The sequence below is a fragment of the Sceloporus occidentalis genome, unplaced genomic scaffold (genome assembly GCF_023333645.1).
Source record: "Sceloporus occidentalis isolate IW3139 unplaced genomic scaffold, rSceOcc1.0.p SCAF_7, whole genome shotgun sequence".
In the NCBI taxonomy this organism is placed as follows: Eukaryota; Metazoa; Chordata; class Lepidosauria; order Squamata; family Phrynosomatidae; genus Sceloporus; species Sceloporus occidentalis.
This window is the reverse complement of record NW_028316987.1, coordinates 10,735,594-11,008,362: the sequence shown is the minus strand read 5'-3', so window position 1 is coordinate 11,008,362 and position 272,769 is coordinate 10,735,594. Positions and strand designations below refer to the sequence as shown.

General features: G+C 42.3%; 2 protein-coding genes across 2 annotated transcripts; one reads left to right on the top strand and one right to left on the bottom strand.

The window, feature by feature from the left end:
- Positions 1 to 59,560: 59,560 nt before the first annotated feature.
- On the top strand, positions 59,561 to 218,005 carry LOC149309168 (thyroid hormone receptor alpha). The gene is made up of 9 exons (XM_089531886.1): positions 59,561 to 59,617; positions 147,122 to 147,380; positions 172,753 to 172,814; positions 186,927 to 187,027; positions 190,718 to 190,865; positions 191,207 to 191,412; positions 199,335 to 199,481; positions 202,124 to 202,382; positions 205,151 to 218,005. Exons 2-9 carry the CDS (start codon positions 147,328 to 147,330, stop codon positions 205,399 to 205,401), a joined length of 1,227 nt encoding a protein of 408 aa, XP_089388012.1. The 5' UTR covers positions 59,561 to 59,617; positions 147,122 to 147,327; the 3' UTR covers positions 205,402 to 218,005.
- Positions 218,006 to 219,137: 1,132 nt separating this feature from the next.
- On the bottom strand, positions 219,138 to 233,576 carry NR1D1 (nuclear receptor subfamily 1 group D member 1). The gene is made up of 8 exons (XM_089531885.1): positions 233,438 to 233,576; positions 225,505 to 225,870; positions 225,002 to 225,090; positions 224,145 to 224,289; positions 222,760 to 223,376; positions 221,068 to 221,253; positions 220,060 to 220,270; positions 219,138 to 219,615 (listed from the first exon to the last, which is right to left on the bottom strand). The coding sequence occupies exons 1-8, from the start codon at positions 233,475 to 233,477 to the stop codon at positions 219,416 to 219,418; spliced, it is 1,854 nt and encodes a 617-aa protein (XP_089388011.1). The 5' UTR covers positions 233,478 to 233,576; the 3' UTR covers positions 219,138 to 219,415.
- Between the last annotated feature and the right edge of the window lie 39,193 nt (positions 233,577 to 272,769).

Sequence of the window (272,769 nt, the reverse complement as noted above, 5' to 3'; positions counted from 1 at the left end):
TCGGCCACCCCGTGCGCTAGCAGACTCCCTTAACGAGCTGACACAGTTGGTCTCGGAGCTGATGCTGGAGTCCCCCAGGCTTTTAGTCCTGGGAGACTTCAACATCTCCCTCGCGGCCAACTATGTTCCATCCGGTGCGGCTCGGGAATTCATGGAGACCATGACAGCCATGGGCCTGTCACAACTGGTCTCAGGGCCTACGCATTCTGCGGGTAATACACTCGATTTGGTCTTTTGTACGGACATGGAAATTCCGTGGGCGGAAATATTGAATATTTCCTTAAAAGGCCCAGGAAAACCGGCCACAGCGGCGGCGGCGGCAGCAAGGGAGCGTTTGGGGCGAGGTGGGCCCCGGAGCCATCCCCCCTCCCACCCAGGAGAGCCAGGGTAGTGGTAAGAAGCAGTAAAAATTGGGGGGATCTCTAGAAGAATTATAGTAACGATCTCGTCCTTTGGAACTTAAATTAGTTAGGCAGCCTTGCTTTTAGGTTATATTACATTTTAACTGTGAATAAAAGTTTTTAACATGAAACTACGGAAACGTCGCCGTTCTAAGGCCTCACATGACCTTGATAATAAACCCTCTAAACAAACTAAAATAGATTATCACTTTTCTAGCAGTCAAGGTGCCCCTGTCATTCAACATGATATTGAATTACATAATAGATATGGAATTCTGGATTCCTTGCAGGATGTGGACCTGTTAACATCGGATAAGGTCAAAAATAATGTGGACCTAGAACACTTATCAACAAAATGCCCATGGAAGGAACTCCTGGCAAAGGAAGCATTTTTAATTTCAAAGACTTTTGAACTTTTATTAAAAAATTGTGCCTCCTTTAGTAATAAGCTTGAGACATTAATAAATAATATATCCAACGAAGAGAGAACAAACTATTCAAATGGACCTAATCTACACTCAATACCTCTTTATGATTATCCTAACCCCACTGAATTTTCTTCAGCTCTTCAAATTCAGTCCTCTCAGGTGATGCTAGCCATAGGATATAACCCAATCAACAAGGGTAGATGGTCCAATTTGTATAATATCAAATACTCCTTAAGCAAACTACTGGGTTGGGAATTTTGGAAGGTCATGTTAAAATCTTTTCATTTCCTACCAAGCGTAGGACATTATTCACGATTAATCTTGACCTTCAATTCCCCAGCTGCTCCCAGTACATTACTGGCTAAAAAGTCCTTATTGATAAAAAATTATGACATACACTGTGTGAGGGTATATACCAATAGAGTGTTAAATCCTCTCATATCCCTCAAGGAAAGAAAATCTGAAGGAATGGTTCCTGATAATTCTGGACATACAGTGGTACCCCGGGTTACGAAATTAATTCGTTCCGCTGCCGCTTTCGTAACCCGGAAACTTTCGCTAGCCAAAAAGCCCATAGGCGCTAATAGCGAAAGCCACGATTCCGTGTGAAATCGCGCCGAAAAGCACCAAATTTTTCTTCGTAACCCGAAATAACCTTCGTAACCCGGAAATGTTTTTTTCAATGGATTTTTTTCGTAACCCGGAAATTTCGTAAGGCGGCGCATTCGTATCCCGGGGTACCACTGTATTTCGAAGGATAAACAAAATCATATTAATGAACTCAATATACTTAAGGATGAATGGTCTAAAATGTGTCAAGCAATTGAATTGGTAACTAATAGTCAACATGTAGCAGAAGCGTCCCTATCTTCTGATACAATCCCTCCAAACATTGATGATTGCCAAATCAACCATGGGAATAAAGTACAATTTATGAACTGTTCTGATACATCCTTATCATCAAATGTCCTCCAACCATCTAAAGAAAAGTTCCTAATTGACCTTGAAGTGGTGGAAAATGTGGAATCTCGTCACCAAAATTGGGCCAAAGACTTATTTGAGCGAGCTTATTTCCTTTAGTCCATACATTGATAAACCCCTCGACAAACCTCATGATAAGCTTCATCAGAATGACGATCCTGAGCTCAAACAAACTGAAGAAAAGGCTACGCAGCGACCCTCTAAACTCCCTGATACAAATCAACTAACGGTTACACCTATCCCCGAAGATTTAACAGCCAAACCTAGAATGACATCTCAGACCACTCCAGAAGAGACTTCTCAAGCAGTATCACTGACAAGAGACCTGTATAGTTCTAACTGGAATGGTTGTATCCAGTTAGATGAACAAATTACATCTTCAATTGTACCAGACCCTATTCAGTGACTGCCGGAGAGTGCTCATAAGAGTTCCCCAAGTTTTACGTTACTTTCATGGAATATTGCGGGTTGGGGAAGGAAAAGTGGTGATGTAGATTTTATTGAATATATCAATAAGTTTGACATTGTTTGTTTACAGGAGACATGGTGTCAGTATGACATTTGCTTACATGGATACATATCTTTTTGCGTCCCGGCAGTAAGATCTGGTAAAAAGGGACGATATAAGGGAGGATTAGCTATTATGATAAAAATAATTAGTGGCCTTCAGCATGTAATTTTAACCCCTTGTAAGGAGATTGCACAAGCAATTCTTCTCCAATTCGAGTCTGTTAAAATAATATTAGTTAATATTTATATACCAGCAAATTATAATAATTTAACAAGTTTAATTTATTGGGACCACCTATCTAATTATATTGATGAGTTTACTAACAAACTTGATCCTGCAGGGTGTTTATTGATGGGGGACTATAATGCTAGAATTGGCCCCTCAAATGACTATCTTTGTGAGCAGTGTATGCTCGATGTAAATACGCCTCCATTTCCACTAAATCTCCCCCGAGTTAGTTTGGATCCAGTTACAAACAAAAATGGGATTCTTCTGGCAAATTTCTGTATTACCCATACAGTCGGCCCTTCTTATACACGGATTTTTTATACACGGATTCAAGCATACACGGTTTGAATATGTTAAAAAAAAGTATAAATTTCAAATATCAAACCTTGATTTTCCATTTTTTATAAGGGACACCATTTTGCTATGCCATTATATTGAATAGGACTTGAGCATACACGGATTTTGTTATACACGGCGGATCTTGGAACCAAACCCCAGCGTATAACAAGGGTCCACTGTAATTTATTTATTCTAAACAGTTCAGAGTACTTCCCAAACACAAATGGATTCACTTTTATAGCTACACGAGGGAGAAGTTCCATTGACTATGTATTATCTAGTCCAGTTTTGTTGAATTTGATTACAGCCTTTGAGGTTTGCCATAGGACAGAAAGTGATCATATGCCACTAGTAGTTTCTATGGTATTACCCAATTTAATTATTGCACCTACCATAAACTCTGAAATGTTTGTTAGTTATGAAAGATTAAAACGAATCTATTGGAACTCTCGAACAATGGAGGCAGTCAGTGAAATCTATAAAGAAGCTAGTGCCTTAGCGGTAATGAACGATCTAGCTAATAGCACCACAATAGAAAATGCCCTGGTAAATTATGGGAAAGCAATATCTATTATGAGCATCAAAACAGCTACTTATATAAATCCATCTAGAGGGAGGAGCTCGTGGTTTGATAAAAGTTGCCTTATAGGGAAAAGGAACCTTAGACAAATATTCCAACTTGCTTTAGACAACCCCGAGGAAAATTTTAGTCCTTACCTAAAGGCCAGGGTAGAATTTTATAAGTACATAGAAGACAAAAAGAAAGCTTTTTATCAACAAAATTGGGCCGATTTTGATAAAGACCTGAAATCAAATGATTCCAAAACATTTTGGTTGGCAGTAAGGAGGCATATAAATAACGACTCAAATTTATCTTGCCCTGGCATTTCGCCCCAAATTTGGGTATCGTATTTTACAAATAAGATGCAAACTCAATCAATTGAAAATACTGTAGTAATTACAAACCCTTCTACTATCTGGAGCCCTGTTTCACCAGATGAAGTATATCAATTAATTCTTAAACTAAAATCTGCTAAATCGCCGGGTTATGATTCTATTACGGCAGAGGTTTTGAAACACAGTTCAGAATTATGGTCCAAAGCTTTGGCAAATCTTTTCACCCTGGTAAACAACTCGGGGCTGATTCCGGCAAGCTGGAAAGATTCAATAATTATTCCTATTTTTAAAAAAGGTGATAAGCAAGACCCAGCTAATTATCGCCCGATAAGCCTGCTTTCTATCGTGGGTAAATTATATGACAGTCATTTAGCATTGAAATTGCAAAGCTGGATGACTACTCAAGCCATTCTGGGACCTGAACAAGCGGGCTTCAGAGGTCACATGTCTACCATAGATCATATTACTGTTATCTCATTTCTCATTAATAAATATATTTCCCGTCCTAAAGGGAAATTATATGCTGCGTTTATTGATCTAAAAGCGGCATTTGATTTAATTCATCGACCTACACTTTGGAGTAAACTGGAGAGTTTATGTATAGATCCAAGACTTTTGTTTTTGTTGAGCCAAATTCATACCAACAATCGCTGTAGGGTAAAATTTACTGATAGTGGTCATTTAACTGACCCTATCTATTCAGGAATAGGTGTAAGACAAGGCTGTGTCCTAGCTCCTCATTTATTTAATTTATTTGTGGCAGATCTTCCAAATTTCATGTCATCGGTTGATACCCACCCTCCTATGTTAGGAAATCGCCCACTTTTAGTGTTACAATATGCTGATGACACTGTATTATTGTCACTGACTCAGGTGGGCTTAAAGAGAGCCCTGAATAGATTTAGTGAATATTGTGTAAGGTTCCATCTACAGATAAATGTTAACAAATCAAAGGTCTTGGTATTTTCAAAAGGTTTTACTCCAAGGAAATGGAAAGTGAATAATCAATCTATAGAACAGGTAAAAATGTATACATATTTGGGCATTCTATTCCATTACAATGGTCTTTGGGTAAAGCAGAGAGAAAAGGCTGTTCATTCTGGGAAAAGAGCATTGGCAACGCTACAATCCTTTTACTATAAGAAGGGAAACCAAGATGTCCTTGCAGCCCTGAAAATTTATAAAGCCAAAATTAGACCTCTAATACTATATAGTATATCTGTATGGGCAACAGCTTTTAACAAGGAGGTTGAAAATCTACAAACTCGGTTCTGCAGGAAATTGTTATCTATTCCGCCATGTGTTCATTATTCAACGTTATATGACGAACTTGGCTTGGATTCACTGGAGACCACAGCCTGGTTGATGGCGTATAAATATTGGCTTAAAATTCACTATAGACCAAATAGATCTAGTTTAATCTGGTTTCTTCTATCTGATAATTATTATACTAATTGGTCAAAAACCTTTGAAGATAATCTAAAACTAAAGGGTTAAATTTGGACTCTCTACTCCTATTGACGGAGCAGGAGTGCTTCAAGACAATTAAGGATTGTTTTTTGAGTTGGGAACATAAGAAAATTTATTCTACCTCTCCCAGAGTATGCTCCCCTTTTGTATTTGGCATTCCCCCCTGTTGTGGTGAGATACCAAAGTATTTCCAATCATTGTCCCTTCAGGCTGCGAGGAAAGCCTTCCTCTTTGCAAGACTGAACATCCATCCATCTTGTGTTACTAAGGGGAGATATATGAAAATTCCATTTGCTAACCGTTTATGTATTTGTGAAGCATCCCCAGATACCCTACAACACATTGTCTTTCTTTGCCCATTGTATCAAAAACCGAGAAAGAAACTGATAATAAAACTGATGGAAATGAATTACTGTGTAATGGATATAACTCTAGTGCATTTATTGGAGGATTGTAATGAGCAGATTACATGATTGATGGCAAATTTTCTAATGGAGGCAACAAAAATTTGGTATAATTTGAACAGTGGTAGTGCATAGAATAACTTGTATAAGGAAGGAATTTTAAAGTATCTATGTAAATAATTTTAGTTATAATTTTAATTGTGTATTATGTTTTTGAGATGCCTAATAAAGGTTATGATGATGATGAATATTTCCCCCTTGTCATGGACGGATCATTTCCTGGTGGAGGCAAAAATCAAGGCTTCTACCCAGATCCTCCCCGGGGGTGGCGAACCTATTAAAATGGTCCACCCTCGAAGGCTGATGGAACCCAAAAGGTTCCAAGAAGCCCTAGAGGGGTATACGTTTGGAACCGACGGCGACTCTGTTGATGCCCTGACTGGTATCTGGGATACCAATCTTTCCAGGGCTATACACAGTATCGCTCCCAAGCGCCCTCTCAGACCTGCTTCCAAAAGGAAGCCCTGGTATACAGATGATCTCCGGGCAAGGAAGCGGGTTCTGCGACGGCTAGAGCACCGCTGGCAGAAACACCAGCGCTTATCCGACCAGACTCTCCTAGACCATCTTTTGAAGGACTATGGAGAGGCGATACGTGCAGCTAAGAACTCGTTCTGTGGTGCACGTGTCGCGTCCGCGGAGTCGCGTCCAGCAGAGTTATTCAGGGTTGTGAGGGAGCTAACTCAGCTCCCTCCTGCCCCGAACCAGATCCTTGAACCTTCCAAGGCCTGCTGTGACCGATTTAACAACTTCTTCGCAGATAAAATCTCTCGGATAAGCGAAGGTCTGGATGCCAGTATTAGAGCAGAAACCAGAGTAGAGGCATCCAGAGCTTCCGTGGACTTGGTTAAACTGGATCACTTTGAGTCTGTAAGTACCGAGGATGTGGACAGGATCCTTAGAAGTGTTAGGAAGACGACCTGCTCTCTCGATCCCTGTCCCTCATGGCTGGCGGCTCAGGGGGGACCGGTGGTAACTTCAATGTTACACCGGATTATTAATACATCTTTCAGGGATGGGCAATTTCCTTCGAATTTAAAATTGGCCACTGTAAGACCTTTATTAAAAAAGCCCTCCCTTGACCCCCTGATGCATAATAATTATCGGCCTGTATCGCTGTTGCCATTTTTGGGTAAGGTGATCGAGAGGGCGGTTGCGATCCAGCTCCAATCGATCCTGGATGAAACGGATTATCTAGACCCATTTCAATCCGGCTTTCGGGTGGGTTACGGGGTTGAGACGGCCATGGTCGCCTTGGTCGATGATCTCCGTCTGGGCATCGACAGGGGAAGCGTGTCCCTGTTGGTGCTCTTGGACATCTCAGCGGCTTTCGATACCATAGACCATGGTATCCTTCTGGAGCGCCTGGTAGAGGTGGGAGTCGGGGGCACTGCGCTCCAGTGGTTCCGGTCCTACCTCTCTGGGAGGTTCCAGATGGTGCAGCTGGGAGACGTGTGCTCCGACAAGAGACCCCTAACATCTGGGGTCCCTCAAGGAGCCATTCTGTCTCCCATGCTTTTCAACATTTACATGAAACCGCTGGGAGAGATCATCCGGAGACATGGGGCGCGGGGTTATCAGTACGCTGATGACACCCAAATAATTTTCTCTATGTCTCCGACTGAAGCAGTGACCGGGGATGGCATCTCTCCTCTCGTGGCCTGTCTGGAGTCGGTAATGGGCTGGATGAGGGAAAACAGACTCAGCTTGTATCCAGAGAAAACGGAAGTACTTGTGATAGGTTCTCCTGGCCCAGGGATGGCGGTGGTTCCACCTGTCCTGAATGGGATCACGCTTCCCGTGAGGGACTCTGTACGCAGTCTGGGGGTGCTCCTCGACTCGTCGCTCCACCTTACATCTCAGGTGGACGCGATGGTCAGGAGCACCTGTTATCAGCTTTGGCGGATACGCCAGCTGCGTCCCTACCTGAGCCAGGGGGACCTAGAAACAGTGGTACATGCTCTGGTAACCTCTCGGTTGGATTTCTGCAATGCGCTCTACATGGGGCAACCCTTGTACCATACCCGGAAGCTGCAATTAGTGCAGAATATGGCAGCAAGACTGGTCACTAATACATCTAGGACCAGTCATATAACACCGGTCTTAAAAGACCTACATTGGCTGCCTATTCGCTTCCGGGCGCAATACAAGGTGTTGGTTATAACCTATAAAGCCCTAAATGGCTTGGGCCCAGGGTACTTAAAGGACCGCCTCTCTCCGTACAATCCGCCCCGCACACTCAGATCCACCGGGCAGCATTTGTTAAGAGTTCCGGAGGCTAGATTGGTTAACACCACTAGAAGGGCCTTTTCCATCTCGGCCCCCACCTTCTGGAACTTGCTGCCCATCGAGCTCCGTTCAGCAACCTCCCTGGCCCAATTTAAGAAGGGGCTAAAAACATTCTTTTTCAAGCAGGCTTACCCCTGATTCTTTGCCCTGAGAGTCCTCTTCCCCCCTCTGTCAGTTGTCTGTGATCTGGCACAAGTTCTTTTATTACTGTTTTAATGGTATTGTTTTTATAAATTGCATTGAATATTGCTGTTAACCGCCCTGATGTTTCGAAGGGCGGTATATAAATAAAGTTATTTAATTATTTATTTTTATCTGTCTCCGGGTATCTCAAAATATCCTTAAGGATCAGGCACATACATGGAAGATAAGGCTATCAATGCCTGCTTGTCAAGATAGAGTATATTTTTTCCAGGGGGTTGGGGGGAGGGGGTGCTCAGCACTGGTAGGCATATTGTTACTAATATTGGGCCTGAACGGACAGGCCAAAATAAAGCTATCTTGGGTCACTTTGGAAGTATGCTGTTTAAAAGCTGCATGTGTCCTAAGAGGCTGGAAGCCACACCAAAGCCACGCTCGTGTCTTCTTAAGATATTTGTGTCATTTAAACAGCATACCTCCAAAGTGACCAAAGCAGCTTTATTTCGGCCTGTCTGTTTGTACCCTTTGTCTACTTGTAGAAGGGCAAATTACTTTCCCCATAAATTATCACAGAAACTTCCTTAAATATGAAGACTCTTATAAGCACAATATGTACTTAGAGGTGCTGTCCATGTGTTCAGTGCAGCTCACTTCCAAGTAAGCATGGATGGAATAGACTGCAAGCAACTTTTATTATTCCTGGGAAAGCTGAATGACAAAAGCTGTCTTAATATTTCTCAACGCTTAATCACGTATTGTTGCTGGGTACCTTCACATAGTTTCCAACTTATGGTGACCCCAAGGCAAACCTATCATGGGGTTTTCTTGGCGAGATTTGTTCAGGAGTTTGCCGTTGCCTTCCGCTGAGACTGAGAGCATGTAACGTGCCCAAGGTCACCCAGTGGGTTTCATTGCTGAGATGGGAATTGAACCTTTATACTTCTGATTAGTAATTCCAAGGAAGCTCAAATACAGTGGAGTCTTGATAGTCCAATTTTACTAGATCATTCCAGGGAAGGACTCACCTCAGCCTCATCTTAGGTGGGGCTCAAGACACTCACCCCCTCTTTTCTAGCATTCATGTAACATGTCTCTGTAAATTGGAAAACTTAAATGGCATGGTGTTATTATGTTCATGTCCTGCTTGTGCACTTCCCATGGGCATCTAGTTGTCAGCTGTGGAAAGAGAAGTTTGGGTTAGAAAGGCCTTTGGTCTGATCCAGCATAGTTCTTCTTATATTCTGAATCAGCCCTAGCAAACAGATCTTTAACTGAACCAGCATTTGGATAGGCATCTAATCCATCCTAACTGCCCAGGTTGGCTTCTAACAATTTCCTTGAAACATATTCCTCCTCTTTATTACTATACCACAGACATTAATTACTGTACATCCCAAACAGCTGGACAGCTCTGCAGAGTCAGAGCAGGAATGACAGGAACAAAACTAATTAGGAGCCCCTCTTTCCCCCCACTTTTCAGTCACAGCTCAACAAAAATGTTTACTCAGTTGTAAAATCATGATGGGAATTAAAAAATAATAAAACAAAGGAAAGGGAGAGGCCTTGATATGTCTCCAGAAAAACTGTAGGAGGTCTTCTGTTCTTAATAGAACAAGGATGGAACAGCCATTGTCATGTGGATAAAAAGATCTTGCAAGGATAAGGGGGTGGGGTGGGATGGATAACTGGATGAGATGGAGAACAAGTAGGAATTTGCATCATGGCATAATAATGCATAATAGATGTTATTTATGCTTTCTAAAATGCTTTTCTGTGGCAAAGCTTAATTGGAGTCAGGGTATGGGCCCTGGAACCTATTCTCTGTGCCATGATTTCAGCTCTGTAATGTATAAAACATTAAGAATGAAGTCAAAGGAGCAGTCAGTTATGATTTGCATGCATTACGACCCCTGGTTCAGTCCCCAGCATCTCCAGTTTAAAAAGCATTTTGGCTAAAAGGACTGGAAAGTATCTCTGCTTGACACTTAGAAGAGTTTGTGTCAGCCAAAAGAGGCAATACTGAGCTAGATAAACTCATGTCTGATTTGATGCAAGGCATTTGTATCAAACAAGTTACTTGCATGAACAAGTTATTTGTACAGACTACTACTCTGAGAATTCTGCTCTGCATGTGTAAGCATTGTCTGAAGATTCTGGGACTTATAGTCCCAAAAGTAAACAAAATAATAAATAAAAATCCAAGCTCTATGTTAAATAGCCTATCTCTGAACATGTGCAGAGTGTTCAGTCTCCCCATCACTGAGTAATAATAATAATAATAATAATAATAATAATAATTATTATTATTATTATTTATAGCCCGCCCAATCACAAGGAATCGGGGCGGGTTACAGCAATAAAAATACAGAGAATACAGTACAATAAAATAAGATAAAAGACAGTGACGTAAATCACAGAATTTATAGCTAGACCTGATGGAACTGGGCCTGTCTTTTTCACTCCTTCCCAGGTCTAATGATGACAGTAGGTACGAAGGGAGGGTTTTTCTTCTTGAGGCAGGAATTTTATTTTAATTAATTTTATTTTAATTCTTCTCATTAAATTTAAGAGAAGAATTGGTGGACAGAGTGACGCAAGTCACAGTAAACGGGGAGAGGAACTTGGTAGGGAAGGCCTGCTGGAAGAGATCCATCTTAAGAGCCTTCTTAAACGCTGTAAGAGTAGAAATGTGACGTATCTCCTCTGGCAGGTCATTCCATAGCTTCGGAGCAGTGGTGGAGAAGGCCCTCTGGGTGACTGAGGCTAAAATTATATAAATGTAATGCAGATAATATTCACATTCCCATTGCATTTTTAAGTGTCCAAAGTACAGTGAGCCCTTGGTGTCCACTGAGGTTTGGTTCCAGGACTCACTGTGAATACCAAAATCCGTGGATGCTCAAGTCCCAGTGATTGGGCGGCATATGAATAAATACTATTATTATTATTATTATTATTATTATTTACCATGACATTTTAAAATGGTGTCCCTTATATAAAAAGGCAAAATCAAGGTTTGCTTTTTGGATTTTATGTATTTTTAAAAATATTTTCAAGCTGTGGATGCTTGAATCTGTGGATAAGGAGGGCCGATTATACTCCACAATGATGCTGTAGGATTTGTACATGAAATCTTTAACTGCAGAGTTTGTACAACGAATCTATAGGGCATGTCGGTATAGTTATTATCCCACATTGCTCAGCGATAAAGTGGAGATGACCACAACTGCCATGATCTGCCATGATACCCCAACTTCAGTCAGCTTAATTTGTATATTATGCAAATAGTTCACTAATCACATAAATCATGTGTGGCTTTGAAAAAAGTTAATCAATAAACCAACCCACCCACCCCACTAATGACTCACTCTGGATGGCTAGGATTGTATAGTTGCACTGCAGAAATAATGCAGCTTGACATCACTTTAACTGACACTGCCCTGCTATGGAATTCTGGATCTATAGTTTGGGGAACTATTTAGCTTTCTCTGTAAGAGAGCTCTGATGCCACAGCAAGCTACAAATCCCAGGATTTCATAGCATTAAGCCATGGCAGCTAAAGTGGTGTCAAACTGCATTATTTCTGCAGTGCAGATGCAGCCTTTCTCCCCTACGAAGGCAGCATCATTACTTCATAATCTGTTCTTCCCTTTGTTCTGCATAGAAATGCAGTACAATATTCTTCTCAATATGCTATTTGGAAATGGTGGGGTTTTCAGCCATACCAACCAGTTTTTACATGGCATTCCATATCTGCCTCTGTTTCTGTAAAAGAGGGAGGGGGTGGTGGATCATGAGCGCTTGTCTTTGTTTTTCAAATGGAAATACTATTTTCCACTCAGAGATCCACCAAAAGTCTTCAGCAGAAGGTGAGTACGTATTTTTTTTTTTGCAACATTTTAAATCTCTAACATACCTTAAATGTCAACCAAATTTGTGATTTCATCCATTGCCTTTAAGGAAGTGGGGTGGGGGGAAGAAGAAGAATAGTTCCTGCACATTTTGCCTCATATCTTTGCTGCTCTTACAAGAGTTACAGGCTTGCTTTAAAAAAATTAATGAAAACTAGGGGTCTGGGGCTGCGTCCGCCCTGCAGAAATAATGTGTTTTGGCACCACTTGAATTGCCATGGTTCAATACTATGGAATTCTGAGAACTGTAGTTTGTTGCAGCACCTCTTGTTGGTGCCGCAACAAACTACAGTTCCCAGATTTCCATAGCACTGAGCCATGGCAGTTCAAGTGGTGTCAGAACAGATTATTTCTGCAGTGCAGATGCAGCCCAGAGCACCTAATGGTGGGCACAGTGCATCACTGGCTAGACACTGAGTAAAACCTGGCCAGCCAAGCAATATGTCAGCTCTACATGCATCTAATTTTAACATTAAAAGGAGTGCACGGATGAGGGCAGCTGAACCCTAGCTAGCTCCTCCACAGCCTGTTGCCCCAGGTGTTTTTCCTCATAGCTTGGCTTGCCTTCAGTGAGAAAAATGGCTTGGGGACCAGACTGTGGGAAGTTGGGAAGGTTCCAATTGCCTTCACCCACACACACTCCTTGATGTTTAAACTAGAAACCCCACCACCCTACTTCCTCTGTGTAGATTATGCATACCTATGATTAAGCAAATATAGCTGCCACTGTTACACCTACGTTGGCCTGCAGGTAGTATGAGAGCATTCTTGTGTGCCCCACCTACTCCAGATTAGGTGGGCCCAGAGAGAGTATTACTTGAAAATCTTGCCGCTCGCTGTGTGTGGCTCCATATACAACAGAACCATGGGTTCCCTTTTCCAATAGACTGCATATATTTCAACTGTGAGGAGGCTGAACTGTCTAGTTTACTCTTTAAGTCTGGAAAATCTATGAACATTTCATAAATCTAATGATCTGAGGGTCCTCCAGGTGGATTCTTTGCCACTCAGCCATTCCTTATTTATTCTTTATGAATTCTTTATTTATTAAAAAATATTTATATCCCACCCTGTATCATGAGAGCTCAGGGTGGTGTAAAAATAAGGTCAGTATTCGCAGATTAAAACTATTTAAAACAATAAAAAAAGTTAAGTAGACTAAAAACATATTAAACACATGGACAAGCTAGAAGCAGGTTAAGAAGGTTAAAATAATTTCAAACCATGCACTTAAATATTTTGGAGTGAAACAGTTAGGTTCTAAAGGCTTTAGTTAATAGCCATGTTTCACTCAGTGCTGGCATGAAGTCAGCATTGGTACTAGTTGGGCTTCCAAGAGGAAAACGTTACACGATTGGGGTGCCACAGCTGAGAAGACCCAGTCCCACATCTTTACACAGTGTGTTGGCCTCTTTGGTGGGACTCAGAGGAAGGCCCTGTTCATTTACATTATTATTGTGCAATAAATGTATTACACAAAGGCCTCGGTATTCCTCCAAATAGGTCACAGATATTTCCCAAGCACCTTACTGGGGCAGGGAGGAAAAACAGATCCAATAATCCCTTTTCTCAGTTTTTCAGCATTTAAAGTGTGCCATTTAGCTTAAGATTGGTGGGGCTGGCTGCTGGAAGAGATGTGCTTCTCCCCTGGAGAAGTCAGTCCAACAGTATGTCCTGTCTTTAAAAAAAAGAAAGGAAAGAAAATCCAACTAGCTGTTTGCTTCAACACTATGAACATCAGCACCAGTCGGGCAGAAATTACATCAGACTGTAAATTAGTAGTGCACTCTTGCAGAAGAAGGGATATAGTCACTTGCATGATCTCAAGTGTGGCACCCACACAAAGGGCATGTCTATGTTTATCAGGTAAGGACTATTCAAGGCCCTGGGATTTGTGAGCCAGAATCTGAGACCTATGGATGATCTCTTATGATGCCACAGGAAGAAGTCAGACCTCACCTGGAATACTGTGTAGAATTCTGAGCACCACAATTCAAGAAAGATGTTGACAAGCTGGAACGTATCCAGAGGAGGCCCTATGAGGAACAGCTTAGGGAGCTGGGTATGCTTAGCCTGGAGAAAAGGTTAAGAGGTGACATGATAGCCATGTTTAAATATTTGCAGGGATGCACCTATTCACACTCTGTCCATATCTCACCTGACTCCTCAGTATAAACTGGCCACGCCACAATCCTAAGGCAGCTGCTGAGCCATTTTCCATCTCATTGTATTCCCCCAATTGGAGCTATAAGTCTGGAATCGGCACAGTATTGCCTTCTGCAAACCCCTTTAAGTCGCTATCTGCTATCACCTTTATATCACTGAATGTGTGCATGAGTAGATGACTTGAGTGAATAGTGATTTCCTTGGACTATAAATAAAATTGTATTGGGAGTCCTGTTTATCGGAACTGTTATACACAGGCTTGATCCCTGCTTTAGTTGCCCAAGTTCTCTTGGCTGCTGTCATCTGAGCTAAAAAAAAATCTTATTTGAATATTACGTGTGGGTGCCCTTTCAGGATCCTAGTATTTGGGTCACAATGACATTTAGAGTTTTATAAAATGTGGTCCTGCCATTCTCTACATAAATACTAGACAGTTCATTTCTTAGGCTTGGTGCTTTTGATGCACACCAACTGACATATACCTCCACCATCCCTGCCAAAATCCCAGTAATTTTCTCCCTTTGGCTTTCAGATCAGCAGCTGCTGTGGCTGCTTCAGTCGCTTGCTGTGTCTGAGAAGGAAGGAAGGACATGAAGTCCTTCACAACCAGCTGTGCATTGCACCCAGGGCAGACAGCCCCAATTTGCAGCCTAAACAACCAGAAAGCCTTGAGGGAACAAACCATGGCTACGTTAGTTAGTTCTACTCAAGAAGAAGAACTCATGGGGGTAGGGCTGAACATAGTCTACTCTACAGTATAGAAAAGATTACCTGTGATTACTGTAACAAAGCCCCACATTCCCATTAAACCACCCACCCACCCACACACACACACACAACCGAATACTTTGGGAGGGGAAAGAAGAAACATAAACAGGGAATAGATCAATTGGTACAATTGCTCCAGGCCCCTAACAGCACCCAATGATGAAAGAAGAAAAGTTACTGCTGTATGGTACTTCTTGTTCTCCATCAGTTCTTGAATGCCCCTATGTTTCCACGGTGTGTGTCTATAGACTTATGGTGACTGCATGAATTTCATAGGGTTTTCTTAGGCAAAGAAGATTCAGAGGTGGTTTTACCACTTTCTCTGAAATGAAACCTACAGTACCTGGTATTCATTGGCAGTCTCCCATCCAAGTACTAACCAGGGGACCCTGCTTACCTCCAAGGCCAGATAGGATCTGATGCCTTAGGGTATTTAGTCTATGTTTACTGGTAACACTAAGTGTTTGGAGACTATTTGAATGAACATGAATATTTTGGGTGCTGCACTCAATTATTTTTGTAGATAACAGAATACTGTCAAGATGGATCTCTTCCGGCAGGCCTTCCCAGAATAAACTACTCAGCCATATAACCTCCCCCCCCCGACACACACACATAGATGTAATGATTCTGCCCACCTTTATTCTTTTAATTGTTTTAATTTTAATTGTCTTTATGTAATTTTAAATCTTAATTGTTTAATTAATTTAATTAATTTAATTTAATTAATTAATTTAAGGGGGGGAATATTTTGTATATATGTTGTATTATTTTTAATATTGGAAGCCGCTTTGATTGTTTTGACTCACCTTGTACCAGAAATGCCATATATATATATATATATATATATATATATATATATATGATTTTGAAAATATGTCCATCCAACCCTGATCCAATCAGGGGGCCTTAATGATTGGGGGATTCTGGGCATTGTAGTCCAAAATGTAGTTTTTCTGAGCTTTTCTCCCTCTAAATACACCCTGCTTCCCATAATTATGGACATTTAACAATAAAAATTCAGCAAGACTTGAAACATAACAGCAGAAAGAGACCCTATCACTTCTCCTGCAAATACAATTGATTATAGCGTATTTAGAAGAGTGCAAAGCTACCCTAGTCTTGGGTTCTGTCTCTGGCACAAAATGGTGAAAAAGGAAAGAAATCTTTTGAATCCTGCCCTAGTTCTTTCCCCCGACAAAAACTTCCCACTGTGTCCAGTCCAAGTTTTCTGGCTTCTTTCCAATAAAATGAAAGACATCAGGCCTCAAGGCATCGGGTGGGGTCTCTTTAACTCACATTCCTGCTGTCGAGGTTCTCTTCCCCACAATACCTGACTAAGGTAAGGCCTCCGGAATTCCTGGCCTGGATTCAAACTGTTCACCTAAAGCAAAACCTGAGGTTTGGGGTCCCCCCTTTTTTCCCAGAGTCATTTTGAATGGGTGTGGAATATCATTTCCAGTTTTGTTCTGGGCATGTTTTCCCTTGCCTTCATTAACTGCACGGCAGCCAGAAATTCAGCAGCAAATTTTCTTCATAGCAAGACAATATAAGGGGGTGAAATTGCCTACTGAATTTCTGCCTGTTTCTGTTTTAAAGGGACACAGAGCTAGCCAGGAAATTATGTACAGCTTTTTCCAGATTGTTTTTACATTTCAGATAGTGGAAAACAGCATTGTAGTTATAGGCAGGGTGCAAAATGACTAGTTTGTCCCCTCAAATACAAATTCTCTCCCCCACCTTTAACATTTTCTTCATTTTCCAAATCCTTGTTCTGCAGTATCTCAAATACTTCAACTGAGCATTATAGATGACTCCTAAGAAAAGGAGCAGGAAAGTTACCAAGGAAAAGCAAACACAGCCAGTATAAGAGTTCTAGGTATGAATGATTTTCAGTGTCTCACTCTCAACTAGGATTGCCAGAGTGAAAACTGGAGAAGATTCCTGTATCATTAACAGTTGTGTCGAAAGAGAATTTCAGCAGGTGTTACCTGGTTGTGTAACAAGCAACACCTGCTGGAATTCCCTCTTCTACACAACCATGACAGGGTACAGGTAGATATAGGAACTCTCTCCAGTTTTCACTCTGACAGCCCTACATAGGGACTGAGGAAAATGTCATTTGAGGGGCCAGAGTTATTATTTGGGGTGACAGTGCCCTCATTTTGTTCCCACTCCATCTATACTATGCACCTAAAACTAGGTGCATTATATATGTGTGTGTGTGTGTCTGTGCATATGCCATTTGCTATTTTGTTTCAGGCAGCAAAATGTCTTGGGCCAGCTCTGCCTCCAGTTACATCTCTTTGGCCCTGCCCCAGGCACTGGTGATGCTGCTGTTAGAATCAATGGCTCTTTGCTGGCGTTGGATGGAACAACTGGCAACAGCCCAGTCTCAACAAGTCTCAGGGGCTGTCTGGAAAGGGAGGAGAATAATTATTTCATTGTGAGCAGAACTTCAGATCTATCATGCTTGGTTGTTTTGTTTTGGGATTTTTTGGCAATAGTAAAACCTCACACATATTAATGGTGTCCTATTGTTTACATCTGACAGGTCAGTTGGGAAGTATTTACCAAGCTTAAGGCACAAGATATTCTCCTGCCAGAGGGAGAATATCATGAGCTCCCACCCCATCACAGTAACTCCAGGCTAGCCTTGCAGTAGAAATGCAACAATCCTAATTCATTACTAACAAATTCTCTGCCCATTTGCAAAACCCCAAATTGCCTGCCTGACTCTTACTACTCATGAGGCCCTGATGGCCATGCCAGACCTGGGAAGGCATTCAAAGAGTACATTCTCCACCATTTCATAGGTGAAAACTGGAACGTGTGGCCAAGCAACATTAGAGTGTGGTCAAGATGGTAAAATGTATTAATGAAGAAAATGCACAACCTAGGACAGTGATGGTGAACCTATGGCACGTGTGCCAGGGGTGGCACTCAGAGCCCTCTCTGTGGGCACATGTGCCATTGCCCCAGCACAGAGTATGCCAGGGTTTGTTACTAGAAAGCCAGAGGGACATGGCACTTTGCAATAAATAAGTGATTTTTGGATTGCAGTTTGGGCACTCGGCTTCTAAAAGGTTCTCCATCACTGACCTAGGAGAATCTGTAGCAGTTTGCTTTTGCCTGAGCCTCCCAAAAAAAGAAATAGAAACGAAAGATTCCACTCATCGCCTCCTCTCCCTACTGCTAAGTTAAGGGCATCTGGGATGGGATCTGAAGCCTTTGAGGTAGTGTTGTGTACTTTCAAATTTCTCTGACTTATGGCAACCCTAAAGTGAGCCTATCATGGGGTTTTCCTGGCAAGACTTGTTGAGAGGACATTTGTCATGGTCTTCCCTAGAGTGTGAGAGCATGTGACTTGCCCAAGGTTAGCCAATGGGTTTCATGGCCAAGCTGGGAACTGCACTCTGGTCTCCAAAGTCATCAACACCCAAAGCACTATACCTCGCTATGATAGAGGCTGAATCAGGACTGTCCCTGCCAAACCGGGACAGTTTGAGGGTCTGATAACAGGTTCAGTAGGAAGGTAGTGGAAGGGGAAACCCAGGCAATGCCACTGGAGAAAATCTAGTAAGAAATCATTAACTGAAAGCCCCCATTTGACTCTGTTCCTCAGATGTAGAACTAGGTTGCGTTTCCATCCATCAGGATGACTGCAACTCAGTTCCATATCAAGAACAATGCTATGCCCCCTGCAATGCGGTCATTCAGCAGCCGCCTCACCAGTTTTGTCTTCCGGGGAGGCTCTGACCCTGCAAAGACCCCTATGCTGCTCCAGTTTTTTCTTTTCATTGCTCCAGTGACTGAGCTGGGGGGATGGGGAAAGCTTGGCAGGCAGCTTTTTCATGGAACTGCAGGGAAACTAGGGAGGAGATGTCATTCCTTGTCAGGCCTAATCCACAGTGTGGGAGGAGAAAGCACTCACATTCCCCAAGTGTGAATGCGGGATATTTAGAGGTCAAGCTTTTATAGAAATGGAGCAAAAACATTATAATTTTTTAGCCAGATGTAGGAAATATTTAGATATAACAAGCTGAATTTTGACAGTGTCTCCTACTTAAACGCACAAGAGTTGCCAGACAGAAAACTAGAGAGGGCTCCTGTACCTTTAATGGCTGTGTAGAAGCGGAAATTTCAACAGGTGTTGCTTTTTACCTGGTTTTGTGACAAACAACACCTGCTAAAATTTCTGCTTCTATACAACCATTAAAGGTACAGGAGGCATTTCTAATGCAGACTCACAAACAATCCACAGCATGCATTTTTGTTTTTGTCTTAGTTTGCCCCTTCCTAGACAGTGTATGTGTGCACGCACACTTTAATATCACCTGTCCACTTATGGCAACCCCATTAATTTTAATAGGGCTTTCTCAGGCAAAGAATACTCAGAGGTGGCTTTGCCAGTTCCTTCCACTTAAATATTTGTTGGTGGCCCCCGTCCGAGTACTAACCAGGGCTGATCCTGCTTAGCTTCCAAGATTAGACAAGACCTAGTGCCTTTAGAGTATTTCGATGGTATACCCTGAAGCTAACAGACTGGGGAGGGGGACTGTATAGGGAGTGGGAACCATTTTTTTCAGGTTTCTCCAGCATGTCCAAAGTACTGTAGCTGGAAGTGATGCAATGTCAATTCAAGGTTCTTCCTTCAGCTAGAAAATGGACATTTTGCGGAGAGAGGGCCATAACATTATTGGTGGCTGTGCAATGGTTTGGTGATATGGGGTGATTTTTCAACTCAGTTGGGCTAGGGCATTTGGGTGGGATTGTCCTTGGTCCATGGATCACACGTTCCCCCACCCTGCTGTAGGAAAGAAAAAAGTTGGCCAAAGTAAAATTCCCCAGCTTGCAGAATGAGCCAACCTCTCTACTCTAAGAAGGTGCTCTGCTTTACGGGCTGTGGCCTAGATGTACAGAAATAATGGGCCCTTTCACGCTACATACTGATAATACTTTGACTCCACTTTAACTGTCATGATTTTGTCCTAAGGAACCCTGCGATTTGCAGTTTAAAAAGGGGCAGAATAATCAGGAGAGCTCTAGTGCCCCACTGTTACTCAAAGAAAGGTGGGAACTGGGGGTTCCCTGTCAACTATCAACATTGTTTTAAATGTTGGGGGAATTTAGCTTAAGTTGAAAGAGATTGGGTAACTTTAGGTTCACTGGCACCTGTGTATAACAGTACTCACTGAGGAGGACTCCAGGTTTGGGTGAATTAAGAAGGCTTTATTGTGATAGTAATTCAAACAGACACAGCATTCAGAGCAAACCAAAATGGAAATATGGACATTGGATAGTGGATTGTGAGGGATGCAGAGGGGTGATAGTTACCTGTTTGAAGAATGGACCATGGAAAGTAAGAGTGACTTGGTTCTGAGGGAGACATAGTACATGGAAGGGACAGGTGCTGGGTGCCAGTTGTGCACACAAAGAGGCTAGGTTTTGGGATTGATATTTATACCTTACATGAAAAGAGTGATACAAGAGTCAAGTATGGAATATCTTTACCACAACTTTTAGGGGGAAATATTTTGCACGTTAAATTAATTTCTGGTCAGTTATTGTGCATCATATCTCAGAAGGCCAGCCTACGTCTATTTGCCTATGTATTTATTAAACTGTACCTCTGACCTGCTTCATTAGGAGGTCAAAAGAGATAACAATACTTCTAGAAAAAATATAAAATAAATTATCCTCAGATTGGAAGCAGTCCCTACTCTTAGGTGGATACACAAATCAGAACAGTTTTCCTCCTGCAACTTAAGCCATGCTTCCTATTTGATAGACATATTGACTAATACACTAAATGAAAATTCTATTATTGGAAAGAAAGACTGCAGATCTGACAAAATGCAACCCTGCCTTTAAAATTATGTATGCCTGGTTTCACTCTTATTATTGTTTTCTTCATGTTGATTGGAGCTACCCAGGACCTTCTATGTTGTGTGGGAGGAACAAGCAATCAAGTGAATTCTACACCAAATGAAGCAAAATTCAAGGCTCAAGGATAAGCAACCATGGTGGCATTTTAACACTGGTTCTAAATGCTATATTTCATGTCTGCCCTGGCTATCGGTTCTATTCTAAGCAAAACTCAAGGTATTTCTAACCATATTTAAAACCCTTAAGCATATATGTCCAATATATCTGTTTAACACAGCTCTATACATGTTTATTCTACTGTGTGCAATAGAACTTATTCTCAGGAAAGTGTGTGCAGTATTTTCACATTTGAAACTGCTCAACATTTGAAACTTCTCTTCTGTTGTATTACAATCTCAGAACCAATGGGTGGGAGGGGACGTCCTTTTAATATTGTCTGTGAATCAGGTTCAATCAGCAATAGCCTACAGGGAAGCGGTACTAATGACTGGCTTACCCCCACCAGCGTACGAAACATAGTATTAATTCCCATTACAGATTCACCAAAGTACAGATCAAAACTACTTCTGGAAGCGCTAGAAGAACTGCCTCTCTAAAATGGTCTTTACAGTTATCAAGCAACTATGAGCACTCTCAATGAATTGTATGCTGATACGTTCTAATTTGATGTATGTTTTATTAAAAACAATTGTTTGCTTTCACTGCCTGTCCCCATGGAACTATTTTCTACAAGTATTATTTTTGCCTAATTTTATTCTTCTTGGAACCACAAATACATAGTAGCACATGATATCTTTTCCCCCAGCAACTGGCAGCCATGTTCACCCCAGCTTTGAAATTCCAAAGTTTTTGATGATGAAGAGCGCACAAACTAGAAGAGGCTACAGCTGTTTGCTTTTGCCTGAGCCCACTGGGAAGAACAAGATTCTGCCCCCTGCTCTCTTGTCCCACCTACTGAGTTGAGTACAAACTACATTTGCACCATTACTTTGCAGCAAATGAAGTAAACTGAGTAGAAAGGAGTAAAATGGGGGGAGGTAAGAGAAACTATGGCCTGTTACAGACTGCCAAAATAAAGCTGCTTCGGGTCTCTTTGGAGGTATGCTATTTAAATGATGCATGCATCCTAAGAATCTGGAAGCTGCACCAAAAGCTGCACTCCAGTGCTTAGGAATGGAGTGTGGCTTTGGTGCGACTTTCGGACTCTTAGGACCCATGCATCATTTAAATAGCATGCCTCCAAAGAGACCCGAAGCAGCTTTATTTTGGCAGTCTGTAACAGGCCTAAGATATTTTAAAAGCAGCTGAAAAAGTGGGATGACTGTGGATCAATCGAGGCTGTTCCTGCCAAAGTGGGACTGTTGGAGTGGATGCAATGTGCACATACATTTTGCTGGTTTGGTGGCAAGTGCAGCCATAAATCCAGTGAGGATCCTGTTGCAAGTTGCTGCAAGGGAGTCCAAGAATAGTGGCTTTCCAGATGTTTTAACCCTAATCTTCCATCTATCCCACCCATTCTGGCCAAAGCTAAACAATTGTGGTAGCTGTAGTACAAAACATCTGGAAGGCCAAAGGTTCCCCATGCTTGTATTAGTCTTGGGCTGATTTTCCCCAATACAAAGAATATGAATTGTTATATCTGTTTATCTTGCAGAGAATTGCAGGTAAAGCAATCTCAGACAAGACACTCCTGAACATGTGTTGTGTGCTTTCTGTCTGTGATAATAATACTTAATCAGCTGGTTCAAGACTTTTTCAGATATGTATGTGGAGAAGCTATACAGCTACACCTATACAGCACCATTTCTCACAAAAACAGTGATTCAACAGATAGTTCATTGCTTGGGTGAGAGGGCAAGGAATCATTCAACCAAAGCTTACTCTACTGTATGCGATAGAACTTATTCCCAGGTAAGTGCGCACATGATTTAATGTTCGCTTTTTGTATGTTTTAATTATATTGGTCTTTTAAATGGTTAAGCCTTTGAGTCTCAATTGGGGAGAAAAACAGCATGCAAATAATAGTAATGATAATGATAATATAGGTTGAATATCCCTTATCTGAAATGCTTGGGACCAGAAGTGTTTGGGATTTGGGGATTTTTTATTTTTTATTTTGGAATACTACTTACATTTACATAATGAGATATCTTGGAGATTTCAACCAAGTCTAAACATGAAACTCATTTATATTTCATATACACTTTACACTGCACATAAAGCCTGAAGGTAATTTTATATACATTATTTTTAATAGTTTTGTGCATGGAACAAGGTTTGTATACAATGCACTATCAGAAAACAAAGGTGTCACTATCTCAGCCACTCATGTGGCCAGTTTTAGATTCTGGAGTTTTTCAGATTTTGAAATTCCAGATATGGGATACTCCACCTATAATAATATGCACAAGTTTGCATTTGCAACTAACTGATTTCACAGCAGTAATTTAATGCAATTACTGTTTCAAGAATTTGCTATGACATCCATGTAAGAAAGCTAGAAATTCTTAAATTGATAACAAACAAGTTGAAACCTAATCCAGACAAGAGAGATGTGATATTGTGGTTTGAAAGACTGTTGATCTCCTTGGTTTGTAACCAATTTGTATGGGATAACACTCTCCTGAAGAGCGACTTTTACAGTTTGTGTTTTCTTCTAGACCCAAAACAATCCACATAGGTAGGCCTTCTACCAGCTTTGTGTCCATTTGCAATTCTATCTGGTAAAAGCAAACCTTAGTACAGTGACATACTCACCAGTTGCTGTCACCTGTAATACCATCTACAGAGGGCTGCCTTTGAAGACATTCCAGTGCTTTCAGCTAGTGCAAAATTCAGCTGCCAGGTGCTTGTGGTGGTCATGCAGTTTTGGATCAGGCACATTTGATACCCACTGACTTTTTGGGAGAAATTCAGAGTGCTACCCTCCCCCCTCGCCTGCCTTTAAATCTCTTAACTTTTTGCAAACAAGTTGTTTGAAGGACCAATAGCGATTAAGCACATTATTATTATTATTATTATTATTATTATTATTATTATTATTATTATTATTCCCAGGCATCATAATAAGATGCAAAGATTCTGCTCTGTGGCTCAAAATTAAAAATAGCCAGGACATCAACCGCCAAAGACTGGGCCTTTTCAATGAGTGCCCCACACCTTTGGAACTTCCTTTTCTCAGAACAGAAGTTGCTTTGTCTCAATAAATTTAGGGTTCTATGCAAACTCTTATATGTTTTCCCTGTAATGCTGTGATGGATTTGTTACTAACTTTTGAATCTTCTTGCTGTTTTTAATCATGTATTATGTGGTTTTATTGGACTTCAGCTCCCATCACCTCTCACCACTGGATAGAGTGTATGTCCACAGTTATCCACTTTTCTTTTATTATATTATTGTAATGTGAGTTTTTTTTGTATGCCATGTTGGGGAAGGGTGCCCTGAAAGGCAGGTTACAAATAATATAAATACATTTTTTTTTAAATAGCATGGCTCCCCAGCCCCAACCTGGCCTACTTTGCAGGTTTTAGTTCTGACAGCTGGCTAGGAGGATAGAAATATGACTGGGTGGCAACCAGAAATATGTTCACCTGCTTACTACCTTAACAGTAGGCAACTGTTACAAAGCACAGAATTACAGCTATCCTCATTCCCCCCTGAAGAAGGAGGGGACTTCCACTAGTTCTTTTTGGAGCCCTCAAACAGTAGCTGCCTGCCTGCCTTAAGAGGCGTTCTTGCTGTTGATGTTTCTATTCAGCCACCAGGTTCCGTTCTTGCAGCAAACACAGTCTTTCACACCTCTGGCTGTTCAAAGGCACCATCGTCCAGCTAAGCCCTCTCTGTTTGGCCATCCAAAATACCTGTGGCTTGGACTGGGACTGTCTACTAGTAGGTCACTGTGCCCTAATACTGGTCTGGAAAGGATCTTTTCCCAGGATTACATGTGTCTCTAGCTGAGCAGAAGACTGCCTAGGCAAATCTTTTTCCTAAATGGTGTGCCAACACCTACTCTCAGTACAGTTTGGCAGGCAGCAGTTGAGACAGCTTGAATATTTATTAATTTCAGGGTTTTTAGCGTAGTATTTCCTAAAGGCTTAAGGCAGGTTAACTGCACAGTAAAAACCCAACCCAGCTACTATAAAATTAGTTAAAAACATGTACTTGTGGATGCAGACAGTAATTATTTTTTTAAAAGGGGGAGGATGCACGATGTAGCTGTCCTGGGAGACACATTCTCTGTGCTTATGCATTTGTTTGTCCACTAATACTTGTGCCAGATGCAGGTACTAAACAGTATCCTGTGTATTTTTTGAGATGCACTCCTACATACTACTATGATTATATTTTTGTTTTCCTGTGACAGAAACACTGGCTCACATTGAATACAAGCACCTTTGGCTCTCCCTGGCCTACATTGTCACATATCTTTGCTGTCTCCTCTGTATGTAAAAGTCTGGTGCCAGATAAATGAATTGCCGGTAATTGCTCTGATTATTTGAATTGCATAAATTTCACAGTGTGGTCAAGATGACAGAAGGTATTAACGAGGGAAAACAACAAGTCAGAAGAGACTACAGCAGTTTACTTTTGCACAAGTCTATAGGAAACTACTTTTGCACATTGATCTCAGTTTGAAGCAACTGAAGTTGAGGATAAAGGGGGAAAGTGAGAGGAGGAGAAAGAAAATCAGGACATTTTAAAAGCAGCTGAAAAGCAGGATAACAGATCATTAATTCTAGATCCATTTCAGTCTGCCTTCAGGCCTGGTTATGAGCCAAAGACAGCTTTGGACAGCTTGGTGGATGATCTATGCCAGGAACTGGACAGTTTACCATCAGTTCTAGTATCCTGCTGGACTGCATTTCTGGGGTGGAAATTGGGGGCAGCCTTGGAGAGGCACACTCAGGATGTGCTGTTCAGGGACCCCTGTTTTATATCCTGGCCAATAGTCTGTGGTGTCCCTCAGGATTCAGTTTTCTCCCACATGTTGTTTTAACATCTATATGAAACTGATAGGAAAGGTTGTCCAGTGTTTTGAAGTTCATTGTTACCAATATACTGATGATACACAGCTCTGTCTCTCTTTTCCACCAGATTCCAAGGAAGCTGTCTTGGTTCTGAACCAGTGTCTGCTGTCAGTAATGGATTGGATGAAGAGAAAAAAAATTGAAGCCTAATCCAGACAAAATGAAGGGATTTATCATGCCAGCCCACTGTTCCAACACAATCATGCTAGTTAACAAATGGAAACATACTGGTTTGGCATCATTTCTTATCATACTTTTCACCACAATAGTACTTTGGCGATCAATGGTTGTGTGATCTGTTTTCCATACTGCCAAATGCCACCTCTGGGTGAAAAGATGGGAAACAAGTGTTCCCAGGTGCCAACCACCTTAGAAAGCCAGCTATTGGGTGAATGTGCACACACTTGCCAGCTTTGGGAGGAAGAGGATGAAAACAAGAGATCCCAATTGTCAACGGCATCCTGAAGCCAGCTGCTGTGTTGGCAGCCACAATCACTGTAAGGGGAAGAAGAGGGTAAGAGGAGCAGAATCCCACTCACTTGCACCGTTTTACTGCCTGGGAAGTGGAACTGCAGTAGAAGGGACCTATCACATGAAGCCAGTAATGGACTAGCAGCAAAACTAGGAGCCTATTGACATGTTTTGTCCATCATTGACATGTTTTGCACTACAGTACGAATAGAATGCAAAGCAACAGCAGGACGGACATAATGTCTTGTGATAAGTATCAGCCAAAGATGCTTTTAACCTGCTAAAATCCCACTGTATAGCCTTATGTGATAAGGTCCGGAGGTACTCCTGGTCAGTAAAAAGACATGTAAGAGAATAGGGTTTCAGTTTGTGCTAGACAGGGTTATACTCTTCCTGAAATCTCAGATTCATAGTTTGGACATACTCTTCGATTCAGCCCTAAGCCTGGAAGCTCAGGTTTCCATGGCAGCCAGGAATGCATTTGCACAATTAAAGCTAGTGCACCTAGATGCTAGGGCCATTCCTTGAGATGTAAGATCTGGTCACGGTAACACATGCCTTGATTACACCACATTTGAATTACTGTAATGCACTCTATGTGGGGCTGTGTTTGGAAACTGTTTGCAAACTTCAACAGGTCGGAAATGCTGCTACTAGATTCATGATCAGGACTGGTTATAGTGAACGTATAAATTCCTTACTGAAACGCTGGCTACCAGTCAGTTTCCAGGGAGATTTCAAAGTGCTGGTTATGACCTATAAAGGTGTATATGGCTTAGGTCCAAGCTATCTGAAAGACTGTATCTCTTACATACGCCTATCTAAGTTTTAAGAACCTCAAGGGAGGGTTTTATCTCAGTGCCATCATAATCATAGGTATGTCTGGTGAGGAATCAGGAAAGAGCATTTCAGTGGCTCCTCCTAGACTTTGGAACTCTCTGCCAAGGGACGCTTGGTTGGCCTCTCCCTGCTCTCCTTTCACCATCAGGCAAAGACCTTCTTATTTAAATAGGCCTTCAGCTTTTAACTCATTGGGGGTAGGGAAATGTGTAGGTTTTAATGTGCTTTTAACAGTTTTAAATTACAGTACAACCCCTGTATCCATGGAACCAGTACCCATTGTTTCGCTTACCAACATCCCCCCCCAAAAGTTCTTCTAGGCATTTTATAGGTTCTTCAGCACAATTCTATGGTATACTTCTGACAAAGGTTGACCACAGAGTGATGCTAGAGGACCTAGAAATGCCTAGAGAGGTGTTCTTCCTTGAAATCTCTCATAGGCTGTGCACACCGGCGTCTTGGGCCCAGACTCTGCCCCCAGGGTGGCATGTCACTGTATGCTGTTCCACACAGTGTGCAGCATCACAGCGCTCCTCCATGACACAGTTCTTAAGGAGCTCCGTAAAGCTGTGGCACCATGGCTATCATGTCCTTTGCAGGGCGCAAAAAGGATCTGCTATTTCTGACCCTTTTTTGCGCCCTGCAAAAGCCAGGTTGGGGCCGCAGCGTGCAGTTGCAGATTGGCTGTAAAAGGGGCGGTCTGCTCTGCCCCTAAGTCATCCAGTGTGACACTATGGTCAACTTCCTCCAGAAGTCATTCATTTCAATAGCGCTCATTATTATCTGCAGTTTCAAGTTTCCATGGTAAGTCCAGGAAAATATCCTGCATGGATACAGGTGCCATACTGTAATCTTTTAAGCAGATTGTGTTTAATACTTTTTAATTTTTTGTATTTCAGGCTATTTATTTATTTTTTTAATGTATGTTGTTAGCTGCTTTGGGTGTGATGTATGAGAAAAGATTATCCCCACCAAATCAGGACAGTGGAGGTTGTGATACCGTGCAATATCCCTCCATCAATTTCTGTGCCAATACCTCCCCTCACTCATCTCTAAATACCATTGATCATTTTAACATATACTTGTAGATTATGTATAGCAAGCTACACTGGCTGAAATTTTCCTCCTCCACACAATTCTGAAAGATGCAAGAGCCTGGTGTGTGTGTGTGTGTGTGTGTGTGTGTGTGTGTGTGTGTGTGTGTGTTTAGCCACCCTACCTCTAATCATCTGGGGTTCTGCCTCAAACTGGATTATGGAAAAAAGCAGGCTTGAGCTACCATGTCTCCTCCCCTGTAACTATTGACTTTATGCAGTTTGAAACAGTCAGGCAGAGGGATGGGCATTGCTATGTATGTTAGTGGCCTTTTAAAGTATGCATTTTCTGCCTCTCTTTTTGCCTTGATTATATGATTGCACCATTTTCATTGTTATAATGCTTTTAACAGTTGCATGACAGGCAGACTGGGCAGTATTTTACCCAGTAGGGAAATGCCATGAGGACTGAGTGCTTTACCTGTTGACTTTATCTCGGTCAGGCAAGCATTAAACACATAGTAGTTCTACTTGTCTTGGGGAAGGGTAGCTGGTGAGTTGAGATGTGATAAGTAAATGGGAAGAATAAATAAATAAATGCTCCCTCAAATTACATACTTGTAGTTACAGATGGCCAAAATGAGGACATTGTCCCCATAATAAAAATTCTGCCAGAACCAGGAAAATTTCCTTCAGTAAAAATCAGCACTTTGAATTGCACCCAAATATTGGACCACTGGAACTCTTGCTACAAGAGAGTTGTGTGTTTCCTGTTAGCAATCTGGCTGACACTCTTTGAGCCAGTTTAAGTTTCTAAACACTCTTCAAAGGCAGCCCCATATAAAGCATGTTAAAGTAATCCAACTGGGATGTAAGTAAGGCATGTGTAACCGAGGCTAGATCTGACATCTAAGTGAACAAGTGCAGCTGGCATGCAAGCTTTAACTGTGAGAATGCACCCCTGCCTTACCACTGAAAACTGAGCTTCCAGGCCCAGAGTTGAATACAAGAGCACACCGAAGCTGCAAACCTGCATCTGCAATGGAACATAACCCCATCCAGCACAAGGGAATCCCTATTCCCTGATCTGCATTTCGATTCACCAGGAGCACCTCTATTTTGTCATGGTTAAATTTCAGTTTATTCACCTTCATCCAGTCTAGCAGGGAGGATGTCAGTCTAACCTCTCTAGCTGAGCATTTGGAAATAGAATTTACACATCCAAAGAAAGGGAGCATGCAATAACTAAGGGAATGCAAACACATCAAATGGAAGAGTTGTAAGTACAAACAGTTTTAAGTACAGTATCTCGTACTGCGCAATACTAGAAATTTTGGGAAAACTTCATTGGGGGGCAGAGTTCTTATTTGAGAGGCAATGCCCTCATTGTGCCCCCCCCCTCCTCCATGGCTACACCTGGAAGTAAAGGAAAGATAGGTGACTATAATCCTTTGCACCCCTGATCATGCATTTCCTTTCTGGATGTGGAGAAAGAATGAGGACACAATTGCCAATCGACCAGGAAAGATGAGTATGGTCTGCCAATTAGCCACTACACTGGAACAGTGCTAACTCCTAAGAACAGGAGTGGAAACTATATGGCCGTCCAGATGTTGTTGGAGTACATGTTCCAGCAGCACTAGCCAGTGACAATGGCAACCATTGACAATGGTGAGGAATGTTGGGAGCTGTAATACAACCAACCTCTGGAAAGTTGCATGGTTCTCACCCCCACCTAAGAGTGGAGTGGGGTTCAGAACGGCCATAGGCCTTGTGAAATGTCTCTGACAGGTTGATGGTAGGGCATCATGCTATGATTAACATGCCTCCTGGCAGCTTGCTGCAAATTTCTCATTGTTCCAGGTGACTGGGTATCCCACCACCCTGCCCCACCCCATTCCTGATTTACAGTAGTTACCGCTGCCATGCGGACCTGAAATTAGGGAGTGATGTATTTGCAGAAGAAAATGTAAATACTATACTAGGTGGGTGTTTGTTTTGAGGGAGCAGAAAGGGATATAATTGTACAAAAGCTGGCTTTTACAAAAGTCAGCTAACTCTCATAATTAGTTATTCGGTAGGTTATGAATCTTCTGAGGAATTGGGAGATGTGGAAAGGAGTTGAGTAAGGTGGCACATACATTGTTAATTTTAATAGAGGAGATTTTTTTTATTAATGACATTTTAAATAAGATACCCAGACTTCTCTACCTTTCACAGATGCAGCAATGGCAAACCTTCTAACATTTCACAGATAAAAAACAGGACACATGTGGCTAAGCAACTTCAGAATACAACCAAGGTAGCAAAACTTATTATTCAGAAAAAACATACAAGCTAGGAAAGACTGCTGCAGTTTGCTTTTGTCTGAGCCAACTGGGAAGGGCAAAATCCCACCCTTTCCTCTCCTTTCTCCCCAGCTGTGATATTACAAGAGAAAGCCCCTAGTGATGTCAGTAAGCAGATTATATTAACCATCAAACGTGATTGCATACAGTATATTATTCAACTAAAACCCACCAAGTCTAATTAATGAGTTTTTATGCCCACACAATACAGAGAGAGAGAGACTTTCAAGACAATGCTCTTGCCCTAGATTTCTTCCCCTAGTGGTGAGAAATGGAGACGAGAGTCCAGGTGCTGAAAGTCAGGGAATCCTAATTTAAACTGAATTACTCAGCTTTTAAAAACAATGTAGCTGTTTTATTTTGTTCACACACTATAACAAAAAGAAACTGAAGCAGAGTCAGATAAACAGGATGCACCTTATCACCCTGTTTGTTCAATTTATACACAGAAAATATCATAGAAAGTAGGCTTAGGTTCAGAGGAAGGACGACTGAAGACTGGAGGAAGATATGCAGATGACACCATAGTACTAGAGCAAATAACAAAGACTTGGAGCAACTACGAAGGAAAGTCAAAGAAGAGAGTGCAGAGGCAGGTTTAATGTGGAACATTAAGAACACTGAAATAATGACCAATTCAGCACCTTGGAAAGCTCCCTTGAAGTTCAGATCCATCCCTACAACAGGTTCATTACCCCTTGCCAAGGGATCTACCAACCATGAATATACAGACACCCATATTGCAAACAGGAGTGCCATTTAGCCACTCTGCCTGCAGACCTCAGTAGGAATTGCCCCCCCCCCCCAGCTTGGCTTTGCCCAAGACAGAGGAAGATATCATATTCCCTATGCAAGATCAAACGGACCTTAAGCCTGCTAGACCTACTATTTTTTGTTCTAGTTTTATATTGAAGGCTGAGGTCCTCCAGATGCAAGATAGTGGCTAGACTGGCAGGGGGCAGGGTAAAGGACATTCCCTTCATGTTAAGGAACAGGGTGCTTCTGGGCACATGCATAGCTCAGGAATTGCTTCAATACGAGGGCCAGTGTGGTGCAGTGGTTTGAGCGTAGAACTATATCTCTGGAGACCAGACTTCATTTCTCTGTTCAGCCATGGAAATCCACTTGGTGACCTTGGGCAAGTCACATACTCTCAGCCCCAGAAAGACCCTGTGATAGGTAATCTTAGGTTCCCCATGAATCAAAAACAACTTGAATGCACATAACAGCAAACCAGAACTGAGCTTGTCATTTGATCACATACAAACACACTCTTTGTTTTAAGCTTTCTGTATTTCAGCAGCTCAGTTGAAGAAGTGACCCTACGTTCATTACTGTTGTTAAGCAACTGTGAGTCAGACCCTTTGCTGATCTACTTCAAATTACAATGAGATCTACCAGAGATTAGATCTATCTTCTGCTAACTCTTGATCTAAGACAGAAGGCAAAGCAGAGACACCTGAGAAAGACACAGCAGGCCCTATTGTAGGAGAGAGAATTGTACATCTGGCTACATGTCATTGAACTGCAACTTCCAGAAGCACCAGCCAGCATAGAATACTGGGAGATGCAGTTCAATAATATCTGGAGAGCTACTCAAGTTACTGCTTCTGCCCTATTGTATCAGAAGCAAACCTAATGTTTGCTACTAATTTTATAAGTACTTTTATACTGCCTGGTGCACAGCGGGGGAGAAAGAAATATAAGGCAAATATATAAAACAAAAAATAAACTTAAAACCCACAAAATTATAACACCAGCATAAATCAGTCAGTAGGAATATGATACATTTAAAGAGTTTGAAAAAATAAATAAGATTTTAGTGCCCAAAGAATGACAAAACAGGAATCTGATGAACCTTCAACAATAAAGGTACCACCTGTGAAAAGGACCTCTCTGATAACCACTACTCTGACCTCAGATGGTAGGGACATCCTCAGTTAGTTAAGGTATGTATGGATACATATAGAGATGGGTGGGCCTTCAAGCATCCTGGCTGTAAGTTGTGAAGGACCTTAATGGTCACAGTAGCTCTTTAAACTGGGTCTGGTAACAATCCAATTGGAGCTGGTGCAGTTAGAAGTGCAAAATAAGCATTGTGCCGGTTGCTGTGTGTACATTCATGCAAGCATTTGTGTGCGACTGTTTTGTGAATGTGCATGCAGCAGCCCTGTGCTTCCGAAGGGGGCAGAGCAGCAATTGTGGTTGCCAACACCTTCCTGAAGCCATACAACAGCCACTGTTCCTCATTCCCACCGTTCCTCCTGGAAGGCAGCATTTCACAATGCAAAAAAACAGATCCCACAACCAGGGATCGCCAAAGTACTATTATGGTGAAAAGTGTGATAATAAATGATACCAAACCAGTATGTTTCCATTCTTTAACTAGCATGATTGTGGTGGAACAGTGGGCTGGCATGATAAATCCCTCTGTTTTGTTTGGATTAGACTTCAATTTCTTTCCCTTCATCCAATCCACTACTGATAACAGACACTGGTTCAGAACCAAGACAGCGTCCTTGGAATCAGATGGAAAGGAGAAACAGAGCTGGATATCATCAGGATATTGGTAACAATGGACTCCAAAACACTCAACAACCTCTCCTATTAGTTTCATTTAGATGTTAAAACAACATGTGGGGCAAAACTGAACCCTGAGGGACAGTAGGCTGGTGTGATAAAGTCCCTAGTGAGCCAACAGGATTGGCACATGGCCTCTAGTTGTAGGGAAATCCCAAAGTACAAGAAATGGTTAACTGAGGGAAATCCTTAAAAGGAAAAATAAAAGTTCAAATCAGGCACGTTTGTGATAATCAGAGATTCTTGAGGAATCTGTGGCTTCCAAGCTAGCATATAGTTTCTTTGCTCAGTTTCTCTTGTTGCGAAGCTGCAGAAGTTCAAATGTAAACAATCCCCCCTGCCCCCCTGCCCCAAACTGTGTTCCCAACTTACATCCCCAGTGGCAGTTTCTTAACAAATTGTGCAACATCCTGGATTCCATAGACCACAGACTCTGAGGGGCTGCAAAGGGGGGGATCTAGTGGGTTGGAGGAACAAAGGAAGTCAGAATTTCAGTCTTAGGAAAGCAGCATGGTCTAATAGAAGAGAATGGGAGCAGCCTAGGGTAGTTTCATCCAGAATGTCTAGGTTATCACCTGTAGGTGCTCACCTTTATCTTTTTGTAAAGCAAGCATTTCACTGCCTTTAACCACTGCCTTTCAGGCAGAAATGCATATGATTAAAAAAAGCTCTCTTAGCATACAGAGATACAGCCAATGGCATAGTTATGGTGGATCATAATGAAAGTATTTTTCATCCAAATAAGAATTCAACTCCCTGATGAAATTTTCCTTCAGTCTGCACATTTCTAGCATTGCTGTAAATTAAAACTTCAGTTGAGCATTTAGAAATACAGTTTAGACATTCAAACAAAAGAAGCAGGCAAAGTCACCAAGGAAATAATAAAATAGCAAATAGAAGAGTTCTAGGTGTGAATGATTTTCAGTCTCCCACTCTCTACAGTGCTAGAAATTTGGGGACTAAAGGAAAAGTTCATGAGGAGGGATTCTTATTTGAGAGCGGTAATATCCTCACCTCCCTCCCTGGAGTTTCAGCACTTGGACATAGCTAAACCATTTCACTGCTTCAGTTTCTGCCTGCCACCAGGCTGTTTTAGCCCAAAGAACCCTGTTAAACATGTGGCAAGGTTAATTTTCTGGAGGAAGTTGTAAGCAGCTGAATATAAGCTAGAATATCTTGCTGGTTTATTTCTTTTTTTTTCTGTTCTTTTTTAAAATATTGCCATATCTAGAGCAAGAATGATAACAAGAAGAGGAAAGTTCAAGATTGGTCATTTGGATTACTTCCAGATACAGCTTCTAGTACTACCCAGGAACAGGCATTGTGCAATTATTCCATCTGTATCCACTCCTTAATAGATTTTTCTATGTGGGTATGCTTCTAGGGGTGCGTTCCCACTATGAAAAATATCAAATTGTTGATCGATTTAAATGACCCTCCTTCCCATTTGAAACCGGTTCCTGTTGCAATGTGATTGATTCCTGTCATGACAAAGCACGGCTAACACAAAAAAACTGATTTTTCCAGAGAGTATTTCTAAGTGGTTCTTTTGAAAAGAATCAATTCCAAACAGTGTTCAACAAGTGGGAACGACAGATCGGAATCGCATCATTCTGGAGGAGAGGGACAAATGGCAGAAGGGTATTTACCATCCCTCCACATTTTTTGGAGATGGGTCGCTTCCTTCCTTCCTTCCTGCTCCTCCCGGATCCTTTCATTCCTTCCTCCCAGGTCCCTTCCTTTTTCCTCCTCCACTCAGACCCCCAAATTTCTCCCTCCCCCTTGATGGGAGGTGAAGGACTATTTGGAAGACCAAAGGTTTAGAACCACTAAGGGTTATGAAAAGGATAGAAGAAGGGCAGGAAAACATGAAAGGTTTATAGGTGGAAGGCAATGGGTGCTTCCAGATGGACAGTTCTTAGTGCTATTCATCAGAAGGCATTATGCAGCTATTATTTACTTCCAAGGCACAGGTTTCTTTCCTGATTAAAAGGAAAAAAGGGGAAGAAGAGGTGGGACAAAAACAGAGCTTGTCTGGATCCTATGCAAAATTCTGAATTTAAGGACAGATCTGCATATGCTATAAGACATATCCATAGCACACACTTACCCAAACTAGATTGCTGACTCAAGTTTGGCAGAGGACATTATTCCACTGCTGGTCCTGGACTCAGATGCAGCTGTCAGTAACATCAATTAGGACATTATCATACAAGGCTTTTAAGCTACAATTAAAATTGGAGAATAGCATCTTTGAAAATACCTATCACGTGACGTCATCTCTGTCTCATTGCTTCTGTAGCTGTGAAACATTGTTAGAGCGTCCCTTTTCATTGACAGGGAAAACCCATCAATAAGCTCCCAATCATGCTGCTTTTCCATTACTCTACAGGTGAGAAATGTCCTTTCTGCATAGGATGAATAGATGTCACCCTGCACAAGAAGATGAGGTACTGCAAGATGTAGAACATTTTTAAAAATGTAGGACATTACAAAATAATAACTAAAAACATTAAGATAAATATAAATTCATGCTTCTTAGTCATGCTCAAAATAGATGACATTTTGGAATTCCTCCTGGACAGAAGGTTGAAATGTAGGATATGTCCTGGAAAAGGAAGATGTCTGGTCACCCCATTTCTGCGGCAATTTCAATTGGTAGTCATGTGATGTCAGTGTCTCCCCCTCTCCCCAGCCCCACCCCTCACTATTCCTAAGAAGGCTGTTTTCCTTCCCACCACCACCACCCTTTTCTCTATTTCTTTTCTTTTTTAATTAAAGCACTCTGGAATGGCATTAAAACAAAAATAAAAACACCAGGAGGCATGCTGGGAAGAGTATAGGGCAGAAAGGCGTTGTTAAGGGGGAGTGTGGAAAAGCGCACTAGGGGCCTTCAGTGGCAAAAAGAGCACCTCCATGCTATTGCAGAAACATGCAATAATTCAGTGCTCCCAAACCATTTTAGAAATGCAATTGGGACAAGACCAAGACTTGTGTGATAATGTCCTTATACATTAAAAGCCTCATAGCAAAGCACTCTTGGACGCCTACTGAGATACTGAGCTTGGTGTGAGGGTGGAGACAGCCCAGGACAAATTGCTCCCTGCAGTGAAGGACAAGATGGCTCCCTCTAGCTCTGTTCATATAACAGAAGATGCAACAGAAGATTGGCAGCTGCATCTTGGTCCGGGACTGGCAGTGGCATAACGTCCTCTGCCAAACTTGAGTCAGCAATCTAGTTTGGGTAAAAGTGTGCTAAGGATAAGTCCTATAGCATATGCAGATCTGACCTCAAATTAAAAAGAGCAGGTGAAGAATCAATGAGACCAAGCAGGAAGCTGTCCCTGCTGACTCTCCTGCATCTGCTGCCTGAGGCAATCACCTTAGTCTGCCTAATGGTAGGGCTGGCTTTGTGTAGAGCAGGCCTGGGAATCAACAGGCCTGGAGTCTCTCAGGAAATTCAGTGGGGTAGAATGAGACACTTTAGAAGCCAAGATGGATGGGATTCCATTTCCAAATTTAGAAGCAGAGGGAGGCCAGTTGGAGTAGAGGTGTTGGCGGAAAGCCAGGACTCCTGGGTTCTCTCGGGAGGATAATGAACTCCTCTGGGTTAGAGCAAGGAAGGTTACCAGCCTAGAGTCTGAAGTTCCATGCCCAGCTGCAGGAGGCAAGTGATGGATTAGAAAAGGTGGTGGGTGGGAGGTAGATTTCTAAGGGACCAGAGCTCCTGTTTTTTTTGTGATTTCTCTTAGAGGAGAATATGATCTACTCTCTGAATCAGTATTGGTAGATCTGAAGTCAGAAACATGGATTCATAGATGTTTAGTAGCACTTTAAGAGTATAGTGTGATAAACATCATAGCTTCTGCTCCTGTTCTCTGCCCTGCTTGCTCCTATGTAACACTTATCCACACATCACCACCACATTTTGCAGTGAAGGGGGGGGGAACCCATCACCCCATTTCTCTCCAAGGGTGGTTGCAGCTGGATGCTCCCTCCCTCATGAATGTCCCTTCTACTTGCAGGTTGCTCTATGCTTACTTGCCCTGAGCTCTCCCTGGGGAGAAGGGCGGTGATGTGGTGTGTCAATTGCGTTGTGTACGTGTGTGTGATGATCTCAGCCTGACTGGGGGCTTATCAGGGCCAGACGGAGCTTGCACTTGGGGAAGGGGCCGCCCAGACACTGCTTATTTGCAGAGGATAAAGTGTACTGTACAAGGACAACGTCACACAGAGGCATGAAGAACCTTTTTCCTTCCCCTCTTTTCTTCCTCTCCCCCTGCCGGCTGCAACTCGCCGCATTCACACCATGCTGGCTTCCAGCCCACAACACCCACCCACCCCCAGCTCCAGACAGAACAGCAACCCTGAGCTTACATGAACTCTGAATCCCCAAGGAAAATCCATCCTTCCACCAATCTCAGCCATTCCATGAGTCAAAAGAACACAGACTGAAGAAGTTCAGTTCAAGTTGGAGGAAACTATATGGGGTGCATATATCCCCCTTATATAGGCCTGAATGTAAAGACAAAGTCTTAATATGTCGCTCTAGCAAGTCTCTCTGAAACAAGAACAATTTACGATTGCCAGCAGGTACCTTAGATTGAGTACCAATGAACTCATCTCCATTCCATCAGGAACTCTTTTGTTTTCTTTCCCTTTTTTCAAAGCAATCTAAGCATAAATTGAGAGCCAGCATGATCGAGTGGTTTAAGTGTTGGGCTACAACTCTGGAGGCTAGGGTTCAAATGCCCACTTGGCAGTGGCAACCTACTTGGGGACCTTGCGCAAATCACACTCTCTCCCCCTCCCCCTGAACAAGACACCCCCATGATAGGTTCACCTTACGGAGGCTAAGAATCAGAAATGAATTGAAGGCACACAGCCAGAACAAAGCATAAATTAGGTATTAGATCTTATCTAATATTGGAAACTAAGTAGGGTCAGCCCTGATTAGCACTTGGACGGGAGACTGCCAATTAATACCAGGTGCTGCATGCTATATTTCAGAGGAACGAAGTGGCAAAACCACCTCTTGAGTCTTCCTTGCTTTAGAAAACCCTATGAAATTCATGGGATCACCATAAGTTGACAAACAACTTGAAGACATACCCAAACACAGATCTAAGTTGACTATGAGCGCATGCAACCGATGACATGTATGTTTGTAATAAGTAGTCTGTAGAAGGATGCAGTGACTCTGACCATGTGCAGTGGGCCATTTGAAAAATAACCTCAGGTTTTACAGAACGTAGAGAAATAATGATGAAATAGCTGTGATATGGAATCTTTCTTCTGTTCCCGGTTTATATCATCATGTCCTTATACTCCAGAAGGATGCTATTTTGGGATGGTTTTCTGTGCTATCGAACATTAATCTTGTTCTTGGTTTAGGAATGTCCAGCCATAAAGAAAAGAGGGGGGGGGGAATAATAGGGAAGGATTTAGACACAGCTTAGCCCCAGAATCTGTTTTCAACCCTGTATATGAAATCACAAGAGATGAATGATAATAAAGAGGGGAATAATAATGAGGCAAAGGTTATGAATGCAGTTTAGCCCTAGAAACTAGTTTCAACCCAATATACAATAATATGCAATATCCAAAGCAATGCCTTTATTGGGCCAACCAAACATGTACAAAATACTTCATTCAAGCTTTGAAGCTCCATGGGCTTCTTCATCAGGCAAAATGTTAAAAATCATACAGGAGAAATCTTGATTTGGTTAAGTCAAATATTGGGAGAAAATATTCAGTTCAGAGGCGCATTATTTCTTATTTCCCTATTTGAAAATGAAAACAAAAATTTGCTGAATGAGGATTTTAGATTAGTTATGTCACGTGCAGCAAGGTTAGAAATAGTGATAACCTGGGGGGAAAAAACAACTAGAGAACCTATCAATACAAAATTGGATAAACAGGATATGGGCCATAGCTTTGTTGGAGAAATTAACTTATAAAGTTAGATTAGCAAGAGTGGATATAAAAGAAGACTTATATCCTATATATCTTATATATAGGAGTCATTTGTAAATTTTATGTGTCAAAGAAATACTGGATTTAAACCTAATGAACAGTGAATTTTTGGATTAATAACTGGTGAACGTCATAAAAAGCATTAATAATGTATATTGGTATAGAAGGGAAATGGTAATGGTAAGAGGATTGACAGGAAAGCAGTTTCTTTCTATATTATAATTTGGAGAAAGGGACAAGAAGGGGGGGAGAAAAAATCATACAGGAGAAAAAAGATGATGAGACCTAAATTTTGTAGATGTTGTTTTTATTGTTGTCAGTTAAGATGGTTTGAAGGGATATCCATGTAGGCAGAGATCACTCCTCTCTTTGACCATGTGGCTCTGGGAGACAGTCATAAAATCCAGGCAGTAAAATTTAGATTCATTTAGCTACAGAAAAAGTAACTTTCCTTGAGATCCAGGCTGTTTCTGTCTTGGATGAGGCTACTCTCATTGTTGAACATTTAAATCCAATGTTCTCTACTTAAGAAAAAGAGCCAGTGTTGGACTATGACTCTGGAGATCAGGGTTCGATTACCTGCTTGGCCATGGAAACTCACCGGGTGACCGTGGGTGAGTCTCACACTGGTTGCATCCACACTGCAGAAATAATCTAGTTTGACAGCACTTTAACTGCCATGACTCAATACTATGGAATTCTCGGAATTGTAATTTTGTGAGACATATAGCCTTCTCTGTCAGAGAGCTCTGGTGCCACAACAAACTACAATTCCCAAAATTCCATCTCACTGAGCCAATGTAAAGTAGTGTCAGACTGGATTATTTCTGCAGTGTGGATACAGCCACTCTCAGCCCCAGAAAACCCCATGATAGGGTCACCTTAGGGTCGCCATAAGTTGGAAAGGACTTGAAGGCACAACAACAAGAACAACAAGAACAACAACAAACCAAAATGGAAATCATAAGGAAAGTACCTATTTTTTCTATGTTATTTCTCCCTCTGGTACCAAAGTTTCTGTTAAACAAGTCATGCCCACATGATCTTAGTTAATTGAGGTATACCTGTACTTTGCTAGTATTTGCTGGAAGCTTTTAAAATCCACCATGGATCATAACAAATTTAGCTTGTGCTCTGGACCCATTCCCTTTTCCCTGAGCTTTCCATTTATGGGCTACTCTGTATAGCTGGTTTAGGAATTGTGTGGCTCTCCAGGTATTGGATGCAACTCCTAGTGGCCCTAATCAGCATAGTCAATGGAGTTTATCACATGGAGGAAATACCGTGCAGAAATGGGGGGGTTAAATCAGCAAAAAAACACAAAAGCAGATTGATTTTCACACAATATTGCTGTTAAAGTGGTGTTAACTTGAACAGAAAGTAGATGGAAAGTAGACAAAAGCCACTCCTTTTTACTTTCAGAAAATCCCAAAAGTAAAAAGAAGTGGCTTTTCTTTACTTTACGTTCGGGTTAACACCAGTTTAATGACGATGCAGGTGAAAATCAAACTGATTTTGCAGTTTTTTTCCAGCTTTTAAATCTGGTTTTTGCATGGAATTTCCTCCATGTGATAAACTCCTATGGTGAGGAATATTGGGAGCTTCACTCCAATAACTGGAGGGTTATACATTTGCCACCCTTGCTGTGTAGAAAGAGCTTTGAAGAATAGGTTGGGTCCTAGAAGATTTCCCGGCAAATTGAAAAATAGCCGGTGTTAACAAGCCTGTAGTGGCTCTGGCTAGTTGTAAACCATTATTTATGAATGGAGCTTATGTGCTGATACCATATGATACTGAACATGTGCAATATAATAAGAGACATTTTGACTGAGGAGTGGAGAATCATGGGTGACCCAATATCCAAGAAAGACTAGCAAATTGTTCCTAAAGTCAAAGAGACTTTATTTTGACCAGCCATATTGTATCAATGCAGACAACTCTCACAAATGCCTCCTGGCAGTAACAATACAGCCATCTCTAATTGTATACCATTAATTAAATAACAAACAATTTGATGCCTTTCCTAACCACCAAAACCAGTTGCCAGGGGCAGCTGCCTCACTTTGCCTAACTGTAGAGCCACCAAGAGAAGAAGAAGGGGAGAAAAGCACAGGAGAGGCAATGGGGACAGGAAGATAAGTAACTGGGAAGAAAGTCCACTCAGATTGTGTGTTGAGGAACAGGGGAGTTCATGTTGTTGTTCAGAGTTTAAGGCCCAATGTCACAGTGGCCTGATGTAAATGACAGTACTTTGAACCAAGCACAAGAAGATATTTGGAATCCATCCAGCTGGAGAAGAACTAAAAGGAGCGACTTTATCTCTGCTCTTATGTGGCCTCTTCTTTGCAGGCCAAGGATTCCACCTTCTAATGTTTTGAGGCACACACATCACTCACCCTTAAAACAGGGCACACTCCTCCATGTAGCAAGTATACTCTTTATAATCAGGTATACATTCAGTGGCTATTTATATATTCATTGTATATACTTATGTGTTTTTTTATCCTGCATTTCCCCAACAGAACTCCCAAAGCGATGTACAATGAAATAGATTAAAACATGCTTTAAAATTGATATTGTTGCTGTTTTCATTGCTATGCCACCTTTATCCCAGAGAGGGGCCCGAAGCAACTCACAGATAAAACTGCTTTAAAATTTTTATTTTACAGTAAAAAAAATTTAAAACAATTAAATCATCTATCTAAAAACTATATAAAATGCTATGAAACATACAAAAGTTCTAAAAAGCAGATTAAAAATCATTTCAAAGGGGAATTCTAAAACCAGCCGGTCTTTGAATATAGATTTAAAGCAATTTTACAACTGGTTTTAAAGACTAGAGAGTTTTTGGACTATAATCATTTTGACTACTCACCAGAGATGCAACAAGAACGAAGCCAAGCTGACCGCCCTTGGGACAGAATTCTGAAGTCAAAGACCAGCTAGCGGCAGGATTGGTCCAAGATTTTTACTACCTGTGGCAAAGAACAAGATGGTGCTGCCTCCCAGTCCCTATATAGAAATTGACTAGCATTACATCTGAGGTAGCAAACTAGTTTAGGAAATCCAGGATGGGCTATATGACACATACATCTCTGCCTTTTAATGGTGTCGGAGAATAGGCAGTTTTAAGGGCTAGCCAGGAGACTGCCACACTCTTCCCTCAGAATATACAGGCTGAGATGGCTGACTCACACTCCTAATGATAGTGCTAGCCATGAGTAGGGGGCAGTGTTTTTAAAAGATAATCCAGAAGGAGCTGAATTGCTGGCATAGTGAATAAGGAGCCACTGTCTGATCCCCAGGGCTCCTGTGGTACCTGACATAAATATATGCAACTATAAGCCTCCTGTTGGCTGATAGCAATCCCATGAATTTTGTAAGATTTTTTTAGGCAAGGAATTCTCAGGTGGTTTTGCCAATTCCTTCCTCTGAAATATAGCCTATAGCACCTGGCATTCATTGGCAGAAATACTTTGTAGGAAATGAGTGTAACTCTCTGATAGAGCACATATTTGGCATGCAGAACACACTGGGTTCTTGGAAAGCTATGGTGAGTATGGGTACAAGTACTGGCCTAGATAGACAAATGGTTTCATAAATGTACATGACAGAATGCAGGTCTGAACAAAATCTTGGAAGGAGGGAGGAGTTTGAGTGAATTTGTGGACTTACACAATTCCTACTTTGGAGGCCTGTAATATTTTCTACTTTTGCATTGTTTATTTTATTAACGTTTTGGAGGAAAAGATTTCTAGCTTGTATTGCTGCAAAGACTGATGGGCTCTTTGACTAACTCAGTGAGCCCCAAACTTTTTTTGGCTACTGCCCCCCTCCCCCCACCTTTAATCTTGGATGACAACCCTAGCACCACCACCACCCATGCATATTTCTCAATATCAGGTCTACTGTTCTACTGCAAATTCAAAGCAATCAATCTCAGTCACTGTCCCCTTTGCACCAGTCAATCTGGGAGCAGTAGCTAAGCAGATAGTTGAACAGCAACTGAGAAGCCTCTCACCCATGCCACCCCTCCAGCAAAGGCCAGTGTGGGCAAGAGGCCTCTTGGTCACTGCTCAGCCAGTTGCTTGGTTGCTGCTCCCAAGGTGCAAAGAGAGAGGTGTCTCCCTGGTGAGGAAGGACTCTCAATCCTTCTTCATTGGGGTGGAAAGGGGCACAGCCGGTGTGTGTGTGTGTGTGTAGGGGGTTTACAGAGGCCACATGCTCTGGACTGGAGACTGGTGAATAGCCCCCAGGTACTCCTCCCTTTCCTTCACTCAAGACATGACTTTCCCACACAACGTCAGGTCCTCCCCACATACACAAACATTGCTTCTTCTACTGCCTCTTCTCTCTGCCTGTCTGGTGAAAGAAAACAGGAGCAGCAGCATAGCTCCAACTTGCCAGCCAAGTCCCAGCAAAGCTCACAAAGAAGTTTAATCAAGGTCCCAAATTTGAAAGCTCCTGTTTGCCACCACTTCTCCTCCACTGGCATGTGCTCTAACTCCTTGCTCCAGTCAGACACTGTCCCAAAACGGTGCCGCTCCAAGCCACAGAAGTGATATCCTGTGCCCAAGCCTCACAAAAAATTCCAGATCACTACATCACCACCAATGAAAAATGCAGCTAAGGGAGTGCCAGTCAGGCAAAGAGCAGGAGACACCACCATATGAAATTATCAGCGAGGACCCCAAAAAGAAGTTTCATACAATCTCCATCCCCACCATAGTCCTAAAAGCTGCTGGTTGCCCTTGTCTTCTTCACACACCAATACTTTGACTGAAGGCCCCCCTGCTGCCCCCTTTTCCCTTGCTGCCCCCTTTTCTCCTCACTGTCCCCCTGGATCTTTCCACCACCCCTTGGGGAGGTGTACCACCCACTTTGGAAAATCACTGGGTTAGGTGAAAAATCTTCAGTCTACCCCCTTTAAGTTACCAGCATGGCATACAAGAGGTTTAAATTATAATAAAACAAATGAAAATAAAATTCCAAAATATACAAAATATATACATGGAAACATTTTCTTGGCATAATTTATGCAAATCACATAAATTCATCTTTTCTTTCAGCAGATTCCAAGTTTCCAACATTCTGGAAAGAAAGGGGAAAAGCGGGGGGGGGGGGGGTAACCTCACTATGCTGGCAATAGGAACTGATTGCTATGAAACTTTGCAAAATAATCCATTTGTGAAGAGGGATTCCCCTTTATATTTTCATGTGAACCCTTGCAGGGCCAAGGAAACTGGAGTTTTACAACATCTGTTTCTCACAAACAAGGAGACTGTGACTGTGACAGCTGCATTTGGAGATCATCATCTTCCCCAGAGCAGCCTCAAAGAGGCTGGTCCCTAATCCTAGCTTTGCTGCTGGAGCATGTTTTTATGTGCCACTGATTTATGCACAGCCGCCCACTTGACTGCATGGGCAGAGATGTCTCTGGGAACTCCGGCATGCTTGTGTGCATGGATCAGCAAAGTTCATAGTCGTAGCAGCTTGTACAATTCAAGGGCATTTGTGTGCTTTTATGTATGTTTATGGTCATACCATATGAGTCTTCCCCTTCCGCACATCTCTGCATTGCTGTGTGCACAAGCAAAAAGCAGTGTTTCTTCTGTGGATCAAATCTAGATACACATTAGCAGACAGGTTCATATGCTCCGTACATTTGCACATGTGCCCAATGTATTTCACAAATATACACACACTTGCACAGCTGAATGTGTGAATAAAAGGTTTGCATCCTAGAGACACAGTAATGGATGGTACAGTTCTTTTGTTGCAAAGGCTGGTTGAAATGCCAATCCATTTTGAATTCTTGATTTGGTGGATAATATCTGTCAAATCTGGACAATTGGGTGGTGTGGTATCTGCAGAAATCATGCTCCCTATATTGCAAATATAGAGAACCAGTGTGGTGTAGTATTTTGAGTGTTGGACCAGGAATCTGAATTTGGGTCCCCACTCAGCCATGGAAAGCCACTAGTTGACCTTTGGCATGTCACACTCTCTCAGTCTCAGAGGATGGCAAAGGCAAACTTCTTTGAACAAATCTTGCCATGAAAACCCGTGATAGGTTCACCTTAGGGCTGCCATACTATCAGAAGCAACTTAAAGGCATAGAACAACAACAGCAACAACAACAATATTCTTCCATCCTTTGAAATATAAGGCCCCATCTCCTTCAGAAGAGGCCCCCATTTATTTCTAAGGAGGGGCATCTCACCAAGAGAAGTCCCTATATTATAGGGCCTATAAGCAGCAGCGTCATTTGAACAATGAATGAGACAAAAAAGTCTTTATTGCCCATGAGTTAATTATTTATTACAAAGCTTGCTGGATATTTTTCACTTGAAGCAGTGGCTCATAATTGTGGCTGATATTTCATCTCGGAATAAATTCATCCTAGAACTAAAAGGAGGAGCAAATGATACCAATATTCCCTCCTCCACATCACCTGTTGCTAGTGAAGACAAGAGGGCTCCCATTTGATTTTGGAGCATAGTCACAGCATTGCTGTCTCAGGATGAAGCGATCATTATCAATCCTGTATACATTTAGAGATACAGAGGGCAAGGTTTCCCAGGTCAAAAGATATCAGTTCTGACTAAGTTTGAAGTCCAGAACTCCTAGTTTTGCAAATTAAGCACTGAGAACCTCTTAACTGTAAAGTCAGCTCGATCCTGAAAGCTGAAAAAGCACTCCATATAGCAAGATAGATCTGCTAGAAGTGAACCCATCTTTTCAGTATTCCATAGAACGAATCATGGCATTTAAAGTGACATCAAGCTGCTATAACACTATAGTGTAGATACACTATGGGGTGTATGATTTTGGAATAAGAAAGAATTTCCTTGCTCCAAAAAGAAAGAAAGAAAGAAAGACAATATTGCACATTTAGGGAAGTCTGTGAAGACTGCTCTTCCTGGAATGCAAATTTTCCATGTGGAAGAAATCATTTTTTTGTATAGAGGACTATTTATGTACAGTATATATGCCCTTACTTGCCGTCTCAAACTGTACTGTCAGACTTGTTTACGACCACAGTGAACACTGGAAATCTAAAAGAGGGTTGCTTTTCCCAGGAAGGCTAACTTGACACTTACTTTCTCATAATTTTGATGTTAGCCCTTTCATTTTCCCCAAGCACACTTTACATCCAAATTGTGTGTGTGTATTTAAAGTTGCTCTGCCATATGCTACTTTATATTTTGTAAGCATTTTAATGGCTTTTTTAAAAAAATCATGACATATTGTGCTATATTTATTGTGTGCATTGTGTAGTGGTGCCCGATGAAAGTTAATTAAGCGTTGGAACAGAACTATTTTGAAATAAATGAACACTGGACTAAACTCTACTCTCTTGTTTACTTTCAAGTCATTTCCAGCTTATGGCAAACTTAAATGAGAGAGATTATTGTGAGGTTTTCTTGGCCAGCTTTCTTCAGAGGAGATTTGCCATGGCTTTCCTCTGGCTTTCTTGCCTAAAGCCACTTAGTGGGTTTCCATAGTTGAATAGGGATTTGAACTCTAGTTTCCCAATGTCTTCCTCCAGTACTAAAACCACTACACAATGTCCCCTGGGAGCCTTCAAACAGGACAGTTAATGTACAATTAATTATCTGTGGATGAGAAGAAGATGGATTTTTGATACAATGAATTGCGAAAATCTCAGGATTGGTAAAGAATTGTCTAACTAATATCCTTGCAGCGCAAAGGAGCTTGGTCCCTCTGAACCATGAGATGGAGAAGAACTCATTTGATTCCCATCAGGTATTCTCTTGCTAGTTGCCACCAACAGGTTGCCTTGTCTGGCATAGTTGCCAGTCTGAGTAAGGGAAATAGACATGATAGTGGGAAATTTCCATTGGCACCACTGATTCCCAGCCTCTTCTCTTTGGGAAGGTTGGCCATTCTCCAAAGAATCTAAATAAATAGTATGTTGCTGCTTGTAGCTACCATTATTATGGCTGGCATAGATGTAACTGTGACAATCAAGGGAGAAAGAATTTGGTTACAGAATGATTATAACCATTTGGAAATTTTTTAGGGACAATGATTTCAGATCTGGGGTATTGCCAGTGTAACAGAACTGTAAGTAATATTTTCATACTGGCAAAGTCATGGCAAATTAAATTCTGATTGAAACACTCACATCCACACTAGATGTGATCCAGGCTGTCTAAATAGAAAAACAAAGCAAGAACAACTATACCCAATTTGGAGAAAATCTGGATTGTGTTTTGCTAGGATGGGTGCTAAACATCATTTTCCTAATTAAATTTAAGAAAGCTTAGGGAGGGACTTTGATTGAAAACTAGTATGGAGGAAATATTAGCTCTGCTCCTCTTAGGTTGGTCCACTTTCCTATAGGTGCTATTTTTAATAAAGGATAACTTGTCTACAGACTTCCTGCATTACATCTAGTTTGGTCCTCTTTGGTCCTAAGAAAGCTGGAAAGCATCAGCTGTATTAGGAAACAAAAAATGCTATTTTCAACCATGGTTAACATCCAGCCCCACAGCAAATGTTTTCTGATTACAAAAGAAAAGGGAAAGGAAAAGGGAAACAAAAGGAAAGATTGGCATTTGTTTAATCCCTCATAGAGCCTTTTTCTTCTGCAGAATACAGTATAAAGGTGGCAGAAAGGCCTGTGATATCCAGCTGACACTCTACAGCAGTTGATAATACCACCAACTGTCCAGGTTTGGCAGACTTAATAATAATAATAATAATAATAATAATAATAATATAAAATTTTTATTTCTATCCCACTTTTTGCCAGGCAATCAAAGCGGCGTACAACAGGTTAAAATACATCCATTTAATCCTTTGCTGTCCCACTTTCTCAACTGTTTTTAAAATGTACCAGCTTCTTTTTCCCCTTCCCGCTTTCCCTCTTTGCCCTCTGCTTACATCAGTTGCTGCAAACTGAGTTCAAAGTGCATAAGTATTGGGTACTCAATTAACTCAGTAGAAGGAAAAGCAGTGGAAGCTGGTAGAGTCTTCTTGCCCTTCCTAAGGTCAGCTCATAAATTCCAGGGCTTTTCTGTTTAAAATTATAGTTTTGTGACTTCTTCGTCAATAATAACTTTTGCCCTCTTGCTGTCTGGCGACACGCATTTCACCACACTCTGAAGTGGCTCATACTAACAACCCTTAGTTCTCATCTGTTAAATACTGGAAGGTATAGCGCTGACTCTGTGCACTTTAGACTACAATATATTTCAGAAACCTAGGAATTCTATGGCAGCTGTATGCAGCTTTCTCAAAAGACTTGGCAATCTTGAGGCAAAGCTGGCCCTATCATTGAACAAAGTAAAGCAACTATTACAGGGGGCAGACTGAGGTCATTCTTTCTGTCTCTCCTGTCTATTCTGCTCCACTGAAAGACCTCGCAGCATATGTCATGTGTGGTCTCCACTAAACAATAGTAATGCTTCAAGTATAGGTTCAGTATCCCTTATTGGAAATCTGAAATACTCCAAAATTTTCCACATGGGTGACTGAGATAGTGACACCTTTGCTTTGTGATGGTTCCATGTACAAAGTTTGTTTCATGCACAAAATTATTAAAAATATTATGTATAAAATTACCTTCAGGCTCTGTGTGTGTGTGTGTGTGTGTGTGTGTGTGTGTGTGTGTGTGTTAACTGCCCTTGACTCAGCCTCGACTAATGGTGAACCTATAGATACAAAGCATGAATGAACCCAAAACATAAATAAATGTGTACAAAACATAAATGAATTTCATGTTGAGACTTGGGTGCCATCTCCAAGATATCACATTATCTTGGAGATAATTTTTCAATATATATTTTTAAAGTTGAAATCCAAAACTCTTCTGGTGCCAAGCATTTCAGATAAGAGACACTTACCAAATGGATATTATCTTCTTTCTAGAATTGAAGTAATATTCAGTTGCCACTCTTTCTGAATGTGGAATGGGGGGGGGGCCTATTATGTCCTTTGCCTCAGGCAGGGAAATGCTCTGGACCAAATCTTACCTATTTGGTAAGACTATTTACATTATCAGTGCTACTCAAAGTGATGGTCCTTGGACCAGTCTTGGTCCATGGCAAATTTCCAGGAAAGAAAGAAAGAATTGTAATCAGTTGGCACAAATGTGATGCCATGCCCTGGCACATTGGAGGGAGGGAATCCAGTGGGCCCCCTACATCATATAGCTTGAGGAACACTGTGTTTTAAGCACAGCAATAGCCATGGCTTTTTGGAGGCATTCTGGAAATGCCTCTGCGTGAGAGGGTTTTTAAAAATATTTTGCGTGTTTGAAGTTCTTAATGTATGTGCTTGGATAACCTTTGGTCTGTCCAGTGTTTTTGTTGTTATGACTAACATACAACATCACCATGGAGGTTAACTGTAACATCAGCCCTCAGAAAGATAAGGAGCTAGTTGGGATTGATCTCAGCCTTTAAACAAGAAGCTGAGAGGAATGGTGTTGCAATATATGAAAATTTGTTTTTCAATATACTTCAGAATGAACAGCCATTAACTTATTGGCCCCTTCTGCCTTAACTAGCACTCCCTCCTCTCACATTCAATTCCATCCCTGCAATGAAAGGTTCCCAAACTACCTTGAATGCGACTGTCACTCTACAGAGTGCTATCCTGCCCTTCTGCAACAAGCAAGGCAGGGCATGACATCATCTTCATTCATTCTACACACGCTAAGAGCAAGTTCATTCCCTAAATGCAGATCCTTATATAGTCAAAATGGCACTATCCATGCATGGAGGGAGGTATCAGCAGACTCAGGAGAGCCCTAAAGTTTTCAGACGTATGGAACATCTTGAGGAGACAGGGTGGGGTGAGGAGAGGACCTCAAACGGCCCAAGGAATACCAAGCATGCTCAGTGGGCAGGACATGTTGACCAATTGTTAAGGGAAGCATTGAAAAACAGGGTGGGAGGGAGAATAGAAACAGAATCGACTACAGTCAGCCCTCCTTATCCACCAATTTTTTATCCACGGATTCAAGCATCCACAGCTTGAAAATATTCCCAAAAAGTATAAATTCCAAACAGCAAACCTTGATTTTCCATTTTACATAAGGGACACCATTTTGCTATGCCACTGTATTTGATGAGATGTGAGCATCCACGGATTTTGTTATCCACGGAGGGGCCTGGAAGCAAACCCCAGTGGATAACATGGATCCACTCTATCTTGGACTAGGGATACAGCTACACTGTAGAAGTAATGCAGTTTGGAACACTTTAGGTGCTGTAGCTCCTTCTAATGGAATCATAGGATGCGTAGTCCTACAGGATCTCGAGCCTTCTTTGTCAAAGTGTCTGGTACCTCACAAAACTACAAATCCCAAGATTCTGCCAGTTAAAGTGATATCAGACTACATTATTACCACAGCGTAGATGCACACTAGGGCAAGGCTGATGGCTTGATATCTTGGGTAAGGAACAACTCCGTTTGTCTCAGACCCCACTGGTAATGCTACATTATGTGTGCAGGGGTGCCTTCAAGTTGCCTGTCAACTTATGGGGACCCCATGAGTTTCATAGGATTTTCTTAGGCACAGAGGACTCAGGCTGCATATATAGTGCAGAATTAATGCAATTTGACATTGCTTTAACAGCCATGACTCAATGGTATGGAATTCTGGGATTTGTAGTTTTTGTTGTGGGATATTTTGCCTTCTCTGACAGAAAGCTCTGGTGCCACAACAAGCTACTAGGATTCTATAGGATGGAGCCATGGCAGGTAACACAGTGTCAAACTTCATTAATTCTGCAATGTGGCAGCAGCCTCTAGGTGGTTTTTGCCAGTTCCTTCCCTTCAGCACCTTGTATACACCAACATATAATTGCATGTATAATTTCTGTATATGACTCTATTATCACTCTTACAGGCTGCTTACAGAATTAATAAGTATTTCCTGGTGAATTTCCTAGTGAAAAAGGTCCAGCTAATTTCCCAGTTAAGGTTGATCTCGCCACCATTCTGATTCTTATTGGGCTTATTAATGTTTCTAACTCTGCCATATTCCATAATTTCCATGACAGATTTTACATTTGCTTGAATGTCAGGTACCTTTAATCTCACTGATATTTCTACCTTTTGCAGTATTAAGCAGTCAGAACACTCTTAGCTACCGAGGCCTACATGCAGCAAGGCAGAAGTATAAAGCAATGTTTTCCAATTTCATACAGCATGAATTGAAATTTGGAGACACACATCATTCTTACACCCAAAAAGAGTTACTCTGTGTAAAAGACGGAGCCCACCCACATAATTCTCTATGACTTACTGTGTGAGTGGGGAAGAGTAAAGATTAACCAGAGTTCTTAGTCAATTAAAGAAATCTTAGTGCAATCCAATGTATATTTACTCAGAAATCCCACTATTTTCCTTGGAGCTTACTCCCAGGAAACTATGCATAGCTCTGCAGCCTTAGATGATTTGTACCTGTTTTCATCAATTAACAGTACAGTCCCATAACACATAAATACACCCCTCCAGATTTTGTTCGAAAAGTCCCACCATATACCTCACTATTGGCTATGCTTGCTAAGGCTGTTGGGAGTTGCAGTCCAAAAACATCTGGAGGGTTGCATTTGCTCACTTCTACTGTAACATGTTTACTCAGAAGTAAGTCCCATTGTATACAACAACTCTTACTGCTTAATAAATTTGCATAGAATTACAGCCTAAACTGGAATACATATACATATGCATAAAATTGTTTTTTGGGGAAAGTAGGCAGTATCATAGAAGAGGTGTTCCTTTTTTGTGTGTGAGAGTAAGTGAGAGAAAGAGATCATTATTCAAATTATTTTAATTGTTCAGTTGTGTAACATGTTTGTATAATATTTAAATTATGGTTGCTTAAAATTTAAATTGTTTAAACTGACCTTTCTCAACCTTTTTACCCTAGAGAAACTCTTGAAATAATGTTCAAGTGTCACCAAACACCTGCATAAAAATTATTATATGTATAGCTAAAAAAATGTTTTTTTTCCAAATCATAATCTGTTATGGAACCCCTAATAATAATAAAATATTTATTTATATCCCGCCTCTTCCATTTGGGGGGCCGAGGCGGGTAACAAAGTTTGTACAATACACAACAATAAAAACAACAAGCCCCACAAGACCCCAGTCCAACCGTCTTGCAGAATTCTAGAGTTCCTAGGCTGAGAAACCCTGGCTTAGACTAATTTTATAGCAAGTCATTCCAGATCATATAATGAAATACTATATATTTTAATAATAAATAAATAAGAACGCATCTTCTAAAAAGCATCTGCCACTTACAGAGTGTTTTGCAAACTAGAGACAGGGAACATTAAAAAACCTTTTATTAAAGTTACAAATTACAAACACAGAAACCATGCTATGTGATTTAAGAGGTAGATATGTATTTGTTAAAGGACCTTTGGGATCTGAACAACACATTGGTCTGAACATGCAGCCCAAACTCAGGTTGAGAAGGGGAATTTTTAAAAACGAGGACAATTATAACAAGTCTTCCAGTGTATGACAAAAGCTCACCTGTCTGTTTAACAAATTATCACAATTAATTCCTCCCACCGCCATCCATTAGATATGCATCAGAGCCATTACAACCATTTGCAGGTTTTGTAAATAATTGTTTACCATAATGTTTTGAAAACAGTTTTTAAAAGTAAAGGTTGCCTCATTACATTTCTAGTTAATTTTAGACATGGCATTTCCCCTTCCACATGTACATGTCTATGCAGAGCCAAAAGGCTTACTGTTTCATCTAGTGTTCAGCCTGATGAGTCTGGGAAATGCACAAGCAAAATATGAAAGTCTTTTTCTTGCTGGTATTCCACAGCAACATATTGCCTCTGAATGTGGAGGTAGCATGTATAGCCATCATTCATAGCTAATAGCCCTTGATAGCCTTATTCAATGTTTTTTAAAACTTTTTTTTTAAGATGGTACCTGCTTCTGGTGTCATTTTAGCTGATTAAAAGGGCTTCAGTCCATTAATCTGGTTCATCAACAAGATACTGCTGATCTAGAATTAGCCTCTCAGAAAAACCCTTATGTTTCTGCATGAGTCTCTCTGTGGAGTGTACCCTCCCGACTGGAATGAGGCCAGCTCATGGCAGTAACTCATGTACAAATGTAACAGACAGCCATCACTCTGTGTGCATGTGTAAACACTTCTGTTTGGTTGCTGTTTGGGGAGGTGTTAAATAAACCATCCCCTGCAAAGATGAGGCAGAACTATCCACAACTAGTGGAAACAGATCAGAAAGACGGAAAGACAGAGCCACAATGCTTGAAGGCACCAACAACTTTCCAGAGACCAGTAACCCATCTTTCTTATGGGTTAATGAAGAAGTGGAGATTCTGCTGCCCTCCAGATGGCATTAATCTGTGATTCCTATCCTTCCATTGGGATAGCCAAGGCTGATGGAAAAATGGATTCCAACAATATCTGAAGGACCACAGGTTACAGAGATTTTGGTTATTTAGCCCATATCCAACAACTCTCTAGACACTCCCTTATGGTATGTTGTTTGTGTCTGTTATTTGTTTCATTTTACTAAAGCAGTGATACTGGCACTCCAAAGGTTTGGGGTTTTAGTTCCTAGAATTCCTGACCATTGGCTACGTTGGCTGATGTTTCTGGGAGGTGAAGTTCAAAATACCTGGAGGATCAAAGCTTGAGAAGCACTGTGCTAAATTAATCCATACTGTTTATTATTGGACACAGCCTTCAACTATTGAAAAAGAAAAACAACCTTCATATTATAATTCCTCATAAATGCCCATTATTGCTGCTTATGGATTTGTTGATTTAGCTTGCTTCGCTTTTGTATCCTGAACGACACTCTTCCCTCCACATTTGCTGGGGTTAGGGGCACAGGACCCCCACGAATGTGGAAAAATGCAAATAACAAAACCACTATGTTTTTACTTGAGAGACCACCTCTCTAGGAATCTTCAGGTCCTCCAGTGGAAGTCTGTGGTCAACATCTGCCAGACATTGACCACAGAATTGCATTGGAGGAACTACAAAGGCCTAGTGGAGTATTCCCTTTAGGAATCTCTAGGTCTTTCAGTGTGACCTTTGGTTAAAGTTGGTCAGAGAGTTGTGCTGGGGGACCTAGATATTCCTAGAGAGAACATATTCATAAAATCTGTGAATAATCAAAGCCGCAAAAGTCAAAGCCACAAATGTAGAGGGATGAGTATATATTGAGGTATGGAACGGTGCACTTCTTCTTACTAACCATGTGTCACAGATCTTATCTTTTATTCAGGGCCTTTTCACAGGATAATTAACAAATCTATACATGGTTACTGAATATATGTTAATCCATTTCAACTTGAGAAGGAAAAGGAGGGTGCAGGAGGGATTTGGAAATACCTTTGAGACCAACTGATATATTTCAACATAAGCTTTTGTGGACTCATGTCCACTTCCTCAGATGCATCACATGCAGAAAACAAATCAGTCTCAAAGTTACTCCTAGATTCATCTTCTCTTGTCTTTCCCCCCTTTTCCTTCTTATGCCCAATGTTTATTAGTTAGTCAGCAACTAAACTGAGCCTGCTGTCATTTGTTGGGAGGAAATGATGAACTTGTTTATTTCAATTCAATCCTGAATTTCTTCCAGTGAAATCAGGAAGCATACGGATTAGACAGGTGATCTCTTAGACCTGCTTAAGTTCAGAAAGTATTATTAGTACATCACCATGTGCTTTCAAACTGCACCTTGGGCCAAGGAGAAGGGAGGGGGGCTCTTACCAAGACTTTAAACAAGAGGTTGGTTTATTTGGTTAGTTAGAAAGGTTAACAGATGCACACCAGGCAAAAATTCAGCATGCAAAACACCTGGAGGATCAGCAATGGGGCACCCTTTTACCTACTCCTATCTGTTGTATGGCTGTTCAAGGTATAGCAAAATTTTCCCAAGGGGAAAAATATTCGACAACACTAATTTTAACTCAATACCTCCCCTTTTAAAAAAAGTAGACATTCTATGAGTACTTGTTAACTGCCCTTAAGTGGCCCTCAACTCATAGTGACTCTATGGATTGAGACCTCTTCAAGCCCCTCTGTCCTCCACTGTTCTGCTTAAGTCCTACAAATTCAGGCCTCTGGCAGGGACGTAGCTAAGGGGGGGGGAGGTCCGTGGGGTCTGGACCCCCCCCTTACGTTAGATATAATGAATGGCGCCTTCTGCTGCACCGCCGCACCCAAGCCCCTTTATAATGGTGGCACTTAGTCTGGACCCCCCCCTTCCCAAAATCCTGGCTACATCCCTGCCTCTGGCCTCCCTAGTTGAATCTATCCAACTGGTATGTGGTCTTCACTTTCTATTACTTTTTACCTTTCCTAGCATTATTGTCTTTTCTAGTGAGTTAGGCCTTATCATGATGTGGCCAAAGTACAACAGCTTCAATTTGATCATTTTGGCTTCCAGGGAGAAATCAGACCTAATCTGTTCAAGGACACCCCCCCTTTTTTTGGGGGGGTCTTTTTGGCTGTCCGTGGTATCCTCAGCACTCTTCAGCTTCTTGCTGTTGTGTGCCTTTAAGTCATTTGCCTTCAAGTCATTTGCAACTATCATGGGGGTTTCCTGGCAAGATTTGTTCAGAGATTTGCCATTGCCATCCTCTGAGGCTGAGAGAAGGTGACTTGCCCAAGGTCACTCAGGGGATTTCATGGCTGGCTTGGGAATCAAACCCTCGTCTCCAGAGTCACAGTCCAGCACCCAAACCACTATGCCAAGTTGATTTTCTTCTTATCCACTTTCTTCACTGTCCAGCTTGTATCAGATTCAGTGGCAATTACTGCCAGATAAAAAACACTATTTGGCTGGGACAAGGTAACCAGATGTCATAACCACAAAAGAGGACAAGGCACTACAACATATAGGGCATTCAAGAAAAATGTAATATAAAAGTAAATTCATGCTCCTTAATCATGCTCAAAATGGAGGATGTTTTGAAATTCCTCCTGGACAGAAGGTTGAAATGTAGCAATAGCAATAGCATTTACACTTCTATACCACTTATCAGTGAACTCAACACTCTCTAAGTGGTTTACAATCTGTAAGCCAATTGCCCCTCCAAAAGCTGGGTACTCATTTTACCAACCCACAAAAGGATGGAAGGCTGAGTCAGCCTTGGAACCCTAGGATTGAACTCACAACCTTGTGGCTGCAGTACTGGCATTTAACCACTGTGCCACCAGGGCTCCTGGAAATGTAGGACATGTCCTGGAAAAGGAGGATGTCTGGTCACCCTGGGCTGGGTCAAATCCTTTTTACAAGGGATGCCCCAAGTAAATATGTTTTACTGAGAGGCCGAAGAATTCCTTGTGCAGGGTTGTTTCTTTGCTCAGGTTGGCAAGTCTGCACACTTTTTGTGCATCGCGCTGCAACCACACGGCAAGAAAGCAGAGAACTCGGAGAGCATTGTATGTGTGTGCGCTTCAGTGTATGTATATGTATGTCACAGGAATCCAGGCTTGGGATCAGAGCTCTCTCTCTCTCTCTCTCTCTCCCCCTTGGTTTTCTTCTCTCTGGGTATGGGGTGATGAGAGGTAGGGTCTGCGTGCCCCAAGGTTTCCTAACTGCAAAGGAGGACAATGCACTGCAACATCACAAAATAAAAGCTAAAAACACTCATAGTCAATTCATCATGTTCCAAAAGAAGAACATTTTGTAATTCCTCCTGGACAGAAAGTAGAAATGTAGGACATGTCCTGGAAAAGGAGGATATCTGGTCACACTGCCTGTAAAAATATCACTGTTTTGTGGATTTGGGATTTTATTGTACTTCACTACATGGTCAATAGAGCTACCCCGGGATATGTTAATCAGTCAGTAAAATTAGTTACATACCAAGGGTAGTGGAGAAGAGAAAGAATAAAATGCCTATTTAAGTGCCCCTCTTCATTTGTATCAGGATGGAGGATGGGACTGGGAAAGGAGGAAGGGAATTTGGCATCCATACCATGGTGTCATAACAGCAAAGGGGGAAAAGGCCTCGTCAAATGTGGGATAGTCAAGAACAACGTAGAGACAGGACCAAAAAAGAAGAAGCTCAAAACACTCATTTTATCACAGGATTTATCCTGTGCAGAAACAAGATTTAAAATGGAAAAATCCCACAAAAACGGGATCATTTTCACACAACATTGGGGGCACTGAGCATTAATCCAGCATTAACCTGTACATAAAGGGGACAAAATTGACTGCTTTTTATTTTTGGGATTCTCCCAAAAGTAAAATCGGTCAGTTTTGTCCATTTTCTGTGCAGGTTATTTTCACGTTAATGCTCAATGTCCCCAATGTGTCTGAAGACAACCAAGGGCCTGCCTTCCATTTCAACTTTCGTCCCAGGAAGAATCGTAACATGTCCTCCCTCTGAAGCCTGAAAAGTCTGACTTGACTTTTCTATTAGTGTTTTGAGCTTTTCTATGGACCCTCCCCCTCCTTTTTTTTCCTGGGCTGCCCTCCATTTTGCAGGGCCTGGTCCTCAGGGTGACCAGGACCTGTCTTCCTTTTCCAAGGCCTGCCCTCCATCTCAACTTTCTCTCCAGGAAGAATTGCAACATGTCTTCCTTTTGAAGCCTTGAAGTGATACTTCTATGAATGTTTTGAGGGGGTGTTTTTTTCCTGTTGGTCCTCTCCTCCATTTTTTCTTCTCGGCTGCCCTCCATTTTGCAGGGCTTGGTCCTTAGGGGGACCAGGACCTGTCCTCCATTTCAACTTTCTTTCCAGTAAGAACTGCAACATGTCTTCCTTAAAGTCTGAAGTGACACTTCCATGAGTGCTTTGAGCATTTTTCCCTGTGTGTCCTCCTCACCTCCATTTTTTTCTTCAGGGCTGCCCTCCATTTTGCAGGCCTTAGTCCTGGTTGGGGGGGAAGAGACTAGGACCTGCCCTCCATATCAACTTTCCCTCCAGGAAGAATTGCAACATGTCTTCCTTTTGAAGCCTTGAAGTGACACTTCTATTAATGTTTTGAGCTTTTTTTCTGTGGGTCCTCTCCTCCATTTTTTCATCTTAGCTGCCCTCCATTTTGCAAGGCCTGGTCCTCAGGCTGACCAAGACCTGTCCTCCATCTCAAAGACCTTCCCTCCAGGAAGAATTGAAACTATATGTCTTCCTTCTGAAGCCTTGAAGTGACACTTTTATCTGCCTTGAGCTTATTTCCTTTTTTCTTCCTGTGGGTCCTCACCTCCCTCCATTTTTCCTTCTGGGCTGCCCTCCATTTTGCATGGCCTGGTCCTCAGGTTGACCAAGACCTGTCCTCCATCTCAAAGACCTTCCCTCCAGGAAGAATTGAAACTATATGTCTTCCTTCTGAAGCCTTGAAGTGACACTTTTATCTGCCTTGAGCTTATTTCCTTTTTTCTTCCTGTGGGTCCTCACCTCCCTCCATTTTTCCTTCTGGGCTGCCCTCCATTTTGCAAGGCCTGGTCCTGGGTGGGGGGGACCAGGACCTGCCCTCCATCTCAACTTTCCCTCCAGGAAGAATCTCAACATGTCTTCCTTTTGAAGCCTTGAAGTGACACTTCTATTAATGTTTTGAGCTTTTCTCTATGGGTCCTCTCCTCCATTTTTTCATCTTGGCTGCCCTCCATTTTGCAAGGCCTGGTCCTCAGGGTGACCAGGGCCTGTCCTCTTTTTCCAAGACCTGCCCTCCATCTCAACTTTCCCTCCAGGAAAGAACTGCAACATGTCTTCCTTTTGAAGCCTTGAAGTGATACACTTCCATGAGTGCTTTGAGCTTTTTTCCCCCTGTGGGTCCCCCTCTCTCCATTTTTTTTCCTTCTGAGCTGCCCTCCATTTTGCAAAAGGGGGGGCAGAAACCCAAGGAGGGGGCCTGTCCTCCTTTCCCAGGACCTGTCCTCCACTCCAAGTGCTCCCATCATGGCCTGCAGGGTGCAGGCGTTAGCCAAGGCAGGAGGAGGAGCAGCAGCAGCAGCAGCAGCAGCAGCAGCAGCTCTGGGGAAAGAAGAAGAGGAGGAGGAAGAGAAGGAAGAGAAGGAGGAGGAGAAGCGAAGGAGAGGAAGGAGGAGCCAGGCCGGCCTCCTTCCCTTCGCCTCCGGAGCCCATTTCCCCAGCTCTATAGTGACACACCAGGCTCTGCTGCTGCTGCTGCCCAAAGCCAGGAGGATCTTTACAACAGCAGCCCCCTTGCCTCTCTTTTCCTTGGCCACCCTCCTCTTCCTCCTCCTCCTCCTCCTCCTCCTTTGGAGCTGCACCCAGAAGAAGAAGCAAAGCAGGGGAGGAAAAACACTCCAGCTTGGAAAGGCAAAATTATTAAAAATTAAAATAAAAAAGGAAGGAGGGGGGCAGCTTCCTGCTTGCAAAAAATAATAGTAAAAATCCAGGGGGTGGGTGGGAGGGTTGTGGGGGGAGAAGAGAGAGAGAAAAGAAGAAGAAGATCCAGGACTAGCAGCAAAAGCAACCCAAAAAAGGTAGATCATTGCAATCTTTTGGCTGGTTGGGTGGGTGGATTGTTTTATTATTATTATCATTATTATTATTTGGAGAGGTGTCTTTCCTTGTGGAGCCCCCAATATGTCTTCCCCATGTCTCCCCCCCTTCCACCCCCCAATTCTCTTTTTTTTCCAGCTGTCTCTCTGTCCCATGGCAGCTGTTCCTGTCACTGCCAACGTTGCAAATCTGAAGGGGAAATGGGGCAAAAAGGGGGGTGGGGGAAAGGACAGAGAGAGATCCCCCCCATTTCCCCCCAAAGGGATTGGGGGGGTTGTGTAGCCTTTGGAATTTGGTGAAGAGCAATGCCTCCTCCTCCTCCTCCTCCTCCTCCTCTCCCCCTTCCCCCCCTGGTTTAATCTCATCACTTCTCTTTCCCATCCCCCTCTTTTGGCATTAACCTATATATCTATATGTTCTGCCTCCCTCCAGTAATGGAGAGAGTGTGTAAGTGTTTCAAGGAGGGGCTATATATATATATATATATAGGGGAGAGGAGGCTCAGGAGGGTTAAAGACAGCTCTGTAGTTGGAGACACTAACCTTTTTTAAAAAAATAATAACAATGTTGTGTTTTGTGTCTGTGTTTGTGGTTGTTTTTTGGGGCTGGTTTGCTTACTGCGTGTTTGGAGATGGGTGCCAACTTGGTTTTTTTTGCAGGGAAAGGGGATGGGATTTGGAGTGGTTTCTTCCCCCCCCCCCCCTTTCCAAAAAAGAAACAAAATACACAAATTTCCCATAGGGATTAAAAATTGTACTCCTTGCAACTGGCAAGAAGTGTTTGTGTGTGTGTCTTAGTTTGGGATTAATATCTTCCCTCCTTTTGTGTTTTTTGAGCTTGCATGGACTTCCTACTATTTGCAGTGTGGAGTCCCTGCTTCCTTGGATTGCGTTGTTACTTATTTGTGTCTGTGTCCTTTTTATACAAAGCAAACACACAACTCTTTTTTTTCCTCTTTTGCAAAAGCCAGGAAACTATTTTGTTGGGGTTTTTTTTGACATTGGCTTTGAGATGGTGGAGGAGTTTGGCAAAAGGGAGGGAGGGTGTGTTTTTTTGGTTGTTGTTGTTTTTTCCCTTTCCTGTTGGGTGTTGAAAAAAAAAGTGTGTGGGGGGGGGGAGAAAGAAAGATGGGTCAATATTTTCTTTAAAAATAAGGAGGTTTTGGCATGTGGCTGGCAGATCACAAGCCTGGAGGGGGGTTTGAGGGGGACTGCGTAGTCTTCCTTCAACGTTGGCAGCAAGGCCCATTTTTCCGGTTGAGCTGGATTTAACTTTGACTGCGCCAGGCTGCATCTGCACTGCTGAAATAATCCAGTTTTGGCACTATTCACTGCCATGGCTCAATGCTATGCCGTTCTGGGAATGGTAGTGTGTTGTGGGCCCCTCTGGGGCCCACAACACACTACCATTCCCAGAACGGCATAGCACTGAGCCATGGCAGTGAAAAGTAGTGCCAAAACTGGATTACTTCGGCAGTGCAGATGCAGCCCCAGTCTTCCCCCGCAGTCCAGAAAACATGTTGGGAGGGTCTGGGTGTGAGCGATGGGTTCCCCTTCTTGGCTTGATCAACCAAAAGGAGGACAGGAAGGAATGCTTTGGCAAGGGACCCATGCATTAGGGATCCTGGCCTTGGAGGAAGGGGTGTCCAGAGGGCCGACGTTGACAACTCTCCTGCTGCTGTCACTGTGACAGCTGTCCACGGTGGGACACACGCCTAGGCTGGGGGTTTAATCCTGGCTGCTAATGCGGGTGTTTTTTAAAAATATGTATCTATATCTCTTATCGCAAGCCTTGAGATGTCTCTCGATTGATGCTGACCCTAACTTCCTTGTCAAATATTTAATTATTGTTATGTTTTTAGGAAGGGAATGGACTTGCCAGGGCCAGGGGAGAAAGAGGCGCTTGTGGGGCCTGAATTGTTGTCCCTGTTGATGTCCACAGCAGCTCAGCCAGCTTGCAAGTTTTTGCACGCATCTGGCCAGAGGGAGGAACTGGAACAGTGCAAAAGCTGCTGGGCCAAGGAGGTGCTTTGTTTCACTCCACCCCCTTTGGCCCGTCTTAGAAATGTTTTGTTTTTTTCAAAGTGCTTTATTTATTGGTTTCGTGGCCCGTAATATCACACACCATACACGATAAATCCTTCTTAAATACTGACATTATTACAACACGTACTTTTCAAAGCCCCCTCCCTCCTCCCCTTCCAATGTAATTTAGTATCCAGTACCTATAATGTAGGTTTTTCGGGCTATGTGGCCATGTTCTAGAAGAGTTTATTCCTGACGTTTCGCCAGCATCTGTGGCTGGCATCTTCAGAGATGCTGGCATCTTTCTCTGAAGATGCCAGCCACAGATGCTGGTGAAACGTCAGGAATAAACTCTTCTAGAACATGGCCACATAGCCTGAAAAACCCACAAAAAAATATGGATTTTGGCCATGAAAGCCTTCGACTTCACATATCTCATTAATACTTCCCCTAACTTCATTGTATCCCTTTTCAACTTTCACCCCACTATATCCTTTTCAGCTTCATTGTACTGTACCACTTTTCAGCCCCCCCCCCAGCAATGTTGTTTGTAATTTTATTTTATTTTTGTTAGCTTTGCAGAGGAAGCTTACCACCTTCCTTTTGTTGTTGTTGTTGCTTTTTGGTGATGGTAGGGGAAACAACCCCTTTTTTGCTTGCTCTAGCTTGTTGAGATGAGGAGGGAGACTCAGAGGAAGGAAGGGAAGGGGAAGGCCTGGTTTGTGACATAAGGATAGCTGCAGAGACTGCCCCTTGTGTGGGTCAGCAAAAGGTGATAGGGTCAAGCCAGGCTCCTTTCAACCCACTTCCTTTGAAAAGAGGTGGCACAGATCTCTGGTTTTTTTTGGGAGATAAGTTTCTTAACTTGAAAGGTGGCAGGCTGGAGCAGATCAGGGTGGAATTGCCTTGGTTAGGTGAGGAAAAGCAACTTGCCCTCTGTGGATCTGCTGCAGACAGCTGGGAAAGGGAAGGGTATCCTGTTGTCTCCCCCCACACACAAGCCTTCTTTCATCAACCTGTGGCTCCTACCTTGCCCACCCTCCCCCCAGATCTCTCTTTGCCAGTCTTTGACTGTTCTGTCCCCATGCAATATTAATTGTCACTTTACCTGACTCTGGAAAAGGAGCTGACTTTTGCTCTGGATGGGATGGAAAGGAGGTGATGGCAAGGTCACCTTTTACCTTTGGTGGGGCTAAAAGAAAAAGGTGTACCAGGTGACTTTTTAATTTATAGCTGGCAGGCTTTGAAGGAAGTTGCAAGTGTTGGGCAAATGATGGTAGCTGCTTAAAAGGGCAAAGGTTGTGACCTGGACCGAGACCTCTGCCTTGCCCACCCCAAAGCAGCTTGCAGGGAGTGCCTGTGAGCAAGCAGAGGGAGGGCTTAGCCAGGCCAGAAATGCAGCTTGTTTAAAGTAGGAGGTCAAAGCCAGAAATCAAACCTAGAAATTCTTTTCTTATGTTGGGAGAGCAAGAGTTTTGTCAACACTGCAAAGAGCTAAGGCAACCTTGGGGCATAATCATCTGTCATGTGCTGAAAGTGCTTCCCTCTGCCCCCCCCCCCTGCCGCTGCATTACATCCACTGTATTCTTCTTTATGTATCTCTTTAACAGCATTCATGCAAGCCTCCAAAAGGTGCAAAAAAGTTTAAAGAATCACTCTATCTTCGATGTGAAAATGTCCTTGTTTGATTTAAATGCTATGTGTGATGTGAGTTCTTAATGCTCCCCGCCACCCTATTACCAATGTTAAGTAGATTTCAACTTCTGGAAGGCCAAATCTCATGTGCTGTTGCCAAATAGCTTAATTCAGAAACAAGTAGAGTCAGCCAGCACTATGGGAACACTGGTCACTTTTTGGACTTACAGGTCCCAGTAGCCAGCACAGCCATGCTAGTTGGGGGATTCAGCGAGTTGTTTCTTCAAAAGGTTTCTTTTGCTATCTAGACATTAGATTGCACCTAAACATTAGAAACAACTTATTGAGTGTAAGAACTGTTCAAGAGTAGAATAGACTGCCTCAGAGACTGGTAGATTCTCCTCTGAAGGTCTTTAAACTAATATTGGATGGGTATTTTTTGTTCGTTCTTTAATTGTGTATGCCTGCATAGTGGGGGTTGGGTTAGATGTCCCTTGCAGTCTCTTCAAACCCTATACTTGTATCTCTGGTTACCCCCATAGCAGATTAAGAAAAAAAGAGAGGCCTTTTCCAGGAAGACTTAAATTACTAAAAAGGAAGTGTTGTGTTGTACATTTAGAGGCCTTTCTACTGTTGGTCCAGGTCTGTGGAAATGAATTGTGGATATTCAGTTGTGTAGGAAAGGCAGTCTGTGTGGATTCCGCGATAGTGTCCCTTGCACTAGGTTCCTGACTCTAGTAGCCTGTTTCTTTCAGTAGAACATTTTGTGTGGATTACAAAGCGTGTGTAAGGGATACTTGCCAGGGTGGAGAGGCTATAGTCTTGTTTTTCTGCAGCATCTGTGTGTGTGAGAGAGATGTGATAGCTTTGAGAGGTGAATGAACACTTTGCTCTCATGTAGCTGAGCCCGGGTGGTATTTTAGCAGATCTGTTTTGAGGCTCCTAGAGGTGCCAGCGTGGAAATTAATCTGCAGTAGGCAGGATCGTGAAACACATGTGCACTACACAGGCAGCTGAGCTTTTTTTTAGTAGCTTCATAACAACAACAAAACAGGTTTTCCGACTTGTACAGTATATGTTACTACCTGTGTACCCTAGACAAATGTCTACATTTGGTTGAGATGAACTGATGAGCTGGGGTATTGTGGCACCCGACAGTAGTACCGTTGACTGATGCAGAGTACTGAATGCCACGGTGCCCTCTGCATCTCACCTGACTTGACCTTTGTTTCGGATGACCTTTTCCTAGGACCTTTGTTCACTCTACTTTCTGTACTGACTGCAGCCTGGGTGTCTAATGAATAGAACAGATTGCAGGATGATATGTTGGATTCTGGATACACACCCCTCTGGCTTTTCTACTTAAGCATACACTAACAGGGTTATTTTTCTCTGGGTTATTTCCCCCTTTCTCTGAGATGTCCCAGGTCAGTCTCTGATAATGGCCAAAGGTTGCTAGAGTATTTTTTATTAGGAAATATTTTTGTTTTAATATGGCAGCATGTGTTTCCTCTTGTGTAACTGTGTGGTAAGCTTTTGTACTGTGTGCATTGGTGTCTATCTGCACATTGTTCAGGGTAATGTGTAAGGTACCAGTTTGGGTACACAGGTAACAACATTTAGTTGACCACAGGTACTGTGGGCCTGTTGTATCAGGGGCTGGCATCTGTGGAATGGAAGCTAAGCAGGGTCAGCCCTGGTTAGTACTTGGCTGGGAAATCACCAACAAATACCAGAAAGTGTAGGCCAGGGGTAGGCAACCTGCAGCCCGCGGGCCGGATGCGGCCCGGCGAGGCCTTGGGACCGGCCCCAGCCCGGTCCTGCCACTGATTGCCGCCGGGGCCTTTGGCCTCTCGCACGCAGGGGCAAGGGGGGCAATTGTCTATAGAAGCCTCAGAAACATGCATTTATCTTAACATTTTTTAAAAAATCAGCAAGTTTTTTCGCGTGTCCTCCATTTTTTATTTAAAAAGTGCCCTCCATTTGAAAATGTTGCCCTACATTTGTCCCGGTTTATTTATTTATTTAATTTTTAAAAAAATATTTAATTATTTATTTTTTGGCTTCGGCCCCCCAGTTGTCTGAGGGACAGCAACCCGGCCCCCGGCTCAAAAGGGTTGCCTACCCCTGGTGTAGGCTATACTGTATTTCAGTGGAAGGAAATGGCAAAAGCATTTCTGAGTATTCTTTGCCTAAGAAAAAGCTATGAAATTCATGAGGCCACCCTAAGTTGACAGACAACTTGTAAATAGGAGATTGTTGTTTACTGAATTGTTACGTTTATATCCCATTTTACCACTAGTGAGCTCAAGGCGGGATACATGGCTCCTCCTCCTCCAATTTTATCCTTTGGAGTAGATCATGGTGAGAAAATTACTAGCTCAAGGTCACCTGGTGAATTTCATAGCACAGTGGGATCTAGAACCTGTATCTCTCCATTCTTAGTCCAGCTGTCTAACTACTATACCACACCATTTTTCATAGTTTGTATAGTACAGTTTTTCCCAGCTTGCTCAAATCTGGATGTACCAGCATGGTCATCTGGATGGCATCAGGCTGGTGAAGGCTGCTACAAACACATTAAATGAGGAGGGATGTAGACTGGGAGATAGAAACTTGCCTGAGACCACATTGAGAACTTCATGGTCATAGAAAGGTTTGGACCTTGCTTGTGCTCATCTAGATATAGCAAACGCTCTCTTGAGACCCACTATCTGTCTGTAGAAACTGGAGAACTGACTGAACTTTTGCACAGTACAACAGTCTGGATTTCAGTCCTGCGGTGAAGGAGGCCTCTGGGAATGCAGCCATCAGCAATGGCATCATCCACCAGTGCCAAAATCAAGGCCATCCGATCTCCAAGGAGGAGTCCCCTACCCTAGGCAAACATCACTCAGAGCGAGTAACTATTTCACCAGTTCTGACCTAGAGTAAATAAAACCATTCCCTGCAGTGTACTGTTATGTTCTGAAAGATCATCCTGGGAAATAGTGAATTTGTGAGTGATGTGTGGTGTGTGTAATATCCCAGTATTCATTGATTTGCTCAGCCCTGAACTAAAAAGTGGATGTCTTCAAGGGTGTTCATAAAATTGCTGAGCAAGGGAACTATGAATTGTGTTTTTGTAACAACTGTTTTATGAAGTCAAAGGCTTTCATGGCCGGCATCCATAGTTTTTTTGTGAGTTTTTGGGTTATGTGGCCATGTTCTAGAAGAGTTTATTCCTGACGTTTCGCCATGTTTCTTGACTGTGTTTTATTAAGGAGGACTGATGCTTAGAATAGGGGAAAGTGATTAACATCTAAAATTAGAAGTACTAAGATGCATCCCCTCTCCCCATATTCTAGAGGTTGTGGGCATTCAACGGTGAGAAAAATGCACCGCATGTGTGCAAAATCATTTTCCTTCTTGTTATTTTAGGTCCCAGGCTGAGTGTTGATATTTAAATCCTTGATATTTTGTGTTACAGTGAGGTATTTGTCCTCTAGATGTTTTTGGACTTTGTCGCTGACCATTGACTATGGTGGCTAAAACCTATGGGAAATTGTACACCAAAAAATAAAATACAGATACAGATACAAAAAATAAAACCAGAAAGAACAGATGTTTGCCTTCAGCACTAATATTAATGGCATGCATCCAGATAACCATAATTTAGATAATGTAGCTTCTATGACCTTCTAAAGGCTATTGGAGTCTAGCTTCCATTGTCCTCGTTAACTTGGCCTCTGGTCAAGGATAAGGGGAGCTGTAGTATAGCAGCACCTCATGGATCCCAGATTCCCAATACCTGATGTAAAGAACCATTTAAATTCTATCTTTACAGATTGAATCTCCCTTATCCAAAATTCTTGGGATCGGAAATGTTTTGGATTTCAGATACGGTTTTTGTTTTTGTTTTTTGATTTTGTAATATTTTCATCAACATAATGAGATATCTTGGAGATTGGACCCAAGTCCAAATATGAAATTAATTTATGTTTTGTATACACCTTATACACATATCCTGAAGGTCATTTTATGCATTATAGTTTTAATAATTTTGTGCATGAAACAAAGTTTGTATACACTGAACAATAAAAAAGCAAAGTTGTCACTATCTAGCCACCCATATGGACAATTTTTGGATTTCAGAATTCAGAATTCCAGATAATGTATATAGAGGCTGAGTATCCCTTATCTCAGTACATCCTTATAATGGCCCTCTGAAACTGGTTGGTGTTACTTAGATCACTGATAGGATTGTTGTTGTTATTATTAGGATTGTTGTTATTATATTTATTATATCCTCCCTTTCTCCCAGTATAGGGACACAAAATTTGAAACATTACAAATTAAAATGAGGATTAAGATTAGGCTTTAGGCTGAGCAGTTGTGGCTTGCATAAAACAATCAAGTGAGTTTGTGGCAAAAAATGAGATCTCAGAGGATCTCGGTTTAGCCTTGGCAAAGGTGGGGAATTGTAAATCCCGAGTTTTGGTTTGGTTAGATTTTGTGGTTTCTAATCTCATCTGAGACCAGCCCATGGCTTGCAAGTTTGCTGCTACAGTTGTCCTAGTCTTTTGGCTTCCTGTCTGCTCCTAGTCTCCGTCAACCAGCTGAACGCTGTGCACTCTTCGTCACTATTTGCTTTGGGGAAAGTCGCACCGATTCCCTGTAAGGCATGAAGGAAGGGCAAACCCTCTTGGAAAGGAGCCACGGAAGACTTAGTCTGCAAAGAACTTGTTGATCACAGGCAAGCAAGCAAGCAAGCTGCCCCTCCCCGTGGCTGTGGCCTTGCACGTATTCAGGCAGTGTGCAGTACAGTACAGCACAGCACAGGCCACCCCAGCAGGGTCTCAGCAGAGGCCTGGAGCTAAACAGGGATGTGTCTTTTGCTTTGAATCTTGTGTGTTTCTAAAGGGAGGCTTCACCCTTTAGCTCTCTGTCTCTGCCGTTCTCTCTCGCTCTAGCTTTGGAAGTGGGGCATAGTTCACCATGGCTGGCATAAGTAGTTGGAATCTGCGCTTGTGTGTGTGTGTGTTGTGTGTGTGAGAGAGAGAGTGGTGCGTGTGGGCGGAGAGATGTCAGCTGAAATGCACGTGGAGATCCTCTTGCAATGGGTTTTTAATATAAATGGCCAATTCAAAGTCAGGCGAGGAAGAAAACAGGCACAGCTCCGCCGGGGAGTGAGACTATTTGGAAGATGGAAGGCAAGGGCGGAGGAAGGGGAAAGCTTGGTCTGGGCCTGTGTCTGGCTCTGGTTTGAGCTTTACAGATCCACCCGAACACCCTTCTAGAAAGAGACACAGGGGGACACTGCCAATAAAAATGCCCATGGGGAAGGGGTGGGGAACGTTGGCTGGATATTGTCAGGAATTACCCGCATGCTGTTGTTCATTGAACTTGGAGGGCTTGCCCGTGCAAGCCACAAGACTGCTCTATATCATGCAAAGGGTGGGAAAGGTGTGGCCTGCCAGATGTTGTTGGACTGCAGGTTCGCTGGTTCTGATGGGAGTTGGAGTCCAACAACATCTGGAAGACCACGCATTGCCCAGTCCTGTTTTTGTATTGTGGTGACGGGCTCAATTTGTCTTGATGTATGAGACCTGTGAACATTTGTATGGAGTGGCTTTGGTACAGTGATTCCCAGCCTTAGGTCATTCTTTGTTTTAGACTTCAACTCCCAGAAGCCCCAGCCAGCTTGGTTGACAGTCAGGAATTCTGGGAGCTTCAGTTCAAAATGTTGGGAGGACCAAAGTTTGGGAATCACTGCTTTAGTAGGTAGGATTGCCACAGTGAGAACTGGAGAGAGCTTCTGTACTTTTAATGCTTGTGTAGAAAAAGGTATTGCAGCAAGGGTGACAAGCAACACCTGCTGACATTCAATCGTCTATACAGAGATTAAGGGTACAGGAGCCATCGTAAGTTTTCAGCCTGCCAACACTGTGTTGATATATCTGCAGTGGCAACCATTCCTAAACCTAGAAGGAAATCCAAATTGGTGGTGATTGTGGGATAGCACTGATAGTTATCACTATTATTATTATTATTATTATTATTAAGCTTTATTTATAGAGTGCTGTAAATTTACACAACGCTTTACATACAATCAGTTAAAAATAGAATAAAATAAAAAAGCTTGCCAATGGCGTACATTCTATATAAAAATAATTTAACATAATACACATTACTACATATTAACATTAAATAATAAAAATATAGTAGGTCACAAATAAAAAACCTACAATAACAATCAAGTGATAGTTGCGTTCATAATTGGTGTGATTAAGGTTGCATCCACACTGCAGAAATAATCCAGATTGACACCACTTTTAACTGTTGTAGCTCAGTGCTATGGAATTTTGGGAATTGTAGTTTTGTGAGATTTTAGCCTTTTCTGTCAGAGAGCCCTAGTGCTCCAACAAACTACAAATCCCAGATGCCATAACACTGAGCCATGTTAGTTAGAACAGTGTCAAACAGCATTATTTCTGCAGTGCAGATGCAGCCTATATAGCTTTAAACCTTCAAGCCAGGCTGCCTGAAATTGGTGTGTGTGTATGTGTTGCTTCATAGAATCATAGAGTTGGAAGAGACCGCAAGGGCCATCCAGTCCAACCCCCTGCCATGCAGGAAATCTAAATCAAAGCATCCCCGACAGATGGTTCCTCTTGGTTGTCTGAGTTGTGGTTCATCTCTATGGATCTGACTAGAGTTTCTCCCTCTACAGGCTCCTCTTCTATACTTTACTCCTTTTTTGTGGTGCATGGATTTTGCATCCCTAAGGCCTACAAATGCACAAGACTGGCCTGAGATATATGGCTGTCTGAGGTAAAAGATAAGATATCCCCTGCTCCAAACCATGTACATATATTGACCAGACCTGCAGTTAAATCTTACTTCAACTGTGGTGACAGGACACAGTAAACCACCACACCTGATGGCACCAGGCTAGCTCAGGGGACAAATTGCAAGGTATGTACAGCTGTGCTTTTCAATACCTCACTTAGGTTCTTCACCCTTCCACCACATCTACCTCTTGAGACAGCAGCCTCACTCTGCCAGATGGTTGGGATGGTGAGTAGGTAGTCTGCAGGGATGATTGCAGCGGTGAATAATAATCACTCTTAAAGTACATTGCAGAATTTCTTCTCTTTTATTTTAAATTTCCCCAGAAATGTAAATCAGAACAGTCAGGTAAGGAGAACTCTCTTTAAGATTTAGTGTTGGCATGGGAGTACTGCTAGAAACCTGGACGTGTTTGGGGGGAAATTCAGAGAGTGTTCTCAGAAGGTTGTTAAGGGATGAAGGGCTGGCGCTTAATTGTTGAAAACAGAGGTGCCCAGGGTCAGAGCTGCATTGCGAGTTCTGCCAACTGTTTGAAAAGGCAGATTGTTTCCTCCATTGCAAATGTGTTGAATTTATTGTAAATGTATTTGGGACAGGCTGAGGTTGGTCAGTAATGGAAGAGCACTCTTGACATGTTCAGAGATTATCTTTGTAAACTAATATGATATTCCTTTTCTGAGTTGTAAAAAGATTCATCATGCATGTGCAAGAGGAAGGTGCCAGCATGCTGAGGGAACACCAGGGGAGTTTATCACATGGGAGGAATTTCTCTTAATTTAGAATGAAAAGAAAGTGGGGTCAGAATTCATTCACATGAATTCGCTAGTTCAGCGAATTTACGTGAATTCGAATTGCATTCGAACTGACTTTCCATTGCCCGAAAATTGCTTGCCATTGACCGAAATTGCGTATGATAGTCTATCATTCAATAACGTTAAACCCCATGATTGTGTTCAGATTGCCATTGGATTATACTTCCAATTTCCCTTGTCTGATAAACTCCAGGGTTTGCATAAATACAAAACAGTACTTGGGACCTGGGAAAATATTTGGGATCTGGGGAAGCCCTGACCAGTGAGAAACCGAGCATTAACCTCATCAATGCTGAACATACTCAGTGGGTGTATTGACTTACTATTGAGATAAAATTAGAAAATGGAAACAGGGAGAATGGAATGGAATATCTTGAAAGAAGACATGTAAGAAGGTGAATGCTATTTTGGCCTGCATTAATACAGGATAGTTTCCAAGATGAGGGAAGTTATAGTCCCACTGTATTCTGTGCTAGTCAAACCTCATCCCCCAGTTCTTGGGATCTCATTTTAGGAAGGATATAGACAAGTTGGTACAGGTTCAAAGAAGGGCAACTATGGTGATAAGAGGTATGGGGAACAAAACATATGAGGAAATGTTGAAGGAACTGGGCTTTTTTCAGCTTGGTGAAGAGAAGACTGAGGAATTATTTCATTGCACTCTTTAAATACCTCAAGGGCTGTCATAGAGAGGAAAAGCAAGTCTATTAACTGCTGTTACAGAGGGTAGGACCAGATCTAATGGTCTAAAGTTACAGGCGGGTAGATTTTGGTTTAACAGTAGAAGGAACTTCTTGACACTCAGTTGGTGTGGCAATGGGACCAATTGCCTAGAAAGGTGATGGGGTCTCATTTTTTGAATGGCTTTTTAAAAATAGACTGGATAGCTACCTGCTGGGGATGCTTTAGCTGGAGATCTTCACAGAACAGAACTTGAATGGTCCATGAGGGCCCTTCCAATTCTATGATTCTATGTCTCTGTCTGAAATCCTGGACTGGAGTACTGTACTCTGTTGCTTTATTTTATTGCAAGTCCTGTCTGTTATAGGATAATGCAGGTTGAGTGTCCCTTATCTGAAATTCTGTAATATTCCAGAAACCAAAACTTTTTTTCATGGGTGGCTGAGATCGTGACACCTTTGCTTTCTCATGGTTCCATATATATATATATATATGTGTGTGTGTGTGTGTGTGTGTGTGTGTGTGTGTGTTTCATGCGCAAAATTATCAAAGATAATGTATAAAATTAATTTCAGGCTGTGTGTATATGTTTTATATGAAACATAAATGAAATATTGTGTTTAGACTTGGTTTCCATCTCCGAGGTAGCTCATTATGTAAATACAGGTGTTCAGAAATCCAAATAAATAAATAAATATCCAAAATCCAAAACACCTCTGCTTCCAAGCATTTCCGATAAGGGTGACTCAACTTATACTTTCTTTCACTTTCTTTAAAAAGGGATGGGGAGATTTTGGGCTAGGGATCACTCAGTCAGGGGTGAGCTCCAGTTCCTATGCACTGTAGGTAGGGATGCCATATCCCGGCGGCCCCTGGGACAAATCCGCTTTTGGGGACCCCCTCCCGGTCCCGGTCCGGTTTGGCGCCAACCCACCTTCCCCCGCCTCCCTGCGCGGCCGCGCCACCCACCTCCTCCCCCTCCTGTTTCAGGCCTCCTAATTACTTCCCTAACAGGCAAAAGAGCCTGTTGAAAATTCCATGTGTACATCTTCAAGTCCCATAATGGGAAAATAAAAGTGATGCATATGTTTTGAATAAATAATTAAGAACAAAAAGACATGGTGATGAAGTGATGCCAGCTGACAAATAAATGTTTACATTTGCTAAAATACTTTTGACATACACACTCTTAGGCCAATATTTTAATGATATTTTAATAATATTTTAATAATTTTAAGCCTATCTGTTTCTGTTTATCTGCTGGGGGGATGCATTGTAGTTTAATTAAAAGACTGATGGAAAAATTAGGCCCCAAAGGCACTGACTGGCAAAACACTAATGAAGATGTGACAACCTGTAAAGGTGTGGAGATAACATTTCTCTGACTTTCTGGGTATATCGTAACCATGCCTCTTCAAACAGACATAAGAGTAGTGCTAAACTAATATGTACATGTGTATAAACCATGCTCATTAGAAAAGACAATAATGCTAGGAAAGGTGGAAGGAAGTTAAAAGAGAGGAAGATCATATGCCAGTTGGAAAGACTCTACAGTGGTACCCCGGGTTACGAAATTAATTCGTTCCGCCGCCGCTTTCGTAACCCGGAAACTTTCGCTAGCCGAAAAGCCCATAGGCGCTAATAGTGAAAGCCGCGATTCCGTGTGAAATCGCGCCGAAAAGCACCAAATTTTTCTTCGTAACCCGAAATAACCTTCGTAACCCGGAACAATGTTTTTAAATGGATTTTTTTCGTAACCCGGAAATTTTGTAAGGCGGCGCATTCGTATCCCGGGGTACCACTGTATTAGGGAGGTCTTGAGTATGACTTTATAGGACCTGAGCAGAGCAGTGGAAGACTAGGGGTCTTGGAGATGTCTCATCCACAGGGTCTCCATGAGTCGGAGTCGACTGAGAGGCAGTTGACAACAGCAGAATAAACCATGCTGCCTAGCAGATTTTATAGTTGTTGTCCACAAACTGCCAGCCACAGGTGCAGGCAAAACATCAGGAATAAATTCTTCCAGAGTGCAGCCACATAGCCTGGAAAACCCACAGAAAACTGTAGTGATTTTTTATTTGTGTTTTTTTTCTACTTTCACAGGGGTCCTGTGCCCCTAACCCCAGCGAATGTGGTGGGGCCCCCTGTAATTTCTGCTTAACGGTGCAATAATGCCTGTCTACATGATGTGAATACTTTCTTTTGCTGATTTATGCAATTCAACCTACTTTTAAAGTAGTTGGATATTTGTCCATTCTCACTTGTCCACCCTTCCAGTTTGGATCCTATTTACAGAAATGTGGGGTACTTCATCTTTGCAAAACCAGAGACCCAAGGAGCAGCTTTTAGAATTTAGTTAGTAGTTAGTATTTTTAATATATTCAAAAATTGTTCTGGTATACCCAAAAGGGCCTAATTAATAAGTGTGTTGCCTGTGGGATCCTTGCCTTCATCCTCTCTCTCTCTCTCTCTCTGATGTAGGATCTAATTCCCTCTCCTCCTCCCCCCCCCCCCCCCATTTGAATTTCCCCTGCCAGTTGTCGGAAAGCATTAAGCGCAGGGCTGCCACCGCCTCTGTGCCAAATGAAAACCGAATCCTGCTTTCGTTGGTGCCTGCCGGGATGGTAGGGAAAGGGGGAGGAGGTGAATGGGTGGGTGGAGAAGAGCTGACCCTTTTTCTTAGATGCCTTTCCTCTCTCTCCCCTTCTCTGTGGAGCTCTGTGTGTGTATATCAGGAAACAGTAGCTGGTTGTGTTGCTGGGGCTTCAGTGTGAGCTGAATGACCTTCTCTCTGTGACACAAGGGGATGATAGTTGTATTCCTTTATTGGCAGAAGGTTTGGGGGTGTTGCTTAATATCTGAAATGAGGAGGGGGTCAAGCCATCTTGCAAATCAAACAGCTAATGCCCTGAAAGTCCCGTTCTCTTACTGTATCTATTATATTTATCTTAAAAAAATATTTGGGTTATTTATCGGATTTCATCAGTCACATTTCTATGTGCTGAAGTGAAGGTGACATACTGTGACATAATTATAAAACAGACATGCTTAAAACCTCACCAAAGTGGCTTGAAAACTCATTGAACAAAACAGAAGCAGCATTGTTTTGCTTTGTTTTAAAATCACTTATTTTAAGATGTAAAAAAAAGCAAACAAATCTGAACTAGGAAGGCTTTTAGAAACGAGGCAGATGAGATTTGCATATAAGTAGGTTATTGTTTGATGACTTCCGTTTTGTCGTTGTAGTCTCCAAATGTGGTTTGTTAGGCAGTTGTAAACCAGTGAAAAGCTTTGGTTTCTCGTTGTCTTATTGGATCTTATAGTTGGTTTCAGCCATAGCTTGTTGTTATGTCTGAATCCAGGACTGTCATGTTTTACTGGCTTATTCCTCCCAGCTGTCCACCCTGACATGGAAGCTGACAAAAGGGGAAGGAGAGAAACAGATTACCGTAGTTTGTTTGGTTAATTATGGGACAATTCATGGATAAATCAACACAGTAAGGATTAGAGTTTCATGCATCACATAATCTGCAAAGGATTAAAGTTTCACACATTACAGTTCCCCTGTAGCTGCTGTTATTTATGGGTTTTTTTTTAAGTGGGGCAAAATATGCTAATAATCTCATATATAGGTGTGTCTTCAGATTCACACTTGTGCACAGTAGAAGAACATGACTGTGATCTTCCAGGCTGAGTACAGCTTAGTGGCAACAAGTCAAATTGAATGTGGCTCACGTTAGGTAAGCCACCTTTGCTCCACAGTAGAGGAGCTCTTCTCAGCACCTCCAGTTTAAGATTGCCAGAGTGAAAACTGGAAATGGTTACTGTCCCTTTAATGGTTGTATAGAAAGGGAAATTTCTGCAGATGTTGCTTCTTACCTGGTTGTATGACAAGGAACATCTGTTGAAATTCCCTCTTCTGTACAAATATCAATGGCCTGTTACAGACAGCCAAAATAAAGTTGCTTCGAGTCACAGTGGAGGTATGGCGTTTCAATGATGCATGCATCCTAAGAGTCCAGAAGTTGCACCAAAGCCATGCTCCAGCCCTAAGGACTGGAGCGTGGCTTTGGTGTGGCTTCTGGACTCTTAGGGCGCAAGCATCATTGAAACACCATACCTCCACTGTGACTCGAAGCAGCTTTATTTTGGCTGTCTGTAACAGGCCAATGGTACAGGAGCCCTTTCCTGTTTTTAGTTTGGCATCACTTCTCCAGCTGAAAGGATCAGGTTGCAGGAGATGGGCTCTCCAAGGTATCCAGATCACTACTTCTTTAGACAAGCAATTTTACGTTCACTGGCAGTGTAAAAGGCTATCTGAAAGGCGTGTCTGGTACATTGGCACATCTTTGCTTTCTCCATACTTGGACACAAGAAAGTCACCACTGTGTAAGTATGCTGGTGGAGCTACATACATTGAACATCCTTGCAAATTAATAATATGAATATGGTGATGTTGCTATGTTGGATGTGGCTTATAAACTACAGGTTAAAAGTCAGTGATGCAGAGCCTAGTACAGGGCTGGTACAGGACCTTTGGCCTTTTGAATGTTTTGAACTATAACTCTCATAATCCACTGCCACTGGCCATCTGGAAGATGAACTCTAAAAACTCTGGCAGACCAAAGGATCTCCAACCCTTGCTTAAAGATTAGGAGTGAAGAGATTCATGTTAACAGCCATGAAGATTCTTGGTAATCCTTTGGCAAATAATTACCTTGTATCAACCTCAGTTTTCCTATCTAAAATAGACCCATTACCAGAAACCAAAATTTGCAATACAGGTGTTCAGGTCTGATTTGTGAGCCAGGATGGGCAGTTCAAATTGCATCTCATCCATAAGATTACTAGGTCAGTGGATTTAGGCCAGCTGCTGTGACTTAGCCTCAGTCCCCCTTTTTTGCAATAGACGTATGATGATAATAGCTTTCCTTACTGAGTTGTAATGCTTGCTGAGATAATGCATGAGAAGTGCTTTGAACATTCAGAGAGCAATGCATGACCTCTGTGTATTACTAATAATATAACTAATTATAATCCAGATTTTTTTTTGGGGGGGGTAGCATGGTTTTAGGTATTTGTATTGAGAGAGTGGCTTATAGAATTGGAAACTGAAATGAAATCCCACAGTTGAGCCTAGTTCTTTAGCAGTCAATGAAACAGTAAACCTTTGTGTTGACTGTACCGCCTCAATGTATAGCAGCAGCAAGGTGAGGGGTGGTTGGGAACCACATGATCAAGAACCTATCACATGTCCTGCTCTTCTGTGTGGGAATAGAGAGGAAGATGTGGACATGAAGGAAGGTCTTCATGGTTGTGTAATGCTAAGAGGCCTCTTCACAGCACGCAAACTGGTCTTACCCATCTGCCATGGTACTTCTCAGAAGGCAAAGAGGCCCCCCAAGCTGTTGAACCCAAGTTCCCTATCTAGTCACATTTGCAACCCAGCTTCCTGTCCTGGACTGCTGGATAGGGCTTTGCAACATCTCTATAAGGTGGAGAAACTGGGGGGGCCCATTTCCCTTCTTCACAATGACAAAGAACCAGCAAAACCACTGCTGCCTTTGTACCTATTAATGCCTTCAACTGAAACTCAGGTTAAAAATAAAAAGAAATAAAACTGGCTGGAATGGGAATGGAACGTGGTTCATTTCAATGATATTCCAGGCTTTTTCTTGGCTTTCACTTTTGCCCTCTTTTAGAAAAGCAGGTTTCTAGCCCTCTTCTAGAAGTGTGAAGGAAGGTGTGAAGGCAGCATTCTTTCCAGTTGTTCAGTACAAAATATTCCTGCTCAAAGATTGCAGTATTTTGGTGACAGCAAAAGCATTCAGATGATTGAAGCCTATTTTTCATAAAAATTAAACTTTATTGTATTAAAATTATTCAAATACCTTTTTAGTTTAAACACATTTATATTGGGGTTTGTGGTGTTTTTTTCTGTTTCATTTTAGCTTATGATGACTGCCCTCTTATCTTAGAGCCGAAACAGATGGTCTTATAGGGGTGGGTTGATGCCCCGTGGCAATTGCACACCACGGCCCCAATCCAGCTTTTCTGCCATGGTGGCAGATCTTCAGTATTCCTGCAGCATGTGGCGTATAAATGTCGCACCACTGGAGCACTGCAATGTTGCCTGCCTTCTGGTCAGGTGGGCGGTGTGACGCTGGCTTGAGGGCAGTGTCGGAGCATGTGTCATCTAAATGCTATGCCCCCACACCACCTCAAACCAGCGTTTCGTCCCATAGTTCCCATCCTAACTGAGCACTGGTTGAATGAAGCTCTAAGTAAGCATTAGCATACTGCTCAGCAGTTATGAATGGAATCAACATTCCATGGGGACTATGGGACGAAACACTGGCTTGTGGATGGGGACTATGGGACGAAACGCTGGCTTGAGGAGACGTGAGGGCACGGCATTTAGACGATGCATGCCCTGACACTGGCCCCAAGCCAGCATCACACCACCCACCTGACCAGAAGGCGGGCAATATTGCAGAGCTCCGGTAGTGCGACACAGAATTTCTTGTTGTGAGCCTAATAGTTTATTAAGACCATGTCCACTCCTGGCCTAAGCCTCTTCCAAACAGCCTATTTCTGTGCCACACATTGGAGAGGTCACTTTTTAAAGCTCTAGAGACAACTCAGTGCAAATGTACTCATGATATAGTTAATACAAGTGTGCTGTCTCATTGCTGTGGTCTCAGACACAGCTTGAAAAGTTACTTTCAAGAAAATGAATAGAAAGGAATGACATTTTAGTTGTAGCCCATTTTTGGTTGCCTGATAATAAAAACAAATGTAATTGAATTGGATAATGTAATGTTGATTCCATTCATAACTGCTGAGCAGTATGCTAATACTTACCTAGAGTTTCCTTCAACAAGTGCTCCATTAGGGGTGGCTTCAGCATGCCATTATATTCCTTCTTCAAAATAAGTTTCCAGGTTCTGAATTCAGGAACTCACACAGCTGCTTCTTCAGAGCTCCTTGTCTGACTGTTCTCCCTATATATAGAGGAGATGGCCTTATAGTCTTTTATTGTCTTATCATTTGTTGCTGTTACGGGCTTTCAAGTTGACTGGGATTTATGATGACCCTATCCTAGGGTTTTCTTGGCAAGATTTATTCAGAGGAAGCTTGCCATTGTCGTCTTCTAAGGCTGAGAGAAAGTGATTCACTCAAGGTCACCCAGTAGATTTCCATGGCTGAGTGACGATTTCAACCTTTGTCTCCTTGAATCTTTGTCCAGCACTCAAACCACTACACTAATAGCAATACCAATAGCAAGTAGATTTCTATACTGTTTAGCAGTGCACATGAGCACTCCCTAAACGGTTAAAAATATGTAAGCTAATTGCCCCCAACAAGCTGGATACTCATTTTAGTGACCTCAGAAGGATGCGAGCTTGAGTTGAAAAGGCCTTCAGGTACATATATTTGGTGTTCATATATTTGTGAGTGAGTGGCTGCAGTACAGGCATTTAACCACTGTGCCACCATACTGGATCTCATCATCATCATCATCATCATCATCATCATCATCATCATCATCCTCTACACTAAGTAACTGTGAACGGATTCTCCAGTGTGAATGTTTATGGAGCCAAAATTGCATGGTGCACTAGAAGGTGGTATCATCACTCTAAGTGGATGACTCAAGATTTTGCAAAAGTACAAAATACCTTGGGCAAGCAGAAGGGGATACTTAATCCTTTCCAAATAGCCCAGTAATCATGCTCATTGGGTGCAGAATGTTAGGTATGTAGGAATCTTTCTTATCCCGACTCAGATTTGTCTGTCTAACTTAGCATTGTCAACTCTGACTAGCAGCAGTACCCCACCAGAGTTTCAAGCAGTGAAGATCCTATTTGGAGATCCCTAGTATTTTTCACTGGACTGTCATCCAAAAATTAGCCAAGTCCAACTCTGCTTAGCTTCCAAAATCAAACGAGACCAGTTATATTTAGGGGGATATGGTTAACTGTTGGACGGAAATAAAACAAAAACCTGATGGGAAAGGAAATGAGTAGAAGTGTGCCAGGAGACAGCATGGTTGGCTGGAACTCTGAACAAGAGCATTCCTGTTTTGACATTTTGGTGTAGGGGGCACATTTATAATGAGTTGTCTATAGTTAGGAAGCAAAATGGAAGCACCTAGGGGGATATATATATATATATATATATATATATATATCCATTTACATATATATATATATATATATATATATATATATATATCCATTTACAAATTGAAAGAGAAAGACCTATATAAAAAATAACAGCCTGACAAGAATCGGTGAACTTCCAGAAGGTCTTGAATGTTGATGGCAGTTGAAGTATATGTGTGTGTGTGTGTGAGAGAGAGAGAGACAGAGAGAGAGAGAGAGAGAGAGAGAGAGAGAATGAGAAGGGAAAGAGTCCAAAGGAGCCAGAAGTAGTACAGATTGTGGGAGTCTTTTAAATGTCTGATTAAGAAATAGTGACACAAAATCTTAGGACGTCTATTGAAAGCACACACACACACATATATATATATACACACACTCCCCCCACAAAGAGAAGAATATAGGTAGGGAATTTACCTGCTTAAGTTCCTGACAGCTTATAGTAAGTATCTAGGTGGATTAGAGTTGGAGAAGATGAATGCAGTCAAGTTAAGCCCTCCCCCTGCTACTTGCTGTGAAATTACCCCACCATGAACATTTTCACTACACATGGATGTTTAAAAGGAAAAGGGGAAACTTCATTTCCCTTTCCCATTCTATAAAAAACTGCATCTTCCCCAATATATCCCCCTCCCTCATAAAACAGCAGTGGTCAATTGTGATATGTCCAGGGGACAGTTTGCTGTTTCTCAGACTCTCTGGGCCATGTAGAAATTCTATTTTTTGTGCAAGGTTCTGGAATGAGTGGTAGCCTACCATCTCCAGGGGTTTCTGGATGAGACAGATTATCTAGATCCAGTTCAATCTGGCTTCAGATCTGGGACAGAGACTGCTTTGCTCCTCTTGGTGGACGACTCAAACAGAGAAGTCAGTGGATAGGGGGAGTGTGCCCCTCTTGTTTATGGTGGATCTCTCCATGGCTTTCAATACCATCAGCCATAGCATCCTGGGCCGCCTCTCTAGGATGAGGCTTGGGGACACTGTTTTACAATGGCTCTGTTCTTTCCTGGAGGGGCAAAATTAGAAGATGGTGCTGAGGGACTCCTCTTTAACACCCATGCTATTTAACATCTACCTGAAACCATGAGAGAGGTCATCTGGAGTTTTGAGTTTGGTGTCCTCAGTATGCTGATGATACAAAACTCTGTCTTTCCTTCCCATCTGATCCCAAGGAAGCTTTCTCAATACTGAATCAGTCTCTTAGTGATGGACTGGATGGGGGTAAAAAAAATATATGAAGCAATCCAGACAAGACAAAGGTGCTCCTGGTTAGTCAAAAGACCAAACAGGATAGGAACTCTGATTGTGCTAGATGGGGTACATTCCCACTGAAATCTCAGGTTAGCAGATAGGATGTAGATCTGATCCTAGATGTCCAGGTTTCGGCTGTGCCCAGGAGTGCACTTGCACAGCTAAAACTAGTGTGCCAGCTATGCCCATTCCTTGAGATGGAAGAGCTGACTATGATGACACATGCATTGATTACATCCTGTTTGGACTATTGTAACATGTTCTATGTGGGGCTGCCTTTGGAAACTGTTTGGAAACTTCAGTGGATTGAAAATGTTGCAGTCAGGCTGTTGACCAGGGCCAGTTATAGGGAGCATGTGACTCCCCTATGAAATCAGTTTCACTGGCTACTGATTTGTTTCTGAGCACGATTCAGAGTGCTGATTTTGACCTTTAAAGCCCTAAATGACTTGGGTCCAGGCTATCTGAAAAACCATATCTTCTTATGTAAACCAGCTCAAGCTTTAAGATCTGCAGGGGAGGGCTTTCACTCAGTCCCACCACCTTTGCAGGTGGTGAGTGGTAAATTGCTGTATGAGTGGTACATTGCTTCTTCTGGAGGAATCCAAGAGAGACAATTCACTCTATTTTCTACAGAAAATAAGAGGCAGTCTGGTGTGTTAAAATCAACTTTGGTGAGGCCACACAGGACCCCAGGCCAGGACCTTTCTTACCCCTGTTATAAAATGTGGAATTACTGAATGCTTTCTGCCCAGGGCTAGCTCCAAGTCTGAGGGACCTTCTTCTGTTGATGAGTCCTGATAAGCTTACTTGGTAGCTACAGCCCCTTAATTTCTCATGATATTTATAGTGATGGAATTGTGAGAAATACAGGTAGTCCTCACTGTCTGTGCTTTTTAGATTGCTGGGTCAGAAGAAGATAAAGCTATGTCTGGAGACAGCCAACAAAAACCAGGTGCTGTAGGCTATATTTCAGAGGATGGAACTGGTAAAACAAACTCTGAGTATTCCTTGCCTAAGAAAACCTATGAAATTCATGGGGTCACCATAAGTCGACAAATGACTTGAAGGCACACACAAATACTGTACAAGGCTTTGAGCCAGGACTATTGTAGTTTATCTTCCCTGGTGTTGTGTTTTCTGCACTGGTCACCCAGTTGCATCTCTGGAAATTTACAAGCAAGGCATGTAGGTGATGGTTTTCTGTTGTTTGTCTCCAAACTTAACCTGATATTCAGAGCTATACTTTTTCTATACCTGATAGATCCATTTGTAATTATTGCTTATTGCTGCAGATAGATTTAATTTGTCCACCATTAATTTGGCTGCTTAATCCTATTTTTCTTTCTTTCATGTGTCATGTTTTGTTCAAATGTTCTCTCCCACCCCCCTTTCTTTCTTTCCTTCTTTCTTTCTCTCATTCACTCTCTTTTATTATCCAAGAATTGTTTAAGTGTTGGCAAATTATGTTAAGGCTGATTTCAAGTGAACCTTTGACTCTTCCCTTAGGATGGTTGCCATAGGTTCTGTTTTGTTTTTTTGTATTGGGTTTTCCCCCCCATTTTTGGCTGTTCCTGTAACTTGCATTGCCTAATGACATTGATTGTTTGCTTCAAAACCCCAGCCTTTCCCATGGTGGTTTTTTAAACAAGAAGATCAACCTTGTGGTTGCTCAAGGGAGCTCCCTTTTGCCTCTCTACTTGACAACAGAAGGCTGTCAGAAAGCCTAGTGGGGGAGAAAAAGAGTACGGTGAATGGCGTGGTGGGAAAACAGCAATCCACAGCTTTTGTAGAAAAAGCTATTTTTCCTGTTTTTCTGGGTGTGTGTTGGTTAGGACTTTACACGCAAAAACAGACAGATAAAAAAAAGTTTGAAAAATGTATTTTCTGCCATTCAACCAAAGAGAATTTCATGTGCTTTGTGGCTGCTGTGGGAAACAAGGTTGCAACACCAGTATTGCCTGCAGCAAATGTGTAACACATAGATACTATAGCAGAGTATGCCAAGGTGGTTTTTGGGTTTTTATGGACAACAATACCCAGAATCCCGCACCCAGCATAGCTACTTTAGGGATTTTGGTTCATCATATTGCATTCAATGGAGACATAGGTCCAAAACACACTGCAGAAATAATCCAGTCTGGGACCACTTTAGCTGCCCTGGCTGAAGGCTAGGGAAGCCTTGGAACTGTAATTTTGTGAGACATTTAGCCTTCACTGTCAGAGACCTCTGGTGCCACAATAAACTACTGTTCGCAGGATTCCCTAGCATTGAGCCTGGGCAGTTAAAACGGTATCAAACTGGATTATTTCTGAAGGGTGTTTTGGACCAGAGAAGGCTAAATATCTCACAAAACAACCGTTCCCAGAATCCTCTAGCATTGAACCGGGGCAGTTAAAGCGGTCTTAAACTGGATTATTTCTGCAGTGTGTTTTGGACCATAAATGGTTCATGTGGTTTGAGGGATTCTGGGAATAATACTTCTTAAATATAACTTTTGCCAACTTTGTATTTATAGAACCTACATACAAATATATCTGGCAACTCTGATTCATTAATATACACTGACATTTAAAGATGTGACACACATTAATGTTGTTTGTTTTTACTTTACATTGGTTGTAGCTGGGCCTTAGCTACCATTAATGTTTTCACAGTATTCTCAATGCAGGAAACATAGTGCTGGTCAAGTTCAGCTTATATCCTCCACAATTTGCCAGAAACCTCCTGTAAAGAAGAGGACCCACTAGGGCACAGGAGCTCCTGTGCAAATCCAGAATTAGTCTTCACAATAACTCAGGCAACATCAGTGTAACGGCATCATTGCCTGTAACGGTTTAAAAGCCATCCAGAATTTGTACAACAAAGTGTGTGAGAGTGTAAAATATTTTTCCAGTGGATAAGACACAGAAATTGGAATTGTTATTTTAAAAGCATGTTTCTTGTTCATCATTTAGTGTTGGTGGTGAGGTTTTGCCAGTACTGTATGTACAGTATGTGTGAATTTGTTATTGGTATGTGCCTTCAAGTCATATCTGACTTATGGTGATTCTAAGGAGACCCTATCATGGCGTTTTCTTGGCAAGATTAGTTCAGAGGAGGTTTGCCATTGCCTTCCAACTGAAGCTGTAATTTGCCCAAGGTTTCATGGCCAAGCTGGGGACTGAATCCTGGTCTCCAGAGTCATAGTCCAAGACTTAAACCACTAAACCCCATTTGTGAATAGCTTGATACAATGTTAACATATTACTGGCAACAGACATTTGTTCCTGCAGAATTATTACTTGACAGTATTGACAGCCAGTTTTACTGGAGGCACAATTCCCCCAAATAAAAGTGTCTGCCACCCTTTCAAGTAATATTTCTGCAGGAGCAAATATCTGTTGCTCGTTATGTAAAAAGATTGTTTGCCCTAATGCTTGCCCTGATTTTGTGAAAGGTAAAAGTTAAAATTACTAAATGTATTGTTTCTTGTTAATTCATTGTTACTACAAATAAATAAATAAAGGTAGCAAGGACAACACTAGTACTTTTAAACTGTTTATGAAAGATTTGGAGTTCCATAAAAAGAAAATGCATCAGCCTGATCTGAAGAGGTGTAAAATCTCAGATATATAGTAAAAGCAAGTGACTGAAGTGACTGAAAAAGTAATTATTTCTCCTCTGATGTTTACAAAAGCCTTCTCTTTTTTCCTCCCTTCCTTTTGGCCACCCACATAACAGGCACCACCGCCTGAATAAATTCTGCATTTAGTGCAATTCAGTGTGGCTTGTGGGCGTCCTGGAAATCTACCTTGTTGTGCTGTTGCTGCTCTCAGAGCTGCTTTCCCCATTAGAAGACTAAACAGCTCAGTCCCTGAATTCAAAGGATCGATTCCTTCCCCCATCTGGGTTTGACTCATGCCAACAGAGAGCCCTATGCCGTCAGTTCATGACCTCCAGATATAGGTCAGCTGTTTTCTGGATCAATCTTTGGGTCTGCCTGTCACAGGCCTGAGAGGAGGGAGTTCCTCTTTGGTCTGATGTTCTTGGAAACGGAGGAATGCAAGCTCAACTCAGCCGCATGACTTGCCTTTCTTTTTATTGTGGTCCCCCTCCCACTCTCTCTTCACCTCTTACATGGAGTCATGTCAGTTTCACAATAGCGTATCCTGTTGCCATGCCGAAGGGTGTGCGTTTTGCAGGGTGAGGTGTCCCTGGACTCACATCTGCCATGACCTCCACTGGCGCCTCAATGTTCCTGGGTTTGAGGCTTGACACAGTATGGTTGGGTAACCCCAGGGCCATGGATTTGTTGTGTGGGGACAAGCGCTATGAGTGACTCAGAGTGTCTCTCTACTCCAGGGACCACTCTGTTTCCTTTGCTGATGTCATCTTTGTGGCATCCTCTGTCCAAACCAGAGTTGCTGGCAGTCTCAGCAGCTGCTGTCCCTAAATACTTTGGATTCCAGCTGGGTTTGGTAACAGAGAGGCTCAAGATAGATCATCTTTGGAGGGGAGCGTATGCCCAAGGAACAAGCATGCATTTATTTGCACGTGCATCTTCACATACTTTTTTGTTTCCTTTTTGCACGCAATCTTGCTTTGTATTCCCTAAACTTGTTTACGTGCAAGATTTCCTCTGGTCAAGACCTCAGAGCTAGTTGAGATCCACATTTCTGTTCCTGCCTGATTGCTAGAATATTGGAATCGGGGGTGAGTGGGATGTTTGGGAGAGGAATAAAGTTTTTGTAACAGTCACAATGCTGTAGTGATTTGAGTGATGGACTAAGATTCAGGAGAACAGGGTTTGAATCCTCGCTCAGCCATACAAACCCACTGGGTGACCTTGGGCAAGCCACACTCCTTCAGCTTCAGAGAACAGCAAAAGCAACCCCCCTCTGAATAAATCTTGTATGAAAACCCTGTGGTAGGGTTACTTTAGGGTCACTGTATGTCAGAAACTACTTGAAGGCCCACAACAACAAAGATTGTTGACTGCATAATTTTGGATGTGATGGTGAAGGAAATCAAAGGACTGAAGACAGGATGATTGGACTTGCTGCCCCTTCCTAATAAGAAGGCAAATTGCATTTAGCAAGATTAATTACCCAAATATTTAATTGCTGATGAAAATTAGTCGTGGTCCATGATGTTTCTGCTTATTACATTTAGAGCTTGGAAACATTACTTTTTTTGGACTATAGCTCTCAAAATGCTAGTCTCAGAGTTGTTTTGGACTACAGCTCCCATGACTGCTGGCCATGCAGTCTTGAATATTCTAGGAGCTGTAGTCTAGAAAAGTAAATTTTATAAGCTCTGTTTTTATTATATCTCAGAAGCCTGTGTCATCAGATGTGTAATGACAGTTTTGTTCATCCAAATTTTGACCCACTTCTATCCCCAAATATATATGTTCACTTGGAATGCATATTCTGATTTGGACAGACACCTGCTGTATCTACAGATCAAATGCATGCAGATGGGCAAAAAGAAATGACACTCTCCCAGAAGGTGAAACTGAGTTTATGTTTTTCTTGTCTTGATTCAGACTTTTATTTTAAGTTCAGATAAACCTGTGCATCTGTACATTTGACTTTGTTTTATACACTGACATCCATGCAAACCTGATAGGTGATAAGTGTGTCAAGGTGTATTCATCATGGGTGACGTGTACATCCTTTTGTATTTCTTCAAGTAGTTTGTGATTTGTGGTGACCCTAAAGTGAACCTACCATAGGGTTTTCTTAGCAAGATTTGCTCAGAGGGGATTTGACATTGCTTTCTTCTGAGGCTGAGAAGGTGTGACTTGCCTAAGGTCACCCAGTGGATGTCCATGGTCAAGCAGGGATTCAAACTCTGGTCTCCAAAGTCATAATCCAAACCACTATACCACATTGACTCTCTGGCATGTAAATCTGCTCCTTTGCACACCAATATATAAGTGCACAGCGACACATAAATGATATGGAGGAAATGAGAGATGTGCTTCCACTGCTGCCTGAAGATGTGCATATTTCAATAAATCAAGGGTGAGCAACTGTGGGTTGAATGATTTTTGTTTCCCATTGTCAGTTCCCATCGCCCCTCATTATAGGTCATGGAGCCCAAGACTGCAAACTCTGCAAGCCAAAAACATCTGGAGGCCCACAGTTGACTCACCCTATTATAAAGAATTCAGACATTTTAGAAACTGGAGTGCTGCTACGTCTCTTTAATACCACACGCTTTAGTGGGCCAAAGCAGTTTGACAGGCTTCATTGTGTTCAGCCTTTGCCAATTTCTGTATAACACCCCTTTCCTGGCAGCTAACTTCCTTTTTGGAGTCAGGCACTTCCTCACATATCTCTCAGATGTAATTCCTCCTCTTGCTCCAGTCTTTTTACCACGACTATGCCACAAAATGTTTCTCGATTTTGTGCTCCTGGTCCTCTTTTTGTGCATGCTTTGGTGTTTGCTTTGCAGTTTGGGGCTGCCTCTGTAAGAAACAAATTTGTCTTGCCCCTTGATTATCTACTTAGGCACAGCATTGTAAGATGGGTACAAAACTGTAGGAGAAGGACACCATCTTGTGTATACCACTGCTGTAGGTTGCATTTATTGAAGTCTTGACTCTTAAACTGCTTTGTACAATGCATGGAATGCAGCTACAGCACTTACAGTGGGAAAATAGTGCTATAATTGTATAGTGTAGTAGAGACCTCAGTCTCTGAGGATCTGCCAGTTGTGTCTCTGCATTAGTTGCTATTTTGTATTTGCCATACCTGAACTCAGAGCATGAGAAGTTGCTTTATACTGTGGATGTTCCAGATGGAGGGCTTCTAATAGAAAGCATTATGTAGTTATACCCAGAGCTGGGGAAAGTTACTTTTAAAAAAACTTTCAAAGACCTTTTTTTCTGTAACAGTTGTTCAACAGTGGAATGGACTGCCTTGAACGATGGTGGACTCTCGATCTTTGAAGGTCGTATAGGCATTTATCAGAAGTGTTTTAAGTGTTCAAAAGGGCATGACAGTGGGTTGTGCTAGATTGTCTTTATGACCACTTCCACCTCTTAAGATTCTCTGAAAACAGTGAACAATTCCAAATAGGATATGACAAACATCTGAATCTGGTCTAACATTCTGTGAATGAGACAGGATGAATGCACAATAAACGTTTCATCTGGAGAGCTCCATTTGTCACATTATTGGTCTCATCTAGCTCCCCGCAGTGTATGGCAGTAACTCTCTGAGATTTAGGCCGACCTTATTTGAGGATGTCCAGGGTTGAACCTGGAACCTTCTCTGTTCAGCTTTCCCATTGAGCTGCATCCTCACAGGAGGTGGACTCTTGTAAGAGTGGGTAATACTTATGGTAATCTTTTCACATGCTGCAAGGAGAGTGTGGGTTTCCAGAATTCTTTGAATCAAAAAAATTCCCAGAAAAACTCAGGCTATTTTAAGGGGATGGAGAGCTGGTTTAGGATGTGGTTTGACTTACAGCATTGTTCTATGTGTGTTTACTCAGAATCCCCACTGTATTTATTGAGGCTTACTCCTTAGTGTTGTTAGAATTGCTTTATACTGAGTAAGCATAACTTTTAAAAATGACATGCTAATTGAATGTGTTAAGTCGGAAAATTTGTTCACCATAGCTAATAGTAATTATTTTGGGAGTGAGGTGGAATAAGTGCACCACATTTCGTGCAGCTGAAATCTTACATTCAGACAAATAGCCAATATAAAGCTTTGAATTTATCATTACTGGTATCCTTGTAAACATTTCAGGACTTAATTCTGTACAGGACACTTCCATTACACTGTTTAGAGTTCAAAAACAAAGATAAAGACTCCGGAAAAATGTTAATTTAGCTTATCTGAATAAGTGTGCATGTAAATATATAAGTGTTTCCCAGCCTAAATTACTTGGAAAAAAGTTAATTACAACAACATTGATCTTAGGTTTGATTAGTATGATGCCCATTCTACTGGTAAAATTTGACTTGTGTTCATTCATTATGTTACTAATTAATTTTTTGAAATGTTACAACATACCAGAATCAAAACAAAGACAAACATCAAACAAGGTTGTCCTTCAGGCTCAGCCCTGACTTTTGTTTGGTCTGGCTGGTATAGAATCACTCCTACTATAACACTCCTGTTTGCCCAGAAAACTCTGCATACAACTACATGCATGAGTAAAAAGTGTTGCCACACACACTCTACTTGCACCAAGTTCTGGCCACTATGTGTGCCATTCCTTGGCAACTGAAATTTCACATGATTGTCACATGCTTTACATGGTTTGCTTTAGGAAGAGTCCTTTGGAATCTTAATCTAGTCCAAACTTATGACAGCAAGATTACTAACTGATTTTCGATGCAGGCAGCACAAATTCATACAATCCAAGAAAGACATGTATTTATTTATTTGATTTATATCCAGCCTTTCTACCAAAATGGGAGCCAAAATTGCTTATTATGCAAGTTAAAACACAATAGCTAAAACAGTATGTAGTACATTTTTTTTAAAAAAAAAAATCCAAATAAAAATTAACTGAAAATTATTTTAAAATACATTAAATACTTATTATGTGTTAAAAACAGCATATCCATTGCAAATCCTTCTACCCCACCCAGATAAATGCTGAAGGCTTGTTTTGAATAAGAAGGATTTTGCCTGTAGGCAAAAAGAGAGCAGAGAAGGGACCAATTGGGTCTCTCTTGGGAGGGAGTTCTATAGCCTAGGACAGGGTTCCCTAGGGGTTACTGAGAAGGTACTAGGACAGTGATGGTGAACCTATGGCACGAGTGCCAGAGGTGGCACTCAGAGCCCTCTCTGTGAGCACATGTGCCATCATCCCAGCACAGAGTTTGCCAGAGTTTGTTACTAGAAAGCCGGAGGGACATGGCACTTTGCAATAAATAAGTGGGTTTTGGGTTGCATTTTGGGCACTCGGCCTCGAAAAGGTTCACCATCACTGTTCTAGGAGTTCTATGTGCAATCGTGATAGAAAAAGGAAAATTTGTTTGAACTTTTGCTATAATAATTTTTATGCAGCGGTTCCTTGAGACCTGAAAATTATTTCAAGGGTTCCACCAGGATGGAAAGGTTGAGAAAGACTGACCTAGGAGCAGCTACCAAGAAGTCTTTCTCCCATATCCTCACCTCACAATATTGTGAAGGTGGTGGGACACAGAGAAAGTCCTCTCCTGAAGACTGTAAGACTCAGGCAGGTTCATATGGAGAAGACACAAATTTTCAGATATAAAACCCATCTAGGATTTTATAAGTAATACTCAGCACTTTGAATTGTGCCCAAAAATGGACAAATAGCCAGTGGAGCTATTTCAACAAGGGAGTTAGATGCTCCCTATAACCAGCCCCAGGCAACAGTCTAACTGCAGCAGTTGGCTTAATGGTTGGTTTTCCAGGCACACATCTGGTGTGTTGGTCCTTCAGGAAAACTTCCTTTGGATGTACAATCAGCCATCCATTTCAATGGATTCTTTATACACAGATTCAAGCATCCATGGTTTGAAAATATTTTTAAAATATATCAATTCCAAAAATTGAAAAATAAATTCCAAACCTTGATTTTGGCATTTTATAAAGGGGACACCATTTTACTACGTCATTATATTTAATGGGACTTGAGCATCCATGGATTTTGGTATCCATGGTGGGTCCTGGCACCAAACCCAGTGGACACTTGAGACATGTACAGTATAGACTCGACTATAAGTCGGCTTCATGTATAAGTCAAGAGCAGGTTTTGGGGCCAAAATTATGGATTTCGATATGAATTATTCATAAGTCAAGGGTAAAATCATCTTAGCGGCATGTAACAAGGGGTCTAAAGCAGTGGTTCCCAACCAGTGGGTCGAGACCCCTTTGGGGATCGAACAACCCTTTCACAGGGGTCACCTAAGACCATCGGAAAACACATATTTGCATGTAGCAATGAAAATAATTGTATGGTTGGGGGTCACCACAACATGAGGAACTGTATTAAAGGGTCGCGGCATTAGGACGGTTGAGAACCACTGGTCTAAAGGGTGAAGCAAAGTAAAACGATGCCAAAGGACTTAGAAAATTCCAGCAGACATAACTGTTTGTGCTCACACTAAAGGGTGGATGGATGAGTAGTCAGTACTTCCAAGACAGATTACACTTTTGCCTTTCAGCAGAATATGGTTCCTTTTTAAATAAGAGTTAAAGTATAGTGCTTATATTGACCCATGGACAAGACGACTCAGGTTTTTGACTAAAATTTCTAGACTTACACACACGAGTACAGTTGTCCCTCCGTTTTTGTGGACTTGGGTGGCAAACGGAGGGGAACAAAATGCAGTGTGCACCCATGGCACGTACCCGTGGGTGCGCACCACCGTTCAAACCAATGGGGATTGAATATTAGCGATTTTCCATTGGGGGGGGATTTGGAACAGGCTACTGTATATACAGTAGTCTAAAATCGTAGTTGTAATTAAAAAAAGACTAGACTCTGGTTTAAATTGTTCTGAGCCTCCTCCCCCCTTCTCTGATCTGGTTCTCTCCAGAGGTGCCAGATACAGTCCATTCTCTGTATTGGTGGACTTGCCATCTGCAGATTTAACCATCCACCAATGGCAAGCCCCCATTTTTCTTAATGGTGGTATGTGCACACAGCCATACCAGTGAGCACACACACACACATGCACCGCACTGCCATTAACTAAAATGGGACTTGAGCATGTACAGATTTTTGTATCTGCAGGGAGTCTGGAATGGATCTGCCATGGATACGGAGGTGCGAATGTATATCTTCCATCTCTCCTAGCCCTTATAGCAGGGGTAGGCAACCTGCGGCCCGCGGGCCGGATGCGGCCCTTCAAGGCCTTGGGATCGGCCCCAGCCCGGTCCTGCCACCGATTGCCGCCGGGGCCTTTGGGGGGCAATTGTCTATAGAAGCCTCAGAAACATGCATTTATATTAACATTTTTTTAAAAATCAGCAAATTTTTTCACGTGTCCTCCATTTTTTGAAAAAAAGTGTCTTCCATTTGAAAATTTTGTCCTACATTTGTCCTGGTTTATTTATATATTTAATTTTTTTTAAAAAAGTATTTAATTATTTATTTTTTGGCTTCGGCCCCCCAGCTGTCTGAGGGACAGCAACCCGGCCCTCGGCTCAAAAAGGTTGCCTACCCCTGCCTTATAGTCTGTAGCCTTGCTTGCTGGAGATGATAGGTTTTGTACTTCGACGCCACTGGTGGACACTGGGTTAGGCAAGATTAGTATAAGCTGCCTTCAGGACCTGGTTAAAGGCCTGTGATATAGGATGTAAACACTGAAATAGATATTCTCATTTGATAAATGCATCTAATCTGACCACACCCATGTTTCCCAGTACCCCAACCCACCAACACAGCTGCAAGACTGTGCAGTTCCCGCCTGATGTTTAGCCTCTCTGCTCTCTCCTTGACTGTCACTCGCCCCACCCTCTTGGCCAGATGTTTCTGATTTTTAATAATTTTTTTTTATTTTGGTAATCAGCTTGTGGTGTCCCTACCACCACAAAGTGTTCTCCGGATTAAATCTAAGCAGAGCTGAATCCTCACGCAGGTCACTTAGCGCCATTCTCTGAAGCGCTGGCCCCCTCCCCTGTCTGCCAGATGGGTGCTGCTGCTACTGCTTTCCAGCCTGGCTGATGCTCTGCAGTCTGCAAGGGATCTCTGATGAGTGGGTGGGGGAGGTAGGATTGGGAAGTGGGCAGTGACTCCCTAGTTAAGTAAGAAGCTTAAGGAACTAGACAGTTGGAAGGATCTCGCAGGTGTCTTGTCCTAAAAATATGCACTCTGGACCATCCCTAACAAATATCAGAGTAGCTTTGGGAAACTAAGAGTTATCAGAGTGTGGGAAAGTTACTTTGAGGGCACTATAGCTCCCAGAAAGTCCCAGCTAGCATGGTTACTGGACAATTCTGGAAGCTGCAGTTGTAAAAAAAAAAGGTAACTCTTACACTTTCTGGAAGGTGATACTACTACCTCCTTAAGACACTTTGTCCCAAAGCTGAACTTTTCTAAAAAATGAAGCAAGAAGGACATCTACTAATATTTACTATTTCTAATAATACATTTTGTTTGTACTATGTACAATAGTTATTGGAACAGATGTAATACTTGTTTCTTTTAGAGATAATTGTGTATAGTTATTTTTGGTGGTGATATGCCTTATGAAGTATAAGAGAAAAAGTTCAATCAGATTTTATTGACTAGAGTTATAATTTTCACAATTACAAAAACATGTGCCACATTATCTGAAGAAACTACACTGATTCCTAGATTCTTGGATATAATCCAAGCATTGCTGGTCTGTGAGTCAGTAGCACCCAATAGAATATGAAACTGAGATATAATAATAATAATAATAATAATAATAATAATAATAATAAGGCTCAATAACAGCAAGACATGAGAGTTAGGGGCTTGTTCCAGAACCTGCAGGGGAGAAATGAGTTTTGAAGAAAGATTTAAAGGCTTTCCTGCATTCCCTATTTTCTGTACTGAATCAACTTGAACTAGCACTGGAATCTTACTGCGACACCAGTAGCAGGAAAGTTGTTTTGGGGGAGAAACAGACTACCCAGAAATGCCAGATTGGGGCTGCCGTGGAGCCATGTGCCACAGCGCTGCAATAACTACATGCTGCAGCCCCAGTCCGCCCAGCTTCCTCCCCAAATAGGAGCAGAAAAAGTTTGCTCCTATTTGGGGCAAAAAAAGTCGCCCCTTTGCTGCTTTTCGCTGGCTCCAGGGCAAATGATGTCTAAATGCCACACCCCTGAAATGGTGTCTAAACACCACGCCCCCAGGCCAACTAGAATCCGGCTTTACCAGGCTGTCTGTTTCGGCCCTTGGTGGCTTAAAAATGAAGTAGAGCTGGGGGAAGTTAAGGGTGTTTTTGGACTGCATGCTGAGGAATTAAAATTCAAAGAAGTAATGTTTCTGAGCATAAAGAAGACTTTATCACACAATGCTAGAAAAGGAGAATTTTAACAGGATAAAAGCATCTCTGCCCCATACTTATTACACAGTGCTGTGTCCATTCTACTGATGCCTTGAATTCCATTAATCTCTGTAGTGCACTTTTTCATTGACAGGCAAAACCGAACAATGGCTCTCAGTGTCGCTGCTGTTCCATTACTGCCTTCATGCAGTAGGTCCCTTCTATTGCAGTTCCACTTCTCAGACATGGAACTTTATCGCACTGCGTTCCTTCCACGCGTTCTGAGAACGGAACGGAAGGAGTAGGGATGAGTGCGGAACGAGTGGGGGACGGATTTTACCGCACGCATCCGTCCCTCATTCGTTCCGTTCCCCCTCTCTTCCGTTCTTAATCCGTTCCAGAGGGGGAAAATTTTGAGAACTGTTCTGAACAGTTCTCAAAAAGCGTCCCCTCTGGAATGGAAGGGGCAGGGAAGAGAGGGGGAACGGAACGAGTGAGGGACGGGTGTGTGCGGTAAAATCCGTCCCCCACTCATTTCCGTTTCCTGCTGGGCCGGGCCGAGAACCCGGTGCGATTAAACTTCATGTTCTCCACTTATCTTGGTGGGAATTGGTGTGATTCTGCTCCTCTGCCCCTCTCCCCCTCACAGCAGTTGAGCTGCCAACACCTTCCTGAAACTGGCTGATGGGTGCACATTCACACAGCAGCCAGCTTCGGAAGGTGACTGGTAGCCACAGTCATTTGTCCCACCCTCTTCCTCCAGGAAAGTAGCTTTTGCAGATCACACAACCATAGATTGCCAAAGCACTATGTTAGAGAAAAGCGTAATAAGAAATTATGCCAAACCAGTATGCTTCCATTCTTAAACTAGCATAATTGTTATGGCAAACGGAAGTGGCAAGGTGACCATTTTTGTAGTGGTGATTTTTAAAATGCATCACTTTTCTGTATTGAATATAGCAGTCAGTCACAACCCTCTTTCCTCCCGCCCCCATAATTTACTTTTTAAGTACTTGAGATGCCATCCGCTGTATTTTCCAGTGTCTTTTTAATATACCCTTTTCCTTCATCCTCCTCATGGGATTGACACTTGAGACCCTTTTCCATTTTAGCATTCAGTGATGTGGGCTCTTCTTTAGGAAAACTCACGCTGCAACCAGTGGGGGAGATTTTGGCACGTGAGGCCTAAATAGGTTTGTGCTTAAATCAATGCTCGACGAGAGCGTGCAATTCAATTCCTTTTCCATCATCTGTCACTTTTTGTGTGTGTTAATGCCATGTGTGCAAAATTCAAGATGCCACTGGACTTGCAGCTGCTCTTCTAGTTTGTCATCTCTTCTGAATCTTTCTTTCTGATTTGTCAGCATTGTTTCTGAACTGTAGACAGAGCTGGATCTCCTCCAGGATTTGAAAATAAAATAAAATTTACACATTCACAATGTACATATTACAGTTCTGAAAATATTATTTTTTCCTGCTTGCACAATTTACATACACTGAACTTTTTTTTAACAGCTTAGCATTTTATGAGTCATGGAAAGGGGTAAAGAAGTCATGGCCTGGAAATTTTAGTCATCTTTTTCTCCCTTCTGCCTTTTCAGTAGGCATTGCCTATGGATCTTTGCAACCATAGAGACTAGAAGCTTCCTTTAAAACACTCATGCACATGAAAGTTGAGATTCTTAAGGATAAGAATTGTGCATCTAATACCACATGTTCTGTTCTTCTAAAAACACTGTGGCATATGCATTTGTACTCAAGGTGGCAGATAGTATTAGTCTGTGATTCTTGGAAGCTATGCTTCTGCAGTTACAGTGTCATAATGACTGCTTGTGTTTTGTTCCCTGTTTGCTAAGAGGTTGCCCTGAAATCTTTCTCAGGCATGCTGCCGGCTGGCCAGTCATCCCCCACCTTGTACTTTGGCTCTTCATTTGATCTGCTTATTGCTTCTCTGCTAATTGGTCAAGTGAGTTACCTTCCTGTAAAGCATCTTACCTGCCTGATCCACTTTAGGCCTCTAAGCTGACAAGTTGCAGAAATGGCTGCTGCAGGGTGCATCCATTGCTGTAAGCTTTCCATTGGAGTGAAGATTTCTGGTGCTTTGTTTTTGTTTTTTTGGCTATAGCAGAGCAGCAGAATGTTAATACTAAGGGTTTATGAAGGTTTCCCATGCATCAGCTGTGTTTCTTCATACTTCTGGGCATTTCACTTTTTTTTCCTTTTGTTATGAAAATATTGCAAGATTCTAGGTCCCATTGTTGCAAATACAACCTTTAAAAGTTCAAGTTGGATTATTTTATGAATTGGATAAATGGCATGCATGATAGAGAGTACTCAGGACTGCAGAACAATCTTATGCACATTGAACTAGAAGAAAGGAAGGCCATTCTAGGCCTTACTCCCAGGTAAATGTGGATAGGATTACAGTGACATTGGTTTAGTGCAGCCTTTCTCAAATAGTGGGGCGGGCCCCCTGGGGGGGCGCGAGGCTCCGTAAAGGGGGGCGTGAGGCTCTGTTATGCAGAGGTGTACTTATAACAATTTTATAGACAAATGATACTATTTACAGTCGCGTGGGGGGTGCGAAATGTTTTCTTCTTCCTAGGGGGGGCATGACAGAAAATAATTGAGAAGCACTGGTTTAGTGTGTGTGTGTGTGTGTGCGTGTGCTGATCAGTAGCAGGGAGCAGGAATTGTGTATGAACTCCATATGTTTAGATCTTCAGCTCTCAGAATTCCTCACTTTTGTGTTAGCTTGGATTGATGGGAGTCACAATTCAATAACATCTGGTAGGGTGCATGATTCCCCACTTTGGTCTACAATATAAGAACCATGATCCATTTTGGAATAAAAAGAATAAGTAAAATTACAGTATTGCATTTTAGAATATGTTATGCATTTTTTGCTCACGCTTTTATATTTTGTAACCCAGCACCAAATCCTGACTGATCTTGGAAGCTAAGTGGGGTCAGCTCTGGCTAGTATTTGAATGGGAGACTGTCAACAAATACCAGGTGCTATAGAGGAAGGTACTTTCAGAGGGAAAAACTGGCAGAACCACTTCTGTGTATTCCTTGCCTAAGAAACCTTCATGAGACCTCATGATCAGGTGGCTGGAAGGCACATACACATGCAAGCCCTCTTGAATTCCAGTAGCAAGAAGAATGTGGGATACAAAATTAGCATCTATTTTTAAAAAGCATAGCATTTGACATACAAAAACAGAATTCCAAACAAACTAGTATTGAGAAGGAATAAATTTCCTGAGGGGGGCACATTTGTGTAGCAGTGCCATTACTAAGGAGGTGTGGACTACGCCAGGTGACAATCTAAGAGAGGGTGACCCCCACTGCTCCTCAAACATCTACCTTTGGGCAAGAAACAGATTGTGGCATTGGAATGGGGGGGAGGCTCAGTGGGAGGGGAACCCCCAGGTTGTTGATTTTTTAAATTCAAATTTCAAAAAAATAAATTTTCAATTTTTAAAATATGTTTTAAAAGTTTTATTTAAAAGCATCACATTTTACTAATTTGCACTTAAAGCACATGAAGCTATCTCAATGTAAATACATTTAGGCTGTACATATGATATTGTAATTTAAAAACATACCTTTAATTGTGCCAGTTGTTTATGTCGCAACCATTACCATTATATTCAGTGATGTATGGGAATTATGATTTATGAGTCATATTAGTACAAACAAACATGACTAAGGCTTCTGTATCATGTGGTGTAATGGGGGTAACACCATGAGTTACCGGACCAGGTGACATCAACCCTAGTGATACCACTGATGTGTAGAAATCCTATTGAGTGTGTGCTTGTAGGAGAAGAGAACTAGACAGACTAGAGGAACATTAGAAAAGCATCAAGGCAGATTCAGAAGAAGCTAAATCATAAATCAGGGGATGTGGTGGATTGCATTAGAAAGGCCATTACTTCTCAACCTTTCTTCACAAATAGCAGTTTAGTGAGTTGTATTTAGGATCCTCATCCAGGGAGCCTCACCATACTACCCAGGATTCCATAGGATGTTGCCATAGCAGTTATAGTGGAATATGGCAACATAATTGTGCAGAGTGAGGGACCCCCGGATTTCTAGGATGAGAGAAAAGGCTTTAAATATGTCCAAGTGACCTTGATCCAAATTACTGGAATGGAGTGGGATGGGGGATTAATGCCATTTCCCTGTCCCCAGAGGGCATGTTCCAGATTGCTTTAATGGAGGAGGGAGGCTTTAATTTCATCCTCTTCCCCATGATCCTACGAACCCTCTTTTCCTGGGAACTCAGTTCTGCTGAGAAAAAGAGTTTAAAGAGAATCACTGGAGTACTCTCTGCTTCCTGACAGAATCATACTTTTTGATTTGATAAGTTGGTAGAAACCAGATTCTGCTAAGAACCAGCATGTGTAGAGAAGACTTCTCATGCCTTGCAGTAGTAACAGATCATAGGGGAAGATTTGGAAAGTGAAGACCCTTCCTCTCCAAGGACCACATGTTAGCCCTGGATTAGACACCCCTTCACTATATAACCTCAGGTTTAGTCTCTCTTATCCAAAATGCTTGGGTCCAGAAATGTCTTGGATTTTGGATCTATTTAAATTTTGGAATGTTTGCATTTACATGATGAGAAATCTTGGAGATGGGACTCAAGTCTAAACATGAAATTAATTTTTGTTTTGCAGACCTTATACAGAGAGCCTGAAGCTAATTTTATACATAATATTTTTAATAATTTTGTGCATGAAACAAACTTTGTGTATACTAACTCATCAGAAAACAAAGCTGTCAGAGGAGATTATCACACAGAGGCTATCCTGTCCTTGTCCCGTTCCTATCCCATACTTCGTGTCTTGGAAGGTTTTTCAGACGATGTCAAGCAGATGCCGTCATTAACCCATCCAAAAAGTGTGATTGACCATGATCGCACAAAAGACTTACAGACGAGGTTGTGCAGATCCCGTCATTTACCCATCATTAAAGTGACATTGGCCGGCATTTTACAATAATAGAAGTTCACGTTATTGTAATGCCACTTTAATGATGGGTTAATGGCGGGATTGGCGCTTTGAAAACCTTTCGCACTATCGCAGTCACGGTCTGTTAATGATGGGATAAGGACAGGGAAGCAATCCCACCCCTATCCTGTCTGTGTGTGATAATCTTCAGTCTCAGCCACACATGTGGATGATTTTGGGAATATTTTGGATTTTGAAATTCCAGATAAGGGATATTCAGCCTGTAGCAATATTTATAGTAATGCCTGAATTACAAACATTGCTGGATTTACTTTAGGTAAACATTAATCAGATTGTACTCTGTTTCAGATAAGCTTTGTTAAAAGACTGGTTGTCTGAATGTTTAGAATTTAGGAATGTGTATCTTATGATCCCAGCTTCAATACTGCTTCCAAACCACAGAGGCGGATGCTTGGTTCTGAAAAACCAAGCAAAAGTGTTAGTGCTTGGAGCAAAACTTGTAAATGAGTGCGCTGTGACTAGCTCTGTGATGTCTTTCATGGTGTCAAGCACAAGGCCCAAATTTAAGAATTTCCATTCTTGTTAGTGCATGAGTGAATTTTCAAGGTTCTTATCTCTTCTGTGAAATCAAAGATGTTTGGATCCTAGATACTATTTTGTGATACCACATTGTTCATTCACCCAGTTTGAAGAGATTTCCTCAAGGTTTTTTTTTGGGGGGGGGGGCATGTGAAGAACTTGGGACCTTGTTCGTTGGACCCTGAGCATCCTAGTCAGTCCTTCCTATGGTTTCAGAAGCTTAGCCAAGCGTTGACCATACACAGGAAAGTTTATTTTCATAACTTGAGGGGACAGGAACTTGCTTTCTTTTCTTCTTTTTTAAAGGATGTTGGTCTTCTTTGCAGCCACAAGAAAAAAAGATATTAATTGAGCTTGCACAGAAATCATTTCACACTTTCCTCCCTATAGTCCTCCAAAGCAGTTTGTTTATGATACTCTTTGTCTCACCCGCTCCCCATCTCTCTCATCCCTGCCAGTAAATCTCAGCTGCAACCCCATAGCCAACCTCAACCTCCTCCCTTGCACTGATGTTTATAATCTCCAAGATTTATTATAGGCATATGGATTCTTTCAGTTGTTGGTCCTTTCTTTCTCCTGCAGCCTGCAAACTTCCATATGACTACCTTTCCAAATCTCTATTTTGCTCCCTGGTGCATGGATTTCTGCTCTTGTGCCACATACCGTGTCAGGGTTTCCTTCCAGTGTACACTCCCTCCTTGGGCCGCCACTTTATGTCCAGGTGCAGCTTGGCTCCCTCTCAGCCCTGGACTTCGGTCGTGGCTTGTTTTGCAGCTGCAAAAGTCCTGAGTCAGCAGGAAAAATCCTTGTTGGGTGCTGGGATGGTGGGAACTGGGAGCCAGCCAGGCGGTTGCATGTTAAGAGAGTTGTTTAAACGGCTGGAAAGGGAGCAAGTGTACCTCCTGCAGTGACTATTTTCTGTTTTGTTAGGGGCTTAATTTGAACTTGGACGTCTACCAGGGCTAAAGCCCTACAACCTAATTTCAGCCCAGAACTTGCAAAGAAAAAGGAAAAGATATCCTTTCCTTCCCTCTTGGAAGAAGAGAGTCTCTGAGCATGGGGAGAGCACATTTGTTTGACTACCAAGGAACCTGAACAATCCCTTGTCAACAAATCTGGTGCAGGGGCTTAGATGATGCCCTGCTCTGGCAAATTTGAAACCTGACATGCTGTGGTTAGAGACATGAGCATATGTTTTGGATCCAAGATGAAATGTATTCTGGTAGAACCAGGAGTAGAAAACATGTGCCTCTCCAGATAATATATTCAGAATACAACTCATATAAACTAGCCAGCAAGGCCAATAGTCAGGGGTAAAAGTAATTTACTGGTATTGTTTGCTTATTTATTTCATTTATGTGCTGCCATGGGATTCAAGGCAGCTCACATCAAATTAAAAACAAAGTACAGTAAAACCTATTTCATACAAAAATTAAAACAACATTAAATAAACAGTTCTGTTTTAAAAAACTAAAAAGATAAAAGTCTCACACATCCCATTAAGAGATCCTTCTGCCATAGTTACTTAAGAACCAAAACCCTGCCTTGAAGAGAAGATCCTTTGCCTGCTGGTAGAATAAGGCCCGCTGGGTTTCCTGTGAGAGGGAAATTGTAGTCCAGCAACATGTGGAGAGCTACAAATTCACCACCCCATTTTAGACCAAAGAGCCCTCTTTTTTGTGCTCCAGCAGCAATGACCAAGACCAAAACCTTTGTCATTTCCTTGGTATATTGAGGATTTGAGTTCAAGGAAATGTTTGGGCTGACAAGAGTGCAAATGACTGAAGATTCAAGACAAATATTATTTGACATAGTCAAGAAAGGCCATCTGAAGGACTACTTTGTAGTGGTGGTGTGTCAGCCAGAGGAGATCTTTTGAGTGGTTAAAGAGTCCTTATCTGTTTCCAGCAGGCACAAAACTTGCAGAGACCAACAGGTGAAAACCTCAGAGGTCCACTGTGTCTGGTGTGTGTAACATTTTGCAGATAGATTAGTTATGCTGGCTTGATCATAGACTCCATAGTTATGTCAGAATCAGAGTTGGATGTATCCAGAATGCTGTCTGGTCTGTTTGCAGTTGTATGACTTAGTTCATGCAGCCTGAGGATGTTGACAGTTGCTTAGATGCCATACCTCTCCATTACTGTTGGCTGTGAAAAAATACAGCCATATCTAGATTATCTATCAGGAACTTGGAGAAGCCCAAGAACTCTCTGAGGAAAGATATTGGGGTTTTTTTTCATGGAGCAGGTATTTTATCCATTTTACAAGAGAACTAAAGTGGATCCAGCAGATTTTAATAATTACTCATTGGTGTTGAAATCTCTTTTCCAGGGCAAGTTATTTCAGTAGATAGTGATGTTTCAACTCTGCAGGTTTTCTACATGATACTGATTATTTGTGTCAATCTGGCTCATAGCCTGGCTGAGGGATTGAAATTTCTCTGGTCAGCCTTGTGGCTGACCTTCAACAGAAAATGGACAAGGGCTTGTTCTTCTGGACTTTTGGCAGCTTTTTGGTATTAGCAGTATTATATCTTTCGCGGCCTTCTTGCTAGAATTGAATTTGGAATCATAAAGCAGAGATTGGATGGAAGGCATTAAAAGTGGCTACATTAGCTGTAACACATTACTTGTGGGGAATGTTTAAAATAGTGGAATAACTGTTAGTGTGTTTATGTATGCACACACACACACACACACACACACACATTATTAGTGTACAGAGTTATCTTTACTCATTATTTCTAAAATGTTTTGGTATAATTTTTGGCCCTTTTATTTTTATTAAGTTATTAAATGTATTTTTCTAAAATATTAAGAACATGGAAAAGTAATGCACTAGTAATGAATTGCCAATGCATTATTTTCAAAGTAACAAGTAACGTTATGAGCCAATACAGTGTAGTAATTTTGAGTGTTGAACTGGGACTCTGGAGACTAAATCCCCACTCAGCCATGGAAACCCACTGGTTTCAAATCACACTCTCAGCCTCAGAGGAGGACAATAGCAAACCCTCTCTGAACAAATCTTGCCAAGAACACTCCATGGTAGATTTGGTTAGAGGTGGTTTGCCATTGCCTTCCTGTGAGGCTGAGAGAGTATGATTTGTCCAATCTGTCAGATCATGAATGATTTGATTCAGAGTCACCATGAGCCAGAAATGACTTGAAGACATACAACAACAGCACAAGTAACATTAGTGTGTTGGAGGAAAATTGTCACAACTCAGTTGACTAGATAATAGGCAATAGCAATACTTTATTTGTTTCATTTTTATGCCACTTTCCTCCAAGAAGGGATCCAAGGTGGTTCACAAATTATTTCGTAATGGGGGGTGGGGAGAATCAAACTGCTATTAAATCAAGAGTAATGGTAAGCAAATATATATATTTCATAGTAAATTACATACATTAATATATTTTTGAGAGATTGTGGATAAATATATAGTTTTGCAAATACTGCTATGGAAGTGTTTTGGCATTAGGCAATATGATTTATTTTCTTCACAGTTTGCTGTCATGTCCCCAAAGTTCATTTTCAAAAACTCCAGTATTAGAGATTTGTTTTGTTGTGATGTTCAGGAGTTCACAGAATTTTCCACACCCAATGTACCATGTCATGTTGTCTTGTGTGTTTTAGTTGAGGTGCTGCTGAAAACAAGAAAAGAGGAGGGAGAAAAGTTACTGATTATAATGGAAGTCAGAGATAAAAAGTGTACCTTTCCTTGCAAATTCCAGAGTGCAACAATGACTGATCCTGGGAATATTGTTTCATTTTTGAAACAATGACTGGAGTTACTAGTGTGTTTGTGTTTATAATTTGGTTGGTACTGTGTATACTCATGTATAAGTCTAGAAATTTGAGTAAAAAAATTGAGCCCAAAATCCCGAGTCGACTTATCCACAGGTCAATGTTAGTACTGTACTCTTATTTTAAAAAAGGAACCATCCCCTGGTGAAAGGCAAGAGCATAATCTGGCCTGCAAGCACTGATACACATCTATTCTTTCATCCATTCAGCGTTTAGTGTGAGCACAATTATGCCAGCTGAAATTTTGTAAATTATTCGTCATGGTTTTCCTTTGCTTCATCCTTTAGATCCTATGTTATGTGGCCCTAAATTTTACCCTCGACTTATCCATGGGTTATATCAAAATCCATAATTTTGGCCCCAAAACCTGCCCTTGACTTACACATGAGGTCGACTTATAGTCGAGTATATACAGTACAGTGCGCCCGCATTATACGCGGGTGCACTTTACGCGGTCTTGAGTGTACGCGCTCAAGCCACGGGGGCACGCAGGGCAGCGCGTCCCATTCAAATGAATGGGCGTGCACACCCGTGGCGCCCTGGATGCTGCCACACCGCCATGCACGAGCCCCATTGTTTCTAATGGGGCTTGAGCATAGGCGGAATTTGCCTTATGCGGGGGGTCCGGAACGGCTCCCCCGCGTAAGGCAAGGGCCGCCTATACTTCTAGGCTTTGTTGTTGTGTGTCATCAAGTTGTTTCCTACTTATGACAACCCTAAGGCAACTCTTTGTCATGAGGTTTTCTTGGCAAGTTTCTTCAGAGGGGGTTTGCCATGGCTTTCCCCTGGGCCTGAGAGCATGTGACTTGCCTAAGGTCACCCAGTCGGTTTCATGGCTGAGCCGGGATACTTCTAGGCTATCCTGTGTGAAAAGACTCAGTGGATTTGTGGTATTTTATGTACAGTCTGTAGATGGAGAAGGTTGGGCTAGTTGAGGATGACGGCAAAATGTGGAACAAAATGTGGCACCAATTTGGGGAAGGCCGAGGTTACACATGTTCAAATTGAAAGCTGAAACAGATCTTGTTGTCTTATCTATATTGGAGTTGCTCAGTGTTCTTGGGCAGCAAAAAAGATTTTGCAGATGCTTATCTCAAGGTGTTGAATATTTCAAGTGCTCTTTGGACGGCAGGATTGGTTCTTCCATTAAGCTGAATGATGCAGCACCCTCAGGCAGCTGATTGTGGGTATAATAAAAGAGCAGCAAATTGTTAGTCTTTTACTTCATCCATATTGTATGTTTGTTGCTAAGGATGGGAAGAGGTGATTTTGAAATTTTTAAATAGTGTTATATACTGAAGTAACTTTGCTGGGCTTTGAATACAATACATCTCTACTTGAGTTGGGGGAGGAATGTCGTGCAGCAAAATGTCTTGGACTGGCCCTGGTGAATTTTATTACATAGGTATGCACCTGTTTTTGTGTAGATGGGTTTACCAATATGTGTACATTTTTTGTAAACCGAATCCCTCTGTTGATTTGGCAATGTAAAACGCCATCTTATATGAAATAGTTCAGTTTTGTTAACTCTTGTGTTTGGAAATGGATGTTCATGGGTTGTTGCTTGTTTGTTTGTTTTTTTAAAGAATGAGTTGCTAGATTTTTTTATTTTATTAATGACATCAATTTTAAAATCTGAGATAGCAGTCCAAGACAGTCTTTATTCAAAAACGAATAGAAAAACAGCCTTTCATGTGGATGATAGGGTCTGTATTATTTGAGGTAGATTTTCACAAATAGTTTAAACAGACCACTTTTTTTTTTAGCAGAGATAGATAATTTAGTAGAAAAGGATCAGCACATTTGTTAATTGTTAGTAACCTCAAAATTCTAATTCAAATTTATTTAAATTAGAAGGGAAATTTAAGCTATTACGTTCTTGTAAAATTGTCATTTAAATTTAATTGAACTGCTACCCCAAATCCACTTATTTATCGCAAGGTGCCATGTCCCTCTGACTTTCTAGTAACAAACTCTAGCGAACTCTGTGCTGAGGTGATGGCATGTGTGCCCACAGAGGGCTCTGAGTGCCACTTCTGGCACGTGTGCCATAGGTTCGCCACCATTGGCTTACAGGGTCCTGCAGGGTTTTGGCCCCCATGTATTTTAACATCTACATGAAACCACTGGGATAGGTCATCCAGAGTTTTGAGGTGCAGGGTCACCAGTATACTGGTGACACCCAACTCTATCTTTCCTTTCCATCCGATTCCATGGAAGCTTATCTTGGAACGGAATGAATGTCTGTTGTCAGTGATGGACAGGATGAGGGCAAACAAATTGAAACTTAATCCAAACAAGACAGAGGTGCTCCTGGTCAGTTGAAAAGCAGATTAGGGAATATGGACTCTACTTGTACTGGACATGGTTACACTCCCCCTGTAACCTCAGGCTGACATCTTGGGTGTTCTCTTTAGGCTCAACTCTGAGCCTGGATGCCCAGGTTTCAGCAGTAGCCAGAAGTGCATTTGCACAGTTAAAACAAGTGCACCAGATGAGCCCATTTCTTGAGATGTCAGATCTGGCTACAGTAACACATTCTTTGATTACATCCAGTTTGGACTACTGTAATGCACTCTACGTGGTGCTGCCTTTGGAAACTGTTCAGAACTTCAGCAGGTACAAAACACAGTGGCCAGAATGCTGACCACAGCAAGCTATAAGGAGCATATAACTCCCTTGTTGAAACAATTTCACTGGCTAAGTGCTGCTCATCACCTATAAAGCCCTATGTGGCTTAGGTCCAGACTGTCTGAAAGACTCTTTCTCCTTACACCAGGGGTAGGCAATCTATGGCCTGCGGGCCGGATGCGGCCCGGCAAGGCCTTGGGACCGGCCCCAGCCCAGTCCTGCCGCCGATTGCCGCCGGGGCCTTTGGGGGGGAATTGTCTATAGAAGCCTCAGAAACATGCATTTATATTAACATTTTTTTAAAAAATCAGCAAATTTTTTTCGCATGTTCTCCATTTTTTTAAAAAAAGTGTCTTCCATTTGAAAATTTTGTCCTACATTTGTCCTGATTTAGCTATATATTTAATTTTTTAAAAAATTATTTAATTATTTAGTTTTTGGCTTCGTCCCCCCAGTTGTCTGAGGGACAGCAACCCGGCCCCCGGCTCAAAAAGATTGCCTACCCCTGCCTTACACAAACCTTCAAGTATGATCAGATCTTCAGAAGAAGGCTTTTTTTCGGTCCCTCCATCATCGCAGACTCACTTGGTGAGGATGCAAGAGCGAGCCTTTTCAGTGGCTGCTCCCACCATCTGGAAGTCCCTTCCACAGGAGGCTTGGTTGGCTCCCTCCCTGCTTTCCTTTTGTTGGCAAGAAAAGACATTTTTGTTCAAACAGGCTTTTAATAGTTAGGAAGGTTTTTATTTATCTGTATATTTTATTTATTTTTAACTTTTATGTGGCTTTTGTTTGATTTTATAGTGTTTAATGTGGAATTTTTAATTGTTCTAAAAATTTTATCGTAAACATTTTTAATTTGCTCTTCTTGGAAGCCGCCTTGGGTTCTGTTTTGGGATAAATGCAACATATAAATGAAGTAAATAAATAAATAAGATCAGGGATGGGGAAAGTGCAACCTGCAAGGTCTTCAAAGCTATTATTGTTGGGGGATCCAGGGCCCCAAAACTGTACAGATGCACCCTAGGTACTCTTTAGGGGCGATTTCACCATACTGAGAGGGCAGAGTCTAGACCATTTTAGGCCTAAAGGAAGCTTTTTTTCCCCTAAGAGACAGTGAACTGAATATTGACTTCTGAGCCACTTCCTGTCGTAAAAAAAGGCCTCTCCTGAGCAAAAGAATAGCAAAATTGTCTCCCGCCCCATGCTCCCTAGAGAATATTTGGGGAACAAAAAAATGAATTACTTTGGGGGGGGGAGTCCTCTGAAGTCTCTGGGGGAGTCAGTGCAACTGTCCACCCCTGCTAAAAATTATTTCCTTTTTGTACAGAACCTCTAAATGAGAGAGGAGGGAAACCTAACATTGCATTGTGCTTCTTCCTTTTCTTTGTGTATAGCAACTATAGGCAATGCTGGCTGCCTGCCCTGCCTCTGACATTTTAAATCCTTACGTTTAAAACAGGGGTACCCCTTTAGATTGCTTTACATCATGGCCAGTGGGTTAAAGTTAAGTCAGCTGCCTCAGATTGGGGGTTTTATGGTGTCAGCATAGGACATCAGTGACCTGTCATGTTGTCATGTGTCATGTGCATGCTCTGCTAAAGGGAGCTCAGGCTCAGGCTCCCCTGATAAGCAAATGGGTAGTTCCCCTCATCCTAATTAGCATGTGTGAAGTGTGACGTTTGGATTTTCCACTTTGGACAAAATTCTGTTGTTGCATCTCTTTAACTCCCCCCCCCTTAAATGAGAAACGAAACCATGGAGATTAAAAATAAACAAATTAGCAGCTTTGGATAGATGTGCTCAAATTCAACAGAAGCTTCGCACTTGCTTGCTCATCCAAATCAACAAATATTTTGAAGAGAATCTGGCGCATTTAGCAAAACTCCTCTCCTATGCGCTGGGAAAATGGAGGGGGTGGAGCGCCAGTGTGCAAAGGAACGTGGAAGGAGGAGGGGAAGCGAGATATGATTTAACTCTTTCCCGCTGCAGTTCAGCTGCTCAGTTCCCTTGCAAGGCATTGTGTGTGTGTGCACACGGGCAACAAGCTGCCAGCTGGCCTTGGCTCAAGTTTACGTGGGAGCTGTGGTGGCCTCCCTCAACAGATGCTCTGTGGCGGATTGTACTGCATTGACTGCCCTTCTTTTCCCCCCTCCCTTGCCAAAGCACTTAGACTTAATTAAACATCTTCCGATTTTCCAAGCCAGGAACAAGAAGCTCCCTGGGCCTGGCTTCATGCCACCCCTTGCCGGCTAGAAGAGCAGCAGTGGGGCACTAGGGAAGGGCTCAGATGTGTCATAGCCTTGTCACAGCACCCACTTCCCCGTTTGGTGGGACTGCGTTTTCCCCGTAGCTTCCTTTTGGACACACAAGCTCTCTAATCCCCAACTGCTCCCACCTGCTGTCTCTCTGTTAATATGCATTCAGTCTTAATCCAGAGAGCCAAGGCTGGCTGGATATGATTCCTAGGTGTCTGAAAACTGGATGTGGAGTGTCCAAGGATTTGGGCATTTTTCTCGCTGTTTCTGCACAGATCTGATGCTTTAACTATGTTCGGGATCTGCTTCACAATCTAGAACTTGAAATACAGTCGGCCCTTCTTATACACGGATTTTTTATACACGGATTTAAGCATACACGGTTTGAAAATGTTCCAAAAAAGTATAAATTTACCTTGATTTCCCATTTTTATAAGGGACACCATTTTGCTATGTCATTATACTTAATGGGACTTGAGCATACACGGATTTTGTTATACACGGGGGATCTTGGAACCAAACCCCAGCGTATAACAAGGGTCCACTGTACAGTCGGTCCTCTGTATTCATGGATTCTTTATCCACTGATCTAAGCATCCATATATTGATACTATTAAAACATATATACATTCATTCATACATACATACATTACAAAAAGCAAACCTTGGTTTTGCCATTTTATGTAAGGGTCACCATTTTATTATCCGCTGTATTTATTGGGACTTGAACATTCATACGTTTTGGTATCCACGATGGGTCTTGGAACCAAACCCCAGTAGATACTAAAGGTCCACTATGCCTTTCTCAGAATGTAGAAAAGTTCCTATTTTATTTTGGCTACAACTTCCTGAATTCCCTAGCCATTTCAGACACTATTTGTACTGGTTTGGGGATTCTGGAAGTAGTAGTGAAAAAGGAGAGAACTTCTTCCAAGCTCTTTTCTACACTATTTGAAGTTTTTCTCCAAACTGTTTTGTCCTGATGTCAGAAGCCTCCTTGCAGACCTGATAAGAGGAAGATGATTGCAGGATTTCTTTTAAATCAGAAAAGTCACGTGGAAAAAGGGCACTCTGCCAGCATCATATTGACACTGTACCATAGTTCGCTGGGATAGTCTTGCCTGTGATGGCTCTGTGTTCGCTGGACAGGAGGAAGAAGGTCTAAAGTGTACATTCAGCTGAATCCGGTAATGCATGTGGTCCTATGCTGTACCAGTTTCAATTGTGAGGGTGAGTTTGTTTGGTTTTCCAAGTTAAAGTGTGCTTCCATTTATAAAAAGAGAAGAACAGCCTCCCTAGAATAGCCTGCTAAAGAGCTCTCAAATCTATTGTCTCTGACACGCTAGTTTTCGCTGTGTGGTTTTAACATTGGGAACCTTGAAATGTTTCCCATGTTTTTAACACAGGGAACCCTGCTGTCTCCCAATCTGAGTGTGTCTGGAAAAGCTGTACCTTGTGATTTTGCTGTCCTAGAAGAGCCAGCGTGGTTTGAGCATTGGACTATGACTCTGGAGTTCAGGGTGCAAATCCCTGCTTGGCTATAGAAACTTACTGGGTGACCTTGGACAAATCCCAACCCCTCTGGCTCAGAAGATGGCAATGGCAAACCCACTCTGAAGAAGCTTGCCAAGTCACCCTATGATAGGTTTGCCTTAGGGTTGCCATAAGTCAGAACCACAGACAAAGAATACAGCTGATACCTGCAAAAGTTCACACACTGATGTAATACTCCTCCCCCAAATTACTGCATTTGCACCTGGCTATGGTTCAGAAAGTCAGGGTTGGTTATCCTTCCCTTAGTTTTGAATTTGTACTAATTAGACAACACAGTGTAGCATTTGGGAGTCTTTTGTTTGTAGGTTCGGTTCCAGTACGTTAACAGGGGATTTCAGTAGGTGAAATGAATATGGTAAACTACACCTGCTTAAATTTCCCCTTCCACACAACTATTAACCCTATCTCCCTTTTCATGTGGTCACCCTAAGACCATGCAGCTGAATTGAGTTGCTCATTTCTAGTCAACATGGACACTCAAAGACGAGTTAAGTAAGGAACTCCAATGTGCATCCCTCCCCACCCCTGAAAGCTTAAGGAACATATATATATGCTAGGAACCAGTCTCACATTTAGATTGCTCAGATAACCTATGCATGTTTCCCCCCAGAATACAACCTTGATTTCATGTTGCTTAGATGTCCCTTTTTTTTTTTGCACAGAAGTGGCTGTAGAAGAGCAAAGCTGTGGGAAAGGTCAGGGGATGGGACTTGACAGGTTGTACGTGAGAGGTGTACCTATTGGAAATGTTTTGGACTGGTGTGCACGCATACTCTGCCCCCATCAGCCACTCTTGTCCATCTCTCATCAGGCTGGCCCGATTGGTTGTTAATTACCCTTTATTGTTAGCAGAGGCTTAGCTAAACCCTGCTAATTCCTTATAATTTGTCCTTGTTGATCAGGTGGTGCAGGTGGTAATGAGATGGGCAGAGAGCTTCCATCTGTCTCTGCCCTAGTGTGAGTAGGTTGGGGCTTTATTGCTGCATGCAGACATATCGAAGAGTACAGTCCCTGTACGCATTTTTGTGCCATCTACCCATTCTGCCTAGTTGTTGAGAAAACTTTCATAAAATGTGTGGGACCTTGCAAGGAGAGAGTTCTGCATATAGAGGATCTCGGAGTAGAATCTAAAAACCTGGGTTACTGGGCCAATGCAATCGGCCAAATGTGTTGAACTACATACTATTTCTATTACCCAAGTAACCATACATGATGGGAGATGCATCCCAGTAAATGTAATCCTGCCATTTAGACTTCTACTCTGCCTATTCTACAAGTTGAGTTGTAGACCAAGTCAGGGTGAGTTTATTTTCCATCATTTTGGATTGAAAACTGGAAAGGGTTCCTGCACCTTTGATAGTTGCATAGAAGAGGAAATTTCAGTAGTACTTGCATAAAAAGAGAAACCTTCTGAATTGTCCTCTGTGACATAAGTACTGAAGATCTAGGAGTATCTCTAGTTTTCCCTCTGGAAACCTTATTTCAGGTTGAGTTTTCCCCTTTTTCATTCCATTAAATGCCACTGCTGTTCTAACCTATCAGCCCTCCTTCAGCTTCCAGATGTTATCTAGCATTGATGTATTCAAGTCTTTCACTCCCAAGTCACAAGTCTCTACTTTCACATCTCAAGTTGAGTCTCAAGTCTTTGCAAGATACTGTACTTTCAAGTCAGGTCTCCAGTTGTGTCTCAAGACTGGGAGCCAGCTTTTAACAGAAAAAAAGGATGTGGTTTGTGTGTTTTTTGGAGGGGAACACCAAATACTTTAAGCAGTGGACTTGAGGTGGGGGTTGAGGTCTGCTTATCAGCCTGTCTCTGCTGCAGGTTGGAGAAGCCTTCTGAAGCTTTTGAAAAGAAGGATCCTTCTTCCTCAAGCCCACTGCCTAATGCATTTGCTGCTTCACTCTGAGAAACACACTCTGAGGTGGGTGTTATCTGCTGCTCAAAGTGAATGATGCCAGCAAATTGATCATTAAAAATATACAAGTCGCAAGTCAAGTCAAGATAGCATATCATTTATTGCTGACTCAATTCCAAGTTGAGTCCCTGAAGTTACTTGAGTCCGACTTGAGTCTTGAGTCCATCGGCACAAGTCTTTGTCACTGTTATCTAGATTGTTGCCATATTCCTACTTAAATATCAGTCTAGAGAAGGGCTAGATTCACTTCCATTGCTTGCCTAGAAGCACAACAAATAGTCTTGTCCAAGTCAGTTGGTCTCTAAAATGGGATTGTATCTTTTTTGATGCACAGCATTCTTATGTGTTTAACCTGCAAGGGTATAAATATTTTTTTTTGTTCTCAAGGTGTTTGTTTTTTAAAAAAAAAGTTTGTAGCTTCAGTTGGTACAGTATGTAACTTAAGATTTAATGCAGCTGTTTAATTAAACATTCTGCTCTTTTTGTTCTTAACGATGCTTGTTATTGACTGTCTGTCACAGTATTTCCTTTCCTGTAGTTTAATGGTTCTTCTTAGCTTGGAATAGAACAGATTGTGTGATTGTACTATTCTGAGTGTGGAATGGTAGTATGCAGGTGACCCCTGTCCTTTCTTTCTTTGAGAAAACAAGCTTCTGACCTTTAGTTGTCCAAAACAAGGACTTAAGGGTGCATAGGTGTCAGGTCAACTGAAAGAGATTGTGGACCATATCTCACTTCCTTGGAGGTATTTTTTGCCTCCCAAATTTGGCAGAGGATAAAGGCAAAGGAGGGATGTGGATGGAATAGCATTTGCAACAAAAGTCCAGCTGGCCACTTAGGGTAATCAAGGGGAGAGGATCACATCCTGACCAATAGTCAATGGGACAAGGTTAACTGTGTTCTGCATAGTTTCTTGCTTTCCCTCCATGACTATCTTGAGCAGAATTATAATGAGCCTTTGGGGTTCAAGTCCCCCGTGGATATGAAAATCTGTAGATGGTCAAGTCGCATTAAATACAATGGCATAGGAAAATGGTGTCCCTTATATCAAGTGGCAAAATCAAGGTTTGCTTTTTGCAATTTTTTTTTAGGGGGGGGGCAATATTCTCAAGCCGTGGATGGTTGAATCTGTGGATGCAGAATCCATGGATACGGAGGGCCGACTGTACAAGGAAATTTGCATGATTGCACAAATATTTATTTGTTTCTTTGTTGGATTTATATCCCACCTTTTCTTGGAGTAGAATCCAAGGCAGCTGGCCAAAATATGACTATCTTGGTGCAAATTTTTGATTTTTAAAAATTATTTTAAGAACAGAAGACCCTTGAGATGCAACTTTAGCAGTCTAGCCAATGGTGGGGGATTATGGGAGTTTTGAGTTTAACAACCTCTGGAGGGCCTCAGGTGCCTATCCCTATGTAATTGAGCTCTATAGAGCTGGTATAGATAGAGCTGGAGTACAGAGCTATCATAAAATAAAAGATGATACAAGAATATAAGTGAGTGAGTTGTGAGCACAGGAGAAGTTCGGAAAGCAATTTAAACATCTCTTGTAGAAACAACCTTCTGTTTGCAAGTCTGGATTAAAGTCTAAAATACCAAGAACTGAAAAGATGTATGCTCAGCTTTACAGAGAGTGGAGGGAATAAGGTCTTGTGGGTTAAAAGAGGTTTTGAGTGAGGATGCTTGGATTCCATTCCTATCTCTGCATAAGGGCGGTCTTGTGTATCCTTTTAGAAAGGGCTGGGAGCCAAAATTTCTGGGGTTCTCTTGCTAGCGCCTAAAGTTGAAAGCAGATGGAGCCTGGTGGTTTGCTGCTGTCTCTATAAAGCATTCTTTTAGAGGAAATGGTAAGTTCATTGGTTGGGCAGAACCAAGATGCAGAATTGGCTGACCAACTTCATCCATGCACATTCCTCCAGCTACAAGGAATTTTATTTGAAATTTCCACCAAGACATAGAAATGTGTGACAAGCAAGTTTGTGAAGCTCTTTAGGATGCAGCGATTCTCTCTCATACACATCCTGTCATCTGAGGGGAATGCCAAATGGGCACACTCAGCCTTGTCTGCTGCCACAGCAGAGGTCTTCTCATAAGGAGGACTGCACTGCAGTGGCAAACCTGGAAGAGGGATGCTCAGTCCTCTCCTTTGCCTTGTGAGAGGGCCCCTGCTACTTCAGCAAAGCTGGGAGAGGCACGCTCAACCTGATCCTCACCGTGTTGGGGAGGTTTCCTCATGAGGAGGCTCCGGCCATCATGACAAAGCTGGAAAAGACATGTTTGGGCCTCTCCGAAGGGGGCACAGCAGGAGGACTTCCTGACCAGGTGTCACCCCTCTTCTGGGGTGCCACCCAGTGTGGGCCACACACCCCTAGTGATGCCACTGCCCAGCATACACAATTGCAAAATGCAAACAATGGGGATGTGAAATAGTTTGATTGGAAGAAAAACTCTGGAACTTCATAGGAGCAACTTTAAGAGTTTGTCACACAGGAAGAATAAGGATCATGTATTAACAGGACCTGAAAGTTATGTGTTGGCCACAAACGGAGTACCGCCACATATAGATGAAATATAGGGCAAGGAGGGCCAAGCACCATAGAGATAACATGGGGGGGGGGCGGTGAGGTAGAGCAACTTCTGTTGTTCTATGATCCCTCTCTGCTTCTGGTTCTGTCCCGAATGGAGGAGAGGAAGGAAGTAAATCAAAGAAGTAAATCTCAGTTCAGAACTGGAAGTCCAGGAGCCCTTTCACACTTCACAACTATAGTGCTATGATTCTATATAAAACGCTGTGGCAACATCCTATGGAATTCTGGGGTCTGGAGTTTAGCGAGGGGCATTTGGAATTCTCAGCCAGAGACCCAATGCCTCACTAGAGGATGTTATGGTAGCACTTAAATCATGAAATCATATCACTGTAAATGTGTGTTGTGAAAGGGTTCTAGGCTGGAGACCTTAGCACCCATGACCAACTTTTCTGTTTCTCTGTGATATTGTTCCACAACTGCATGTGTGTATGAACATGTTGCAAAAGTGTTTGGATGGTGAGTGAGAGCAGGAGAGCTCTCTTCTTCTCCCCACCCTTTTTTTTTTCTTTTGACCCTTTTGTTGGATCACAGCTAAGGAAGATCACAGGAATAGCCTACGGGTTTGTGAGTCTGGCTAGTTGCTGTAACTGGCTCATGTGCTGGCCTGACTTGGGCCACAGTAGCAGGGAGGTCACCACTCTGTCTGCTCCGTGCTTGTCGTGTCTTGGAGAAGAGGGCGGAGGAGGAATAGAGGACCCTGTGTCCAAGCTACATACTGTAAAGAATCTACCCTCCACCCCACCCCCACCGGTGCCCTGTGAAGGACATGGATTCTCTGTACGTCCTTGGCATACTGCCAGTCTCTATACTTGGCAGTGGCTGGCGTGCACCAATCCCATATGGAATAAACCCTTGGCTCGGCTCTCTCACATATTTGCACTTCACAGTATAGGTTCCGTTGCTGGGAGGGGTGGGTGGATTGGGGCACTGAACGAAGAAGGGGATGAAGATTTTGAAAAGGTGAAAAATGGTTTGGCAAGGCAGGAGATTAATGGCTGGGAAGAGTGGCCTTGTCAGGTGCTTGGGAGCCTGTGTGGCTAAAGGGCTGAGGAAGAGATTGCTGGTTCAAACTTCAATTCTGCCACAAATTCACTAGATGCCCCTCTCTCTTAATTTTATTTGCAATGTGTGGGTAATAATAATGGCCTGCATTTACAGACTTGTCAGAATTACAGCCAAATAATGTACTTTTCCCCCCAGCACTCTCAAGTATTTGTAAATGCAGAGTACTAATAATTTCGCTTTTCTTGTTCTCAGGAGCCATGCTGCTTAGGCAAGGATCTAATATTCTGAGTCCCTTTCTTTAAGAAAATGTCCTAATTATATGGCAGGTTGAGTGAATGACAGCATCTTGCATTGTATGTAATAGGAATAATGACACATGTATTCTCTCTGCTTAAGGGTGTTTGGAAGAAACTCTTGTAGCTGATATGAAGAGTGGTACTATTGCCTTGAGTTTGTAGGCACCTTATTTCCAAGTTTAGATGGGTGGTGTAGGATTGCTTCCCTTTTCATTCTGATTTTCTCTCAGTGTTATGCTTGTGAATAGTATTGCTGTGTCTGCCATTATTATTCCTTTAGGGTAGTGGTGCTCATAAAATTATGGTGATCTTTAAAAACAGTCCAACCGTGTTTCAGATTCTTGCAAGGACTGAGTTATAATATCATTTCTGTCTAAGATTTCAAGAGATTGGCAAATCAGCATGTGTGTGTTGCTGCATGCACATACACATCCATGTGCATCCATATGCACACATAAACACAATCATGGCCTGTGCCATTTATTGGCCGGGTTGAAAGTAATGTGGCATTTCTGCCCTGCTACCCCTCTGCTCTCATTTTGATCAACCATTTCCCTTGAAAACCGTCTCCCAGTATTTTTTTCCCCCTTAACACCTGAGTCCTGGTTTCATGCTGGAGACCCTAGGACAGTGATGGCGATCCTATGGCACGCGTGCCAGTGGTGGCACTCAGAGCTCTCTCTGTGGGCACACATGCTGTCACCCTAGCACAGAGTTTGCCAGAGTTTCTTATTAGAAAGCCAGAGGGATGTGGCACTTTGCAATAAATAAGTGGGGTCTGGGTTGCAGTTTGGGCACTTGGTCTCTAAAAGGTTCACCATCACTGCCCTAGGACCTTTGACATACCACCTGAGCCAGTGTAACCCATTGCTTTTTAAGAGCTGGGAAGTTAACTCCAATGTCCTGTTGTCCCAGATTTCACCCTTGGCTTCCTTAAAGCAGTCAAACCCATGTACTTTTGTTCTCTGTGCCCTTCCTCAGTAGTTAATGACTGAACTTCCACATTATCAGAGTCTTGGAGTCATTCCTATAACTTACAGGTCCCTTCTTTTCAAAATGACAGTGGAATTTGGAGGTCCTGTCTCTCAGCATGCCGAAGTCTCCTTCCAGCAAACTCATAATATCCATGCAGTATAGTCACTACAGAACTAGGAGATCCTGGTGCAAATCTGTACTGTGTGCCTGGGTGACCCTGACCAGTCACTTCCTCTGATCCTATGTCTCATGCCTGTTGTAAAGACAAAATGGTGGGAGCAGATACAGGAACTGCCCTCATCCCTTTGGAGGGATGGTAAGATGGTGGTGTAATAAATCCTCTGGCTCTTAGTCTACACATCTCCTGGCACTGTTGTAACTCATACTGTCTACTCCTTTTTAAGAGTGGCAGTTTGGACCTTGAGGAGTCCTATCTCTCTGCTTCAAGTCTTGTTCCATTTTTAGAAACTGGAGTCTTAGCATTTCTTGTTATGCAGGCCACACATATCCTTCCTGTCTTGTTCTCTTCGCTTGCTTCCAGGTGCCACAAACAACAGTATTTGGTGCTTCTGTAGTGTCCAAAGCACTATACTGTAGTTATTGCTTTACATCAAGCCTATAACATAAGGAAGGATATTGCAGGTGGAAGGCTGGAGGTGAAAGAATGTTACATTGTAGGGTAGCCAGATTTAAAATTGCAAAAGGCTCCTATCTTCTAATGTGCCACAGAGGAAATTCAGGCACGTGTTGCTTGTCATGCAACAAGCCACTCCTGCTTAAATTCTCTTTTTTATACACCACCAAAAGGTACAGGAGCAGTCTCCAGTGTACACTCTGGCAACCATCCTGTTTTGCCTAAGGTTACCATATATGTTCATATCCAAGGCAAGATTTAAACCAGCATTTTATCTGCACATATTCTTTGACCACAGGAAGCAAAACACAATAATCGATGCTCTGGAACTATTCCACTGTGGCTGTGTAAATTAGAAATCAGGAACCCAGGCGCTTTCTTTCTGCTGCTAGGGTTGCCAGGCAAAATGAGAGACAAGGCTCTTTCTCCTTTAAGGTTATGTACAGAAGGGAATTTCAGCAGGTGTTGCTTGTCTTCCATGCAACCATTACACAGACAGGAGCCCCATTCCTTATTTCACTTGGGAACCCTAACTGCCTCCCGCCACTTTTTGACTATAGAACCCAGGTGTCCTGGATCACATTATTCCTTCTCTAGCTCCTTGCATCCCATTTATCTTCCAATCTAAGCTAAAAACAGAAATGTGCCCTTGTGGCTTGCGTGCTCCATTCCTTATCCTGTGAAGGGGGCAAGGACACAGCATTGTGAGAGTTAACATAATCTTTCTTTCTCCCCCTTCCCCCCATATCTTTCTAGGGCTGGGTCATGCCAGAAACTGACTAAGCCAGATTGTGCAACAATTCTTCTCTCACTAAACCCCCCATTTGTCCCTCCCCATCTCCAACTGCCTGGGGCGGCTGCTGCTATAGCAAGCAGACTGTTAGGGGCTGGGTAGGTGAGCTGGGGGACTTTCAAGGGGGAGAGGTGTGCCCAGGGTGGGGCAGCCAGGTGTCCAAGGGGGAGAACAAAGAAGGGAGGATGACTTTTCCCTATTTACCCAGCCTTGAGTGTTTGCTCTGGATGGGTGGGAGAAGTGGAGTGGAGGGGTAGGGTGAATGGGACCCGTCTGGTTGGAGCAGGGTGCTCTGTGAAGGTCTTTCAGAGGGGTGGGTAGTGGCTTGAAACAAGGCTGGAGGAGAAGAAATCATGGTTTCTTGTGTATTGCTCCAGGAGAGAGAGAAAATTCTGGGGAGAAGCGAGGTCTCCTTTGAAAACTTACCCAAGATTCAGCTGAATGTGAACATCAACATTTAGAGTGGAAGCAGCAGCATACTGAACTGGAGTGAGATGGTTCCTGCATCCAAGAACTTGCAGTTTGTTGTCTGTGAATGTGTCTTCAACTCGCCTGTCAACTTGTGGCATGAATTTCATAGGGTTTTCTTAGGCAAAGAGTATTCAGAGGTGTTTTTGCCAGTTCCTTCCTTTCGAATACACTGGATCCTCCATATTCACTAGGGTTAGGGGCACAAGTACTCTCATGAATTTTTTTCTCTCTTTAAATCTGAGATAACACCTCTCTAGGAATCTCCAGGTGCTCAAGTGCTACTCTGTGATCAACATCCACCAGAGGTTGCGCATAGAATCACACCGGAGGACCTACAAATGCCTAGAGAAGTGTTTTCTCTAAGAATCTCTATATCCCCTAGTATGACTCTATGGTCAACTTCTGGCAGAGTTGTGTTGGAGGACCTAGAGATTCCTAGAGAGAACATATTAATCAAATCCCTGAATAATCAAATCTGCAAAACTGCAAATGTGGATGGCTGACTGTATAACCCACAGCACCTGGTGTTCATTGGCAGTCTCCCATCCAATTACTAACCAGGGCTGACCCTGCTTAGCTTCCAAGATCAGATGGGATCTCCTGCCTTTACGATATTTAGGCCAGTTACAACCTATTAGAGATATATAAAGCATTCAGCAGGGAGATCCCTGTGAAAAGTTTTTTGTACCGAGGCGATCTAAAATTAGTAGCAAGAAAAAAACAGATGAATCATGTCACTTAAGCAAATGCGCATGGATTCTTCCATTATGCATTTGTATTTTCTATAAAATTAACCATTGAGTGTATGTAACTATTGTTCAAGTCCCAGGGAAAGATATGTCAGAGCCTTCTCAGTAGCCATGAGCTATCTTAGTAAGCAACTTCTTGGCTCTTAAGATTTTACCAAACATTTACCTACATACTTTTGAAAAACCAAACCAAACCACTGCAGTCATAAGAGTTAAAAGCTTGGTTTATTTAATAAAACAACAACCAGCAATCACAACAAAAGTGATTTCTGTGTTCTGTACTAACTTTCTTCAGTTTGCAGAGAGTCCTAATAATGAGATGGGGGAAGTGCAGGTAGCATTAGGGTGACATAAGCAAATGAAAGTCACTATATTCAGCATTCTTTTTTTGCTGAAGATATGAATCTTCTTTACCACTCTTTCTTTTCTTGTAACAAGAGAAAACGATAAAGAACTCTTGAGGAAGGACAGTAAATAAATGCATTGTGGTAATGACAGCTAAGCTAACTGTATGTAATGCAGGCTTGGGGTAAAAGAATATTTCCTACTTTCCTGATTCCAAGGTGTGCTTAAGTTGTTTGACTACATACAGACAAAGAAAGTGGTGTTACATGGGGTGTGTACACTTCGTGTATGTATTGTTTTAATTTTATCCTCCCAACAGCTGTATGAATTGGTTTCAATTATGCATGTCTCTGAGTTTGTGGTTGTTGGTTGGGGTGTGTGTGTTGTTTTTTAAACTGTAATTTTCAGGAACTGGGAGTTATAGTTCAAACCATAACTTTTCCTAGCTCTGATGTTTCCCAGACTGTGTACTTTGAAAGGGGCTGAAGTGTGGTAAATGAAGCCACTGTTCTAGATTCATCCAGAGCCCTATTGAAGCACTGATTTCCTCCCCATGCCCCCACTCTTCCCTTGCTTTCTCTGCCACCACGGGTACAGTGACATCACTTCTAGAAAGTGAGGGGATGATGGGCAAGACTTCCTAAATGAAGCCTCTGTTACAGAGCGTGACAAGCTATCCGGCAGCCTACCCTTTGTTCTGTGCAAGAAAAGTAAAAATATATTATTAAAATGTGAAGTCTGAAGTCTGCTTCCAGGTTTAATGTACAAAAAAGAAAAAACTGTCCCCAGACTATTTATTAGTTACATTTATAAACTGCTTATCCTAACTAACAACAATCTTGTGAAGTAGGTCAAGGTGAGAGAAAGTGAGAGGCCCAGGATCACCCAGGGAGTTTTTGTGGTTTAGTGGAGACTTCAGACTGAATTTCCCAAGTCGCAGTTCATTACACAAACTATTTCACCACAGTGGCACATCTCAAAAATTAAGGAAATGTTTGGCTAGAGATGAATGACTGTCAGGACAATTTGAATTCAAACGTGTATGGTATTGAACTTGGGACCATTGATTACCCAAAGATCTTTCATGTGCAGACCACTAGGTTTAAAGGTGGGGGGGAGCTCTTATTTGCAGGCAAGCAGCCAAAACTGTTTTTTTGAGGAAGAATTGGTGTTTTCCTGTGGAAATAGTTAAGCCACTGAGATCATGGAAACTTAACTGCTGCTCTCAAGGTGTTTGCTTCTTTGCACAATCAGGACCTTGCACAATCCGGGTGTTTTCACAATAGCTGAGATGAAGGGTGTTGACAAGGATACTGAAGAGCCATTGGAACACCTGTAGACTTCCACAGAGTTACTGAATCGAAAAGATAAAGATATCTGTGTTTTCAATGCCACCTAAGCTCAGGACGTTTGGCCTAGGTGAAGACATTATGTTTTAGTTCCTCTGTTTTTTAGTTTGTAAGTTGAGAACAAACCAATAGGGTTCTCCTACTGTAATTGGGGGCAAGGAGCTAGTTTTCTTAGCAAATGCTGTTTTCTATTTGTGTGTTGGCCCACACCTTCCAAATACAGTGGGCAACCAGACTGCAATTTGCTTTTGGACTTGCTTGCAAAATTGAAATAGTGTCTTCATTACTGTACAATCAAACCCATGCTAATGGGTTTGATTTTACAGTAATTGAAAAGTGGCCCCTGGATTATTTTTATGGCCCTTCTAGATGTCCCATGCCCTTTAAAAAATACCCATAGCTGGAAATGGACTTCCAGTTTGTATAGCTCAAATCGCATCCTAGAGGTGGAAAAATTCTCTTTGCAGATCATCTGAGCACACTTTCCTGGTGTGGACAATACTAGATGGATCAGTGACCTGATTTAACATAAGGCATAGGTCCAAAACACACTGCAGAAATAATCCAGTTTGAGACTGCTTTAACTGCCCTGGCTCAGTGCTAGGGAATCCTAGGAGCTGTAGTTTATTGTGGCACCATAGCTCTCTGACAGAGAAGGTTAAATGCCTCACAAAGAAGCATTCCCAGGTATGGCAACACAGTACATTGATAAGGGAAGCTTCACCTGCTGAAAATCTGTCTGGTAAAGAAACAAGCAGTGTGCAGATTTGCGGCAGGGGTTACCTTAATCTAGAGCCAGCATGGTGTAGTGGTTTGATTGTTGAACTATGACTCTAGAGACCAGGGTTCGATTTCCTGCTTAGCTATGGAAACCCACGCGGTGACCTTAGGCAAGTCACATTCTCTCAGCTTCAGAGGAGGGCACTGGGAAAGCCAAGAAAACCCTGTGGTAGGCATTCACCATAGGTCAGAAACAACTTGAAGGCACACAACAGCATATCTTAAACTAAGCCACTTCTTTCATCACTTCAGCCTAATTTTGTTGTGTGAGTTTTTAAGGTTACAGATCAAGGTGCTTTAGTGACTTATCTGATATTCTGTCATATCCCATCAGATTCATCGATGGTAAAATGCCACCCACCCATTTTTGGCAGAGCTAAAGTATCCATGGCCAGCCTCCACTGTTCCTGTTCCAGTAGGCAGATACGCCTGTGCCCCATAAATGTGCCAGTTTGCACAGCGCTCTGCACTTGGTCAGAGGCTTTTGTGGTTTCTTTCTTTGAAAGAAGGCCTTGATGTGGTTGTTTCATTTGTTTGGGCTCATGAACTCACAGCCAACTGTGAGGTATCTTGTTCCTTATCTGTTGTTGCCATAGAGAGTGCAAGATTGCACACACATGTGTGTGCATAGGCAGTTCTTTACACCCATTCTCCTTGCCCCCAAGCCCTCATATTCCACTGACTCCATGCCAAGCCCAGTTCCTGCTAATTCGTTTCCTAGATGAATCCAGGCGGCTCTCTTTGCTTTTGCCCAGTTCTGTACATAGGTAATCCAGACTTCAGTACCACAGAAAATCGCATTCTCTTACAAATTTTGCAAATGAAGCTGTTGCGTGTATTTGCTTTTGTGTCTGTGTACACATAATTTGTTGGAAGGACAAATGAGTTCTATGAACATGGAGAGCCTATCCGAGGATCACTGAGAAACCAGATTTTAGAAACATTACATTTCTGGAGAACACTTCCCAGAATCTTTCAGCCAGCTTGGTCACTTGCAGTCTGCACTTGCAGTCTGAAAAAAGTTTTTTTTTCTGCGTTGGCAATCCTTCTCAGCTTCACTGTGACTGTTGCGTTTTCACCAGGCGTGTGTTATTTGAGCCCATTTTCCTGTTGTTATGGCCTAGTAAATGGTTTAACAAGACCAAAGTTGAGACTCCGCAGCCTGTTGGATTCTGCACTAGACAAAGTATGTGTGTGAGACATGCACACTTTTAATGGCAGAGTAGCTCATAGAATAACTTTGCCCTCTTTGGTGTGGTGTAGTGGTTTGAACTTTGGACTACAACTATGGAGAATAGGATTTGAATCCCACCTCGGCCATGAATTGAATATCACTCGGCCATGAAAACATGGCATTTGTACCCTGCTCTCCCCAGTCATAGTGGCTCAAGCCACTAACACTAGACTAAGGGTTGCCATAAGTCAGGACTTCCAAACTGGGACAAATGTAGGACAAATGTAGAACAAAATTTTCAAATGGAGGACACATTTTGAAAAAATGGAGGGCATTCAAAAAATTGATGGTTTTTTTTAAAAAAATTCATATAAATGTATGTTTCTTAGGCATGATAAAAATGGAGGACATTTGGCATTATTCTTAGACAGATGGCAGAAATGTGCTTCCCTTTCTGGCCAAAAACCAGAAGAGGAGGAAGAGTGGAAGAACCAGAGGAGGAGGAAGCGGAGAAGAAGAAAAGGAGGAACAAGAGGAGGAGGAGGAGGGGTAAAGGAGGAGGAGGAAGAAGAGGAAGTAGAGGAAGAAAAAGGGGAGGAAGAGGGGAAGGATGAGGTGGAGAAGAAGAGGAGGAGGAGGAAGAAGAGGAAAAAGAGGAGGAAGAAGAGGAGGAGGAGAGGAGACAGAAGAAGAGGAGGAGGAGAAAGAAGAAGAAAGGCTCTTTCTCCTGCCTTGAAGCCTCCCTTGCAGGCGGAGGAAGCTTCAAGGCAGGGAGAAAAGGGTCTCCCCTCACGGAGAGACCCTTCCTCCCTGCCTTCAAGCCTCCCTGGCCAGCGGAGGAAGCTTCAAGGCAGGGGGAAAAGGGTCTCCCCTCGGGGAGAGACCCTTCCTCCCTGCCTTCAAGCCTCCCTGGCCGGCGGAGGAAGCTTCAAGGCAGGGGGAAAAGAGTCTCCCCTCACGGAGAGACCCTTCCCCCCTGCCTTGAAGCCTCCTTGGCCGGCGGAGGAAGGTTAAAGGCAGGGAGAAAAGGGTCTCCCCTCACGGAGAGACCCTTCCTCCCCGCCTTCAAGCTTCCCTGGCCAGTGGAGGAAGCTTCAAGGCAGGGAGAAAAGGGTCTCCCCAAGGCGAGACCCTTCGTCCTTGCCTTGAAGCCTCCGTGGCCGGCGGGGAAAGCAGCAAGGGAGGGGAAAATTGCCTTGCCGAGGCGAGACCCTTTCCCTTGGCCCTCCCAGGCTGCCTCCCTGGCTGGCGGAGGAGGCCAAGCAGGGAACGAGCCTTGCTGAGGCGAGGCTCTTTTCCCTGCCTGGCGTCGGGGGGGGGGGGTCCCGGGGGTGGGGCCAAACCGGGGGCGGGACCGTGTGGCCACGCCCCAAACCGGGAAAGTCCCGCCCCCAGGCGGGATATGGCAACCCTAACTACACTGACTCCTTTCACCTTTTACAATCTCACTTTTAGGCCATTTTAATGTAGAAGAAGGCCAGGGAGCAATAGTTGCCAGGTATATCCTCTGTTCCTTATGATTTGCAGGATACTTTCTCAGAAAAAAAGGGAAGAGAATTCCGTCCACTTTCAGTTTTCTAGCAGAAATAGCTCCCATTCAACTTAAATCAAGTATGGGCATTTTTGTTCCCCAACCCTCCCCCCTTTTGGGCCACAGTGACACACCTGATGTGACTGGAAGCAACATCACATCTGGATTTGGCCAATGTAGGGCTGATTTTTGTCTCCTATTTTTTAAGGTATGTGAGGGGCTGGGCATTGTGGGAAAATTTTTGAAAGGGCCGAGGTACAAAAAATTGCCTGAAAAACTTCTTTTTTTAATTTAAGGGAAGACTAGGGACTTTGGAGTGCTTTGGGGGCATAAATTGGGATCCCACAGGTTGCTAGCCTAGTTTACAGGATGCTCTTTCAGAAAAGGCTAAACCAAAAAGAAAGGAAATGGGAAGGAAAACCCTGCCCCCATAGTCTGATGCGGATGTGGGCTGTGCATAGGTGATGGGAAATCTTCTTTGTAGGGCAAATCATCCTTGCTTGGGGCAGCAGCTATTAGTACAGCAAGGAAAATCCAGTCTTTCTCCAACCATCCTGTATGTACTCTTTCTTAAAGTTTTTTTATTTGTTTTCATCCACTTGCAGAGCTTGCCTTTTCTTCTAAGGAATTGAAGGCTGAATAAATGTCTCTCTTCCCCACCACAATTCCATCCTCATGATCATTTTCCAATTGTCGTTTCTGTTGTAAAATGGAGAATCTAGGGGCATCCAAGATTACTTGAGCTTTCATAGAATTCAATCTACTTCTGATGCATTGAATGAGTATAGTGTTCAAGCCATAGGTATAATTGTGGCTTTTTGCATGGTTGCGGGGATGGGATCAGAGTGTAACTAGGTATAGAAAGATGGAGATTGGGACACTAATCATAAACATTCAAAGAGTTGTGTGAGATACATTATGTTTCTCTGAATCCGACCTGTATTGCCATCCAATCCTTCATTGATACCAGTTTGTAAGGCTTTTTTCCCTTCCCTCATAGAAAGCCATGAGCATTTTCCATAAGCATTTTCTGGAAGGTATGCATTTTATCGATATTTATGTCATGCTTGTGCATATATTTAATTGTTAATTTAATTTTTCACTATTTGCATTTTAAAATTTTTTAAAAAGTACATTTTTGTGTATGAAACATACGGCAATCCTTGCTAAATGTTTAGATTTCTGAAGCAATGTGCACTTTGTCTCACAACAAGTTTTGGAAGGTTCAGAATGAGTCATTCTTGTAAGAACCTCAAAACCACTGAAATTTTCTTCCATCCCTAGAAATAGATCAGTGACATAGGTTAGGCTGAGAGATTATAACTAGCTCAAAATCATCCAGCTTTATGACTGAGTGGGGATTTCTACCTGACTTTGCCCAATCCTAATTCAGTACTTTAACCCAGGGGTGGACAAAGTACAGTGCATGGGCTGCATATGACCTCCAAGGCCATTTTAATTTCTCCCAAGAGTCCTAACCATTACACCACACAGGTTTCTCAAATTTGCTGACCAGACTAGGATCTAGCATTCACTGTGCAACCTAGTGCTATGTTGTTGTTGTTGTTGTTGTGTACCTTCAAGTCATTTTTGACTTATGGAGACCCTAAGGCAACCCTATTGTGGTGTTTTCTTGGCAAGATTTGTTTAGAAGAGATTTGCCATTGCCTTCCCCTGAGACTGAGAGTGTATGACTGGCCCAAGATGACCCAGTGGGCTTCATGGCTGAACGGGGAATCAAACTCTGGTCTCCAAAGTTATAGTCCAATGCTCAAACCACTACACCACGCTGGCTCCTAGTGCTGCTTTGAGGAAGCCTTAATTTGTGCATATGTGGTTATGAGAATAAAAACTAATAGTACACCTCATGCAAATGCCCTTGATTTTTTGTACTAGTACAAATATTCTTGGCCACTTGGTAATGCTGTTTCAGGACCAGACGCACGGGAGTTCCTCAGCCAATTTAATATAGAGAATGGTCTTAGAGGCGACAAAGTTTGAAAATCCCTGATGAAATGTTAACGCACAATCACATGCTGTCCGCAGAGGAGCTTGGGAGATGATGAAGGGTGCTTCAAGTGTGACGAGGAATCGCATTTCATTGTAGGAAGAAGCGTGCAAATTGCATTTAGGCTGTCATGTGACATTTCACTCACATCTGTTTTACTGCATGTGCATATGCTGAGAAGGAAAATCAACTTCCCGGTATGTGACCATTGTGTGGATAAGCAGGAAATTAATGTGTACTATCATCCTGCACCATGGCTACAAATGAGAAGGGATGAGGCATATTGCTTAAGTGTACAGTCTATGAAATGCCTACTTTAAATATCAACGTAGCCATAAACTCACTAGGTAACTTTAGGCTAGCCTCTCTCTTTCTCTCTGCTTCCCATTGCTACAGTAATGTTGCCAGTTGTGATCTTGGAAACAGTACAGATTGAGCAGCCCTAATCCGGAAATCCGAAATCCAAAAAATGAAACTTTTGCTGCCAGCAACCTTTGAGGCAGCAGATGTGGCATTCCTGCTCGTTCGTCGTGCAGATCCTTAGTCTCTCTCCAGCCTTGTGTCGCATACACAACACAAGTAGTGAACCAATGAGACACAAATCAGGACACAACCAAAGTGAGATGCAAGGATCTATGAAATGGCAGGAGATGTGAATTCATGCTGAGCACTATGCTTGGATTCCCATATTTTATAGATGCTCAGTCTCTCTCCAGCCACATGTCTCTACACAAGTAGTAAACAAACGAAACACAAACTGGAAAGAGATGCGGCCAGAGAAATATGCAAGGATCTGTAAAATGGCGAGAGATGTGGATTCATGCCGACCACTACACTTGTGTTCCCACCATTGTACAGATCCTCAGTCTCTCTCCAGCCTTGCATTTTTCTGCATATCTCTCCAGCCTCACAAATACAGTATGTGCTATCCTACTTGTGTTGTGTATTGTGTATTATGTATACACAAATACAGGTATTCCAAAATCCAAAACACTTCTAATCCCAAGCATTTCAGATAAGGGGTACTCAACCTGTACTTTTTTTCAGGGAGGTAGAGAACTGTAGCCAAGCTTTCATTTTAGTCCCCAAAATGATGTTTCTAAGTTCTGGTTTATCATTATACAAGAATGTGGCTATGGTATTTTGGTTGTATGTAAAATATTCAAATATCCCCTTGAATTCCTACCCTGTAGACCCCCCCCCATATCATTCCTCTCCCCCCTCCTCAATAGTAGCCTGTTGAGGGCAGCATAAGATTATGTGTACTGGAAAGTTCTAAGAGAACCAGTCCTGGGATTGACACTCCCCTCCTCTCTTTTCCTGATGAACAGCTAAAGCTTCAGTTGGTCCTGCCCCCTCCCCAGTTCTCTCTGTGCCCCCCCTCTTTTGAGCAGCTCTGCCGTACTCACTGCCTTTTAAATCCATCAAAGGAATTTCCCCCCTCAGCCAAGAAAAATGTGACCTACTTTCCGCCTCTCTAGTCTCCGTCAAAAGCACAGGCAAACAGCATGGGCAGGAAAGCTTTGCTGGTGGGGAGTCATGCCTGCCCCTCAACCTTCACTCCCCGGGGTGTATTTGCTGTACTGGGGTGTCCTGCAGGAGCTCCAGTGTTTTGGTTAAGATGTTGAAAATTGTAGCTGACAAACATTGCAAAGGTTGGCATCTTCTTGCACTATACTGTGAAGGTTTTGGTTTTGCAAGTCATTTTTTCCCCTCTTTCTTCTTCCCCTTCCCCAAGACAATAAAAGGAAGGAAAGCAGCTGGGATGGATGGGAAACATGCAGCTCTTTATACGTACCTATAAGGGCAAGTCTCACACTCTCAGCCTCAGAGGTAGGCAAAGCCAAACGCCTCTAAACCAATCTTGCTAAGAAAACCTTGGGATAGGTTCACCTTAGGTTCTCCATAAGTTGGAAAGGACTTGAAGGCTGACAACAACAACATAAGAACACTTTCCTATTTGCCCCAAGACACGTGTCTTTCTAACTCCATTCCGCCATCTGCAAAACGGGGACAATGGTCACCTTGCTTGTAAGGCAAATAGGGTAGGTGCTCATGCATTTCTGTAATGGTGTTGCTGTTGTTAAGTGCTCCTTTGCCATTTCTCTGTTGTGTTTCTTTAAACTCTCTCTTTAATAAACACACACACATGGTGTTATGTTAATATGATGGTGAACCTATGGCACACGTGCCAGAGGTGGCACTCAGAGCCCTCTCTGTGGGCACATGTGCCGTCGCCCCAGCACAGAGTTTGCCAGAGTTTGTTACTAGAAAGCCAGAGGGACATGGCACTTTGCAGTAAATAAATGGGTTTCGTTTTGCAGTTTGGGCACTCAGCCTCTAAAACGTTCACCATCACTGCTTGAGCCCACCTTGCTCTTGCACTGCGTACAAGAGGGTCTAGAGTAGATTATTTTCCCTGCCACACTCTTCAATTATCTGGCTTTGACAAGACCACTCAGCTTATTAGCTGTGAAAAGAAAGGACTTCTTCAAAACAGACAATCAGTATGGTAGTTAGCTTTTGGAGGAGACCTTTTCAGCTGCACCTTGGTAAAATAGAATTGTGCGGGCAAGAAGGCCAGTGGAGAAAGGGTGGTGGTGGTAATTTTTATGGATTCTAATTGCAGAGTTGGTTTTTCTCGTGGTCAGGTGGGTTTAGAAGTAATAGAGCAAAAGTGAGAATCTTGTGGTCTTCCAGAAGTTACTGGACTTCAACTCCTAATGTTCGTTACTCTTGGCTATGCTTGAAAAGGCTGCTGGGACTTTCAGCCCAACAACATCTGGAGGGCCTCATGCTTCCCACACATGTAACAGAGGGACAGAATTGTCCTGCATAACATGTTAGCTTGAGTTTTCCAACCCTCTTAGTAGTGATTATGAGTACAAGAAAGAGGGAACAGTCATTATTCTAGATCAATTAAAGCAGAGAACAAACGTTTCTGAACACTCAGTTTATCAATTTGTTTTTAAAAATAAAGGGAGGTAAAGAGAACAGAAAGCCTAAGTTTGCTGTAATATCACTCATTCTTCCCCTTGTGTGCTCTTCTTCCTCCCAAATCATAGATTGTATATGCTCACATTGTGTGTTTTTTTTTCCAGTGAAGCAAAGGCCTTCTGTAATGTGTTGAAAGGCACTGTGGTTTTTGTTGCTCTCCCACTATCCAGTATAAAGTTCTGCTGTGAAAAACAGTCCCTAGGGTTTCAAATCTTGGTGAGTCCTCTTGGCTCATGTTTAAACTCTGATCCTTTTCAGCTGAACTGCAGTGGCTGTCCGATTTCATAGCCAGCAAAGAGACGTCACCAGTGTTTGTAAAAGAAAAAGTGTTGGTCCTAAGGCCTGCTTAATAAGCTATTAATAGGAATAAGTAATAAGACAGGGCCTTCAGAATGCCTGCTGGTCTCCTACGGCATAAGCCAATAAAGATCACTGCTCCCAAGGAGTTCAGAAGCAAAAGTTTCATAGAGGGAGTAGAATTCTGAGTTGAAATACAAGCTTGGATACTGTTGTTAGTCTGAAGTAGAGGAAAACTATTGAATCATTGTTGTTATTGTGTGTTCAAGTCGTTTCCAATTTATGGTGATCCTAAGGCGAACATATCGTGGGGTTTTCTTGGCAAATTTCTTCAGAGGGGGTTTGCCATTGCCATTCTCTGAGGCTGAGAGAGTATGTCTTGCCCAGCATCACCCAGTGGGTTTATATGGCCAAACTGGGATTTAAACCCTGATCTCCAGAGTCATAGTCCAACGCTCAAATCGCTATACCACACTGGCTCATTAGGATTTACTGGAATCATTTGGAATTACCATTTAACAGTTGATTCAGAGGATGTCCTCTAGTTGGGACTCACACATAGGATTGAGGTGAGCTGTATTACTCAATGATAAGATAAATCAGAGCTGACCCTACCACTAGGCAATGTCAGGCAATCCTACCTGCCACATGACTTGCCCTGTATACCCAAGCTAGTGTGAAATGAAGAGGGCTGTGGCTTGCCTCCCCACTGGAGAATTAACTCCAAGTCTGGTCAGTCTCAGGATATGCCTCTTTGTACTCCATTTTAGGCAGCAAAATATCTTGGCCTTACCTGGACTTTGTTTTGGTCATACGTAGGGGAAGTTCTGTATCTGTATCTATTAAATATTCTGTAGGTTCCGTCCAGCCACATAATTTTTCCCAAGTGTAAGCCATGTGGTATAGTCTGAGCTGAAGTTAAAACCCTGTGTGAACCATCCTCTAGTGCCCAATACAACTGAGTGGCCTGTGATGGATCCGAGTTAATCCTTTCTTTTGCAGAGATACATGGAAACTGCAGCAACTTCTTCTGGTGTGCTCCCAAGGGGAGCTGTTGCTGGGAGGTTGAGGAGAATCACTGGAGGATTGCATATAGTTTATTACCGAGGAAGGAAGTTATCACAAACTAACCCAGACTTTCCCACAGTCAGACCTTCTGACTTGGCTGAGGAAGTGAGGCGGGCACTGTGCCATCTCTCCACAAGTGTGGAACTAGAGTCTTGCGAGCCTCAGGTGAACCCAGGTATCTGTCATGTTAGCACCTGCCTCACATGGCTCCATCTAAGTATTTGAGCAAATGTCTATGGCACAGCTGTGCCCTGCCATCCTGCCACCACCTCCAGAAGGCTTGCTTGCTCTCATTACTTTCCCAAGTACTCACAAGCTAAGGGAGCAAATGAGCCCTTTTTTGTGGCTATTTTTCAAAGATGCTGTGAATGGGAGGGACGCATGGAAGGTGCTCAAAGCCTGAGCTTGTTTTGTGCGACTGGAATGCTAACCTAGTGGGCTCATGAGCTTCTTTATCCCTTGATGAACTAGAGCAAGAATGTGTACATTGGGATAAAAGATGAGACAGTTAGTTCTTAAGCCTTTTCTAGCAACTTGTGTTTGGAGCAAGAGCTCAGCAAGCATGTCTTTCACAGCATGTGTGCATTTCTGCTTCTCACACTGTCAAAGCTTGTTGATCTTACTTCATTAATTAATTAATTATAATTTGTTTTATTTATATACCGCTATTCCAAAGATCATAGCAGTGAACAGCAAGTAAGCTAATTAGCAAGTAAGCTAATTTGCCCCCAACAGTCTGGGTACTCATTTTAGCGACCTCGGAAGGATGCAAGCCTGAGTCGAGCTTGGGCCCTTTTGCTGGTCTTGAACTCGCAACCTTGTGGTTTTGAGTGAATGGCTGCAGTACAGGCATTTAACCACTGCGCCACCAGGGCTCATTGCAGTATAATGCTCAGAATCTCCCTGCCAACATGGTCACCAGCAATGGTTGCTGGGGGATTCTGGATGCTGTGGTTGAAAAAGTAACTTTCTCAAGCTCTGTTTTAGCCTGGACTAGGTAGCATGATTGGGGGTGGGGGAGAGTGAGTAGATCAAGGTGCCCAAGACTGTGTTATCAACCTGAAAAGTCTTAATTTATATATGATCCTAGTGTAGTCTTTGACAAGCTAGTTTCCTTCCAGCCTTATCTTCCCTCCAATTTCCAGCCATCAATTAATCTGCAAAAAATATTATTTTTAAACAATATTCTCTGTTTTGTTTGTATAATCTGTACCCCACACTGACACATTTGGGAATAGGGAGATCTTATCTAGTTAGAAACTAGAAATTGTTGAGGTCTTGTACTCTTCATGCTGTGGTGTAGCAACATTTATTTATTATTGTTATTATTTACTTAGTGAGCAGGCTTGAGACCTACTATTGATGATATTTCTTAAACCAGACAGCAGCAGTTATCCACTCACTAGGACCAGAACGTAACCAAAGGACTATTTACCATAGCAAAACCGATCCACAATACTTGTGGAGCAACAAAACTTTACTCTTGACCTATTACAAAACTCCTTTGCTTCATTGGCAAGAATCCCAGATCAAGGTGCATACAATCCAGGGGAAATTTTGCCACTTTCAGAGGTTCAAAGGACCTAATTCACCACTACCTAAACCACTGAGCACCGCTCACCTTCACCTACTGGAAGTCCATTTCCCATTTCTAAGATCCCTTTTTAAAATAATAATAATAATAATAATAATAAACTTTTATTTATATCCCACCCACTCTGATTATGACCGAGGCGGCTTACAGTAAAACAGTCAAAACATAGTAAAATAACAATGTACAATAGTCCCAAGTTTTACCCTCTCCCTTTAAAATAACAAATCACAAAAAATGGCATATGGCAACTATGCACTTTTATTTAGAGGAGAACCATACCTTCCTGGAATGTGATACTCCATGTTTTAAAAACAACAATAAAGTTTATCCAGTGGTTGATGAGAATCTTATGGGTGAAATTCTAGTGCAAGGGTGGGCAAAGTGTGGCCTTGGGGCTGCATGTAGCCCTCTGGGGCTGTTTTTGCAGTAATTGGCCCCTCCAAACTCCCCAGTGTGACCTTGGAGTGAGATCCAGTATAGTATAGTGGTTTGAATGCTGGACTAGGATTCTGGAACAGGAGGGTTCTAATCCCTCATGGAAACCCACTGGATGACTTTGGGCAAGTCACACTCTATCAGCTTCAGAGGAAAGCACTGGCAAACCCCCTCTGAACTAATCTTACCAAGAAAACCCTCTGATAGGTTTTCCAGAGCTAACCAGAGCTGAGCTTGTGTGGTGGTGTTGTTACTGTTGGCCCAGACTCATGGCAAACCTGTGAATAAGACACCTCCAAGACTCCCTGTCCTCAGCCGCTCTGCTCAAGTCTTGCAGACTAAGTGCCATGTTCTCTTTGGTTATGTCTATCCATCTAATGTGTGGTCTTTCTCTCTTCCTACTGCCTTCTACCTTTCCAAGCATCATCATCTTTTCTGTGTCATGACTTCTCACTTTATGTACATATGTCTTCAAGTTGCCTGTTGACTAGCGGTGACCCTATGAATTTCATAGGGTTTTCTTAGACAAGCAATACTCAGCAGTAGTTTGCTAGTTTCTCTGAAATATAGTCTACAACACCTGGTATTTGTTGGCAGTATCCATCCAAGTACTAACCAGAGCTGACTCAGCTTAGCTTCCAAGATCAGATATGATCTGATGCCTTTAGCATGTTAGGTTCTAAGGACACCTTAGGGTTTATGTAAGTCAGAAATGACTTGAATGCACAGAATAACAAAATAATGAATTGACTCATATGGAAGCCTCCAGGAGTGGGAGTTCATGTTTTAAATAGATAGCAGGGATTCCCTGTACTGTGTAACATTTTAAAATACCTATTCCTCAAAACCAGAAGTGAATTTCTGCCCCCATCCAGTTTGTTTTCCTTTTGAGGCATTTTTGGCAGTCCATGTGGCCCTCCAAGTGGTCTCAGGAACATAAAATTGGCCACACGCAGTTGCCCACTGATGCTCTAGTGGGTGTTTAAAAATGGGGCTAGTATACAGTCCAGCAGCCATATGTTCCCACTTCAAATCTATATGACTGTTGTTAGCACTGCATACAGATCACACTGTATTAAAACGCTTCAGAGAGCCCATAAGACTAGTTATAGTTTACTTTCCTGCCTGCTTCTTCAGAATGGTGGACTACCCAGAGCTGAAACCACACCAGAGCACAGGAAAGCTGTATATTTTATGTGTACTCTGTTGTTGTTGTTGTTGTGTGCTTTCAAGTCATTTCCAACATGTGGCAACCCGAAGGCACACCTGTCACAGGGGTTTCCTAACAAGATTTGTTCAGAGGATGTTTGCCCTTCCCTTCTTCAGAGGCTAAGAGAGTGTGACTTGCTCAAGGGCACCCAGTGGGTGTCCATGACCATGTGGTGATTTGAACCCTGGTCTGCAGAGACGTAACTCAAACCACTACAATTGCAGTATTATCACAAGCTTTTAGACTTGACTTGTGGCACCCTAGCCAAAAAGATTTGGCTGCCACTGGGTTCACTGAGAAAATACTGTAAATGAAGCACTTTGAACACTTGGCATATTGGATGGGAAGGCAAGACATTATATTAATTAAGCTCAGCACTGCCTTTCAGATAAGTGAGTTTGGCTAGATGGCCTTGATCTTCTGGAGAGGTCCTCACATCTTGCATCAGGCACATTTTGCTTCTGGCTCACTGTCTTCTACTGATAAACTTTTGAAAGGGGGAAAGCCACATCCGTAAGTGCACTGGAGCAAAACCATTTGGCTAAGTTCTGCATGGCTGAGTAGTTGCTTTTTCAAACATTACAGCATTCACTGAGACATGCATGCAGAAAAAGCAGGAAGCTTGTAGTAGTAGAAACTTCTTAAGGGTTTAGCAGCTAGCTAACTCAGTCCAGGTTCAGTCTTTTGGTTTGAGTGCAAGGAGAGAAGTGTTAGGAGAGGCACTACAAGACCAAAGACAGAGCAGTAACTCTTTTGCCTTTCAGAAGCTATGTGCACATTTTTGTCCCACCACCAGAAGTATGAGAAACTTAGTTTTAAAATATGCAAGTATCAAACATGTCTTGCACTATATCAAGAGTGTGTATTGCAGTGTATTGTGTGTACGTTACTGTCTTCAGTGTAAGGCCAGAATTGCAGCCTCTACTCTTGTGCTAAATGGAAGGGACATGAAGCTATGTGGAGTAAACGTAGATCCATATAACCCAGCCACCAGAAACCTCACTTACACCTTTCTCTTGTTTTGGGTTTCCAAAAGCCAGACTAAAGGTAAGAGCAGCAGATCTGCGTACTTGAAGTACAGACCCTCCCTTCACCATATAATAAGTAGGGGATGGAGCAGTTTATTTTAAAGAACAGAAGCTGAACCGTGAGAGACTTAGGCCGGTTACAGACCGGCACTTTAGTGCGTGACGAGCACGCACTAGGGTTACAAAAGGGCGGTGCTTCCGCACCGCCCTAACCCTAGTGCATGCTTGTCACGCACTAAACGGCGGCGGCCCTTCCATACGGCCGCCGCCGTGAGGATGTCACGGCCGCGCCGCCTCTAGACGGGGCGGCGCGGACGTGACGTCCTTGCTCCGTGCCAGGGCGCTTAGTACGCCCTGAACACGGAGCAGGAAGGAGCTCCGTTTCGGAGCTCCTTCCTGGTTTAGTCCGCTGGGCGCAGCCTTCAGACGGCTGCGCCCAGTGGACTAAAAGAGAAAGGGGCCAAGCGGCCCCTTTCTCTTCTCCCCGCCGCCGCAGGGTGTCCTTGGGGCTTGAAGCCCCAGGGACACCCCTTTTCAGGCTGCGGGGAAGCGGCGTTTTGCTGCTTCCCTGCAGCCTGAAAAGCGGCGGATCGGGGCCTCAGCGGCTGCCGTTCTGGCCGCTGAGGCCCCGATACTCCGGGGAAAGGGGCGGGTCCAGACCACCCCAAATGGGCGGTCTATAACCCGCCAGAGTGTAGATAAAAGGAAGTACTGCTTCAAATAGCACATAGTTAAACTGTGGGACTCAATGCCATAAGATGTAGTGATAGCTGCCAACTTGGGCAGCTTTTAAAAGAGTATTGGATAAATTAATGGAAGTTACAGCCATCACAGGCAACTAGTCAGTGTGGCTATATATCACCTCCACTATCAGAGGCAGTATTCTTCTAGATATCAGTTGCTGGGGAACATAAGACAGGAGTCTACATCATGCCAGTTGAGCAACCATTTGGCCACTGTGCGGACAGAATACTGGACAAGGTAGGGCTTTGGTCTAATCCAACAATACCCTTTTCTTATGCTCTTAAGTGCAGAAACCTCCCCTTTTCCTCAGCTTTCTTCTTTGTAGATTTTTCCTCCTATGCACTTATCTCCTCTTTGGAGTGGCAATTGAAGGGAGGTTGACTGAGGGAGCAAGACTTTGGAGAGCAGGAAAAGAGCTGCATGGATTTGAGCTCAAATCAGACCCCTGCCCCACTGTTATTTCTTTTGTGTTACTCTGACCTATCAGAGCTTAAACATTGAATCGCATCTACTTTGGCCTTCAGCCTTCAACAGACAGTGGTTGCACATTGCTTCAAACCTCTGTCCACAATGAGGGCTGCAAACCTACACAATTCTTTTAAATTGGCTTTTTAACTGAAGCTGTATCTGCACTGCAGAGATAATGCAGTTTAACACTGCTTTTAACTGCCATGGCTCAATGCAACGGAATTCTGGGAAGTGTCACAACAAACTACAGTTCCCAGAATCCCATCACATTGAGTCATGGCAATTAAAGCGGTGTCAGACTGCATTATCTCTGCAGTGTGAATGCAGCGTGAGTGAACCAAACATATACAAGGTTCTCTAGCTGCGAAATCCGGGGAGATATTAATCCACACTTGGCAATTCCTCTCATCAGAATTTCCTAGACTCCCAAGGGCTGAGGGAGGAGGAAGCTTTTTGAAGATGTCTGCACAGCTTATTGAATACCACACCCTCCTCCTTCCCCCAATTTGGCATGTGGATAAATCACGCTGGAGCTAGGCCAATAAACCCTTCTTCTGATATTTCAGCTGTTCCTGGCAAGGCCCTAAGTGGTGCATTCCTAGCTTGGTCTATTGTCGCCGTCTTAGCTTCCTATATTTTTAAGTCAGCCACAAGTGTAGCAAGAAATTTGGAAACCACACAAGCAGTGTTTATGGCGTGTTCTAGTGACCACAGTGAGCCTTGGAGAGTGGCTGGGCTGGAGCGGAAGAGCAACAACCTTGACTTCTTTCTCCTTGTGACAAATATCCCTTCCCCCTTTTTTGCCTTCGAATAATCTTTGCCCCCAAATGTTCCAAATTCTACTAAGACACCCCTCCCCCCCATACACACAGTTTTTGCAGTCATTGAGATCAGCCTGAAAAACAGTCATTGTGTGCAAATTTGGGGCAGTTTAGCAGTTAGCTTTTAATCTGCTTTTACAAGCAACAATAATATGTTTGTTTTGAAAAAGGTCTTTGCCCAGCCCAGCCCTGAGGACTACGGAGCATTTGGGATTAAAACCAAACCAAAATAAAGAAAATTAAGACTGCCTTCATTGGCATCACATATGAGAGCAAGAGTGTTCCAAAACGGATGCCTTCCCAGCTTGACGCCTCCAGATGTTTCATTTTATGTTCCCATCACACCTGGCAGTGCTGGGGGAAAGAAGCTATAGTTAATGTGTTGTAGCCAGTGTGGTATCATGGATTAAGTGTTGGACTAGGATTCCAGAAAACCAGATTCAGATCCCATTCAGCCAGGAAAGCTCAATGCGTGACCTTGGACAAGTCACACATTCTCAGAATAAGAAATTAGAAGTAAACTTTCTTTCTATAAATCTTGCCAATGGTAAGGTCACCATAAACCAGAGTCTACTCGAAGGAACACAACAACAACAAAACCCAAATAATCTGGAGGGGGAAAGCTAGCAGCAGCAGCAGCTAAAATTGAGAGTTTAAGTTGTGGCCAGCAACATCTGGAGGGCCACAGGTATTCCACGCCTGTCCTGTAGGGAAAGTAAGGAAGATTAGCACCCCATCTCCAGTTCAGCCTCACAAGTATTCAGAACACATCACTAAATGTGCCTGTGTAGCCAGCCTTTGGCATTCATCTCCCTGCCTGTCTAGATAAACAAGTTTTCTAAGGAGTTCTTGTTGCTTCCAAACCTGTAACTTTAATCATTAGAATTTGTAATTTATTCTGGGTCTTGGGGATGGTGGTGTAGTGTACCTTCAAGCCATTTCCAACTTACGGTGACCTTGAGGCACAGGGTTTTCTTGGAAACTATTCTTCAGTGGGTTTACATGGTCAAGCAGGGATTCAAACGCTAAAAGATTGGGTCTTATCTGTCGATATATTGACATATATTTGAGTATATTGATATATATTGCGTGTTTGGATATTTGGCATGTGTGTTATTGCCAAAAATTCAGTATTAAGACAGGTCTAGTATGTCAGTTTTCAAAGAGATAGCTGTATTGGTCTGACTCAGTATAAAAAGGAAAGAAAAAAGTTGTGTTGTGGCACCTTTTGAGCTAGCTGATATACAGGCTGTGCACTACCACTGTGCTTGTGACTGAAGTGACATGCTTATATATTCTAAGGATCCCTGGGAAGGCGTGTAGTGCATATTTGGACTCCAGCTCCCATCAGCCCCAGCTAGCTTGACCAATTGTGAGAGGTGCTGGCATTGTCAGTACAACAGCATCTGAAGGGCCAGTGGTTTACAGCCCCTGAAGTGTCAGGCAATGAGCTAAATTGGTATAGCCTAATGCCTAAGTGTTGGACATTAGGAAGTTGCTAGTTTGAATTTCACCCCTTCTGTAAAGTTACTTTGAGGCCTTAGGCAAGCTGATCGTATCTCAGCTTCATGCCCCTATCTGGCAGGGGTTTGACAAGTATGAAAACAAGATAAATGCAAGGAAAGAGCTTTGAGCCCTTGAAAGCACTGGAGAAATGCGAAGTAATTATCATTGATAAACCTGTTCCCTGTCCTTAGTGACCCCAGGTTTGGAAAATCAAACTACCTCTTATCAGGTATAATACCACCCCATTTACTTAGGTATTTACTTATTTAATTTATATCCTGCCTTTCTCACAAGATCAGATCCAAGGTGGCATATAACCTTTTAAAAACACAATACAACTAAAAAGCTTTCATCACAAAAGTTAAAACAGAATTTAATCAAACTTCTATTTAAAAACACAAGTCTCAACTGTGGGTTAAAAGCAGTTTTTTAAAAACACATAATAAAATAGAAACTGCAACCTCCATTAAAAGCTCTGTCTGACATCACATATTAAAAACAAGGTTTATCACCATTGACCAGTCTTTGGACACACTATGGTGTGGTCCTGAAAATTAGCTTTTTTTTTTAAGGATAGCTCCCCTGCCCCACAAAGTTTAATCTCAAACCAAGTAGCTTTAGAAATTGGTGTCATCATCACCATTGTCATATCTTCTCTTGGAGAAAAGGAAACAACTGTGGCTCCATTAGTGATAGGATCTCTGGGAACAGCTGAAAATGGACTGGAGACAGAAATTTGTAATGAATCATTCTTACTGTACTTTTGGCAGCTGAAATAGCACAGAAGTACTGATGTATTTTATTACTGATTGTCACTATGGAAGTAAACTATTCTTTGGCAAGTTTTATGAATGAATTATAATGGTGGTTTTTGTTTGCTCCAAAGACTTGTAGGTTGTGTATATGGGTCTTCCTGCCCTTCCCCTCTATACTGCTATTGCTATTTTTATTTTTATCTTCACAGTAACCCTGTGAGGTAGATTAGGAAAGGGAATAATGACAGGCTCAAGGTTGGCCAGTCCATGCGCTTCACGGCTGAGTGAAAATTCAAGATCTTTGGTCCTAGACTCCTTGCACACTGTATAGTTATAGCACCATTAACTACCATGGCTCTGTCCTGTGGAATCCTGAGAATTTGCAGAATTCTCAGCCAAAGAAGTCTAGTGCCTCCCCAAACTACAAACCCCAGTATTCCATTGGATGCTGCCATAGCAGTTAAAGTGGAATCAGAGCACTATAATTGTGAAAAGGCCCCTAGCTAAGCACTCTCACCACTGTGACATGCTTGCTCTTGTTAGGTAACCTGTGCTTGCACCCCATTGTTTTCTCAGTGCTGGTGTTTCCAAGCACCTCTGTCAACACTCTGCCTGCCTTCCCCCTAGTTATAAACTTTATTTTAGGGCCTAGTTAGCAGCCCGTCCAAAACATGGAGGTGCATTTAGCTGCATCTCACTCATTCCAGCCCGTTGGTGACCCCCTCAGAGAGAGCTTCTGGCCCGTGTCCCTGCATAACCTCAGTTCCCAGTCATGTTGTTTGCAGACCTTTCCAGGAGGGTCTAATCCTCATGGGGAGGTCATTTGAGGACACAGCTGGGCCTCCCCCCTTCTCTCCTCCTACCCCCCACCCCCACCCCAATTCTTTTCCCTTCTGGGCAGGCCAGCAGGACTTCGCTGTTTTCCACGTTTCCTTTGATGATGTTACAGTCTTGGCAACAGGCCAGGGAGCTGCAGGTTTCCTTACAGCATGTTTTGCATGCGGCCGGCAGGGTTGTGTGTGGCCATGAAGGCAGGAGGGAAGAGGGTGAGTGAAGGAGAGACAGAGATAGAGAAGTCTGTGCTGCTACAGAGTGAGCTGCATCGGTTGGTGTTTGGGGGGGGCATAGAGGAGGGGCCCAAGTCTCACATAACAGCTTAATCACTTCCTTTTAAACCCTGTACTGAGCAGAAGAAACGAGAGACTTCAGACCATGGCAAGAGCGTGCCAAGGGGAAACCGAGGCAGGATTCCTACCTGCTACTACGTACACCCATTTGAACCTGTTGATTCAATGACCCTACTTCCTTCTGGCTTTGAGTATCTACCTGTTTGTCTCAGAACTTGGAAATGTCATCTTTTTGGATGGGAACTCCCCAAATTTCCCCAACAAAGGAGCATAAATCCTGGAACAGGGGTGGGGTGGGTGGGTGGGAAAGAGCTTAAAATTCTCCCACTAAGTAAGTAAGGTGCTGAGCCCCTCCTAAAATGATCTTGCGAAACTGGACTACCAAGACTGCTATGTAATTGGGACTTCTCAGGATTGGAAGCCAACTAAATGATTGAGCATTAAGGAAATATTAAGACAGCTAGAGCCAGTGTAGTGCAGTGACTGAGCCTTTGATTACGACTCTGGAAATCAGGGTTTGATTCCCTGCTCAGGTGAACCCACGGGGTGACTTTGTGCGAATCACGCTCTCAGCCCCAGAAAACCCTGTGATAGGGTCTCAAAGTCAGAAGTGACTTGAAGGCACACAACAACAACAACAAATTATCGCTGATCCCTTCCAGGAATACTATAGGCTGCCTGCAGTCTGTCCTATGTACTCTTATGTGGAAGTAAGCTACACTGAACACATGGAGGGCACTCCTAAGTACATGTTGTGCTTGTAAGAGCCGCCATGTTTATTTTATTATTTATTTCATTTCTATGCCGCCTTTCTCCCAGGAAGGGACCCAAGGCAGCTTAACAAGATAAAATCATCTCAAGAACTTCACAGTAAAAATTTAAAAACAATTATTTAAGAATGTTTTATTGATAATGGATTGGGAAAGTGAGTGGTCCTCCCCATGCAAGTACCTGCAAGTAGGCAAAAATTGAAAACAACCTGTTTGTGCCGGTATTGAGGCCCTATTCCACACTTTAAAAACAGTCCAGGATCCTTGCCAGATGCAGGGATTTTACCCATCTTAACCTCTTTTGTTACATTTTCTGTTTCTCCTGTTATCCCTCCTGGACACAAACACACCCCAAAAAATCTGATCTGGTTTTGGAAGCCAAACAGGGTTGCACTTGGTTAATACTGAGATGTGAGAACCACAGCGATCTCCAGGTGGAGCTAAGAAAGGTTCTTCCCTGAATCACTGTGGAACCATTGCTGCTATTCAGAGTTGACATTGCTGGGCTACATGGACCTCTATAAAGCAGCTTCTTACTGACTTGGAAACTAGAGACCCAGACCTTGTGGGAGATGTGGTTTGATTACACATAAATAGGCTATGTTTCAAAGAAGTAGCCATGTTGGTCTCTTGTAGCATAAAAGAGGAAGAAAGGGGAAAGAGAAAACAAAAAAGTAACAGTACCTTTAAGATTAACTGGTTTTTATTTTTGCATGAGCTTTTGTAGATATAAACCAGCTAGACCAGTTACTCCCAAACTGTGCTCCTCCAAATGTTTTGGACTTCAGCTCCCAGAATTCCTTACTGTTGACCAAGTTGGCTGAGGCTTCTGAGAGTTGAAGTACAAAACATTTGGAAGCCAAAATTTGGGAATCCCTGCGCTAGACTCTACTTATGCTCAGCAGCTGTCATTACACTTCCTTGTAAAGGCTGCAACTGCTGGCATTGTAATTTAGTGTTGAAGCAAAGCAATATAGAGCAACTTAGTTTTTGAATCAGGACTAACACGTTCAATTCCTGGCTCTGGATGGGTGTCTAGAATGTGATACAGTGTGTCCTTGGTATCTGCTGGGGTTTGGTTACAGGATCCCTGGGGATGCCAAAATCCATGGATGCTCATGTCACATTAAATACAATGGCGTAATAAAATGGTGTCCCTTACATACAATGGCAAAATAAGGGTTTGCTTTTGAAATTTATATATTTTAAAAAGTTTTCCAGCCGTGAATACTTGAAACCATGGACAAAAAAAATCAGTGGATATGGAGAGCTGAGTGTACAGTGGTCCTTCCACATTCACTGAGGTTAGGGATGAAGGACCCCCGTGAATATGGAAAAAAACACAAATAAAAAATACTATTTTTGTACCTGAAAAAACACACCTCTAGGAATTTCCAGTCCCTCCAGGAGTTTATCACATGAAGGAGATTGGGAGTTTATCCCATGAATATCCCAGAAAAATCGTGTAATTACACGCAACAATTTCACACGACATCACACAAAACCTGCCATTAAAATGGTCACAAAGAAGCATTAATGCACATCATTTTACTTTTGGGATTTCAGCAACAGTGCATTTCCGGTATCACTTTACTTGCGCAATTGCGTGTGATAATCATTTGTGCAATTACTCGCCATTTTTGCTTTATCTGCGGGATTCTTTAAATGCACTTTAATCTCTTTAATGCTGAAATTAGCTCCAGTGTGATAAATTCCTATGGCCAAAATCTGCCAGAAGGTGGTCATAGAATCAGGCAGAAGGGACCTACAAATGCCTATAAGTGTTTTCTCTAGGCCTCCAGCACAGCTTCTGGCAGAGTTGCACTGGAGGACCTAGAAATTCCTAGAGAGAATGTATTAATCAAAACCGTAAATATACAAAGCTGCAAAAGTTGAAAGCGGCAAATGTGGCGGGCCAGCTGTAGTTCTTACTTGAACTCAATCTCTTTTGCACTCTCTTAGGCTGATACAATGTGCCAGGGCCATTCCATGTTTGCATGGGTTGGTTCCATTACAGGCAAAGCAATCATGTTTGCTACCTAGCACTGGAAGAAAACTTTAAAAAGGGGGGAAATGGTTTGAGATACAAACCGGTTGGGGCCACTTAAAACCAGTCCGGCAGCTTTTATTCTCTACCCCCACCCACCCTCCTCCTTCCAGCCCATTTCCTTCTAGTCTTAGGTGTGTGCGTGTCTGTATGTGTCCTTTCAGACTGTCAGTCTGGGGAAAGCAGAACAGGAGCTACAGCACAGCCTGGTGTCAGAGGTCCTCCTGCTGCTGGGAGATATGGGCCTAGCCGTGCATTTTCCTTGTAGCACAGGAGCATACAGATTGCGCAGTTCTCTTCTGGAATTTGTTACCAACAAGGTGCGGCAACAGCCATTGGCAAAGATCCCCCTCCCCGTGTTTGAAGAAGGATTACACAAGTTCAAGGAGGTTAGCTCTCTCTGTGTGTCTTTTAACCAGGATCAGTGAAGCAAACCTCCACATTCCAAAGCAGTTTAGCTCTGAATGACCAGATACCGATGACACATGGAATGGTTGCTGTCACTGTCATACTTTATTGATGAACTTCCCAAGGTAATCTGGTCTGGCTGTTGTTTGAACAGTGAAGGTAGACAGACTTTCAGCCTGTTCTGACAAGCTGGTTTTTATGTTAGCCTCAAGCAAGCAAACCAAGAGACATGCTTCCACTATGTACTAAGGAGTTAATCACATGGGAGGCTAAGTGACTAAATCCCATGCAAAAATGGGATTTAAATTAAGGAAAAATCCCGCAAAAGCGGGATTGTTTTCACACTCATGAGGGGCATTAAGCATTATGGTGGCGCAGTGGTTAAATGCCTGTATTGCAGCCATTCACTCAAAACCACAAGGTTGCGAGTTCAAGACCAGCAAAAGGGCCCAAGCTCGACTCAGGCTTGCATCCTTCTGAGGTCGCTAAAATGAGTACCCAGACTGTTGGGGGCAAATTAGCTTACTTGCTAATTAGCTTACTTGCTGTTCACCGCTATGATCTTTGGAATAGCGGTATATAAATAAAACAAATTATTATTATTATTATTATTATTATTATTAACACAAAAATAAACTGCACAGAAAGTGGACAAAATCTGACATTTTTTACTTTTAGGAGAATCCCAAAAGTAAAAAGCAACCGATTTTATCCACTTTCTGTGCAGTTTATTTTCACATTAATGCTCTATGCCCACGATGTCTTATGAAAATGATCCCGCTTTTTCCAGATTTTTTTCACTTTGTGTACATGTTAATATGTGATGTTATGTAAAAATGATCCCGCTTTTGCAAGATTTCCCTGTTTTAAATCCTGTTTCTGCATGGGAAAGCCCCATGTGATAAACTCCTAAGAGAATATCCCCTCCTCTAGCAAAATATATATTTTTTCCTTCCAAAGTAGGGGGGGGGGAATCTTCCTTCACACACCCTATGCCTTGTTAAATTTCACCACACAATAAGAATCCATAGCATATTTGTAAGTGCCTTAATAATTGCAGCAGAGCATAAACTGTTAGTTATTAATAGCAATTCATTACACACACTAGGGCTCACATGGTTGATAACCAGATTTTCATTTTGGCAATTAAACTTGGCTGTTGTGTTAATGTGGTTGGATTTAAGGCCCAAATCATCATTTGGTTGAAGAAAATTGCCATTTGACAAATGAGTTGGGTGGTGAAATTTTTGAACAAGCTAGAGACAGACACCAAAGCAATGTGTGCTTGCTGTTAAACACACACACACACACACACACACACACACACACACACACACACACACACACACAGAGTTTAAGTAATAACTTATTACATTACATATTGCTTTCCTCCTGCTTTTAATTTTTTTTAAAATCCATCTGAAATTCAATTTTGCTCTCTACAAGTAACATGAAAAAGCAAAAAGTAATTACTAGGAAGGATTTACCTATCAATAGTTGTTTGAGGAAGGAGAACTGTTGTGCCCCATAAATTGTCCCATGTATTTGTCAACTGTCCCAGTTTGGCAGAGATGGTCCTGATTAATCTACTGTTGCCCCACTTTTTCAGCTGCTTTTAAATGTCCCAGTTTCTCTCTTCTTCACCCACTTCAGCTTACTTCAATTGCTGCAAACAGTTCGAAGTATAAAAATAGTTTCATTTAACTCAGGAAGGTGAAGGGGAGAGGAGGAAGTGGAATTTTGGCTCAGGAAAAACCAAATTGCTATAGCCTCTTCTAGCCTGTATGTTCTTGTTCATTAATAACTTTTGTTATCTTGGCTACACAGTGATGTTTCTTGGCTGCTCATGTCCCGGTTTTCATCTATAAAATGTTGGGAGAGATGCAGGTAGCTGTATTTATAGTTGTAATGTTAAAGTTTTAGATCTCAGGAATCTGTAACAACAACCCTGTAAAGTAGATTCTTGTTCCTGCTATCCTCCTCTTTTTTCATCTGTATGTGTTTATGAGCCCTCAAGTTGCCTGTCAACTTATGGTGACCCCATGAATTTCACAGTGTTTTCTTAGGTAAGGAATACTCAGAGGTGGATTTGTCAGTTCTTTCCTCTGCAATATAACCTACAGCACCTGGTATTTGTTGATAGTCTCCTATCCAAGTGCTAACCAGGGCAGACCCTGCTTAACTCCCAAGATCAGACAGGATGTAGTGCCTTTACAGTATTTAGGCTCAAAAATGACTTGCGGGCTCAAACATGACTTACTCGTCCACCTGTACATTGTGGAAAAGGGGCTTATGGATGAAAGAGAGTGGCTTGGCCAAAGGGCCCATGGTGAGCTGTATGACGCAGGTGATATTTGAACCTGAGACTACCTTGTTTACAGTGTGCACCCTTAGCCACAACTTGATGATAGCTCTTAAAGGTTTTCTGTTCTGGCAGGCTTTTGGCAAAAGAATAAGGTGTTTAATAGGTGTGTGTGCGTTGTTGTTACTACCATTGATCTGCTTCACTTTTATTTTAATAAGCTGTTTACTTATACTGTCTTTTAATTTGTACTTTTTTAAAAATCATGTTGTGAGCTATCTCTGGTCCCAGTGCTAGGAAGGATATTAGTCAGATAAATAAATGTGGGTCAGAGTTAGCAGTCAAGAAGTGTGGTGCACAGAATCTAATGCTACATATTGCAGTTCTTGGTATTTATTCTTCAGAAACAGTTAACAGACCATGAATTTATGGACACTGGGCAGGGATGTGGAACTAGTGCAAGATGGCTAATATTATTTATTAAATTCCTATGGTGTATCTAGTTGCAGTTGTTGGCATTAATTACTGAGCATTAGTGAGGGAAAGGCATTTTGTGCATGCACAAAGGCACTGTTTGGAAGACTTTAGTGCCCTTTGCATCTGCTTCTTCCTTTCCAATGACTGCTACTCTTTGCCCTACAATACAGCAGTGCCAAAACTTCCCCCTTTTCCTTTGCCTCCATCATTACTCTAATCATTGGTTGATTATCTGCATTTGAGGTCCAGGATAAGTTAAGCAAAGTAAACAGGTGTATGCTGAAATGTACTCCATTTATGTAATTCATCCTGTATGATGGTTTGGGTTTGAGGTATAAAAATCAGGAGTATATGTGTGTAGTAGGGAGAATGACATGGAATTTCTACAACTCCAGAGGTCATCCCATAGGATTGTGGTAAGATTCAATGAAATATAGATCATTTTTCACTTTTTCCTGTTGTGAAATCCAAAGTTTGGAAAATTTACTTTTTGGCACTACAACTCCTAGAAGCCAATGGTCATGGTATTCTGAGAACTGTGGTCAAAAATAGGAACAATACTCAGCATTGCTACAATTGCAGAGCAAGAAAGGATAATGATGAAAACATGAATATTATGAAAACTGATTTTCCTCTTCTTTTCTTCTTTGTAGGGTTTCATCCGTGTGTTTCCGCCTGAGAATGCTCGCTGTTTGCCAATCCTGAAACAGGCACAATGGGGCTCACCTCCTAACTCGGTTTAATAGCCCCCTCCAAAATCTCAAACCCCAATCCACATCTGTCGTGGCGACCGCGGAGTGGTCTGGGGGCGGAGCCCACCTCGGTCTCTCTTTATTGGGTCTGGATGGAATTGCGGTGAATGGAACAGAAGCCCAGCACGGTGGAGTGCCTGTCGGAGCCAGAGGACACCCGGTAAGGGCATCCAGCAGATGGGAACCATTTGTGCATTACAGATTTTTAGAACACAATCAAGAGTTGTGTCATCCTTTTGCTAGGACCAACCAAAATTCAACAAAAATGTGCAAACTTTTGAGTTCACACAGAACTCTTCATCAGTACCACTGCCACCTTAGCCTGATTAAACATTCCAAGGAACTTAAAAACCTGTACACTTTTATTGTATTTGGGTCGGGCCTATCAGAGGTACTGTATTATCCAACTATGGGTTTTAGTTTTATTCCTAGACCTTTATGGCTACTGTTGCTTTTTATTTACTATAAATTCCGAAATTCCTTTTTTGCTTACCCAAACTGGATTATTTCACAGCTGTTGCAAGAGCTGCATTTAGATCAAGGTTTTATTCTAAAAATGCCATTAGTCAGGTCCCAGTCCCTGCTATGGGGACATCCCTGTCTGGACCAATGTGACAAGTAAAGTGGGACCTTTAGTAAAACACCCCTCCCTGTTTACAAACCCCTCAATTCCATACGATGCACATACAGGCAGTTAAAATAGAATTATAGTGCTATAACTTTATAATGGAGAAGGGCCTGCCATGTATCTCTACCAATACATACCATGTATTTCTGCCGGATCCATTGTGTGTTCGGATTGCTTTACTACTCCCATGATTAGATGCATCAGAATACTTTGGTCACACAGAAGTGAAGGGGTGTGGTAGTAGACCGTTCTTTCACTTAAATACCATAAAAAGTAAATGTCATTTTGAGATAGATAGATAGATATTAAGTATGATTCCAGGTGTGTATGTACTCTCTCCCCCTTGAATTTAAAATGTTGCTCAAGAACTTGAAGTTTGGGTAAGTCTCCATGACATGTTCTCTTGCACCCCTATTGACAGCTTGATGACTGCTTTTCTGGAAAGTGGTTTGTTGTTTATTTGTATTGGTTTCCTCCCAGTAGATCGGGAGAAACACTTCTCACAGGGGACTCTGTGTTGGTGTCTTGTGAACATGCATTTTCCTTTGATGTCAGACCAACAAATAATGTACCAAGTGTTTGTAGTAACCCTGTGAGTGGGAGCTAACATGTGGCTGTGGCTGTCAAAGAGCCCTTCTGGGTGTGTGAACAGAGATGTGAGTCAAGGTGCAAAGATGTGTGAAGGAGGGACAGGATCCAAACCAAAAGGACAGGATCCAAATGGGTTTATATAATACCATGTTCTACATTAATGGGATTGGTCGATCTCACTGCTAGATTTGAATGAACAATGAATGGCAGCCCTACTCATCTGTTATTCATGAATAAATTACTATCAACCAAAGTGTTGTTAGATAAGGAACAATCAGCATGACAAGACTCCCATAAAATCTCTTCCTTGTCCTCTGCTTTCTCTGCCTGTCTTGTCTTTCTTGATGCTGCTGACTGAACTGCTCTGATGCCACAGTACATTTGTAGGGTCTGGAGGAATGTCATAACACCTGAATGACTGCTATGGGTTTAGTTGCACTGGTGTCATGGAGGCCAACCTGCTGAGCTTTTATTGGAGCACAATAAAAATCTCAATCTTTAGGTCATATCAAACTAGTATATCTCTGTGTGACATTGGGGCAAAGCAAACAGCATAGAAGGCCCATGCTGGGAGCATGCCACCATCATTTGTCACAGGACCGCAGCAGCCACATGCGCCCGGCCTCGATCCGAGTCACCAACACTTCTTTTTGGGTCTTTTACCACTTCTTTTTGGGCCAGTTTTTTGGAAAATAACATTTGGTCACATTCAGGGTGTGTGTCATCTGAACACCATGCCCCCAATGCAGCCTGACAGTGACCTTTTTGAGCTGTCTGTTTGAGGCCAATGAGTTTTTGAGTAATATGTTGATAAAGACCAGGGGAAATGCATTTTAAAAGGGCGTTATCACACATGGCTTTTAAACCGTGATTCCCATGCGAAAGAAGCAGCATCACTGATGCTGATCACACAGTGCCACTTCTCTCCCATAGCTGCCTCATCCCTGACCCATCTCTTTTCATTCACAGGGGAAACCCATGAATGAATTACCAATTGCGCATTGCTGCAGGTGCAAAAAGTCATTCCCAGGGCATTCACACAATAGGCAGTCATGTGGTGCCCACTTCCTTTCCCCTTTCCCTCTTTTTTAAAAAAATCCCCCTGGTTTTCAAGTAATTTTGGAGCACTAAAGCCTCAAAATTTTTTTAAAAATGTTTTAAAAGGCTTAAATCGAGGCTGAAGATTTCCGTAAATGCTCAAAAAAGTTGAAAAAAACAAACCCAACCTTAAAGGCATGCTGGGTAAGACATAAGGAAGGCAGGGAAGGGTTAATGAAAAGGACAAGAAGGAAATGCGATGCTGTCAGCAACCTCAGTCACGCAAATGGAAGTGGTGTGGTGGTGGCGGTGGCTGCTCCAAAGCTGGCATTTTGCCATTTTCTTCTGGCTTGCAGAGTTGCAGCATAAAGGGGACAGGTGTGATGATGCTCTAAGGCTGCATCCACATGGCAGCAATAATCCACCTTGGCACCACTTCAACTGCCATGGCTTCATATCGAATTCTGGGAACTGTAGTTTGATGTGGCACCAGAGCACTCTGACAAAGAAAGCTGAATGTCTCACAAATCTACGGTTTCAAGAATTCAGTAGCATTGAGCCAGGGCAGTTAAAGTGGTCTTAACCTGAATTATTTTTGCAGTGTGAATGCAGCCTAAGTCAAGCCAGTTTGTCTCTCTCACCCCTATTGTCAGATCCAATTGGCAGGGACTCTTTGGGGTACAAGGTTGCCATCTTCCCCAACTGTTTTACCGCAGGATCCCTTTAACATAGACCAGAAACTGAGGCCAATTGTATGCAATAAAGGACTCTGCTATTAAACTAAACCGCTTCCCAGAGCTTTTCACCCTGCTTTACAGTACAGTGGCCCTTGGTATCCACTGAAGTTTGGCTCTAAAACTCCTTGTGGATACCAAAATCCATGAATGCTCAAGTGCCATTAAATACAATGGCATAGTGAAATGGTGTCCCTTATATAAAATAGTAAAATCAAGGTTTGCTGTTTGGAAAATTTTCAAGCCATGGATGGTTGAATCCGTGGATAAAAAAAAATATGTGGATTTGGAGGGATAACTGTATTTGAGTGAAAACACTCAGGTGATGTTTGTTACCATGCATATGACCCGTGATTTAGAGTTCAATATTTGCTATGGACATCTCACTTGGAGTGTGTCTTGTTTTCTCCCACTTTATTTTAGCATATATTCAGACATGCTTGTGCAATGCCGACTAAATGCTTGATAGTCAGAAGTGAGTTTATTTCCTCCAAAGAGGTGATATAAATAATTCTGCCTAATGCTTTCGGTATACTGGTGGCTTCACATGTAAGAGCCACTATTTGTTGCATCCTGAGAGAGATGAGCCTCCTGGCTAGGGACTGAGCCTGCCCAAACCCTACGATCTTTGGGAGAGGCACATCTCTCATTCCCACCACCTTCACAAGTACATTTAGGGAGCATGCAGGAGAGGATCTTCTCTATGGTTGCTCCTACGCTCTGGAGCCCTGTTTCTTTGAAGACTAAGATCCAAAACACACTGCAGAAATAATCCATCTTGAGACCACTTTAACTGCCCTGGCTCACTGCTAGGGAATCCTGAGAATTGTAGTTTTTTGTGGCATCAGAGCTCTCTGACAAAGAAGGCTAATGTCTCACAAAACTACAGTTCCCATAATTCCCTAGTATTGAGCCAGGGCAGTTAAAGTGTTCTCAAACTGGATTATTTCTGCAGTGTTTTGGACCCCTAGCAGTTGCTCCCTCTTTGCTTTGTTTCCACCATCAAGTGAAGATTTCTACCCTATTAGGTGTGGAAACTGATTGTTTTATAAAATGGATTTTCAATTTTATTGCTATAGTGTTTTTAATCTATGCTTTTACATTAAGGAACATATGATATGGTTTTAATTCTGTAGACAGTTTAATATTATTTTTAATGTTAACTTTCTACCTGTATGTAATTCCAGGTGTATCTCTTTTGATTCTGCAAGTTGCCTTGAGTCCCAGTTTTGGGGGAAAGGCAAGATATAATAAATCAACTGAATGGATGGATGAATTGATTGAGCAAGGGTACATGAACTATTGGCCATGCTGTCTAGGAGATTCAAGAAGCTGTAGTCTGAAAAAAGTAACTTTTCCCAGCTTTGCCATGGACATCCTTTGTACGTAAAATCCTCATGCTCTGATTAATAATTGGTTTATTCTGAATGGATATTGATGTGCTTCTCACCATTAATTAGATGATCACACTGCCAGTGAATTAGTATATCTTCCATTTTGTTATGCTCTTGGACAGAGACGTGTAACATTAGCCACTCACTGGTAGCTAGGAGGGATTGCCTCTAGGATGATCACACAGGGAAACCTCATCAAAGTGTTTTTATTTCAGACCATAAATGAGTTAATATTGTTATTACTGAGCATAGTAGGGTGTTGTATAAAAGGCTGTGGATTAGTAATTTTTGTAGCCTTGCATGTCTGGGTATGTACCATATTTTCTATCTTGGCAAGGGAACCAACATGATAGTAGTTTAAAGGACAACAGAAAAGAAATTTGCATGTATTCATGCAGTACTTATGTGTGGAATCCATGTGCGAATTCACAGGCAAACTCAGAGGCTGTAGTAATATTGTGAGCTGATGGAGATGCTGACTTGCAGCCTGTTTCTTGGCACAATTTGCAAGTGATGCAGCTCCAACTCATATGGCAGAGACTGGCATTCAGAGATCTAGAAGCTGCCAGTTTACATTGCTGCATCCTTCAGCCTTTTCTTTTTCCCAGAAGAAAGAAAGAAAGAAAGAAAGAAAGAAAGAAAGAATCTGGCATCGAGCTTAAAATTCAACAAGAACCTTGGGAATGACAGGAAGGGCATAACTCAGGAAAGCATTAGTGATAAGTTTTGAAAGGTGCAGAAACAAGAGGAGTGCTCAAGAAGGGTCAGGTGGTAGGTGTTAAGTAGCCCCTGCTCCTGGCTGTCCTAGTCACTTAGTCCCAATGTCTTGCATTAAAACATAAGGGATCCTGGTTCAGTTGTTATGGGTGTTTAATCTACTTTGTAAGTTGGTTGTTGAGAGAATGAAGGGTATAAATGAAGCAGTTTAAGACTATAGAGTAATATAAATTGAGTCTCCCTTATCCAGAGTTCTGAAATCCGAAATGCAGTAGTCCAAAATCCTAAACTTTCTTCATGGCTGGCTGAGAGAGTGACATCTTTGCTTTCTGATGGTTCAGTCTACACAGACTTTGGCCTGTTACAGACTGCCAAAATAAAGCTGCTTCGGGTCTCTTTGGAGGTATGCTATTTAAATGATGCATGCATCCCAAGAATCCGGAAGCCGCACCAAAAGCTGCACTCTGGTGCTTAGGAATGGAGTGTGGCTTTGGTGCGACCTCTGGACTCTTTGGACCCATGCATCATTTAAATAGCATACCTCCAAAGAGACCCAAAGCAGCTTTATTTTGGCAGTCTGTAACAGGCCATGGTTCTGTGCACAAAATTATTTTTAAAATTACATATAAAATTACCTTCAGGCCATATGTATGTACAAAACATAAATGAATTTAATGTTTAGTCTTGAGTCCAATCTCCAAAATATCTCATTATGTATATGCAAATATTTTTTAAAAATACAAAATCCATAACACTTCTGGTCCCAAGTATTTTGGATAAAGAGACTCAGCCTGTAGTACAATGAAATACACAGGTTTGTACTAAACTCTGTGTTTAGTTGGAGCATACCAGTGGTCATGGATTTGCAGAAAAATGTTAATGCTTATAGCTTCAATAATTTTACATACATTATCTTGGTATTCTTAACAGCCCTGTGAGCTAGGTTGAATTTACTGTCTTCATTTTGTTGCAGATTAGGAGACGGGTGAGGCAAGGATTGTGAACAGATTTCCCTTAGGCAGGGGCAGGCTGCTTGCTGCTTGCTCGCCTGTTTTTGCAGCCTCTGCCAACAAATTTACCAACACCTCAGTGGCTGTCTTGGTTGAGGGATTCTGGGAATTGTAGACCTAAAATGTCATCTATTCAAGTTTGCACCTCAGTGTTCGAACCACTGTACTGTATTTATTTTCAGTGATACAAATGAAATTAATTTGCATAATTTGAAATACAGAGCTTGAGTATTCCTTGGCATAGAACCTTGAGTGAGCGAGTGAGTGAGTGTATATGTGTCTGTGTATGAGAGAGAGAGAGATTGATGGATTAACGCTTGGTCCTTGGTGTACCATTCATTTGCCTGCCAGAACAGCTGTGATTCTGTCTCTTTTTCCACTGCTATTGCTGCAAGAGTGCCAGTCCGAGGAAGGGTTCGTCTCCAATGTGTGCCAGGCTGCAAGCTGGGTCTATTTACCCCTCTGTCTGTGGCATCCGGAAGGGCCAAGGGGAGGTGGGGTGTGGGTCAGGATAATGGGCCCATTATCTGATACTGGCATGGACAGGGCCCTCTTGGGCCCCACAACACAGCAGGTGTCTTTTGCCCAATGAGGCAGCTTGCCCGTCAGCCGTCTGTGCTGCTGCCTGTATTTGCCCAGATTTTTCCTGGTGCAAAACACTGGCAGCCAGGACAGCCAAGTGGTGGGGGTGGCATGGAAGACCAAATTACTATAGGAATGCTTCTCCTTTCGCCATACTAAGGTTTGCAGATTGCTTCTTTCTTTGCTGCACTTGTGATTTTTTTTGGTAAACCTTTCCCATTGCATTCACCATCACAGTAAAGTAAGGCTCTCACCATCCTCTGTTGTACAAATGGCCAAGGAAATTATGTGTTTAGCAGAAGCCACTGAGGGAATCAGTGGCAGATTTGAGTCCTTCATCCCACCACGTCTCTCTGAATGTAGGGTGTTTCTAGACAAGGCTGTTATCATGCAGACAATCTTGTCTTCTACTAGTAACCTATGTTCTCCCACTGCCGCTTCTCAGTTTTCGTTCCATCAAAATAAGTTGGGGGGGGGGGCGGCAATGAAAAGCTAGCTAGAATCTATTGACTTGCAGAGTTAGGAGGTCTTGTTTGAAAGGTGCTCTTAGTCCAATTCTCTCCTGATTTTCATAATGGGGTTTTAGACCAGGTATAAAGAAGAGGCAGTGATGTGGTATGAAGGAACATCCATGTTCCTTGGCATAGGAGTGCACCTCCCACCCCCCACCCCCGGCAAGCTATGCTTTCTGAACCCAGTGACACCACTGCCTCTTCTCATCCCAAAACAGAGCATCCCTCTGATGGACTAAATTGACTGTTCCCGCCTCCTTTGTCTCTGTTCTTAATAAGAATGTAGCTACTGCCTTTTGTATCTCAGACTTCACATATTTTGCTCCTTGCCATTCTGGGAGGGTGGCACTAGGTTTGCCAAGATTGCAAAGGGAGGGAGTGTTCCAACACCGTCTTGACTATATGGAGAAGACAGGCCAAGGCAAGAAAATAGACTGAAAAAGGCTCAGTGGCAACATGAGCCAAAACCATCAAGAAGGGGTGTTCCTAAGGTTATTAAGGATAGGCCAAGAAGACAGGTAGAGGAGAATACAGTCTTTCACATAACCTTGTTCTTATTAGTATGCAGCCTTGTAGGTCATAACCAGAAGGATTAGATTGTGGCTGATAACAGAACAGATACCCCAATCCTCATCATTTCCTGCCCCCAATTTATGGGGTATGGAAGATTAGTTAAGAAAGAAGCTGGCAAGACCACAGTTCAAATGTTACCTCCATATGAACTCACCAGCACCTTTAACCAAACCATTTTGCTATCATCCTCAGCTTCCCATCAGCAGTGTGGAGATACTAATTCTGGTCCTACCTCAAAGGATGGTTGTAAGATTGCCACGTTAATTCCTGTGAAGTGTTAAGTATTTTGGAGCTAGCTCACTGCTGTTATTGTCACTATTACTTTTAAAATTAATTATTTCTCTGCTCTTAAAAGTAGAGGTGGTGTGTACGTGGTAGTAAATTGAAAATACCTTTAAGAGGTACATGCCAGGAAAGACCAAAGTAGAGGGCATGTGCAAGCTGAACTCATTGCTGTGAGCAGCTTCTGCACTTCATTCACTTTCATTTTTCTTAGCTTCAGAAATTGGCTGCAGCTGGCTGTTGGTGAGGAAGTGAGTTTTTGGTAGTGTGACACTTTTGCCTCTTTGCTCTTATCAAATTTGATTTATGTCACAGGATGTCTCTCACACAGAGAGAAAAGTATGTATGGATACAGTTTTTATCCATACACATCCATGATGGTCCAGCTGTGGTATGCAAACTACATGGATGCGTAGAATATAGGGATATGGAGAATACTGGCAAATTTTTGGTCAAAATGGCCAGTCATCATGATTTGTTGTTGTTGTCAAAAGTGTGCAGAAAATCTTGATAGCTTATCTAGCAGAGATAAAACTTTTGAAGCTATTTATTCTTGCAGGTAAGTATGAAATATGTAAATATTTATATTGTGGAGATTTACACGCTGGATACAGCTAACCTCACATTCCATATATTGTATTTGGAGCCCCAGAAACCCAGGTGCCCATTTTGATCACCTGTGCAAGATGACGTTTGAATCTAATGTTGTTAGCAGGCTTGGCCGCCTTCCCTCAGCAAGGAGAGATGCCTCATCCTGCTAATGTTTGGGTTGTAAATTCCCTTATCCTTCCCTTCACCTCCCACACTTTTGGCAAACGTATATGGCTTGTGATAAGCACACCTGGCCACAGGATGGCAGGCTTGTTCCATAACGTATGCTCTATAAGGTAGTTACCTAGACAGAACCACCAAGAGATGACTTGAGGAGAAAGGGCAGATGGTGGCAAAGGGGACCAACTGGGCCTGGGCAGAAGTGAAGCACCCTCAGCACTGAGCCAGCAGCAGTGACTGTGAGAGGGTTTTTAGATGGGCAGATAGCTAAGCCTTATCGCCAGCAGTGGTGGAATTGCAAGACAAAGACCTATGAGCATGTGGCATCAGTGTTACTATAAATCTCATAACAGCATCAGTGGGCAGAACAAATACAGTCATCCCTCCAACTCTGCGGATTTGACTTTTGCAGATCTGATTATTTGCGGATTTAATTAATATGTTCGCTCTAGGGATCTCTAGGTCCTCCTGAGCAACTCTGCCAGACATTGATAATAGAGTTGCTCTGAAGGACCTAGAGATTACTAGAGAAAACATTTCTCTAGAAATCTGTAGGTCCTCCATCATGATTGTCTACAGTCACCTTCTGGCAGATGTTGACTGTAAAGTTGCACTGAAGGACCTAGAGATCCCATTTGTTTTTTAAATGTTTTTTAATGAAAAAATGCAATGTTATCACTCTAGAAATTGAAGGTCACTTTGTTATATTAGGAATATAAAATATATTGGCTGGTATCCTTTTGGTTAGTCCCAACTGAAATAGACCCACTCAGTTAATTGATGAATGGTTAGTCAAGACATAGATAAATACATTTGATTCTGTGGATCTACTCTATTTAGGCATAACAACAGGATTTAAGCCATGAGACATAACTTGATCTGGCATAAAATTATCATGTATATTAAAAGTGCAGTTTATTTAGATAATAATTATGAATAAAAATACAAATAATACAAATCATAATAATTACACAATAACTGCAACTTGAGTTAACTTTGTAAAATAATACATATATTTGGATGGATAGATAGATAGATAGATAGATAGATAGATAGATAGATAGGGAACTACAAAGTCCTTGACTGTAAGGACTTCCTGAACTACAAGAACCTTCTTTTGTTTTGCCGCTTTATAACAAGAGACGAAATCATCAATATTAATACACTAAGAAGATTATTTTGTCTCGTTCAGTCTCCATAGTGCCAAGCAGACACAAAAAGCACTCATTCCCATGAAGAGAACTGAGAAAAAGAAAATAAAGACTTGCAAGCAAAGAAATTGCAATGAGAGATACTGTGTATAAGTCATATTTTAAAATAATGTGAGGAGGAATAAAACATATTCTTTTAAATATTTAAATATTTTTTAAAAAATTAAAATGTTATAAAAATTAAATATTTTATTTACCATTCTACAAGAAAACTTCCCACAACCCATTTTTCCCTTCCAGTTTTTTCCATTCCCATCACCCAGAGCCTTCATATCTCAAGAGATGATGTATAGAATGAGAGAAAGAGAAAGGCTGGCTGGCTGACAAAGGCTGCAACCACACTACAGAAATAATCCGTTTTGACACTGCTTTAACTGCCCTCAATGCTAGGGATTTCTGGGCACTGTAGTTTTGTGAGACATTTAGCTTTCTCTGTGTTAGAGAGCTCAGGTGCTACAATAAACTACAGTTCTCTGGATTACCTAACTTTAAGCCAGGGCAGTGAAAGTGGTCTCAAACTGGATTATTTCTGCCGTGTGTTTTGGACCTGGCTTGGCCATGGTCACTGGGGATAAAGTGGCCTATTTCAGGCAGTGCCAGGAGAAGTATGGGAAGGACTGATGAAAACCGAAATGGGTCTCTGGATGGTTCAGCAAGATTTTGGTTAAATGATCAAGCTCAGTGCTTAGTGTTAAAAGTAAAGCAGAATTAAAAGATCAGAGTTATGATCATCTTAATTATTGGGTAATGCATTAGTGATGTGTAAACTTTAATTTATAAAAAGGATTAAAATGATTAAAGGGAGTCCCATAACCTCATAACCTCACAAAAGGAACACATCATATAAGTGTTGAATAGCAGCTATTACTCAGACCCTTAACAACATTGATGGTAAAAATATCAAAATAATGTCTTCTGTCATGGTTATAATATTGTTATAATGGAATATGGGTAACGGTTTTATTTAATAAATTAATTCGAAGTTCTGGTGAACCTTTGTTAGGGTTGTGAGGGACTTTGGCTTCCACTTTGGACTGCGCAATGTCTTGGCCACCCAGTAAATGCGGTGTCCATAATCCGAATTTGAGCTGCAAATCTCACAGACCAGAATTGTATCCACTTTGTGCAGTTATAGCAGTTTGAGACTACTCTAGCTGTCATGGCTGTGTCTTATGGAATCGTATGGAATCCTGGGATTTGTAGTTTGGTTTTATTTTTTGTTAAATTGTAGCATTTACCATAGACTTCCCTGCTAGCAAGCTCTCATGCTGTAGTTCAGGGGAAATTCATTTGAGCTCTCTAGCAAAGCATTCTGAGTTCCTCACCAAGCTTCAAGTCCCAGTTTTCTGTAGGAAGAAGCCACAATAGTTAAAATGGTACAAAACTTTTATTATCATTTTTTTATATAATTGTGCAATTTGGATGCATAAGAAGGCCTGTCTTTCAACCTATAGAGTTTGGGAACCAAAGCTTCTCTTCTTGAAAAGTGAGTTTGGGCTTGACTTAGGGTTCAACCATCCCAGGTTATGCCCCCACCACAACCTTTCGTTCTTGCCACTTGGCTCCAGGGCAGATTTGTTCCGACAGGTTGGCCGGTTGTTCGCATATTACGCAAATAGGATTCTCACCCTTGTTTAGGAGAGTGTGTGATTCGACAAAAAAAAAAAATTGCTTTCTGCAGAAATGGATGAAGGACACTCATTCCTTGGGGTCATGTGTGAGATCAGAACAGACTGAGTGGGATAAGATTCATGGATTTTTGCACCTTGGTCATCAGACAATGCTGTCTCCTCAAATACCTCCTTATGAGATAATATGGGCTAAAAGGGTTTGTTCACCAACCTCCAGGCTTTTATTCTGTATCTATGGACCCGAACAGGCAGGCCAAAATAAAGCTGCTTTGGTTCACTTTGAAGGTATGCTGTTTAAATGCTGCATGCATCCTAAGAGGCCGGAAGTCGCGCCAAAGCCATGCTCCAATCCTAAAGACTGGAGCGCGGCTTTGGCATAGCTTCTGGCCTATTAAGATGCATCTGTCATTTAAACAGCATACCTCCAAAGTGACCCGAAGCAGCTTTATTTTGGCCTGTCTGTTCGGGCCTTATGTCACTGGTTTTTTTGTCTTGGTGCAATTCTGTCATGATTCGGAAATTTGCAAAATATGGTATTAGCTCCAGGAGTTGACTTTCTGAGAATCTCAGCTTTCATTTTGTATTGTAACTTGCTAGTCCTTATGGCTGTGAAATTAAGATATATGTGCTTGAAAGGGCATGGACAGGGCCTGGTGGTGTCTCAGTAGTTAGATGAACTGAGGAAAAGGATTTCCAGTGGTCACTATCACTAGATTGCTCTTCCTTCCAATCTTCCCATGTGAGTAGAGATTATAAAAATAGAACATGGAAAAAAAGTACAAAAAACATGCCACCTTCTGTAAAGAGCTATTACTACCATTCTAATTTTTTTTTACATACATACACACACACACACACACACACACACACACACGACAGTGGAAATACAGTCGGCCCTTATACATGGATGTTTTATACATGGATTCAAGCATACACGGTTTGAAAATGTTAAAAAAAAAGTATAAATTTAAATGATCAAGCCTCGATTTTCCATTTTTTATAAAGGATACCATTTTGCTATGCCATTATATTCAATGGGACTTGAGCATACACGGATTTTGTTATACACGGGAGATCTTGGAACCAAACCCCAGCGTATAACAAGGCTCCACTGTATTAGGAAATCAAGGGGCTGGATCTGTTGTGAGTCCATCTGTGACAGTGCTGAAAAATCATGAAGGTTACTGAGTTTAGAGTCAGATCTTCTATAGACCTATACACCTGACCTGTTCACTTTGAGACAGGGTTGTTTAATTTCTAAATTGAGAATTATTGGCACTTAAACCTGATGGAATTCTTGGCCTTTAATAATCCCAGATAGTCAAAATGGCTCAACTTCTTCTCAGCTGTTAATGAAATGTACTCTGCAGATGCTCAGAGACACTGTTTTGACAGAGAGTAATACAAGACAGAAGTGGTGATTTGCTAGGAAGTTGCACCAGAAGCTAACATGAAAAGGGAGGGATGAATTGCAAGATTTGATAGTGGTGGATGACATGTGTTTTAGGAATGCTGTTGTTCCTGGAATTCTAAGCTTTGTGGTGAATGTGGGTTAAAAGGCTTGTAAACATCCATTCACCTGCTTGCCTTCAGGTGGACCTAGCACAGAAACTTTTGCAAACTGGAATAACCTTTTTCTCTTGCATGCCACAGATGATTAATAGTCTATGCCTGGGGAAGATAAGCTAGCAAACAAAGAAACTATGAGAGCTAGAAACTTGTTTGCAAGGCTGGGGTAATATAATTTAAAGGTGTTCCATGCTATCTTAATCTTGCTTCGGTTCGCTACTAATGATGAGGGCAGTTATGAAGTCCATCTACAGAGTTTGGAGGGGTGGGACTCAGGACTTCTATGCTTTGTCTTAAGCTTTCGTAAAATGAGTCAAGACTGATTTACTAACCTGTGAAAAAAAATCTCTGCCTGGAAATAGGCCTTTCTATATATAGGAAAAAAGATGTCTGCATTCTTGGCTGCATTAATAAAAGTATAGTGTCTAGAACAAGGGAAGTAATAGTGCCACTCTATTCTGCTTTGGTCAGGCCTCACCCGGAATACTGTGTTCAGTTCTGGGCACCACAGTTCAAAAAGGATGTTGTAGCGTGTCCAGAGAAGGGCAACCAAAATGTGAAACCATGCCCTATAAGGAAAGACTTACGGAGCTGGGGATGTTTAGCCTGGAGAAAAGACGGTTAAGAGGTGATATGATAGTCCTGTTTAAGTATTTTAAGGGGTGTCATATTGAGGATGGAGTAAGCTTGTTTTCTGCTGACCCAGAGAATAGGACCCGGATGGATGGCAAGCTATGAAAAAGAGATTCCGCCTAAATATTAGGAGGAACTTCCTGACAGTGAGAGCTGTTCATCAGTGGAAGACAATCCCTCAGAGAGTGATGGAGTCTCCTTCTTTGGAAGTTTTTAGACAGAGGCTGAATGGCCATCTGTCATGGGTGCTTTGATGGTGTGTTCCTGCAAAGAAGAGGGTTGGACTGGATGGCCCTTGGGGTCTCTTCCACCTCTGTGATTCTATGACCACATGATACATATGGATAGGGGCAAAATTAGAGCATTGCCTCCTCGTTAAGACATCTAAACCCCAGCCTTGCAATATTCCTTCAGTCTCCAAATTTCTAGCAATCCAGTAACTTTAGTTGGGAATATAGTTTAGGCATCCAAAGAAAAAGAGCAGGCAAAATTACCAAGGGGATGCAAACACAGCAAATGTAAGAGTTCGAGGTGCCAGTGATTTTCAGTGCTTCACTCTCTGTGATGCTAGAAATTTGAGGACTGCAAGAAAATTTCACGGGAGGGGACAAAATTCTCATTTGTGAAAGCAATGGGGAGGCAATGGAAAACCTCCTCTGAACAAACCTTGTCATAGGGTCACCATAAATTGGAAACTACTTGGAAGGCACACAACGCATACAATACCTCATCCCTTGCCCCTGTAGCTACACCCCTAGAATACAGAGATTAGGATCCCATGTCTGTTCCAAGCTGCCTTCCTTTCTTCTTCCTTAGGGGTCTGCAAGAACTTAACTTCCCACATCCCACTCTCACTTTCCATAGTGGATCCTAGGTCAAAAATATTGGATCTCTTTTTCAACTCTCTTCTTTTTTTTCCTGCCCCTTCTCCACAAGCCAGCCAGGGAATCCCAGCTGCTGAGAGTAGGATTTTCTGTGTCTCTTCTGCTCCCTGGTTGGGCACACACTGTCCTCAGGTGCCGAACTGGCCGGGTTGGCAAGGGGCCAGGCAGCTTCATGCAGTCGATGGGGAGGAGAATGAACAGAGAGCATAGCCTGGCACTGGTCCCAGGAGCTCCTGGTACAAGCCGTGCCTACAGGCCTTACGTGGACAAGAGGACATCCTGTTGGGTGGGTGCTTTTGCCAAGGGTGGGGAGAAAAGGGGCTGGGGAAAACCAACCAGGTAATACCAGTCTTCCCCTCAACTTTGCAGTCGCTGTTTGTGGTCTTTTTTTAGACGCTGCATTGTGTACATGCTGATGTGTTGTGTTTATTCGAAGGCTGCACGTACAAACCGCCAGCATGTGTTATTGTTGGGTCATTTCCCCAAGTGACAGCCTTAATTTTTCCCCCTTTTCATTTTGCATTTCCTATTGCTATAATTCAGGCAGTAAGCCTACACCAGCTGAAATACACATTTTGGTTTTAAATGCCTACTTTGCATCTGTTAAAAGGCGTGGCTCTTACTGCAGTGGTAAACCGGTGTTTGAGCTGTATTATTTTGGACCATTGGCATGAGCTCACATCACAGAAGTATTTCTCCATACCAGTGTAATAAAGTAAAATAAACCCTTGCTGGTAGACATCCAGTATATTTAGAAGGTTTAGGCCAAGACATATTTTTCTGTATGGGGGTGGGGGTGGATATTTCTGTATTGAGGAGTATCATATCCAATAAAGCTTTGAGGAGGTATAGTATTGATTAATACTTCTCAGGCTATCTGATGTGGGGGACCCTCAACTCCAATGTGCCACCTAGGGACAAGTGGCATATTTGTTTGCATTGACTAAAACTGTTTATTTCCTTTTGGGGGGATTTGCTGCTGACTAGTATCCAGCAAGGCATAGTGGTTTGAGTGTTATATTATGACTCTGGAGACCAGGGTTTGAGTCCCAGCTCAGCCATGAAATCTACTTGGGGAAGCAAACACTCTCAGCCTCAGAGGAAAGCAATGGCAAACTTCCTCTGAACACATTTTGCCAAGTAAACCCCATGATGGGTTCACCTTAGGGTTGCCATAAGTCAGAAATGACCTGAAAATACACATCATCATCATCATCAACAACAACAACAACAACAACAACAACAACGTATCCAACAGTTTGCTTGCCAGTCACAGTCCATGGACCAACACTTCCAAATGTATTAACCATTGGACAACTTTGGAAGGCAAAAGGGCAACTTGGCTCAAGAGGTCCAAAAACAGGGGGGGGGGGGGGGGAAATACCTCAACACCACCTAGAGGACGCATGGGGACATTTTGTAGCAAAATGTTTTTAAAATATATGTTTAACATATATTGTATATACACACGTATACGTATACATATAAATGCTGGCAACCCTACCCTTCAACCCTATTCTTGCTGCCGCTGTTGTTTGCCTTCATGATGGCAACTCTAAGGCTATAAGGGTTTTTTTGGGGCTGAGAATGTGTGACTCATCCAAGATCACTCAGTGGATTTCCATGGCAAAGTGGGGAAATTAAACCCTGATCTCCAGAGTTGTAGTCCATTGCTCAAACCAATGCACCATTCTGATTCGCTCAAACCACTACACCATTCCTGCAGCCCTGTTCTGTTGTTGTGTGACTTCAAGTCATTTCTGATTTATGGCAACCCTAAGGCGAAGCTATTATTGGGTTTTCTTGGCAAGATTTGTTCACAGGAGGTTTGCCGTTGCCTTCCCCTGGGGCTGAGAGCATGTGACTTGCCCAAGGTCACCCAGTGGGTTTCATGGCCAAGTGGGGAATGAACCCTGGTCTCCAGAGTCATAGTCTAACACCCAAACCTATATGCTATGCTGGCAGTGTCCTATCCTATCCTGTCCTACCAGATCCATATATATTGGATGCTTTGAGACAAGATTTTTATCCTACAGTCATCATGTTTTGCTTATGGAACTCATGAAGATTCCAAGCAGCATGGTCTGGAATTTGTAATCTTCCCATTCCCCCCCCCCCCCCTTTTCCATCTCTTCAAAGGCTGCCACAAAGAGGAGGATGCAGACTTGTTGTCTCCCACCTCAGAGGGTCTAATGATGTGAAGTTACAGGACAGTAGATTTTGATTAAACATTAAAAGGAACTTTTTAACAGTAAGAGTGGTTCAGCAATGGAAATAGTTGCCTAGATAGATAACGGGGTCCCCGTCTTTGGAGGTCTTAAAAAAGAAAGGCTGGACTGCTACCTGCTGAGCATGCTTTAGTTGAAGATCCTTAATTGAGCAGAGGTTTGGACTGGATGTTCCCTATGGTCCCTTCCAACTCAATGACTCTGTGAGTCTTCTGTCTCTTTTTTTTTATAAAGTAGTTTTATTATAGAAGTTCAATCAAGACAATATGCATGAATTAAATAAGAACAAACATGGCAGTTCCACCCACAAACAACAAAATGACAAAACAAACTGTAGAAGCTGTGTTTCATAGGCTAAAATAAAACTTAAGACGGAGAAATTAAAGATCTTCTATTACTGTCTTGGAGTATGGTTCATTTATGAAACCTCTTGTATAACGTCCTTCAAAAACCCAAGTGATGAGCTGGTGGGTCTGGACATTTGGTGCTGTTGTTAACATAGTCCCGGAAAGGGAACCAGATCTCTTCAAAAGATTTACGAAATGTCTTGGTTTTTTTAGAGCTTTTGATCTTGCAACCAACTTTTCCATTAACAGTACATCCCATACACAATGCCACCAGTTTTCTCTGTCAATCTTTTTTAATTACAGAAAAATGTGTTGAGAAGGGAAAGGCAGAGGCGCAGTGTCTGTGGAATGAAAGCTCTAGAAGCTCTCCATCTCTCTTAATTGAGTAGTGTTTCCCTAATTCTTCTGCAGTTGATGTTTTATTTTTCACTCTTTTATCATGTATACTTAATGGTGTGTGTGTGTGTGTGCATATACACTGCAAACTGGCTGCGGGAATTCTGGAAGCTGTGATCAAAAAGGAACTTTTTCCAAGCCGGATACATAAACGGCGAAGGTGGGGGCTGGACTGCATTTCCTTGTCTGTTGTCTAAACATGTGCTTAGCGTAGTACAACGAGCAAGTGGGGCCCCAAGGGATTGTGTTAAAAGCATTGTGACACTTCTGGGTCTTGGCCTTCATTACCATAGAGTTTGATTAAAGTTTCAGTGAATAAAATTATGCCTGCCCCAGTGTGTGGTTATTATAGGGTTTTTCTAAAGAGAGGCTATGGTACACTGTATTGTTGAGTCCCTTTCAGGGACATCCATGGCGTAACAGTGGTGTCTTGTTTTGTTTTTGTGTTTTGGAACTAGGCTTCATTATGTCTCATACAGTTCTTGTCTTGCTGCCCAAAGCTTAGCTCAGACCTCATCCAGTGCTTACTCCCATTATGCCTCACTTGTGACTTTTTTTTCCTGTTGTGGCCTCCTCAGTGGTATGGGGTCTTTTGCCCAAAGAAGATCTCCTTAAGTCCAATCTCATAACCAATGGTGGTGGTGGTGGGAGGATTTGAACAATCTTTTGGAGTTATTTTGCAGATGAGATGGCTTTTAAAAATTGTTTTTTCTTTTTATTTTTTTTAATAATTTCCAAAAATCATTTCTTATACAGCAGCCCTTGATATCTGCCAGGGTTTGGTTCCAGGACCCCCTGTGGATACCAAAATCTGTGGATGTTCAAGTCCCATTAAATACAATGGATAGTAAAATGGTGTCATATAAAATAGTAAAACCAAACATTCAAAGATATAGCCATGTTAGTCTGTAGAATCAGTATGTGTAGAGCAATCTTATAGCAGCTTTGAGACTAACTAGCAAAACCAAGGTTTGCTTTTTGGAATATGTAATTTTTGTGATTTTATAATTGTAAAACAATATTTTCTAGCTGTGGATGCTTGCATCCTTGGATATGGAGGGCCGACTGTATCTGTGGGTGTGTGTCTCATGTACATTTGCATATAATTACGAATACTTTGTTCAGCTCCGCCTTTTGCATTCTGTTAGCACTGCTCCTGCCAATGGGAGCACAGCATGCAAATGAGGCTGCAACAACTGGCTGCCAGTTGGCTGCGTTGCCACTGAGATCACCCTTGTTTGTTGTTGTTGTTGTTGTTGCTGCTGCTGGTGCTGTTTTAATCTGGGCCAGATAGGACATTGTGTCTTTTGAATTTAACTTGAAAGGGAAGATTGTGGAATAACAGCCATCCATGCTCACACATTCCCTTTCACGCAGTTAAGGTGCTGATAACAAAAATTGTAACTTAAGGTTGGGGGAGAAAATTACCAAAATTATGCTTCTTCATCGTTTTAAAAACAAACATATACTAAAATTGCACCCGGCCGCATAACTATCCTCATTGGAGTTGGATGGGCATGGAAATGCCATGCGTCATTTCTGATCATTTTGAGTGGTGGTTCGTTGTACTTGTTATAATTTATTGCTCAACTGAAATGCACAATATACTTGTTGCAAGCTTTCCTAGCTCCACTGGCTTCGTCATCAGGCATGATGTTACATACCAAACAGGAGAAAAATTAGAGATGTTAGTAAGATGCCTGCATTTTGTTGTTTCTGTCCTTAGTTAAGATGGTTTGGGAGGGTATATTTAGCAGGCTGGCCCCTCCTCCTATGGCCATGCGGCAATTGGGCAGAGTCCAGGAAATTTAAAGTCCATTTGCATATCAACAAGGACTCCTTGATGCACAAAATGCATACAAAATGCAGGCATCTTACTAACATCTCTAATTTTTCTCCTGTAACATCTTGCCTGATGAAGAAGTCAGTGGAGCATCGAAAGCTTGCAATAAGTGTATTGTGCATTTTGGTTGGCCAATAAAGGTATCACTGTTTGGTGGATTTTTGTTTGTTTACTTAATGGCCAACACAGTTATCCCCTGCATGTTCTTTGTTATAATTTGTTTTAGGTGTTGCTATACAGTAACTGCCTTAAAACACATAGCTCTCTAGAAGTAGGTTTTAGTCCAAAAAGCCGATGCCAAGTAAACCGTGTTAATCTTTAAGGTGCCACGGGACTCTTTGTTGTTTTTCTTTGACAGACTAACATTGCGACTACCCTCTGGAAATGTATGCTAAAAAGAGCAAACCCTGCTCACAGGCTTACAGACATTTCCAAACACAGACACATATACACCAAACTGCATCTGTCTTGAAATCTTGTCTGTTAATCAACCCTTCCCACATTTCAGCTAGTGTTCATGCCTAATCCATGGAGCCTTCCCCTTCTGGAATGTAATTCTCTCCCTTCCCCCACTCTAGAAAATGGAGGGTGGAAGAGAAGAGGAAAGAGATTATTCAGTTTGCAATTAATCCTAATTTTTTTGGGTTAAGCTGATGTAAACATGACCATCACTGTATGGCTCTATACATCTCCTTTTATAGGTTGGGAAATCTCAAACCCTGTATTTGATCTTAGTGTTTGAACTCTGCTCTGTCTATCATTTATAGACACCCCATTTATGTTTTGTCTTTACTCCAAGGAGTTTAAGACCATGGTCTTTCCCCCTATTTTGATCTTTACAGGAGCCCTCTAAAGTAGGTTGGTCTGAGTCTGGCCGAAGATCAATATGCATTTTATGGCCAAGTGCAGATATAACCCAGGTCTCACCTGTTCTAGCTCTACAGTCTGACTATTGCATCAGCGCTGGCTTTTGCAGAACAGGTCCTGGACTTTCCTGTTCATGAGGACTTGGGAAGGGGGCACCTTGCCACAAGGTGAGATGCCAGGCCATCAGGGTAGGGTGAATCATACCAGCTGGAACAGAAAGTTCCCAGCAGGTCGTCCCTAGGGTAGTTGGTTAGTAGTTCATTTGGAAATTTGACTCACTGGCCTTTGCACAAAAAATATGCATAAAAATGAAACCAAGCATGTAGCTTTTACTGTGATGTTCATTCGGGGGAAAAAGAAGAAATCGCAGAGAAATGACATCAGATATAAATATAGCCACTCTCCAACTTCAGCCAGAGTTCTGACGTTTTGACAATCTGCTAAAATGATAAATAAAACCAGACTTTTGATTGGCATCCAGTTGTTAATTCCCAAACAAAAATCAGTGTGCTTTTTAAGAATAAAACCATAAATGTATATCAAAGCATTGAAGCATGAAAGATTCCTTGTTTGTGGTGTGGTTCAATCTGGATTGTTGGGCTGAGGATTTGGAAATCTGTTGTTTTTGGTGTTGTTGCATGTCTTCAAGTAATTTCTGACTTATGGCAACTCTACGACAAACTTATCATGCATTTTTCTTGATAGAATTTGTTCAAGGGAGTGTGTGCCCTTGCTTTCCTCTGAGGCTGAGAGAGTGTGATTTGCTTAAGATCACCCATTGAGTTTCCATGACCAAGACCCTGGTCTCCCCATGTCCTAGTCCAATACCTAAACCGCTGCAACATGCTGGCTCTTGGAGATCCTAGTCTCCATTATCCATTCAACTCATTGGGTAACCTTGGGATAAAAAAGGTACACAGCCATGTACACCACCTTGAGTTCTTTGGAGGAGAGATGGGGTATAAACAGTGGTACTATTTCGTAAAATATCAGGGCCAATGAGAGGAGGGAAAACTATACAAACTACCAGGACTAGCTATGTAGTACTTGTTTTTGTCTTTCTCAGCAGTATCGTTACTTATCTAACATTTCCGACATCATTTGTCAGAGAATATCAAAGAAAATAACAACAACAGGATACAAAATTGGAAATCCTATGCAAAGATTTTTAGCTGGTCTGCTGAGAAATGAAAACTGCTGCCAAGCAGGCCAGGAAAGGAAAGCATCCTCCTCACAAGTGGCTCCTGCAGCCTTCCAAGGGGAGCAGATTAGCTCTGGTGAAAAAGAAGGAAGGTCTTCCCATCTCCAGTTGAACCAGGATCCAAGATGATTTAGGTGCCAAAGACTCTCCTCTATTTCTCCACAGCATCAAACAGCCACTACAGAATCCTCCGTGCCTTGCTCACCTTTCTTGCTATTTGGAAGGCTACTAGAAGACACACCCTCCAGGCAACATGCCTTTAGAGGCTTTTCCTGACCCAAAAAATGAAGAAATCAAGGGAGAACAGAGCAGCAGAACAGTCCTTTCCTTATATTTCTTCCCTTCATGCACAGCTGGGAACCCCTTTTCATCTCAGCCCATAACCACTACAACTCCTGGCCCAAATATACTTAACCACCAGGCAACCTATGGTGACCCACCAGTGGACTCTGCTCCATTGTGCAGATGAGGGTTAATCTCTGTCTATACAGTGGGTCTATGTATATCAGTCTCATGGTCTTTCTTATCTTTTCGTACACACACACACACACCAAGTATGTAAAGTAATTTTTAGCAGCAGCATCTAAGTCTGAGGAGTGGAGATTTTCCAGCTTCATTCTCCCAAGAGGCTTCATAAGTTATTACAGTGGGTTTTTTTTTAATATATATATCATATAGTTTTATATATTCATTCTAATTTGTTGTCAACCACTTTGAATCATGTTGCCTGGTGGAAATGAGTAAGTATTTAGAACAAATGTCTGAAACCAGTGATAATACTTTTCCATATATCTGTATCTAATACCTTTCTCAGTCCTTTGGAAACTAGAAAAATCATCTGCAGTTTCTAGTGCCTACTTCAAATGATCTTTCCAGCAAGAATTTAATTCTTCGAGAAGAGTCTGGTTTTGTGATGTGTATATTTTTTTGGAAATAATAAAAAAAAATCAATATTCTCAGATCATTTCTGTGTCCAAAGCTCATGCTCAACTGTAGAATTCCCATGCTTGTTCCAGCACATCTATAGGTCACCAGATTGAAAAAAAGCTATTCTTTATGTGTTCTCTTTTGACTGTTTCCACACACCACCACCTGTGTTCAGCTACAAACTCAGTTAATGTAATATCACATCTTTCATCTTCCTATCTTATTTCCAATATACAACATGGTTATGAGGCTTGTGGGGTGTTTAAATCCCTGTCTGCTGAGCCAGTTGATTTTGACCCAATTACTTCTTTCATTCCTAACCTATCTCACAGAGTTGTTGCCAGAGTAATAACACTCCCATGTTCAATACTGTGAGTTTCCTATGTAAAAGGCAGCATATACAGAGAACTTGTAAAAGCTTTTTTTAAACTGTAACTCCCAGAATCTCCAGCTATTATGACCAGTGCTTGAAGGATGGGATTTGAGAAGCTACAATACAAAAAAGATATTTTCCCAAGCTCTAAACATACCATCATCATCATCATCATCATCATTTTCATTTATATTCCACCTTTCTCCCGATAATGGGGCTCAAGGCAGCTAACAACATATTTAAAACAATATATGTTGAAAACAATACACATGCATTAATAAAAGTGTAAATATGAGATTTAAACAATTTATAAAGTTAAAACATTAAACATTAAAAATATTAAAATCTATTAAAATACTATATAGAAACATTAAAAACAACATTAAAAGCTCACTCTTAATCAATTTGTTAAAGCCTGTTGACCTGCCAAAGGTAATACAGCATCCTGGGGAAAGAGTTCCAAGTCTGGGAGCAACCACCGAGAAGGCTCTTTCCCTCACCAGACAACCTTACAGCTCTAATCTCATAAAAGGAGATGCAGTCCATGAAATAACCTGGACCTATGCCATATAGGGCTTTATAGGTTAAAATCAGCACTTTGGATTGTGGCTGGAAATGAACTGGTAAGCAGTAAGTTACTGAACACTTTCCAAAAGCAACCTCATGTAGAGTGTAATCCAAATGGGATGTAATCAAGGCATGTACCACCGTGGCAAGATCAGACTTCTCCAGGAACAGGCACAGTTGGCACACTAGCTTTAACTATGCAAAAGGTCAATGCTGGTCAGTGCTGAAACCTGGACTTCTACGCTCAGAGCTGAATCCAGGAATAACCCCAAACTGGAAACCTGCATTTTCAGGGGGACTGTACCATCATTTAACACAGCCTGGATCCCTATTCCTAAATCTGTCTTTCGGTGGACCAGGAGTACCTCTGTATTACCAGGATTGAGGCCCTTTTCAGGGCATCATGTCCAGATGACACATGGCCCGATTCTGCCCCCAGGGCACCTTGACACTGCATACCGCTTCACATGGCACGTGACGTCATGTCACTCCTCTGGTACTGCTTTTTCCAGCTCCTTTTTGTGCCCCCGAAAGGCTGGATCAGGGATGCAGTATGAGGTTGCCACAGCCCCAATCCAACTAGGCATCCCGCCGCCCCTTATGTACAACCCTGAAGCTTTTATTTATTTGCCCTCATCCCATCTATTGCAGCTAGTAGGCACCGGTTTAGTTCAGGAACAGCTTCCTTGGAATTAGATGAAAGGCGTAACAGAGCTGGGTATCATCAACATACTGGTGATACCTGACTCCAAAACTCTGGACAAGCTTTCCCAGCTGTTTCATGTAGATGTTAAATAGCATAAGGGACAAGACTGAACCTTGAGGGTTGCCACAGACCAATAGCCATGGAGTCAAGTAAGAATCCTTCAGCAGTTGATTCAGAAGGATACCATGGTTGATGGTATCGGAGGCAGTGCAGAAATGTACATGTGCAAAAATGCATGTGTGCAAATATAAATACAACTCTCGCCCTAGAGATGTAAAATTTCCAGGAATTTTGAAGCCATGAGAAAAAATATTCCCCTCTTCTTTTTGCGGGAAAAAAAATAATTATATGTAACTCTGTTTGGCATAACATTGTCCTATTTGATATATTAAAAGTAATAGTTTTTCAGGATATAGTTACAAACTATTTTATTATTATTATTTTGGTACAAATAGAATTACAGTGCGCCCGCACAATACGCAGCTTCCAGCCTACGCGGAAGCCACCTGGGGCAAAAACAATGGTGCTGCGCTGTGGGCTAGTGTCCCAATATTTTCAATGGGGCACAAGCATACATGCTTTTTCACTTACGCAGGAGGGTCTGGAATGAATCCCCCATGTAATGGAAGGGTCCACTGTACATGATCCTGAACCATAAGGAATACCTGAACTATAGATTGTCAGTTTGGGAAGCAGGCAACCCCCCTCCCCCCAATAAAAACAGAAGAAAACATCAAGATTAGTAAAAACAGAGAAATTATATAGTCATGCTTAATATTTAGAAATGGTTTGGGGAGTGTGAGTGTGAGAATCATTGGCTTAGCTGGTTTGGAGTCGTTTCTGATTGACTGACTTCTGTCTTCGGATGTGTTGCCCAGAGTTTGTGCTGATGGGCTAGTTTGGGATCAGGATGCCGTAAAGAGGCAAGATGCTAAAGGCCATGCGGAGGAAAGCATGGGAATCCCAGGTCAAGAGGGGGTTAGCAGTGCGTGTGCTCCCATGAACGTATATGTGTATGGGTGTGATGAGACCTCATCCTCAACCCCCTTATCACTTCTGCCACTCTCAGATAACATAAAGTGAGTCCACTTGTACTGCACTTGCCTCCTGGTTTCTAAAAGGGTGTGGGATGATGGAAATGGAGCTGTGCGAAGCAAGAGGGTGAGCTATGTTGGTTGGGAAAGCTTTGGAGGAGGGGGTGATAAAATGGGATTTCATAAAGCTGTGACAGGTGAAGAGGCATGGTTGCTTGAACCTGTTAAGTCTCCTGTCATGATAAATTCACTCTTTCTCTCTCCCTTTCTCTTTTCTTTGAAGGTGGCCGGATGGGAAACGTAAAAGAAAAAGCAGCCAATGTTCGGTAAAAAGCAATATGTCAGGTAAGTACCTTTTCTGACCTTCTTTGTCTACTGATAATTATCTTTCCAACCACTGGGCTTCTCCCTGCCAATTGAGGGCATTGGGTTAAATTGCACTTTAGCTATCACTGGAGCAAGGGGCTATTCAGACAGTGAAAATAATCCAGAATGAATCCGGGTTAAATCTCTGTTGTTGTTTTTGTTGTTAACATTTCTTCCTAGAGTGCTGTAGAGTTTGCACAGCGCTTTACATAGTAGGGGTCAAATAAAATAAGAATAAGAATAAAAACCTGCCAGACAGCGTACAGTCTAAAACAGCAACATTGCATGATTAAAACATCTCTAAAATAATATTAACTAATATACAACGAAAACAAAGTAAGCAGCAGATTAACAGCCAGTAGAGCAACAGCTTGCTACAAATTCTATGGCTTTGTTGGTTTGTTGCTGGATCATACAAAGACTTTGTGGGGGGGGGGGGGTCTATGTATATGCGTCCATCTTCTATCTCAGTCATTGTGGTGCCTGGGCTCACCCTCCACTCAGCTCTGCATCCATGACTAGAGGAAAGTAGGCTAGATTAAATGTTTCTCATCTCATTTCCAAAGAAAGTGAGAAAGTATAATCCCCTGATTTCACCTTCATCTAGGAACAGCCCCTGCAGATGAGATTTCTGACTTAATTTCCAAACAGGAAAATACATTTTTTTTTTTTGCCTGAATGACAAGCTGTGAGCAACTGTCCTTTGTACTTAATGCATAATGTTCAATGACATGACATAGGGCTGTCCTTAGCTGTTAGATTATAGCCCAAGAAATTCAGGGCTAAAAATTTCAGGAATGGTCCTGAACAGGTAACTCTACCTAAGAGAGAATCACACATTTGTACAGCCAGATGGGTCACCCCAAGATTTTTGCACCTTGTTGGGAGTCAGATTTCTCCACTGGGTCACAGACATATTAATGTGCACCAAAGCTATCAACTGTTTACAATTTAGATACTCCTGTGTAGGGAGGAGGACTAACCTCAGCTTGTACTACATGTGATCCTCTGAACCACATGTAGCTGGCCAGTGAGCCACATTTGATGTCCTGCCAGGTGTTTAACAGTTGCCCCTATGAGATTTATTGCCCTTCATAAGCTTCCATATATGTCATCTAGGCTGCATGTGACTTAGCTGATTGCAAATGTGGAAAGCATAGTGTGACCAGTACCAGGCCTGGAGAACAGAGATTCATACAGATACGTAGGGGAAGCTGACGGTTGCCATAGTTTACTATGTACATTTCTGCTTCTCCAGCTTTACAGATGGGAACTTCCATTTGATGCAACAGAAGTTCAGGCCATACATAAGTATGATACTGTAGTCTTGTCTTACATGTTTAGTAAACCTCACCCCAGAATTGTTTGTATCACAGATTGGAAATTAGGGCCAGAAATCCATCTCATCCAGCCCCTCAAACTACTTTAGGCTGGACATTAGTCTGCCCACTAAAACTCTAATTACCCTTCTTAGCCAAAACCAAAGTGAGCTGTAAGCAGAGAACAGGCTCTTTACAGCCATGTGTTTTTCAGATCAAATGGCTCCCAGATGACTCCAGTAAGTTAGCCAGTCAACACTGCACAGGATCAGGGAAAATGCATATATGTACACAAACCAGGTCTCTGGACATTCTAATTTAGGGGCTTAATCGTTCCTTAGCATCACTCTCCCACACTCCTCCAGTCAATCTACTTAGATCTTGGTATGAGAACCATTTCTCCACTAAGAATCCTTGGAAATATTTTTAGTGGTAGACTCATCCACACAGTATTTTATCTCTAAAGCTGTAGCTGAATATTTATGATGCCGCAGAAGGAAGATTCCGGAAAAGGAAAGAGGGAAAGCAAGGGAGGAAAAAATACCGTCTTGACCCAAAGATGTCATTGCCTAAGTACCAAAAGCTAAAGAACAGGATATCCTTCATAAATGCAACTAAGTCTTGTCTTGAACCCATTGAGGTACTCTGATGTTTTTTTGCTGGCCCAGAGGAGGAGGTCACGGGGAAGCTCAGGATATCGGTTCTCAAACGTCAAAAGTCTGCAGGCAGAAGATAAACTACAAAAGGACTGGGGGATGCGAGAGGTGGGGCCACAGTGGGTCATGGGCTAAGACACAGTGATGTAGAATTGGTGGATGTCAGTGGTAAGCTAATTTTACCTGCTAGGGTCATTCTCTTTCTGTGCCTCTTCATCTTGTCATCTGCTCCGACACTCTCTCACCCAACCCCCAGAATCAAAATCTTTTCATTCCTCCACTCATTAAAATCTTCAGCTCTTCAAAACTCTCTTCAGCTCTTCAAAACTTTTGTTCCTGGGTTTTTGACTGTTTGAATAACATGGTTTACAGCTATGGGTCTAAACTATTGACCTGGACCTTTTGATCTTCTGAGATTTGTATCAGAATCCAGACTTTTAAGAAGTATGGTCATTTGCAGTGTTTTTGAACTGTAATATTTTAAATAGATGTGGAGAGTCCTGATCAACATTTTAGAGTAGTATCAGAATCTAGACTTTAAAAAGTATAGTCATTTGCAATGTTTTTGAACTAGAATTTTTTAAAACCAATGTGGAGAGTTCTGATCACCATTTTTTGGACAAAAACTTCTTTGCATCATGTTGACTCATACATGTTGTGTCCTGACATTTGGATAGAGCAAATTAAAAGATGCATCCATTGATAAGTGCAGTGTAGGTTGCCATCAACCTGCTGTCACTTTGATTCAGTGGATGTCAGAGGGAGAAATGGCCTTTGGCGCACAGAAATTTGAGCACTGATCTGAATACAGGGAAACATGTTGGTGGGTGTGGGGTCAACACAAACTGCAGGGCAACTGGAGTGCTTCTGTATGGGTGGGTGTGCTTGCGCGTGTTCATATATATATATAGAGAGAGAGACCTGATATAGCTGCATCTTCTACGGTCTCCCTTAAAGAATCTGAGAAGTTATTGTTGAAGTTTCTAGTTCTTGAAAGACAACAGTCTCTAGTTTGGAAAGTTAATATTTTGAATTATTTTTAAAGTACTCTTTAAAAGTAATATGTTATAGAGTTTGTTATAGTTGCCCCACTTGCATTGCCTCTTTTGCTCCCTCCCCAAAGGGGACATAGCTCATTACTATGCTCATTGCTTTTTTATTACTTTTTAGTTCCTTTTAAAAATATTTATTTTTGAAGTAATAAAATGCCCTAAAATTTGGGAGGAGGGGAGACCCTCAGTATAAAGATGGGGCTTCCAAATGTAACACAAAGAAGGAATGGAAAACATTTCTTATTGCACACACAGAACACAAGCATGTGTGACAACGTTAGTGGTCATTACTCTTTTTCACTAAAAGGAGCATTATGTTTTTGTTGCTGCCAGACATAATATGTTACAGGCCCTGTTGTTACTTGTAATGTATTAGCCCCAATCTCTAGTTTTCACTGGAGAGAAGGAATGACTCCTTGGTTTAATTGTGGTCAGTTGCCCTGGGACTGTAAAGCAGAAGGGAGACATGTTCTGTTCTTTGCCACCAGCCAGGGTCCCAAGGGTCATTGAAAATGTGTGATTCTGCCTTCCAGGGCATTCCAAAAAGATGGAATCAACTGAGTCCATGCATGGACTAGAGAAGGTGCATTTGCTCCCATGCTTGCTTTGCCCTTCTTTCCTCATGTCAGTGTTTCCTTTTGTATTGTGTCTATTAGATTTATTTAGATTTTCCTTTGAAGTAATCTTCAGTAAAGGTACAGGCAATTTAAATAGCTGTCAAAACAGCACAGGAGGTTAAAGACTGTGGCAAAATTTTTCCTTCTGATGTGCTTGTTTTCTGCTTGTGGGGAGGTTTTGTTCAGATGGAAAGCATTCATAAATAGTATCTCCCACTGAGATCTTTCGGAGAGACACTTCTCTCTATCCCACTGCCTTTACAGGTAGATTTGTTGGGAAAGTGCAAGGAGGCCTTCTCTGTGTCTCTGCTCCCTCACTCTGATTGTCTCTTCCCTGGGAAGGCTAGGCTGGCTTCCTCTTTACTATCCTTTTTATTAACAGGTAACCTTTCTATTTCAGCAGGTGTTTGGGAATTGGTCCTTTTACATTAAAGGGGTTTTTATCTTAGTATGCCATACTCTTATTCTGTGCTTCTCAATGGTTTAAATGGTTTTAATTCTATAGATAATTTAATACTATTGTTAGCTTCATTTTTGTACACTTTCAGTTTCATGCGGTTTTACTTATATTTCCTTTAATCCTGTAAAACCTCCTTGAGTCCCAGCCTTGGGGGAGAAAGGGTGGGGGAGTGTAAATAACGTGATTGATTAGCTCTATAAAAAGGACGCCAGGCTGAGGAAGGCTGGCCTGTGGTATGAACATGCACAGTAGAACTGCATACAACCAAGATTCTTTTAAAGTGTTAAACAGAAGTCATAGTGGATCTTCACAATGAGCCCAGTCTTCTCCTTACCTTGCAGAGGTAAGCCATGCCTACTTGGTCAGTCTGCACCCATGGGGGTTAAAAGCATGGTGGGAGCAAGCACCCACATACAAGTTCCTCCTGCAACTTCCTCATCTCTGGTTTCTTTATAAATGTTTGTACCTCTGAATGTTTACATTTTTCCCCACAGTCAGAAATTCTGATGTGGTAAGTTCCCGACTTTTACCAGATGGACATTACAACAACCTGCCTGCAGATCCTAGTGTTAAGCACACAAAGATTTTTACAGGCAGACATAGGGTTGCCTGCTGGGCTTGTATCCACACGGTTGCCCCACCATACATTCTGCCTAGACATGTGCAATCTGAGCATTTACAGAGTGCTATACATTCCACCTAGGATGTAAAACATCAGTGGTTTGAAGATTCTTGCTAAAATTACCCATTTAAGAGTCCTGGAGACTTGTGGTGAGATACACCTCACCTTACCTGAGAAATTTGCACATTTGTGAGTTTTATTGTATACATTTCATACATGTAAAATCATGCATACTTTTTTTTTAAAAAAAACTGACCAGCTAAAAATGCATAACCTAAAAAGTACCTACAAACATGCTACATCATCACACGAAATGGATACAAAAATGGTACACTAGAAAAAAATATTTAATTAAGTGTGCCTTAAAGGTATGCACAAGATTTCCATATAAGGATGGGAAGAAGAGTTGGATTTAGAGAAATATGGCAGAATCAAATTTACACTTTTTCACATCCCTACATTCCAGTGGATCCAGCCACAGGCTTTTTTTACAAAATTAAGCATTGTGTGTTCAACTACCGGTAAATGTTTTTAATTTTTTAAAATACACAATCATTTTTGATGGTAAAAATCCTCCTAGTGAGTGTGTATTGAGATAGAGATGTTTATCACAGCCACCAGTCATTGAGCTGCTATCTCTACCTATTTATAATGTAGCTCTTCACTTACAGAGAGGTCGGCAACAATATGCCCCCCCAGTCTACTACTTGCCCGGCACTATAATATTAATATATTTTCCTCTGCAAATAGCATATTTAGGGGGAGAGTGTTGAAGTGAGTATTGGTGCCAAGAGACTCCTTATCCCTATGGGAACACTTCCCTGGGATGCTCTTACTTTTATACATTCCAACAGATCTTGGATACCCTCTGGGAGCCAGAGAAGGTAAAATGTTTTCCTACAGGGAATTCCTGTTCTCCATGGCTCCTAGAGATATTCTCCACACAACCAAAATTATAGGATCAGTTCATTTCAAGACAATTTCCATGCTTTTGTTGTTGTTGTTGTTTGTCTCATGAAGGCTGAGTAAAGAAGATACCATACTAATTCAAACTCAAAATGGGAGTTTAAATTGACCTAACGTGGCTGCAAATTGTGTGGTCTCTTGAGAAGGGGAGGATGTAAAAAGAAAATCTCAATTCTTTTGCTTCCTACCCAGATGCTGACTGTTTTTCTGGCAGAAAGCGGAGAAGGCTTCTCATCTCTCCCACCCCAAATCCATAGGGCTTTCATGTTGCAAACAGCTGTACTCCAGATGGATTTAAAACTATGAGCATCCTGGTGTTTCTTCCCATTTACATGCAGTATGAACATACGTGTGCCTTTAAACATCTCTTAGACATGGATTTTTCAAATTTTGTATATGTCACTGGCATTTTTCATGCTTGCTGCACAAAATGCGGAGCTGCCCTAAGAAAACAAGGCTGATCTCATCCTCTATGCAGCCCCTCCATCCTCCATTTTACTTTTCTGGACTCTACTTATGGTTGTGTTGTAGAAAAGACCAGATGTAAGATGAATGTGGAAGTGCTGAGTTAATCAAGTCTTTCTGGGAACCAGCATTGGCCTATGGTGGGCAGCCAAATTCACACCTTCTTCCATCAGCATCTTGGGTGTATTTGCTATCAAAAAGACAGCATTCTTTCCTTCCCGGTTTTCTGTTTTCTAACTACTGTAATTATTTTTAAGTATTTGCCTTTTTATAATTGGTTTAACTATTTGCTGTGTTTTAATTTCCACAATAAAATTTTTGAAAGACTTCTGTTAGGATAGTAAAAGACCAGTTTGGCTTGGGAAAAAACTCTGTTTAAGGTATATGAGACAGAAGAGATGACATACAGTGTGCTGCTTGTACATAGGATAGGTGCAGGACAACGAAGGAGAGAAATGCATGAAAGTAGAAGCAAGCAGTCCAAAATTAGGGGTCTGAAGGAATGGGACAAATGTTAAGCTTAAGAAATCAAAATCTGTGGGCGAGGATGGGGGGATGTAAGAGGCCTAAGGTAAAGAAATGAAAAGGAACTGCAGAGTTGCCTAGTTATGCAGAATGGAACATGTGTGAGTGCTGCTGGTAGAAAGGAGACAAGGCTGCTGAAAATAAGAGAGTGTAAACAGAAGAAAAGTCAGGACAGATGAAAGCTAGGGACCAAAAGGTATGGAAAAAGAAGACCGTACAGCTGAGGAGCAGAAGCCTGAGGAAAGGAGGATCACTGAGTAATGCCAGACCCAGTGCTAGTTTTTGTTATTGTTGTTGTTGTTAGCTGCCCTCGAGTTGGTTCCCACTCATGGCAACCCTGTGGATGAGACATCTCCAAGAATCCCTATCCTCCACTGCCTTGCCCAGATCCTGCAAGCCCCTGCCCATAACTCCCGTGATTGAGTCTATCCATCTGGTTTGTGGTCTTCCTCTTTTTCTTCTACCATCTATCTTTCCTAGCATTATTAGGGTTTTTCCAACCGAGCACAAATAGCATCTCCTCCTTTCATACCAGAGCCAAATATTACTGTAGCACCCAGAAGCCAATTCCTTCCCTCTCTTCATGCCTCACTTCATTTCGCTGCATGGTGAAACTGGCCCTGGCATTGAGGAAGAAGCATACAGGTGTGGAAGTGACAGGGTTTACTAGGAAGAACCTCACACATAAGTAGTGGGGAGTGGCATGAGATGAAAGAGACTGAGGGCACGTAAAAGCTGGAATGAATGAAGCAGATGAAAAGCAGGCTGAGGTAGATGTGTGATGAAATGTAGGGATCTTGTTGAAAATGAGACTGTGAAAGACAATTTCACACACATTCTAGAGCCTAGGCAGAGTGTGTTCTACTGGTAGGAAAGGAATGTGCAGAATAAGCAGCTGAGGAAGGAGGTTGTTAGCAATAGCAGCTTCTTTTATATACCGCTTTATACCACCTAAGCAATCTCTAAGCAGTTTGCAACTGTAAGCTAATTGCCCCCAACAAGCCGGGTACTCATTTTAGGGACCTCGGAAGAATGCAAGCCTGAGTCGAGCTTGAGCCCTTGGCTGGTATTGAACTGGCAACCTTATGGTTTGTGAGTAACTGGCTGCAGTACAGGCATTTAACCAGGCTGAGAAAGTTGTTTAAATTTTGCATATTTCTTTTGCTATTTAGCCTTTGGCTTCCTTGTTGAGTCTCAGACTTTGCATATGTCTAGGCAACCTACTGGCACAGCTTTAAGGCAGCTGCCTGTCTTCCTGCTGTGGAGAGGACACATGGCTTATCTTTGCATGCATACCAGTGTGTGTGTGTGTTGGGTGGGGGAGTATTCCCTTCCCCTCATGGCCGGGTCACTGAAGGGCCATGCGGAGGTGACCCTTGCCACCACCCTAGACAATAGGATATTGTGAGGGCAGGGGTGAACGAGAGAACACAATTCTTTTCCGGGACCAGGAGGGGGCACCTTAATTATCAATGTTGATGAGGCCCTGAAGGGTAAGCAAGGTTACTGGAGTTGGTGGGGAATAATTGAAGGAGGGTCAGACACTGCTTCCTTCCCCCTCAACCTCCCATGCCCAGGGATAAAGAGCCTTTTATGGATGTACATGGCATTGTGTTTTCCGCATGAAAGGCACCCTCGTTAGTCGTACTTTAAATAGCCTTTCAGAAAAACTAACGAAGCCTGGATAGAGGGGTTTGAGAGCAGGCAAGGACAGCCCTTCCTGGTGGCCTTGCTCCCCAATCGTGGAATATGGGGTCAAAGGGAACCTTGGGAGCCATTCAGACTGTCCAGGGCTGGTACTCTTAATGGACAGGTCACAACATGTTTTGCCCGCAGCAGAGCTGACTCAAATCATATGGGGAAGCATACAAATTAAATCTGAAAAGAATGAGGTTAGCCAGGGCTGTGGAATTGTTCTGCAGCATCTGTATCCTGCATCTTCCAAGGAATGTCATATTGGGGGAAGGGGTATTCGATGTCATGTAACACACCTCCACGGTAAGAGCTTTTGAATGGCCTGAGGTCAGCTAGTGAGCTGGGTGAGAATAAGAACCAAGGTCTCTTCAGGGAAAGTGAAACTCTCTCCACCACACCATCCGTTGATAAGTGAAGCAATCATAAAGGATGCCTCTGAGCATAAGGTTGCTGAAGTGCTTTCATTTATTGAACTAAGCACAGCATGCCCTTCAGCATTTCACAGATGAAAAACAGGACTCACATGGCCAAGCAACATCAGAGTGTGGTCAAGAGAGCAAAAATTATTAATGAGGAAGAACACACAAGTTAGGAAAGGCTGCAGCAGTTTGCTTTTGCCTGAGCTAATTTATTTGACATTGGCCCCATACAGACAGGGCAAAATAAAGTTGCTTTGGGTCACTTTGGAGGTATGCTGTTTAAATGATGCATGCATCCTAAGAGTCCGGAAGCCGCATCAAAGCTATGCTCCAAAGTGACCCGAAGCAGCTTTATTTTGGCCTGTCTGTATGGGCCCATTATTTCATTTCATTCGGTTTTATTTGTATGCCACCTTTCTCCCATAGTGTCACCTAAGGTGGCTCACAGAAGGAAATAAATTAAAATCCACTCAGGCAGTTTTAAAAGCTTGCAAAGATGGGCACAATTCTGCCTTCTCCCTTGCTTAATTGGGTGCAAAGTACTTTTGAATCCTGAACTATAGCCCTTATCAGATGAGTCTGGAACTGGGGGTCTTCAGCACTGGGTGGTTCGAATTCACGTTATTTCGCACAATACCATCATACCTGGGAGCCCCTCCGAATTGGCATGATTCAAATTGGCCAATACGCATTCGCGCGAAGTGCATTCAGTGCAGAATGTTTTGTCACACCGGTGCTCAACATGAGGATTGGCCGATTCGTATCGGCCCCCTCGCACATGCTCAGTGGTGCCCTGCATGGGTTGCGACCTTAAACGCTTCCGGGGTGAAAGGGGAGGTCACGTCATGACAGCCCGGTAAACAGCTGGAGAGCCAGCTCATGCACATTAACAATCGCGATACAACATGCCCTCTCTACATTCCTCTCTGTTTCCTCTCTACATTCCTGCTTGGTTTTAACGTTACCATGACCTTCCCTTGCAACAAATTAGCAATGCCCGGTTGTACGTGTGTGTGTGTGAGTGTGTGAATATGTATTCTGGGGGGGGGGAGGACCAGTTCCAGCGGCTGTCAAAGAGGCTGGATGGCCATCTAAGTAAATGGGGATGCTTTTTTCCTCCTCCTCCTCCCGGCTTGGGAGCCAGCATAAGCTGCATCCCAAGAAGGGAACAGGCGCGGGGCCGCTAGAATCGCGGCGATCGCCGCCGTTCCAGCGGCCCCCGCGCCTCTTCCCTTCTTGGGATGCAGCCTATGCTGGCTCCCAAGCCAGGAGGAGGAGGAGGAGGCTGCCGGAACCACGATTCCAGCGGCCCCCCGCGCCTCTTCCCTTCTTGGGATGCAGCTTATGCTGGCTCCCAAGCCGGGAGGAGGAGGAGGAGGCCGCTGGAACCGCCCCCCCCCCCCCCCCCGCTTCCCTGGAACCGGCAAGAGGAAAGACCCACCGGAAGTTAAAATTGGAATCTGGGGGTCTTGCGATGGAATTCAGGATTGGGTAGTCACACCAGAGCCATTCGCACTGAGATCGAACAGAGCCCCAATCCAGGATATTGCCAATCCCCTTATCAGCGCACTGGCCAACACGCTCCAAAAAGAGGAGCCAGTACACATTCAGTTCGGCATCTCGCGCATTCACGTGAGTTCGGATTGGGCCATTCGAATGCTGGTATGATGGTATTGTGCGAAATAACGTGAATTCGAACCGCCCAGTGCTGAAGACCCCCAGTTCCAGACTCATCTGATAAGGGCTTATGTTTGCAGCAGTTGAAATAAGCTAAAGACAGACGGGAAAACTAGGAAGAGGAGAGAAAAACTAGGACATTTTTAAAAAGCAGATCAAAAAGTGGGAAGGAAGAGGATTAATTGGGATTGTTCCTACAAAATTGGGACAGTTGGTAGGTATACCACAGTCAGTCCTCAGCACTATCATACATTCAAATAGCTGGACTTAAGAGTCACAGTGTTTTGCTTTAGAAAATGAAGGATATGTGTGGTTTAGGAACAGAGTGTGTCTTGTTTCATTTAACATGGGGAAAGTTTATTTAACAATAGGCTTGTAAAAAGATACACATAGTGCTCATTGTTGCCATTTTCGTGTTTTCCTTTTTCTGCTATCCAGCCCTTACTTTTCTCCTTCCTTTTTTGCTTTTCCCTTCCTGAATGTTACTTCGGTATATATATAACTTTGGTATATTATTATTGTTATTATTATTATTATTAACCTTTATTTATATAGCGCTGTAAATTTACACAGCGCTGTACATACAATCTTTTAGTTAGACGGTTCCCTGCCCTCAGGCTTACAATCTAAGAAGACACGACACAAAAGGAGAAGGGAGTGGTGGTGGGGAATGGGATTAGGTCCAGCAGTTCTTCTCCAGCTCCGAGGCCTGGACCAAGGCAGATGGACTGGAGGAAGGGCTTGGCTTCTTAATGGATGGTTAAAAGGAGGCTTCCTGGGTCAGAGAGGGGCTTGCCTCTGGGAATGCTTCTCTAAACAATATAGTCTTTAACTCAATTTTGAAACTGGGCAGAGAAGTGATGAGGTGTGCATGTGGGGGAAGAAGGTTCCAGGAGTAAGGGGCAGCAAGCGAGAAGGGACGAATTCGGGAGGGGGCAGTGGTAGTCCTACACTGTGACAGGAGACCTTGACTACCAGAGCAGAGGGTGCGAGTAGGAATGTAAGGAGAAAGAAGGTCAGATAAGTAAGGAGGGGCCAATCCATGGAGGGCTTTGAAAGTCAATAACAAAAGCTTATACCGGATGCGGAAGGGGAAGGGGAGCCAATGAAGGGAGGAGAAAAGAGAAGAAACATGGTCAAAGCGGCGAGCGGATGTGACAATACAGGCAGCTGAATACTAGACAGAGATTAAAAGAGGGAGGTGTGAAAGAGGAAGCCCTGTCAGAAGGAGGTTACAATAATCTAGTCGCGAAACCACTAGGGCATAGACCAGAGTCTTGGCAGTAGAGGCTGAGAGGAATGGACGGATCTTGGCAGTGTTGTGGAGAAAGAATCTACAGGCCTTGGCGGTGGCCTGGATCTGGAGAATAAATGACAGAGAAGAGTCAAAAATGAAGCCAAGACTGTGGGCTTGATGAACCGGTTGAATAGAAGTGTCGTCGACAGAAACAGAAAAGGAATAGTGAAGGGTGGTGAATAGTGAAGGGTATAGTTTTCATTTTCATATCCAGGAGGTTTTTGTCCACTAAATATGGAACTCTACAAAGAGGGCCTGTGGGAATCTGGAAGGGAAAGGAGAAGACACTGGGAAGATGGTTACTTTTTGTATTGTTGAAAGGGAGGGAGCTAATAAATAGTTCATAATAAAAGAAAAAGGTGTGATTGCAAAAGCAACATTACATGTTGAATATGGGTTTTTTGTTAGCTGCTAAGTACTTGGATGCAGAAATGTGGCAGAATTATCATGACTTTCCCTACTTCAGTGGATGATAGCCAAGGACCAGAGTGATGAATTATGCAAAGATGCAGCACAATTACCCACCGTTGCAGAAGGCTGAATGCTGAATCTTTGCCTGAGTTGCTATACTAGCGTATCTGCTTCCACTAAGAAGGCACACCCACAACTGTGACTTACACATTGACACAAAGGTTATTTATATTCCGAGGGCAGGTTATTTATATTCTTACAGTAAAAAAAGAAAAGAAAAGAAATCCCTTCTAGGCATGCACCCAATTGAAGGATAGAGCAGTGCCTGCTGATGCAGCTCCTTTCTACTATATCCTTGATATCCAAGTAGTGTTTGAAAAGAAGTAGCTAGCCATGTCCAGCAACTTAAAACATGTGCATGTATCATTCACACTTTTTATATGTGCTGTTTAAAATGTGGAGACACAAGAAGATAATCCTGCTCTGAGCTCACTTTCTTGCTCACTCTCCCCATTTCCACTCCATTTTTGTGCTTTGGGCATGCTTTCAGATCTGATGGAGGAAGGACATAGATGTGAATGAATGTCTGGAAGTGTAGGATAAAATAACCATTCTGAGAACAGATACTAGGCATTGCTAATGGGTAGCCAGGCATATGTAATCCTTTTCTACCAATATTTTGTTTCTATTGATACTCCACTACTGCTGGAAAGGAAATGTGGCAGTGATGTATAAAATAATGTATGGCATCAAAATGTATAGGAGTGCTCTCTGCCTCAGTATTATTTTTTGTGTGTGCCTTTAAGAGGATTGTCCCTAGCATTATTTTGCAATCGCATTTTTTTTTTAATTTTAGCAGCAGAATATTGACAGACTGTGGGTAGGCAGGCATAATGGTGTAAAACTAAAACCTGATGGAAATGGATTGGCAGGGCAGCAGTGGTGTTTAGTTGTATAGACTTTCCCTTCAGTGAATACAGAGACATCATGGGAGAGGACTGGCAGCTATTGCTCCATTTCCTTTCCATGTCCTTGGTGTACGTATGGGGATTGTTATTTGAATACTGCTCAAACACCCTTTTGAAAACCAATATGTGCCTCCAATTTTATGTCAGGAAAGGTATGGGAACACTACCTTATCCTGTTCCCTTTCAGAAATGTGATTGGTAGTAGTATGATCTCATGGAGATAGGGCTTGCCTTAGAATCCCTTCCACTATGCTGCCTTGGTTGGATCTTTCCCACCTAATTATCAGAAGGCTTTGCTAAAATCTAACAGAACTTAGACGTTGCTAAACAGGGCGGAGGAATAATTTTAGTTCATGATTCCTAACGTCTTTGCCTTTTCGGCCAGATTTATTTCATTACATTTTGGTGTTATGAACCTAATAGTGGAAAACATGTCCAGGGGTAGCTGTGTTGGTCATATAGCAAATTATAACAACATTAAAAATCCACAAAACAGTGGTACCTTTATTGGGGTAACCAAAATGCACAATATACATGTTGCAAGCTTCTGAAGCTCCACTGACTTTTTCATCAGGCAACTTAATTGTGTTCATTTAATATATATAAATAAATATAAATTATTATTATTATTATTATTATTATTATTATTATTTTATAGAATGCAAGCTACAGGGAGCCTTGACTGACTGGTACACTGATGTTTAAATAAACAAAATGACAGTGAAATAGAACCTTCCTGTTCAGGTGCTGATTATGTCTGTTCAGCACATGCTGTCAACTAGCAACAAGGAGGTAGCTGTCACTGTCTCACCTAGCTTTTCCCTGTGACTTCGTGGAGACAAAAGGATGGGAAAGAGAGATCTTTGTTCTAACTCAGCAGATTTTAAATTTCATACAAGAGTTTCCCCCACTCTGACCTCCTGACTCTCTTTTCTCCTGCAGGGTACATCCCTAGCTACTTGGACAAAGATGAGCAGTGTGTTGTATGTGGAGACAAAGCCACGGGGTACCACTATCGGTGTATTACCTGTGAAGGCTGCAAGGTAACAAATCTTTGGAAAGGATAATCTCATCTGGAGTATGCTAACCTGGAGTTTATCTATACTGCAGAGATTTCTAGGAGTTCAATTCTATTTTAACTGTCATGGCTCCATCCTCTGGAGTTCTGGGATATGTAGTTTGATGATGTAGAGAGTACTTGAGAGCTCTAACGCTGTCACTCATTGGAATGCTCTTATACCCTCCAGCAAAGAATTCTAAGCACCATCTCTTCAGGTTACAGAGCCCAGAATTTCATTAAAAAGAGCCCTGATAGGTATCAGACTTCTGTAACCTTGCAGTGCAGATAAATTTCTCATGAGGGAGAAATCCATTTTTTGAATGTTGGCCCTGCAGTCAATTATACCATTGGATGATCCATGTCAACTGACTAGGTTGGCACAGCACTGGAATAAGTGCTTTTGCTGTTAGAAATGCTAGAAGACATTTAGCCCTTTTGCTACACTGGTTGGAGGGTAGACCTAGGGTTAGTGGGGCAAGTTCAAAAAAGGTGTCTTTTGGCACTTCTGAGAATTATGGATTTATTTAAGCATAAGGGTTCGAAATCCAGAAGATTTGGGGTTAACTCAATAACCAACAGTCTTCAGAACCTCTGGTCCATAGTTGATTGAACAGCATGGAAACATGGGCTGGAGGGTGAAGAAAAGAATAAAGGACCTTATTTTGTCTCTCAACAAGTTATGAGTCTATCTAGAATGGATGAAGCCAGGAAGTTAGGAGAACCAATATTTACCATGCCTCCCACTTACATTTCTTGATTTATAAACTGTCATCAGTACTACTTTTACTTTATCTATAAATATCCCACTACCCATTCCAAATTCTGCAGAGACAACTGCTTATTTCTCAATTCTGTGTCTTGCTCTTCCTCCAAGGCACCTGGGCATGTGTGAGGATATCTAGGCTGAGAGATAGTGACCTGTCCAAAGCCACACAAGGTGTTTGAACTTGTGTCTCTAGGATCCAAGTCCAACACTCCAGACATCAAACTACAATTATGACTACCTATCAGTAGCTTGTTTAAAGCTGTAGAACAAAGATATGACTAAGTTCCCTGTCTCCAGAGAGGTTACAATCAATATTAGATAGACAAGATGAAAGGAGAAGTTAATAGAGACTGTGTAGATTGTTGAATTAGCTGAGTAGAATGGATAAAACCTAAAACCAGTGGAAGTACAGATAAGATTTAAAGAAAGAATTGCTGAAGAAGGGAGGCAGAGGATTTTGAAGAAAGATGCTAAAGGTCAACTGAGAGATTTATCCAAGACATGAAGATGGCATTGGGAGAAGGAGCCGGGGTGGGAGCTAATTCAGACCAGCCTAGTACATTTTGGAACCTGCTGCTGTAGACAATCCAAATGGCACTCTACACATATGAATTAATATGATGACAAAATTCACCAGAAAGTTCTGCACAAGTCTTGATATAGTAATTGAGAGCTGAGCAAGAACACTGCTGTTCTCTTTGCACAGGGAAAGATTTCAATGGATTGAGTCTCAGGGGATAGACTTGCTCTCATTGTATAGGCCTTAGTGACATTTGTAATCCTTGTCATGAGAGAGAACCACCTGATTCATAAAACCACAGAATTAAAATAAATACATTTGTCCTCTCCATGTGTTTCCTATGTTGGGTTTTTTGTTTTGTTTTTGTTTTTGCTACTGCACTGAGCAGCAAAGGAATGTAAGTAAAAAGGGGAAGAACCAATGTATTTACTTTGATTTTGTAGTTTCACTTAGGCATTGAATAGTCATCCCTTATTTCTGCACCTCCCACTTTCATGGTTCTGGCATGAGGGAGTCCTTTCCACAATGGAAAAGCTAAAGTCTCTGTGACCCATTTGTTGAGTCTCAGTGGAAGGCAGGTTTGGGAATTCCTCTTCTGTCTTTCCTGTGTTGATTTGGATATAAAAAGTTGATAAACCCACAATAAACCATCCCACCTGCATTTTATAAAGAAATAGGAAATGTTGTTTGATAAGCACATGCATGTGTGATTTTGCCCATAGAATACAGAATTCTGGCCCAAGAGTTGTTCAAAGTTCATCACTCCTCTTCTGCTATTTCATTATGGAGAGACTATGGTGTTGTTGTAGTTTTTTCAATTGGAGAAGAGGAATAGGGATGTGTCAGTGTTTGGAGATTTTGGATGAGAATGGTTATTAAACACGCGCCCCACAGCCAAAAAAGAAAACAAAAACTTTCATTTTGAACATGTACAGCCCCACAACCTGGTTTCTGTGCCAAGACTAAGATGACAAAATAAAGTTCATAATCAATGTAAAAGTAACTCTGGCTCTGGTTCCCCACACACATTTTTTTTTTTTTTACAAAATTCCAGGCTAGCATGAGAATGGTTGTATGTGGTCTAACAGCATGTTGTGCTAGTATGTGTAAATGAGAACCATATGGATATAGCAGATAATCTGGTTCTATCTCACAGCAGCATCACCCATGATAAACCTGAATTCTTGCATTTTGTTTTCAGTTTGCAAAAATGAATGAAGTCTAATGCGCTTATCTCCGATTGGTAGGAAAAGGTGCATCTTGACCTGAAGAAGAGGTTTTCAGGAGGCATTGGCACCATGTTTTTTTAAAAAATAATAATATGTTTTAGAGGCCAGAGAAGGATAGAAAGGAGAAAGCTAGACAAAAGAGAAAAGGAAAGTCAGGCATGTATAGTACAAATGTAAAATTAGTCCCCCATAGTACAGGCAGAGATGATCTCAAGATATTTTAGAGCCAAAGGCAAAATATTTAGATGTTGAAGATTTCACTGCTGCTTTGTGCACTTCCAGGTCACTCCCTAAGGCATGCTACCAGCTCTGGTTGCAGTTAAAGATGGGTCCTGGTTGCAAAAGTTGGAAAAACTAATGGCAGGTTTGGGGTGCCATTATGTCAGTGTGGGGAAAATTTGTAGTGTTTTTAACTTTTACTCACAGAGGTCCTAGCCAGCAGTCAGTAGTAAGGATTGCAAGACTTATAGTCCAAATTGTCTGGAAACCCACAACCTCCTCACTCCTGAGTGTCTTAGTGAGAAGTGAATAAATGCAGCCCATGAGGCACAGTCTGCTGACACGGTCCCCACTGAAACGAATAAGAGCAGCAAATGAGCACAATGGGATTAGAATTTTTTTTCAAGGGATTGATTGTGTCTCATATTTGTTTGCAGGAGCTGGGGGGAACCATTTTGATCTTCCACTGTACTACCAAAATATTTTCAATAGGCCCTGTCCATTCTTGTAGTGTAGTCTCTCCCAGTCTGGCACTCTGTGGCTGGTTTTGACTACTGTGCCTATGAATAATGGGGCTGATGAAAACTGCAGAGCAAAACATAAGGAAAGCATCAAGTAAGGTGAAATAGTGGAACATACAAATTGGATTCCCACTGAAAGACCCCATTGGCCTTGATTATCTATGGATATAGATTGGCAGCTGCTCTTTTAGCATCATTTCTGTGGTGAAATCTTTATATGCCTTACTTTAGTGATCAGAATAGCAAAAAGTTCAATTTAGCAGTGGAAGTGCTAATAGGGCAGCAATTGCTCTATACTTGCTTTGTTAGAATTCAAGAACTAATGGGCCAGATCAGTAGGTAGATCTTGATTTGAAACTGGAAGGGCAGGGCTGCCTTCCAGGATGCCGTGGTTCTAATTTCATTCTCATTTCTACAGGGCTTTTTCCGACGGACCATCCAGAAGAACCTGCACCCAACTTACTCCTGCAAGTATGATGGCTCCTGCGTCATCGACAAGATCACCCGCAACCAGTGCCAGCTTTGCCGATTCAAGAAGTGCATTGCTGTTGGCATGGCCATGGACTGTAAGGGCATTGCGCCCACTATGGAGGGGTGTCTGTTTTGGGGGGATGGGGAAGGGAGTGGTTGCAGCCTCTTATCAGACAGCATGGCAAGCAATAAGCCAGTTTGAGTGATTAGGGATGGGAGGTAGATTGCTTGGTACATACAGTTATGTGGGTTTATATCTTTTAATCTCACTATTCTGTAAATTGTCATAAGAGCCAGACAATCGAATTGTTTTCCATAAGGCTACTTGACACAGTGATAATGGCGAAATGGATTGCAAGATGCAACTGATAACAATATACAGTTGTAATTGACCCCACCTTCCACTCACACCTTTCCATTCTTCGCCACTCCCTAGTGGTGCTGGATGACTCCAAGAGGGTAGCCAAGCGGAAGCTGATTGAAGAGAACCGGGAGAGGCGGCGCAAAGAAGAGATGATTAAATCCCTTCAGCATCGACCAGAGCCAACTGCAGAGGAGTGGGAGCTGATCCACATTGCCACAGAGGCACACCGCAGTACCAACGCCCAAGGCAGCCACTGGAAACAGAAGCGGAAATTCCTGGTAAATGGTGGGGGCAGATATGGTAGACAAAGTTCTACCAAGAGATTACATATGTTTGTCAGAAGAATCTGACACCCAGTTGCAGCTGCTAATAACTTCTACTTTTCAGTCTTTGCTTTTTCTTTTCGATTATATTCCCTGCTCCTCCTCTGTTTACAAATGTCTGCATTGTTATCTTTTCTTCTTTCCTGGTCTGTGCAAAAAACAAAACATTTCCCCCCCCACAAAGTAGTTAGATACATACCATATTCTGTGTCAGGGATGGATTACCATCTAACTTTGTTTAAGGACCAATGTGGTGTGGTTTGAGCATTGGACCATGACTTTGGAGACCAGGGTTCAAATCTCTGCTCAGCTGTGGAAATCTTCTGGGCAAGTCACAGTCCCTCAGCCTTGGAGGAAGGCAAATCCTCTCTAAACAGATCTTGTCAATAAAAGCCCATAATATGTTCACCTTAAGGTCCCCTTAAGTCAGAAACAACTTGAGGGTACACAATAATAACAATAGTTAATAATGAGGGAATTTGTGAGCTACGTTGGCTACTACCAATGTTGTTTTCTTCCTAAATATGTGTGTAAAACTGAACATAAGATACCACTTTATTAGACACATAACCAACTTGGAAGTGTTCATTTGACAATGATGTGTTTATTATTTCATTTTTGAAAGATGTACATCTTACACTGTTTTCTAACTTTTTTGCCACTCTATTTTAGGAGTGTGTGTAAGAAAGAATAACATGAAGACCGGGCAAAATCATATTCCTATGTACCATACACAGGTTTATAAAATCAAACTAAAAAGCTCCACCCAAAACCACATTTTGTGTTTTCACAGTGTTGACTACTTATATAGTATTTTATTCTTTATTTATTACTGTATTTATTATTTGATGTATATTTTAGCATTCTTCTTGAACAAGGACTCAAGGCAGCTTACAATATTCACTTTAAAACGTGCAGGTAAAAATATAAAAAAATAAAGGAAATAGAATATCAAAATACAGTGTTATATTACAACATAGTTTTGAAAGTGCAGAAAAAGCAAATACAGCACCCACCCATTAAAAAATATGAAGTTGTCCCTGAGTCTATTTCAAATACCTTTTTAACATCAAACTGTCTGGAAAGTAATGGGAAAACAATGGAACTCTTCCGTCTCCCTGTCAACTCCAGTGATTATGTTTGTTGTGTAATTTTATATTCAAAACTAATTATGCTATTCTGTCTACCCTCAAATAAATCTAAGTGTGCATCTACACTGTAGAAATAATGCAGTTGGACACCACTTTAACTGCCATGGCTCCATCCTACAGAATCCTGGGATTTGGAGTTTTGTAAGGCACCAGCACTCTTTGGCAGGGAAGGCTAAAGACATCGTAAAACAACAAATGCCAGTATTCCATAGGATGAAACTATAGTGCTTAAAGTGGAATCAAACTGCATTATTTCTACAGTGTAGATTCACCCTAAGTCTTGCAGTTCCTGTTGATGCAGGACTGGTTGTTTACCCCAACCATTTCTTCATCCCAGAGTTTGGAAAAGTTCATTTTTGGACTGTAACACCTAAAAGCCTACAGCCAACCTGAATGATGACCACGTTAGCTTGAGGATTCTGGGAGCTATAGTCCAGAAAAGTAATATTCACAATTTCAGAAACTGCAATCTGGTGATTAAGAAATTATGAAAAGGCAGATTCAGTAGGCAGGCAGTAAGGTGTGTCAATTCATTGGCATTTTACAGTTGACAATTTGCCAGTATGGGGACCAGTGCAGCAGGAGTTATTACAAATAAATAAATAAAGATCCTGTCCTAGTCAAAAAGTGAGAAAAGGAACAGATTTCTGCTCAGTCTTGCTGTTCAAGTGGAGCTTTTTGGCCACATAAGTTGCTATGTATTCAGTCTTTTATGTACCATTGTGTTCTTCTAGCAGGCTCTGCAGCATTCATTTTTAAAGAAAACATCACATTCCATACAGTCTTCAGGGTTAGAGGTCCACCCCAAAAAAGCTGTCCTCATGCCTGCATAAAGGTATTAATTTCCTGCATACCGAAATGGAAACATTTTCTGGGAGGGGGAGAAATACTGACAGTGGCTTATATCAGAGATCTCTGACTTCTGGATTTTCAAAAGCCCATTCAGTATTGGAAGCTTTGAGGTCTCTGTATCCTTGCAGAAAAGGAGGCTCTATTAATGAAGTTGATATCACCTTGCAGAAATAGTGTATCCCATATGGAACATATATTAGAAGAATGAGGGGGAGAAGAAATGAATGCATTTCCTGAAAGAGTCCCTCTAGAGACAGATTTCCTTTTGCTTTTCCAGAATGATGATGAGTTAGTAATGCAACAAAGCTTATGTGCTGTGCCTCCGAGCCAGCTAATGCTAGTCCTTATGGCTGGGTCCTGTTGGAAGCAACAGGGCTTATGCTGCTTAACTTTGATGGGATGTAAACACTTAGTTCATAAAAATAGCAGATAGCATGGTAAAACCTGAGCAGAACAGCTAGAGACTGCCAATGGGGAAATTAACTTGTACGTAGAACTCTACTATGCTGGGAAGATGAGTTCCAACCTCACTTTTCCCCCAATGTGTTTATTTTATATATGTCACAATTTTTTTAACAGCATGGAAGTAGTGAGATACAGGTAATGAGTCATTTTTTCCTAATAAGTGGGAATGAGTTTACCTCATTGATGCAGTGTATTCTATTCACTTTTTAAGTAACTTTAAAAAGGAATTTTCACAGGAGTTTTCTAGTTATGCTTTTCACTTCTCGGTCCTAGTTTTTTTTGTTTTGCTTTTGCCTTTAATGAAAAAGCAAGGAGCAACCCAACAGGTAAGATACCCAAGTTAACTTTTTCGTATTGAAATGAACACTAGCAACAGATCACTTTTCATATGAGTAATGGATGACTTTTAAAAATAACTTTTCCCCCAAAAAAGCCAAAGCATTCAGCTGTACCAGTTCCCGCCTGCAGTACAAAATGGTACAGGTTTTTGTTCTCATATGCTTTTTTATTTGAACTTGGTCTTAATCACAACTTAATTTAGCCAGATTATAGCTAGTAAGTGTAATTTCGTTTTTTCCCTTTTTACCACATTTTGATTAGAATAGCATTTTGGAGGTCAAATGTCAACCAGTTAGTTACCTCCAGTTTATGTCTTGGTTAAAGTGCAATTTTAATTGTTGTTCTTGTGTGTCTTCACGTTGTTTCCAGCTTAATGGAAAACCTATCACAAGGATTTCTTGGCAAGATTTGGTCAGAAGGAGTTGATTTGCCTTCCTCTGAGGCTGAGAGAGTATGACTTACAGTGCATTTATGTGGCTGAGCAGGGATTTGAGTCCTGGTCTCCCAGAGTCCTAGTCCAACACTCAAAGCACTTTATATGCCTTCAGTGTTTTTGGACATTTGAATCCCTTTTGTGTTGCATCATCAGCCTGTTGATTTTAACTAAATGTTTTGTGTGCCCAAGGTTGTTGCCCTTTTAATATGTGGGGGTTTAAGTACTATGTTTCTGATTATATTATATACATAGAATATGAGGCACCATCCAACCAGTGTTTACGCCCCTTTTAATTCAGTGAGAGACATGTAAGTATGTGCTTAACCCATTAAAAGAAATCGATTGTATTTACACATGCTTAATATTAGTTGTCCCAAGAAGCTACTGTATACATCAGCGTGAACTCTTTTTAATAATAATTTAAAAATACTGTAATAATTATTATTATTATAAATGTAACTCATCCTTAGTATTGCCATTGGTGGAAAGCTCAGAGGTTTGCATGTATGGGAATATATCCAGAATCCCATAATGTTAATTAAATAAAAGATTTCTCCACTTCCAGCAGCTTTGCAAATGATTCCATCCTACAGAGGGGACTTTGAAGGGTTAAGTTGATTGAGCAAAGGGATACAGCTGTGACCTCTCAGCTCTGTCCAAGGGCAGATGGGCGGAAAACCCCCAACCGGACTTTTACTCTTCCTCCCTTTTCTTCACAGGGCAAGAATTGCTGGTTTGGGGAGCCCTCTGCTGGCCCTAGATAGTTAATGCCAGGGCAGGTCAGGACATGGAGGTCACAGGAAGTGGGGCCTGAGGGTGGGGAGGGGAAATTGTGGGTCATGGAGAAACATTTGTCCCTTGTGAACCTCCCCCACCCTACGCCAGAGTTTCAGAGCTCAGGGCAGAATCCCTTCTAAGCATGTGCGAGTTGCGCACTAACTGAGCAAAATGTATGTCGAAATTTAAACCAGGGAGGGAGTGGAGGAGGCATGAAGCCATCATGTCACAGTTATGATACTGAAGCTAAGTGGGTGCTATTCTTTAAGCTGTCTGGGTGGACACACAAAATGAAGATTACACTGAATTCATTGACAGAGGAGCAGGACATAAGTGTAATAAATAAAATGTGACACATTATTCCAGTAAAGACAACGTACAGGCAAAAGCAATGCATGTAATAATGTGCATGCTTCTTCAGCCACATCTAAGAGATGTTTCACATGCTTTCTCTGCACCCCATCACAATCCCCATCATAGTCACCTTAACTGCACTTAAAAGATACAATAGAATAGATATTAACCATAGTTAAGGCTAACCTAACCATCGTTCTCAAACAGAATTTAGCTTTACATTGTCCATATTTAAGACATGGAGAGGGGGCGGAATGTGCTCTAGCAGGGCCATACCAGTTTAGCACAGGCAAAATCTAGGTTTAAAAGGCTAATCTGGGACCCACAAAGGAAACAGTCTCCCCAGCCCACCCCAACTTCTCCGTCTACAATAGATTTCAGAAAAGAAAGAGCAAAATTTAATGTTAACATTACAAGGAAGTGGACTAAATTTTCCACAGGCATTTAAATCTTTTCAGTGTAGTTAAAAGAATGAGTGCATTATGTCAGTGATGATCCCCCAATTCTCTAAAAGCAAATGTCTAACTGTGCGAAGAGCAGTAAGTTGATGTAATATGGTGGTTGCCTTTGCAGAATCCACAGTAGTTATAGCCTATCTTGCAGAGTTTTGTATTGCCAAGGTTTTTTTGTCTTATGTGACAGGCATGAACAGTTCCAAAATCAGGGATACATCCTTGTGACCCTGTACTAATACACATGTTGGACTCGGTTTTTCCATTAGATGATGGTGGGCCAAAGACAGCATTTGAGTCCCTTACAACTACTAAATATGCAGTAGGTAAAAGGAGAATGCATATATGGTCTCTTATTGCAGTGGTTCATGAATAACAGTTTTAGAGGTAAATTCAAATCTTAACCATGAGGGAAAGGAGAAATTGGGGTGGACATGTAACTATCACACGACTGAAATTGGAAGTATAATCCAGTATCATCCTGAACGCAATCATGCATATTCACATTATTGCATGAAAGGTTACCACACGTGATGGCTGGCAGCCCAAACACACTCCGAATGCAATCACATGTCAATCCACAGTTAAGTAAATTCGGTGAACTAGCGAAGTCACAAACCCTGTTCCTAGGCAACTTCGTACTCAGTGCGCTGTTGTTTGGTGTGATGTACATGTCTCCTTGGGTCCCAGTTCCCCCCCAATCTGGAAGGGGGATTCCCATGAAGCCACACTGCAATTCTGCTTCAATTTTGCTTCCTCTTGACCCTCAGCATTGCTGGGGGGGGGGGGGGGTACTGCCTGCTAATTAAGAGGCATGGACCCGGAGCTATTGGATAACCATTATATTCATGTTTTAACATGACAAGAGTGCATATATGCTCGTTTTAACTTGAATAGAGCATGTTCTTTCAACCATTCTTCCCGCCGCCACCACCCCTCCAATCTCTTTTGTACATCATGGGGTTCCTTGGTTCCTCTCTCTCACTCACCTAATTATGCTATGCTCCAGTCATCTGGAGTCTCACTGAGCATGTGCAAGGGTGCCAATTCGCAATTAAGAACCCACCAATGTGATGGCTTACTTTGCACAGAATCTGAGTCGTATTCAGGGAGGCCATTACAGCGAATTTAAAGTGTGATAAGTAATCACGTAATCATGTGAATTTTAGAATAGACTTCGCTATCTTCTTTCGAAATTGAGAGCCTCCCGTCCTGTTTGATAAACTTCTAAATCACTTTAGGATGCATACTGCTATAGAATATGCAATTTGGTTGCTCTGTGAGCAAACATGCTACTTCTTTTCTAAAGTAGTTAAGAGTAAAACACCAACACCACCTCAAAATGGTTGTGCAGTTTTCAGCATGGAGAAGGTCCCCCCATAGAGGGTGTCCATTCAGTGACATCTCTAGTGTCAAGGAAGTGCCTTCTCCCAAATTTCCAGAGCAGTTTTAAATATGGTTTCACTTTTGTTGTTGTTGTTGTCAAAAATAGCAAGGGATAATCATATAAATACGTACATAATGCGTTTACTTTCTTTTCTTATTTAAAGGAAGCCAGTCCATTTCAATCAGGGGGAAGTGGTTGCAAGAGTAATGACCACACTGGCATTTAGTTGATGGATTGCACAAATTGTAAAGCTGAGAGAGGAGGAAGCCAGGCTTATGTTCCTGTTTAGAGAACATACTGTGACTTTTCTCTGTTGACATTATGCCTGCCTTCATCCTTAGGTTAAAGAACCCAACTACAGGGCTACTTTATATTCTAGACCCCCACCCCACCCCTGTTTTTTTACCTTAAACTCTTAATTCTGCAAACACTGTACATTTTAAATTGGGGTGGGCAAAGTGCAGCTCCTCAAGGCTGTTTTTTGCTCTCCTCAGCCCATCTAGACTCACCAATAAATTTTCTAGCCAATAAAAGAGGTGAATTGCTTCTCCTGGAAGCTCCAGAAGTGACTATTCATCTTTTAAATAGTTTGCAGGGCTATCCCCTGCACTATTTAATGTTAAGAAATATTCATTTGTCAAAAGGAGAAATGGATGTCTAGCCACTTCCAGTGTTTCGTTAAGGGGAAGGTTTGGGGGCAAGGAGGTATTTTCCTTTTGTTTTGTTGTTTGCATGTTGTTTTGGTTGTCTATACAGTCCCCAAGGAGCACTAGAGGCAGAAAATTGGTCCCCAGATCTGCCACTATTGCAGAGATGTGACTATTTTGGGGGGGGGGATGAGGACATTGCGCCCAGAAATAAAAATTCTGCCCCACAAATGAAATTTTCTTTCACTACCCAAATTTCTAGCATTGCAGAAAGGTAAATACTGAAAGATCATTGACACCCAGAACACACATTTGCTCTGTTTGTAAGGGTGGTCACTGAAAATGTTGTATTTTAATTGGTGTGTTTTCACGAGGCCCTCATCCTAAATTAACTCTGTGGGGCAAGAACAGATGTAAAATGGTAACATTGCCCGCCTCCTTTGTTTAGATATCTAAACTATATTTCTAACTGCTTAACTGAAGTTATGTTAGTGTAATGCTAGAGATTTGGAGAATGAGGTAAAATTTAATTGGGGTTCCAGATATTTTCTTTGAAGGGACAGTACCCTCATTTCACCTCCATCCTGTAACTACATCCCTGAATAGTTGCCTATCCCTATTGTAAGTATTCAGTAGATATGTAATTGACTTATTTTGCAAAATGTATTCTGTAATGCACAAAAGCTCACCCCATCACCACTGAAAACTCCACTTAAGCTTCTGTAATTTCAATAGCATTTATCCAAATGCTTCACCAAGCCTAGTTGGCCACAGTAGACAAGCAAAATTGCTGGTCAAAAATTTGTTTTAAAAGATTCTTGGAATCATTATATGTGATAGCAGAATAATGTACCTGTGCTTCAGATTGGAGAGGCTGAGAGAGAGGGAGGATATATTGAAAGCTAGGGCTTCTATTTCTGGTTTTGAGCCTGTAAAGTAGTTTCCCAGTGGGCAGAGGGAAGATTGGAAACTTGGATTGGAGTATTAATTTTGCCCCTCTTCTTGTTCTGCTTGCAGCCCGAAGACATCGGTCAGTCACCAATGGCCTCCATGCCTGATGGAGACAAAGTCGACTTGGAGGCATTCAGTGAGTTTACAAAGATTATCACCCCAGCCATCACTCGTGTGGTGGATTTTGCCAAAAAACTGCCCATGTTTTCAGAGGTGAGTGGTGGCTAGTCGGTACCAGACTTTGGGAAATGAGGGTGGGGGAGAGGTTTGGGTGTGTGGTTTTGATTTGTTGAAGCCTCAGAAAGTACCAGTGTGAGCCTTCTTTTTACACAGATTAGTAAGAGAATAATGAGAAGTCTGGAGCCAGCTTTTTACAGTTTTCCATCAGTATAATCCACAGGGCCAATGGTCAGCAAGATTTATTTTTAGAATATTTCAATATTACAATATTTTTACACACATTTTTGGCCCAAGAGTCACTCCATTCCCCTCCCCTTAGTCCTGTGTCTTCCTTTATGTTTTCCTTCCTCTAGCTATACCTTTTATAGATAGAAGAAATTAAAAAAAACTGCTGGACTCTGGAATGAGGGTGGTTACTAAAAATGATGTGTTTTAATAGGTATAGTTTCACTCGGTCCTCTTCCTAGACTTACACTGTAGGGCAGGAACAGAAGTATAATTGGGGGAATGCAGGATTGTTACCAGTTTGTCCAACCAGGTTGAATTGATATTAGGTAGTTTTCACAAACATTTTTACCAGTGTTAAGATTTGCCCTTTGCTTACAGTGAATTGTAATGGATCACCACGAACCAAATTGCTTGTGTGAAATCTGAAGAATTTCTTTCTGATTGGCTTAGAATCATCCTGCCCTTGCTTTAAATAACTAGATTTGCTCTTATGGATAGAGGGTGCCTCTAGACTGGCCAAAGGCCTCAAGATTTAGAGATACACTGACTCTTAGGCAGATTTAGTTTCAGGACCCCCGTGGATGCCAAAATCTGTGGATGCTCAAGTCCCGTTATATACGGTGGGGTAGTAAAATAATGTAAAATGACAAAATCAAGGTTTGCTTTTTTGGATATTTTTTGGGGAGAGAATATATTCAAACTGTGGATGGTGGAATCCGTGGATAGGGAAAGCTGACTGTACTATAACTGTACTTACTGGGAGGAGTTTCCTCTGATATCCATACAACATTCTTCCTGTTCCAGTGATTTTCTTACTAATTTCTGAGTTGATACAACTTTTTATTGCCACTGGAGGGTGGGATTTATATCCATTGCCTTGGTTTCTACCGCTATATTTTTGGTGTGTTGTATGAGGGTGTGACCTTTGTTTGGCACAGAGGTTTTCCAGTCCCTCATTACATTTCCCTTTACCAAACAGAATGTTTCTTTCCACCCACTTTTTTTTAGAGTTATAGTGCTAAAGTAGTACTATCTTATATCATTTTAGTACTCAAACAAAAAGAAACTGTGATGGGGAACATAGATATTGGAAGAGTAGCATACACAGAGGTGCTGGAGGAATGTGGGGAGCCACTAATACAGTTCAATCCAATTGCGTCTGAAGAGAGAAAGAAAAGAGCGGTTGGAAAGAAATAGGTATATTGGGGTTAGCGCTACAATCGGCAACAGACAAACTTGGTATATTTAGGGAATGACTGGATGAAGGAACAGGAACAACCATTAGAAGGTGTGCACACCTCAAAGAGAATGCCTGGGTGTTTACCAGAACTGTTGAGCAATCTGGAGGAGCCCAGAACTGAGTAAGCAAATCACATTGGTTGTACAGCATCCAGATGTAATGGTATACAATGTGTGTTTCCTGGCTGGCAGAAGTCACTCTATGAAGGGGAAAGACCTAACAGAGTTGGAGGTGAGGGATAGCACTGTAGCAGCAGGAGTATAGGCAAACAGTACAGTTCAACCATAGTGATCAGATGCGTCTGGAAAAATCCAAATTGATATTTCCTTATAAATTAAGATAATCTTCTGAGGCCCTGCTTTGAGTCCTTTCCTTAATATATATGAGGCTGGTCCCCTCAAAGGGTAGGTGTCCGCCCACCAGCATTGACCGTCCCTTCTCAGGCCGTCAGAGAGTAATTTTCCTTTTTTTACTTTTCTGTTACATTTAATTTGGTTTATTTTATCATATTAATTTGAAATGTATTTATTGTTTCGTATGCAAAGGGTTTAGGTTACCGATTGTTAGATGCCTTGTGTCGCTGTTTGAATGGAAAGTTTAGGCACAAATAAATAAGCTGATGTCAAGAACCAGAAGGATCAGTCTAATTGGCAGGGAGCAATGAAGGAGGCAGACAGTGTATGAGCTGATCCTGCAATAACCTGCTACTCAGGCATGACCTGTCAGCTGTCTTGGGAATATTCTCCTCAACTGGAGAAGCAGCTCCTCTTGCAGCTTATCCAGAGAATTATCAAATTTCCTTCATTACAACTTCCCTTCGTGTTCGCTGTCTCCTGAGTGAAATCTGATTCTTGATGTTCTACTACTGGTCTCCACTCAGCTTTTATTCACACCCAAACTCTCTAGTCCTTCTACTTCTGGGACCTCAGGTTCCAGCCTTGTCATTCCTTGTCTTCTTCTTACATGTGGCTGCTGTCCTTGCTTTGCTCTTTCATCTTTGTCAATGGAAACTTATTAATTCCTCATAAAAACTTTTGCTATTTCCCACTATCCCCTGTTCAGAGCTTTACAAACTTACTTTTTGTACTACAATTCCCCAAATACCCCAAGGTAATAATTCAGGAAAGCGTTGTCCCAAAAAGAAATCTTTCCAAGCTCTGCACTTCAAGCTAATGCCAACACTGACTATATCTCTCCCTGACTGTAGCTGCCTTGTGAGGACCAGATCATCCTTTTGAAGGGCTGCTGCATGGAGATCATGTCACTGCGGGCAGCTGTGCGCTACGACCCTGAAAGTGAGACACTGACACTAAGTGGTGAGATGGCTGTCAAGCGGGAGCAGCTGAAGAATGGCGGTTTGGGCGTAGTGTCTGATGCCATCTTTGATCTGGGCAAGTCTCTCTCTGCCTTCAACCTGGATGACACTGAAGTGGCGCTGCTCCAAGCTGTGCTGCTCATGTCCTCAGGTATGGGCAGCTTTATTTAAAAAACATTGATTTTTAATTTCTTTTTACACTGTAACAATAAACAACATCATATTTTAAATAAAAAAAATTAAACTCAACTAAACAAAGAAAACAAAAATGGCTTAGACAACAAAAATACAACAAACAAAAACAAATACAGGCAGTTGACTGGTTACGTTGGTAGTGTATTTTTCCATTCCAAAAACATGGCTTTACTCATTTAAGCCTTATTGTTATTTTTGACTTTTCCCCTTCAGGCAAAATAAGAACAAAGGAAGTGTCAGGCCATGGGTCCATTTAGTTGATGGTTTTACCCTGGTTAACCATGGCCGCAAAGGTGGATAAAAATGCAGCCTGCAGGACAACCTGCAGTGATACCTTTTGCAGCAAGGATGGTACCTGGTAGATCATAGGAAGAGCTGTGCCTAGCCGTCCTTGGTACCTCAGGGTAAATGTGAATTGACCAGGTATCCCAAATCTGCCCCCAAAACCTCTGGCTCCATTATCCAAACCCATCAAATTAAAATTTACAGTACAACCTGCTTATCTGCAAATTCAGTATCTGCAGTTTCATTTACCTGAAAAAATACATTCTCTCTAGGCATATCTAAGTTGTCCAGTGTGATTCTGTGATATGCTCAAGAAGTCATTCTTCTCATTTAAAATAATAGGGTTCTCTGTTACCTGCAATTTCAGGTATCCATGGGGGGCAGTTATCTTGGAATGTAACCCAAATGGATACAGGTGTCATACTGTATACTCCTTTCACTGAATACTCTGAGAAGCAAGCTTTAGCTCATTGGTAGAGCAGATGCCTTTGTATCTGCAGAAAGTCACTGGAATCTTCTGATAGGGCAGGGAAGGCTCCTTGAAACTTGATAGCAACCTTCTCAGATACCCTCTAGTTGCACTGGGTTTCATTGTTAATTGCTGTAAAGTAGCCTTTGCCTTATAATGACCAAATGAATGAGAGACCTTCAGATTACCCTGTCTTTAACCACCCTGCTTAGGGCTTGTAGGCTGAAGGCTGTGGCCTTCTTGATTGAGGCTATTCATCTGAGATGCAGAATTCCTCTTTTCCTGCTGCCTTCTACCCTACCAAGCATTATTTACCTTTCTAGGAAGTCATATCTTCTCTTGATATGTCTAAAGTACAGCAGTCTTAATTTAGTCATTTTGGCTTCCAGGAAGAGATCAGGCTTGATTTGCTGTTGAAGCCATTGGTGTGTCTTTTTAGCAGTCCACAGTATCCATAGAACTCTTCTCCAGTGCCACTTTTCAAATGAGTTGAACTTCTTCCTATCAGTAAGGCCACAGGTTAGGAAAAGCCAAGAGGTGCTTGAGAGCTGCTCCCAACAGAATATACAGTTTTGTGGTCAATGGACTAGTGTTCTGAAATGTGTATGTCCTAATTTCCTAAAGCCATCCTCCTGAAACATCAGTTGTATCCCTATAACTTGACATCCTAATTCCTCACAACTGTTAGTGGACACACGTACAAATATCCCTAACAGCTGTAGTGTCTGAGATACTACATAGATACTGTCTGGGATATTGAATCCTGGCCCTGTCAGTGCACATTAGGCAAGTGAAGAATACTTGTCAATATTTATATGCTCAATGAAGAAAGGGTGTCCTGGCATTCCAAATGCCCACTCAAGGAAAGGAGAACAGCTGCAAGATTCCTTTATTCTGGAGCAAAACTACATTATGCAATTTGTTCAAAACCATACATAATTTTTCTGAAGAAAAAATGGCTGGGGGGGGGAGAAAAACCTGTTTCCTGAACAAAATGCATAATTCTTGCAAGAAATATTGTACTTTACACTGATGGATATGCAAAAATACTGGGTTTTGTGCAGAAAACAATTTCCTCTCCCAAAAATATGCTTTATGTGCACGCAAAAAATATATGCAATTGTTTTTTGTGAGCAAAATTGCCTGACTTTGCATAAGATATGTAAGTTTATGTAAATTGAACAAGTACACTGATTCCTGTACAGAAAATAGACTTTTTGCAAGGTTATATTTTTGTGCAGATACCAGTGTAGGTTGCACAAAATAAATTTACCAGGATCCATAGTGGTACCCTACAGTGCTTGGCACCTACCAGGAGAAAAAGTATGCAGCTGTGCACATGGCACGTTACACACACACACAATGCAAGGTCAGTCATTGTTCCCTACACAAAACTATTGCTTTTTGTGGAGAAAACACATTTTTTTCTCTTTCCCTCCCTCACAAAATTTAACCACATACATATTTTAACATTTCAATTTCCCCAAGTTAACTCTCAAAGTAAGAATAATGCTCAAAAACCACACAGAAATCCTCATGATTTCATGGAGTGGGGAGAAAATTACTAAAGTTATTCTTTCTTGCCTAGAAGTGAAATTTTTACATTAGAGAGCAAAGTCAAGCCTGTGTCAAGCCATGCTCAAATTTCGGCCGTAGAGAGCCTGGTAGAGAAGCAGACATAAAGTAGTGCTCAGATGAGTCCTCTTATTTCTATCATTCTTAACCAGTCAAGACTCTTTATACTTCCTGCCATTCACAAAGCCTTCCTACTTGTGCCTAACCACATAGACTCTTTAGAGAGTTCCACTCAACAAATCTCAAAGGCTCTGGCTCTGATAGATTGCTTGAATCAGCTTGTCACAAAAGTAATTTTGAACTAGTTAATTGCAAAGGGAGACTAGGAATAGCCCCATGTGGACCTATGGCTTACGTCCATGTAACCTTCATCTTCCTTTTTGTTCACCCTGCAGACCGCAGTGGGCTGATCTGCGTTGACAAGATTGAAAAATGCCAAGAGACCTACCTGCTGGCATTTGAACACTACATCAACTATCGCAAACACAACATTCCCCACTTCTGGCCCAAGCTCCTCATGAAGGTGACCGACCTGCGCATGATTGGGGCTTGCCACGCCAGCCGCTTCCTGCACATGAAGGTGGAATGCCCCACGGAGCTCTTTCCCCCACTCTTCCTCGAGGTCTTCGAGGATCAGGAAGTCTAGGGTGTGGGGAGGGAGGAGGCAAACAGGGGTGTGGGAGAGTTGGGGACATGGGGCAATTTGGAACTGGGGCGATGTCTGGACTTGGGCCACAGTGCCCCCACCTCATCACCTCGGACATAACAGATTTTATTTCTTTTTTTGTTGTTCTGTTTTGTTTTCATTTTTCTTTTCTTTTTTTGTTTTTGTTTTGTTTTTCTAAATATTGCACGTCAGCATCAGTGAATCACGTGGATGGGGAGGCGGGGGCATCATCGGTAGGGGTTGGGCCACCAAAAAAAGGTCAAGACTAAACAAAACCTTTGTTACAAGGTAGACTTGTGCAGTAGCCAACACTTTTTTATGTCTAGGCAGACTTAAAAAAAAATAAGTGGGCAATATGATTCCCACCCATCCCCTGTATATCTTACTTCCCCTAATCCTCTTTTGTCCCAAAGTTATCTTTGCAGGGTGAAATATCCATCATTAGTTTTGACACAATGTTAAGAGGAGGAAACAAATCCATATGTTACCCCTCCCTCCCCAACAAAGACACCTTTGCTCTTCTCCCTATTAAGAAAGAACTTCCCCAGCTCCAGATCACTGGAAACAGTTGGCACCTCTCCGCTTTAGCCCTGATCAAACCTCTCTCGTTTAAATGGACTTGATTACCAATATATATAACTATATATATGTTTCTTTTGCACATAACAGTCCCAGGAAACGTCAGAGTGTGTTTGGTTATGTTATTTTTCCTTGTCTTCATTTACTTTTAGAACTTATAGCATTTAGTTACCCTCCCTGGGAGGCTAAAATATAAAATGCACTTTTTTTATAAAAGAAATAAAGATTTTTTTAAAAAAAAGAGAAAGAAAAGGAAGCGAGAGAGTAAGAGAGAAATCCTATTAAATTATTGAGCGGCAGGCGGAGCAGCGGCGAGGAAAGTCACAGGTGGTTTGGCAAATAAATAAATAAATCTCAAATTGAGGCGTAAGGTCCGAGCGTGAAGGACAAATGCACTTTGAAAAAACAAAGGCTCCCCCTGTCTGATCCTCCCCTGTTGGAGACACAGGTGATTGAATAAGAAATCTATTTTATTTTGCTTCGAATCGCACTGCAGGGCTTGAATCGTAGGGGTGCCAGCTTTTTATACCAGTGCTGAGGGGTTTATTCATCAACCTTCCTCCCTGCCCCCAAAACCTCTCCCTTCCCTGAGGTTTCAGCCAATCTACCTCCATGTTGGGCAAGATGGGTGGGTGGTCCAACACATCCCCACCCATTCTTACACTGCCTCCACCCCAGCTGAAAGGCCGCATGCAACGTTCCCATTGGGCTTTTAAATGGCTCTTGCTACTTCTTTGCACACGCTTTCCCACGCCACGTGGCGGTACACTTTTTGCTGCACTAGTACTCTTGATGCCCTGCCCTCCCTTCTATTCTTTTCACTCTGGAGAAGCAATGAGCCAGAATCCCTGACTCTTCAGCGCTCCAGGAGAATCAAGTAAGGGTCGAATCCTTGTTTTGTTTTGTTTTGCAAATCGCACTTATTGATATAGAAGACAGGAAACAGTTAACATTCACAAGGAGGTAGCAGCATCCCTCTCACAACCAAGAGATCTGCAGACTTCCTAACATTAAGAGCTCTTGAGGTGACTAGCTCTATGTAACCTAGCTGAGGAAGGTGCCAAGTATTTTACTCTCTGTTTAAAAATCTTTCTCCTACAGTATCCTATGTCCTGTACAGCTTTAAATCTTCAACCTGGCTGTAGCACCAGTTGCATTCATGTTCATGGGGAAAATGGCAAACATCTTTTAGCTGGTTCCTCTTTGGCAGGGACTGGGGGAGAGGAGGGGAGGAGGAGAGAGCAATGTTTCCTTTAGAAAGATCATCCCTGCCAGATCCAGTCTAGTTTTCCCTTTTCAAGAGCACTGGATCAAGGAAATGATGTTCTAATGCACTTCCGTACCAGTGTGGTAACATCTGCCTGCTCTTAGCCTCAGGTTGTAGAACCTAGATGGAAGGAAATCAAGTTTCAGATTCAGGCTGTCATCCTTTTGGTTAGTCCCAACTAGAGTAGACCTGTTGAATCAGTTGCTGAACTCAATTGCTGAGTCAACTCATGTAAGCCTCATTGATTCAATGAGTCTACTCCAGGCAAGACTAACAGTAGGATTTAGGCCTCAGTGAGTAAAACCACATACGGAAAACAAAATCAAGATTCTGGCCAAGCTGGCAAGAGAGAAGCACCCAAGTTTTCATTCTTGATTTCCTTGTTTTTGGTGACATAAGTTTTTTTTAAAAAAAGGTTTCTGCTTCTCTGGTTGCTTGAGCAGAATCTCTGATGCTCAGCCCAGTAGCTAGTGCCATTTTGAGGAAGGGAGTTGTGGTCAACCCAGGCCTTCATCCCATTCCCCAAAGTGACTACCAGAGAGTCCCCATTGTCACAGCCACCAGATCTGCCTTTTATACAGATCTCTTGCCCCTAGTTGGCAGTGTGGCAGAGGTGTCTAGGAGGCCAGATCTGGCACTGGAACCTCCACTTGTGAATTCCTAATCTAAAGATTTGCCCAGTGAAAATATTTTTGAAGAAAAGAAAGACCAGCTTCCAACTTTCTTCTTCCTGTCTGTTTCACCCTTAATGCAAACCAAACTGTGATCACCTTAATGCAAGTATTTTGGCACTTAACATTGTTAATTGGTCAGACCTCCCGCCTGAGCCACTTCTGTTGTGATAGATCCATCTTTCTGTCAATCTGTTAGCCAGACTTCTTTTGCAACTGTAATGTAATATTATTAGGGGAGTGGGTATTTTTTTTAAACTCACCCCTTCCCTTTCTTTTCTTTCGCTCCTCTTGTCACTTGGTTTCTGTTGGGGGAAAAACCCTTTACCTCTTACCTCATTCAAGACGCCGTGGGAAACGTTACGTGATGGGTTGGGTGCATATAAGATGTACCATTTGAAGGTTCAGGGGCCGGCGCATGGAGAACACAGCTCCAATTTAAGCTAATATACAGAAATATATATATAAGTATGTATAATTTTTTTTAATTAAGAAGAAAAATCTTTGTACGGGTCTGTTCACAAAAAAGAAAAAAAAAGAAAAATCACACAAACGAAATTGGGGTTGGAAGAAAAAGTAGTGGTTTTTTGTTTTGTTTTTTAATCACCTTTAACAACATGGGATTCATGGGGGCATTACTGCTAAGCTGGTATTGAATACAGCCTGGAGTCCCACATACCAGCACAGCATGTTTGGTTATATTCAGGGCTGTGCCTGTTGGCCGTTCCATGGGAGCATAGTATTTGGTATTGGATACATGTCTTGGTAGTCTCATGATTTTAAAAAGGGTGCAAATTTCTAGCCCTTATGTCTGCATGAAAACCTGGCAAAATCTCAAATAGGGATTTCTAGCGGTTCAGAGTACAAGACTCCAGTGCAGAAGCTGAATACATTGTGCAAAATAAGCACAGATGTGCAGTTTTGCTTAATGATTTTGCTTTTCTTGATGTGAGATTTAGCTGTTTGTTGGTTTGTTTTTTAAGTGCAGAATATACACAGTCCTAGCTGTATTCCCATCAGCTGTCTCAACAGGGAATTGCAGCTGCTCTCCTTTGAAATTATCTTGGGGTTATGCAGTTACAGGATTCTTGCCTGGAAGATTCAAGTTAATCTATTGAAATGTGTGTTTATTCTTATAAACACAACTCTGGGGTTGCCTCTGGGAGTGGGTTTCCTGAGGGACAAAACACCTTAGCCTAGTTAACACCCTTGCAATAATTATTTTAAAAGCATCCAAAGATGAAAGACTCCACAGCCTGGTTGGTCAACTTTCTATCCTGGCATTTTCTCCTTGTACTTAAATGGTAACACAGATTTCGTGTATATATGTGCACACATACACAAAGCCCCTATAAACAAATGTTCAGGCTTCTGTATACTCACTTGAGCTTTTCCAGACAAAAAAACACTGAGAAGCACCCAGCTCACAGGGATCACCTTAACTCTGTCCCTTCTTGCTGCAACACGATTCATTCTGTTCTTCCTTTATTTTAGGCCTTCATTTTTAAAGCCTGATTTGACCCTAGCCTTCTAATCCTGCATGCTGTTTATAAGCAAGCATTGCAGAGATATTTTCACAGTTAAAACATGTCCCTTCTTGTGTTAACACTAGCACTGTGTAATGATTTAAGAGAAAGATGTGTGTGTGTGCATGTGTATGTGTGCGTGCACATGCATGTGTGTGTTTGTGCATTCCAGAATCTATTTATGCAACTTAGGCTGCATACTATCAAGCAAGTCTCATTGAAATTATTGGATCTTTCTTATAAGTAAACATGCAAAGGCTTTGATCCTATTTTTCATAGGCTTTGGAGGAAGACATGGTCTCTTGAGCTGCTGAATAATGAACCAATGGATCATCGTCTGAACATATGAGCCTGACTTAAAGGATCCATCTAGCTCACAATGGTCTGCTTTTCACAGCAGCCTTCCAAATCCAAATAAAAGTGTTTCCTAGCCTAGATACCTGAAGGCAAACTAAAAGACAATGCAGGAGACTCTGAAGAGTCTCCTTGCTGTTTGGGTTGCTGTTTGTACTGATCAGAATCAGGGGAAGGACCGTATTTTTATTAAGATCACACCCTTGGCCTTTTCATCCGGAGGGGGGGGGGAGGCAGAGGGTGCTTTACCTGGATATCCTGTAACTGGAATTGCCAAGAACTTAGAACCTTACTCATGCAAGGCATCTCTCCTGAGTTGTAGACCCTCCCTGGAAAAGAAAATTTTCCTTAGCCCCAAACAGGAGCCATCAACTGAATTAAGTATATTTCTTGAGCAGGTTTTAAAAGACTTCATAATGTAATACACAAAATTGCAACCCGGATCTCTCTTTTCATGACACTAGACCCTTCCCACATTCAATTATCTTCATGCACTATGTCTGCTTTTCCACTATACAAGAATCCCCTCCCCAGGAGAAATCCCCCACTGCCCATTCCTACTGTGGTTCTATAGCCTTTCCCTGGCCTGTTTTATCCAAAACCCGCCAGTGCTATTTTCTAGGTTGGGACCATAATCTCCTTCCACCATAATCCACCAGAAGAAAGGAATGAATGGATTACCAAGTGTCATCTGTCTCTCTCCATGATTGGGTCACAAGACAAACAGTGGTTTCAGTGGGATTACATTTCTGTCTGTCAGATGGAGCAACAGTCCATGAATTACACCAGGCAATCCATTGCTGAATCCTACTCGCATCACCTGTTGCATCCTTCCATCTTCATGCATTTTGATTTGATTCATATTAATATATAAAGCTGCCTTGTACTAAATCAGGACTACTGGACCATTTAGCCCAGTACTGTCTGCTTTGCCTGTTGTCAGCAGTTCTCCAACGTCTTGGGCAGGAATCTTGGCTACTTGAGATCATTCCATTGAAGATGTTTCAAATTGAACCTGGAACCTCCTCTACACATAGTTTGTGCTTTCCAGTTGCACTGTGCCTCTTTTCCCAGTTCAGATCAATCAGTTTGTGATGCTGTAATGGTCAATGTTTTTAATCCCAAACACTTAAACCTGCTCCAACAATTTCCTAGATGTCTCACAGAAGGTTGCTGTGAAAAATAAGCTCTTCAACCAAATCACTGAATGAATTATCTTATTCTTTGCATGGTTAATACCTTAGCAACTCCTATTTCCATTTCAAAGAATTTCCACATGCCACTATATAGAGCTTAGAAATACACGGTTTTGTATTCTGGGACTTGTAGTCCAAAAAGAACTTTTCCAAAGCCCAGTCAAGATGGTGCAATACTACTGTTGGGTTTTAATTGACAGATAACCCAAAATATGAGCTTATATTTATATTTCGTTTAAGGGGGTGAAGGGCACACAATGTTCACTAACCCTATCTACATTCCACTGATAAAGCTGATTATTATTCCCATACATCCCCACTTCGAATGTTATTGTGTTGTTGACAAAGACATTTCTCCCAGGCATTGAGCAAGAACATTGCTTCTAGGTCTCATTTATAGTCACCACTGGATGGCTACCACATTAAAGGATCACTTCCTTCAGTGAATGGACTGCTGCTAGTTTGAATTTTAATATTTCCTCACGCAACCAGCAGCCAGTCAGCAAGTAATCATACATGTATGAAACACGCCTTGGAGATGAATGTAGTTTTAAATAGTGTTGAAAGTGATTTGAAGGTGATTTTGCTTCTTATGGTTATGTACACACAGTACACTCTCTTATCCTAATGTCACCTCTGGTAAAAATGGTTTTGAAACAGTACAAAAATGGGTTGAGCCTGAGGTAGAAATACATATTTGTGGCAACTGCTGTGTTTAATCAATTGGAAATCCATAAATGTTGCCCAGTTAGCTGTACTTATAAAACATGACTATGACAAGCCCCATCTTAAAAGAATTGTATGCCTTCAAGTAATTTCCTATTTATGGTGACTGTAAGGCAAGCTGGTGTTGTGGGGTGGTTTGGGTGTTGGATTACGATCCTGGAGACTAGGGTTCGATTCCCCACTTGGCCATGGAAACCCACTTGCGTGAGTCACACATTCCCAGCCTCAGAAAAACCCACAATACTTTCACCTTAGGGTTGCCATAAGTCAGAAATGACTTGGAGGTACACAACAACAGTAAGGTGAATGTGTCACAGGGATTTTTTGGCACGATTCATTCAGAGGAGGTTTGCCGTTGCCCTTGAGGCTGCAAGTATGATTTGCCTAAGGTCACCAATGGGTTTCCATGGCCAAGCAAGAATTCAAACCCTATTTTCCAAGTCCTAGCCCAGCACTCAAACTATCAAACAATACTGGCTCTCTCAGATGAGGCCTCCTTCCTTTTCTTATAGGAAAGAAATATCTTGTCTAACAGCCTTCTGTAGCAGATGAGCTATATCTCTTTTTAAAATGAACAAAAGAAAGTGTAACCCAAAAAAAGTAACACCCTGCAGACCGACAAATGTAGCATAAGCTTCCATGGAGTGAAGTTATGAAATATTTCACAAATAACCACCGTCGTTGTGGTCGCTGCACATATATATGGGATATGTGCCTACATTGAACAGTGTTTGGGAGGTATTTTCTGGAGCTTTTCTTGCATTGCAATCCCTGCAGTCAGTCAAGGTTTCCCTTGTTGGCTTCAGAAAGAGAAGAATGCCTTTCCCCTCCGTAATTTTTCAACTGCCATTTTAGCAGCAACGTCAGAATCCCTCACCAAGGTCTCCCCCGCCCTTTTATTGGGCTATTCTTTTAGTTTGGTTTTGTTACTTTTAAACAATTTTTTAATCCTCCAAAGAAATTGAAATTTCACTTAAAGCTTCAATGGAATACAATTTTCATGGTCAATTCTAATTTATTAGATGTGTTGGGGCTGTATTATGTCTTAGACATCACAACCAGCGATAAGTCTTTCAAATCACCTTCAATTCTCTGATAAAGCTGATCTTGTACAGCCTTGGTTTCTTACTACATCTGAAGGGAAATGTGATCCATTTGCACATACTTGCATTACATTTAAATAGGAGCTTTGTTGTCGTCGTGTGTTAGTTTTGCTGTGATTTTTTAACAAAATTACAGTGTTCTGAGTGTCCCAAGCTCTCTATTTAGCTTGAGTGTATAAGGTTGCCAGATTGAAAACTGGAGGAACTGCTCGTATCTGCTGAATTTCTCTCTTTTGCACAGCCATTAGAGGTATAAGAGCTGTCTCCAGCTTTGACTCTCTCAGCCTTAGAGTATAACTAAATTTTATTCTCTGTCATGCGCACAATCACACATCCTACCCTCTTTCTCACAAGTTCCATTCTCTCTTTCATACATACACATGCACACACAACACTTCCCTCCCTCACAATCTACGTTATCTGGTATTCAGTCCATCTTCTCTGGCCAAGCCTAAATCTGTAGTCTGTACAGAGAAGTGACAGTCTTTTTGCATTAACATGTCGCTGATCTTAAAGTCTTCATTTGGAAAACTTCTGCAATCTTAGCTCCTTCCGTTGATGTCCTAAAATATGTTAGTCCTCCTCTTTTTTCTGCCAGTTTTTCCCTCCTTTGGTTCTGGTAGGAAGCAGCCCACAACTCCACCTTGTATCCTTTCTACAGGGGGGTTCAAGGGTGCAGCTGGCGTAGTAAAGATTGACCTGCTGCACATATCAATTGTGCACTTTTCATGGAAGTGTTACTTCAGATGAGGGAAAAGGCTATCTCCCCATAAGCCCCAGACAAGGAAGCAGAATGGGCACTGTGGTGACCAAAGGTTCTGTGAATGGCCAGCAACTCAGTACACATTGTCTTTCTCCAAAGTGAGCTCAATGTGACATGCAGCTATGTGAAAAGCATATGCCACTGTGTACAGTGTGTGCCTAGATGTGTCCATACCTACTTGTGCACATCAGCCAGGTGTCTGAGTGTGCATTCGTCATTCATAAATATGAATGTGCAGTAAGTGTGCAGTGTTGAACAGCTTGGGTGTGTGTTCATCAACTTTGCGTGCGTCTGATTGTGGGTGGGTGTGATTGTGGTTGTGTATTAATTAAGGAGGCTGCATGCCTGTTTATATTTTAATTTCTTACTTAAGGTGTGAAAATGTCTAGTTTAAATTTATTACTCTGTTATGGAAACAGATTCCATAACTGCGTAAGAATGCATGCGGAGGGTGTATGTGTACGTGCGTGCTTCTACCTGCACATCTGTCCTGATGCTCCTGTGCTTTCTGTCCTTTGCATATTTGGGGCAGGGATGTCTAGTCTCATAATTTGGGCCCCACACATTTGCTACATATATTGAAGGTGGCCAAATCATTGCAGCTACTGAGGCTATACTCTGTTCTAGCTATATGCGTGGAGCTAATGGGCTAAGGATAAGGATCTATTCACAGAAGGGTCCCTTAACCTATCACTCTCTAGTGTTAAACTACAACTTCCCGCATTCTCCTCTCAGTATTGTCATTGGCCACAGTGAGTGAAGGGTAATTCAGATAGGAACCCAACACATCTAGAAGGTACAAGTTAGGGAGGCTGGTCCAGTAATCTCTAGCAGGGTTGAGATGCACAGTTTGCCCTCCACATTTGCGATTTTGATTATTTGCAGATTTGATTAATATGTTCCCTGTGGGAATCCCAAGGTCCTCCAGGGATATTCTGCTGGAAATTGACCATAGAGTTGCACTGGAAGATTTAGAGATTACTAGAGAAAACACCTCCTTAGGCATTTTTAGGTCCTCCAGCATGATCTTATGGTCAACTTTTGATGTTGACCATAGAATTGCACCGGAGGACCTAGAGTTTCCTAGAAAGGTGGTCTCTTAAGTTAAAAAAAAGTAGTGTTTTTTTATTTGCATTTTTCTACTTTCACAGGGCTCCCAGCAAATGCGGAGGACCTACTGTACATAATTTAAGTGTTCACAAATATGGATGTGGCACTGTTTTCATGAGCCAGCCCATTCTTTGTTGGATTTGTGGACGTTTAGGTTCTTCTACCGCAAAGGCTGTTAGCACTATTATCCACATCTACCTAAAACACTCCTGCCAGATTTCTCTCACCTCTCTGCTCCCCTTTGCTCACTCCCTTGACAGGGGATGAAGTATCAGCCATGCAAGCAGGCGCTAGCCCTACCCCATCTTGACCCATCTGCCCCCCACTACTTCTTTCTGGAGGCCTTAATACTATTCTTTAAGCAGCCAGCGGGGGCACACTTTCATACACCTAGCAGTGTACAGCCTATTCTGTATTTGTACCTCTTGTAAATATTTTGTAAATAGCCTGAGCGTGTGGATATAGAACTGATCAGGAAAGCATGATTTGGCTTGTATTTCGCTCTCACATTGCAAAGCATTTAATGACACCTCTGCTTATCAGGAAGGGAGAGGGAAAGGGTATGAATTCCTCATTGCCTTATACCAAATATTCAAGTCTCTTTATAAAATAATGTATTGCTCTCCTCATTCTCTACTCACCTCCCAAGCATATCCACCTATATGCACTGGGAAACACATCACTGGAGGAGAGATGGCTTTTAAAGCCCTGAGGAAAATAGCCAGGATAGGTTCCATCTTGGAGCAAAACACCTGAAAGGTGTACATTTCTGCATAACATCACTGAATGGGATGTTCTCCTATTCGGTCTCGGTTGAGATGAACAATAGCTCTTGTTCATTTCTTTGGGACTTGTGAAGGACAACATCTTGTTTGATTTCACCTGTAGCATATGTATATATGAACATAGCTCTGTCAACCGTGTATGGAATGAAACATGCACAGATTCCCTATGCATACCAAGTGTAGACTCCCTGTGCCGTTTGCACAACCTCTTGCCACAACACACATGCACAACCTGCTGCCTATAAATTCCTCCCAAGTTTCGGCTGAGAGAGAAAAGAGATGCCAGACATACATTTCCTTGTGTCTCTGACTCCCTTAAATCTCTCCCCACTTCTTATTCATTTGATAGGTTTCTGTACCATTGTGGGGTTGGAACAGGCATATAAGGTGACCTGCTCCTTTGGACACAGGACCTCAGCATAGTGTTGTACCTGCAAATGTTGAACTCATTCTGTTTGGGTTTCTCTGCTTCGTAACCTGGACTCATCTGACCACCATCAGTCCCTTGAGTAACCTGACCACTTCATCCAACCTTCTTCATTCTCTTCCTTAACTATAGGAGGCCTTGTGCCTCCAACCCCTGAGCTTTTACAGATGGGAAAGTGATTAACCATTTTTGAGACCAGGCAATTTTTGCCTGAAACCTGGTTGACACACAGTAGGAGGGTCTGGTTCAGCAGGGCTCAGAGAGAGGGCTTGGGTGTAAATAAACTATCAGATTGTCACCGCAGCTAGAACATTTCATATCACTTTATATTAAATCTGTGGAACGAAGCCAAATATAGTTGAGGGAGTGCAACCATGTGATATGGACAGTCGTGTGAACCAACTCTTTAAAGCATCTAATTCACACAGTTCTGCCCCAGAAAGGGGAAGAGGGAAAGCTAGAAACCCATGACTCCCTCTCAAAGGTTACTCAGGTTATGAGGCCGTGGCACCTTTGCCAAAGAAAACCTTTCCATTCTGGGCACCTCCGCTGCATCAGTGATGTGCTACAAATTGTGGGTCTACCTATGCCCTGTTCCCTTATTTTAAAACTTTATGTAGGACCAACCTGAAGCTTTCCTCCCCTTCACATACTCATGCCTCTGGAAAAGAACCAGATAGTGATTCCTTCAAAAGCGGAAGGGACAGACGCCATCCATTGAGCTTGTACCAGGGATGTATGCAAAGTATTCCTCTCCAAGGAGAGGGCTTGCTGACATTATTGTACATCAGTTTTATCCTATAGAGGGCACTGTGAACCATTTCATTGATGGCGGGGGCAAGGGTCATGTCTGTGTATGTGTATGTATATATGTGTGTTTGCTGAGGTCCGTACCTTAAGTCATCTTGAGAGAGAAAAAGAGGAAGATCTCAGGGTGAATCCCTCCCCAAAAACCCTGCCACCTCAGGTGTTAACGCTCACCCTTCATGCCAATTCTCTTCATATTTTGCCTTTTGGGGTCACAATCCAGGGCAAGGAAAAGAGCAAAGAAGTGTGTCCTCCCCCCACCATGCATTTCCTTGTGGGTACCAAGTGGTATTTCTCAGTTGGGTTGGTATCCAACCTGTCTAGAGAAACATAAGGTCTTTTCAGCCGGTAGCAGGAGATCTTGTTCCTTTGGGGCATGATGCCTCATCCCGCCGCTGCCACATGGGGCACTTAAATGACTGTGATAATTTATGGGTAGGAGCCAGGGTTGGTTGGTCTCTCCCTCACTCCAGAGGCATAGCTGGGGGAAGGCAACGAGGGATGCTTTTCCTGCACCACTTCTCAGTATTCCTTTGCCAAGTACATACCTCATATAGTTTCCGCAGATGGTACCCCACACTGATCCATGCTACACCTCCCTCACCTCATTGTAGTTCTGTAAGGGTATCTTTACTCGAGGGGTTGCCATTTTGGATCCAAGATTGGGTTTGGAGAAGATGAGAAAGCTGTTCTCACACATGTTGAGGAGCAAAGGACGTTTCCAATTAGGGAGCAACCCCATAACTCCCATCCCTCTTCCTCCCGCCTCCATATACTATGCATTGTGGGTTTTTCCCCCCTCGCAGTCCAGAGCAGGGAAAGAAACTGTGAGCAGGGAGTTAGTGAATGTATGTTTGGGACACGGGGTTTTCAGTGTGTTATAGAAATGGGGGTGGGATGTGGGTGCTCAGAGGGAAGCGAATAAGTAACACCAGGTAGGAAATGGTCTCCCTCCACCTCATCCTTATTCCCCTTTCCCTCCCCTTCCTTTTGTTTTCCTTTTTGTGTCTGGGAAGCAGGAAGCTGCTGATGTAAAAAAAAATACGACAATCACAATTTGTCTGTGACGTGCGATTTTGAAAAAAAAATATCCCTGAAAATTCTGGGGTGAGGAAAAAAAATAACCGTTTTTTGTGTTTTTGGTCAGGATTTTAAAGAAAGATATTTTTATGGTAATTGTCGCTGGTCTATTTTACTATATATTTATGTAATAAATATATGATTAAAAAAACAAACAAACCTACCCTTAAAAAAAAGACAAAAAAAATTACCAACCCTCACAGCCCCAACTGGTTTTTGGTGTGTCTTTTCTGATGAGTGACGGTGGATAGAGCTTCTTTTCGTAAAATTCCAAAATGGAGCAGGGCTGTCTCAGTGGAGATCTGTTTTATAGGTAAAATTTATTGGCCTAACCAAAGTTATGCCACCACAAGTCTTTTCTAAGGAGGTAGCTAATGCTTTGCTCTTTGCTGTGCAATAGCAGCCAAATGGTGCCCGAGTCTAACTCTGCCTCCTAGATCTAAACAGATACTGGTGGGCTGTGAGGGTGCCTCCATGCACTATCTGGCTGGGATTACAAAGCCAAGGAAAAAGGAGAAATCACCAGCATAAGTCGACTGATGGCGCTTGATGCTCCCTCAGCATCCCAGCCTTCACTTTCACTGCAACTTCTCAGTCCATTAAGGTCTTAACCCAAAAGGGAAGTTATTCATTGACTCGCAAAAGCATCTTGCCTCTCTGGGTTTGGAAGTAAGTGGTTGAATTTCGGTGATGGCACACATCAGTGGCCTCTCATTGAAAATTAGGCTTGGGATAGATGATAATATGGTGGGAGCAGAACCACCCACAGGGATGGAAATTTGAAACTGGGTAAAAACTGCATGTATGGTGGACAACAACCACTCCACTTTCACCCCTGGTAAGGAAGGGAATACACCGATGTGTAGTCGAAGGCTTTCATGGCCGGCATCCATAGTTTTTTGTAGGTTTTTCGGGCTATGTGGCCCTAACACAGCCCGAAAAACCCACAAAAAACTAAGGGAATACACTGTTTTAAGGAATTTGACTAGAGGCGACAGTTGTACAAAATAAGTGTGTGTCAACCTACATTATTTTTTAAAAAACACTGTCTACCTCTAGGTTTAAGTTAATAGGTTTAAAGCCCAATGGGATAAGGGAGTCATCCTGGAAATCCGACTGATTTCTATGGCAAAGAAGCACAATTCACTTTCTCTAGGGTTGGGGCAAAAGGTGATGTGATGTTTCTTTGTATAAAGTTTCAAGCATTTCCTTCTAGCAGGGACAAAGGACTGGCCCCTGTTCGATCCCATTCTCCATCATGCTTCCCACTCTGGGAAGTTGCAAGAGCCGAAGGAGGAACAAGAGGTGCATAATTCAAGACAACCATCCAGGCATTTTGCTTTCAATATATTATTCCCATGTGGTTGGTACCACGGCAGGGAAGAGTGCCATCCTATTCACACAAATCCAATATACACAAGGTAATATTTACAAAAATTGCAGTTCTGGTTGCTTCTGCACAGGTGGGGGCAGCAGGTGCTACACCAGTATAAATAGTTAGCTGGGTCCAAACCCAGAGAGCAGTCTGGTTAGTGCAACGATGCAGGGAAGGCAAGAAAGGAGCATGGGATAGTAGAAATGTGCAGCCTCGCCTTCCATCTACTGTGCATCAACGCGGAAGGAGAGCAGCTTTTCGGAGTGCATGTTGTTGAGGGTGCGCAGGTCAGGGAGCTTTAGCAGCAATTTGGTGAAGCGGGAAGTCTCCTGGGGATGATTCTTAAGAATGAGGGCTCGAAGAGCTCGGATTAGTGTCTCTTGCAGCTGCTCCACTGACGCCTGGTTCTCAATGCCAGAACGATCTGCATGATGTAAAGATAAGCAATAAGTAATGGTGTAAAAGCAGTACAGAGACAGACAAAAACTTCTATGGCTCTATAGGTCTATTGATGTACCAAATGCACCTTTCCAGCTTTCCCACTAGGCTACCAACTAGCTAGCCTTAAAAAGATCTCATGCCAGAATAAACTTGGAAAGTAATTATGGCTTCTCAAGCGACACCACTGAATGTATGACTTCAAAGATGACTCCCTGTCCCAAGGAACTTCTATTTAATTTTTAACAATGGACAGAAAGGATCAAACAGGATCTGGTGCCTTTAGGATATTTAGTAACTACTCAAAGGTAATCACTGAAAAATTCAACAAAATAGGATGGGACAAGGCAATTAAAGCTTTAAGAGAAAGTTAAAGTGTCTGTGCTCCAAGGCTTGAGATTTCTACCAATGAATGCTGAGGGACACCCACCTGCTGAGATTAGCACTACGGCTGTGAAGAGCCCCAGCTCTTCTTCAGAGAGGTCCAGAGAGCCGAGCTTCTCACTGAATTCAAACATGGATGTCAGCAAGTCACCCATGCCCATTCCCCACAGTTCCTCAAGGTTGTACTTGGTACGACTCATGAACGTCACAGTCTGCTCCTTGACATTGAAGAGGGAGGCAAACCGAACCATCAGCACCTGGGGAAGAGAAAGGAGAGACACCTGTTACACCACAAGAAATTCCTGCATCCACAAAACAGAGTCAAATGCCTCCTGCATCAGCTTCTGTAATTAGAAATCTTTGAGATGATATCCCAGTCTAGAAAAACCCTAATGAAACACAAACTAATCTGTTTTTCCCACCACTGGCTATGCTGGTTAGGGTTGACCAGAGTTACAGATCCACAACATCTGGCTGGCCAATGTGACTACCATGGCTATTGAACACTTCATATATCCCCTTTTAACAGTATCACTTCACACTTGGGTTGCAGTCCTTCACCCTTTTAGACAATAAAAATTCACTGATTTCAAAAGATACATAAAACAAAGAGGTGTATACCACAAACCTAAACACAATGGTTAACTTCAAAAGAGTTTGCCTAGCAGTATCCACACATGCACCAGAGCTTTCTGGATTTCCCTTTTCAACTGCAACTCCATATGTTGCTTCAGTACCTTGCTCCAAGAATTTGGAAATAAATTTCTTATGGGCCATTTGTTTTGCTTTTGGTCTGGCTAGGTCCAGTCTCCCAAAAACAGATTGAAGCTATATCTCATTATTGACTTCTAATTACGTACTATTTCAAATAAAAGCCAGCAAACCTTGCCCTTTTTAATGCAATTCTCATGATGATGCTTTAGTCACTACCCTAAAACAACCTTGCCTCCCATTATTTTCATCATGTGTGTGTTTATACACACACACATACATTATTCTCTTCCCATTCCCACATAGCAAAAGTTGGCAACTTCATAATTAGGAAGAGGCCTACCTCAAATGTGCCAGCTTTGAGTAGCGAAACCTGGTCATGCTGTGAAAGCGCTTGGAAACCAGGGATGTGTTTTGCAAATTCCACAACCTCTCGTACAGCAGGTGTGAAGCTCAGTGAGAAATCCTCCCATATCTCCTGGACTGTGCGGCCACTGCGACTGTGAGGGTGACAATTCATAGGGCACGCCTGTTGAAGTGGAAGATAGCCATGTTAGGTAAAGAATGAAATTCAGAAATCAGAAACATCTGAATCTGGTCAGTGAGCTACATAAGCATGCAGACAAGACATGTCTAAACTCCCATCTTTTGCTGGTCTCAGGCATTTGGGCTTTTTACCCCAAACATTAAAAAAGGGTTACTTTCCATCCAACTTATCAACATGAGCCAAAGCTGGCTCCCAACGTAAACAGTTAATTGAAAATGGTGATAGGACCAAATTTTATATACTAACTTCTAGAGGCCAGTTGTAAACACATGCTGGCATTCAAGAGGGTGATGCAAAGCAGAACCAAGGTTAAGCACAACACTAGGTCAGGTGAACAATTACTATTTGTGCACTTGAACAATTAAGTCTTTTTAATCAAGCACTGAGTTTCCACCGATGGATATTGCTTATTCAACTCATTCACAAATGAACAGAGCAATCCTTCCCATATAAAAGCACCAGTCTTCACCAGCATACACCAATTCACCTAACCAACCCACCCCACTGGCTTCCTCTGGTCTTCCAGCAAGGAGGGCTCAGTAGGATGGATTTTCTGCTACAATAAGATTTCTCTTCCTCGTCTCCATATGCCCCTGGTGTAGGTTTCCGCAACATGAGGGCTGATAAGTTTGGTGCATTCTTGGCAACTCCCCTCCCACACTCTCCCTCACATACTCCCAGGACATACTAGCAGCGGACTAGCTTTTCCTTGTGGATCACCAAACAGTTAAGCCACTCTTACTAATTAGCATCACGTGTGTTAATTGATCGTGCAAGCCCCAGTCCAAACTTGTTTACTTGAAAATTAACCAACTCCCAGGGGGATCAAGCAGCATTTATTTCAAATCCTTAGTTTTGCAACTGTGGTCACTGTTTTATTTTAAGAAATATTCTTAAATGTCTCTTACTACATGACCCAAGATAATGTATGTGAGTAAAACAAAACTAAGCATTTATTTAGAACTAAAAAGAAATCAAAAAGCCCTCATGTAGATCCAGGAAATCGAGGGGAAAGAGTATGTACAAGAACCATATTGAATCTAACTGACAGGGTGGCAGAATATTAAAATTCAACAATGTACTAATCACACCTTGGCAAAGTAACCTTTTTGGACTACAATTCCCAGAATCCCTCAGACAGTATGGCAGTGCGGAACTCTGGGAATTCTAGACTCACAAAAATTAGCTTTCCAAGCCCTCATATAAATAAGAGTTTCAAATGTCAAACTAAATGGAGTACATGTTGGATTGCTAACAGAGCAGCTGAGGTCTGAACTATGAAGCTCCTTATTCAAATTTCTACCCACCACTACACCAGGCAACTCACTGACTTCCCTCCCAGGGTGTCAAATCAAAATTTAACATCCTGATCTACAACATGGTGTCTCCCTTGCCCACAAGGAAGGAAGCAAAGCATAACTAGCCACTGAATAAAGTTTGTCAGGGAAAGAAAAAGCCTGGGGAGAGCTGTGCCTATGGGACACTTACCAAGAGTATATCTCTGGGATCTCCTTGCCGTGGGCAACCTTGCCCAATGGAGGGATCCGTCTGCCCAGGCAAATAGCTGGAGGGGCAAAATCGATGCCCATTGATGTTGTTCTGATGACAGGTGTTGTTGGGGGCGGGAGAACCAGAGTTCCAATTGTCATTTTGAGGGCACAGCCCATTGCTGTCATAGCCGTTGGTCAGCCAACTGTTCTCCCAACCAAGAGAGCTGTCATTCCCCATAGGGGGTAGGGGCCCCATGGCCAGTTTATCATGGGCATAAACAAAAATCTCCTTGTGGGCCTTGGCCACTTGTAAGATGACGTCTTCCATGACATCGCCAGGGCTGGGAGAACGTGGCGGTGTCAGCTGCTGGGAGAACTGGGAGAAGCAAGGAGACTGTTGAGGTGGCGAGGCTGCATGGGGGGGCGGGGAGCAGGGTGCCATCTGGAGTTGGTGGCACAGAAGCGGGTTGGTGACAGCCTGTGGGTGTCCCGTTGGTAAGTTCTCCGGCTGGCACTGTGCACTCAGTTGATTGTTGGCCATGTTGTTCATGGCGCTCTGCATCTCAGCCAACATCCGTTGCTTTTCACGCTTGGGGATACGCCCAAAACGTACAGCTATGGGGAGGAAAGAAGGAAAAAAGAGAAATGAGCATTACATGTTTGTGGAGTGGTCACTTCATGAAACCAGCATCTGGAAGCATTACTTTTCTGGAACAGAACTCCCAGAATCCCCTGGAAGTTGTAGGGCCATACTGGCTGGGGGATTCTGGAAGCTGCAATCCAAAAATGTAATTTTCCTCCGTTTCACATAAAACACGCGTAAGAAAGCAAACTTTTGGGCTTTGGCTAGTCAAAAGGCAGGCAGCAAGGGAACCAGGTACAACATTTGGCAGGGTGTACTACTCCTAGTGCCACCACAGAAAAGGTCCTATCCCATATTATAACTTTCATCCCATATATACAGTTCTGTTCCACATATAAATTTCCTCACTTTGCAAAACAGGGAAGGGCAAGAGCAAGAAAGACTGCCTGATAGAGGACTAAAGGTAATGGGGGAGAAGATGGGATGGAAGTTAACTATGAGGATGAGAGAGCAGCAAATAAGAGAATAACAAAAGGGAGACTGGGAAGGAGTAACTTGCTTAACTGTGGAGGCACAGCAAAGATGTCTGTTAAAATGCATCCTCAAAGATTTGTGAGGGATTTTCTATAGTTCGTCCCCAGTCCCCACAGAAACACATACCCCAAAAGAAAAACTGCTACCTTTCAGCATTCACTGGCATGATCACAAAAGGTGGGAAACAACTACCACTCTTTACACACCACCTCCAGCCCACAAACAGTGTCAGCCTCCCAATTCATGGTGCAGCAGCAAGGACTCACCATCTCGGGACATGCCAACTCCCATGCACTTCTTGAAACGACACTGCTGGCAGCGGTTCCGGTTGATGCGGACAATGTTGCAGGTTTCATTCTTGAGGCACTTTTTGTACTGGATGTTTTGCTGAATGCTGCGCCGGAAGAAACCCTGAAACAGGGAGGAGAGTGTATTAGCGTCAAAATAAGGTGAGGCAGCAATCCCATACCTGAATTTGAACCCCCAGAATGTGGCTGTTCAACCTAGTTCCTTGACACTGTGAACTGTAGAGTGACTGTGCACTTCTGGTTAACAGGGCACATGACTGAATTCTCTCACACATCTTTCTGATCTGTGTCACTGCTCCACACAGAAGCAGTGCAGAGGACTTTAAGGTTTTCTGAGGATTTTTGCACTGATGTATATGGTATTTTGTTTAAAAAAGAGAGAGCAAAGGAGGATGAAAGCTATCATTCAGGTTTTGGAAAAAGTAACCTGATAGGTATGACAGGGATGAAAGGCTGATGTCCTAGCTAGGACCTCTTGTCTTGAAAGAAATCAGCGCCCAATCAAATCTAAAAGGATCACGCCAGAGGCAGCTCCTTTAAAATCCAGGCACAAAAAAACTGGACCCTGGGTCCAGCAAAGTTGCTCACCTCTTTTCTAGTCTACTTTTATGTAGCAATGCTCATCCAGCTGATGAGACAAACATTTCTAATGGGCTGCATGCTATGCTCATTAGCTGAAAGAAAGTGTGCCATTTGAGGCACAGTGCCTTAGACTGAAAAATATCCTGGGCTGGCCATGGTCCCCCCACTGTATACCCCAATACTGACATCTCACAGACATCCAATGCATGTAGAGAAAAAAGAAAGATGCTCACCTTGCAACCTTCACAAGCGTGGACACCATAATGGAACCCAGATGCAACATCGCCACAGACTTTACACAAGAGGACCATCCCATTGAGTTCTGTGAAGGCAAGGAGGGGGAGAAAGAAAGACAATGAGACTTCCTGTCACAACGATTGATTTTTTGGCTCTGTGCCTGCCAGGCTGCCCCAACCCCAAGCCCATGTGAGAGCTCTGAAAAGACTGGAAGTATCCAAACTGGCTCTAATGAGGCTGGGAGGAATCTAGACTATCATAAATACATGCTGGGATGATAGGATTGGACTCTAGGCCTGGAATAATCTGTCTGAGGAGCTAACAAAATTGTAAACCCTATAGCTGCCATGAAAGTGCCCATTTCAGAATCCACAAGCTATGCCCCTGAAAAGTTGCTGATTTTGGATTCCAACTCCCAGAATGCTAGCTGGATTCTGGAGCCTGCAACCCAAAAATAGCTTTTCCAAGTCAAAGCTGTAGTTTTTGTTCCTGCACTTACTTGTGATGTTGCTGGTGCTTTTGGTTGGGGAAATGTGTCTTCCATCATCTACAGCCACCTGCAAACATCCCGGAGAGCCTCCAGAACCATAGGAAGAGGATGATGATGATGATGATGATGATGATGATGACGACGAGGAGGAGGAGGAAGGAGAGGCATCTTCACATAGCCCAGCTGAACTGCCCCCATATGGGCGACCAGATTCCTGTACTAGGGATCCAGTGGGTGAAGGTGGAAAGTAGCTGGGGAAAGCGGACTGCGAGGAAAGCTGGCAACTGCCATTGGAACTGTCGCTGCCACAGAGAGAGACAGGACTGGTGCGGCTTGGTGAAGAACCACTGGAGCCAATGTAGCTGATCACACCGCCTGTGGAGGGTTCAAAACACAGAGAGAGAGCCATGAGAATCAATCTTCCTGCCATAGATTTGTCATTGCAGCTGAACAAGTGTCCAAAGGCCTGCTCAGTAGGCTTGATAGCTTGAGATTCTTCCAAAATGTCATGCTGGAAACCTGACAATCAAAACTGTCTTTAAAGCAGCACTAAACGTCTAGTCCTCACTGTTGCAAAGAATGTCCTAAGTGGCATTTTCCAATCCAGGCATTATAAAAACATACAACTATTAGTAGATCTGTTGACCTACATCTCCAAACTGGCTGGGGATGAAGGAGGTTTCAGTCAACATAAGAAGGGGTAGATAAAAGGTTAAAGGCTTGAGAGAAGGATCCCAAAAAGGGCAAGTGAAATTACTATGTCGTTGAGTCACCTTTCCTAATGCAGAAAGAGTTACGCCTTTGGAATTTCGTGGCTCAGAAACAATGACTCTTGGAAGTGGGGCATGAGGACAGAGGTTCATATAAATATAAATGCAATGGAGAGACAAAATGTCTTTGCCCATATTGGTTGTAGACAGCAGGTGCATGACTATGATTATTTGGAAGGCAAATAATTTGTGACGAACTCAAGCGAGAAAAACTCCATAATGAAAATAGCAAAACATGCATATGTGCATACATGCACACACAGAGACACCCCAGACAACTGACCTGAGTAAAATGTCACCCTAAACCTCAATACAGTAATCGCTGAGCAGGCCAAGAAGCACATGTTTGAGAGCTTATATACCTAGGGCTCATACCAAGCTCAAGGTGTACCAAGCCATTATAGGTAAGTCTCCATGAGAACATCTGAATTGCCTTGCTGAATCAAAAAAAGAGCCCTCTGGTATTAAGTTCTACTCCCAGCTTTGACCAGAGAGAAGCCCCTGAGAGCTCCTATGCAGAGTCAAGAGGCCACAGCCACCACCGCAGGTGTGAGATCCAACACTTAGCAGAAGGTTGGAAGAGATGACCTCTAAGGTCTTCCCAGCTCTTAAAATTGTATCTCAGTTCCAACCAAAGCAAACTCTCTGAAGCCATGGAATATGCTAAGTCAACATTTCTGGAAGTTCTCTGGTAAAATAAGTCACTCCAGTTGGGACAAACAACTATATTTAGGTCCATGTTCTTTGCCTACCCTATCTTTGAACATGAGGGTTCCTTCAAAAATCATGATTAACACCTATGGTAAGAGAACTGTGATGTAGTGATTGGAGTGTTGGACTACAACATGGGGGACCAGGGTTTACTTCCCAGCTTGGTCATGAAACCCATTGAGTGACCCTAGGAAAGTGACATGGTCTCAGCCTCAAGGGAAGGCAATGGCAATCCTCCTCTGAACAAACATGGCCAAGAAAACCCCACAATAGGTTTTCTTTAGCATCACCATAAGTTGGAAATTACGTGAAGGCACACAACCAACAACAACAAACTCAGAGCTTGGTAAACCTACTTTTCGGACTGCTATGAAAGCGCTTAGCAAAGCTACTGCAACTCCCAGAAGCCTCCAGCCAGCATGGCCACTTGAGAAAGCATAATTCCCAAGTAAGGCACATACTAAATCATCTTCTGCGTGTGAAGAGGGATTTCTCCCTGTCCCCATGGCAGCGATTACGTTCATTTCTTTCCTTTCTCACTCCTTCCATTCCATCAGCCACTTCTGTAAACAACCAGATTATCACACATATGCATGCAAAGGAAGAAAGAGGAGGAAAAAAGAGGAGAGGGAAAAGAAGCACCTAAAATAGGTGGCAATTAACAGTTCGATTCTCACTACGAACATGTGAGTTTTCAGAGTCACATGCTAGAGACTGGCAGAGAGCACCAGGCACATGGAAGCCGTCTCCAAAGACACGTGCAAGAACTGGAATGATGGAAGGGAGAGGAAGACAAACCAACTTGTTGTGAGTAAAAAAACAAGGGATGAGGAAATTAAAACAAAGCAGCTCGGTGCGTGGGAACTTTGTGGTAAGCAAGCACACAATCACACACATACACACCAATCCCGTTTTTATTAGCCAGGGTGGGAAGCTCCAAGGCTCATCATCCCGCCAAATTTCTCCTCTGGCAAACCAGACTCCCTTTCTGCTCTCAGTTGCTGACCTACATTTCAATGCCGCAAAAGGGAAAAACACACACGCAAGAGCAGAGTAAGAGAGAGAGGGAGGGAAAAAAACAGGGCAGGTGGCCAAAAAGTTGTTGAAAACATGGGAGGAAGCCAAGAAGAAGAAAAAATAAAATAAAAAATACCATCACGCCCTAGAAGTTGGGGAGGGTGGCTAAGCAGGGAGCCTGGCGATGAGAGGAAAACACACACATGGCTTTTTTTAGCTGGGCCACTTGCCAGGGGGCAAGCACGCCAGGAGAGGCCTCGAGCAAAGCAAAAACAAAACCATGGGAGCCAAAGGGATTATAAACAAGGTCACATGTGAGAGCCACGTTCAAGGGCTAGACAGGTCTTTGCAAAAATAAGCCCGAGGAGCCCTTGACCAGCCGCCTGTGAGCCTTTTCTCTCCACTGGCTGGTTCCCCCAAGCTAATGGCCTTCCTTATGTGGGGTTCAAATATAAGGGGAATGAGTTGCTCAGCAAGTGCTGAAACCAGAGCTTTGAAAAGTTACCTTTCTGGACTACAACCCTGGCTAAGGGGATTTGGGGAACTGCCATACATCCAGAAAAGAAGTAACTTCTCCAAGATCTAGTTCACACTAAACCTATGCCAGTGTGGCAAGCACTGCTTTTCTCAACCTCCCAACTCTTCCTTCTCCCCCACATTATGAAAGTAGCTAGAGGGTTACATTGGTCCCAAACACACTGCAGAAATAATCTGGCTCAAGACCGCTTTAACTACCCTGGCTCAGTGCTAGGAAATCCTGGGAATTGTAGTTTATTGTGACACCAGAGCTCTCTGACAGAGAAGGGTAAATGTCTCACAAAACTACAGTTCTCAGAGTTCCCTAGCATTGTTAAAGCAGTCTCAAACTGGATTATTTCTGGGGTATGTTTTGGACTGGCCCTTCTCCACTTAATTTGTTTAAAATCACTTCTTTTCTGGGCTCTGGCAGGAATGCTTTAGCTGTGGATTTCTCCACCTGCAGGGGGTTAGACTAGGTGACCTCTGGGGATCTCTTCCACCTTTACAAGTGTATGATTCTTATCTGGTTTTAAACTTTCAACCATCTCACTCCCTGCCATTGTGTGGCAAATCACACAATGGCAGCTGGACAGGGGCCAACTCTGTACTCTGCAAAGGAGCAAGCTGCATGTGCACTACATTTCTCTCAGAGTTCAGCATGTTTGAGGTTGAATTGGGGTAAGCAGAGAAATGAGGGGGCTTTTCTCTCTTTCTTGTTCCTACGGCTGCAGAAAATAAAACAGTGTGTGGCCCATGGAGTTGTAACCATGATGCAACAACACATTTAAACCATATTCTTCTTGGATCCAAACAATTCTAATTACCAAACAACCATCTCACCCTTTTTTAGCGTCTTATACACATAGATTATTTGCAATTCTGCACAAGTCTGGTAGGGCTAGAAATATCAGCGTATTTTAGCCTAAAAGATCTTACTGGGAGCAAGAAAAATTTGGAGAGGCATTCCATGCTTTTAAAATAGGGAATGACCCACAGAAATAGAGGGGAACCACCAAATGAATGTTGAGTAAAGGAGATGGGATCATCTGGGGAACCCCAGAGGGCCAGATTAAGTCCCAGTGGCTGCACTGCAAGCATCCCTTTGGCTCCCACCCTAATTCATGCACAACTCCCAGTACAATTCCAGTGCCACACGGTATTTTTAAGGTGGAATTTTATCCATGGGAGACTGTCCTTTTTCCTGCTGGGTAAATGCACCAAGGCCAGGAGTGCTCTTAAGGACAAAAAAGGGTGCCAATTATTCAGGCCGGCCTCTTGATCTGTACTAAGAGCCTCTGGGGCAGCCAGCCAGGTGTCTGTCTGGGTTTTGAATGTGGTCCTGGCACGTGACCTCACTAGTAATTCTGCTGGCACCAATGGCCTTCTGTTTGCTTTGCTCATGGCCTCTCCTGAAAAACCACCTCTCCCGGCCCTCCCATTGACTCTGCTTTCAACAGCCAAGAAGCAGGGTTTGCAATTCTGGCAAGTCAGGGCATGAAAGATGATAGGGCAGGGCACTCCCGTGGAGGAAGATATCCCCATTTTGCAGCCCTGGTTAAGGAGCCTCCGAGTTCACATGCATGCTCGAATACATCACCTGGCTAAGATGCCTTGCCCTAAATGGGTCACAGAGAATAAATAAACCTTGCTAGAAGTGATGTGATGTTAGGACCCAGTTGGATAGCTTCCAAACGCGTGTGGCAAGGCAAAGGCGTTGCCGTGCTTGACTGCAATGGGTGGCGCTAGCCTGACCTCAGCCTCTCGAAAAGAGGACAAACTCCAGAATGGCTGGAGGCACATGTGGAGTCTTTAACTACGTACACGTGGTCTTTGACACAAGGCTGCTTGATCCCTGGAGAGACAGTTGATCCCAGAGAAGCTTCTTGGGAGCTCACAGTGAACGTGAGATCTGAACATTGCAGGTCATTTGTCCACACCCAAATGCCACTTCTCCTCATCTCTCTCTCTCTCTCTCTGGGTGGGCACAGTCAAGAAGAGGTGACACATGTTCAGTAGGCCAGGATAGGGCAAAGATCCCCTCCTATTCAGCCAGCCATGTCCTTAGATAAAGCAGGGAGGGTAATGATCATGTTGGCTGGAAAAAAACAACCACCTTAATAAGAAAGTGGTCTCCCAAACTTTTGAACCAAATTACATGAACTGTTACACTCCCACTGAATAACACTTAACAGCTAGGTCCAAAACACACTGTAGAAATAATCCAGTTTGAGACTGTTTTAATTGCCCTGGGCTCAGTGCTAGGGAATTGTGGGACTTGTCATTTATTGTGGCACCAGGGCTCTCTGACAGAGTGGGCTTAATGTCTCACAAAACTACAGACTCCCTTAGCATGGAACCATTTAAAGCGGTCTCAAACTGGATTATTTCTGCAATGTGTTTTGGTTCAAAACTAAGAAGAAACATCCACAAGGACTGGAATCCTGTTGGTTAGCCCCAAACTAGAATAGATTCACTGAATCAATGGGTGAATAGTCAACATACAAGTAAATTCCACTGATTCAGTAGGTCTACTCTAGTTAGTTTTACCAGTAGGATTCAAGCCAAGAACATTCAAACTTGAGAAAGAGAGAGGGAGAGACCATGAATACGCAAATAATACAGAACTATTCGCAATTGGGAAGCATGACATCTTGGTTTCAGTGGGTCTTATACCAAAATAAACATATCCAGAATTGGGCTGTACAGTGTCCATGAGCCAGTGTAGCGCAGTGGTTTGAATGTTGGACTACAACTCTGGGTCAGGGTTCAATTCCCAGCTCAGCCACGAAATCCACTGGGTGGCAAGTCACATGCTCTCAGCCTCGGGCGAATACAATGGCCAACCTCCTCTGAACAAATCTTGCCAAGAAAACCCCACGATAGTATCTAGGGTCACAATAACTTGGAAACGACTTAAAGGCACAGGTCACACAGTCTTGATGCCACATGACTATAGACTTTCCTGTGTATTCACAGAGGAAATGGATCAAAATGTCCCGCTTAGAGAAATTCCTTACAAGATCACACCAAAGCAACAAAGCCACAGCTATTGCAGAGCAAATGCAAACTAGGTCCTTCTCACTTCCCCCCATCCCCAGGCATCTTCCTCACCAGGGAAGCCCTATGTCTGTCCCATGTGCTCTGCCTGGACGGCCCTCAAGAACTTGATGCTGGCAGCTTGGCAGGTCAGCCAGCCCTCCTCCTCCACGTGTCTCCTCCGCACGTGGTGCCCCTCTCCCCAGGCCCCGCCCCTCACGCTTTGCCCCGCCCCTCGCCTCCCCATTGGCTGCAGCTCCTCCCCTCCTCCCCAAGGAGGCCCCGCCCTCCAATCCCGCCCAGTGGGAAGGACCTAGGGCCGCAGCGCTTCCTGAATGGTGACGTCGTCCTGAAGGGGCGTGGCTAAGGAGGGGATAGTAGCAGGGGCTGACCAATGAGAGAAGAGGGGCGGGGCCAGCAGGGAAAACAAACTTTGCACGTGGCTGAGCCGGGCCAAGGGACACGTGAGGGATTCAATGGGGAGAACCCCAGGAAAAGGGGGGGATCCCACAGCGGATCCGGAGGGGGAGATCCCCCTGCAGGCAGGGATCAAGGGAGGAGGGGATCCTAGCTAAGAAACAGAGGGTGATCCTAAATAGGATGGGTCTTGGCGGGTGTCCCCAATTTCTTAAGGATCTTTCCCCCAAGAAAACAAAACCAGATCCCAGTATGCAGCACCGTTGAAAGACAGTTAGATCCAGAATTGGATCTTGGGGTGTCCCCACTTTCTCAAGGACTTTCTTCCCTCAGAAAACAACACTAGATCCCAATATGCAAAGGGATCTGGCAGCACCTTTGAAAGACACTTAGATCCAAAATTGGATCTTGGGATGTCCCCACTTTCGCCAGGACTCACCCCCTCAAAAAACAACACCAGATCCAAGTATGCAAAGGGATCTTGCAGCAGCTTTGAGACTAACTGAGAGTTAGATCCAGAATTGGATCTTGGGGTGTCCCCACTTCCTCAAGGAGTTTTTCTTTTTAAAAAGACGCCAGATCCCAATATGCAGAGGGATCTTGCAGCATCTTTGAGACTGAAAGCAAAAAAGCAGGCAGCATGAGCTTTCCTAGGCTTGACCCTATTCCCTCAGATGCACTTTTGGCTCAAGCCTAGGAATGCTCATGTTACCGGCTTTTTTCTTTCAGTTGGTCTCAAAGGTGCTGCAAGATCCCTTTGCATACTGGGATCTGGTGTTTCGTTTTGTCTTTAAACTCCTTGGGAAAGTGGGGACACTTTAAGATCCAATTCTGGACCTGTCTTCCAGTCAGTCTCCGAGGATCCCTTTGCATCCTGGATTCCCCAGACTAACACAGTCGACCACCAGATCCCAGGGGAATCCCGATCCCCTCCAACTCCCCCATGCAAAGGGATCCTTAGAACAGCTTTTAGAGGCTGACTGAAAGAAGCTGGTAGCCTGAGCTTTCGTAGACTTGAGCCTACTTCCTCAGATCGCATGCATCTGAGGAAGTAGGCTCAAGTCTACGAAAGCTCAGGCTACCAGCTTCTTTCAGTCAACCTTCAAAAGCACTACAAGAATCTCTTTGAATCTTTGATTCCCCAAACAAACAGGGCGATCCCTTTGAAATCTCCCTTCAATATGAAGGTGAAGACAGCCAAGCAGATCCAGTTCTTTAAATCCAAGAAACACACACAAACACAGAGGTCATCACAACATGGATCCAGTTCACAGAACCAGGGAGGCAAGTGGATCATTTGCTCTCCTGAGCCCAAGAAGGGAGAAGCAGAGAACCCTTCTGGCTCCTTTCAAGCTGAGAAGGAAGCCTTCACCCCCCCCCCAAAAAAAAAACCTCTGACAGGAAAGGATCCAAGGGGATCCCCAGTCTTAGGGAGGGGGGGATCCAGCCAGAAAAGCAAAGCCTGGGCTTACCTGGGGCGGCGTTGTTGTTGTTGGTATCCAAAGCGGCCATCCTGTGGTTGAGAGGGATGCCCAGCGATGGGGTGAAGAGGGAAGGAAGGGATGCCCAAGGCTGCTCCCCTCCTTCTCCTTCTTCTTCTTGTCCCCCCAAAGTTATGCTGCAAAGCACAACCTGGCCAGCTGGCAGCCAAGCAGTCTTGGGAGAAGGAGGGAAAATAGTAATAATGCTAATAATAATAATAATAATTATTATTATTATTTAAAATAAGGATAATAGTCTTTTTGCAGCGAGCCTTGCAATAGGAAGGACCAAGCGCCCAGGTGCTGCAGCTGCTGCTCTTGCTTGCTGCTCCTTCTCCCTCCGCCTGCAAAGTGTTCCTCTCTCTGCCAGGGCTCCCTCCCTGGCGTCGCCTCTCCGCCTGCAGCTGCGCAGACGCCGGCACGCGGCCCCGGAGCCTCCACCACGTGACTCCTGGGGAGAGCCTCGTGCCCCAGTGACACACTTTTTCTTGGGCTGCAGAGCCGGAGCGCGCGCGCAAAGCTTGTCGGGAGTTGTAGTGTTTCTCCTTCCCCCCGAGGTGGCGCTCTGCTGCGCACGCGCGCAGGGCTTCTGTGTGCTGCTGCTGCTGCTAGACTGGGTGGCTCATTCCTAAAGGATGACTGTGCGTTTGTTGTTATTATTCCTCTCTCTCTCTGCCTCCAAGGCTGCATCCAGCACTGCAGCAATAATCCCTGTTTGGCAACACTTTCAACTGCCATGGCTCCATGCTGTGGAATTCTGGGAGTGGCAAGTGTCAAACTGGGTTATTGGTGCAGTGTGGATGCAGCCTTAGAGGCACACTTTGATTGCTGTGACTCCATGCTGTGGAATCCTGGGAATGGCAGTTAAAGTAGTGTCAAACTGGATTGTTGCTGCAGTGTGGATGCAACAGTCGTCGGGTTTTCTTGGCACTTTTCTTCAGAGAGGGTTTTGCCATTGCCATACTCTGAGGCTGAGAGAGTGTGACTTGTCCAAGGTCATACTGGGTTTCATGGCTGAGGTGGGAACTGAACCCTGGTCTGCAGGTTCACAGTCCAACACTCAAGCCCCAATGCCACACTGGCCTACAATAAAGCATGCGCTTGGGTAAACTTGAACCTACTTATGATTGACACAGATGAGTAACTCTGGGTATTCTTTAACCACTGTGCTTACACAGATACAACTGTTGCAGGTGAAGAACCGTAAAACGTAATGAGCTGCAAGTCCTTCCGGTGCTCTTTAAGCATGAAGGAACCAGGGTTCCAAAATCCTCTTTTTGTGGTCATGTTTACTGAGGGAAGTGTTGGTAAATTATTCTGGATTAACAGTCACTATAAGGACACTGCAGAGAGGAGTTTAAAAAATGCAAGTGCTGTGGCTGCCTCTGCATTGCAAAAGCAATGCAGTTTGACACCACTTTAACTGCCATGGCTCAATGCTATGGAATTCTGGGATTTGTAGTTTTGTGAGATACTTAGCTTTCTCTGCCAGAGAGCTGGCACAACAAACTACAAAACCCTGGATTCCAGAGGGTGGAGCCATGGCATTGTTAAACTTATTATTACATTATTATTATTATTATTATTATTATTACATTGTTAAACCTATTATTATTACATATTATGGCAGTTAAAGTAGTGTCAAACCGCATTATCCCTGCAGTGCAGATACAGCCTGTACTAGTAGATATATTTATAATAGTTTTCATCTCCAATGGGACTGCAGCAGTCCTTTAAAAAGCTAATGAGGGTCTTTGCTACTTAAAAACAAACCATCCCCAAATAATTTGGACAACAGGGATACCTCATAACAATATATTGTTGCTGGAAAATCCATTTTCCCCTCCTGCTACTATAGGAATTGCAGCTAAAACCAGAGCAAAATAGGAATGCAAAGGAGGATGAGTTATTGTCATAGGACCTCTGATAATCCCTCATCCTCCTTTGCATTCCCATTTTCCTCTGATTCCTCTGATGACATAGGCCCTGCTAATAAAAACACTCCTATGGTTTCATTCTGTGAGCCCTGGTTCCACTTCCTTCTGTGCCTTCAAGCTGTAGCAAACTTATGAAGAGCCCCTAAATCGAACCTATAACAGGATTTTCTTGCTAAGGTTTGTTCCGAGTGGGTTTGCCTTTGTCCTCCTCTGAGACCGAGAAAGTGGGTTTCCATGGCTGAGCAGGGATTCGAACCCTGGTCCCATCTTGCCTGACCTTATTTACTGTATTGGCTTTTACTTGTAAGACACCTATGGATAAAAATGTCTAAGTGCCATGCAATTAAAATATAAAACAGTTGCACAATACAAAAGTCTAAAATCACAACCATAAATCCAACACAACAGAAATACAAAAGCAAAGAAAAAGGTCAGAGTATGATAAATACAAGTCAGAGTCAAATAAACAGAACAACAGCAACAAAACAGGAAGAGCTACAATACACCAAGAACTAAAACAAAACCACACATGATGAGGAGTTAAACTTTTCAAAGATGTGTAACTTTTTTCCACCTCAATCAGCTATGCTGTCTGAACATGCCAACCCAAAAACAAAATTTTAGATTAACTAGAGTATAAAAGTAAGATTTTAAATGTGTATTATTTCTGCCCCTGTTCCTAAGAAGGCATTGCACCAAAGTACTTTCTCTTCTCTTTCTTTTTGGTGTAGGGAGGCTATTTTGCAATAGCCTGCTATAGTGAGATCCACATGTCTTGTCCAAGAATTGCAGTATTCCCCATGTGCCACATGTAGCAAAGAAGCTGAGCTGCTGTGACTCATATTTAGGTCACAAAGCACAAGGCAGCCCTTCCTTGTGAGATATTGCTCACCTCGATGGGGCATTCTATAATGGGGTGCTGCTGAACAAAAGAAGCCAAGGCTGAAGAACAAATCACTGCTTGTGGGTAGCATAGTTTGTTGCTCTGGACATGTCTAAATAATCCATGTCGTTTAAGACTCAGGAAGCCAGTGGCTTTCTGATTTCTTCATAGCTTGGATTCCTTTATACACAAACCAGTTGAACAAGGCTTGCATATGTTATTATGCTAAGAGGTAATGCAGACGGTACCTGTCATGAAAGTGCAACTTGTGGAAAGCTACACAGTTCACACCTATTTTCTAAAGGGACTCATCTCAATATCATCCTTGCTATTTATAGCACATTTCAAATATTTATTGTATATCCCTTACATTATTTTAGTACTCTGGATGACAACTTTCTAAGACAGATCACTGTTGATCCCATATTATAGATGGGAAGCTGGAGCTAAAGAAATGCTGGCTTGCCTGAAGTCATCTAGCAAATGTTTTTGTCTGAAGTGAGACTTAAATAAGGAAATGTCAGACCAGATCATATTCTGAGTCACCATGCTTCTCTAGGCCATCTGTGGCAGCTTCTCCCAACCTGGCACTCTCCAGAGATGCTGGACTATACCTCCCATTATGTCGATCACGTATTCCCAATGAATGCTTCTGGATAATGGGAGCAGTAGCCCAACCTGTTTGGAAAGCACAGCAATCAAGGAAGAGTGATTCATAGGGTAACACTTGGGAAGCATAAGTAGAGTTCACACGCTTGTTTGGGAAACACATGCATGTGTAACATTGTTGATATATGTCCATTTGTAAATTTCAGGAGGCACAGGTGGGGCATTATTGGCAGGAACCATGGTGTCATCAAATCATAACAGGAACATTCTTCTGATATGACAGGCAGATATTGAACAAATGCTGTTAAGTAAACTGCATATGCATTTAGGGAACTCCCTTCCCCTACACTTTAGGTAATGACACATATTTTTGGGAACTGGAATCTGGTAAGATAGCATGTCATTCTGCTGTCTGATTAGAATCCACTCTCCCTTGGTTTTGACAGAAAGGTGAACTAGAAGCTATCTCAGCACAAGCAAGTGTCCAAAACATATGTTACCACTGTGTTGGTGGACACATTACTAACAGGAATATGAGGTGAGGGAGTATTTAGAGGGGACAACTGCTGGGCAAAAGAAGGGGGTATGTTTTCCATACATTGTACATGGAGTGCCCTTGAAGATAGTTGAGAAATGACACTGGATGCAAAATCTAGCTGCTGGGTCAATAACTGGGGCTATGCAATGTATTTACTGTATCTGGTTTTGCCACTACACTGGCTCCTTGTCTGTTTCCTGGCCCAATTCAAGTTACTGACTTTAACTTTTAAAGCTCTCTACAACTTGGGACCAGGTTGTCTTACAGACTGTATTCTCCAGACCTGCTCTGTTACTAAAATATTTTCTTAATCCACACAATCCTGAAATGAGCCTGGTGGTGATTCAAAACAGGCCTTTTCAATATCTGCAGCACCACCACCACCACCCCTCTTGAATGTTCTCCCCAATGCTTTTGATGGATGCCCACTGAAGGCAATTATAATTTGCTCTGACTCTTTAAAATTTGCACTTGTATATTGTTTCAATTAGCCTTTTTTTTAAAAAAAATCTAGTCTTGCTGTTTTTATGCTGTATTGCTATTAGGCTTTTTATTGCTGTTGTTTTATTTTTAATTTTATCTGTTTGGATCATGCAAGTAAATGAATGATCAAATGCAGTCATACCTTTTGGAACCTAGCTGGGGGGGAATCAATTAAAATGAGGAGGGAGCACAAGTGCAGTACCCACTCCCTGTTCACCATCTCCCTCTGTTGGGTGGTTTAAAGACTCTGTGTTAGAAAAGCAGGGGCTCTCAGCATGTCATAAAGTCTTATTTTATCTGGAGGGTAGCTTAAAAGTGAGTTGAGCCCATCCCGCTTAACCAGGAGTTTGAAGTTTTAACCATGGTTCACTGAAATTACATTTAGCTGGGAGTTATGCCCAACTGCACTCAATGGGAATTATTGCTATGTAAGCGTGTTAGTTAGTTAGCACGGTCAATTCAGTGGCTAGGTAAGGCAGAAAGAGGTATTTACCTTTAGCATATTTCTAATTAATTTTTTAAAATCTCATTACAGAGGATTTCCAATTTTTTGTTCTTATTGTTAACTGCCGTCAAGTCAGCTTTGATTTATGACGACTTTTAGCTTTACTCTTTGATATTAAGCAGACAGTTCATGGTATGTGCCACAATATGCTCCTGGTATTGTTTTTGCAGAGATAATAGAGTTCTCTGTCTTCTGCTTCCAATTATGTAGTTTATTTGATTTCTGTGTTGTCCATCAGATTACCTATGTCGAAATATACAGACACCTATTAGGTTGGTTGAATAATGTATGCATAAACAACATTCGTTTGGGGCAAAAGGTTTGCTAAAACATGTTCAACTACTCTTCTTTTTTGTGGTGTGGGAACCTATCCTGATTCTTTCAATGCTCTTTCAGCCTCTGGTACCAAACATTAAGGAAACCATTTCCAGGAACACGTCTGCTACATTAAGTGAGCTATACCTGAATAGATTCTAATCTTCCTTAATTTTTAAACTGCTTGGCCCACATACTAATACTGTATATTCTTTCCCTCCTATTCTGTGTCTGTCAGTGTTTTACAAGACTATCACATAACTAGTTATTTCTTTCTTTTTGCTACAAGCACCATTCCCAAAATAATGGTCATGCTAGCTGGAAAATTCTGAGGGTTATGGGCTGAGAAAAGGTCCAAACTCTGGATTATCATACTTGTTTCTGAAAAGTAAGGACTGTTGAGAAGCATTGTAAACATTGTCTAATGGATTTATTTGTAAGTATAATTTTGCTGAGAGCCAGCGTGATATAGTGGTTTGAGTGTTGGACCAACCCTGGAGACCAGGGTTTCATTCCCTGATCAGCCATGAAACCCACTGGGTAACCTTGGGCAAGTCACATGCTCTAAGCCTCAGGGAAGGCAGTGGTAAATCCCCTCTGAACCAATTCTAGAAAAACACAACCCAACAACACCATAATAGGTTTGCCTTAGGATCACTATAAGTCAGAAACAACATGAAGGCACATAGCAACAACAAACAATTCTGCTAGGCAGCAAAGTGGCATAATAATACAAAATAAATAATACATGCTATATAAATAAATCAATAAAAGATGTAGATACTCATGTGCCCAGTCACCCTAAATTGGCATGAGCCTAAACCATAATTTGCTGAATCACAATGAAAACCCTTAGGCAATTCAACACTGCTGACTCAGAATAATTTGCCAGGCTGGGTACAGGAAACAGAGCCATAATGGGCTGAGTCCTTCCCTATCATTTATCCCCAGCTGGATACAGTATGAGTTTTGACAAACTGCTGTTGATTAACATATGATGCATGATCTGCCTTTTCAGCTGCTCTGTTTGTAAATCTGTTGGTTGTGTTGCATCTTGTGGAAATGAGTTCCATAGGCAGGGTTCTAGTTGTGTGCCTTCAAGTCATTTCTGACATTTTGGCAGAATTTGTTCAGAGGGGGGTTGCCTTTGCCTTCCTCTGAGTCTGTGAGAGTGTGACTTGCCCAAGGTCCCCCAGTAGGTTTCCATAACTGAGCAGGAATTTGAACCCTGGTCTCCCAGCGTCCTACTCCAACACTCTAACCACTACTCTGCACAATAAAACCACTGTTTCTCCTACTGGCTTTGTTAAATGCTTAAAATGTTTTTAAAAGGCCAGCCAGTTACCATTACTGACTCATCCCACCCACTTATGATTTAAGCATCTACATGGGCCAAGCTAAGTGGTTTCCCCCCACCCGCATCACAACCCATCTTCACAATGCAAGGCCTTCAAACACCTTAAAATAATTTACCTTTTGCTCTGGATTTTGCAGGGAAATCAAGAGCAATCTGTAGGAATGCCAAACAGCTGTTTACCCGCTGTGCCATCTGACACTGCCATCACCAGTGTGTCACAACAAGGGGGCCAGACGTGTGATTGGTGCTGGGTACCTTGTTTCTGAGCTCAGAAGTAGTGACTTGCACCAGCTACGGTGGCACCAGGTGGCACAGCTGGGATATTTGTGCAGACAGGTACCTGGCATTGCAAAGGATCAAGGAAAGCTCTGGAGCCAGAATACTTTGGAAACATTTTATTTTGACTGATGCTCTGAGAACTGCAGACTCATACAGGGAGATACAGTCTTACAGATAGTGTAGACTCAAACTTCAGCCTTGCGGAAAGGTGATAGGTGGGTTTCCCCTGTTTCTTTCTTTAGATTAAGCAAAAATGTGGTTCACAAGCAAAGAATTAGGGGCTTGTTTCGCTAAGGTGGTTCTCCATTCCAAATCACCCTTTCCAAATGCTGGTTTTCCTAAATTGCAGCTCTCCTTGGTTCTCCCCATCCCTCCTCTGTCATATTTTTGTTAGATATGCTTGTAAGTGATGTGTGGTTGAGACCATAAGCATCCCCCTAGCTCCCTCTAACTTTTAGATCAAGTGTTGCAGAACTGCACTTTATTTTTGTGGAAGGTCAATCATGTTCCTAAACTCATTTCCCCCTATTTTTTCGTTTCCAAAATGGAATGTAAATGCTATGTAAATGCTAAAGAGATAGACGGTGCAACCCATTCGGATACACAAACATTAGGCTTAGGAATGTCAGTTGGAATCCCTAAATTTAATACAGAGTCAGCCCTCCATATCCATGGATTTCCCCCCCACACACAGATTCAAACATCTATGACTTGAAAATATTCAAAAATAATACAAATTCCAAAAAGAAGACCTTAATTTTGTTATTTTATTTAAAGGACACCATTTTATTATGACACTGTATTTAATAGGACTTGATCCATGGATTTTGGTATCTATGGGGGTCCTGGAACCAAACCCCAGTAGATACCAAGGGCCCACTGTAATAACTAAGGGAGAGATCCTGTGAAGTTCAAGTTGGGCACATTAAGTAAAGAAAATCAGAGAGATGTGTCCCCGTGCAGCAAACACGGTTCATGCACAGAATTAAATTCCTAGATAGATCTGGTGTGTTGGATGTGCAGACGACAATCACATGGGGGAGGAGGGGGAGGCAGAAATAAAAATCACCCCCAACAATATGGTAGCATATCCATAGGCCCACAGATATGCTCACATGCTCCACTGAGACCCATAGGTGCAGCAGCATATATATTATTTATTGTATCAGTTAATTTTCTATCCCTCTGTTTGTGCATTGTGGACAAGATGATATATATAGTTCCCCCTCTTTCCCATGTTATCCTCAAAACAAACCTGTACTGAAAAATGAATGACTGGCCCAAGGTCATGTAATGAGTTCACAGCTTAATGAGGACTTGGAAATTAATCTTACAAGTTCCAAAGTAATTCTGTGACCTCTGCAAATGACAGAATAGATAGGTATCAGACATAGTAAAATTGAATCTGCACTGTACAATTATAGCACTTTGACACCACTTTAACTGTCAAGGCTGTATCCTTGTGGAGTCTTAGGTGAGGTATTAGAGTTGTCTGGCAGAGGATTCAGAATACCTCACAAAAAGCACAAATCCCAGGATTCTATAGGATGGAATCATGGTAGTTAAACTGGTATGGAAGTACTATCATTATGTAGTATAGATTAATCCAAAATGTGCATTTAAAATTTGGGCCCTGTATGCATATCCTTCTCCAGCCATGAACTCACAGGTTAGCCGCCAACACTTCAGCCAGGCCTCAGGTTCCAACTTGTTTACTAGAGGAATGATAATGGCCAGCCTCACAGGACAAACAAAATACTGTGGTAAGTTCCACTGGCTCCATCACTTCAAATTGATGCTCAGAGACAAGTCAAAAGAATGTTAATTTTTCATAATGACCCATGGCTGGTAGCTGAGTAAGCAATTCACATTGCAAGCTGGGGGTGTAAGAATGGCATTCTGTTGCTTGTAAGTGGCTGAGAAGCAAACAAACAAGCAGCAGTTTGCTGTTTGAACAGGAAGAGAAAGGCACCTGTTGAGAGCGGAGAGATGGTAGCATACCCTCCAACTGTCCTGATTTAGACGACAGTCCTGATTACGCCTCTGTAGTCTCAGCTTTTCAGCTGCTTTTAAAATGTACCACTTGCTTTCCCCTCCTCCCACTTTACCCCTTTATCCTCAGCTTGCTTCAGTTGCTGCAAACTGGGTTCAAAGTGCAAAAGTAATTAACACTGAGTGAAATAATTCAGCAGGAGGGAGAGGAGAGGGGGAAAAATCTACCCTTCCCAGTAGGCTCAGGAAAAAGCAAACTGCTGAAGCCTCTCCTAACTTGTGGGCTCTTCCACATTAATAACCTTTGCCATCTTGACCACACAATGATGTTACTTGGCCACATATGTCAGTAAAATATTAGAGGTTATGTGGTAGGCTAGTGGGTCTCAAACTTTTTACCCTTGTGACCCCACTTACATCTAAATGTGGACATCATCTCCCCCTCTGCTGCTCAACAATATTTTGTTTGATAAATGTATTATTGTTCAGACATTCCTATATATTCACATTTGATAAGGAAATACCTCTCTTCCTTCAGGCAGGGGCTCCAAGTGCCCTCCATGCCTTTCTCTTCCCCTCCAGGACAGAAAAGGTTTGAGAAACATAAGAACAGGAGGAGGAATAAGAGGAAAGATCAGGACCTACTGCATTATTTCTACAGTGTAGACGCATCCTTAAAATGTTTTATAACGCTGTTATAGCTTGCGTTTTTAACTTGTGTTTTTAATTCAAAATTAGTTGAATTTGATTTTAATGTTTGTATCAAGAAGACAGTTTTTAATTGTGTGTTGTTGTTTTTTTGGTAAGGTGTTGTATGCCACTTTGAATCCCATACTGAAAGAAAGACAGGACTTTGGATCCCATACTGTAAGAAAGGCAGGATGTTAACTTACTAAATAAATAAATAATATAGTTTCAAATCCAAATTCAACTGGTTGTTCTGTGAGGTTTTCTCTATGTGGAATGGGACAGGAGGGCGGGGGAGGCTGCCATCTTAAACCTTGGCCTCAGGCAACAAAATGTCTTGAATGGACTTGACAGTACCTACCTAGCTTAGCAACTTAATTATGACAGTTGGGGGGAGGACATTGGTGACACTGTGGTGAGTAGTCTTAAATTACCGTTTGAAGCTTCCACTCATGATTAAAATGGAATATACAAAATGGAATAAAGGACAGGGGAATGTAGAGACAGAACTGGAAAGGACCCTCAGGTGTAAATAGATTTACATTTTAATATCTATGAATATTAAAAGTGAGATTCATGAAATACCATGGTATTTCTAATTAATATGTATGATTGTAATTTCTGATTAATACGTATGATTGTGAAAGCTGTACAGTAAAGAAAACTGCCAGGAAAATAATCAAATTATTTGAAATGTGGTACATAGGGGGTGTTTTACAGATACAATGGACTGCCAAAAACACAAATACAGTTCTGCATCTACAAATTCAATGATCCACAGCTAAAAAATTAAATTCCAAACAGCAAATCTTGATTCTGCCATTTTATATAAAGGACACAATTTTACTAGTCCATGGGACTTGAGCATCCATAGAATTTGTTACCAATTTGGGGGAGGGGGGCTGGAACCAAACCCTGGAGGATACCAAGAGTCCATTGTAATTGAGTCACTAGAAGCCAAAATGGCTAAATTGAGGCTATAGGTATATAATGAGACTGCGAAAGACAATAATGTGCAGTAAAGTTTAAAGCATCAGAAAAAGAAGACCACATTATAGGCTTATGGACCCTGGTCCAAAACACACAACAGAAATAATCCAGTTTGAGACCACTTTAACTTCTCTGGCTCAATGCTAGGGGAATTCTGGGAGCTGTAGTTTGTGAGACATTTAGCCTTCTCTGTCTGGTGCCACAATAAACTACAGTTCCTAGGATTGTCTAGCACTGAGCTAGGGCATTATTTCTGCAGTATGTTTGGACTTAAGTCAAGGAAGCTACCAATCTGAATTTGAAAGATCTGAGCAGTGCTGTTAATAACAATTAGTAACAGAATAATAGTTTTAAAAGATTAATAAATCCAATGTGTTTACATTGTATGTGAACAGCATGGATTCTATCCACCTTCTACCAGTATTATTTTGACTGCATAGATAAGTCCAGGGTCTCCTGGAGGTCTCTCATCCACAGAGTACATTGAAACCAACTTGACAGCACAAAACAACAATAACAGAAAGAGAATACAGTAATAATAGTATAAGCAGCCCTCATTTCCAAACACAAGGTACCCAACTCTCTGGAACAACAGAGCATAGAAAACTTTAAAACTTAAATTTTTGAGACAACTTAAAGGATCCCCCATCCAGGATAAGTGGAGAATCGTGAGAATTGTAGTCCTAATCCTCCAAACTAAATTTTCCGAGCTCTAAAGCTGAAAATTCTATAGATTTGCCATGAGTTTCAGTGGCACATGGCCCAGGGATGAACACTAGTCTGTTTAGCAAGAGAGGCTGATCCTGGTGTCCTGGGATAGCCTCTGAGCAGGGAAGGGAGGGCATTGCCTAAACTGGAATAACCTGCTCTTTTCACCTTGAGTATTTGGTCCACGCTTCATCTAGCACCTGGTGAACTCAGAGGATTTAAATTAGCTCTGAGGTGCACACAGGTGGGCAGACCTTCAGGTTTTATTTTGCATGCAGGAAACCAAAGCCTGTAGAAATTATCCCTTCCCACATCTCAATGGGACTGCCAACTCTATGCTCATTTGGTGAGGACTGATAGAATCCCATTAATGGAATGGGATTCCATTAGGACTGGAGCGTGGCTTTGGCATGGCTTCTGGACTCTTAGGGCGCGTGCATCCTTTAAACAGCATACCTTCAAAGTGACCCGAAGCAGCTTTATTTTGGCCTGTCTGTATGGGCCCACAGTTTATCTGCAGCCGCATGCCTTGGGAGCTGGGGTTTCAAAAAAGATCAAAAGTTAATGGATTTTTCAAGCATAGAAACAGCTCCACAAGAATGTCTTTATGCATCAAAAACAAAACAAAACAACAACAACAAAAAACATCAAACAAACTGAGCTGTTCATTTTCAGTGTCAAAAAGAGAATAATTACAACCACAAATGTTTGTGTTACATTTTTTCCCTCCATTTTAGGAAAATTCCAGTGGTAGATACATTTTAAAAATAAACTTACTTACTTAAATACAGTGGACCCTCCACATTCGCTAGGGTTAGGGGCACAGAACTGCCAGAAGTTGAACATGAAATTGCGCTGGGGGACCTACAAATGTCTAGAGAGGTGTTTCTCTAAGAATCTCTAGATTCTCCAGCATGACTTCTGGCAGAACTAGGTGACAACTGAACAGAGTCATGCTTGAGGACCTAGAGATTCCTAGAGAAAACATATTAATCAAATCTGTGGATAATCAAATCCACAAAAGTCAAAGCCACAAATGTGGAGGGCCAGCTGTAAACTAAATTAATTATTGGCCCTACTTCCAGGTGGGGATGAAACTGCACTTTTCTGCCCCCATTAGCTCTTCAAGAATATGGTGACTAGTGCGTCTGTTCTGAGGGTTTAGGAGCATATTATTTTCCTATCTGCAGGATTTAGTCCAGAGAGCCTTGAAGGTATACTGGAACATGCATGCTAGATACCTCAAGGATAAACCAATCTGATGTAGTTCTGCAACTGGAACATTGTTGTCCATAGATACGATCACCTTTTGGTCCTGTTTTGTGTGACGATTTCCAGTTCTTGCTCAATCCTTGGGAATCCTAGGCACTGTACTATTGTGAGACATTTAGCCTTCTCTGTCAGAGCTCTGGTGACACAATAAACTACAATTCCCAGGATTCCCTAGCACTAAGCAGGTCAGAGCAGCCAGTGGTCTCAAACTAGATTATTTCTGCAGTGTTTTGTTTTGTTTTTTGAATTGGACCAAACCTTAATATCTGCGATATAGTTTCCAGCACAAAAGAATAAGAGCATCTGTGACTCATCCAAACCAGAGCAAAAATGTATTTTTTCCCTAACAGTATTGTCCACAGTTAAACCAAAAGAAATCAAAACATTTGTTTCCTGCAGTGCATTGGCCAAATTCTAACAAGTCTCCTCCTCTGCAATGCAGTACAGCACTCAACATCTTCAGCAACACACACGCACACACACACACACACAAAGAAAAACCTCTGCAGCGTAAAACACAACAGAGAGCAGTGACTGTGTCTCTTTTGGAAACCTGTCCCTTCAAAAAATATTGAACCTTCCTCTTGAAATCAGGGATTCCTGAGGTGTTTGGAGCCAAACAAGATGGGGAGTTGTTTGCAACAATCTGGGATCATTGTCAAAATAGCTTTCTTTCCTCTAGGATAAAACTGGTTTGGGTGTTTTTGTTGTTGAGTGTGTAGGGGTTGTTGTTGTTGTGCCTTCAAGTCATTTCCGACTTATAGCGACCTTACCACGGGGCTTTCTTGGCAAGTTTATTCAGAGTGGGGTTTGCCATTGCCATCCTCTGAGGTTGAGGGAGTGTGACATGCCCCTGTGTGATGTTGTTGTTGTGTATCTTAAAGTCATTTTTTACTTATGGAGACCCTATCATGGGCTTTTTTTGGCATGTTTCTTCAAGGAGAGTTTGCCATGGCCGTCCTCTGAGGCTGAGAGCGTGTGACTCTCCCAAGATCATTCAGTGGGTTTCCATGGCCGAGCCAGGATTCGAACCCTGGTCTCTAGAGTCCAATGCTCAAACCACTACACCATAAATCAGTGCTTTCTCTCTGGCTGGCTGACCGTGGCATGCTCCCTCTGAAGAAACTGTGTGGATGCACCCTCAGCCATGCTCAAAAGGGAGTATGTTTTGAAATTCCTCCTGGACAGAAGGTTGAAATGGAGGACATGTATTGGGAGAATAAAACAGTGAAGGCTAAATGTCTCACAAAACTACAATTCCCAGGATTCCCTAGGATTGAGCCAGGGCAGTTAAACTGGATTATTTCAGCAATGCGCTTTGAACCAGTGTCAAACTGGTTCACTGCTGCATTGTGGATGCAAATGGCGACTGCCATAAGATCTTCTTGTTAAGCTTCCTCAGAGAGGGTTTGCCAAATATTGCCACCTTCTGAGGCTGAGAGAGTGTGGCCAGTCTTAAAAACCAGTGGGTTTTAAACACTTGAGTGAGGAATCCAATGCCCTCCATTTTGAAGCATGAATTTACATTTATATTAGTGGGTGGTTTTTTTTTAGCTTTGATTTGGTAGTGTCCTACATTCAGGGTGACCAGGCGTCCTCCTTTTTCAGGACATGGCCTCCATTTCAGCCATCTGTCCAGGAGCAGTTCCACAATGTCCCCCATTTTGAGCCTGAATAAGAAGCACGGATTTACATTTATATGAATGGCTTTTTAAAAAACTTTTATTTGGTAGTGTCCTACATTCAGGGTGACAAGGAGTCCTCCTTTTTCCAGGACACTACCAAATTCCAGCCTTCTGTCCAGAATACCTCCATTTTGAGCATGACTTGAGGGTTGAATATCCAGTTTCTTCAGAGCGGGCTTTCCATGGCCATCCTCTGAGGCTGAGAGAGTGTGACTGGTGACAGTGTGCTGAGGAACCCAACCACAACCATTCCCAGAATTCCATAGCATGGAGCCACGGCAGTTAAAATGGGGTCAAACTGTGTTGTATTTCTGCAGTGTGTATACTATGCATGCAACCTCATGCTCAAAATGGAGGGGTGGAAAAGAGGCCGTTTCGTCACTCTGAGGGGGAAATAAAACACCCAGGCGGCCGCCTCAGGCTTTCCCCCCCCCGAGGCTGGGTCAAGGCAGGCGGCCACTCGAACTCGTGGCCTGCCCTCGTGAGGGAGCCTGGCCAAGCCTCCAGCGCACCAGGTGGCCTCCGCGAGGGAGCCACCCAGGAGGCCCGGGAAGGGAGGAGGAGGAGGCGGGAGAGCCGCGTGTGGAGAGGCCCAGCGCAGCTCCTTCCTTCCCTCCCTGCCTTCCTTTCCTATAAACAAGGCCCTCCTTCCTCCTCACTGAGCTCGCCTTGGCCCTCAGGGACTGAGGCCGTAGGGTTGCCATAATTGTCCACTAAAACCTGGGATAAAATGTAGGACAAAATCTAGACCAAACTGTAGGACAACTGCAGGACAAAACTCAGCCCAAAATGTAGGACATTTAAGAAAAATGGAGGACCTTAAATGTCCTACATTTTGGGCTGAGTTTTGTCCCAAAATGCACAAATCTACATTTATATGAGGGTTTTTTCCCCCTTAGCATTTGTTTGGTAGTGTCCTACATTCAGGGCGACCAAGCGTCCTCCTATTCTAGGACATGGCCTCCATTTCAGCCTTCTGTCCAGGAGAAATTCCAGAACTCCCTCCATTTTGAGGCTGACTGAGAAGCACAAGTTTCCATTTATATGATGAGTGGTGTTTTTTTTTAGCTTTGATGTGGTAGTGTCCTACATTCAGTGTGACCAAGCATCTTCCTTTTCCAGGACACAGCCTCCATTTCAGCCTTTGGTCCAGGAGGAATTCCAGAATGCCCACCATTTTGAGCCTGACTAAAGCACTGATTTACATTTATATGAATGGTTCTTAAAGCTTTTATTTGGTAGTGCCCTACATTCCTCTATTTCAGCCTTCTGTCCAGGAGGAATTCCAGAGTGCCCTCCATTTTGAGCATGACTGAGGGGTGCACCACTCACACAGTTTCTTCAGAGGGGACTTGCCATGGCTGTCATCTGAGGCTGAGAGAGTGTGGCTGGACCAAAGTCATAGGTTTACATGGTCGTGCCAGGATTCGAGTCCTGGTCTGTAGTCCAATGCTCAAACCATTACAAAGGCCTTGTCAAACTACAGGTCCCAGGATGCCATAGGATGGAGCCACAGCACTTAAAGTGGCGTCAAACTGCATTATTTCTGCAACATAGATGCAGCCCAGAATGGCCCACTATCATCCAGTGAGTGTGGTGGATCCCTTCCTGGGGATTTAGGCCTAGATTTCTTTGATCCCGGTTTGGCGTTCTTAACCATTGTCTGGCCAGAAGAGGGAAATATAAATAATAAACCGAACAATGATGCACTCTTCTCTGTTTTGCGTCAACAACACTGTGAAGAAAATGGGCACCCGTCCATTGCCCCAAACACTAAAACTGACCTGAAAATAGGTCATACATTTGCATACAGTTGGCATGTACTGGTGGAAATCTAATGCAAATTTAAAGTTATAAATCCCTATGGTATAAACAGAAGTAAAGCTCACCATAGAGGGAGAAATGGCCCATAATCACTTGACAAATACCTGCTGGTGAACATCTAAAAAGTCTCTTATTTCCTCTCCTTTCTTACAGTTCATGAGTATTACGCCTTACTGGAACTGGATTGACTTTCAAGTAGAGGACTGTCTTCTGTGAATGCTCTCCATGCACCTGAGGAGGTAGACCAAGTCTACAAATGCTTATGCGACAACCTCTCACACAATTAGTCTCAAAGGTGGTACCAGATCCCTTTGCATCCTAATATTCAGACCAAAGTAGGACACACTGCCACTTTAGCTTGTAAATCCAGATTTGACCTAGTTTTTCTCACTGAAGTAATAAACCCAGATTGTGGCAATTTCTAGAAGTTTAACCTCTGTGAAGTTGGTTGTTTTGGGGAGTAGCAAAGTAGTCTTTCAGTGATATCTTAAAGCAGCCTTTCTCAGCCTTTTTACCCTGGAGGAACTCTTGAACTAGTTTTCTGATCACTTGCATAAAAAGTATGCAAAAGTTTGCTTTTTTTTCCTATTGTGATCTTTTGTGGAACCTCTAGCGACCTCTCATGGAACAACAGGCTTCCAGGGAGCCCTGGTTGAGAAATCATGTCTTAAAAGACTTAATAGATTTGTGAGGCAATCCTATGGCTAGAATCCTGTTGGTTAGTTACAAGAGTAGACTCACAGAATAAGTGTTGAATATTCAACACAGGTAAATCTAATTGATTCAGTGGCTCTACCCTAATTGGGCCTAAGCTCCACAGAGTTCAGTTGGGTTTATTCCTAAGAAATGGATATAGGATTTAAACCTTTGGAGCAGAAATGCTTAAGTCAGTAATGTTGCAATAGCACAGGGGTGTACAACCTGTACCCCACATGTGTCCTACATGTGTCCCCCCAACTTTATCTATGGTCCACAGATTTTATTTATTTATTTATTTATTTATGATGATATAACAAAATATAAACCAGAATATAAAGTGTCTGTGTCTGTCTCTGTGTGTATACGTATAGCTACCACTAAAATTCAAAAAGCAAACTCATATAACACATACATATATCAAAATTTATGACTGATGAATTTAAGATTAATTTCCAGAGATTAAGAATAATTAAAATTACTTGAATAAAATTTTTACGCATCCCAAGTCTAAAAATCCAAATCTAAAAATCCTACATTTTATCACATAATATTTGCCTATGGGTAATAAGTTGGACTGTGAATTTAGAGACCAATGTTCAACTCCCAGATTAGCCATGAAACCCATTGGGTGATCTTGGGGAATTCACATGCTCTCAGCCTCAGAGGAAGGCAATGGCAAACCTCCTTGGAACAAATCCTGCCAAAACAAACAACCAACAAACAAACCCCATGATAGGTTTACCTTAGGATCACCATAAGTCAGAAACAACTTGAAGGCACACAGCAACAACAACAATAATGGAAGAGGCACAAAATATAGCAAGCATCTCTGTAATTTGTGTATCTGCAGAAGTGAAAGGTAAAATCTCTCCCATCTACCAGGAAAATTGTGTAGAACTGGGATTCTGTGGTTGACATTATCCCCACCACCAGCACAATCCTCCATCTTTGGATTTTCACTGTCAAATTCTTGATGGCAGCATGGAAATTCTGATCCCATTTCCAAGTCAAAAATGTGTGGGAGCAACCCCAAAGCAACCGCTTCATGTCACTGCAGGAGATTGCTGGGTTAGGAGCAATAGTGAAGCTCCCATGAGTGATTTTTAACCTCCTCCTAGCCCCAGAATGTTTGCAGCTATCTGTGTCCATGCACATAGACAATCATGTGCATCTCCACCTCCAATACTAGACGCAGCCCTTGTGCACTCAGAGCTTGGAGAAATTATTTTTTGGCATACAATTCCCAATGAGCTGAGAATTGAAATCCAAAAAAGTAGTTTTATTTATTTTTCTGGATTATTTATACCCCACTCTTCAACCAAAAAGGCTCTCAGAGTGGCTTACAAATTGTTAATTAGACACTCTTGACTAGATTCAATTTTCTGACACTTCCAACAGGAGGATATGGGGAGAGGGGACAGGTTACTTCATGAATGAATGCTCTCCACTACCCTGATAAAGCCTGATTCTCTTATCTTCAATTATTTTCCTTTATATAATGGACTATTCAGACATGGTGCAGGGGTTTGAATGCTGGATTAGGACTCCATAAAACAAAGGTCTGAATTCCCACTCATTCATGGTAACCTACAAAGTAACCCTGGGTAAGTCACACTCTCAGCCTAAGAAGGTAGCAATGGCAAACCCCTTTGACCAAATCTTGCCAAGAAACCCCCATGGAAGGGTTGCCTTAGGATAAGTCAGAACCAACTTGAAGGCTTAAAAAAAAAGTTGTAAGAGTCACCACCTATCATTTGAATTGTTATTACACATCAGACAGGTTTTAAGCACTGCAGTGGGAACTAGGGCTAAATTAGGTAATGATCTCTTTAGCCAAAGCCAACCACAGACTGAAGTACTTGCTGCTTAACTTTCCCAGGGTTTTGCATAGTCACCTTCCCACTGGTATGCAACACACCCCTATTTCCTATGCCTCCCTTTTGCACACTGAGCCAGGAAGAAGGAATAATTGCAGAGCAGCTGGGTAGGGAATCCACATGTGAGACCCCATTCTTCTATGGGGCAAAAATAGATACAGCAAGTGTGATAATGGTGGCAGTGGGAGATTCCATGTTGTTGAATTTTAGAAGAGAGGACAAAATTCGGTTCAACAGAGTCAGAGCTGAGTATATCAGCTCTCTTTTAAGCTTCAGGAAAATGAGCTTTTGATAGAGGATAAAGTTTTATTCCTCTGCATTTTTGTTGTTACGTGACTTTATCCTGACCTTGACTTTTATTATATGGTACTGATTTTGGCAACTTGAACTGTGTTACATGCTGTGTTTTATTATCTGAGAGGTTTATTTTATAAAGTAGGGTATGTGTTTCTAAGCACATAAATATAAACATAAAACATTTTTCCCCTTAGGGGAAAGCCTAAGGAAAAGGAGAACCCATCCTTCCTCCAGTTAGTTCAGAGCAACATATATAAATAAGGTTTATCTCATTTGATCCTCACAGCAGCCCTGTGAGATGGTCTAGTTAAGTAACTGACACTGTTACTAGGCCAAGGTCTATGAAGGTGAAGGTTCGATGAGAAGCTATATTCAGATTTCACCAGCCAAAGCAACACTCTACCACTACCCTCCAACTGGTAGGGTTAATCCAAAATAATCCTCTGCTTTCCCACTTTTTCAGATGCTTTTAAAATGGCCCAGTTTCTTTCTCCTTCTCCCACTTGCCTTTTTTGTCCTTAGTTTATATCAATTGATGCAAACTTAGTTCAAAATGCAAAAGTAGTTTGCACTCAACTCAGCAGGAAACAGAGGAGAGGAGGGAATCTTTCCCTTCCCAGTAGGCTCAGTTAAGCAAAATACTGCAACCTCTCCTAGGAGTTTATCAGACAAGGGAAATTGGAAGTATAATCCAATGGCAATTCGAACGCAATCATAGGGTTTAACGTTATTGTGTGATAGACTACCACACGCAATTTCGGGCAATGGGAAGTCAGCCCAAACGCAATCATGGGGTTTCATGTTATTGCGTGAGAGGTGATCACACGCAATTTTGGATAATGGCAAGCTATTTTTGGGCAATGGGAAGTCAGTTTGAACACAATTCGAATTCATGTAAACTCGCCGAACCAGCAAATTCATGTGAATGCGTTCTGGCCCCACTTCTTTTCATTCAAAATTAAGAGAAATTCCTCCCATGTGATAAACTCCCTAGTTTGTATTCTTCCTCATTAATAACCTTTGCCATCTTGACTAGAATCTTGGCCACATACATCCAGGTTTTCATTTGTGATATGTTGGAAGATACACCATGTACTAATTGAAGTGTTTGGTATGGAATTGGACAGTCTACTTTAGAAAAATGAAGGATGAAGATATCTTTCCAGATGAGTCTTGCTGAACTTTTAGTAATAGTGGCTGAATTAATCTGAGAAGATTGATGCTGGTGGTGAATTCTGGAAAGAAAGAGGGTTAATATTGGATGGGGTAGTGATTACTCTGGAGAAAGTTCTGTAGGATTAAGTAATGTCTGGAAGATTTTTTTAAAGTGTAGGTTTGGAGGTAGTGGGTTTATGGAGTGGGTTATGATTTGTATGGAAGTAATTTTGGCACTTTGAGGAGGTACTTTAAAGCCAAGTTAGAGGAGGTGGGTGTATGTGTGTGATAAAGGCTGGAATAGGTGGAACTCTCATTTGATGTTATTTAGCTGTTTGTGAAAATTAAACCACTCATACGTGTTCCCTTAGAACACACACATATATCCTCAGCTATGCACAGCAGAGAGATGTATGATCCTTCTTCCTAGAGAAAACAAAGATATCTGCCCCCACCTGCTTTTTGGTGCAGTGAGTTTTGTTAGCAAATGCAGCCACAGATAGGGATGAGATAGCTGCAGAATACAAAATATTCATCAAGGTGTCTAGGACACTCTTTGCCTGGACTTTTAAATGCATTTTTGGTATGAAAGCACTGCAGATTTTTTTTTAAAGAGGTGAGCGTTATAGGTCAGTTTGAATGTTGCTAGCTGTTCCTCCTAACCTAGTATTTGCTTGACATGGACACAGTTCCACATTTCATCTATTTTACAACATTGTTGTGCTTTGTTGTTGTTGGGTGTTTTTAAATTTCTCAAAAGCATAAGCTTCAACATTTCATAGATGAAGGACACTAGGACATATGTGTCCAAGCAACATCTGAGTGTGATCAAGATGGCACGAGTCATTAATGGGGAAGAACACACAAGCTAGGAGAGGTTGCAGCTGTTTACTTTTGCCTGAACCTACTAGGAAGATTAAGATGCCACTCCACGCCTCCTCTGTTCTCTCTGCTAAGTTAATAGAGTGCAAATTATTTCTACACATTGAACTCAGTTTGCATCAGCTGAAGCAAGCTGAGGACAAAGAGAGCAAGAAGGAGGAGAAGAGAGAAACTGGAGTGGGGCATTCACATTTATTTTTTTGTCCTGAGGAGATGCATATGGTATCTGGTTTGTTGTTCTCATTTTATTGTGGGCTCACAAATCTCTTCAAGTCATTGTAACCTCTGTGTTATTCACACATGCTATTGTTTCAGGATAAAATGGAGCTGTCTCCCTTCCTTTGAACGATACAGAGCAATCCGAATCAATTTGGAAGCTTATTTACACTGCCGATCATGCGTGCTGGCTGTGTGCCGTAATGAATATGTATATGTATGTACAGTGGTGCCTCGGGTTACGAAAGTAATTCGTTCCGCGGCCGCTTTCGTAACCCGAAAGGCTTCGTAAGCCGAAAAACCCATAGGTGCTAATGGGGAAAAGCCGCGATTAGGTGCGAAAAAGCCGAAAAAAGCACCAAAAGTTTTTTCGTAACCCGAAAAAACTTTCGTAACGCGGAACAATAATTCCCTATGGGATTTTTTCGTATCCCGAAAATATCGTAACCTGGGTATTTCGTATCCCGAGGTACCACTGTACTGCCGATTATGCGGATCAATGTAGACCTATCAGAAAAAGCCAGGGGAGGGAAACAGCATGGAATATCCCAGGTTAAGTGGGGTGAGTTGCCACACATACACACCCTCCCCCAAGAATGCATTGAGTGCATTTGGGACCTGTGTGAATAACAAAGATTCAACTTGGATTCATCCAGGATTATTTTTGTAGTGTGAATGGGCCCTGGGACATTTTAAAAGCAGCTGAAAAACTGGGATGACAAGAGGAATAATCAGGACTTTCCCAGTCAAATTAGGACAGATGGAGGGCATGCAAAGACACAGTTTCACTGGAGGTATTGTGCCTGGCTGGGCCAGACCAATTCATGCTGCAGCTTATTGCTCCCACTTGAGCAATAAAGGTCTCCTGCAGCATGCACGTGTAGGGAAACGCATGGTCACAACTGAGACTAAGCAACTGGTGGTTCCCTTGCCCACAGGCATGTACGCTGGCTTGAAGGAACTTGTTTGGCAGTCTTTTAATAACCTATAAACAATTAGGTTTGGAATTGGGATACCTCACTACTAGCTGAACAGATGAGTCATCCTTTCGTTCAAGCATTTCTAGGATGCCAACTTCTCAGCCACCTCCTTTAGCTGCCTCTTTAACAGTCACTTGATGTGCTGATGTTGGCAATGATGTTAATCTCTATGTCAGCAAATATTTCACTTTTGGGGTCTTAACTTCAAATTGTGCTGAAGGACAAGACAGGCTTCTTTCATTCTTTGGTCAGTTGGCAGATTTGAGCTAAATCCAATGTTAGGCCCAAGTAGAGCAAACCCACTTAAATGAATGGAACTTCTTAATTGCTGTTTGCTTAAATCTAATTGTTTCAGCAGGTCTGTTCTAACATTGGACTAAGCCCCCTATTTTATTGTATCATTTTATTTTGTTTGTCTACATACAGTTGGCCCTCAGTTTTTGCAGGGCGTCCATTCTGGACCCCTTCCCTGTGAAAACAGAGGCTCGCGCATATTCAATGGGGCATGCCCCTGAGCGCGCACTATTAGAAATAGCAGAGGTCGCCCCTCTGCGGATATTCAAGGGCGCGGATCCCAGACCTGCAAGTTAGGAGGGGCGACTGTAGTGCCATTAGTTTGCAGGGCACTCTTTCTCAAGCTATCTGATGTGTGAGGCCAGGAATTAGGTTTTTCCAGTGTGCCAGACACTGTGCCCATTGATTACAACTGTATATTTCTTTCCTGGAAATTCTCCAGGGACCAGCAAGCCCATGATTCAAGGATCAGCAGCAGTCCATGGACCACAACTTTGTGTAGCACTGCTCTGGAAAGCAAGATGACAAGCCTCTTCCTGAAGGAAGAGATATAACTGAATATTTAACACAGGAAACAGAGAAAGGTAAACTTAGGTGGTAGAAATGTGTTTATTTTAATCACATATGCTTAGATTTGGCAGTGCTTAGGAAAGTTACCTTTGGGTTTACAACTCCCAGAAACCCATCAGAACTTGGGGGTTCTGGGAGTTGTAGTCCAAAGTTATCAAGGTCTATCCCAGGTAACCATAGTACTTTTATCCTTTTATTGCACTGGGCCAGTTTCTGTCTACCCACATTAGCATGTGTTTCAAGGTGGAAACAGGTATCCCACATCAAATGATTTGGTTGCATTTAAGCCTTAGCTATATTCCTCCCCACTTTAGTCTCACAATAGTCCTGTGAGGTAGATCAGACTGAAGATGAGTGATTTGGCACAAAGATACTCAAGTGAGTTTCCAGCCTCCAAAGGGACTTGAATTTGGACCTCCCAAGTGCAAACCCACCACCACTCTCTCCAATACTATCATGCTGTTGCTCATTCCAACATTAATTTCAATACTTATGGTACATGTTTACAAGAAAACTCCTTCCAAGGCATCCTGGGTTAAAAATAACAAGCTAACAAGACTGTTCCTAGAGGCTTGTTTCAATCACTTGAAGACAGTTTAGGATTTTTTTTCAAGGGGGGCGAATTAAGCAGGCTAATATGGCTATTAGGAACCAACGTGGCACAGTGGTTTGAGTGTTGGACTACAACCCTAGAGACCAGGGTTTGATTCCCAGCTTGGTCGTGAAACCCACTGGGTGACCTTGTCCATGTCGCATGCTCCCAGCCTCAGGGGAAGGCAATGGCAGACCTCTGAACAAATCTTGCCAAGAAATCCCCTTAGGGTCGTCATAAGTCAGGAATGACTTGGAGGCACACACACACACAATGTGGTTATGGTCCCTATCCTGTTGCTTTTCTCCCTTTCAAAAGCTGTGTTGCTAGTTGAAACTGAAGGCAAACGAGGGCCTGGCTGCTTCGCATACCCCTTTCAGGGTGTTGTCACCAATCCACTTGGAGGCCTGCCTTTTGCTAACCATTCCATGTGCATTCCTGCCTTTCTCTTCCTTGTCTTTGCCCAAGCTGTATCCTTTGGAGAAAGGCTGTTTGTTTAAAAAGCCATGCCCCCCTTCTTTCTCTCTCAGTCACATGCGCAGGACATGTGAGGTGTGTTCCATTTTTAGCCACAACAACTTCTTCACTAGGCATCTCTGCTGCAGTGACATGTGCAAGGCCAAGAGGCGGAGATAGCGCACGTGTACCAGCAGCATCAGAGCCCTCCCTCCGTCTCCCTCTCTGTCTGTGTGTGGTTTCTGGCTACAGGAAATTCCTGTTACAAAGCAAAGCATATTTTATTTTTCTGGCTAGAAGCGGGAGGAGGCACTATTATTTTCATTTTTGGCTTTTAAATATTGTATCTCAATAAGGGTTCTTCCCCTCACCCTGCCGCCCCATGAAACTGTGTTATGGGAAGAAGACTTGCCCTGCGCAAACCAAGAGATCTTCTGCTTCTGAGGTCCCCCCCCCCCCCCGTTAGGAATATCTCAGTATTCCCCTAGTGGATGTTGAAGGGGGAAAGGAGGTGGGAGTTTGGCAAGAAAAAAAAAGCCCTCTATGCAGAGGAACTGCAGTGCAGCCAAATGCAAGATGTTTACTTCTGCAGTAAGCTTCAGTGTCCTTTCTGTACTTGGTGAGAGAAGGTGGTACAAGAAGATGGAGAGATGGCTAGGCAGAGCATGAGAGCTTTCATCTGGAACACCAGGTGCTCCCAAGTAAAAGATGAAAGTAAACTTCAGAGACATGCAGCACTGTTTCCCAGGTTTTCTTAAAAGGGAAATAAGGGCTTTAGCTTCTGAAAAAGCTATTTTAGCCAACTGTGTGTGCATGTGTATATAAATCTTTGATGCAGACAAGACCTTATACTACATGTAACCTGCATGATGTAGTGGTTTGAGTGTCGCACTATAACTCTGGAAACCAGGGTTCAAATCCCAGCTCGGCCATGTAAATCCACTGAGTGACCTTGTGCAAGCCACATACTCACCATCTTAGAGGATGGCACTGACAAACGTCCTCTGAAGAAATTTGCCAAGAAAACTCCATGATAGGTGCACCTTAGGGTCTCCATAAGTCAGAAATTACTTGAAGGCGCAGAGCAACCACTAGTGTTATATTTGGTTTGGGCAATCAGTAGTGGAAGTTCCCAAAACAACGGTTTTGCAGAACTCTTTTTGACCGGCGCAATCTCCCAACATACACATAACTCTTTCGGAAACACAACCAAGTGAATCTCAAAGCTCCCATATCCTCAGAGAATGCAAAACCCCTTATTGCTGTGTCACCTTTATCCATCTTGCATTATTTTCTCTCTGTGTTATTTTCTGGAGCCAAGAAGACCACAACCATATTGACTATCCCCTGTTGGATCTAACAGGCTGTTCCAGAAGCTGTTCTGCTTAAAAGCCACACCGGAAACAACAAAGTGAATAAATCCACTGCAGTGTTCATTCACACAAGCCAGGAAAAAATAACCCCTTGGGGCTGATGTATACTAGACAGTTCCCACAGGTCAGTTCCGGCATTCCAACATAGCTCTCATGCCATAGAATGTAAAAGGCAAGACTGCCTTCTAAAGCAAAAGGAACATGCAAATTGCTAATTGCCCATTCAGCTTAAAAATAACTTTTGATTTTTTAACAAAGCCTTGGAAAGCTAAAGTTTTCTTCACATTCCTTGCTGATGTTAGTTTGTCCAATTGGTAGGACATCCCCAGGGCAGCTTTGTATAGAATCAATTTCCTGAAGTCTTAAGAAGGAGTAGGATAACTAGAGTGATGTAATGGCTTGAGTGCTAGAAAAGGAGTCCAGAGTTCGACTCCTCACTCAGCTATGTCCACTGGGTGGCCTTAGGCAAGTCACACTCTCTCAGCCTTAGAGGAAGGGAAAGGCAACCCCCCTCTGAACAAATCTTGCCAAGAAAACTAGGATAGAATTGCCATAAAGTTTAGGCTGACCTAAAGGCACATAAAAACAACAAATTTGCTTATTTACAACTGCATGGAGTGCTACTAGCTCTCTCAAATCAACCACATGCCCCCTTGCAGACCATCAGGGCTTCTTCTTGCCTTTCAGCAGTACAAACCCAAACCACATTCAAACTAGTATGCAATTTCTTTCAGACCCCATCCAAAGAGTGGGATATTTTAGTAGCTAACAGCCATGAAGCACTGAAAGGTCATCGCTGCTTATTTAAGCAGAAAATCTTCAGCCAGTGAACAATAGAACGATCTTAAGGTCATTTCACAGACAAGAACATGTTTGCCTAACAATTTGTTTTCTGGAACTGGTTTTGAAAATGCTTTCAAGAGCTTAAATGTGGGTGGGTGGGAATTGTGTGCCCCCCCCCCCCCAGAAGCTGGTGGACTGCAAGTCCTAGGAGCCTCTACCTAGCATAGCCACTAGTAGGGAATGCTGGGAGCTGCAACCCAACAAGATTTGGAGGATGATTCCCACTCTGACTTTTGAATCCATGGTGATATGTACCAGAGAGATAACCATTCCAATTATTAAATCTCTTAACTGTGGCAAGGGAGGAGTAATATCAGTGTATGGATTAATCAAAAATAGAGAAGTTATTACTGAAGTACCAAACTGAACTATTAGAAGAAAGAAAGGAAGAGCACACATAGGAAATAGCTGGGATAATTTCTTCTACACTCTTAACAATTAGCACAATACTTATAACATGAGATATGTACCATATATAAAGTGGATGAACATTTTTTAGGTAGACCATTCCAACCTGAAACTTTTCAGCTGGGAGGAAGGGATATTAATTATGACAATGACTTTTGAAACATACAGTAAGTTTTTTGGTGGGTTCTTTGGGCTCTGTGGTCATGTTCTAGAAGAGTTTATTCCTGACATTTCCTGACTTTTGAAGCAATTGACACTTCAGATTAAATTAGCTAGTGTTTGAATATCAATCAACAATTTGGTGCCCAGCACAGAAACGGACTTTTGACTAACCTCTGTACCATTTACAGTGTAATAAAAACAGAAAACACTGTCACGGAAACTCGTTGCTGATAGTGTTGATATCCTGGCATTACTATGTAAACCAATTAACCACGTGTAGGAAAGAGCTTGGGCCCTACCTATCAGCTTTCCTTTACTATTTCTGCTTCTGTTGATAATCTCTTCTCCACAATAAAGCAGGCAGTGAGATGAGTTTCTGTTTGTTCTTATTACAGATTTGAAAGCTGAATGAGCTTTGGTAGACCAGGTAGGGGAAGAAGGTGAAGATTATCCAGTAAGAGGGTTGTAATCATCTCCGGCGGAGTGAATGGTAGGGCTGGAAGGGAGGTGATGGTACTGTGTTTCTGAGGGGATCAAAAGAGGACTTAATGGAAGCCTGCAGCTAGGGAAGACATAGTTTAGCATCAGGGATAAGAGTCTGAGCTATGAGTCAGGGAACCTTAAATTGAAATCTCACCTCTGTCATTCATTGACAAGGTGGCTTCAGGTAAGCTATCTCTCTGATCTTGTTCCACTGACTACATTGCAAAAACAACGACCTACCATACAGGATTGTTGTAGATACCATGAAAACAATGCATTGAACCCTCTTCGAATGCTTGAAAGCACTCTATAAATTAGTTTTTTGTGGGTTTTTCGGGCTATGTGGCCATGTTCTAGAAGAGTTTCTTCTCTTCATTCTCTGAAGATGCCAGTGAAACATCAGGAATAAACTCTTCCAGAACATGGCCACATAGCCTGAAAAACCCACAAAAAAACTATGGATGCCGGCCATGAAAGCCTTCGACTTCACTCTATAAATTACTAGAGAGATCTTGCTTCCTAAAGCAGGGCAGCAAATGGATCCCTCTCCTTGCCCAAACCAAATCAAGGGGCATGGCAACCAAAGACAGCTATGCTGCTTTGACACATAGGACAGAAAACCCCACAAGGACCTCTGTCCTTCCAATTTGCTGCCATTTTGTGACAGCCAACATTCATACCTGCACTCATTTCCTTACTCTGCCTAATGCCAGGGTTGGCCCCAGTAAAGAGTAAACATTATTGTTAGTAGAAAGGAGTTCTGCTTCTGCTCTTGAATCAGTTTCCAGTAAAGTAAAAAACTTAACTAGTCTGATAAAATCAAGGAAGCCCATGGTTTTGATAGCTGATAATTTATTCAGCTCTGCTGAGCCAGTGGCCTCCAGTAATTCCTGGAGGAAGAGTGACATGGGGCAATAGTGGTGCATGGATGCTTAAACAAAACAAACCACTGCACAGTGGTGCAGTGTCTGCTGCTATGCCCCTCAAGTCACCTTGGTTGGGATCAAAATGGAGTTGCACTGGCATAGGGTTGCTCCGCACTTACGAACACAGATGCAAGCTGGAGAGGAGAATGGTTGATGGGGCTGCAGTTGCACCAAGCTGACTTCAGGAGCCACCTAGTGGCCAATGGTTGTAACATTAATGAGATGTTTGGGCAATGCTGTTAAGGCCAGCAGATAAAGCTAAAAAGCTGTAAAAGCCTTTGGCAAGATGTTACCTGGATAAATAATGATGATAGAATAGAGAGACAGTTCACACTGTGAAAATAATCCAGCATGAATCCAGGCCAAATTTCCATTGTTTACACAAATCCCGAATGCACCTCATTAAGTTTGGGATGTGTATGTGTCAAAATCCTACTTAATCCGATATAATCAATATCGGGATCTCCCCGCCATGTTTTTTAAAATGATCCACCTTGTCAATAGTGTGAATAACCTGGGATAAAATGCCACATACCAAAAAAGGAATTCAAAATGCATTCGCATTGTCAATTACATCTTTATTCGAATGCTTGCATGCATGAGCAACTGAACTCACAGAGATGAGCATTGATGCAGATCAATCAAGTTCCATAGTGTGAATAACAAATCCGGAATATGGGAGTGAGATGATTCGCACTGTTGTGCTAAAAAAACAGATGTCTGAATGACCACAAAGACTCTCTGATCCCAACTCCTATAGCAGCAACTTCCAAAGGGCAATTGTGTTAGTCTCTGAAATAGTCACAATTTGTTTATGTTGTATGCCTTCAAATCATTTCCAATTTATGTCGACCTGAAGCTGAACCTATCATGGTGTATTTGTTCAGAGGAGGTTTGCCATGGCCTTCCCCTGAGGCCCAAAGTCACCCAGTGGGTTTCATGGCTGAGCTAGTAATTGAATCCTGATCTCCGGAATCGTAAGAGATTATCACACCAAAGCCAATTCAGCAATAATCGTGGTAGTGAAAGCTAACACAACAGTAGCGCTATTGCACTCAATATTTTCACACAGTCATGCGACATAAATCCCAGATAATATTGCGATTGCATTCCACACACATCCATGAATTAATCATTAGTAGATTGAAACTGATCGTTTTGCACATGCACCATTTCGGGCAACCCTACCCACAATACCTTCAGGAATCTAAGCAGGATGTGGATAATTATTCTAAAATTATCTGTCCAGAATTTTTTTTAGCTGGCATATCAGTCCAAACGAGAAGTGGGAAAAATGCATCCTTTGGGCTCCATGCAGTCCCACAAGGTGGACTGGCAGTATGCAAAAATTCTTGAGGTCAGTTTGCTGGCAAAAAAAGAGGAGGGGTGAATTACCTCTCCCAAAAGCTTTAGAACACTTTGTGGGGGGCTGGCAGTCCACCTGATCCCTAGATGGTCCCAGTGGGAGTAAGTTGGCCCCCATACCTACCACCTTTGCCTATATACAGTTGGCCTCCTTATCCATGGATTTTTTATCCACAGATTCAAGCACCCATGGCTTGATAACATTCAAATATATATATATATAAATCCCCCCAAACCAACTTTCAGCCGAACCAGACCAGCTCGAAGGGGTGACTTGATGCTGCCCTTTTGAGCGCCAGGTTGGGCCCATGGCAATGGCACACCACATCCCCAACCCAACATTTTGCTTGCTCAAAAAGGAGCGGCAGAAAGCCGCTCCTTTTTGAGCCAGTAAAAAGATGGCTTTTCTGCCGCTGCAGTGTGCGATTTATAAATGTGTGGTTGGGTGAGTGGCATGATGCTGGCATCGGACATGCGTCTTCTAAACACCATGCCCCCACACACCCCCTGAAGCTGGGGTATAGCGCCTGTCTGATTCACCCATTTTGTTTTGCCCTTTTATATAAGGGACACCATTTTACTCTGCTATTGTATTTAATGGTAATTGAGCATCCATGGATTTTGTAATCCACAGAGATACTGGAACCAAACCCCAGCAGATAACAAGATAACCCACTGTATACACATACAGTCAGCTCTCTGTATCCACAGATTCTATGTCCACAGCCTGATAATATTCAAAAACCCAAACTGATTTTTCCAGTTTATATAAGGGGCACAATTTTACTTCCTCACTGTATTTAATTGGACTTGAGTATCCACTGATTTTGTTATCCACGGGGGTGAGGAGGTGGGGGTAGGGGTGGAGGGGCAGTTCTGGAACCAAATCCTAGCAGATACTAAGGGCCAACTGCAGTGGCATAACTAGGGGGGTGCAGGGGGTTTGGACCTCACCAGATGACACCCTAAAGGGGATGACGACACTACTCCTCAAACATCCACATTTTGGTAGATACAGACCGTGGCATTTGCTTGTACTTCTTTAAAATGTTGAAGAAATGGTGTGAGTGGGCTGAGGCTCAGTGGAAAGAGAGGGGTTTTTTTTGTTTGTTTTTAGAAAAATCAAATTTCAAAATTTAAATTTAAATGTTTTTTAAAATGGTTAGTTTTTTATTTTAATTTTTTTTTCTTTAAAAACATCACATTTTACCAAATTTTCACATTATCCACATGAAACTATGTATATCTAAACACATTATGGGCAGAAGATATTGTAATTTAAAAGTATAATTTTAATTTTGCTAGGTGTTTATGTCACAACTATTACAATTACATTCAGTTATATATGTGATTTATGATTTATGTGTAAATTATTACAAAAAACATTACTAAGGATTTTGTATGAGTGTGGTATGGGTGGAAGTCAATGGGAGGGGGTAACACCATGAGTTAGTTACTGGACCTAATGACGCCAACCCTAGTGATGCCACTGGCCCATTGTATTGTTTTTCCTTCAGTTAGTTCAAGGCTCCTATTCACTTTATCTTCACAACTCTGTGGGGGCTAGCACAAGGTTACCCAGTAAATGTTCTGCTCACAATCAAGCTACACTTTTAGGAGAATGGTACTCCCTACAACTAAGTTGTTCCTTCTTCCATCTCAGGATTTCAAATTCCAGCTCGGCCATGGGATTCGAATTCTGGCTTTGAACGTTGGACGATGACTCTGGAGACAAGGAGTCAATTTCTAGTTACCCATGAAATGCACTGGGTGACCTTGGGTAAGTCACACTCTCTCAGCCGCAGACAACGGCAATGGCAAACCCCCTCTGAACAAATCTTGCCATGAAAACTCTTTAGGGTCACCAAAAGTCGGAAACAACTTGAAGGCACACAACAACTGTACATGACAAGTTATAGTACATGAGGAAAATCACATGGTATAACGAAGAGATGTCTTTCACCATTTGTGGGAGCACTTTTGCAAAACAAAACAAAACTAAATACTGTATATAGTCGACTGTAATTCAACCTCATGCATACGTCAAGGGCAGGTTTTGGGCCAAAATTAGGGATTTTGATGTGACCTGTGTATGTCAAGGGATTCCACCTAAACATTAGGAAGAACTTCCTGACAGAGCTGTTTGAGAGTGGATCACACTCCCTCAGAGGGTGGTGGAGCCTCCTTCTTTGAAGGCCTTTAAACAAAGGCTGGATGACCATCTGTCCGGCAGTGCTTTGATTGTGAGTTCCTGCATGGCAAGGAGTTGGACTGGATGGCCCTTGTGGTCTTTTCCAGCTCTATGATTTTATAACCATAGCAGTGATCTTTTGACAGGGCTGGTGAATTAGGCCTATTTAGTAGCCCTCATCTAGGCCATGAAAGAGTTCAGCAATTCTGTTGTGCTGACTAATTCAGATCATGAGGAAAAACAGAACAGAGCATTGTTAGCACGTGGATGGTACTGTACGTAACCCCAAGTTCTTGAATGACCTCTTATGGCTGCTTCATACAATTCTTCGAGAGTAGGAAAAACAATATACCACCTTCTGCACCCCAGAAGACAATTGCCTTGGATCTTTAAACAGTAAATCCCAAGATTTAGCTTTTGATATTAGTCTTGCAAACATTTTTTAAAAATATTTTATTAAACAGCTGTGTTAAAAATATACATATACACATTATAGAACAACCATACAACACCATAAGAAAAAAGAACAAAAAAGTTTTTTTAAACATAACATAACAATACTAGTAAAACTGGACACATAAGGTAACCTTACAAATCAAATTAGAATTAAAATGATCAACTGGTAAAAATTCTCTCTATATATAGTCAGCCGTTCCAGACCCCCCCACCCGCGAATTCCAAAACTTGCACATATTCAAGCCCCATAGGCTTGAATGGGGTGCGTGCATGTGGAGCTTGCACTTCATTTGGGTTAATGGCGGTCCCTCTGTGGATTTTGAAGTCCACAGATTTGAAGGGGCGACTGTATGTATATCTATGTAACTGTTTTCTACATATCGTATCTACATTCATATTATATCTAATTTAAATGAATATCTGAATGTACAATTGTAATAAACTCATCTACTGGCATTAACATTTGATATATCCAATATTAGAGTGGAACCACTACATGATGATGTCCCTCTTCCAATTTACATACAAGGATAGCATGGCCAGTGTACAAATAGGACCACTGGACCTCAGAGCTAAAATCTAGGACCCTACAACCCCACCCCAATAACTATGATGGGAGCACTGGCAAATCAAAGTCTCAGCAAACTGGAGTGGTATGGGCATGCTAACGCTGGGGTTTGTCCTAGGTCCTGAGATTTCAGGGCCAAAACTTGAGATCTAGAGCTAAGTACTTGTGATGTCACAAGAACTGGGCTCCGGTGATGTTACAAGGGCAGTATTATAAGGGTGAGTGCCCTTATTAAGCATCAGTCATAGTTGCACAGATAATGCTGTTCAAATAAAAAACACCAAGTCTAACAATTGAGAAAAATCTATATACACAAAAATCTATACAGTGAAGCCTTGTTATCTGCCGGGGTTTGGTTTCCAGGACCCCCAATAGATACCAAAATCTGTGGATGCTCAAGTCACGTTAAATACAATGGCATCATAAAATGTCATCCCTTATATAAAATGGCAAAATCAAAGTTTGGTATTTGGAATTTATATTTTTTTAAAAATATTTTCAAGCCATGGGTTGTTGAATTCATTAATAAAGAATCCATAGATACAAAGGGCTGACTTTTAAAGACAGTACTCTCCCCCTGAGATTCTTTAGTCTCAGTCTGCAAACTGGAGAAGAGATCCCACGCCTTGATATCTGAGACTCCTCCTCCCCAGGGTGTTTTATAGTATTTACTGCAGCATCCTTTTTTCTTAATTTTTAAAAGAAACATCATTATCAAATAGCCAGCTGGGTGTGCACATGGTTACAAATGCTCATAGTATTATTTAACAAAAAGAATTAGCTATTGTTTTCTATAACAAGTTGGTTCTTATTTCTAAGTAAATGTGTTCAGACTCAGGACAGTAGAAGATTTTTTTTTATCATCCAATCAAGCTGTTGCTATCCTAAAGTGAATTTAAAATATGACTCTGCAGATACTTAAAAGTATGCCCCCCCCCCCCCCGATTGACAATTAACTAGTTTTGTTTGTCCTAATACACTTGATCCTCCACATTTGTGGCTATGACTTTTTCAGATTTGATTATTCACAGGTTTGATTAATATGTTATCTCTAGGAATATCTAGGTCCTCTGAACAACTCTATGGTCGACTTTAACCAAAAGTCACACTGAAGGACCTAGAGATTCCTAGAGAGAACATTCCACTAGGCATTTGTAGCTCCTCCAGTGCAATTCTGTGGTCAATGTCTGGCAGATGTTGACCACAAAGTTGCACTGGAGGACTTAGAGATTCCTAGTGAGGTGGTCTCTCAAGTAAAAACATAGTGTTTTTGTTATTTGCGGTTTTCCCACATTCAACAGAATTACACATAGGCCCTGTCCCAATCTCGCTATAGCATACATAACTACATGCATAGTGGTTTTATAACAAAACTGGTTCTGATACTGAAATTAATCTAGAAAAAGATCTCCAAAATTATCTGGAGTGGCACAGTAATCACCCATTTGAAGACTGTCCCACTATTGCAAATAGCCAATGTCATTTACAAGGTCCAGAAAGCGATCTTAAAAGACCCAAACCAACCAACCCCCTATCCACACAATTGATGTTAGAAGCAAAAAGGGAACACATAGGTAATTGACCCGCTTCATGGAGAACTTTGTCTACATCTTAGACTGTAATAACTGGAAATCATCCTACAAAATTACACCATCTACATCATAGTGATTTATCCTATCTAGCAAACATGTCACAGCATACCTTTCAAGGACCCCCATTATTAAATCCTGAAGACTAGAACAGCCCTCAAAAAGGTCTGCTGGTCAATACTTTTGAAGAGGCAATGGTGGAACCAAGGAGTACAGCCAATAATTAATTTTGTTTACTTACATATTTACACTGGGGTTCAGGTCTGTGAACCATTGTTCATTGGGCCATTGTTTTGTTTTCCACATTTGCTGGCAGATTTTAGTTAGAACTTGAATATATTTTGTCTCTGTACCTTAAAGCAGCTCAGGTGGTATGTCATCAGCTCCTGGCGATTTCTTTCTCCCAAGAAATGAGAGTGCTCTGAGTGCAGCTTCCACTTTACTTTTTAAAATTGTGAGTTCATCTTCAAGTGGTAATCAACAAACCATCTTTTTTCATTCCAATTGCTATAATTATCAACATGTCCTGTTCTAGTGAGTTCTCCTGAACTTCAGCACAGAAACTTTTGATTCGTTCCTCTTCTTTCTTTGTATCTGGGTTTTCCCTGAAGTCATATTGATATTATTTGGTCAGAGTTTGCATTCTTTCCCTGGGCTACTTTTACTATATCTGTCCTCACTATTAATGCCACCCGATTACTTCTTAGATTTTAATTTCCTGAGTAAAACATTGTCTAGTTATCTGATTGAAAATATCCAGTCCACTTTAGCTGGCTCACCCCAAGTATTGCAATGTTTATATGCTCCATCTTTTTGTTTTAAAATGTCTAGCTTCCCCTAATTCATGGTTTTACATTTCATGTTCCTATAATATGTGTTATGCATCTTTGGACTCCTTTTTCACTTTTTTTAAAATAAAGTTTATTGAAATTTAAAAATTACATACATAAATATATACATAGACAAAAACTAAGACATTGACATATAACACTGACTAACAGAAGAAAAAACAAAACAAAAACCCACTGACAAAACAACTAGACAGCTAACACAAACCATAAAAACACAAACCGCCATCTACTACATATCTAATATAGTACAATACATATTACAATATCTATAAAACAAAAACATAAAAATGACTTTCTGAACTCAAACCTCAAACTTCATTCCTTAAATGAACTGAACCTAGCAGCTGTAATTCATTTTAATTTTGGAAGGTGTGATGTGTTTCAGTTGGTTCTTGAACTGGAGAAAAGTACAAAAGGATTACAAATAGACACTGATCACCAAAATCTCCTTGTTTTCTGGATATATTATAATTGTATTTGAACTGAAAACATCTTGTGATTATGTCTATTACCAATTCCCAAGTAAAGGATATAAGAAGATAGGTATAAATTGGGGGTGGGGAAGGGGTGATCCTCCAGATGATGTTGGATTGATTCCCTGTAGTCACAGCCAGTATGGGTAGTGGTCAGGATGACAGGGTCCTCATGGGTGCTCTCTCGCATCTCTCTCAAATTACTATATTTGATATATTTATTGTTTTACCTGAAGAGCTTAAAGTAGATTATAATATACTCTTCCCATTTGTGGCTCTCAACATCTGTTAGAAATAAAGTAGTCCAAGACTCAGGGACTTTATTTATTTCATTTTATTTATATATTCTCATAAGAGAACTGATTTCAAAAAGGATATTGACAATCTGGAGCATGTCTAGAGGAGGGCGACCAAAATGGTGAAGGGTCTGGAAACAATGCCTTATGAGGAGAGAGTTGGTGAGTTGGGTATGTTTAGCCTGTAAAAGAGAGGGTTAAGAGGTGATATGATAGCTCTGTTTAAATATTTTAAGGAGTGTCATATTGAGACTGGAGCAAGCTTGTTTTCTGCAGCTCCAGAGAATAGGACCCAGAGCGATGGATTCAAACTACAGGAAAAGAGATTCCACCTCAACACTCGGAAGAACCTCCTGACAGTAAGAGTTGTTCAACAGTGGAACACACTCCCTCAGACTGTGGTGGAGTCTCCTTTAGAGGATTACAGAGGCTGGATGAGTGTTGCCAACAAGCTTCAAAAATATTCACCGGAATGTTTTACCAAAATTCTTCTAGGATTCAGCACAAGCCTTCTGTTTTTACTTTCAAAGCCCAACACAGCCTATCTCCTTCCTGTTTTTTTTTTCAACCTTTATTTCTTTTTACCAGTCTGCCTGAGATCTGTGTTCTAGGAACTTCAAAGAGTTTATCACACGGGAGGAATTTCTCTTAATTTTGAATGAAGAGACAGTGGGGCCCAAACACATTCACGTGAATTTGCTAGTTCAGCGAATTTACGTGAATTCTAATTGCGTTCAAACTGACTTCCCATTGCCTGAAAATAGCTTGCCATTACCCAAAATTGTGTGTGATCCCCTCTCACACAATAATGTGAAACTCCATGATTGTGTTTGGACTGATTTTCCATTGCCCGAAATTGCGTGTGGTAGTCTATCACGCAATAACGCTAAACCCCATGATTGCGTTCAGATTGCCATTGTCTGATAATGGTGCAAGTTTCTCACCTAAGGAAGGGCTGCTTCTTTCCTTCCTTGGCTTTGTCCTTTTTCACTCCCTTTGCCATACTCTTTGAACTTACTGACTGCTCCTTCTCTCGTTATTTTTAAATCTCAGTTAAAAACTTTGTTCTTCAAAGCTTATGGAATTTTAGTTTAATGTTGTTTTATAATCTTTTATATTTCTATTGTATGTATTTATCAATTTGCTTGATATTATATTGTATTTTTTTGAATTTTATCTGGATAATTTGTTTTACAATTGTATTGTATTTTTGTTGTTGTCGTTAACTGCCTTCAAGTTGACTTTGACCCATGGTGACCCTATGAATGCGAAACCTCCAAGTCACCTTATCCTCAGCAGTCCTGTTCAGCTCTAGCAGATTCATGGCCCTGTTTTTTTGTTTGTTTGTTTGAGTCTATCCATCTGAAATGTGGTCTTCTTCTTTTCCTGTTGCCTCCACTTTACCAGGCATTATAGTCTTTTCTAGTACTGTAAGTCCTTTTTTCTCATGATATGGCCAAAATACAACAACCTCAGTTTAGTCATCTTTCCTTTCAGGGTGAGTTTAGGCCTGATCTACTCCAGGACCCATACGTTGTTCTTTTTAGTGATCCACAGTATTTCCAGAACTCTTCCCCAGCACCACAAGGAGCATGGTGGGGGCCGCAGCCCCCATTTGTGCAACAGACAAAGTGCAATGATGGCTGCAATAACAGCAGTAGATTGTCCAAAAAACATCTAGGGGTAGCCGAGTTGGCCATATAGCAAATCCAATAACATCCAAACAATGATACCTTTATTGGACCAACCAAAATGCACAATTACATGTTGCAAGCTTTCGGAGGCCCTTATCACACGAGGGGTTTTGCAGCTCAGATCCGGAGTCACTCCTGGTCCAACCATGCGAATTCACGTTAAAACGTGATGTATTATCACACGTGATTACTTTCTATGAGGGGTCGTTCCAAGGCGGATCCATGGTCAATCTGAGGTGACTCCTCATTTTTGTGAATTTGTTAACAAGCAAATTCACAAAAATTGTTTCCAAGCTCACTTCGATTTCACTCCGAATTGGTCTGGTGTGGAATGCAACATTGCTTCCGTCCTGGTACACCCCTCAAAACTTCCAAGGTTCCACATTTCCCATGATGCGGTGCTGCAATTTTGCTCCATTTGCTTCCAATACCTGCTTCCATTGCTGCCGAGCGGGAAATGCCTCTGGGGAAAGGGCAAAGAGCTACTGGGGAATGAATGTATTCACATAATACCCTTGGCTGAAGAGCGGGGTATAAATAAATAAGCATTATTATTATTAATGTGGACAGTGCTGAGGCTGGGCAGTGGGTATTGGTTTGAATGCAAAAACAGACTCCAGAGCCCATAGAAAAGGATGCTGGTTAGGATGAAAAAATGGACTCCAAAGCCCATACAAAGAGTGCTGGATGTTTCAGGGAGGAATGGAGTACTGTCAAGGAGGGCACATTTGGATGATGCTGGAAGGGTTTTGGGGGCTGGCAAGATGGCACATTCAGATGTTTAAGATCCAAGAGCCATTGGGAATACTGGAGGATGAAAAGTGAGGGCAGTGAGTCTTTTACCTGGATGTAGACAGGGAAGGCAATTTAAGCAAAAGCAATTCATCATCCCTCCCAGCTTCAGGGAGGCAGGCAATCCCTGCCTGAAAGTCCAGAGAAAAGCATGAAGCAATAGCTGAGTTTCTAAGGAGGGAGTTCCCCAAAGGTTATCTATCCTATCCCATCAGGGATGTAGGTGAGGCTGGTCTCATAAAATATTTTTACCTTCTTTTGTAACAAAAGAAGGGTTTTTGTTTTTTAGAACATGCAAAAAAGGCTTGATAAACATATTCACATGAATTAAAAGAGAAAGAAAGTAAGGGCCCAAACAGACAGGCCAAAATAAAGCTGCTTTGGGTCACTTTGAAGGTATGCTGTTTAAATGACACATTAATTTTAAGAGTCCAGAAGCTGCACCAAAGCTGTGCTCTAGTACTGTACTTAGGACTGGAGTGTGGCTATGGTGCAGCTTCTGGCCTCTTAGGATGCATGCAACATTTAAACAGCATATCTCCAAAGTGACCCGAAGCAGCTTTATTTTGGCCTGTCTGTTCAGGCCCTAAGTTAGGATCTATTTTAAATATGCACCTATCAATGTACAATATTGTACATATAGAATAGCCACCCAGAGTTATTTTAAGCAAGCTGTCCAGACTTTTTGTTGAGTGTACTTGTCACTTGGTGGTCAAGAGCACGCCTCACCCAGGGAACAGGATCCTTAGTATGTTTGTTCTAAAAAGGGGG

Bases quoted from the DNA above. Each gene is read 5' to 3' on its own strand.
- NR1D1 (XM_089531885.1), bottom strand. From the start codon at position 233,477: ATGGCCGCTTTGGATACCAACAACAACAACGCCGCCCCAG. The intron at 225,091-225,504 runs GTAAGTGCAGGA...TTGCCTTCACAG, and splicing joins AAGCACCAGCAACATCACAA to AACTCAATGGGATGGTCCTC. The intron at 221,254-222,759 runs GTAAGTGTCCCA...CCACTTCAACAG, and splicing joins ATCCCAGAGATATACTCTTG to GCGTGCCCTATGAATTGTCA.
- LOC149309168 (XM_089531886.1), top strand. From the start codon at position 147,328: ATGGAACAGAAGCCCAGCACGGTGGAGTGCCTGTCGGAGCCAGAGGAC. The intron at 172,815-186,926 runs GTAAGTACCTTT...TTTCTCCTGCAG, and splicing joins GGTAAAAAGCAATATGTCAG to GGTACATCCCTAGCTACTTG. The intron at 199,482-202,123 runs GTGAGTGGTGGC...CCCTGACTGTAG, and splicing joins AACTGCCCATGTTTTCAGAG to CTGCCTTGTGAGGACCAGAT.